The sequence below is a fragment of the Pelecanus crispus genome, chromosome 4 (genome assembly GCF_030463565.1).
Source record: "Pelecanus crispus isolate bPelCri1 chromosome 4, bPelCri1.pri, whole genome shotgun sequence".
In the NCBI taxonomy this organism is placed as follows: domain Eukaryota; kingdom Metazoa; phylum Chordata; class Aves; order Pelecaniformes; family Pelecanidae; genus Pelecanus; species Pelecanus crispus.
In genome coordinates, this window is record NC_134646.1 from 15,879,064 (window position 1) to 16,167,421 (window position 288,358).

The following is a 288,358-nucleotide window of genomic DNA, read 5'->3' on the forward strand; positions in this document are numbered from 1 at the left end:
GTCTTAACTACTCTCTTCCTGTGCAGTCCTTACTTTTAAATCATGCAAACACAAATCCTTCCACTCAACATCACTCCTTGTATGCTTCTAGATCAAAATACTAAGTAGAAAAACTGTAATTTTGGTAAGATTTCACTGAAGAAGTTAAGAGCATAATCATACATAAAGAGAATGGTTAGTATACGTATCTATTGCACAAAACAGTTCGATACATGACTTCTTTTTCCTCTTCCCTAGAAACTGTTTCCTCTTCTCTGTATTTGCTTGTCCTGGGCTATGCACCAGTTCAGTATTATGACATCAAGGAAAATAAACTGTCTTAAGACCTCTGAGACAGGCTTAAAAACCTTTATTAAAAAGACATCTTCCAAGAATTGTGGAAGGAACAGGGGAAAAAAAGGATTGATATTTATTGTTTACATTCTATAAAAACTGAATTATGTGTACTTTTATTAGTCTTCTTTCAAATAAGAGGCTAGAAGGGGTCTTTGTGTATTGAATATCTGTATTTTTTTCCCCTTTGGGGAAGAATTTTCTCAGATAATCAAGTTTCAGATACTCAGCTTGCAGTGCAGTAAGTGAAGAGGTAGGTAGGAAAAGTTAATGATGCGTGCTGTGTTTTTTGTTTGGTTGGGGGGGAAGGAGAGAGAGAAAAAGCAGCCGCGATAATGGTATTTTAAAGTTAAGAGAGCAGCAGTAGACCTAGGCTTAAACTAAAATGCAGTCCAGGATACCCCTAAAGCTCTGGAGGAAAAGCTGTATCTTGAGCTCAGCTTTTTGTTCAGTATAGCTCAGTGCATTCACCACGTTTTTACAGCTTGGGTTCTTAAGTAGGGAATACAGCAGCATTTTTCATCAAGCATTATGAAAGACTTTCTTTGGGGAGGGCCTGTCTAGCACCTTTTTGTTCTGTCTGTCTGTCTGCCGCCTTAATGGCATGTGCTAGCCCATTGCACTACACCCTGGACTCTCCTCCTCTTGCAGTGCTGCTTGCTTCCCCATCCCCTGCTGCTCTGGATACCCTCCCCGATCTCCTCCAGCTCACCATTGCTGCCTCTGGATGCTGCCTCTTAGGTCGCCCCGAGCCAGCCCCTCCCGCTGACTGCTCTGCGGCAGCTCCGACTCGGTGCAAAGCTCACCAGCCAGCAGAGCATCCCGGCTTGTGCTTGGCACCATGTCTGACCTGCCGGCAGCGCGGGCGCGCTTCCCAGGTGAAGCGCGCGTCAGCGGCGGGGAGACGATGGTGTAAAAACTTAGCCCCTCTCTTGCAAGAGGCGTTGGTAAGTAATGGGTAACGTCCTATTTTACAACTGCGAGAAACCTCCCATTTTACACAAAGGTTTGGAATCGCCTGTTCCCGCAGTTCTGCCTGCGGCAGAATCGCCGTTCAAATTGGGGATTTCTGTTGATTCTTACAAATGCCATTTCAGGGGTTTGACTTCAGTGCTGAGACGGTATAATTAATATCACAGCTGAGACAGCCTGTCATTAATATCTCCTCTTTGCTTGCACCGTTCATTCTTTAAGGTTGTTCTACAGATTTCCTTTCGTTTTCATTTACGTATATTTAAAGTTTCTGTTTTCTAATGCATATGTTCTGCCTGTCTTGTTTGTTTGAAATAACAGATTATTTTTTGTTTGAAGAGTAATAGCTTTTATATTTATGCTGGAAACATTGATACAGAACCTGATTTTTGTATGTTAAATATGCAGAAATTTCTTTAGAGAATTTGGGCAACAAAAATGAACTTTGTCTCAGTTGTTTGTGTTTGTCCTTGTTACCACTTAATATTAAATGAGTTGAACAATACAGATAGAATGGATAACTAAAATTTTAAAAGCCCAGCCCATTAACCTTTAACCCATAAAATATTTCATTTCCTAGAGAACCTGGACGTTTCCAGATATCTCAAGGCCTTTGTTTTAAAATGTGCCAACTACATAGACATTTTGGAAATTTTTATTTGTTCCAACTGCATCTTAGAAAGGAGTCCATACTTTTTCATCTTTTTCTGTCATCAGCTTCGAAGCATCTGTTTGGACATGTCATACTTCTGTTTTATTTAATAAAATCAGCAATATTCTGCTTTTCCTTTCAAGTTGCTGTCAGCCTTACCCTTCTGTCTTTCCTTCTACCTTCCTCTTCATTTTTTGCTGACTGCTGCCCTCTGTCTTCCTTTTTTTTCTTTATCTTTTAGAGAAGAGTCCTTCTATTGTACTGTTCCTATAACACCTGTTAAGAGGGAGGGATCAGGCTGGGAGAGGACAGAGGAGGTGAGGTTGTAAAAGTCTGGGCTAATTGAAATTTAGGTATATACAATGCAACTTCAGGCAGCCCTACACAAACTTTCCAAAGTTTTAATCTTTTGGTCTTATCAATTGAATAATACTTTTTGAATTTAAGCTTAATCATGATGACTTTTGAATGAAATTTAAAAGTTTCATTTGAAGTTTGGCTGCTATTGTAAGGCTGAAATTCTTGTAAGGTATTTAACAGCAATTTAAGGAAATAAAACAGTTCGTAATTAATGCTAAATTTGAGATGTAACAACTTCATTTAAAAAGAACAAACCAGACTCCATTCTTATCTCATGATACAAAAGGGACATTAGGTGGAAGGCACAGATTGGTTTGGTGGCAACCTTAAATTTGGGGGTTGGTTTTGGGGTTTTTCTCCCCCGTTGGCTTTCGACTCTGTCCCAGTTTTGACTTAGAATATACCCCTTTGTTACACAATGTCAATAAATTTTGCATGGTTTAACTGATTGCAAGAGCTCTCAGTCAGTTCTTTAACGTTCAATATTTTGGCAGTTTATAATGAGCGTATTTGATAGTATGGACCATTAGCATGTATGTTTGTAGCTGAAGTTATTTATATTATAATTTCAGAATTTGTTTGGAAGCAACAGTCTTGATGGAGGAAGCAGTCCTATGGTAAAACCTAAAGGAGATAAACAAGTAGAATATTTAGATCTGGACCTAGATTCGGGAAAATCTACGCCACCTCGTAAGGTAAGCAAATCTTCAACTCTTGCGTTTTTGCCATCAGGAATTTAAAATTTTTTCATGAGTAGTTGCTGGGAAAGAGGGAGCCTCCAGCAAGATCAGCTTAACTAGTTTGTCTATGTTGGACTTTTCAGAGAAACCTGTGCTTGTTCTATATCTGTTTGGGACATCTACTTACTTTTTGTTGTTAATTTATTTTACCATATGTTTTTCACTCTTCCTTGCCTTTCCCAGAAGAAGAGCAGTGGTTCAGGCAGCAGCGTGGCAGATGAAAGAGTTGATTATGTTGTGGTTGACCAGCAGAAAACGCTAGCACTGAAGAGCACACGAGAGGCATGGACTGATGGGAGACAGTCTACAGAATCTGAAACACCTACGAAAAGCGTGAAATGAAAATATTGCTTTTTCTTCAAAGAACAGAAAGGAGTGAATTTTGAAGAATTACAGAACCACAATGGCAATGTTGTTCGACTGTACAGCACCTGATTCACTGGTGTGTGAATAGGTTCTTGACCGAATAGGATGGAAGCCAAAGGACACTTCGAATATATCAAAGGAATTTTAAGATCATAAATTGGCTCTGTGGTCTCTGGAAAAATTGCAACGTGTAAATAATGTGTAAAATAGTATTGCTTAGCTTTCAGAAAACCTTTTGTTCTGTAGTTAACACATTTGTAGTATCACTATGTTTATGCACTTTTTCAGTTACAATGTTGGTTCAGGTATTCCCAGTTAGCGTACCTTAACGCCTAATTCATCTGGAGAATTTTTTTTTTCCTTACACTACTATTCCTTACAATTTTAGGTTAATTAAGCTACATGTAGATACGGAAATTAATGTTTGAACTTCATTTTAACAACTTAAAATTGATTTTGCGGAAATGCTTTCACAATTGAATACTCTACTTGAAATGCCAAGAGATGACCGTTAGTTACATACTTGTTTCTATTTAATACACGCAAGATTATTTGGAAGTCTACAGGTGACCTTCCTAACAAAAATTGCTGTGAGTTAATAATAATGAACTGTACTGGGTTTAGACCTACAATCCTGGCTTATGTTAGTTGTTAGTGGTGGAACTTCTATTGTATTTTATTAATGACAGTGTTCTGTGTTCAATGGGTGAAGATTCTGCAGGGTGGGATCTTACACTTTTAAAGACTGAATAATTAAATATCAAGTAAGCCTGCAAACCACTGATGGCATGCAGTAATATTGTGATCTCACACTTATTAACAAGAAATAACCTTTATATTATTTACAGAAGGTAGAGTATATAAATCAGGTACGTACCAAGCACTATTGTGCTAATACACTGATCAGGTTTAGACAATGAGCTTTAGTTTTGTACTATTTAGAAGTTCTAATGTCAGTTTTCAGTTCAAGATTAATGGGACAGTTTGACATTCACTGTTTGTAGTACTAGCAAAATACTGTGATTTTGAATTAGACATTAATTCAAATGGAAATACTATGTTTTGACACCATAGTGCCCTTCTTATGATCTCTATTTTACTTTAATCTCCTGCTTGGCCTTATATTTAAATCCCTATGCAACTGGTATTTTATATCTCTGTTTTTAAAAATTAGATAATATACTTAAATGATCCCCTTGTAAACCACTTGTTGCTCTTGCCTGGTACAGGATTTTAAACTCTGTATACTGTGATCCTTTATTTTACTATGCCAGTTCCAAATAATAATCTGCCTTGGTTTAGAAACATTTTTTGTTATTTGGAAGAAGATAGAGTTCTTAAATACGTGAATGAGTTAGGTCTAGATAGAAAACTTACTAACACTTTTTTTTTTTTACACAAACATCCTCAAGTAAGCGGTTGGTTTTATTTTCCTGCCCAATTGTCTTATTTTGTCCAGATCATTTAAAAGTTGAGCATAGAGCTGTGTTTTCTGGCATGTTGGCCTTAGTACTGTGCCTAATCTACCATTGGTTGTTTCTCTCCCCTCACAGCCACAATCTATAGTATGTAAATTATCTTATTCTTAACAAAGGTTCTTTTTAAAATAGTAAAATTTTGATGCTTTGAATGTTCATTATAAAAAAGAAACTAAACACAATGCATTTTGAGGTGAATTTTAAATAAATCAAGTTGTTCGGTTTTGATGTGTAAACTCTGTCCTGTGAAACAGCAAACCGATGTTAATGTGTCTATGAAGGTGCCTAGATACCAACCACACTTTTTCAAAATCGTAGATTGCCTCTTAATACCTCTCAAAAAAATGTACAGCTAAAACAGTTTTCAAAATGAATCTCTGATTTCAAACCCTGCACCAAGCAGCTAAATAATCTGAATTCCCAGTCTTCTGGGAGCCAGAAGAGGTGATGTGAGCCAGGGGACCTCGATGGCTCAATCAAAAGTAGTTCAAATCCATAAAGATTCTGGAGCTATAGCTCCACTCTGCTTTGACAGTCTTCCTGTCCAATAACAAACTCTTCTTCTCTGATGCTACAGTTGAAGCAGCCATAGGCATGGCAAGTACGTGGCAACTACGGTAATGATAGTTTTGTTTTAGGACACTGGCTTTAAGCATTTTATCGGTACAATGATAGCAGTGCATCTCCACTGCCGAGATGCCTGTAATTTGTTAACAGATGTGGTTAGTAGGTAATCACTTTGCTGTTTATCCTACATAATTGGTTTGGTGCTTGCCACTGGGGAGAAGAATCATACTGTGGACTCCCGCACTCATGCGTGCACCCAAGGAGTAAGATGATCTTGGAATATTTCTGACTCGTGTATTCTCTCAGTAGATGGGAGAATTTGAGGGAGAAGGTTTGGAAGGGCTGCTCATCTTTTACCTATCCCAAACCCATCTGTCCTTGAAACATTTACCAACTACACAACTGTATTATTTTTAAAACTCTTTGGGTTTTTGTAATTGAACAGTGATACTTATATTTAGATATCTATACTATTTTTTCAGGTGTTGTGAGCATCTCTGATAATTAAGTATAAATGCCTAAAAGAATCCGTCTCCTAGGCTGGCCTCTCTTGTTGAGCTAGCGATACAAGGTGGTTTTGCTCTAAGTGTGCTGATATCAGTCCTTGGTTTACAGCTTACACTTACTCTTTCTTCATTTGAAATTTGGCAGCATTCACAGTGTTAATTGTTATTATGATTAAGAATCCACTCTTAATTTCTAGGCTTTTTCCCCTTCCTTTTGTGGAGGAAAGCAGCAGCTTTCAGCCCATACAGACAGTATAATGATACCTTAAGTAATAATCTAAAATTTCTCTTTAATTAGATTTCTAAGCAGTTTTTTCCCCCTAATTCCAGTAATATATTTTCTCTACTTGTTGTACAAAGGACGTCAGAATCAGAGACATGATACTAACTCTGGATGATACATCTCATTTTCACCTATAAAGCTAGAGCAGGGCTTCATGCTGCAGGTCTGTCCGAGCTCTTTGATAGTCTAAAGATGTGACTATTAAATTGAAAATCTGAATCTTAAAATTGTAGGTGGTAGAAAGAAAGCTAGGCTGTTGTTACTGTTGCGTACTTTCTGTTACTAGCTTTGTGAGGACACTCTAGTTAGAGGGATGGGTGCCGGTGGAAACTCCAGTAGATACTGGTGCAGAAGTAGTTTGAGTGTTGTTTGTCAAATATTCTTCAAACAGGTAAGTTCGTTCTTGTTTCACTAAAACAGTATGTTACCAGTTGTGGATATAGTTTTCATTGCTGTATGTGTCACAAACGAGTCATTTTAAACTGCAAATATATGTGTGTAATAGGTCTTTTAGAAATACACAAAATCTTGCTCACAGAAGTCAGAAGAAAAGCTTAGTGCCTTGTGCACTAAAATTGACTAAAGATGGTTTAGTATCACTTTATGCTCTAATCTGAACAACATGCTACCTGGTAAGTACTCATGGCCACACTTTTACATGCTGTGACATAATAACTATTACCTCATAAAGGGCAGGTGCAAGCACACAGCTGTTCTGTTCTGCTAAAAATTTGTAAAGTGACATTGAAGAAGAGGAAAAGATAAAAATGTGATCATTAGTATTTTATACTTTACTTGAGATTTGTATTTTTGTTTAAAAAAACAAAAAAATTAACAATCCATTCACATAGGGCAGTTGTGACATAGTGCCACACATAGGGCATGCAGGCAAATTACAGTCTTGCTGTTTTAATTAAGTAATTTAGAAATCGTTGCTCCATACAGCTAAATAGGGAGCGATGCGAGGTTTCACATTGCACTATGAGCTAAGCAAGACTTTTATTGCAGTGAAATTTAAGCTCAGCTATTACTGACTGCAGCAGTCAATTTGTATATACATATTGTAGTCTTGCAAAACTACTTTGGAAACCTACCAGCCCTGGACAAACCTTCCATTCCCTCCTTCACTATAGAGGTTTGTGTCATGAAAAGTCAAAGGATATTTTTTTGCTCAAGAAAAAGGTATTGCCATACAATTTCAGTGTGCAATTTTAGAAAGCAATAATATCACTTAATCTGTCTGGATATTTTACACCTATAGCTCTTAAGAAGCCGAGCACTATCAGCATGCAAACTTAAATTTGGAGATTATCCTCTGTATTTCTTGCATCTGCTCTTGGTCTCTGTGTATTGCACCAAACACTGCTTCTTAAGGTTCATTTCTTGTTGTCTGTCCTGTTAAGTGGGACTGCTAATGTGGTCCTTGACCACAAAAGAAAGTGCTTGTCCAGCAATTAGTGTAATAAATGTTCCACAAAAACATTGTATTGATTGGGTGTAGATGAATGAAATACCAAGTTGTGAGGTTTTTGTTTCACTTTTTAACTGAACAAGCAATTTGGATGCAGGTTTCAACCTGATGAGGTGCAGAGTGGGAGAAAAAGAAAAGGTGCTTGAGATGGTCATGAACAAAGTCTTTGACACTGAAAGTTTCCCAGTATACGTTTATGGTTCAGCATCCTTGATAATTTTCAGTAACAAAAGTGGGAGAATAGCAGGTACTGGATGCATGACTAGGCTTTTGCCAACTCGTCGTTAGATAAACAGCTAGACTGATGCCAGTGGTTTTCTTTTTAAATGGTTTTTAAAAAGAAAATTCCCGTGTTTTATTTGAAAGGGACAGTCTATGTTTGCTTCAACTTTTTTGTAAGAAACAAGTTAGCTGAAGTGTACAGTTGTGTAATCAGCAGTGTACACATGTAACTTAAGAAACACTAAACACTTTGGTAAAACCAACTTGCAAAATAAGTATCTCGCTGTGATGCCAAACTTAGTAAGCCAGCAGAATTATTTTTCGGTTTCTAAACGACAAGGCATGGGCCAATGCCTTTTACTTCTGTGTTTAAAAACATAAAGTAAATGTTAGAAAAACTTAGTAATTTTGAAACATTTTAGTTTACTATGGTAAAATGGAATAGAAAAAAATCCCATACAGTTCAGAACATAAAATACAAAGTTGTTAAAATGGAGACTCTCAAGATTTTCTTGCATTTATAAAATCAGCATTTGTAGTAATCACGTGATTCACTCTTGAAGACTCTTACAGGATTCACCATTGTTGCCAAGCCTTTTCCTGGTAAGTTATATCTGCAATGAAACAATAAGAAAAGGTGTCACATCAATTTTGAAAAAGGCCAATCATACTATTATAGTAAGATTTTATTAAATGCTGTTTGAGGTTCTTTTTGGCTCGTGCTGGGTGCTCGTGTGTGTATGTGGGGCTTGCACAGGGTACCCGGATGACTTGATTGCACTTTGGGAGAGGGTGTGGCAATCCAGTCTTCTGAGGATATTAAAAGGTGCAATACAAAGTAGAACCAGGCTTAGTATTACTTTTAGAATCGACTGAGCTAGTGACTAGCTGTATAACCTAACAGTGCACTAGATGCCCAAGGAACAACACTTAAAGCTTCAGGTGAAGTACAGAAATCTATTTTAAAACCCTGTTTACAGAAAATATGTTGGAAATACATGTTGTGGAAAGCTGATCATTGGTACTGAATATGAGCAAACACAACTGGGCAGCTGAAAGTTGCCTTTACTACATTTTTTAAATCAGATGGCCAGAATAGGAGGAAAGTATAATTATGCCTTATTTTTTCTGAATTCGTACCAGACTTTAAGTTACATAAGACTTCATATTTTTATGCTGTTTTAGAGGAAGTAATCACTATTTGTTTCTGTGCACTTGTGCTGTGGATTTATACACTTGTAAACTATACAGACTAATTAAAATGTCTGTTTAGGATTTTTTTTTCCCCCTTAGCTGTTAGTGGTGAAGGATGCTGGCCTGGGAGTTTTAGAGGTGCCTGAGACTGGCCTGCTGGAGTACCTCAATTTGAGTCTGGAGTTAATTGCATCAAAACGGTGATACAATCCTCTGCTGAGGTTGTCTTCATAGTAATACAAATCATGGTGTACATACTAATTTTTTTTTAAAATAATGGAATCATAGTTGAGACCAAAAATGTTGAAACAAACGGTGTTCAGAGTTAGGCTCCATAATCTCTAGTTAGGCATGGAGCAGCATTTTTAAATGGCACGAAGTGTAACAGGGTTGCAAGTTTCCCAGGCAGACAAACCCATTGTACGATCTTTTGAGGAGCAGACTTTAATATTCAAGGCATCGGTGTATTCTGTCTAAGTAGTGAAAGTTCCAACAACTTTTTTCAAAATAATCTCATTTCTACTCGGGTATGTAAATAGAAGTTTAGGAACTAAAATCTGAAAATACTGTTGGTGTTTTAACTATTCTTTTTTTCTCCTGCATAAATGAAAGAAGTGATGGTTCCTGAAGACATTGTTACCGTTAGCTCTGCTCGCTGACAGCTCAGTATGAGGGAGCACGGAACAGACTTAGCCATTTAAGAAGTTCTTTTAAAAAGAAGGAAAAAGTAAAGGAGCCAAGCAGGATCAGGATTTAGCCTCTGATCTGCCTTGCAGCGAGCTCCCTTCCCCTTGCACACCATAGAGCGCAGCTAGCCCCCATTCCAGTGCTCAGCTTTGAAGTGGGGTCAGAAATTCTGTAGCCAGCGCCAGAGAGGCACCAACAAGCTCTGGAAAAGCAGTGTGATTAAAAACTAAAGAGTTGAAGTAAAAATTTAGTTTTGGAGAAGGTTGGTGATTTTGTTCCCCCCCCCGCCCTTGTAAAAGGAATAGCATAAAATTTAGGATTGGGATGGAAGTACACTTGGTACTAGCCTTTACAGGCTGTGCTGCATCTTTCTGTGAATTTAATTGTTCACCCCCATTTTTGTGTAGTGGAATCTGTGGCCTGTGTTTTTTGTAGAGTATCCTTGCATTTGGTGTACCAGGAGGAGGGCCGTCTTTTAAAGTATGGGACTAAGGATCAGAAGGTGTTGGCTCCCACCCTTTCTCGAGCCAGCCATCCAAGCTGCCCTGGGATATAGTCCCTTCAGAAAACTTTGGCAAGAAGCTGAATAGGTGCTGATTTATGGTCAGGTCTGGTCTTGAACTGTGAGACGGTTTTGTGCAAGCTTATTCTGGACCTAGGTTTGTGATAATGCACTTTGTGGTGTGTGACTGGCCACACAGATTCATTAGTAGTTTCAACCTTTTTTTTTTTGTCAAGGTGTACTTGCATAAAAGTTTAGGGATAAATTTTCAGTTGATACTTCTAAGATCTTTCTTGAGGTTTTCTTATAGTAGGTGCGTTGTGTAGAAAGATGGAAACTAAATTAAACAAGCAGTTACTGTTCTGTAAATGGGATTAAAAAAAAAAAAACAAAAACAACAAAATAACCACTCAGCCCTCAAAAAAAGAGAGAACTTGATTTCAACTGTATATCTTTGTTTAGTATCTTCTGTAGTCTGACTATCTTCAGGTAAACCGCAGCTGTGTGGACCTTTTCCGTTTCCTTCAGAAAGCATCCCTTCTGAACACCAGCAGTTCTGTTGGCTGTGGCTTTCTGCTCAGGGCTGCTGAAATAACTTTGCCTGACTGACTCCCTTCTGGTTAGGTACTTCTCTAAAACTGTATCAGTTCTGGGCATGCAATCTGTCAGATTTTTCTTTTTCAGTAGTTTTTTATATCCACTGCACAATAATGATCTGAATACATGCCATTACGTTTTCCCTGAAACACTTAGTTCTTCGGTGAAGTCTTCCTTTGATTTCCTGTGCCTTTCTGATGTGATTTTTTTTCCCAAAATATTCTGCTTAATTAAAGGAGGTTTGAAAAACAATTACTTTTATAATAGCTACTCTGTTTTTCATGAGTGAGCGGAATTTTTTTGAACATGTCAAATGATCTCTGTTGTTATTCAGAATAATCACTAACGCAGAAAGGAATTCAGATGATGTATACAAACCAGTCACTCGAAGTGAATATAGCCTAATACAGAACGTGTATTCATGCCTAATACCAAGGACTTGGAAAATACATGTGGCACAAAGCAAGCATAGTCTACAGCATGCATAAGAACACACCATTTTTGCAGTAAAATCTGTATTGGAAGCCCATGTATGTATGTGCTATTTATCCTGAGGCTATAGTTACAGGAAAATAGGGGGCAGATACTTGTCAATATAAGTGGCTCAGTGTTTTTCAAAATCTTTCATGAGTATTTGTTTAAATATCTAAACACTATGGGGAAAATTGGCCCAGGTCACAACTGAGAAGAAACAGCAGCATTAGAAAGGCAAGAAAACCATGAAAATCAGATTAAGATGCTATGACAGAGGCCTTGATCTAGCAAATTTGGGTGTACAGGCTGTCCACCTGTCTATATGTGGAATCCCACCAGAATCATTACTTTCAGGGAGAAAATTGCAGATGTTGTCTAAATAGAAATGTTGAAGTCTCACTTAAGATAACTCTTTTTCAGATTTATCCCTATCTTCCAGTGAAGTCCAGGTTTATATCCAACTTCTTAAAATCCTTTTTGCTCTAAGAATGATTGCACCAGAAGGAAGTCAGGTGGCTTAACTGTAGTGCCAATTATGTAGAAAGTGACGGTTGCAAGGGAGCCTCTTTGCTTGCATTGTCTCGCTCTGGTTGCCGTGCCATATGGTGAGAAGTGGACTTCATGACTGCGAGAAAACAGGGTCAGGGAAGAACCTGACCACAGAGGGAGGAGAATCTGGAGTTTTGAAAAGGGAAGGATCTGTGTGTGCAAGGAAATCGTGTGTGCATATTATTTTCTATAGAAAAATGTATTTTACATATTAAAAAAACCCATATTTTTGCATTTGGTTCAGCCTTTTCACTCACAGCAGCATGCAAATAAAAACCTAAAAGCATTTTATCTGTTCTAGGTTTCTTCTGTGAGAGTGCTGCTTGTTACAGAATCTCCGTTCTTCAGTGATTTCTGTAACAAGTACCAGCAGTTGACACTGTGGGTTTTTTTGCATGGGTAAATTTTATTGATCAAAGGGCTTTTTCTAAATTGGACACAAACAGAGTCTGACATGCTGTGTGGATGTGTAGCTGTTACCAAATTTTCACTGGTTTGTGGTTATGCAAAATTTGAAAGATTTTTGGTCTTCATGTGTCACTATTTTTGTAGTCTGCTTTTTGAAGATAGACCTAAAACATAGTAGGCTTACAAATGTTCCTTACAGTTTAAGCACTGCGGATGAACTCAATGCTGTTTACATTATATGCAACATTAATTTTGCGAGGGTGGTTACACTGTAGTTTGAATAACTTCAGTATCATCTTCACAGTACTCAAAATGTAAAGAGCCCAGGGATAGATATTTATACACTTACTTACATGTGGTAAACTCTAAAAGACCGTTGCCATTGCGTTAAGGAATCTACTGAAATTAATGCATCATATCTTTTGCATGCGGTTTTTTTTAACAGCGAAAATCAATATTATGGTGAAGCTGCACCTTTGCTGATGGGGAGAGATTTTTTTTTTTTTTTTTTAACCAAGAATAGCATGATTTTGATGCCTCAGATTTGACTGCTGGCACTGTGTGTGTGTATGTATCACCTGTTACCTGCAGCACCATTAACATGAGACTGGAATAAAAATTATCATGACTGAAAAGTGATGGCTTTGAAGTAGGCCTAACTATATTTAGCTTTGGACAGGGTAGGCCAGCTCAACATCAGTGTTGTGAGGAGCTAGAAAAATTGGCACTATCTAATCTCTTTTGTATAGTATTTTATTTTTGCATTTTAAACTCAACTTTAAAAAACAACAAAAGCCCCTAAGATTTGAGTGCAAACCAGGCTCACTCCCCTCTCCTATCTTCCTGAATTCAAGTGACTGTCGTGTGTCTGATGGCGTGACCACAAACAGCTCTATTTCATTCCTTTCATTTCCCAAACTTTGGGAAGATTTACAGTGTTGCTACATGTACAGCAATGCCTATTAGCATAATTGCCGCACAGCTAATAGTATGATTAAGTGTTACTCTTACTTGTGGTGTTTTAATTTCTTATTTAACAAGAAGTCATCTAAAGAATATTAGTTACGATTATACAACTGAGAAACAAAATTGAAAGACATGTCACCTGAGAGATTTGACGAAAATCTGTAATTAAACTGTTCCTTACTAACTTCATAAGCATGTTAATTAGTTGTCTCTATGTTTTAGTACTGGCTGAGGGAGGATTTTTTGCCTTATTGTGTATTTCACCATATATTGGTATTCAGCACATTCGTAACCCCTGTCCTGAGCTGCTTTATGCTGCTGGTTGCTTTTAATTTAAGATCTCCATATTTGGGCTCTGTATGGACTGTCACGATTTTGTGTGTTCATGAGCATCTTCATGTTAACGTGGATAGCCCTCTCCCTTGTTTTGGTTGGAGTTTTTCTGTTTGGTTTTGGGAGGCTTTTTTGGCACAGTCTTCTGAAATTCAAGAAATTTAGTGTCTTTAGTCTTACTTTCTACTTTTGACAAGATTTTTTTTTTTTTTTTTTTAATTTTTATGCCTGCCCTCTCTATTTGTCAGAAGTCTTAACACTGTGCTTTATTTTTGCCTCTAGTTCAGCCTTTTCTTCAGAGCATGGCGGAGATTTTGGTAACTCTTTCTGCTGTTTCACAGCATGGTTTTCTTCACTACTCACTGTGATGTAGGAGTTGACTCCTAGTGATACCGCTCCCTTGCAGTGATATAGGGTCCATGGCAACTTCAAGTGAGTAATATTGAATAGTGAAATAATGGATGGATTAGAGCTAGAGTTAGGATTTTTGTTGAGAAGTGAATCATCTATTCAGGAGCGTTTGGGTCTATAAAACTGTGTTTCATTACTATCCTGTTAGGGTTATCAAAAAATACTCATGATATTGCAGGTTCTATACAACTGCAAGCCTAATTCCCCACACCGCCCCCCCCCCCCCCCCCCCGATGCAGAGAGGAAAAACCCCTCCTGTTTCTATTGTGGAATTCAGGTTTTGGCTAGGAATATTTTTTTGATAATGTTTCACCTTTTGTGAATGAAATATTTTGGGCTGGGATTTTCTTGCATATTAACTTTGAAATTTAAACAACAATTATTCTATATCTGGGGTAAAGGCAGAGTTTCTCAGAAGTAAGGGAAGCTACTTCCAGTAGCTACTGCCAGTTAGCCAGAAAGAGGAACTATTTTGAAGTAGAGATGAATGATATCCTATTAATCTTTTCTGATACCAGGCATACAAGTATCTCAACACCACCCACTGATACGGTGCTATTTTATTTTGCTGGACAGCCAAGAATCAATGAGATTTGGATGGAGGTGGTGCTTTCTTCCCTTCTCCCTGTATTAACTTTTCTCACCTTCTCCACCAAACCAGTATGATCGTACCTGGTGATTTTAGTCTGATTATAAAACATGGTGTTGAAGGTGCTGAAACATTGTCACCTCTTTTCCCAAATACCTGACTCCTTCCCAAGGACCTTCTACCCTACTGTGGTTCACCAATAATCCTCCACATGTGGTTTTGAGTGCTTCGCAGTGGAGACAAAAGAGTGCAAAATGGGGAGGGGGAGTGTAGCTCGCTTCCCACTGTTACCTACTGCCCACACCACGCAGACAGCGCTGCATTATCTGAAGCAACTCTAGAAGAGGAGAGGGGATAGAAGCTGAGGCACAGAAGATTAAAACTGGACACAAGATTATGCTGGAAGAGTACAGGTGGCTTAGAGTTTAGTAGCATTTCCCACCGCACACATTTAAAAGTTAAAGCTGCCTCCCTGAACGCAGAGAAAAGCCTTCAGCAAAGCTCAGGGACTGGGTTTTCACCTGTGATAAGAGATGACAACAAGCAGTGGGAAAATATGTCAGTAAATTAATTATTAGTTGAGAAATCCTATTCTAGGAAAATTGAGATTTTCTGGGAAGTTATTCTTCTGAGTAGTTTTGGCAGAAATGAGGTGAGACAACCTTTTGGAAATGTCAAAGCTAATCATTTTAACTTTAAAAAATTTTAAAGGATGTCTGTAATAAAAAACAATGAAGAGTTGTAATAATTGTCACGGAGATGGTCTCCGTTTAGCTGCTACCTTCATGGTTACAGCAGTTTCCCAGAACATGGGAGACGCAGCTGCACAAACCTGTGGGGTTAACGCCGCTTGGGAATGCGGACATAACTACAACTGTAGCAAACCTGCAGGAGTAGACCCGTAGAGCAATTCAGCTGTGGTGGAGCACCCGTTTGCCCACACTGTGTACCACTCAGGGGACTTTTGCTTCAGACAAGCTCAAGTCTGGCTGTTTGGACTTGGCCTCTGTTAGCAGTTGGAGTGCAACAGCGGTGCTCTTGAATCACAGAATCATAGAATCGTTTAGGTTGGAAAAGACCTTTAAGATCATCCAGTCCAACCATTAACCCACACTACCAAGTCTACTCTAAGCCAATCAAGGGTAGACTAGACTAAACCATGTCCCAAAGTGCCACATCTGCCCGTTTTTTGAACACTTCCAGGGATGGGGACTCCACCACCACTCTGGGCAGCCTGTTCCAATTCTTGACCACCCTTTCCGTAAAGAAATTTTTCCTAATTTCCAACCTAAACCTCCCCTGGCGCAGCTTAAGCCCATTTCCTCTCGTCCTATCACCTTCAGGAATTATCACCTTCCTATCACCTTCAGGAATTTACCTTCCTGTTCTGTTTCATCCATTTTGTGCGCTCCAGGGTTCTTCCGGGCTGTGCGCTCTGGCCCGTGGTACCTGCTGGGGGTAAGCGGGGGTGATCAGCGAGGAGCAGTCCTGGCCTGAGCGAAGGTAACACAGGTGTTGATGAGCTTGGTCACGCTCCAGAGCAAGGGGCCGCAGCCCCTGACGGCTTCAAGCCAGGAGTGGACGCTGTGTTTTATTCAGTTGGTCTGTAAAACCGTACTCCTATACCTACAGCTGCTGTCGGGCTCCTTCAGCCAGGTAAAGCGAGGGAGGTGACCTGGGCGGTTAGCTCTGGCACCCATTTTGGTGAACGTTCGAGTCTTTTAATTCACAATTCGCCCTCTCCCGCTGGTAGACGTTCTATCAGATCGACCTGAAAAAAACAACCCACTTGTTTTTACTGAGACCCGCTACTTCATAGCGGTGCTCCCCTCCTCGCATTTTATTTTGATGCGGGTACAACTTAAATTTTAGTAACAGGACTTTTAACTATTTAATTATCTTGCCTGGATAGCAGTGTCACAATGCTAGGTAACTTGAAACGTTTAAAAAGCAAGGGGGGGGGGGGGGGGGGGCTTCCTGATGCACTTTAGAAGCTGAACCGAGAAACGTGTGCCTTTTTTTTTCGATGACTTTTCGACGAAGCCGCTTTATTAGCCGCGTTACTGTAAAAACGCACCCTGGGGACCCGCTTTAACACGCAATGCCGGGGCAGGTGCCGGTGGCCGTGTGGGCTCCGGCCGGGGCCGAGGAAGGGGGGGGGGCGGCGGGGCCCTTGTGCCGCCCCTCGCCTCAGGACCCGGCCTGCCTCGCGCGCCGCCCGCCCGCCCCAACGCCCCGCCAAGCGCGCGAGCCCGCCTCGCTCCGCTCCGCCCCGCCGCCGGCCGTTGCGCGGCCGCGCGCTCCCCCGCGCCGAGGGGAGGAGGGGTGCGGAAGGGAAGGGAGGGAAGAGGCGGGCGGTGACGTCACGGCGGCGGCGGGCGTTGCGGGGGCGCCGCCACTCAGGGGCGAGGCGGCGGCTCGCGCCAGCGCACTGGCTCCCGCCGCGCCGCACGCCGGCGGCGGGGCTCTCGCGAGAGCGGGGAGCCGGCTCGGTTCCTGGTTGGTGGGCGCCCGCCGGGGAAAGCCGGGGCGGCAGCGGGGACGGGCCTCCGCCGGCGGCCGCGCAGCGGGCTCAGCGCGCCGCTTCCCCCCGAGCCTCCCGCCGGGCGGCCGCCCCCTCCGCCAGCGCGCAGCCAGCCGGGCCCGGGCCCGGGCCCCGGCGGAGCATTGTCTGCGGCGGGGATCATGTCCGCCGGGCAGCAGGCGCCGCCGCTGCTGCCGCCGTCGCAACCGGACGAGCCGCCCGCGCCGCCGCCGCCAGGCGCCAACAGCAGCGAGGCGGCGGGGACGGCTCCCCCCGCCGCCGGCCCGGCCGGAGGCGACTCCGAGATGGAGGTCAGGCGCTTTACCCCCGGTGGGGACACCCCCCCCCCCCACCCCCTCTCCCCGGCTCCGCGGGGCTCGGCGGCGGGCCCCGGGGGCGCCGCGGCGGGGCCGCGCCCGGCTTTGCGGCGGCAGGTGCCCGCCATGAGGGACGGCGCCGGCGGGGCGTCCCCGGGCCGCGTGGGGCCGCGGGAGACAATGGAGGGGCGGGCGCGGGCCGGGCCGGGCCGGGCCGTGCGCCGCGGGGCCTCCGGGCCGCTGCCGGGCCCCGGCGGGAGGGAGGGATGGCGGCGGCTGGGGAGGGTGTGCGCGGGGGGCTCCATCCTTCCGCTTCCACTCAGCGCCGGCCGCCGCACACGCTCCCCGGGCGCCGTGTTCCTCCGCCGCGGGGACAAGGGGAGGCTTCGCCGCCGACTCGCTTCATTTATTTATTGTCTTTGAAGCGGGGTCACGGGAGGGCAGGGGGAGCCCCCCTCGCGTCCTGCCGCTCGTGGGGGGGGGGGGGGGTCGCCACCTTTCCCCCCCACGCGCGCAGGGACGCGCCGAAAGCGCAGGGGGCTCCCTGGGCGCCTTACCCGCTTCTGGCGAGTGGCTTTTCTCTCCTCCCTCCCTGAAAAGCCTTCCCGTCGTTTGTGCTTCCTGCTTCAGTGATGGGCAAGTCCCTATTCTAAAGAGCAGTAACGTTTTCCGTCTTCTAAAGTGATTCAAAACTTTTTTTTTCGGGGGGGGGGGGGGGGCGGAGGGTTGTTTGAGGGGTTTGTTTTTTTTTTTTTTGGCAGCAGGTGCTTATTCCAGAAATTTCAAGGGGTTTGAGTGATTGCCTGGAGTTGCAAATTTTATCGCAGGATTGTTTCTTTAACGATGTGAGGAAACTGGTTGGTCCTGCTTTCAGCGCTGGGTGTTTTGTACTCTGAGTCATGCTGTGCAGTCCAACCTACTTGATCTAAATAAATTTGCAAATGCCGTATTTTTCGGATGAGCAAGTAGCCAAAGCACTGTGGGTAATAAGTCCTGCTCGAACCTGCAAAAATAGGGCAATTCTGGGCTGGGGCTAAGCGCGTGGAGGCTGTGAAACGTGTGCTCTGGAGGCTCTCTCTGTGCCTGCTACGTTAGTTCCTTTTCGCGTGAGGAAGGGATTACCTTGCGTAAAGTGATGTTTCAGTTGAAATAGCTTCTTGATAGTCCCGATCATCTGAGAGACTGCTTTTCTTACCCTCCAGCTGAATCGCAAGGTTTTGTCATCTTTTATCGCTCATGATGAGATCAGATGGCATGCTGCTGCTGTGTTTCGCATGTTAGGCATTTCAGGGGAAACGTGAATTTCATATAGACGTTCAAAGAGTCCTATGCTTGTGCTCACTGGTAAGGGAGTGTTGGCTAAATCCACTGGGAGATGAGTGAGAAGATTTGGGTATGAGTTTGGAAGATCTTTAGCTGTAACATTTTATGCTCAGTTCTTTACATTTTGACTGGTGCATGAAACATTTGTGTTAGGATTCTTCTGTTTCCACACGCCTTACCTGCCAGAATTTTGTGAGGAAGCGCCTGCCCACAAACATCCCGTGTTTTGCCTGCCTTTGTTTCATGTTGTTTCTTGCTTTCCTGTTCCTTTGTTCTATACTGGCTAGTAAAGCCTGAATTTAGCACATTTCTTACTTGGCTCAACTAAACAGATGGTTAATAATGATTTCGAAGGCATCTCGTTTGTTTCCTTTTCTTACCATTTCAAGAATTATTTTGTGATATATTGCCTTAGTGTGGTTTAGCAGGGAAGGATCATCCCGTTGGTTTTGGTTTTCAGAACAGAAGATGAAATTACACATGGGGGATGATGGGGAAAGAGTTAACCTAATAACAGGGGAGACAAGGATAAAAAAGCCCTGATCTGAAAGAACAATTGAAGGCAGTATGTCAAGGATTTGACAGGAAGGGGATGAGGGAGGACTGCCCCCTCCCAACCAACTTGTTTTTCTGTTTGTAGTGGTACCATTGGTGATAACAACAATTATTTGATTTAGTAAACTAAACGGGAGAAATGCAGTTTGTTTGAACTTCTACTCCCAGGACAGAACTGCGGTCCAGGTTCTTATTTAGACTTGTTCCCTCGATACAGAATGATGATGGATTGGGGTAATCTGGAAAAAGGAAAAAAACTTGAAACTACCTCTTGCTTTGGGACTGGAGCTAGTTCTTTCACAGAACTCTCCAGAGCTAGCTTTGAGAGGGTTTTAGCTCAGTACCCTAGAAGCGGCATGCCGAGCTCCTGGACCACAGCTGTCTCTCTCATTCACATTGATGTGGTGCTTTAATGATGGAGCTAAATCGGATTACAGAGATCTAGCTCTGTCCCCCACCCTGTGGCAGGGATCTTTGATCCATCTCCAGGTAATTTACAGTAAGTAATAGAAAGCGGACTATATCAAAGCAGCAAAAGGTGGCTGTGCCATCTGATGTGGATAGATAGTAATTTGAAACAAGCTTATTCTCCTTTACATGGGTATCTTCCCTTGTTCAGAAAATAATTTTTTTTTTTCTGATTCTTTTTCATCTCAGGAATCTTTTGAAGATGCATCACCAGGAAAACAAAAAGAAATCCAGGAAGCAGATCCTACGTATGAAGAGAAAATGGTATGTAATATATGGGACTGTGGACAGCTATCCATTACTTATGCAGTTGCTTAAAATAGGCTGAGTTTTCTGCTTGTTTGAAATATCTTAAGTGGATTTATAAAACTATGTCTAGTTATTCAAAAATATTTAAGTAACTTGAAACCAAAAAAACATCCAGGAAAAAAACCCTCAGATCCTGCTCCTTTCTAGCATTTTGTCCACTGGTCCTCTGCTCTTTCTCCACTTCCATTGCATTCATTTGTGGGAATAACTGTTAATGTGTTTTGCTGTTTCTAGGAAGTACAGTCCTAGCAGCTTTAAGGTGCTCTAGATTTAGAAGAATGATATAATGGGAAATATTCAAATGTCTTCGGGGAAAAAAAACTTCAAAAATGACTTAACAACTTTTTATCAGTTTTTATCTGTAGAGTTGTCCTTCCTGTAGGTAGGGGGGATTACAAAGAGTTGAGTATTCACTTTCTCAGTCAGAAGCGGAAAAATTCTCTAGGAAAGCATCCATAAGTATTTAAATGGCTGCTACCTTACTTCCTCAACGTATGGAATCAGTCTAGGGCCTTTTTTATATCACTATTGAATACAGAAGAATAATTCCAGACGTATTTTTGAACTGCAGGAGTAACAGTCCTTTGTAGGAAAAGTTATTTTCTATTTGGGGGACTGAGCAGTAAAAAGAACGGTTTGGTATAAGGCTTTGAGTAGGCACTGCATTCATTTTCAGTTTAAATATGCTTTAATAGGAGGACTTCAAAATACGCGGGTTCTTTCAAACAGTACAGTTTATGGGTCAAAGTAAATAAAACTTAGCTTTCAACATTCACAGGAGGCTGAGGAAAGGTTTGCTGTTTAGGACAAATGCTGACTGTAAGCCTTGGCCAACTTTTCAACCCTTTTACTTTGTCTAGACTGAAAGGGATTTTGTTAGCTTTTTCTGAAATTTAATTTGTTCTTTGTGAAGCTCTTAATTAGAGTCCTTGAGCTTTTGAAGATGGGTCATTCTGTGCTTCACGGGTTAGATAGAACAAAACTTACTATTTATTTTCCTTAGTTTTTTGTTTTTATAATACCCTGAATGTAAGAGATGGAGCCGTCCACTCCTCACCATCTCATTGCATTTTCGTTCTCTGTTCCTCCCTGTTTTCCATTCTTCCTGTTCGTAATTCCAGTGTCTGTGACTGCATGTGGAATTTCTTCATAGGAAAGTGAAACTGATTCTTATAATTTGCTGCTTCCTGTGTTGTTTCTTCTTGCCACTGAAAATAACCCAGTCGTCTTCTGCTAATTTCTTTGTGCTGCTTCCTGGCAAACTGAAGAAAGTGAACTTGGCATTGTCTCTTCTAGTCTCTAGGCAGGCATGATGACAAGGAGAATTGTTTTACTGTCGCAGTAGTCAGAAGATGCACTGCAAAAGAAAACAAGAAGAGTTTCTCTATTGGTAGAAGGATAGCTCAAGGTTGCAGAGTACAGCCTGTTCTTGTCTGTGTCCTATCTAAAAGATACAGATAATGTTCGTTAGTCTCTTAAAGGAATGTCCTTAAGCGTAATGAAAACGAGTTGTAGGGATGTGTGTGCAGTGCCAAAACTTGCAGAAGATTCCCTACTAAAATTTTAGAACAAGGAAGCTTTTGCAATGCACTGTGTATCTCTCCTACTTCTCTTTTGCACGGCCAGTGAAACAAGTACTTAAAAATAAGGATCAGCAATTAGGATAGTAGTAACATCTTACCTGGTTTAACCTTCAGAAGCTGTTATGAAGTAAACAAAAAGTGTCCTATGAAGAATAGACAGGAAAACTTGAATTCAGTGGATGTGGGTTGTAGCTGTGTCAATCAAGCTTAAACTACAGTTAGAGTGAGCCTGACTATTTTGTGGTACATACAGGATCTCTTTCTTCGTCTCTTCTCTTCTCTCACCCCCCGTTTTCCTGTCTTTCACATAGTGCAGGAACAACTTGCTTTAAAGAGGAGAACACTCACAGAGCTGGCATTGCTCTTGCAGAAGTCTGGAACATATGTTCCTTTTTACTAAGAAAACTGACTTCCTGTAACTGTGCAAGTTGCTAAATGCCAGGTTATGTTGTGGCAGCTGGCAGAATGTCAGAGTGGTTGCTGTTAAGTTTGGCACTCTTTTCTGTCTTGATTGTCTGTTCTAAAGTCTTCATGTGGCCTTGGGAAGGTGTGTTGATTCCAAATGAAACCTGTCTCAAAGGAACGGAATGTTTTAGATACTAATATTGTCACCTGTAATCTTTTTTGCACAGCAGAAACAGCAACTCATATCAAAGGGGGCAGTCTGACAAGTTAGGCTGAGCATATCTAAGAGGTCTCTGCTGCTGAAATAGCTGTTCTGGCTTCTAGCTATGGGCTCTTCTTCCCCCTCCGCCCCCTTTCATGCCAGCTCTTTTGCTTATCTGACACCACAGTGAGGTGGTGCATCTCACTGAGCAGGCAACAAAACTAATGTGATAGAAAATAGTTGTTGCCAGGTTGGTGAGATGAACGAGTTCATTGAAGAATCCTGTGTGTGCTGGGTGGGGGTGAATTTCTGGGAGTGCGTCTGTCATTTTTGATAGGAGAAGATTGTTAGGGGGACTCTGTGGCCGTGTCTAGTGTCACCTGTGCCATCTTTGTGTCAAAGTCAGATTTCAGTCTTAGCACAGGTCTTTGATCTTACTGCGTAGCAAAGACTAGCCTTGGCCCGATAAAAGAATATTGAATCTGTCAGCAACAGTTATACCATTGATCTTAATCACCTCTTCTTTGTTATTGTAGCTATGTATATAAAGAAATGTGAATCTATATTGTTTAAAAAGCATTTGTTAGCTTCTTCTTTTGAATGAATACATACTGTAACGTCTCACACTTGTTCCACTTAATTTTCCTTGTCAACAGCAAACAGACAGAGCAAACAGATTTGAGTATCTGTTGAAGCAGACTGAGCTGTTTGCTCATTTCATTCAGCCTGCTGCTCAGAAAACTCCAACTTCACCTTTGAAAATGAAGCCTGGACGTCCACGAATAAAGAAGGATGAGAAACAGAATTTACTGTCAGTTGGCGAGTGAGTGATGACATGTAGGCCAGCTTGTACTGTAATTATGGATTTTATTTGCTTTAGAAGCGTAAGTTAAACTTGCTAGTCTTTTGTCCTATTTTGGGGTGTGTTTTGTGCTGTATAATTGTGGGTTTTTTCACCTGCCCACCTGTAAGTTGAGGGTTATTTAAGAATGCTAGGAGTTAGAAGAATTTCCTGTTGGTGGTAAAGCACTATCATGATTTAAAGTGTTCCAGCATGAAGAAAAGTGGGGGCAGAAAAGTAGAGCATTCGTGGCTGTAAGTTGTAAGAGTTCATGGAGAGCATCAATATAGTGCATCTTATAGGCAGCTTGAAAATCAGAAGTCTAGAAATTTGGATTGCCTTCATTGCAGCTTATATGGCTACAGTATATCTAGTGTTCGGCAGATGTTCCAGAACTCTAAAATACAGTGTCGTTCCCTGTCTTGTAGTTAAAGGCCAGTACTGATGCACACAATTTATCCCTTTCCAGTCACTTTGGTCTAATATTTGAGCCTGCTAACAACGTGGTCATCTTATCTTATTAAGAAGCTAGTGGCTCTAAAGAGTTAAAAAGCAGCATTTCAGTTGATCAGCTAAACACGAGTTCTTTTGAAGAGTCTTGCTAGAAGCTTCTTTAGGTGTTTGCGTTCTGTACTGTAATGATATTGGATTTAATTTTGGAACAGTTTTGCGTCTTTTCAGTTTAGTCAGAAACTTCTTTCTTTCTTGCACTTTTTCAGCTACCGCCATCGTAGAACAGAGCAGGAAGAAGACGAGGAGCTGTTAACAGAAAGCTCCAAGGCAACTAATGTCTGCACTCGATTTGAAGAATCTCCATCATGTGTGTTTCCTCTTTTTTGGATTTTTTTTTTGGTCCCTGTTCTTTTCCTTCAAAACGTTATTTAAAATGAAGTTTATTTTCATCCTTCCCCAGGACATTGAATCAATTCTGGGAGACAGGAGGAGAAAAAAAATCCAGCACCGGTCTAATGGCACAAAATGTACTAGCAAGGGACTGTTTATTTTCAGTCAGGCTAGAAAGATGGTCCAGTGAGTCTTGTCCTTCAGAAATCCAGTTGCTATACTTCCGTTACTAGGAGAGCTAGTTGTTTTTAAGTCTGTAATCTTACAATTTTTACATATGTAATCTATCTTCTGATACAATTTAAAGTACCTAACAGCTTCCAGTTCATTCAACAGAGAATTCAGTATTCTGCTGTTTTAACGTTTGACTGTTTTCTGATTTGAGGGGTGGTGATACAGTTTCTGTCTATTTTGGGTTCTTGCAGAAAACAAAGCTGTTGGAGCAGCTTGCAGAAACAAAACTAACATGTTGCTGTCTCCAATCTGCATTGTCCTTGGAAATTTACTACTTGATTTTGTTCTGTAGCTTAAATAATCAGTGTCAATTAGCAGGCCAAGGGATGGTGAAATACTTGGGTAAGTTTTTACAGATCTTTTAGTCTATTCTTTCATGTCTTTTAGATGTTAAATGGGGAAAGCTGCGTGATTATCAGGTCCGAGGATTGAACTGGCTCATCTCTTTGTATGAAAATGGCATCAATGGCATCCTAGCAGATGAAATGGTATGCACATAGCCTGTGTTTCTGGGGACTTGTGAATACATGTGATACAATACAATTCTTGTTCAGGGTGGGGTTTTTTAATAGCACTAAATGCAATATATAATTTGCCAAATCTTATTTTTCTAGTATGTTTTAAGCCACTAATGTTAAAAGTGTCACAGATATCTTAATTTAAATAATCTGCGCAGGCAGTTTCAGAAATAGGCACATGAAAAGGGAATGTGTCAACAAATAGAAAAATAAAATTTGGTGGAGGGGAGTTGTTCTATAGAATGACGTGTCCTCTATTTTTTTCTCTAAATTGCAGCTATTTTGTTATGGCATTCTCAAGCTGCCCTTGTGAAGAGAGTGTCATGTATGAAAAGAGCAACAAATGTGGGAACGCTTCCTGTTGTTGTTAGGGTAAAATGCAGATAGCAGGGTACGAGTGTCCTATATGGACTGATCTCAGCAGCACGAGCTACACCAGCGGGAAATTTTCTGGGAAAAATGATGCAAAGATAGATGTAGCTAGAGAGCTGTGTTACAATTTCTTTCACACCATGACCATGGACTTTTCAATCAGCACTGACCATAGTAGCTTTTGCTTCTGTTTTTATTCTTTTTCCCTGAAAGACAGGGGATGAATGCAGAAGAAATTGTAGTAGTTGGATGGGCAGATATGTTTTTGCCCTCCAAGTGATTTTAGTTGTACCTGTTTTTCATAAGGAGCAGATAAGGGAAAAGAACAATCTAATTATATTTCAGTATATTGCATTTCTCATACCTTCTGGTAGTTTCTTTTCTGTGTAATAAAACTTCTTCAAAATAAATTAGAGACAAATTAATTTAAATTACTGTTTAGTAACATGTTTAATTTTTAAATAGATCAAGGATTTTCTTCAACATACATGCTTATGAATAGAGGAATTTTTTTTTTCCCCGAGTACAGTTCTAAGTGGAGTGGGCTTGTTTTAACAAAAACAACTGGGAAACTTTGTAAGTCCTTAGATTTGTGGTATTTCAACATCCACCTTGTGTAGTGGAGTTTAAATATTTACTATTAAATATTTTTTGTATCGTTCTTAAATATTAATCCTTTTGAACTTACTAATGCCTTTCACACAGCTTGTAAACACTTTTCCACATCTTACACCAGGTGGAATGTGGTTATTTTGAAGACAAAGACTTCAATTTTAGAAGCAAAAATAACTTGCACTGATGGGTTTCGTTTTTTTTAAATCCCATGTGTTTGAGTCATAATCCTTTTGAATTATTTAAGTAATATGAATGATCTGGTTTTTGCATGTCTTCCTCAGTTTTGTTTTAATTAAAATTATATGCTGAAGATACAAGGTTTTAAATATTTCTGTTGAATAAAGAACAGAGCACTTAAAAATACTTCTAAAGAAGCTCAGTATTTGTTTTCTTCTTTGACATATGCAGCTGTTTACATTCATGTTTGTCTGTCTTCTCACAAGAACTGACATCATGTCGTGGCCCACGAAAGCCTCCTTACAGGGTTCTTACATTTATTCACTTTATTTCAGTTTAAGAGAATGCATACGTCCAGTTTGTAAAGTTCATTGACCTCTAAATAGATAATCTGAGTACACCCTAGTCTACAAAACAAAATTTTATGAAATAATGTTTTCTTGCACTTCTAAGAATGTGTCTTATTTGAAAGGTAAGGCAAAATTCTAACTTTATAATTCAAGGTTTGAAAGATGTTACTCTTGTAACTTTTTTTTATTAAATGTGAGAAGCCGTACAAGCTTTTCCTAACCAAGATTTTGATGCCTTTTGTGAGTAGCATTTTCTTTAATATATCTCACTCATTTCTTCAGGCTGCTGAGTCTTCCATGTTGTACTCAGAGCTTGCTCTTGGATTTTTTTAAAGGTGTTTCCTGAGAGATTTTTTTTTCTGACACGTTAACGTCTCTTACAGGGCCTTGGCAAGACACTGCAAACAATTTCTCTTCTTGGGTATATGAAACACTACAGAAATATTCCTGGTCCTCACATGGTGTTAGTTCCTAAGTCCACTCTACATAACTGGATGAATGAATTCAAGAGATGGGTACCTACACTTCGAGCAGTTTGTTTGATAGGTGACAAAGACCAGCGAGTAAGTTTTGATGTGGTTGTTTTTCCTGTGTAAATCCAACATGTGATCTTGCTGTCCTTGTCCTTCCCTGTGAACGAAAGGTAAAGGTAGTTACTTGGATTTGTAGTGGTTAAACAGTGAGACCTACGAGTGCTACCTACTTGAAATATAACCAGGTTAGAATTCACACGTATGTAGCCCAGCTATTGCTTCATCACTTTACGCTCATAATTTCTTGACCAAATGTTTTCTCTCTCCTTTTGTGAAGGCAGTACACTGTGTAGACCAACAAAACCCGATAAATCTTAGAATAGGAAAATAAAGTGTTTCATGTAAAGTGCTGTTATTTGTATGAATATGTAAGTCTGTGAAAAGTAATTTGTTTTCTGCTCTGTGTAGTACAGTATGTTGTATTGGCTGTAACAGCAGCTCTTGAGAGGATTATGGGGTCTGTCAGTAAGGAACTGTTTTCTGAAAACAGTTGTCAGCTTAATGTTGGAGGGAGCAGGGTGGGTTGGTTGGTAAAAGTAGTATGCAAATGGATCTTACTTGGCTTGAATTTTGTCAAAAGAGAAAATATTGTTCAGCCTCTTATGGCCTTACTATTTCAATCGTTCTCCTTTTGTTTCTTCAGTGTCAGTTCTTTGCTACTTTTTTTTAGCGCAGCAAAGAAAACTTAAAAAACGTGGAATATGATGATGCATCTGTAGATTTGGCAACTGGAGTTACCCATTTATTTATGGAAGGAAGAGTTACTACTGGTGCCATTAAACTGCTTTTGTCAGCAGATTTTTTGTATTCTAAGGGCATCTAGCTCTATTTTCAGAGTTTGTTGGGTTGGAAATTACAAAAATAATGATGAAACTTTAAATAGTTCTGGAGGTCATTGTTCCAGGTCTGATATCTTGTGATTTTTTTAGTGCATCTTTTTTGAATCCAAACGTTCTTATTCTTTCTTCAGTATATGTCTTGCTTGTATGAGTTAAGTTCTTGACATTTATACTTCTCTGTATTTTGAATTCTAATTAGTGTGTCCGCTTTTAACCTTGGGTGTCAGCATTCTAGAAATCGTTCAGTTAGCCAAATAAAGCTGTGCTTGGGATTATTTTTTATATTCAAGACCTACCGTTTTCTAAACTTAAACCAAAGCAAACCTACAGAAAATTAATTCTGAGTTCTGATGTTACAGTTCAACTGTTGAAAACCTCATGTGTGTAGGTAGTCATCTGCAGTTTCCAAAGCCAGCAGTTAGAGCTGAAATCCCTTCTCTGCTCTGCCCCAAGGGTTTTAGCAGCCTCAGCACTGACAAAATTGTCAAGCTTTACAATTGTTGTATGTTTTATTGCCTCTATAATTAATTTTATCTTTTCTTTCAAATTTAGCAGCAACATTGTCTTAAAATTTTTAACAGCGCTAAGTGTGTTCTTTTGGTTTAGATTTGACAAAGCCTCAGTAACTAACTGTCACCTTGCTGTCTAGGCTGCTTTTGTCAGAGATGTGTTGTTGCCTGGAGAATGGGATGTCTGCGTAACATCATATGAAATGCTTATCAAAGAGAAATCAGTATTCAAAAAGTTTAACTGGAGATACCTAGTTATAGATGAAGCCCACAGGATTAAAAATGAAAAATCAAAGGTAATTTATACTTCTGTATACTTCTGTGTGGGGTTATTAGGTGGTGGTGCGGGGACTAGTAACATTTTTATATTTGCTCATTGTCTTGATGTTCTTCAGTTATCAGAAATTGTGAGGGAATTCAAGACTACAAATCGGCTGCTATTAACTGGAACGCCACTTCAGAACAACTTACATGAACTCTGGGCACTTCTTAACTTCCTTTTGCCAGATGTCTTTAACTCATCTGAAGTAAGTCTTCATTTCTGCTAATCAAATTAAATGAACTTTGCTGGTTTTCCAGATCTGAAAATAGACCTGAATATGTATAGTTAGGAGTATCAGTTACTGATAACGATAGACGGACAGTTAGAAATGTTTCCAGAATTGTGAAATATAGTAGGGTAGACTATTTTTCTCAGCTTGGTCATTTTTAAGGGCTGTTGTGAGCTTAGCAGATATAAGAGGTATTTAAAATCACAATGTGAAGATGATCTCTACTGCATTTCAAAATAGGTTTAAACGTTGCGATGGCTAAACCAACTAACTTTGTTCTTATATTTAAAAGTTACCTTATTGTTTATCTAAGACTTCTTTCCTGTGAGTTGGGAGATACTATATAATGAGCAATAGACTTCACAAAGAGAAGCATGCACTTAACTGTTTTGATGAATTGGCAGTGTAATAACATCTGTAGAAGGGGAAGCCTTGTCCTGCATTACAACAAAATATTACTTTTTCTTTTTCATTTTTCATCAAATGTTGCAGTAGTATGCTTCTTCCAGATGGAATTTTTCCAATGGAGTGATATGAGTGAATCTTTTTCAGCAGAAAAAGACTCACATATTGATTCTTCCCCCCCCACCCCCCCACCCCCACCGCTTCCAATAGTACAGAGGGTAATTAGTTCTTTTACTTACTGCCTATGTAAGAGAATCACTTAAGTTGTATTTATTCACCATTGTAATGACATTGCATCTTGAAAGGAAACTTCTTAACATACCAATGATTTTGTTGATACAGGACTTTGATTCATGGTTTGATACAAACAACTGTCTAGGGGATCAAAAATTGGTGGAACGTCTCCATATGGTAAGTCTTTCTGCTTTTTGTGTGTCACATTTACCTAAGTTAGGTTCTAAATAATTCTTCTAATGCTTCTTGTGACAGAATATTAGGGTAAGATAACTTATTCCAGAAACTATGGTAGACTTTGAGAACAGGTTGGTGAAGCTCAGAAGATGATCTATTTCTTGAAAAGGAAATTGTTTTGGAGGGGGGAGAAGGGTCAATTGTTCTGGCTTTCAGGGTTCTGAAATGCGTACATTAAAAATATTGGCTATCAAGACACTATTTCAGTCAAGCAAAATTAATAAAGAATCGACAGGCATAGAACCATCTGAAAGATGATTTTGGCCTAATCTTTGAGTCTTCCAAAGAAAGCACGTGTATATTGCCACATATAATAACTTGTTCATATAGATTGCTTTTGCAGATGATCTGGTAATAGGTCTGGTGTTTGAGCATTTATGATAGAGAATATCTACACTGCTTTTGTCTGTTGACCTGTTCAGTGTTTCAGTTCCAAAATATGGTTAATGATGCAATCTCAATTTCAGGTGCTACGACCATTCCTTCTACGTCGCATTAAGGCTGATGTAGAGAAAAGCTTGCCTCCAAAGAAGGAAGTTAAAATTTATGTGGGTCTCAGCAAAATGCAACGAGAATGGTAATGCACATTCTTGGCTGTGCTGTGGTTAAGGCTTAGAAGGAATGTGCTGCTTGTGACTTGATTATTGTGTGGAAGTTGATTTAATTCCTTCTGGTGTACTCCCAACTCATACGTACTTCCTTGTGACGCTTTTGTGGGGACAAAACTTTGCATATTGGGGAGAGTTACCTGATGAAGTGAGGGGGAGGGTGAGCTTTTGACTATACTTATCATTTAAAGAAAGGCCCACTTTGTTTTAGAGTTACAAAAGTTTTTTCTTTCTTTGTGTAGGTATACACGAATCTTAATGAAGGATATAGATATATTGAATTCAGCTGGGAAGCTGGACAAAATGAGACTGTTGAATATCCTCATGCAGCTGCGAAAATGTTGCAATCATCCATATCTCTTCGATGGAGCAGAACCTGGTCCACCTTACACAACAGATATGCATTTGGTCACCAACAGTGGCAAAATGGTAGTATTGGACAAATTGCTACCCAAGTTGAAAGAACAAGGTATGCATCTCGTTGTTGTTTGAGAGTTGTTTGGTTCAATGATAAAAATGAAGGTCAGTGCTTCCTGATGTTTCCGTGTATCCTGAGCAAAAACCAGCACACTTTAGCCAGGATTATTGTTGGTTTCTAGCATGATACCAGCTTGTCGAGCACTGCATCTTAAATAGTTGATACAAAAACAATTTGCGAAGTGCCTTCATAAATAGTTGGATCAATAGTCCATTATGGCTTTTTGTGATGGCGAAATGTTTTGATTATTTTTTTTTGTCCCAGCCAAATTGAGACCACAGAAACATCAGTTGGTCTGGGCCTTAGGTTTTCTTAGCATTATTAGCTGTTTGAAACATAATCATGTGGTATTTTAGCCACTCCTTTGATTTGCCATGAAGTACCATTTCAGATTCAAATCTTCATGTAGGGTGAAAGTCCAGTCCTTTGTGAAATGTTGGTCTTTCTTGCTGGATATGATTTTGAGCAGCACCTGAGTTTTTTCAGTGAATTCTTTAAGGCACATGAACATGAGGGAACACTCAGTTATTTTAAAGTTATTTGACAGTAGGGACAAAGCTCTGGAATACGTGACTGTAAAACTCAGTCACCACAGAATTTTTGACTCTGGAATAAATTTTTAACTCTATTTTAATGGGTATGCTTACTGAAGTAACTTGGCTAAAGGAGTGGAGGAAAGTTTGTGACTGGAGAGCCATTGCAGAAAAATACAACCAAATCCAAACCTCAGCCTTAGGTAATGTAAAAGTAACCTGTTCTTTGTGTCCAGATGTCATTCAAGCAGCTGTGGCGATATGCATCATTGTAAGACTGAAAAAGAAGAATTTAGTGGTCACTGCGCTTTTTTTGATCTTGGTTTACTTTCTGCTATGAGGCTTCTTGTTGAGATGTGTCAATTAAAATTGGCCTGGTCTTAAATCAAATTACCATCTTAAACAAAAGAGAGTTCATTATGAGACCTTGAGTCCAAAGGACAAAAAAAAAAAAATCAAACTAGGAGAATATAGGGGGAAGTGGAAGCTTTTTAATATTCTGTGTTTTACTTAAATCTCTCAAGTAGGTTGGAAATGGTTGTGTGTATATGCATAGATTATTGAACATTTACATTTTTTGGAGGTTATGCTTGACAAGTCATTAAGAACAAGTCCCTTTATTTCTAGATATCTTAAATCCAAACCAAATACTTCAAAATTTCATTATTTTGACTCCTGATGTTTTTATATTTGCGTTACCATCTTACTCTGCTGTGTCTGGGAACATTTTGATAAGGAGTACAACAGAAAACAAAAGCAAAAAAGCAGCCTCTAACTAGACTTGCCCCATGGCAAGCACAGGAACCTGCCGATTAGTAGCTAAACATCGATAACTGCTATGAATTCCATCTAGCACACTCCAGTCACATTGGTCATTATCTGGAATCCTTCGAGCCCCACGTTGGGCACCAAAAAGGACTGGTGTGGTTTAACCCCAGTAGGCAGCTAAGCCCCACACAGCTGCTATGATAGCAGCAGCTGCAGCCCTGTGTTATACACTGGCTTCTGAAATTCTAACTTCTTCTCTTCTTAGTACGTGGAGCTGCCCTCCTTCCCTTTCTGGTAATGCAAGCTTGCAGAGTTTGATAAATCTTAAGTTTTGATGAAAACATAAGGAAGCTTTTTACCCAAACAGGTTCGAGAGTCTTAATCTTCAGTCAGATGACCAGAGTCCTGGATATCTTGGAAGATTACTGTATGTGGCGAAATTATGAATATTGTAGACTGGATGGACAAACACCACATGACGAGAGACAGGTATTTAAAATTTTAAGTATTTCACTTAAGTAAAAATAGTAGTTGTAAAACATTTGTTTTAACTGATATGTTCCTTTTATTTATTCAGGCATCTATTAATGCATATAATGAACCTGGTAGCTCAAAATTCGTGTTCATGTTGAGTACACGGGCAGGAGGTCTTGGAATCAATTTGGCTACTGCTGATGTTGTAATTCTTTATGATTCTGACTGGAATCCACAAGTAGATCTTCAAGCTATGGTAAGAATCCAGATGGAAATTACGTTCTTTTTTCTTCTCTTTTCCTCACAGAACTTTCCTAGAAATGTGTGTGTGTGGCTATTTCCAAGATAAATTGGTATTTTTCTTGTTTAGGACAGGAGTAGTACTTTTAAGACTGATTTTCAGCTCTGCTGCAGCTTCTACTGCATAGAACCCTTAGTCACATTTGGGATATACAACGATTTATGCAGTGGCAAAGGCTGAGTATATGCTACAGTATTCTTAGTAGTGTTTAATGAGACTAGCCTATTTTGGTTTAAAAAAAGAAAAGATCTAGCATGGTATGTGTTAATCCCAAAACTATAAAGCTTTACCTCTGTGGGGAGTGGAGGTGAGTGTTGTTTACACTGTGTTCTCTGGTACCTTGGAAATGAGAAAAGAAAAGCTGAATTAAACTTTTAAAAACCTGCTTTTATGGTGGTGATAAGTGAGCAAGCTCCTTATAGCAACAACCATCTTCAGTTTTTCTTAAGTATATTTACATGCATCTGCAACATCAGGAGTAGTGTGAAGAACACTACTGACCACATAAGAAAGTTTTTCAATGTTTTTCAACAAATGAGGCCTTTCAGTGACAAATTTTGGAAATTGATTTTTAATTATTTCAGTTAAGCTGTACATTCTCAAGCAGTCTAGCAAAAATTAGTTCAAAAGAATGATGCAACTGGTGTCTGGAAGCTAAAGCGAGATAGTTCCAGCTAACACTAAAGGTGTATGTTCAGAATACTAATTTTCACAGTGGTTAATGATTTGCCAGTCAGGTGAGGTGGTGCATTGTGTTTTTCTTGAACTGTTTGTGGCACAACTGAACAACTTAGAAAAAGGTACCTTTTGGTCAGTACAAAGATAATTTCTTAAATACTTTGATGTTACAGAAGGTTACATAAAGTCAGAAGCATCCAGTCTTCTCCCCTGTGTGATTTAACAAAAAAACCCAAAACAAAACCCTAACACACACTATATTTAGGTATCACATCGGGAGACAAACTTGTTGATGTTACTTAAAAAAACACCCCAAAACTTGCAATGCAGATAAGAATGTGCTGACTTGGGTAGCCATGTTACCTGGGTGTGTATATAAAGATTTAACTAACCTGTGCTATTCTGTTTTGTAAATTAGTATGTTGAAACTAATGAAAATTGAAGACTAGTTATATAGTCATGCTGGAAACCAAGTACTGAATTTTTTTTTTTTATTTTGCCTAGGATCGAGCACACAGAATTGGCCAAACAAAGACTGTTCGAGTGTTCAGGTTTATCACAGACAATACAGTGGAAGAAAGAATAGTGGAACGTGCAGAAATGAAACTCCGGCTAGATTCCATAGTTATTCAGCAAGGCAAGTAGTATGAAGGCAATTTGTATATATGATGCGATTCTCTTCTTTTTTCCAGAACAGGTAAACTATGGCAAAATCAGCTAGTAGGAATTAATGGGAATGTTTTCGCCTCGACTGAACTCTGAAGATAGAGTGCAAAGGCCTGATCCACTTGAAAATTTATTTTAATTGTAGGGGTAGGCTTTTCCTCACTAACTTTTTGATTACCTGCCTAGTGATACATGCATACAAGTGGATATAGTCAGATTTTTTTTTTTTTTTTTTAAATCACTCAACTTCTTTGAACTAGAGAAATTAATGCCTTTCCATTTTTAATAGATGGGGAAAAGTGATGACAATGTAACCTTCTTGGTTGACTTGACTGGAATCAGTAACTATTTCTGAAAAAAAGATTAAATAAGGCTTAGTCTGGAAATTGTGAAAACGTGCAGCATAACAAAGCGTATGTGGAAGACCTCACATCCAAAATGATGTTTGTTGAACATAGTTAATGTATTGTAAAGTAAATGTATGTGGTCCCTGGTTGGATTTTGCTGGCTTTTGGGTTTGATTTGGTGGGTGGTGGTTTTTTTTTTTTTTTTTTTTTTTTTTTCCTTTTCTTCATTTGGAATGTCCTTTACTGAGGAAAAGGATATAGCTCTAACTTGGAAACGTAGAGGGAGAAAAATCATGTATTGCTCCTTCTGTAATGTAAACTTGTTAGTTAGTTGCTATCCTTCAATGCTTTTATCTTCAGGAAGACTGGTGGATCAAAACCTGAATAAACTTGGGAAGGATGAAATGCTGCAAATGATTAGACATGGAGCGACACATGTATTTGCCTCAAAGGAGAGTGAGATTACAGATGAAGATATTGATCACATTTTGGAAAGAGGTGCAAAGAAGGTGAGATAAAGTTTAAAAAAATGGAAGCCCACCTGTAGGCCTAAATTTGGTGGCAAGATAGTATATCTCTGGATGATAACTTGATTATAAGCTGGAGAGAATAGGGTTTTTGCTATTGAGGATTTGCTATTGATCAAACATGTTTGTTTTTTCTGCTGTTGTAAATGAGATGTTTTATAATGGAGTACCTTTCAAAATTGCTGCTGTTTTTTCCTCTCTCCTCCAAGACTGCAGAAATGAATGAAAAACTTTCAAAGATGGGTGAAAGCTCACTCAGGAATTTCACAATGGATACGGAGTCCAGCGTGTATAATTTTGAAGGGGAAGACTACAGAGAAAAACAGAAGGTAACACTTAAATTTCTTTTGGAAGAAAGCACTAAGTTGTATGACTGAACCACGTTTATTTAAGAAGTGTTGGTTAAAATACAGTATAGTCTATGAAAATAGCTTATCAGTTTTGTTACTTATTTAACGAAGTAGATGTAGACCTAGTTTTATATAAAACTTGTAGCTGGTCTGAATGTTTTGCCAGGCTTAGTCTTAATACTTTTTGGGGTGGTGGGATTTGTTTTTATAGATGGCATTTACAGAGTGGATTGAACCTCCTAAACGAGAAAGAAAAGCCAATTATGCTGTGGATGCTTACTTCAGAGAGGCCCTTCGAGTCAGTGAGCCAAAAGCACCCAAGGTGAGTTGACTAATTTAAAAAAACCAAATTGTTCAAACATGCACGATAAATGGTTAAACCTGAAAGGAAGAAATTGGTCTTTATTCATAAAAACTGCAATTTAAATTTAGAAAAATCTAAAGGACTTGAGACAAACTTCTGTGAGAAAAATGTAAGAGCAGCCTGCAACTTGGAAGATGTTAGGAGGGTGAGACCAAGGTGTTTCTCATGTTACTTTTATTTAAGCAGCTGTGGCTTTTCCTTACCTGTGGAAGATTTCCTTACTGAGCTCAGAACACCTGAACTTTGTTCAAGGGGATGCATGTGTGACTCTTTCCCCAGCTGTCTCCTCCTCCCAAAAGACCCTCTCCCCTTTTCTTATGCGTCTTCTACTTTTAGAATTCTCCATGGTTGTAGTTATCTCTTGGACGGTGTGGGCTTTTTTTTTTTTTTTTTTTTTTTTTTTTGGTAAAGACAGTGTGGTTTTGTAAAAATAAAGCTTGCTTTTTTTGCTCATAAACTGAAATCAGTTATTACAGGCAAACAGATTCTGGATGTGAGAGAGAGTCAAATACAAACTTTGTATGTATTTCAGGCACCACGGCCTCCAAAACAGCCAAATGTACAGGACTTCCAGTTTTTTCCTCCACGCCTCTTTGAACTATTGGAAAAAGAGATTCTCTACTACAGGAAAACAATTGGGTACAAGGTAATTGAAGTATTCACACATGGCAACAGTTTACTGCAACATTAGGAGAATATGTACTTGTCCTGCCTTTCACGCTAATTTAAATGAAAGAAAATCATGTTGAACTGAACAAATGATTAGGTTATATGAAGAGAAAAGTGATAATTAGCAATTACCTGTGAAAAATTAATCAAATTTTACAAAATGCAAAACCTTTCAGGTACCTCGTAATCCTGATCTGCCAAATGCAGCCCAAGCACAAAAGGAAGAGCAGCTTAAGATTGATGAGGCTGAACCTCTTAATGATGAAGAACTAGAAGAAAAAGAGAAGCTTCTAACCCAGGTATAGTTGGGTCCGTAGTGAGACTGAAATCAGCTGAAGCTTGCTTTGTGTTTTACAGTGTTATAGGAACACTTCTTGGTCTGTGGTTCACATGTGCCATAGTTAACACAGCTGCAAATTTTGGTTCATACTGAAAAGAGGTTTAGCGTTAGGTTTGTCATGGGCCTGAACACCTTTGAAGCATGCCCACCAAATTAGCGTATTCAGATTCTACTGGACCTGACTGATGTTCTGTGTATTTTAAGCCTGAAGAGTAAGAACTAGCCCAGTGTCAGAGTCTGGCTTCCCAATTTTGCACTGACTGTGGGCTGTGACATCTTTTCTCAGCTGTGGGACCTTGCAGACTAGCTGCAGAGCTGAAGGTGCTACTGTCCACATTATTTAAAGCCTATCTTCTGCCAAAGTATTAGTCCCATGTGGAAGTAAGTGAATCCTGCAGGGAGGTGAAAGGTCAGGATAGTGTCCCCCTGTTTTAGAGGATATAAGCTGACCAGGTATATAATTAGGTCGCATATATATTTAAATAATGTAAAACGTGTTAAGGCCTGTTACACCTTATCTGGGTATTATATTTTCACATTGTATTTTGTGGGGGCGGCAGTGAATGACAGGACAAGATCTCTTGTTGAAGCAGTAATGCACTGGAACAGTTCACTATTAAAAACAGTACAACAGTTGTTGTAAGTTGTGGCTAAATCATAACATGGCTGGCAGAATGTTTTACTGTTTGTAAAAGTTGTTGCTAATATGAAATTAGCCTGTTTGTTTTGGCAGCTGATAATTTCAGCATTACTATTTCTGTCCCTACTGAGTATCATCGCAAGATCGCTTTAGACCTTCTGAGGGAGAGTGACCAGGGAAAGTGGCTGATGGCATCGTCTGTGAGGCACTTGGTGGGCTGTTTTGACAAAACCAAACCATTCTAGAGACTATTGCTTTGCTTGAGGGATTGTTTGCTTCTTAAAAAGTGATCCCATGTGCTCTTTCAGAGAATATTGGTAGGAGGGATTAATTCATGAGCTGAAGACTCTTTTATGTGAAACTAGTAGATAGTTAGAGACCCAGCGCTGATCATTATGCAGTATTTGGATGGCGAGACTACAGTGACTGCAGTATAAAACCAGTTTTTCTACTAACATTAAACTGCAGAGAAAGCAGAGGTTTAATGCTGTTGGAATGATGGAAGTGTTACAGGCTGTTTAAAGAAAAGAACTCTGTTGAAACAAATTTGGAGAGACACAAATACTGAACTTCTGTGCCATGTTTCCTTTTGATTGCTATAAAGGGATTCACTAACTGGAATAAGAGAGATTTTAACCAGTTCATCAAAGCTAATGAGAAGTGGGGCCGTGATGACATTGAAAATATAGCACGAGAAGTAGAAGGGAAAACCCCAGAGGAAGTCATTGAGTATTCAGGTAACTTCTTAAGTAGTCGCCTCTGTGAGTCCATATCCCATGCTGCTTTCCTAGTTTGAACTGCCTATGAACATGGTAACATCTTAATTCTGAGAATTTCTTACATGGCTCTTGAAGACTTTCAGGGTAGAATTGTACTCATGGATTTGGGACCCAGTGATCTAGGTTTTACCATGTTCAGCCCCCTGCATAATTAAAGGTGTAGTAAAATGTGCATATTAACTCTTACTGACCCATTTTAATATATCCTAAATCTACTCTAACTGCATAGTGCTGTCTTCAATTCCTGTTAATTTTTGCAAAAAAAAATGCTGAGAAACAATGCTTAGCTGGGGAGATTCCACTTTTCCTTGTATTCACTAACCGGTAGTTTTCTTGAATCTTTATTATCACCTTTATTACCTCATCCCCATCAAGAGTAAACATTTTGTGAGTGAATATATAATGGCCATTGGTTTTTGCAACCAAAGTCCACTTGGCTACTTACCTCTGATGTCTCAGAATTGCTTTCTACTGTAGTGCAGCTGCAAGGTCCTGGGGCTAAATTTCTAAAGGTGTATAGCAGCTTACAGATATGAAAAGTTCTTTTAAAAACAAACAAACAAAAAAACCCCACCCTTTTATTGAAACACGTAACTGTCTTTTAGACACTTGCTCTTGTCTTTGGCCACGTGGTTGCCCTCCCGCTTCCGTCTGTAAAAATGTATTGCTGTTGTATCAGTTTCCATTTTAAGAAGCTTTTTTTCTTTGAGAAGGAGATTGGCTAGCAAAAACCTCTCTGGCCTGTATCACACTTCATTTAAACTGAGGACTCCTCTCTACCCCCTTCAAAATAGCATTTCTAATACTGCAACGCATGGTATTAGGAAGTGAAGGTTCCTTGTTGGGTAAAGGCACGCCTATTTTTATACAGCAGTAAGTTCTGGTAAAAGGAAGGAACATCTAACATCATATTTTTAAGGTAAAAAAAACCCCTGACTTTTAAGATGCATGATAAGAAACTAACCAATTGTTCTTTTCTTAGCTGTGTTCTGGGAAAGATGCAATGAACTCCAAGACATAGAGAAGATCATGGCTCAGATAGAAAGAGGAGAAGCCAGAATTCAGAGACGAATCAGCATAAAAAAAGCACTTGATACAAAGGTATCTTTGCATGTTTCTTGCTTCCTTTATTTCCCTGTGCCAGGGAGGTGAGATGCAGGACTCTGTGTTACTAATACATGAAGACAACATGTTGGGCATGGTATTTGCCTCTTTTGCGTGTTCCTCAGGAGTTGCTTGCTGTAGCTTTTCCATTCCATGGCAGTGCTGTCCTGGCTGATGGCTATGATGATAACTTTAGATACGGCCCAACCTGTTGTTTGTAACTATCATCTTTATCATAGGACAAACAGTTCATAGTACCACATTAACAAACTCCCAATAACTACGTGCTTTTTGAAGAAGCACAATTTCTTTTGGATGCGTGTAACTGAAAATGCTATATATAGGTTTAGAGCACTTAAAGGGAAGACTTACCAAGCAGAGGTGGCTTTCGCTCTGATCTGTGTTTCACCAACCAGGGTTTGGTAATGAACAGATTTGTAGTAAATTAAGACAACGTATCAGAATTTTCCCCCCACTTCAGGTTTGACTAGTTAGTTATCTCTTCTCAGGAAGTCAGGGGAAGAACTGTGTCTGACTCAATTAACCAGAACGGAGCTGAACCGTGTGCTACAGTCTCATGAACCTTTTTAGTCTTACTCTGATTTTGACCATTCCTGAGGATTTGTATGTTAAAAAGGATCATTGCCATTGGAAGCCTGGCAGCTCTTGACTGTTTCCAAATGGAGGCACAGGTCTGAAGTCTGCTGTTAGTAAAAAGACGACAGACAACACTGTCTTGTCTAAACCAGAATTTACCAGTTTAGATGGTGGGGGCAAATGCACTGTCTAGAACCCACAGTTCCTTACATGTGGTGACTTTGTACCAGAGATCATAAAAGATCTAGTTTTCTGACTTGATACTGTTCATCTGCCTGTCTTCATGTGATGTATGGCTTTCGCATAAAACAGGTCCATGCTAATTTTGAACTATTTCTTAGTTGTATATGATCTTTTTTTTTGTTTGTTTAGATTGGCAGATACAAAGCCCCTTTCCACCAGCTAAGAATATCATATGGTACTAATAAAGGGAAGAATTACACTGAAGAGGAGGATCGCTTTCTAATCTGCATGCTTCACAAGCTAGGCTTTGATAAAGAAAATGTCTATGATGAATTAAGACAGTGTATCCGAAACTCCCCGCAATTCAGATTTGACTGGTTTCTCAAGTCCAGAACTGCAATGGTATGTAGTAATCTCTTCTGCTTCTTGTTCGTGAATGCCTGTAACCACACAGTTATACACCAGGCTGATGAAATACTGAGGTATGTGCATGTGTACAATACGTTAAAATTTTATCGACTTTCCAACAACCGTAGTGGGTGGGAAATGCAGTAAACTAAAAAGTCTTATGGGAGGAGAAATTCAAAATTCCAAGGTACTGTTTTTCAAAATCAACATGACTTTGACTTAAATACAAACATGTTTGTAAAAGCAAACATCTTTCCTTTCAAATCCATTCCTGTGAAGCCAGCTAAGTAACTGTCAAAAAATATTTCACTCCTTTTTCGCTCTGCCAAGATGTAGCAAAAAAACCTTACCTACTTAGGGGTATTTCTGATATTCTAATATAATTTTTACATTAAGTGGCTGCCTAAATGTAGTGAGTGAATATGTTTTGCAATTTAGGAGCTGCAAAGGAGATGCAATACTTTAATCACCCTGATTGAAAGAGAAAACATGGAACTGGAAGAAAAGGAAAAGGCAGAAAAGAAGAAACGTGGACCAAAACCATCTTCGGTAAGATTTAAAAAGGTCTTTCTCTGGAAAAGCTTATTTGAAGACTGGGTCCTTTTCCAATTGTCTGTGATATCTAAAGTTATTTAAAAACAACAAAAAACCTTACAGGGCAGTGTTAACGGCTGCTTAAAGTTCATGCTGTCATTCAGCTAGTACGGTTGTGGATGTCAAACAAAGGCAAATAAGTTTAGGTTCTAAATTGCAGCCCAGGTGCTTTGGAGCAGATAAACTTGCTATGGTTTAGATCACTGAGTTGGTACACTGTATAGGTTTACCCTGGTAAAATAAACCAGAGATTTATTTGGCCTTTTGATCAATTTTTATCCCTAAAGAAATGATGCGTTTACCACCGAGGGATCCATAGGCGATACAGACCGTTGGTTCCACTTTGAGAATGCTACAGATCTGGTTACAAGTGTTCCTACGCAGACTCTGCTGTCTGCCGTCACTTTCCTTGTACGGGGGGTTGGTCGTGAAATGGGCTTCTAGAGCTGGATTTGAGAAAACGGCACATACGCTTGACTACTTTGCTCACTAAACTCAAAGTACTGCTAAATACGGAGGCCTGTTTCGTAAAGGAAATACCAACTTTACCCGTTTTCTCGCCTAGATTTGTTGTTCAAGTTGTCGCCTAGAGCTGTTGTATCAAAAAACTTAGACACACAGCTTACTTTGCAGATATGCAGAAATCAGTAAAGTTGTGGATTAATAATTTTTATGACTGTTTACAGAATATTTAAACAGGTATTTTGAAATACCATTTCATAAATAGGGAGCTTTACAACATTTGCTTCTATACACTTTTTACTTCTATGAAATCATACTCTTCCAGAATTGGAAGAATACAAACCAATGGCTATCCTGAGGAGGATGTGCATATTTGCCACATTACAACATTTGCAATTTATCACATTTTAAAGGGGCCGGGGTGTAAATCATCTCCACCCACTTCGACTTGAAACGCATTGCTTGCTTACAATCTTTTTGTATCACAATAACTTATTAAAAAAACCCTTACCTTACAGGCACAGAAGCGCAAAATCGATGGTACTCCTGATGGTCGTGGAAGAAAAAAGAAGCTAAAGCTGTGAATGCAGATTTTTTGTAATCACTAAATTTAAAAAGTAGTTCTTTAATTTACGGGTCTTCATAAGATGTACTGTATAATGCTCAACTATTATGTCATTAAAGGACATCGGGTTCATCTGTTTACTGAACTAGAAACATAGTACTTAATGTAGTTTCACTTTTTTAAATGCAACAGCTGTGCTGAATTTTTTTTACCATTAACACTTGAAGTAATAAATAGGCTTCATTTATTAATAAGGCTTCACGTGACTTTTTTTTCATTCATATTTCCACTGGAACACCTACTTATTTAGTCATCCCCCAATGTTTTTTTTTCCTCTTAGGGTGTTGTGAACACTTTTTCTGTTACAATCAACAGACCTGTTTAGCTGTGTTTTCTTGTTACAAGCAACCACCAGCCAGACCCCATTTCTGGAAAGTCTGTGGCTTTGACCTTACCTTTATTGAACTGCATTTTACTGCACAGGTAGCCTCTGTACTTCGACATCAGTGAAAGGCCAGGTATTTACCTCAAGAACTAATGATCAACATACATACAGATTAGAAAAAATGATAACATTTTTCTGCTTAACATCTGTGCCAGAAGAAAGGTAGGTCAGTCAGTCAGGCTGAGGTTTGTACTTAGAAAGGCCTAAGAATGGTAGAATTGTTTTTATCACCAAACAGCAACAAGTCAGAACAGAAAACATAACAACATGTGAAACAACTCACTCCTCTCAAACAGCTGTGGTAAATGCAGGGACAGTCTTGATTAGTGTGAAAAGAACGGGTGCTGACTTTAGGTGCGCACGGTTGTACTGTCTGGCAATCCACACTGTTCACCGAGCTGGTCAGACTGTACCATGCATGAGTGTTCCTCCGCTATCCTTCGGTTTTTATGTATCTGGCATATAATGACCAAGATCAAATCGTGTGTTTCCCAATGCTGTCATCTAATGTAGCATAATTTTGGAATTTACTAGGGGGAAAAAAAAAAAAAAACCAAACAACCAAACAAAAAAAACCCAGAACAAATGCTCAGTTTGCACTGAGTAATCTTTGCTCAGTTGTTGCCCCTTTAAGACCACATATCAAAAGGCATCAGTGTTGTGTAAACAGGGAGAAATGCATCCCTAGAAAAATAAGCAAAATGAGACAAGAAAAGGCTGAGACCTCACAGATGTAGATTTCATGTACAGCAGTACAGTTCTTAGTACCTTAAATGAGTTTCTATTTGCAGACAGCAGCTGAAAACTGGTTGAGTAACCATACTTTGCTCTTCAAAAAGTCAAAAGAACTTGGTATGTACAGCAGAGTCAAGGGCCAATGTGCAACACTTTACAAGCTGAATTGTTACGGCAGCCTTAGAAGACGACATCGGTCTAACTGCTTCTGCTTAGTGTACCCTAAACAAAACTGCTGCAATGCTGAAGCCTTCCTTTAAAAGCATCCCTTCTCACAAAAAAAACCCAAACACCATCAAAAACCCAAACGACAACAAGCCGCGATTGCTTGGTTACAACTAGCCTAAATAAAAATGTTTAGAGGAAGCAGAAGGGAAAGATTTAGTAAATAGCTGAGGAGCTCCATTTGTGCTAACAATTCTCAAGTGCCAGTATGCAGAAAGTGAAAGGAACTAAACCTTCATCTTGCAAATGGCATCCTACTAGTTACAGAAAATCCATTTTCTTTCAAGCAGAAGTAAACGAAGCAAAGTATTTGCTCTAGATGATACAAGTGTGTTCCCCCAGTGCCACCTGGCAAAAGAAGCTACCTTTTAGAAGTATTTGCCTGCATTTTGATGCTATAATGTCTGTATCATGCAAAGGAAGGTAGGCAATTATTGTACAAAATGGAAACACGGTCATTAGTAGTGTTCTGAAGTACAAGAATCTGTTTAAGGATGTTTGAAAGCACTTAATGCCAGCGCCTAAGCACTAACATAACTATTTTTCTAGTGTGTCTTTACAATATCGTTCTAATTCTCATTGAGCACGTGTAATGCTCTCCTTACAGATAATTGCAATTACAGCCTTACCTCTGTCAGTCTCCCACCGCTGTCCATACATCTGAGGTCCCCATTAAAATCTGAGACAAAACTGTTAAGTGTCGCTCATTTAAAGGAACACTGTCATCTACTACTTCACTTCCATTCTAGTACTACTACCTTCTTCCTTCCACAGCAGTAATTATTTTAAAAAAAAAAAACAAGAACCACCCCCCCGAAACAGTTACATGAAAGCTAGATACTGTGCATGTAATCAAAACCAGCATCATTCTAAGCACCAGCCTTTCATGGTGAATATAACGCACATTTACATATATTCAAAACATATAGTCAACACATTAAAGAAAAACTAGGGTTTTTTTTTAAAAAAAAAAAAAAAAAAAGCATCAACTCCCATCCATGCAGTACTAGTTTGAAGTCTATGAGTCAGTCACTCACACATGAACCGAGTGCACAACCCTGTCGGAAATAGCTGCCCATTACAAATAACTGAACCAGAGCCGCCACCTGTCTGTGCAAAGGAGCCAGCCAAGCGCTAGATTTGAGAGTGCTTTTTGGTGAAATGACATGTTAAAAGAGAAGCACCAAGAAATTGCCTAGACTTCTGAGCTGCCGCCGCTGCTGTGTCATGTGGTCATAGTTCCACCGCTGCTGGCGTGGCTGATGGGCACCTTGCTGTTCCCAGCGGAGGGCCGTTCCCTCCGCTTCAACAAAAAAGGAGTTATGACCACAGTGCAGAGCAGCAGCAGCACTCCTGCCAAGCTCCAGGAGCGGGCACAATGCTGTTTCCAGAGTCCCTGCTTGTGATTGCCAGAACTGGCCTGTGATGCGGCACACCAGCTGGGACCACGTCTCGCTGCATGACGACAGCTTTGTCAGAACGGTCAAGTGCAATATGCTGAATATTCGTGCCCCTGTTTTTATCTGCTCCAATGTCTTGCATGAAGACCGGGATGTCTGGGTTGGCTCTTCTGCTGCGTTTAAAGGCTGTGGTGCTAACTCTTCCTTTAGCAGAGGACAACACACGTGGTGGTAGTCAAGACTTCTTTTGCCATTGTGCCTCTGTGCATTTTCCTTCGATCGGACTGCGTAAATAGTGTGAATGTACCATTCTCGGCCAGCTGCCACCTTAAAAGAAAAAACAAACACATAAAAACCCAACAACCCAGAACAATCCCCTCATGCACATCTACTATAAACTGGAAAACACCAGGCATCAGATTCATCCAGACAGATGGCCCACATTTGCTGCCAAATGTGTCTAATTAAAGTCAACAGCAGAAATAGGCACTTGGAGACAGGATTAATCTTTCCTTAATGCAGACTGCTGAAGTAGGTCAGAGAGATAAACTGTGTTTAAGAGAGCCTTTTTCTAGTGCTAATGCAGGAAGGGCTACTGCATTTACCTAACAAAGCACTGGTCTTAATTTAGGCAAGAACCACCCCACTTCAGGATACCAAAAAAAGACTTCAGGAATTTGAATTAATCTGACTTAAAGCAGGATGCATCTTTCATTTTGTATCATATACAAACCAATTACCCCCCCCCCCCCCCAGCTGCAAGAAAATAAAGTCTAATTTCTTAGTTTTCTCCTGTGTAAAAAGGCCCCCACGGTAAGCTAAACCAGTGACTTGTGCTCCCAGTCACAGGCGCACAGGTCTGCAATAACAGCAAGGCCGCAGAAGGGGAGCTCAGTGTTGCAAAGCAACGCTGCCGTCGCCTCTGTGCTGTTCGGCAGGGGGAACAAAGTAGATGTGTTGCCAAAGTCTGTCGCTGGCTAACATAGTGCCCGTGATTACCTGCACGCTCTGTTCTCCACCGCAGTCGTCTTTGAGTGTGAAAGAATTTCTGTGATACGCTTATTGGGCAACTTACCTGGAAGAGTGGAGCGGATGACAGGCTGAAACCATCAGAACCAGGCTGATTTACTAGAGGAAAAGCATCTGCACGATCAGCTGCTAATGTAGCGTGAAACTCCAGGTTTCCAAAGGCTCTTGCTTGTGTCTCAGGTTGAGCTTTATCCTAAAGGAAGTAAGTTTCATATTTCCAGATTCACATGGAAACGAGGGATCTAAAACTTGCCTGTTACTATAACTCTTTGTTTACATACCAGCATCTTGAATCTGGTACGTAAGGTACAAGAGGGAGGGCGAGTCAGCCAGGCATCCATCTTCCTGATTGTCTGGGCTGTATTTGGGCACGTACCCATCGGCACCAGTGCAAAGGAACACCTTCTCGATGTTGCAGCTGAAGGAGCCACCTAGATTATGAACTGGATCCACCATCACTCGGCCATAGATTTCAGAACCTAGTAAAGCAGATTCACACATTTTACATTATACCAGTCAATTTAAAATTATTAAATCAAGTTATTACCAAACCATTGTTCTTAAAAATTTGCAGGACAGGAATTATCTAGTTTTAAGTGTATTTCCCTTTGCACATGAAGACAGCATGTTTCATCACCGTTACTACTAATTTGTCATGTGCTTTAGTCTTATTTTCTGTTACAATTTGTACTAACATGTGGTTCTTACAGTGCAGCTCTTTTTTAAGCAAGCTTTTCCCTTCTCTTCACTAGAGGGCAACCCGTATTCACGTATAAGAAACTACCAAACCTGATAGCATTATATCAAGCAAAATAAAGTTCTTAACAGGACATTTGGGTTTCAAACTGATAACTCAAATAAGGGACCAATTAAAATCAAAATTATTTCTGATCCAATACTGCCATTACCAGGAGTTTCCCTGGAACCTAATAAGAGCTCCAGTCAGTGAGTACAGTGTGTGAAAGCACCTGCCCTGGGCCAGAACTCAAAAAAAGTCAAGAATGAGTCTGAGCAGCTTGGCTGAAGCCAGCTGCAGTTACTGTGCATCCAGCCTGCAACAGAGAACAGCTGCATGACCAAGTCAAGGAGCCTCAGGTGTACCAGTATTCAATTCCTGCACTTCTGACTAGAATAACCTAAGCACTGAAATTACTTAGCCCCCTCAAAATGGGGGGGCTGCAAAAAGAACTGCAAAAAGTTCTAGTGTGGGCAGCTTCAAAGCAAAACAACCAGACTGAGGGGAATCTGTGATTATGCAGTGACTGAGCAAGAGTTTTCACAACTGCGGTTTCAGATATATGCACCTAAATTCTGCACCTTTCTTTGGAATGCTTTTCCTCTCAGAGCCCATGAACAGAACCAAAGCCTGTTTCAATTACACTAAATTACACCGTATTTTAGTGCTTCTGTATTTTACTTTTCTGCAGTGGAAGTACACAGACCATGTAGGGATTATAAAACTAGTAAAATACATATTCAGCTCTTGTTAAAAGTGGTTCTGATTTATGCTGAACGTGCAATTGACGTTTTACCTTTAGGAAAGGCTACATCAGCTCCTTCTCCAAATCCCATTGACCCATCAGGTATCCAAAGCTCCTTTTTGGACAGCAGAAATATTTGAGTATTTAGACTGAACTCTGCTGCCACTGGGTCACTGACCCGTGGGGAAAAGTGAAACTAAATGATCCAAACAATGCCTTGGTTGTAGCTTTACAATGATCTTTGTATGCCATTGCCATAGTAGTGATGTGCTGATCAAACCTTTCAGTAGTACGCAGCATTTGTAAGAATCCCTCCTACATGTATACATAAACCTCCTGTTGCGCTTCTCATCATGACCCATTAAAATACACAACTGTAGTGCTTTATTTCAATGTTGCCGAGTAAACCAGCAAAAGATATCTGTTTCCTCAGATACAGGGCAGCAATGTATCTTTTCAGTGACACTTGCAAAAGTTACTGCGAGAACAGGGCTCAATAAAACTGGGGGACCCAATAAAACTAGATCAGGACCAGAACCTATCTCAACACCAACTCATTTCCCCTACTCTAAACAACAATCTGCATATCCAGACCAACGAGCACAGGATGGGAAACCTCATCTGCCCCTACTCACGCCCGGCTGCACTGTGCACGTTCCACTTCCGACCTAGAAGCCGCCTGCAATTTGCCTGGAAAAGTAACCTGGCTAATGGCCCACGCCTGGAGCCATCACAGGAGTTGTCCTGCAAGTGGGTTCATCCCCCTGGTACAACAGTAGATCCCTCCCAGTCACCACCCTTCTGCCTTCCCCACCACAAACACCTCGTGGCTGCAGGAGCCCGACGGAGCCCAGCACATTTGGATGGAGGAAGCTGGCACCGGGCCACAGGTCTGTGCCTGCCCTGTGACTCCGGCACTCCGGAGTGCTGCAAGACCTACCAGATGTGTAATGGCAGGGAGATGAGATGTAGAGTGGAACAGAAGGCAAATGGCTCTCCAATACAGAAATAAGGCAAAGAACTAAACTCTCACACCACTACTTAATTTTGTCGACCACAATAAACCCAGCATCTAGGGTAATAGTCATAAGGGTGTGATTATATACACAGAAGTGAAAAATTAACTTAATATGCAAATGCCACCACAACTCCAGTTATTTCCTTCCTCGTTAAATTATTTTCCTCTTCCTGTGTAGCATTCATGTCCTGCATTACAAGGCAGAGGCAGCAGAAAGACTATTGCTGAAGCGGTATCTTTAAATTAAATTCAACACCAATTTGACCAAACAAGACTGAGACATTCAGTTAGTTTGCATGTAATACAGTTGTCTCCACACTTGCCACACATGCCATGCAACTGGATAATGAAGCAGAAGGCTGAAGAGCAGCTCTAATGGTCAAAAGACCTGAGCGGCTCTGACTGACATGGACAAGGCCTCTGAGGTATCCAGTACTTTGGGGAAAAAACCAAAAATCAGGTCATTCTTTATGTATTGACTGAAGGATGCAATGCTATCCAAAGAGGTTTTAAAAAGTTTGGTATGTTCACTGGAAGCTAAGTCTCAGATTCAGATTCAGAGCCCTCGGTCTGCAAGTGCTACTGAAGTCATTCCTCAAGCTAACTGCAACAGAAAATCTGGTCTTTGTAACAGTCTACAATAGTAAGTTACTGCTACTTGGTGCACTGCCTTTTTTTCTTTTTTTTTTTTTTTTTTTTTTTGCTTTAATATATATAGGAAAATTGTCACAAAGCCACACGAACTCTGAATGAAGTGTTTCCCACTGCTTGAGAAAAAGACCCTCTTAATACAATTCTATTACACTGAATCTCAGTTTTAAAAATCAACCTCAGAACTACAAAGTATTTTTGAAAACAATCTCACTTAGAACTCAAATTCCTTCCCCCTTCAGCCCCCACCTTCCTAAAAAAAGCAGCAAAGTACTTGGGAATAGGCTGGACTATGAAGTACATAAATGGAAAAATAAGATTCTAATTACTGGAAAAAAAATTTAGTTTGATTTTATCTCACCTGAGAAGATGAGATCTAGAACAATCTACAAGCACTGTAAAACTACTTCTGAAGCAATCTGAAATACTCCACGATTCTCTCTTGACAACTGGTATTGGATGTCCTATGCGAGAACATCTCTTTCAGTGGTTACAGAACACCCACACCTTTCAGTCTAAACTTGCTTTTGGCTTCATGAAAATATGTGTAAGTCCAAGTAAAACGGTGTGGTGTACCTGTTGGAACCTGATGTCCATATCAAACGCAATTGGGTCCCATGGGTTGCAGACTGTCGACAGCAAGGGCATATTGCTAACCAGGCACAGCAGTACAAGGGATGAATTTCACAGCATTAAGTACCTGAGTAATCTCGCACCTGTGAAAAGATTAGAGAAACGAGCACTTCTCCACAGTCTCTGAACAATCACTTTTTTAATTCACGTTGCCCCTGAGGTGACGCTGAATTCCCAGCAGGACCATAAATACTTTCACAAAATTGGATATTGCTATTTACGATCATGGTGCTTTACCTCATGCAGGAAGCGTGTGCGCCAGCACCGTCAGGCACTTCAGCAGCACAGGCAAGGCGCTGACACACGCTCTCTCTCCTCTACTTCTCTGTAAAATGAGGACTAATATAGAATACCTACTATCAGGCCTTTGAAGGACTGACCTTGCCACAGTGGTGGTGGGAATCAAACGTGTCAATGTCCAAATCTAACATACTAAATTTCTCTGAGGATTATTTTGGCCAGATTTTTAGTGAATGCAAATTGCTCCTATACAGCCAGCTCAGCAAGAGCTGAGTAACTGGGCTGTGTCCCTCTCACAGAAGCAAGTCACTTTTAAGCAAGCCTCTTCTGCCCTATTAGAGGCACACGCTTTGGGGCCACAGTAGTTCCTACTGACTCCTGCGCTCAGCAGGAGCTAAGAAGGTTTTGCCACATGTGGGGAAAAATCCAGCTTCTCATAACAGACATTAAACCTTGTCACATTGATTGTTTTGAAATGGATCTCCAAACACACCAACTTCAGTAGAAAAGCACTCATTTACACCTGCTAATGGTTCAATCCATTAAGGCAGATTTTTTTTCTCCCTTTTGCTGACATAAGACCAGACTCACCTGAAACATATCCACGTATGCTGATATAACAGAGTGCAGGCAGGAGGAAGAAGAGGTCTGGGACTTTTTGTCATGCAGACACCAAGGCTGCTCACTCCAGTAAGGTCCCTTTTGCATGCACTTCCCCTGCACAGGGCTGCGTAAGTGCTCCCGTTGCCCTGTAACTGTGTTCCGCTTCAGCACTGGTGTCTCTCTCTCCATAAGAACGTCTGCTCTAGAGTTGGTCTGTGCACTAATTTGTCTCATTTTTTTATAGATTAAAAGCAGCATGCGGTTGAGGGAAAATTCAAAACATCTAGTTTAGTAACACATGGCATTGAAAACCAAACATAATTGTCCTTTGGGTGGGTGTTTTGACTGAGGGAGTCAGCATGCTGTTACAACTTTTGAGATTCTCAAGGCTAAAAAGCATCAAGTTACTGACCATGCATCTCCCATCATCAGAAGGCTGAACAGGATGGAGTTTAGAAATGACAGCATCTGAAACAGCTCACCTTGGAGCTCTGATTCAGGAGGGCTGCCTATCCCATCTTTCCACAGGACAGCCGTGCTGTACACAAAGGTGAGTCTCAGTTCAGGCTGCAAATCAAAATGTTGCCAGCCACCAGTGGCAGCAGGGGAGTGGAAGGCATAGGGGACATAGAGAGGCACCCACAGAGTTACATACGACTGCACCAGATTTAAGACCTGAAAAACATTGAGGTACCAGGTTACTGCATGCAACCTGAAAAGAAAATTACTTACACTGTCAACCTGGCAGTCTCATGAACTGCACTCTTTAAACCTAAGCAAAAAAACCTGCACAGAAACATTTAACATCTGTTACTGACATCACTATTATTTCAGGTCCTGCAAATCACCTCACTTGATAGTGTCCTCAAATCTTTGCCAGTTTAACATAACAGGGTTCATACCTCTCCAAATAAGGACCATCTAAGATTTTGTTTTACCTTGGAATTAAAAAAAAAAAAAAGCCTTCAAAACAAACTCCACAGAAATTGAAGGTGGCCTAAATTAAAATTGCAGATGAGAACCACCAGATTCCTTAGGCATTCAGAAATTAAACAGAAATTTAGAAATGAGTCTTGTAAGTAACACCTACCTTACAATAGATTGAACTCTATGGATTATGGCACCCCAGAACACTGCAATTTAAAACTGTGGTCTGAGTCAAGAAGGTCTCTCTCCATCAAGCAACTAACAACCAACCAGAACGGGCAGCCAAGCAGATAATTAGTAAATAAATCTTTGGCCACTAAGCATCAATTGAGAAGGTTAACAGTTGAGCACCTAGGGAATGGGAAAGCATCAAGCTGCTGAGACAAGGCTGATTCAAGCTGAAGTCTGACCAGAGGCTCTACAGCCCCCTGCAATTTCCTCCAATGTAAGTGCAGTTGCTGTAGGGCGCTTGTGCGTTGCATTATTTTCCAAGTAAACGCAATGTGCCGTCAGAGACTGTGCAGGGGAGCCCCCATACCTGCTCTGTGATCAATGTTGATCTAATTCATATCAAAGTCCTGGAATGATGGCCTGTTTTACTCAGGAAAATCACGTGTGTTTGTTCCTTGTCATCCAAGCTTCTGTTTATAAAATCTCACCCTACTTGACAGCTCTGCCTAAAGACCAAATACTGTAAACCTAAATTAGAGCTTCTAATTAAAAAAGTGGTTTGTTTGGTTTTTTTTTTGTAAAAAAGCATTTTTTACATAGCCTTAAAACACACTTTCAGCATCAGTAACGTACTTTACACATACAGCTTACTTCTATAAGACAATAAAATTGTAGCCTCTTCTTTGAATATGCTGCTACACAGGCTTTGGGTGATAACACAAGCACGTATAGAGTTTGGAAAAGCTCTTTGAGTCAAAAAAGCAGAATTTCTAAAATCCAGACTAGGAGCAACAGCAATGCAGTAAGCTGTGCTCAATTACCAGGAAGATGAATCATATCTGTGCACAGAAATACAGTGGAAAGGAACAAATCTGTACTTCTAAAACATTTGTGCTAAGGGAACACATACCAAACTGCCTGCATCGTGATTAAATCCTTTCTTATGCAATCCTTAGTAACACTTTCTGTTGGACTTGTGCTTCCTCAAAGGAAGGCGCTTCAGTGCCACATACCTGCCCATCTGTGCCAATGGAGCCACTGCAGTCCGTCAGCAACTCAGACATGTCGTAGTAACTGTTGAATTCCCAAAGGCAAGCCTCAAGGTTGAGGTTCTGGTAGAAACACAAGGTTTTGGCAGACCGCAGAACACTGCTGTACTGGTAAGGTGACATTTCTCCAATCACTTTGGGGTTCTTAGTTTCCTCTGTAATAAACCTATGTTTGGTCTGGATCTCATATAATCTAGTAGGTTGGAGCACTTGTGGTGTCCTACACGAGTGCCATCTGGGCTAAGTGTTAGCTCAAAGTTGGATAAGGGGTGCGTGCAGATAACCGGCAGCATTCCTAAAACATAAATGTCACATGACCCTTTAACATCCTGAATGGAAAATGGAGAATTCATTAACTGCTTGTGAACATATTTTTAGAGCTTGGGCCTAGAAACACAGGAGCTAAGGATGCCCGGTGTTTCACCAATACATTAACCTTGCAATTGGCAAGTTGTTCATTAAACATGGATTATTCATGGTTCTGCCACAATACAGCAAACAACTGTGGGAGAAGAAAAGTCCAAAGCAGTGTGGGTTAATTAACTCTCACCACTTGATGCTTACCATCCATATGGGGCATTGTCACTGTTAGTCGGATCAGATTGTGATGGTCAGGATCATCTGGATCCATGTAGTGAATTTTAGCTGAGAAAGGTTCTGCTCCTACTGTTCCTGGGATGCGAGGTTGGCAAAGACCTGAGCAAAGGGGAAAGACAGGTTGGGAGATGCCTGCTAAACTGTGTCGTATCTGCGTTAAGCAGCTTGGAGATGTCTGTCCACAGCGCTAGGTCAGAAAAATGCAGAAATGTCGACATGCTAATTAGGGAGTTCCTCCCAGCTCTGCCCATGCTGCCTGGTCTGGCTCCTAGGGCCCAAGAAGTCTGTTTTCTGGAGAGACAAGGGCAGAAGTATGGAAACCCTTCAATGCCCAGCAGCGCTGAGGAACCTGACCTCTTCCTGATCTGAATTTGTTCTTCCTCCATAGAAATGGGGAGGTGGAATTTACATCAGCATTTACCTTGGCAGCCATCACTTACTGAGGTGAAGGGTAGGGCAGTCCACAACCACACCTGAGCTCTTGCCACAAAAAACAGGCTGCCAGAGGGGAGCCAACATCTTGCAGACAACAGCTAACTAAAATACATAGTGGCAGTTTGTGCCATTCTGCAGGGTCCACCACTTAAGACTGGAGAGGTATTTCATGTTTGTTCTTTTTCTGTGTATGACTGAGGCAAAGATCATTTCTGATAAATTACACAAAGAACTGGCACGTTAGGAGCATAGCAGTAAACCCACAGAAGAGCTATGGTGCATAAGGGCCACTTTAGTCCTATAAATCTAACACTTAGGAGCCTCAGGGAACCTTGAAAACTTCACAGGCTGCTGCCTAACCTCCTAACGATGGAAAGTCTCAAGGGAGCTACTTTTCAGCCACTGAGCATGAACACAGCTGCCTAAAACCTTGATGGATTTCAGTCCAGATTACTTGCCCAAAAGCATCCCTTCCTTGCCCAACTTGTGATCTTAACAGAAAATGCTGCCCCTATTCACAAGCCTTGCCTTGTTTTGTTGACAGGCTACTGTCACTACAACAGGACCATCACCAATACCCTGGTAACACAAAACTTTTTCAGTTCTTCCCACACAGTTCACTCCTACCCAGGGGTTTTGCACTGTGGCTGGAGGAGATGGAGGTGGAGGACTCCATGTAGCAGAAGGACTGAACTGCACAAACCAGAGAGCTGAGGAAGTACAGCCTGACCCACTTGCATAGTTGGTTAGTGCTTTTCTCACCCAGTATTTAATTACAGAAGCTAAATGAACCATTTTAGTCTAAAGGGACAGAGAAGAGTCACTCCCCAGCACCCAACACTTTGGCCCCTTGAATCCTGAGATGCAGTAAAGTCGGGCTCCTGCTTTAATTTGGGCAGAATAGGACTTTAAAGTAACTCCCAAGTAACTGTTTAGTCACTAATGGACTGAGCAAAAAAATGCATTTTCCTCATCTGAATTTCTGAGAAAAAGCAACAGATTAGACATACACATCTAGATGCAGATCACAGTTAAGAAACCTGAGGGATGCGGGCTAAACTGAGAGTTAGGATGTCCCCTTACCTTCTGAGGCATAGCCTAAGTTCTCAGCAGAGTTATGCATGCAGTGCTGCAATATCTGAATTTCCACATGGATTTCATGCCCCCACCCTTTTTCAGCACCTGTATTTTAACTGTCTTTAGACAACATCAAATTCAATACACCTGCAATCTGCTCCCAGTGTCAGTAGCTGTGTTGTTTAAAACCACATGGAAATAGAGGTGTATTTGAAATACATATATTGAGAAAAGCAAAGGACCCAAGACTGGGGAAGTCAAATTCTGCTCTAGTCACTAGTCAACTTAGGTGTAAAAAATTATTGTCACCATATACTCACCAATCTTTTACACATGACCTATGATGGGTGCAAATTCTTGAAATACCAGAGCTGATGAGACGATTACAAGATGTTTTTGCCTTTCACTAGAACAGTCCCATACATGTATGAAAAAAAAATTAACTAACATGAGCACTAATGCCCTAAACCAAAACATAGAACATCCCATAGCAGACCACCGTCAGCTGCAAACACTATCTCATCTTTTCCCAAGAAAGGCTACCTAATTCCCATCATTAACAACGTACCTTCCTCTCTGTTTACTGTGAAAATTGGACTTAGCAGCTCCAGACCTGCATCACCATTGGCATTCACAGCTCGAGCTGCACACTGAAGCCTGGAGCCTGCCTGGAAGTATATAGAGTCCAGGGAGATGGATTTGGTGCTGGTAAAATAAAAGTGTTGGAATCTACTTCCCTCATCGGGCTGGTGACACCATCACTCCCACTTGGAACACTGACAAGCCAGAGGTACAGGGTCAGAGTATCGTTGATATGCTCCGTGGCACAGATGGAACCAGTTTTATCATAGTCTGAATACTTGGGATTGCGTGCCTATGGGTTGGCATTTACACAAAGTAGAGGAGGTTATCTATTCTTACCTACACCTGCTCCAGGCACGCAAACTGTTAAGCATTATTCTAACAGTACCGTGCTTGCTACGAAAACTGTATCAGCAAAATAAGACCTTTATGCAGGCACGCTATGTTCCCCTTAATTGATGGGATATGAATGAATGCCATGGGGCTTTTTAAATTAAAACTAAGAACAAACAAACAAAAAACCAAACCCCAGATAGTAGTGAGCTGTTGTTACAATACATGTGTCATCTCTGACCATGTAAACCTGGAAAACACTAGGACTAACTCCAAAAACTGAACTCTTATTTGACATCAAAATCAGGTCTCCCAAATTCAGACACCCTAACTTGAAAAAGCCCCATGTGAAACCACCCTAATAAACTAGAAACTGTTAGAAACATAAAATGAACGGCCTGAATTCACACATCCCTGGCAAAGACCTGCCAAGTTACAACTGCACCCACCCCTGCAGTCTGTTGCTGCTCCCCCAGCAGAATCAAGCAGGACTGAAGATGCGTGTGTGCTTTTTGCTAGTGCAGAATTCAGCTCCCTGTTGCCCACCCCCCCCCCCCCCCAAAATCATCCTTGATCAACAGTTTAAAACACCTGAAGCAGCAGGCACACAAGTACGTGTCCCTCTGCCAGCTCTGTCTGGGAGAGCAGTCTCCTGCAGATGGGACAGATGGCTGATACCAGAGGCTGTTCAGTCAACTTTGGTAAAATCTGCTGCTCAGCTGCTCATGGCACAGTCCTGCTCACAAAGCCCAGGGTGCAAACGGTTTCTGGAAAGCTCTGTATGGCCCAGCCCCAGACCTTTTTTGGGCAGCACTTACCTCTTCCTCCTCACCTTCCTGTCTGTTCAGCTTTGAGTTTAGAGATCTCTCTTTTTCTGGCCCTAATTCCATGTGTCCCAGTAATCTCCTGGAACTGATTAGTTTGACAGCACAGCCCAGTACCAAAGACCTATTTAGGTCAGCAAGAAACACTCACTGCAGAAGAAGCTGTCACAGGTTAGGGGTGTTAGTGACCCTCTCTTGGAAGCTCTCGTTCTGAGTTAGGTCAGCAGAAAGACTTATGCAAGCATCTGTGACGCAGTAACAGCCTGCTGCTTTTAGTTGGCATTTTCCAGAACAAATAATTTTTCAGTTTTCTTACATGCTCCAGAGCATGGAATGAATAAGTTGGACAAAAGCATGCAGAAACAAGTCTTACTGTTAAAAAGACAACAGGATAGCCAGTTGGAGGGTGTGGATTCTCTTTGCTTTTAGCAGTATCGCCATACATCAGTGAGACAACCTGGGGCACAGCTGGAAATATCACATCTGCAACAATGTCCATTTCTTCAATGTACACAATGGCTTTACTCGTCTGAGTTGAGAGAGAGAAAAGGTTGAAAATGCCATTGCTGAAAATAAGGAATGGAGGGAGAAGGAGAAGTAGCACCTGCAACTTAATTTCTGTCACCAAGCTCATTCCGGTTTTACCCAGCATTCTTCAATAAAATGGTGACTTGTATTAAGGAAGATTCAGTCCTCAGTGGTTTTTAAAGATTTTCCACTTAAAAGCTGTTCACCAGCTACTAGCTAAAAATTTAAGGAAGAATTAATTCCCCAAACACTAGGAAAAGGGAAATAAAAATATTCCAATTTTTCTTTAAAAAAAAAGAAGTTAGCCTTGGCAAACAGTCACCCAGTTGCTCACTCGCTCCCAATCTTCAGCATGGCAGGAGGAGGAAATAGGATGAGACAGCTTGTGGGTCTAGCTAAAGACAGGGAGATTGCTTACCAATCACTCTAATGGGGAAAACACACTCAACTTGGGGAAAACTAATTTAATTTATTGCCAATTAAAATAGATCGTGTTAGTAAGAAACAAAGACAAACATTAGAACACCACCTTTCCTCCTCATTTTCCCATGTTTAACTTCACTGCTGATTCACCTACCCCCCCAAAACCTTACCACAAACATAAAATACAAAAACAAGCCCCCAAACTCTCCTAAACTAATTCCAGAGACCATGTAGTAGCTTCAGCCTACATATCACTTTGATCTCACCTGACAGCCAGTTTAGGCTTTTAACAACTTAAGTATAAAGACTGCGTGTTAACTTTAGAGCCTCTGTTTTTAAAACACTGGCCTACAAATTTATGAAGGTATAATATACATGATGTAATGGATGCCAGAGCCATAATTTCTCTGCATGTAGTAATTTGCTGTATGTAGTATTGAAGTAAGAAGCTGCTAGTGTTTGAATCAAATTAGATCTTAAATACAGCCCAAAATGGCAGGTGGTGCTCTTCAGAAATGTAGTAGCTCTAACACTTGCTGTGCTCTCCCCTGCTTCAACAAAATAAAGGAAGAAATGGGAGACAAATCTATGCCCATCAGTCCCCATTTGTGCCTTCCTCCCTGCCCACAGTCTTCCTACCATGGAATGGGTGAGAAGGCCTCAGGGAGCTGCACTTGGGCATACAAAGTGACGCAGAGCACTGACCAGAGCACCACAGTACGGCTGCAGCTGCTGCTGCCACATCTCTCTGCACGTGTTTAGAGAGGGACCAACGCGGTCTCTGTGTTGTTCTGGGTCTCTAGCAGCCAGAGACACTATTAATACGAAGAAAAACTACTAATCACAGCTTCTTGCTTTCCTTTTTTATATTTTTAAGTCTTTTGATGTAATGGGAAAAGTCAGAAGAGGTTTTGACAAGCCAGTTGGTGTACTATACTTTCCTAAGATGTATACCAATAACTTGGAAAGAACAAGAGCGCTCTCCACTGCCAAGCTCTCTGCGAAGCATATCATGGGTCACACATAAAATTTGTAATTCAGTGCTTCTAGACTTTGTTCAAAGAGTGTGGATTTACAGCTAATTTATACCAGCGTTTAGGCAGACATGCACCAAACTAGCCACAGGAGCGTATGAATACCAGCCTGTTGTGCACGCTGTGAGTACATGTTTTTTCAGATGGTTTTATACAAATAAAAAAAGAATCGTTACAAATGGCAACTTTTGTTGTCAGCAATGGTTACCTGCGTCTCTGCTACCATGTTCTCATCAGCTTTCAGGTGGACAGTAAATGCTTCTCGCATTTCTCTTATGCCGTCATGAAGAATCTCTACTTCAGCAAAATGCTCGGTTTCTCCTTCTCCAAATTCAATATCTGATTTTAAAAAAACCCAACAAATTAACACAAAACCAAGACCCAAACAATTGTTTTCTTTGTCAACTGTGTTCAAGTAACTTATCTGTTGAAATAACATGTTTTTGCTCTAAGTAAAATGTACTAGTAGACTGAGCTGTTAGCATCTGTTCTTAATTGTTTTAGTGTGGACTTGGTAATGTTAGGTTAATGGTTGGACTGGATGATCTTAAAGGTCTTTTCCAACCTAAACGATTCTATGATTCTATGATTCAGCGCAATGACCAAGTAAAACTCATCCACTTTTACTGGACAGAAAAACAAGTTGATATCGATAACTTGCTGGGCTACTTAAAATAATAGAAACCCATAATATTCTGACATGATTTTGCACCAAGCCAACTAGCTTTCTTCCAAAAAATTCCCAGACACAGTTCAGAATTAGTTTTGGCCAGGGATGCAGTTTTCATGCAGAGATCCTGCTTCAGCGGCAAAGAATGGTCAGAGTGGGTCTGCATGCCAAGGAACAGTCCCAGGTTCATTATTATGCCAGTATGGATACCGTCTCAGGCTCCGTTTGTGGTGCATATTTAAGCAGGATCCAAAACTGCACTTTGAACTGAAAAGTCAACATACTTGGCATTAGGCCTTTAGGAGGCATGTTGATCCACATGAAATCCTAAGACAAGAACAGTCTATTAGAAATAGGCATCTGTGGTCCTTCCTCCAGAAACCAAGTGAAGATTGTTATTTCTTGCTAAAAGTCATGAGGAAGTGGCACCCATTTTTCTAGCACTGGCTCTTAGTCAACAGCACGAATACTCAAGAAATGAGAGACCTTGCGTGTTCGTTTTACTGTAATTGTATTCAAGGTCATACCTCCCTGGGAGACACTGTAGAAGAATTACTCCTCCAGGGAGTTTGCATAACCACCAGACTATAACTGTTCCCGTGAGGGTGGCACTCCATCAAAACCATGCCACTATGAGGAAAACAAAATCCAGGCTATAAACTGTTCCTGTGAGGGTGACACTCCATCAAAACCATGTCACTATGAGGAAAACAAAATCCAAATGCAGTGGGTCACAGAAAGAGAATATGCATATGTAACCTCGAGGCCTGGACTCTTTCCTGGGAGATGGGGAACCTCAGTGCCAGCTCTCAGAAGTGGGCTTTTCTATGAAAAGCATCCCACCGCTGGCAACTCCTTACTGCAAGTGCTTAGGGCAGATCTATCTTCCATACTGCAGGATGATGAAAGCAGAATAGATCTAGACCATTGCCTTAAAATAGCAGGACCAGGAATTTGAGCATATTCCTGTATCATCTTAAGCTGTCTATCATAACAATACCCTAACCCTCTGCCACTTCAGGGGACCTGAGGCTCAAGAACCAGATTCTGCTCAAACACATGACTCGGGCAGATAACAACCCGAGCTAGGCTGAACTTTGCATTCCAGGTTAGGAAATTCAATGTAGCCCAGAACAAACAGGATCTCACCTCCGATCCAATGCTAATACAGTCCCTTACAGGTCCCACAATTAACTTTGAGAAAAACAAAAATAGACAATACTCAAATCTCCCATTCCAAAACACACAAAGTGAAGCAGGAACTCCTAGTCTAAAGTACAGTGCTTACCATTTGGTTATCACAGAATCATAGAATGCTTTGGGTTGGAAGGGACCTTTAGAGGTCATCTGGCCCAACCCCCCTGCAGTGAGCAGGGACAGCTTTAACCAGACCAGGTTGCTCAGAGCCCCGTCCAACCTGACCTTGAATGTTGCCAGGGATGGGGCCTCCACTGCCTCTCTGGGCAACCCCTTCCAGTGCTTCACCACCCTCATTGTAAAAAATTTCTTCCTTATATCCAGTCTAAATCTACCGTCCTTTAGTTTAAAACCATTACTCCTTGTCCTGTCAAAACAAGAATTCAGCTCCCTGCCCAGCGTTTATTTACAGGAAGGAACTTTCCAAACTACTGTTTCTCATCCCCACACCCAATGAAGCCCTTACCTTCTGACATTGGATTGTAGTCTTCCCCTGAGGTGGCTGAGCCATCCTTAGTGTGCACTCTGACAACAGATACTTCAGAACCGTCACCAAGGTGTAGAACATGGATTCTTACGAGTGCAATTTCTCCAGGTTCCTGAGGCTCCTGAATGCTGTGTTTTATTTCAGAGAATTTAATCACTGGTTCTAGGTGAAAAAAAAAAAAAAAACAACCAACAAAAAAACCAAACCAAACCACACCACAATAAAAACCTGAACATTTAAAAAAAAAAAATTTACTCATGTCAGCTAGACCAAGTGCAAATACCTTAGATAAGAGTGAATAGTCCGAAGGAAATGAGAAGGTCATAACAAACCTGAAAATTCAAAGTGATTGCCTGGATATTAATGTATTTCATTTATTGATTGCTGTCTGGAATGATCGAAGTGAAATATTTTGAAAGCTGGAGTTCAGATAGAATTTTGTAGTTATTATTAAAAGGAGAATACCTGGTCCCTGGTTCTTGCTTTAGTGGAGTCCAGAGTAGAATATTTAGAGATAAAATATGTTTAGCTTTTGAAGAAAGCAGTTACTTTTACAAGTTATTTATTCTAATGCCTTGGCAAAGATATGGAATAAATCTGATTTTCTTAAATGACTCTCTACAACTTGTAAGAGAGTCCACTTTACAGCATTATCAATTATATTATGGGGTTTTTGTTTTGGGTTTTTTTTGTTTATTTGGGGTTTTTTTTGTGAATTTGACCCAAAGCATCCACAACTCTTTCAAGTTAGTCAAATTCATGATACTCATGAAAGCAACACATATAGAGCAATAAAGGGCATGGAAATAAACAAAAGAATTTCTCTTCCCATTATCCCACAGAAAGCAGAGACAGTGATGCATTCAGAATAGATTAAAAGGGTGCAAATTCAAAATATAAAATACTTGACAGTTTTTTGAAAAAACTTGGTACTGGGTACTTTGAAAACTGTTGAACCAAACACTGAATGGAATTAGTCTCATTTTCCCATTTGCAGCTACCTGCATAATCAACAATTAACATAAACCTCACTGTCGTCTTCATCCTTAATCTTGATCATGGTCTCTTTCGGATCCCCAATAGAAGTACCAAATGTGGAATCACTTCTTGGTGTTCCCAGCACCAGTCTGAATTCCTCCTCCTCCTCATAAATTGCATCGTCCTCCAGAGTTACCACACAGGGCTTCTCAGTTTCTCCTGCAGAAAGGTATGAAGCAAGAGCAAGACATTATCTTCACAGGAGTACAAAAGACCAGGATAAAAACAAAACAAAACACCCCCCCCCCCCTTTCTCAGACTTGCCACAGAAAAGAGAATCTCAAGAACATGGAAGCAGAGACTAGTGCTGAGTGGCACATTTCATTTTTTTGTTGTGTTTGAGTCAATCTCTGCTAAGAAAAAAATCCCATGACTCCGCCACAATGGGAACTAAGCAGCATCCCTCGCAGTGTTCATCAAGGTGTTCCATGGCAAGGAACCTGCTGTTCTGATTCTCCTCTGCTGAAGGCACTGCGTTGGTATTATTCCTGCTTATTCTCATGAGAAGTGCTATGCTCAAAAGCGTAGCAGAGGACATTCAATATCACTGAGTTCTTTACGGTCCAACTTCAGCCACAAAAACCTTTGAAAGTGCTGCTGTCATAGTCACAGATCTATTTGTTAAATAGTCCTGTGCCACCTTCTTCATCCACAGAAGCTCGACTGGCATAACAATTCCCAGAATGTCCTGGAGGTCTAGCTCTTATTTACCATCAGATTACTTGTCAGACAAAAGTAACACATTATTTTCAAATTCCAGTGGGAAAAGCTTACCTGGAAGAAACACCACTACAGAATCATCTGTATTCAGCCTCTCCTTGTAGTCCATCATAACTTGGCCAGAACCCTGGCGAGCATAGCAATACACTGTGGATTTATGGTTAATGTCACCGCTTCAGTAAATGAAGGCCACCAGCTGTTCATCTTTTTCATCTGCCACATACCTTGGTTCTTTGAACTGGACTTTGGGTACTGACAATAGAACATGTTACGCAAGTTGAAAAGGACCCTCACATGTGGACAGAAAATATTAACCACATTCCTTGATTTAAAAAAAAAAAAAAAAAAAGTCATTTTCTTTAACTTAGCATTTTATTTGCTAACCTTTTACAATAAACTGAAGAAGGTTCAGATTTACACATGCTTTTTAAACACATATTTTGAATCTAGATGAATCCAAGTACTTTCCTGGTCTACAGTAACTAATTGCCAACTTAGTACTAATTCTGTCACCAGTCTTCTCACCGTAGCTAAGACTTGGTGATTTTTTTTTTTTTTTTTTTAAAACCAGCATTTGAGCCACTTCAGAACTGTGGGATTATTTTCTCTAAAGCAGTCTCTTTTACCTTCGATGCAGAGAGGAAGTAGGTGCATGATACCACAAGGGCAAAAAGGGTGATGACCACAATTCCGTTTCCACTGAAGTCAGTATCAGACTTTGCACTGACTTCAACAAGTGAATATTTCAGAGTGAAACTGTAACTGCTCTTCAGAGTTCTGGTTGAGAATGAGCTTTCTGAAACAATATAGCTTCTTTAAATCTTTGGAGTGCAGTGAATTTGTAGAAACCTGACTGCTGAGAGTCAGCTCAGTTTATTTAGCAAGTGCTGGAGAATGTGTAAACGGCACTGTATTGAGTGTTGTTTACTTTTGAAGTTTTACACTTACCTTTCTTTTTCCCCTTAATGCTCCCCTAGAGGAGACAACACAGTCACAGCTTCATGCAATAGCAACCTGCACAATTATTTGAAAAACTTATCTCCCTACAATCTTTGGTGTTCAAATAACTACTAGGGGGAAAAAAGTTTAATCCCTATGGCTCCTCTACCGTCAAAATGAATATTCATTCAAAGAAATAGCCTTAATGCACCAGGCATGAAAAAACCGTAATTTTAGCTCATGGCAGAGTTCCACTATTACGTTAACTTGTCCAAAACAGTATCTTCAAGCACATAATGAGAAAGAAAACAAGCTGGAGTAAAGAACCTGCACTATAGGTAGCCCTATGTTCCAACTTCAGTTGTAGCACACAGCTGTTAATCTTTATAATGTACTTGGGGTAAATGATATATCACAGCACTTATATACATAGTAATTTATGCTACTGCCAAAAGAGCTCTTCCACCTTCTAAGTGCACTTAAAACACTAAAAGGAAAAAGCCTTGGAAAAGCTCTCCCCACCCCCTTTATACTTACAGTCAGTGACAGTGTCATTGATAAAGACAGTAGTTTTGCTAGGCTTTCCAAGCACTGTGTTTGTGGGCATGCAGTGAAGTAGTTCAAACTTCTCCAGACCTTCCAGAATAGGCTGGCCCAAATCATCAAGGATGATCACTCGAAGCACTTGCATATTGACTCCTGGTATAAAATCCAGGTTATGGCTGATGCCCACATAATCAACTCCAGCTGTTCCGGAAGCAACAAGACATGTATGGTCAGTTACTACTATATGTTAACATTCGCTTGTACATTTGTGAAACCTGTTTGCAGCTGTTTCTATTGCCATCCTGGAGAAAATTTAATTTAGATTTTTGTCACATGCAGATAAATTTGGGAACAACGAACATACGGTGCAACACACACAAAACCATATGTGGATCATCATTTACTCTTCATGCCATCAGCACAATTAACACTTGTTTAAGATCCCTTAAACTGCAGAGTAACAGGCTACAGCCTCAACAACACACCACAGACCTGATGTCCACAGCAATTTAACCCTTTTGCTCAACTCTGGACTATGCACACGAGGTCTTACTTAGCTATTTATCTTTAAAGGAGCAGATGTCTGTCCCAGCATAATTCCAGCTGTACCCTAAGAAAAAGTGTCTTGCACTAGGCTAGATCACTGAGCTTGAAAATCATGCTGTCTCATCCCCAAAAGATTCAGGCAGACTGAGTGCAGGTGAAAACACCTAGAATGACACTTTTTGTGTGTGTATGAGACTATTAAATCTAAACTGGAAGATATATAATGACTTCACTTCTTCCTTCTGTTTGTGTCCCCCTTGTTTCACTGAGGTTCTCCCTATTTCCAGAATTTTGCATTCTTTTTGACCAGAGCGTTCCTCCCTATCCCTTTTTAAATGTTCTACTTGTCGCTTTTAATGACAGCAATTCTTTCCCTTCTTTGTCACAGTATGTTCAAGTTTAGATACCTAAAAACAACTGTGCCTTTTTCTTTTACACATCATTATGCAGCCTCTGGATTAGAAGCAAGGAACACTTACCTGCATAAAAGCTGACCTCCCTGGTTGGCTCTGTGCATCATGAAGAACTACAATTCTTGCACAGGTTTTGTGCTTTCCTTAATCAAATATTGTGTACCTAGGCATTTCATATACAACCGTATTATTTCTGTGTGCAAAACTCTTAAATACTTGAAACTAGGAAAAGATATATTGAAAAGAATTTTTTTCCAAATCTCGTAACTAGGCTTTAACAGAAGTGGACCCAACTTTTTAATCCTTCAAAAAACAAACCAAACACTCCTTGAATTAAGTAAATAAAGTGTTATATCTATATATTTTTGATCTTATCTGCAGCTGACAGAGATTTTCCACAACTGGCTGTTTACCTTACCATCTTAAGTAAAACAGCCATTTCAAAAATTGTGACTATGTAGCGTAACACAGACATAAGACATGGGATAGTTCTTCCATTATATTTTTGTTAAGCAAGCCAAGGCAGAATAGTTATTTCACAGGGAATACAAAAAGTTGCACAATCCGGGTCATGGAAAAGGTCAATATTAAATTGGGTTTAAGCAGACTGTTATTTAGCATAAGAGATCAAACACCACAAGACTGTCTCAAACTAGAGCCAATTTAGCTGCCTTTCTGAATACCCATCAAGAAGAATGAAGAAGCGCACACTGGAGACACAATATACCTGCTACTTTTACTAAGTAATGGATAGAGTCTGCTAAATTCAATGCATGGCCTCCTTTACTTTTGTCACCTAAAAAATAGTAGGCTTTATCTTGCTATCGGTATTAACAGAGCCTGACACATTTTTCCCATGTTGCATATTACTACTAATCTGTATTAACACAATGTAGAGAGTCTCTCCAATGCCACAGCAACATTATTTTAGCACAACAGCCAGTATAATCTTCTGTAGAACCACTGCAGTTTCACAAAAGCCTGGCACTTATCTAATATGCCGCATTTCTGCTGTACCTCTTGGGGAAATTCAAAGAACTCTGAAAAGCTTCAGAAGTCATGATTGCTGTCTCCCACAGCTGAGAAAATGGAAGCCTAGAGTAAAACACCATAGTCTGTGAAGAGTTTTTAATTTTTGGCTACCTGGTGTTTTCCAGAGCTCAGTTTATTACTGAGCTTAAAGCCAGTTTTACAGAAGGGACAAAGTAGAGCACAGAAAAATACACAAGTTTTTCTATATAAAGTGAAGCAACTCAATAAGAAAAGTGCCTCATCCTAGTAATAATTTTTTACATTCTGGACCTCACCTTCCCAAACCTAAATAAACATTCTTTTGCAAATGGGGGAGAATATCTAGATAAGTTCTTTTCTCAACAGGGACAGACAGCACTGCTCAGCTAATTGAGAATTTTATATTTGCCTAGAGGCACTATCTGCTTCCTCCATGTGTATATAAAAACATCAGAACACCATCTGGCCCATACCTATATAAACATTGCCACTCCAGCTCGCAGGCACCTTTGGATACTTACTGTAATTTTCTTGAGCTACTGAACAATGGACCTTCACGTTACTTTACCACCAGAGCAAACCCTGATAATCACGAAGACTTGCTGCAGAAGCAGATGAGGTCTTCAGCACACAGTATTAAGGAAGGTAGGAGTGTTCCAAGCAGGACTGCATTAATATTTATTTTCAACCTTTTGATTACCTTTGATTACCTTTACATGGGCTGAAACAATTTCTTCCTTAGACAGCCCAGCAGGATGTCTGACAAAGCAAAGCTTTTGCAGGTAAAACTCAAAAGAAAGGTTAGAGAATGAAACCAGACACTTAATGATGGGTTAAGTAGCTTAACAAAACACAAAGCTCTTTGAAAACGTGTTTTTTTTGAAGGACAGATCTATTCATCAGGACTGCAGGACTTCTAGCTAAAAATTGCAGCCTTTGGGGGATTGAAGGTGTTGGCTTTCTTCTTGAAAAATTCTTTTTCAATTCTTGAAGTATTTTTGTGTTTTAAGAAAAAAGAGTATCATGACTGAAAGTCAAACTGAATGTCTCATTCTATGTCAATTAAATACTTCACACTGTTTTCAAAGAAAATTTTGCTTTGCCTAAAGCAGTACCCCAACACAAATTTTTCTCCCCACCTTCCTCTCACCCCTCCAATCAGCAGTTTTAATGATCAGTTATTTGCCAGTTTTGGCATTTTCCCCCCTGCCATGACAGGTTAAGAGTTTGAAGATCATCACATTCCCTTCCCACCAGCTATGCAGTTTTTACTATTGAAGTCTTCCCCACATGGGGAAGAAGGGAGTGGGGAGAAGAGTAGGAGTCTAAATATCCAACGTTACACGCCTGTTTGCCACAGCTAATGGATTATCAAGTGACTAATGATGGCCTATAAGTTGTTACAGTTCTGTTTAACCAACTTGTGTAAAGCACAGAAAGAGTAATTCTTCACAAGGCAATGGCAACACTCCAGGTTACATTGGTGTCACTGGGATCAGGATCCTACTTCAACTGAGTGGGCAGAAAAATCATTGAGGTCCTCCACCAAGAGTGGAAAAATCATTTGAAAAAATACAACTTGACAAAAACTGTTACAATTTTGCCTACAGTTCATAAAGATGATCACTGTGAATTATTTACTCTGGCAAGAGTAATCAAGAATCTTTGTAACTAAAAGAAAATTATTGTTTCTATTTAAAAAAAAATTAAAATATTTGTAATATAATATTGCCTATCCTTTCCCATTCCTTCTTCCCCTCTGAAAGAACTGTCCAAGATCCTAGATTCAGTTTAAAAATTAGACTGGTTAATTTTCTCTATTTCTACAGGAAACTGCTTTCAAATATCAAAAGTCCATCAATTTCCCTTAGGCACAGCTTAATGGATTTTCAAGTACAGGTTGTAAATTCTTTTGAAGTTTTTTTAGGCAGTTTTGATCAGATAGTTCAACTTATTGCAGTCCATGATAACTGCCTTGAATTGGCCTTTAAATATCAGCCTCCTTAACTGGGAGAGTAACTTTTTTTCACCCTTGAATGTGCATACTGTGTCTACAACTATATGGACTGTAACATTATAACTTCAGATGTCAGTGCTGCTCCTTTTGATAACAAGCTTTTTCTTCTGAAATATGGCTTAAGGAAATGCAATAATTAGTCATATTATTTCTCTTACACTCACCATAATTTATCATCTTAAATTGTGCTAAGCTTTTTATAATTCTCCTGCTGAGAGAACTTGAAACGCTTGCTGCAAGGATCCACAGTTTCTCAATCTTATTGTATTATCAATGAAAAATACCGAGTGAGCAAATACTTTTGTCCATTTCCAACACAAGCAGATGAAAATAAGATTAAAAAAATAAGCATCTATAATTTTGTTTTCAATCTTTCAGATGAACGTGCTTCCCACGTAAATATAGTACAAGAGAGAATTGTTCCTTGGATACTGTGACCAGTGAAATATTCAACAGCATTTTCTGTGTCTTCAGAGTCTCTGAGTGTCCAATCTAGAGACACCTACTGTCCCCAAAATACTAAGGATAATAAACATCAGTCAATGGGCTATTAAACATACAGGTCCAGCCCTCAAGGAAGATGACAGTTATGACTCAATTGTTACAGCAAATGAATCACTTGTCTCTGAAACACAATCCAATCTTATTATGGACCCCAAAGTAAGGTCATTCATGTATTTACATTGTTCTTTTCTTTCCCTTTAATGATGATCAGTAAGAAATCATCACATTAATTACTGAACATTTGACTAAGAAAGCAGAACAGCATCTGAGCTAACTGGTAATCTTCAGTAAACAATAGTAATTTTAATCATGAAATGCCGTAAACTATTAATTTAAAATCAATTTTCCTTCATAAAATAATAGCTAACTGTTAGTTTGGCCTGGAAAGCCAGCCAATTTTCTGTTTTCTTGGGTTTGGGGTTTTTTTTTTTAAGCTGTGGTCCTGAAACCTGTTCTACCTGTGATGCCACTTACACACACAAGTAAAGAGCTAACGTGGATTTCCACTTTCTTAGAAAACCACAAGCTTTTTGTACCTATTTCTTCAAAGCCGTTTACTGGACAACCAGATCCTTTGTTCAGCTAGACATGGACAGCTGCTCCCAGGCGCCCACATTACAGGAAAATGATACACAACTCGGAGCTTACTGGTTTAGGATCAAGGGTCTACTACAAAACATGCATTGTTCTCTGGCTTGGAGAGACCCTAGATCAAAGGATAGACATTATGTCTTGACTATTAACTTGCTGTTTCTTTTTCTTTTTAATTCTTGCACTAACACTTTCCTTTATTTAAATGTTACTATGATGCTATGGGAATGTGGACTAATAATTAGTTTTAGAGATATTTAAGTTTTAAGCTTTTTCATGTACTAAGCTGTATGAAACTCGTGACTCTGAAGACTCTTGAGACCTAATAATGAGTTATTTCTGGGTTTTATGTGCATGTAATATGACTCTGTGAGGAGCTATGGATCTTCACTTGAGGCAGCCTGTGGCAGGCCTCTCCTTTTGCCATTGACAACAAAATTTTAGGACTCTCTTCTTTATGAAGTCTGTTTTCTCTTTAAGGAATCCCTGGGCATATGCCTCTCAAACCATACTTTAAGCTTTGAGCAATGCCTTCCTCCGTATAATGCACAAACCATATCACAACCTGAGCAGAGATGGTGGAAATTTGAATCCTTCAGATGCTAAATAGGGATCAGTTTCTACAGTTGTAATCTGAGATGAAAACAGGTCAGTGTACAGAACTAATACTAAAAATGTTGATGCATTTCACAGAAAAAAAGTCACTGTAATGTGTACTTAATATTCCAGCCATTATACAGAACCATTTATTTAAAAATGCAGCAAGGTAGGGCCCTTCAGAGAGGCAGACCTAAGCAGAATATATGTAAGAAACCTCAAACACTGAAACAACAAAACCAAGAAACTGCTTTCTCCTCCATCCTCACACACACATAGCACCATGAATACCAGTGATCTTACAAGTTTTATGAAGCTCCTATGAGACATGCCAACAGAACAGCCAGCAAGATAAAATAATTTCCATTCCTGCCTGTGCTGTGGTATCAGACTTTCAAAATGGGAATAGTGACTAAGAGAATTTAATAAAGTTTGAATGCCTGGTATTTTTCTCACATTATGGTGACATCTTTACTGATAAAATGTTTTTTCTGAAATACGTTATATACTTTGTGAACCACTCTGTATAAATATTAAAAAAGCAGTAATTCCACTAACAGAAACTCTGACCACATACCTGACTGCTTTCCTTGATGACACTTTAAGTGGTTTTCCTTCTTGCTGTAAAGCTTAATGCGAGTGAAAATGTCTCAGACCACTTAATATAACTAATTCTTCAACTTTCACTAAGATGAGGCAGCACCGAAGTGATTAACATTAAAGTTGTGGCATTTACATATAGCTTTCTTTGGCCTGAGAAACTCAAGCCTTTTCTCTCCAAAGTTTCTTCTTTTTTTTGTTTTTTTTAAAATTGTTGACAAGAAATATATTTGTCACTTCAAATCTTACTAATGTTAAGCAATACCAATACCAAGCAATAACCTGCTTTCTTTCTATTTGATCATTGTGAGATGTGAAATGCTGTAAATAAATTTAGCACTAGGTATTTGCTTTTATATGTATGTCAGGGAGTGTTCACACATTCTCATCATGGGTGAACAAAAGAGCAAAGTAATCATTCCCAAATTACTTCTATTCAGAAAAAGCGGGAACAATATTTCCTGTGTTGCTTGCTATAGCAAGGAACACATTCATACTGTATATATCTGTATGTGGTCATAGCTGCACACTTCTCTACACTGTCAAACGGTCTTACCCTTGCTATTGACAAAAACTCCATTGCCTGCACTGATGTAGTCTAACACCTGTAGGTATTTAAGCACTTATGATGTAGTTATAATTTAAGCAATTATGATGTAAGATTTTCTGTGCCTCAACACAACAAAAGAGGGGAAAATTCTGTTAAGGACAAATGACCTCTGAATGCCTGACACTCTGAAGATTCCTACCAACCACTCAGGCTGACTCTTACAGGTAAGGGTAAAATAGAGACAAAAGACATTAAAAGGATTTTCTGAACCAGAAATTTAAATAAGTCACAGAACTGGATGATTCCCCACTTTCCTGTCCATGAAGCATACAGAATGCTGGTATCTCAAGCCATGACTAGCTGATAGAGGACTTCTCTATGAAAACCATTTTTTTTCAATCAAAACTTTCATATTTCACTGCTTAGGATAAATGCTAACCTCTATCTTAAGCCTGGTTTTATTTATAAATGCCCATTACCTTATCTTTATTAAATCTATTTTTGAATGCACATTTTGGTTTTGATTAAGAGTTATCTAATATATTCTAGTATTTTTACAATACCTAATATTTTCTCTCCTCTGCCATCTCCTTTTTTCGGTTTATAGCAGGCTTATTTTGTAGTCAAGAACGATATTTGGAAAACTTAAGATTCAAATGAGTTGAAGAAAAAATCATATTATCAATTACCTCTCTGTATTAACTATAGTATTTGAGTGACTATCACCCTGCTGAAAGGCAGTGCACCACCACCAACTTACATTCACCCATCTCTGAAAATCTAGTGAAGACAGGCTTGTGATCTGAACTTTATAGCTATCCTCTAACCTAACCAAAACCTCATTTGATTTTAGAAATGGTTTAGTTCTAAATCTACATCTCTTCTCTCTGGTTCACGACCAAATCCATACATCGCCTTCTTTGATAACACAGCTTCACAAATGAGATAAAAAGCATTAAGACAGATCATTGCTTCATGCAGCCTTCCGTGTTAGCTGTGTTTAAACAAAAAGTGATACTCGATGCCTGTAGTCTGTCAATTTTGAAATACTAGTTCTTGCTGAATCATCTGAAGCCCTGACTTGGCTTCTTCCAGCTACGTAGTCAAAAAGCAAAACACTGACAACAGGAAAAACTCCACACTGGGGACCTCAGTTCTCATTCAGAGCATAACAAAGGTCAGTCAGATCCTCAACAACAGGAGAGGTACAGGGCTTAAGACCACAAGAATCCTTTTTTCCCCTCTAAACAACCACTGCAGAGACAGGCATTTCCTCTTCAGCAGGAAAAGCTGCAGAAAAAAAAAAGCCTCCGAAAAAAGGTATACATATATGTATACATATATATACACACATATATGGATGTGTACATACATGTATACATATATATATGTGTGTGTGCACACACACACTCTCTTACATTCTGGGTTTCAAAACACTCTTTAAGCAGAGAACTAGACACACATAATTTGAGTGCAAACATCACTCGTCCCAGCTACTGAAGTTACTGGCAATACTTGCTGACTAACAACAACTGCATTTGCTCTCTTACTTACCTAAAAGTGAACATTAGGCTGAATAATCTGTTACTTAGCTAGATAACATACCTTGGTGTGTAGAACAAATGACCATCAGTTCTTGACTGATATCTCCAGATCTTCTAACAGGAATCAGCAGTTCACCTATATCTTCCTCTACTCTATATTCCAGCTGAGGAATGTACACTGTAGATACTGAAGAAAAATATGATGAAAGAAGGGGGGACTGTCCTGGTTTCAGCTGGGATAGAGTTAATTTTCTTCCTAGTAGCAGGCATAGTGCTGCGGTTTGGATTTAGTATGAGAATAATGTTGATAGCAACACCTAAAACATCAGTGTGTTAAGTACTGCTTATGCTAGTCAAGGACTTTTCAGCTTCCCATGCTCTGCCAGGTGCACAAGAAATTGGGAGGGGGCACAGCCGGGACAGCTGCCCCAAACTGGCCAGAGGGCTATTCCATACCATATGACATCATGCTCAGTATATAAACTGGGGGGGGTGGCCAGGGAGTAGCAATGGCTGCTTGGGAACTGGCTGGGTATCGGTCGGCGGGTGGTGAGCAATTGCATTGTGCATCACTTGCTTTGTATATTATTATTGTTATTATCATTATTATATTGTTATTATTATCATTACTATTTTACTTTATTTCAATTATTAAACTGTTCTTATCTCAACCCAGGAGTGTTTGTCACTCTTACTCCTCCAATTCTCTCCCCCATCCCATTGGGGTAGGGAGGGTGAGCAAGCGGCTGTGTGATGCTGAGTTGCTGGCTGGGTCTAAACCACAACAGGGACCAAGGCTGAACACCTGTATAACGTTATATACAGAGTATGAATTTAGCCAGGGAAGAGATTTAATAAGAAATACAAATTCCTTGTTCAGCGTGGTAAAGCTTTAAGACAGGGCTGAACCACAATGAGCAAAGACAGATGAGGTATACGGCTACTCACCAGACCCACAAGTGAACAATACTGCACCTAATCACAAATTCTGAGGAAATGAGAAGTGATACGTACCATCACCAGGATCCACGATTTCAACCACTGCTATTGCTGGAATTCAAGGGCAGCCATAACCAGATCAGACAGAGCAATCTGGAATGTTTCAGATGCCTCATATTTATTGTCTGCAAATATCCTCACTCTCCAGGTAGCCAAAGCTTGCCCTGGATCGAACTGGACCTGTTTCTGAGGTTTCCCCTTCAAGTCTTTATCCTTTACTGCTGTACCATCTTTGATTCCAATACCAGCATTAAAAAAAAAAAAAAAAAAAAATCAGAGGAATTATTCTCCATGTATTTTAATAAAATTAAAACAACCACCACAAAAAATAGTTTTAAAATGCTAATCTGGCAGTTAGTGACCTTCAGAAAAAAATAAGTATGGCTATATCTCACTTTCTCTAACATTGTTGCATAGCTCATAAAAAAAATAGGTAATTAAGGTAGGGTCCTGCCAACATTTGTGTGCATAAAGAATTATTTTTGCATTAAAAACTCGATTGACTTCACCTGCTGGGCACTTAAAACCTATACAAGCATCAACAAAGGCATGAGGTTATTTATCAAATATCCCTGAGCAGAACTGTTTAACAGGGCCAGTCTTCCCATCTATATAAAAATCTGTGGAACTGGAAGTTTTCCAGTTATGCCTTCAGAAAAGATATATCAGCCTGTTAAGACATTTATTTATGTCAATTAAGGTGTTCAAGGCTTCATTGAAGGTATAATTTAGTCACCCACATAAAAAAAAAGACGAACCAAAACCCAACCCCACCACTCATCTGTTTCAAAGAGAAATTAATCATTATATGTTTAATACTTTGTGCTTACAGTTTCTGTTACTGCTCTGTATCTGTGCTGTACTTATACACATTTAAGATCTTTGAAGTTCTTTTATCACTTTTACCTATGCACTAAACAAGCCATAAAGACTTTTGCTATCTGTCCAAGTCTTGCCTCTGCAGATGCACTCCTAGCCAGGTCAGTAAATAACTGGACATTTGACATGGAATTACAGCTTAGTGCAACAGAGCAATGTTCTCAGGGTTTGCTGGGTCCACCACACTATGCAAATTTGCTCCTTCTCTCCCACCCCCATTTCTTCTTCCTTGTGTAACTCAAAACTGCAATACCTAGTCACGTATCCATCCCCTCTGCTGGGGTATTATCAAAGCAGAAGCTTTTCATTGTACAGGTTTAAAAGACTGCACATTCTCATCTTAATAAAAAACACAGAGGGCAGTTGCATAGAGGTTCTAGGGCTAGAGATGAATCCATTTAGTTCAAAGTTAAGCAGCAGATGAGGATTTAACTCAAAGTAGGTTTTGTTTGTTATTCAGATCAGATGGCTTTTGCTGCAGCATGAGTTCATAAAATGGTGATAAACCATGAATGTTTTGAAAGAGCAAAACAATATCCAGTAATGTGAACATGCTGTATTGGAAACTCACATGTAGGATGCTACAACTGACATAAGGATTCATTTAGCTTTTGCTACTTAATGCAGCACAAACTTTTTAAAAAAAAATTTTTTTTTTTAAGTGAGACTGTATCATACATAAAAATCTATCATAGAAAGGCACTCAAGAAAAGACTTTTTAAATACAAAGAGTTCTTACACATTTTTTAGCCTGCATATTTTTATAGCTGGGTTTCTTGTTTGTTTTAATCAAAGGTGCACACATACTGGGAGAATCCAACTGTGGGTGTAACGAAGCGAAGATCTGTAACTCACCATGGGGTTTCGAAATTCATTACTGCCTTTGGGTTTCAATCCAGCATTAGTTCAAATATATGAGCATCTTTTTGTTAAGGTTCAACACCAGCAATTACGAGTCACTTTACCTCCTCAGTTGAGGATGACTAATCCCTTTCAAGTCAATGGCCTACCTGTTTGCTGGAGAATCTGATGGCTAGCAAAGAGCTTCAGAAGGGTGTGAAATATGAAATCATTCCTAAGTTATTTAATTCCTAAATTCCCACAGTTTTCCTGTCCCACAGCTGCTTAGGTTTTAAATGCCTGATTTAATTAATACTCAGATAATAGCCCAATGTATTTGTGTTGCGCAAAGCAAATATTGTCATACGTGGATTTAAATGATAAAAACCCTAAAACTTTAAAACTTTTTTTCTTTTTGTTTTTAAATCAGGGAGAAAAAGACCTTTCTGCTCAGCGCTTTGAGTCGCTTCATTGGTGCAAGGATTTCTATGATTCCTATTTACTTTGCAGAGCTGTCACAATTGGGTATTCTGCTATCCCATGATAGCACACTCGTAACTTCAGTCTGCTCTACACTTGCCACCTCTGCTAGCAGACGACCCTTTGAGAATTTCTTGTAGCTTTCAGATTTTCTCATAGCTCAAAGGCCAGCATAACACCACCCTTGTGAAGTGAGGAGTTGTAACTAACTTCTCCACAACTTGGTTCTGAAAGCAGAGGCCAGCTACTTCAAGAACTGATTTGCTTGCTTACAGCTAAAGTTAATGTGTTACAAAATGTATCCTCCTGTCAAAATAAACAGAGTATCCCAATTTCTGCTTTGTTCTCTGACGAGTGACTTCAGGAAAAAGACACTGGGCAAACAGCAGAAGTTCATTTTATTGATTTGTTCTTACATCTACTAATACACATACTCACTTAGATTTCTGGGTGGCAGCAGTGGAAAATGAAACACGTAGCCATGTCTGTCTAGGCAACAAAAATCTATACCATTGTTATTCTCATTATTTGACATTGATTATGTAAGCAGAGGAACCAGCAACTATGGAACAGCTCCTTAACAGCTGCTTTTTCTGGTGCAAGAAGCTTCAAACATTAAAGATTTACTTACTGATAAAAGAGGTTTCTCGCAGATATCCTCTGCGTCTGATGGTCACCTCCAGAAATCTGGAGTTCTCATCTGCGACGTAGTTCTCTTTCTCCAGTGAAATCCAAGCCCAGTTCAGTCGAAATAGCTGCTTCTTTAACATGTTCCCCCCTGTGTCACAGAAAAAGTATCCTCAATACTACGTATAGTTTGCAAAACACAACTGTAATTCCCTAAGGTCATTGCTTAAGTATATTTATATCACCTCAGGACAAAGCCAGCCTGCTTTTTCACCTGCAGATGAGAGAGACAGAGGCGCATCGCATGAACCACAATGGTCCACCCTCCCAGACTTGACTGGCATACGTGTTCCAAGAGGCTGGAGGCTAATTCAAGGGTCACAGCCTGTGTCTTAGCACACCGGCTCCCTATTAACTCTCAAAGACTACTTTTGCAAAGATTATTTCTGTCAGGAGTGGGATTAAGCTGTGAAAATAACTCTTTGGGAGGCTTTAGATCAGTCACATTGTAGTCTCGCATTACTGACTCTTTTTAACAATGCTAGTATGTGCCTATCAACATCAAACGTGAGCACAAGCTGAATTCAGCATCTCCTAGTAAATGTAGGCAATATGTAGTATCACGTAAGGAAGGCATCATATCATGAATTATATATTGATTGATTGTGCAAAAATATTTACAAATTGTGACTAAGCTTCTATTCTTTGCTTTCAGGAAAATAATTTATTAAAAACAGTCGTTATTTTGTATTACACAAAGGAAAACTGAAAAAATCAAATTATGAATGTAATGTTATTTAAAATGCACAAAGCCAACAAAATTTAGGTTGTTATTTTCTTCTGTTTTGGAAAATTAACTCTTCAGAAATATTCTGTAAAATTCTTATGGGATCTGGCAAATCTCCTGTTCCCACACAGCAAAGGTAATCAAATAACAACTGGTCTTAAAGCCATATGCTTCCAGCTCATTAATTATTTTTTCTAGCAAAATTAGGCATTGTGCTGCATGCAGTATGCTTTGTAGTATGAGATTATAACATCTAATTTCAGAAAGTTTTCATTGTTTATAGATAATTGACAGGGTATAGACAAGATAAGACTAGACAAGAAAAAAGTTGCTCACATCAAGAACTAATAAGACTCTGTTCTCCACTTGTTTGATGATTTTCCACATAATGAACAGAAATTTGCAAAAAAGAGTACTTCAGATATTTAAGAAGCCTCTACTTACTGAAACAGACAATTTAATAAAATAGAAAATTGTATCCTGCTAGCATTTTGTTGGGTGGGTTTGTGGGTTTTTTTGTCATCGTTGTTGTTAAAAATTATGTTGGTTAAGATTTTTCTTTTAAAACAAAAATCACGTTTTGCTCTATAATTATGTACTTCTGTTACAGAAGGGTCACAACATGAGATCAACTGACTAATTCAGCACTGGATAAAATAAACACTGAAACTTTTGGATTAAAGGATCTAATTCTCTACTAGTGCTCCATTGACATCTAATCAACATCACCACAAAATTCTCATTTGCTTTAACATTGCAAATTCTTATACTAACATTATCTCCATGGGGGTTGCCTCAGGCTCTTAAAAAGTGTACGGCAAAGTCCAGCATAGGATTCTCCTGCTAACTGGAAGCAACTCCAGGTTATACATTGTAAGTAATTCCAGTAATTAGTGAGGTTACAGCTGTGTAAAACCTACAAGCGTGGAATAAATTTTAAGATGTTTTAAGTAGTTACAACTTGGAATTAATTGTGTCTTCGAATAAAAAACTGCAAGTCATTCAGAAACACTGTGGAAAAAAAACACTGAAGAAAGATTTCTGAAAAATCACTTTAGTTGCAAGCTGAAGCCTAAACCTATTTACCAACTGGAGTATTTTCAAAAAACACTATCTATCTGTTTGGCTGCTGCTTTGGCTGACACTCTATTGCTGCATGTAGGCTGGAAAAAGACCTCTGAAAGCATAATTCACACGTGCTTCTTGGTGACTCCTCCCTTATAGAAAATAGAAGGGCTTCTTTTTACCCTAGAAACATCCCAACGAATGACTTTATTTCTGCTGAAAAAATGCTTTTCAGCATGATCCTTATATTTCTCTTCGACATCTTTCCTGGTGGCTGTTTGTTTCACAGCCTTCATCTCTTGCCAGACTTCAGTGTTTTGGGTTGGGGTTTTTTTTTTCCCATTTTTTACAAATAAGACTGAACACAGTGTGCTCCAAATTAACAAAGACTTATCAGCTTAGAAACAAAGGACTGGAAACAAAGGGAAACTCTGACTTAAGGCTAGATTAAAAGCAAAACCAACCAAAAGGCTCACAACATGAAAAAACTTTAATTCAATAATAAATTCATGATAAACCAGCCTGTTTCCTACTAGTCAGCAACTGCAGTAAAAAGCTAGTCCTCAAGTGTGAAATTACTGACAAACTGCTATATAGATCTATACAGAGTTAAAATGCAGATATGATGGGACCACCTGCACACTTGTTTCCAGTCTCAAGTACCAACATCTCTCTTGTCTGTTTGCACTGTAAAGCCCTCCTACGTACATAGAAAACACATACAGCCTCCTCCTACATACGTACAACATACTTATATGTGTAGGTAAATACACTATTACATATGGCTGTTTAGCAGAGACGTATTCATCATTCTTCAGGTATTCTACAGATACTTTCCTTTGCAAATGTCTGTTCCTACTCCCAGAGCAGGAATGGTTTTAGGAAGGTTAACCTGCAATATAACTATCCCCAGACTATTCAGTCACAACATAAAGTCGCTGAAAAACTAAAGTAAACCACCCCCAAAACTGTTATCCTTAGCGTGCAGTACACGCAAAAAACCCGTACTGTTGGGAAACACTGTGGGGGGAAAAAGAAAAAGTGTACTGCACGTGTTCACCTATAGCATTGGCAATCTCAGCACCGTGTGTATCACAGATCTGACGACTGACTGCTGGAACTGATAATACAAAGCAGCCGCCATGAATCGTTAGAAAATGTCTTTTGCTTTCATCATCACTACGAAAGATCAGAGAGCAAGAGAGCTAAAGATACACATCACTTTTCAGTGGCATGTATATCACATCCAACTGAACTCAATACCTGGCTTTTTGTGAACTCCTGCATTAAACAAAATGATCCCAAAAGCAGAACCCAAACACTCTGTAGGCTTAAACTAGACTCAAAGTAGACTCATATAATTTCCTATTACTGAGAATATCACAGAACTCAGCATCCTAGAAGATAACACCCTTTGGCCCTGTCTTTCAATATGCAAATAGCAAAATACCCATTCATACTTCTAGAAAAATTTTTTTCCCCTTTCCAAACAGACACTTCATTTGGTAGCTGCACTTCCAACAGCAGGTTCCCAACCTTGGGCTGCTTAAGTTCAGTGAAAATCAGGATAGCTGAGAAACTTGTACGATGCACAATACTAATGCGGGGTTCAACACTTGCTTACCACCTCACAACTTCACCCATTCTTTATTTCAGAACTGGGAAAAGGCTAGAGCAGAAGGCAGTTAAATCTTTAAGGTAATACATTTTCTGTAGTTTTTAAGAGATAATAAAGTACAGTCTAAGGAATCCATTCTTTATGTTGAGGACTTCATACTTCAAAAATAACAAACAGGAGAACTTTATTCTGCAAAGTGTGTTCCAAATATATGCTTAAATATCTCCATTTTCTAACTAAACCACAAATTCATTAGGTTACTTGCATACGCATCAGAAGCTGTAAAATCTTGCAGCTTTCCATTTTGCAATTTTTAGGAGAATACATATGCAGGGGCAACTGCTGGAAAAATTAAGCATTCATATTAATTATTTTACATTTGCATTTTTCAGAGAAACAGAGAACACTGAAAATGACAACAAACCATGTCTTAAAAACAGGCCAGTATGAAATTAGATGGTTGCCAGTTCTACAGTTATGATAAACAGAGGTACTCCAACAAGATATTATAATTAATAAGGCCCCTAACTCTTTCACTGCACAGTCCATCAGCCTTTTCCTGGCCAAAAAGGGAAGCCTTCAAGGGATGTCTCATAGCATCAGCTTCATAAATCTAACAAACCAGAACTGTTTTTCTGTTGTCAAAGAAAATTTCATAAAAACCTCCTGAGTTTCATAAGAGAGAGCCCTCCATTTTCAGTGTTTTCCTAAAAATACTATCCTAGTTACTGCTTTCTTGGTTTTATTACCCCTAAGCAAGGGTTGATGTCATGCCAAGTGTTATTAGGTCTTGGCAAAAAAGTCTAGATTAATACAAGGAGGTAAAATTTGGCCATGTGCTTGGCACATGGGTCCTGCATGCTATGAAACATAGATTTTCTTTCCATAACCCTCACAGACAGCATAAATATGTATGCAGCAGTTCTAAATTAGTAAAAAATAGTACATTAATAACCCAAATGGCAGGACTCTTTCTTTCTTTTTGCTCTGGTGAAAAGTCCATCCGACCACCATCTCAGACTTCGATTTAGCTTGGGTGGTTGGCAGTGTTTCTACCAATTCCTTCAAGTGAAGTTATATTTCTTTACAACAGCTGCAAGCCTATTTGCAGTTGGCTTTGATTTGCTAGACAGCTAACATTTACTGAAAGGGATCAGAAAGACAGAAAGCAGTTCAGGGGAATAAACAGTGAAGGAAATAAAAGGAGTGAAAGTTTGGAGAAGCACAGAAGGAAGACAGAACAAAACCCACCAGCTCAGAAAAAGAAAGTAAATATACATATGTATGAAAGGGAAATAGTTCCAAATGTTGGAAAACTTAAAAAGGGAGATGAGAGGGAGGGAAAAATCTAAATTAATTTGTAACTTTAGCTAAAAAATTAAGAGGTGGCAAAGTCACAAAAGGGCACTCATCCCCCTACCACCCAAAAATCTTAAAAAATTCTTGGGCAAGGGACAGATAGCAGTTCAAGGAATGTAGAGTTTGCGGGAACTAGGCAGTTTTTCTTTTTGTCTTCATTTTGAGCAAAATTAATCTTGTACTATGGATGGCTCAAGGAATTATTTTTTCAGAGAAGTCATGCTCCAAGAAACAACAACAAAAAAAGTTAAAAAAAAAACCCCAAAACCCACAACAAAGCAAAAGAACACCTGCCCTGCCCCAGAGATTTCATTTTCCCCTGCATTTACATAGATGCACTTAGAAAGGGTTTGGTCCTTGTTGTTGTTATTTGTTTGGTGGGTTTTTGTTTGTGTGTAACACAATATCAGGCTGTATTGTAACGACTGAATATTCTCAGTCTGGCATTTGTAATGAGCAAACACTCTGGCTCAGAAGGACCAAGTGGCTGTTCTGAGCAGACCAGCTAAACCAGCTACCATTAATCCCTAATCTTCTTTTATCTTCCTTCTTTGCTGGCATGCACAGAAGGTCTAACATGCTACTCAGACAAGCAGCAGGCAGGCATACTACTAGGCTCAAGAAAACTTTGTTCTCACAAAAATATTTTCCAAGAAACTTTAAATAAATAAATAAACAGTCAGTAATAACCTCAGACTGAAAATTCAGAAATGGACTTACTATTGCTAAAAATATATATTTTTTTTAAATTCTAGAAATTGTTTCTATAAAATTAATACTGTAAGCACAAATTGCAAAATAAGATGATGTAAAAAAGGACTAGTTCTTTGTCTTTACTTTTGATGTAATTAGTAGATTTTCCTCACATGAATGTCTCAAGAGCTGAAATAACAGCACAGGCTATCAACCTAGGAAAAACCCCACTTTTTTCACGAAAAGGTCATCTTCCTTGGCCTACTTTAAGCAGCTACTTTTATCTGAGCTAAAGGAAAATCTAGAGAAACATCAAAATATAAGTGAAATGGCTTTCTAAAGAAATGCATCCCTCTGGCCTCCCAAATACCTTAAGTCTGATTGTAACATAAATTCCATTTTAAGGACATGCCAGCATTTCAAAAGACCTTAGAGTTAACTTTGAAGAACAAACAAATAAAACCAGAGAGCAAGCAAGTTATAAAGTCATTTTTTTAAAAAATATCTAAATGCAAAGTGCAGAATACATGTCAAAAGTGACTGCTGTATAGTATCACACTTTTTCTTTAAGCGTATACAAGTCAAAAATAGAAAAAAATAGTAGGTGTTGGAAAAGAGCACTAACTGTCAAAAGAGCAAAAATTAGCTGACAAAAATATACACCTGATCATTTTGAGTGCACAAATCTAAAACAGTGGTACCGTGCTTTAGTCAAACCTTTTACATGGCCTTTAAATCAGTATTTAATAGGTCTTTTACAATTCATGCCTGATTTCAGTTATCATCAAGAAATTCTGAGGCCTTAATGAATCTACATAAAGCTGCTTATACTCGTTTTTTTTTTCCTGTTTGATGTGGTTGGACAGCGGGGGTTAAAGGAACAGGCACACTGTTGTTCATATTTCATTGGAGCCGCTTTCATTATTGCAGCTTGTGGTGGAGGGCTGGCGTGCACAGGTTGAATTACCTTGTCTTCTGCTTTTAAATCTAACCCAATTATGAGGATTTCATCTTTTCATCCTCCCGCATTCCAGGAGACTTGGAAGTTGACTAAAAGATTTGTAATTTGAGAATGATGAGCCAGTGCCTACAGTGAAACATGAGGCGAGCCTGTGCAGCAGGAGACCAAAAGTCATATCCCATCTTTGCCTTCCCTTGCCCACCCTTTCCCACTCCCGCTCCAGGACTGGAGGGTTGCAATGTATTGTTGATATAACAAAAAATACATGCATTTTAAAAAAACAAACCAACCAAACCACCACCCTGATCTGCTGCCATATTCTCTATTAGGAAAGAGCATTACTTCATTTGTGACTCCAGTGTTTTTACTCATGTTCTTTGCCTTAGTAGCTTTGCTTTGGCCCATTTTTATCATGAATTAGTAATCTTTACCCAGACCCAGTCATCCTCCACCTAAATCAAGTATTGTATCTTTCTGTTAAAATTTGCCATTTATGCTACCTCTTTATAGTCTTTCTCTTTCTAGAAGCCATTAACTCAAGAGAAAAAAATGTCCTTAAAGCCTCACAATAACATCCTTTGCTGCACTATATGATTCTACACTAAAACTATTTATCAGGTGGAAATCATCATAACACACTGTTCATCCATGCCAGTGTAGCTCACTGGAACACAAAAGCCATGCTCCAGTTTGCTGTAAGTATTAGCATGGAGGAACATGGTTTAGCCTGCATGGCGGGGAAGGTGTTTTCCATCAACTAGGCCTCCCCCATTCTTGGAGTTTTTCCAATATATGAACACACTGCAAGAGATCACACAGTAAAAGCAGCTCTCAAACAAACTTAATACTGCTCCAAAGACTGGAAATGTTTTCAAGCATAGGAGTTCACGAGAAGCCAAAGAATTTTTGTTCTGGCAAAAGGGAACTGGGTATTTGCAACAAACCATCATTACTGCACTTCTAAATAAACCAGTTTTGTTGGTAGAGGGGAGTTGCTTTTAATAGTACAATTAGGAGAAAAATAAGGACAAAGGAAGTTTTATATCACAGGCTTGTCTAATTTTTTTCTGTTTTTCTGACAGCCTCAGTTGTACATAACTGCAGTCTAGCCATGACACGTTGTAGAAACATTCCCCTTTTTAGAAAGGGAGGGAAAATTTAAAAGCGGAGGGTTCAAGAAGGGGAGATGGGGCAGGGACCGAGACAGAGCTACCGTAGAAGGATGTGTGTTACGAAGGCACAAAGACACTCCTTACCACCATCCAAGGAATTTCCAGTTGTTCCTGAGAGCAACTTTATATCATTACAGAGATACAATGAAATTTATTAGAGGTCGTCTACATACATAGTCTTACATACTCTGCTTGTTATGAGTTAAGTCTAACTCCTACTCATTTAATTTAAGAACAAATTAATCTTCTTCATGTAACCAGGCAGCTCAAACAACAATAAACTACCCTGAAATCAGGCCTATGGTCCAACAAAGATACATACAAGAGAGATGGAAAATAGGAGATTGCTAGCTACTATTTCACAAAGGTCTCTCTGTCTGGAAAGACTCAGAAGAAAAAAAAAAAAAAGAGAAGAGAAGAGAGAGAGGAAAAAAAGACAGACAGAATAAAGGAACATCAGAATAGTGAAGTTAACAACAACAACAAAATTAAAAACCTGGAACTTGACCCTGAGGGAAGATAAGACTGAGCTCTTCAGTAATTTTTCACATTAATTTGAACAAGCAGAAAAATGAATTTTTGGCTAACCAGTTCTGTGCCAGAAGAAAAATCTTCACCAAAAAAAGGAACTGAAAAACTTCCCTGTCACTTGTTTGCTCTAGATGGTTTTTGGATTTTTATTATGCAGAAGACTATTAAGGAAGTACATTGTCTGCAGAAAGTGATGAGTGTTCCTTGAAAAATGTTTGTAGGTAAAGCTAATACTAAAGTCTCTGCTTTTCTGGACTGTATTTGGGCTGAAAGAAGTCATGGAAACCATCAGAATTTGTTCTTCCACCACCATCCTTTTTTGTATTAATTACATTAAAAACTATATTCCAAGGAATCATCTTCGTTTCCATGTTTAGGTTAATTACAGAAACTACCTGCCACTGTAGAAGAACCAGCATCCATGAATTAATTTAATTAGTCTAAATTGTGCAGTATTCAGTTTACAAGCTATCCATACACTAAAGGCTATTTTACATAGAATTCTACCAGAGCTTCACAATAACAAACACATTCAAGAATTCTGCAAGCCATTTGAACTGATAAACCAGCAAACTATGTGATAAATTCTTCTTCAGAAATTTCCTTACCCAGTCATTGTCTTACATATACTTATGATCTGTCTGGGCTTTGATCCTAGTCCTACCTAATACATCTGACCTAATTTAGGCTTCCTCAGTATCAGTTGCTTCAAACAGCTATCAGTTGATTTGCAAGCTGTCATGTCTGATTACCTATAGAAATGATTTGCCAAATCGCTAAAATATCACAAGAACAACATACAGAATATGATTTGTAACAATGATCCTTTTAACATGAGAATATAAGTGTCTTACAGACCCTACTATAAGCTTTTGAAAGGGCAGTATGATAAACATGCTTTATGGATGGTAGTATGGTGCAGTAGAAGAAAATTAATACAGGAAGTAACAAACCATAAATGAAAGTACAAAGATTGATCTCCAGGCTCCATAGACACCTGTCTAAATTCTGGAGAGGTGCCAAGAGGTACCACAGAAACTTAAGATATGTTTCTTTCATGCTTCAGAGGCCTTCCCTTTAACTCCCTGGTGAAATGCCTGCTCAGTCTTAAAGGTCATTGCCACATGGCTATTTTGCAGAGCCATAGTAAGACCAGTAGATGAGGATGGATGATGACAAAAAGGTTTCCTGAACCCTCCAGCCACTTGACGTTGGCTGAAGTTCCACAACAGGGTAACGACCTGAAGCTTTTTCAGGAACCTTATAGTAATCAGTATTTGTCTAACAAGGATCAGCATTACATGAAGTGATGACTGCATCTGCCTCCCTTTCTCTTGATTTTTCTGCCCCTGTAACTCCATAACAGTCTTGATTTCTTCACACATGAAGGCTGCTTGCCCATACACCCTGTCCTTTGATATCCTCAAAAGGGTGTGCCAGCCGGGTTACCCAAAGAAGCGTGCTTGTGTTTCAAGAGAATGATCATTTTTTATATAATTACATTTTGTAGACAATAAAGAGAAGCACTAGAGCACCGTCAAACGTGCTCATGTTATCACACTTGGCCAGGACATTCTCTAGGTAAGCCTGCGTAAAGGAAGGTAAAGCAGGTACCCAAAACAGAAATGAAAGTCTGAGTACAACCTCACTCACTTCTACTCACAGAGCTCATGAAGCAGGTAAGTTGTCCTTGGTAAGAGCTTCATCGTTACTTACACACTGTATCACAATAAAGAAAGCTTGGTAGCAATTTCATGACATGGCAGATGAGTAATGGCAATGCCATTTAGTCATGGAGCAGGTTGAAATTAGGAGATAACTGCTGAAAATCTAAAAGCCAAACTGCACAAGTAAATAATTGCCACTGAAGAAAAATTTATGACTGAGTTATTGAATATGGTATGCAAAAGAGAAGAATGATATCTTCTACCTATGGATGTACTGATTTGGCAAGTATTTCCCTTATGCTAATTCTTGAATCTGCAGAAAAGATCACAACCTAATTAAGTAACTACAGACAGATTAACTGGTGCACATTTGTTTTTTAAAGATACTCTTTAAACTTCTGTCCTAGAAACTACATTACTCAGCAGAGAAAATCTTTGGATCTGGTCTTAAATTATCCCCTAGCCCTTCTCCTAAGATGAGCTGAATCCAAAAGGAATCTCTAACCTGTCAGTGACAGGCTACAGTAAAGCACATCAGCTGAACTTGCAGTCTCCTTCCCAACAGTTCGGTCACTGCCTATGACTCTGCTAGCATATAACAACAAAGTTATCTGATGTCTCACATTGACCAAATTTAATAAAAGGTATAGTGATGTGTTCCAGTCATGATAACTGTGATGAACTGACTATGCATTGTAATCTTATAGAATATAAAAATTCAAAATTTACTACTTGGGTCAGAAGAAAACTCCACAATTCTTTCAAGCAAACCATAGGCCTGATTTTGAGGTAGTTTATTATCATTTGAACTGCCTGATTACATGAAGAAGCTTAATTTGTCCACTATGCTGGGACAAGATCAAAGTGATATATACAGATATATACAGCTGAGTGGATATACATGACAATCTTAAAAAAGGCTGTTCTTTGTGTGTTTGTTCTCAAATGGTACTCATCACACAGTTACAAATGCAATACCTGTCTCAGAGAACAACTCTCTGAATCTCTCTGGCTCCTTTAGGAGAAAGCAGGAGGAAAGTTCAACGGATGCATTCATTCTATCCAATACTGCTGCACATTCCATCCTGAACAAAATATAATTTCAGTTATGTTGTTACATGGTCAGTGCCAAAATACATTACATTTCATAACTGTCAAATTAAGTAGGGAGGAAAGATATTAGCAAGTTTATCATTGTCTGTGCCAAAATAACATCTTGACTGACAACACACATGTTCAATGCACAAAGGATGCAATTATCTTATGCTAATTGTAACTCAGAAGTGCAGAGCTTTCATCATAAACAGAAAGCCACTACATTTTCCAAAAGGTAACTTTCCATGTGTGGTAACATGAGATAAAACTACCCATCCATAATGCAAATGGTAGCTTTACCCATAAATTAAGTTCCTCCCCTCAATCAATGCTCTTTTGCAACATACTTTAATACACTTTGCATTTCAGGTCCCTGAAGATGTTGAGGCTTCACAGTGAGACCTTGGAGATGTTGTAAATCAAGGATCAGTGCAAGAGATTTATGCTATAGTTTGACCTTTAGAGTGTTCCAGCAAGAAGCAGTTTGAATCTGCAGAGTTCATAAGCATGATGGTTGTCTTGGGAAGTTACAATCCCCCAAATTACATCAACATGTCAAAACTAGGCAACACAGTTGACAGTACAGACAGTCATTAGAAAAGGCTTCTTCAAGTGCCATACTAGGTAGAGGCTGAGGCTGAACAATGGACAATAACTTTGAGTAGTGAGAAAGAGCTTTATCACCTGGGAATGATAAGAATGTATTATTCATTTCTTACCTGCAATCACAAAAAAAAATCATAAACATCTAAAACATCAGGAAAAGCAGCTGCCTAACTTCAGAGATATTTCTTTCCTAGATATGGCTAATATGATCGTTGCTGACCTGTGGAGCTATTTCCTGCACAACAAAGTGAAGTACACACTGGCTAAGAAGGGCACAAGCCACAGTAATGGACAGGAACATGGCTGACCTTGGAAAGTTCAGTCTTATCACTGGTGCCAGTTAAGTTCAAGTGACATGTGAGAAGTCAAATACCTTAAGAAGTATTTTCCTGGTCACAGCATTGGAAGTAGAAAATCCTGCAACTCTTCCTCTTCATTCCAGCAATGATCAGCCAGCCAGGACAAGGCAGTGCAGGCCCTGCCTTAGGAAGAGCACAATGGCTCCTCTCTTTGTCTACATGGAAGATGAAGCTAACGAGGGAGAATCTGGGACCACCTTTATCAAAAGGAGTGCTATCAATGCAGCAGGTGTGCCCCACATGAGTTCTGGAGACTCAGAGACTTGCCTCTTGGGACACAACTCCTTTATAATCTCTTTTGGAAGATGCTGCTTTGGAGCAATGTCTGGTCTGCATATTCCGTCCATTAAAGTATCCTCATTTAATTTTTTACAGATGAATAACAATACTGAAATGCATTTTCCAGTGTTTCAGAATAGCTGACTTCTAAGGACTGATAACAGGCTGAAACAAATGGCAAATATTAGACTCGGATATCACAGAGGTTAATGCCGAGAAGCTCTGTGCTGATACTGACAATGAACTTCAAGAAAATTTAGGTGAAACCAGAAGAGAAGTTTGCAACTTGTTGCTGTTCCAATTTCCATTTTGCATAATTCAGCTTGAGTTCCAAACATCTGAAACTGAATCCCACAGTATCCTAAAAACACTTTACATGTTGAACAGAACAAATAAATTTGTATCCTTTTTGAGACAGGCATGTTATATGGAACAGGTTTATATGTTCTTTTTTTTCCCCTAACTTCTGGAGAGTGACAGAGAAAGGAATAACCACACTTTCCCAAATGTATCAGACACGTAAATGGCATGACCAATACCCAATAGAAAAGCACATAAAAATAAGTTAAGTTTATTAGCTCTATGTTATTTGTAAATACCTTCTGGATTCAGATTTTGCACTTTCAAACTATACTTCAATTCCTAATTGCCCATCTATGTATTTAGATGATTCACCAGATGTTAAGGTAATTACAAGGGAATCTCTGCCCCTCTAATTACAAGAAGTTAAACTAGGAGCCATTTCATACCATTTTGAATGCACATTTAATCCTCATGCTTAAAATTCCCATCACAACACTTACGGAACAAAAATATTTTCCTTTTAATAGTACTTTAAAGAAAATTACCTACTTATGCTGTCAAAGACATTAGAAAGACAAATCACAGGCCCATGTGAACCCTGGACACAGAGAGAGTATTTGAATTTATTTTTGCAGAGCTTACTGATACATAACACAGGAAAAAAAGGAATGCGGTAAAGAGGAATTGCTAGAAGACATGCGGAAGAAAAAAAGTCTGAGATTTGAAAGAACCAGAGGAGGACAGAAGACTGTCAGGGCATGTCAGTTGTTCAGGAAGAACATCATGGACCATCAAGTCATCAGTTTCAGCAGCACTAGAAAATTATATCCTTTAACTAAGTATGTCCTGTTCTGGAAAAAAATCCTCCTTAAGTGATAGATTGGAGAAATATTTAGTCGGTACTTCTTTGGGAACTGAAGTCCACTATTCCCAAAGATGTCAGGTAAGCAGACAAATAGAAAGTAACTTTATCTATTGTCCAAGGAGTTGACCTACATCAGCTCTCCTAAAAAGAAAAATCTTATCATGCCATCCAGGAGGAACTTATCTGCTGCCACACATTCACAGTTGACTGGGGTAACTGTGTTTTGCTTTAGTTTCCATTCAACCTCTGTTACTGTTTTGAAGTAACAACAAATATGTCAAGTGCCTGATATACAAAAACCTTCCTGATGTGCTTTACATATAACAACAGATTGAATACATCAGAGTCTAAAACATGTGCATGCCTGTTTACCCACATACATTCAAGTAAAACCCAAAGAATTCTATTATCTCATGTTATAGTTACAACAAAAAGTCTATGGAACACGTTAACTCATCAGTAATGGGAAAGGAAGGAAAATGCATGAATTTAATTTAAAAAAAAAAAAAAAAAGATGGCCTAAAGAAAGATTAATTTCAACAGTAAGTCATAGAAGTTCCTAAATGTCTATTAATGTTAACTTTTAAATCTATCAGGCTAAAATTGTCAAATGGAGAGGTAAACGGATTGAGACATGAAGACATTCTAATCAGTGTCCATAGACAAACTACAAGACACAGCCATCCCATAGACTCCTTCTTTCACATAATTTTCCTTCTCACTCCTGCATTTTCTGATGCTCTTTTAGATTTTGTCTTATGGATAAAAGGACAGAGAAAAAGCTTTGTAGTAAAAATAAGGACTAAGAAAAATTATGTTCTGGTGCAGGCAAGGTATTCCAGGTTTGATAAGTTAGAAGAAAAGGAATATTTTGCTTTAAGGCTTTTATCATTCTTGGTGAACCCTTCCCGTTGCAAGCACTGAACCAACCAACCAATGAAAAGAATAAAACAGACCAGCTGAATTTTCTGCAGGAACTGCCAAATTAGTCAAGCCCATCAAAGGAGTGTGATGCAGGGAGACAGGCAGATCAGAGGGCTTCAACACTTGAGCAAGTTATGGCAGTAACATGAGAGCTGATCTGTAATAACTCTGTGTACGTGCTCTGAGACTGCAAAAAGTGGGGAAAAATAAATACCATAGTCCCATTTCCTTGAGTTTATGTAGGTGTTGAGAGAAACACATGCAGAGCATATGAATCCACGATACTCTTGAAGCCATGCTTTAAACAAGTATTAAGTACCATTTTGAGTGAGACTGTATTTGTAGAACACACATCCTTCTTACATTCTTGGGTAGCCATCAGGAAAATAATCTACTTATGAAGCCTGAAGCTCTAATAATCTTTGTGATAGAATACAAATACAGAAATTGATCTGACATTTTGCTTGACACAGTAATGCTATATAAACTGGCAACAACGTATTAACTGGAGAGAACCAGCAATGAAATTTTAATCAAGTATTTTGTTTGCTCTCAAAAGTGTATGAAAAATCTTCTATTACATTTTGTAGTTGCTTTTCCCAATGTTACCCAGAGGCAAGAAAATAGAAATGTATACATATTTTATCTGCTGTCATTAGGATACAGAACCAAAACCATGAAGACAAACAAAATGTTTGCATAAAATTAAATTCTGAAAATTTGCTTACCTCCAGCATACGCTATAGCATAAAACTGCCCCAAAACACCGAATTAGTCCATGATGATTTAAATCATAGCAAACAAAAAATTCCTTCAGATTTCCTATGAAAAAATTAAAAAAGGGGAAAACATGAACACTCTCTAGTCCACTCTGTTCACATCAACTTTAATAATTTTTATAACAAGGTGCCAAGACTCTCTAAAAATGTAGTCTGTGGAAATAAAGATTAGTTTACCTATTAAAAGAAAATCAAACCACACAATGATAATAAGTCTCTTGCTGCTACTACTATTTAATCTCATTCTTAATATATGCAGTTTGGCGCTCCTTTTTTGCACACCTTATCTAAGAACATGCCACCATGGTAGGTGACACCTTAGGTTCACCAACCAAGCAACTTTCCAGCTGCTTTGCACCATCTGAGCAGCTTTGTGTAGATGGAAGCAGCTTACTGAGGACCTGTGCTGTTGCTCCTGTTTAGAAAATGTTACAGTCTATGAAGCCTAATCAAAGCTCACTGGATTTTTTTGAAAGACTTCCATTGAACTAAAAAAGTTTTTATCAGGCTCCTAGATGAGAAAGGACATGCAGACAGAGACAGAAAGAAGCAAAGGATTAAAATAAAATTGTAAATCATATTGTATAGCAAAAACATAGCTTTATCTTTTTTAAAGTATACTTCCAAATTTACACATGTACCATTCATTGGGCTCTTTAGCACTGGGTTAAATGAAAAGTAGACTTGTGGGTTGTTCAAAGACAGCTGTTAAATCTATGCAGAGTTGAGTGGAAGGGCCACTGGGCTACCATAGGTGATAAACATATTTGTTAAGAAAAGGGGAAAAACTACTTTTTTTTTTATTTAGAGTCTGCTTACAGAAAGCACAAAGAGAGATAACTGTGGCTTTTGGAGGGCAAGATGTAGGTTTCAGTGCAATTACTATATAAACAAGAAGATAGCAATTTTTTTTTTTTTTTTAAGAATTCATCTTATCCTAAGCTTTAGTCCAGTGAAAAGATACCAGCAAAGAACTATTTAATACACATGATTTTGAAAAGTTACCACGGAGTTCTCTGTACTCCATTTTGCATGATTAAAAACAAGTACTCAGCCATGAAATCCTCTACATACAAAGAAATGTGGCTTAAACCTTGCCCATTTCCTATGCATTTGTTGTTTAGTTTTTCTATACTGTACTCTTATGACATTTTTAAATGAATACAGTTTCCTTTCCTATTAACATATTTCTTTACAGGCACATATGCCGGCACTAATGTTTAAATATGGTATTTACTTTAAACAAGTTCAAAAATGTTTTTGACAAACAAAATATTAGTGTTCAGAAGCAGTTCTCAGTGTGTGCCTTTAAACATGCATAATAGGGTGGTCAGATGAAGACCAATGAAGGCAAAAGCAGAGTTGCCCTGCTTGCCCCAACAATTATCTCAGGCACTGTGAGAATGGAGCTGTACAGCAGATCCCAGCTACTTAACAAATTCAAGATTTAACACTATTAACTATGTTCAGTGCAAACACTCTGGGGGAATTTTAGTTTTATCTGAATCCCAGTATGTAATACTGAGACAACCACAGCACTGACAAGAAAACAATGTGACAAAGTTTGTGCTCTGGGCTGCAAAAATCCCTTTCTCTCCTTTTAACTTCCTCCAATATGCTCAAATAATGATGAGCATAATTAATAACAACATTTCCCAGTTTAGCTTTCATCATTAAGGTTTTAAATTTAGTTGAATATCAAAGATCACACTCCAAAGTGAATCTGAATTCAGACATAACTGCACATGTGTGGATCTCCAGCTAAAGCATATAGGACTTTCAAAAAAAGCCAGGAAAGAAAAATCAAGTCCTTTTTTCTTAAAGTCTGTATTACTGTTTCAATCTAGCACACTTATGGGACTGAAAAGTAATTTCTGAAAAGCCATAATATTGGCCAAAACTGTCTCCCAGCTGCCATCTTCTAAAGTAGGTTTTGTTGTGACATTGATAACAAATAGGTTCTGTGAGAGAGAATTTTCAGGATTGAGAGCGCCCTGGTTTTAATCTCATTCACACTGGTGCAATACTAGAATTATTTTTTTAGCACCCATCTTTAATTTCTTAAAATTCTTGAAATTAACAGTTCAGTCACAGTCAAATCTCATCTAAATCCTGGGACTCATATGCTGTTATTATTAGAAAAAACAATGGTCAGTGGAGTATGTCCTGGTTTCAGCTGGGATAGAGTTAATTTTCTTCCTAGTAGCAGGCATAGTGCTGTGGTTTGGATTTAGTAGGAGAAGAATGTTGATCACACACCGATGTTTTAGTTGTTGCTAAGTAGCGTTTATACTAGTCAAGGACTTTTCAGCTTCCCATGCTCTGCCAGGTGCACAAGAAGCTGGGAGGGGGCACAGCCAGGACAGCTGCCCCAAACTTGCCAGAGGGCCATTCCATACCATATGGCGTCATGCTCAGTATAGGAACTGGGGGGAGTGGGCCAGGGGGCAGCAATTGCTGCTTGGGGATGGGCTGGGCATCGGTCAGTGGGTGCACAATGCAATTGTGCATCACTTGTTTTGTATATTCTTTTATCATTATTATTATTATTCTCTTCCTCTGCTGTCCTATTAAACTGCCTTTATCTCAACCCACAGGTTTCACTTTTTTTTCTGATTCTTCCCCCCATCCCACTGGCAGGGGGGAAGGTGAGCGAGCAGCTGTGTGGTGCTTAGTTACCAATTGGGGTTAAACCAGAACAAGGAGTATCAACATGAGATGAGACTCAGGACTTTTTTCGTTTAGTTGAGGAAGTCCTCAAAAACCAAACAAAACATGCAATTTTCTTATTAGGTGCATGGCAGGTGAGCGAGTACCTCTCAAGGCTGGTTCAGCTTCAGAATTGCCAAAGCATCTTTGTTCCTTCATCCAGGCCTTGTAAGATCCCAGACAAAAAACAAAGTTTAAACGTAAAGGCAAAACAGAGGACAGCACCTTCAGAATACTTGTTTTGCATACAGGGCTGCTTCCATAGAGTTGGCTTACAGTGTAATTAGTACTACTCTGGGTGCCTGCTCCCACTTCAGATACACATCCTATTTGCTACACACACATAAAAGGTACAGATCTGAACCCTATGGCTACTGGCTAGAGAAGAATCTTAGACCGCAAGGACAGGTGTTGCCCATAGCAGAAAATAATGAGGCTTTTACAAACATGACCTTCTAGCTCTTAAGAACCAAAGTTCTTAAGTACCAAAAAGCCACAGTCAAGGAGATGGCCACTCTGCAAATACCCAGCATGTCTCAGTGAAGATGTGAAGGCAACAACTGGGAAAACAGCAACACTTGAGCTAATGAAAAAGAGAGCAATCAGTGTGGAATAGAAATTATCAAGTGCTGAGTGTCAGGGTTATGCTTATATCCGTTCAAAGGAGATGATAGTCTGTCAGTATTATGTCTTTGGTAGCCATTGTCATTGTCATCAGGACAGAACTGGTTAGCAGGTAGAGATCAGCCTCTTCGAACTGTTGTCTGTTAGAGCCTTCACATCCTATTTCCTTACCTCTCTTTTTGGGCCTGCCCTGACACTGTGTATTGACAAGGGACAACAATATGAGGGGAAAAAAGTTAACACTTGTAAATCAGATAATCATTCTTTCCATCCCCAAAGATTCAAAACATAAATAACAACATCATTTTTTACAAAGAAATGCTTAAATTACTAATGATGTAGGAAGGACAGAAATGTTCAGCAGAGATTTCTTTATCGATAGAAGCAGACTGATAGCCTTGTATACACGAGAAGAAAGAATTACTTTCTAAAGCAGCACAAACCACTAGAAAGGATTAAACACTGTGTACTTAGGGTAGATATTTTTAAAAAACAACAATCCCATGTACTCTTCAAACACATGTAGTATATGCCAATAATAAAACAGCTGGCAGGTCTTACTCTCCTCCAGAAAGCACTATTTCTAAATGGGATTAACAAAAGTTAGTACTCAGTGGGACGCTAATCAGTTCCTTTTGTGATCTAGGAGCACAACATCTTTTGTGGTAATACTTGATAACTTGTTAAAAAAGTTAAAAAAGAGAGGCAAGAACAAGGAAAAATTTACTGAACTGAGTTGCTCAGTAGGCAGAGTCTATTCAAACAAATCCCATGTTTCAATACCTCCAACTGCAAAGTTTTACAGAGATTTTTATAGATCTTATCAACATATAAAGTAGGTAGCAAGTATGGAATGAGGCACCTTGTCGTGGAAAGCTGCATTTCTGAAAATTATCTATCATGCAAAGCAGAGAAAAATATCAACAATAAATAATCTACTGCAATACTGGAGCTAGAGAATCCTTTCTTTTACGAAGTGGAGAGCAGCAATTAGGAGCTTCAAGGTCAATTTTACTTCTCTACATTACTGAGAATCAGAAACCAGCACATGGTTCTGCTTTCTACAGTTAAAAAAAGCCTTTGAGAAAGTGGGGAAGACACAGGAAAAAATAATTACTGCCTCATTGAAAAAGTATTTCATATTAGGAATGAAGTTCGTATAGATACCTACATTGAGAAAAATAACGCTGTGGCAAGAAACCTGACAGCTCTAGCTGGCAAACAGCTTTACATAACAAAGCAGCACCACGTGCAGAGATACAGGTTTGGATTCTGACTGGACTTCAAAACCTCAGTCCAAAGAAAACCAAAAGGTACTTTGACTGCAGAGTAGAAATATTCTTTCTAGGAGAAAACCAAGAGTGATAAATAACTCTTCAATCTATCAATCTACCACTGTCATGAGATGAATTTGTAGCCCAAAGGTGAAGCTGGGCTACTCGAGCTTTTGTAAACACACACATTTTCCTCAGTGCAGATGATTAATTACTAGAACATATCAGCATGGAAAGTTATGCCTTTTTCATTTACTTATTTATGCTTTTAATGGTAAAAATCAAGCCTAGATATTCTATGAAATGTGTTAGTTCAAAGACGACACTTCTGGACTCAGTAAAATAAATGAGAGAAATTACCTGGGATACACAGCAGTAGTGGTGTCAGGTCATAGAGAGGAAAATGAAACTGAAAATATTCAAATAGGGATGACCATTTGCCTCTGCATCTTTTTGACTCTCAATCAGGCCCATCAAGCACCTCAAGATGTCAATAATATTCATATACATAGTGGGGAGACAAAATAGACAAACTTGTGAATTAAGATTTTCTTGTGCCCTACAATTTAACTGCTCTCTTCCAGGCATCTCACATTATACAGTGTGTTAAAAGTAAAATTTGCCAACCATAGTGGTAAAGAAGAACACTTCATTCTCCTCCTCTTATCTGTATTAACAAATGCCATATCCTTTCTCTGTCTCCTCTACTCCAGAGTGAACAGTACCAAATCCTTTAATCTTTTCTTACCAGTCAAGTTTTCTAGATCTCCAGTGATTCCCATTTCCTTCCCCAAGACAGCATCTCCAGTTTTTCTACACCTTCACAAATTCAGACAAAATTTGTGAAGAAGTCTAGTAGGGGACCTATTAGCACTGAGTGGAATAATTATTTCTTGCATCTTAAAAACAATACTGTCATCCAGTTCCTCTGTTCTAGCATGATTGTTCTCTCTTACACAGTAATAAAAATAAAAATCTTGCATAAGCAGGAATGGTATCCAACACTTCAGAGGGGAGGATTAAAATAAAATAATAAATAGATAAAGCCTTGTCTTCAGGTGTGTAACTTTATTCATTTGTAAAATCTGGCTTTAGAACTGAAAACACTGTATAGTGCCTATCTTGAAACACCAACAGATGAAGGGATGAATCAAAGTCATGTCAGAAACACTTCAGTGTTTTCATTCCACAGTTGCCCAGGTTCTCTCCTTTCAGCAGAAACATAATGCCTTTGCAAACAACTGTATCAAAATAAAGCCTCCCCATCTAATGGCTTTTCATTCTTGAGGGCAACTCAGGTAAAATGCATCATGCAGTTCTGTCAAGCATGACAGCAAATTAGAGCACACCGAAAACACATTGAAAATGGAAGGGATTTTCCCACTGAATTCAAAAGATTCCTGCAGTGCAAGTTATTTGACAAGCTTTGTTGCGTAAGAAATCACACATCTTTGCTGACTAATGTTTTCAAACTTTATTAAAAATCGAAAGTTTTTGTAAACCCCTTAAAAATTCTATTTAACCTGAAAGAAGTGTAGCTTTGGGTTTGGGGTTTTTTTAAGGCTGCTTGGAGATGGCTCATCAGTTGGAAATTCTTTGCCTCTTAAATGATGCACCTTGGTGTCTGAAAGTGGTGAAATTATATCACTGTAACATCTGTTGCAAAGTCTGCAAACTATTTTCAGATTTGTGGATGTGAGGAGATAGATGCACAAAACCTGCCTACTAAAAAGGAGCAATTTTTAGCAAGAGGATGTTATACTGACTTACACATGGTAACACAAAGCTGATTTCTAAAATCATTAGTAAAATTAGAGGAAATCTTACCTAGATGTAAGAGTAGACAGTTGTGTTAGATAAATAGTCATTAACACGCACAAACCTCTCCAGATATTGTCTGACCAGTAACCACATTCTGCCAGTTTAGCTGATCAAATTCAAACCAAGGATTGCTAACAAACTGCCAGAATTGCCGTATTTCAGCTTGCGTTACAAAAGGAAACAACAAAACACCATTTAATTCTGCCAAGAGATTAATTTTTCACTTGCACATTGTGCATTAACAAGAATACCTATTCTTAAGTGACTAGAGATCCTAACATTTCTAGATTTTATAACCATGTGACTTACTATAATATCGTATTACAATCTGTGAGAACCGTGTAGCTCACAGAATTACAAAAGCCCGTATCCTTGTACCTTCTTAGGTGCCAGCTTCAATCAAAACCCTGACAGGTTATTCAGAATTAAGGAGCCATACTCCTTGCCTAGAAAAACATTAACAAGCTTAAAGATAAAAGGCTGAAGCTCCTTATATTAGCCTCAGAGAAACATGGATCAGCCCCTGGATCAACTCCCTGGCTGAAGAGTCTAAGTCTTTGGAAAGCAAAAGCTAAGAAAAAAGGTGGAAAAATCACATACTACCAGTGAACTACTAGGTTTTCCTTAGGGTTTTCACCCAACCACACCTCCCCCATGCAATTTATTTGCAGTAGCACCAATCAAACATAGGTGAGAAGGCCTCTGAGTGAAATCCCAGGCCAACTAGAATTAATAGCAAAGCTCCTGCTAACCTTAGCAGGGTCAGACTTTCACCCCGCAGACCTGGGACCACATTGAGCAAAATGCACAGAACAAATTCACACTTTATAAAGAAAAACTTAGAATATGATCTACAGAGCTATTTTTTACTAGCTAGAAGTACATAATACAACATTTTCTTTAATATTTTATGGATTGTAAATACTCTTTAGTGCATTTTGGTAGGATTCCTTTATCCAAAGGGAATTCTAAGTTTTAAAATCACATTCCACACAAGGTTTGAAGGAAGCCCGAACTAGTCCCACAAAGTTCGCATCAGCAAAACATTGTAGCTTTCAGTATCAGCAGCTTTCGTTACTCTTTTGGCAGCAGTAATTGAAAAGAAGGTCTGGAGGGCAGCAATGACAGGAGTGTCAAAAGGTTAAGTGTACTAAAAAAACTACAAAACAGAAAAGGTGAACTCTACAGGTAGATAAAGGAGTTACTCATACAAAATATCACTGAACATAAACCAGGTGGAGAGGCATTAGACTAACCAAGTCTGACTAAGCTGATCTTTGCATGAAAATCACCGAGGAAGAATAACAAATACTTCCAAAATCAAATATGGTAAAGTCAAAAATAACCACTCTAGGTTTACTGCATGTCATTGCTCCATTATAAATCTTTCAACAAACTTAGGGTTTTGCTATCTGTATACTCACTCCAGGTATAAATAATGAAAACCAGCTGAACCTTACCTACTTTGTATTCAATTTGTACCAACATTTGGTCTTTGAAAGGAACTGCAGGCTCAACACTGAACACTCACAATTCGGAGCTGCCAGCATGCACCAATAACTAGTATGTTAAAATTCTAGTACTTCTGCCCAAATCTTCAGTTTAATGGCAGGAATGGGAACAGTTTGCTCAAGTTAGAGGGATCGACTTTTCTGAAAGCTGCCAGCCATTCTTTCTCACACATATCACTGATAAAGGTTTCCCAGCAGCTCTCTTAAATAGCAGAACAAGTAGTTATCCACATAAAGAACCTAAAGGAATCTTTCCTACCCTCAGGTTAGACAAAATTCTGTTATTCAAAAGGTAGACTCTTCTATTAAAGGGTGAAACTTCTGTCTGGAAGAACCTGACTCTTTGTGCAATGCATTTTCTCCTCGCATTCAGTACACACACACACACACTTCATTGCTCAGTTTCCTTTGTACTGATGCAAAATCAAATGCTTTTAATAGGATTTTAGAAGTTAGAACATAAAACCATAGAAAATAGCAGGATCTTTCTTGGGTGTTGCTGAAGCAGTTGCAAACTGTACTAAAGCAGCATACATTCTCTCCTCCTGCTAGGCCTTTTAGGTATTTTTCCCCTGAGTTGTACAACAGCTATTACAGTTGTGCCTTCTTTCAGGCACTCCCTTAGGAGGTAAATGTCCCTGAGGGAATATGTTTAATGTATTTCTAAGCACGACAGCCATCAAAAGACTAATCCAGATAGAATTTCTTTTCAAAGCATTTCCTTGTGCTATAGTAGTAATGACAGCCTTGACTTTTCAACCTTCTTTCCCACACCAAACAAGTTTTAAGTGAATTTCCAGATGTTACTCGCTCAGCACACCTTCCTGTAGCCATGTACTCTTCCTGTAGTTGTGCCAGTCACATCAGTATACAACCACCCTTCAGTCAGTACATACTTTCATTATAAGCATAGCTGCACGCATTTATTGCCACAGCTTTTCTTACTGTTTGTTGATATCTGGAACAGATGACGAAGTAATCTAGCTGAAAGAATCACTCCATTTAGCAGAGACTGAAAGTGCTGTTAATGAAAACATCTAGTAACTGACTCCCTTTGTGTCCCTGGGTGTATAAGGAATAAGAATTACCATCTGTTCAGTCATGTCATTCCTTCTTCCCCGTTGTTTCTCATCATTATTATATTGCCCCACTTAGTCATGCCACAAAGACTTGTATATTGATCAAGCGACAGCAAAATAAGATGTCTGAAAGAAACACAGGTAGCAATTCACGGCACCTTCTCCTTCGTGCTAAGTGAAATGTAAGCAAAAACAGACAAAGAATACATCTCCAATCTTCCTTCAATTAATAGCCCCATTTGATTTTAATCGCATCAGTTGCACGCTACTTCAAAAAGAGCTAGAAAATAATTGGCTTGTGAAATCTAGCCTGTTTTTTCCATCTCCCTCAGCTGGCCAACATTCAACCTTTTTCTTTCAGCATAACCGGAGGAAGCACAAACCAAAAACCATTTTCAGCCTGTCATAGCTTTGTCTCCCAATTACTCTACTGGCCTTTAAAACAGAAGATCTTTCCAGCTGTAAAGTTGCCAAGGATGAAAAGTGCCAGCCATGGGGAACGGGTTGCTGCGTTTTTCACTTATGAAATGGGTCTTCCAGTTTCCTGAAGCCCGGTGTAACAACAGCTGAATGAAATTATGTGCTTACCCAAACCTTAACTAGAAAGGAAAGAGTATCCTTCAAGTTATGAATACTGTGCAGATTCCCAGCTGCCTACTATTCCACCTTCATCTGTAAACATGAGAACCTTGTCCCCAACAGGATCACAATGAACCAGAGGTTTGGTTGACCTAATATTGAAAATGTTTTAACGTTCCTTAAGCTACATAATCTTTCACATATGAGCAAAGTGTCAATACCAAATGGCTCGTTCCAAATGTTCAATTACTTCTCAGACAACTGAAAATAAACAAGTCACATTTCATTGCTTTGCTAACTGATACCCTCAGTGCACTGCCTGAAAACAGTAAGTGTTGCCCTGCAGATGGGATGATAAAGAAAACACTGGAAGTCATATCCAAGGTGCTCGTGTTCACGTTCAAGTCATAAAATGAATGGATTCATCTCAGCTAATCAAAATGTCTCAGCTAACCAAAGCTGAGACAGATCTTAATACATAGCAGAATGCTTATTTCTCAGGCACATGCTTATCTGTGGCTGGGTTAGGTTATAGCAAATGGTGGGCATAAAACTACAATATTTATATGGCTACGAGAACAGAAACAGACTGATTATAGATAGAATGTAATAACTGGTTTTCAAGAGATCAAGATGTACGTTTTCTGGTTTGCAATAATTAGAATAGGAAGCCTTAGCAAACTCAAAGAAGCTATTGCTTTTCAGTGACTATCCTCATAACTGTCAACGCAGATTTCTTTTTATCGAGTCTGCCGATTTTGGACAAAATATTTTAATGGTGTTTCAGACTTGTTTTGAGGCCTGTTAGGAAATACTCACAAATTTAATTTTCTGTCAAATGCTGTGTTAGAATGCTATTCTGACATATTCTATGCGCTTAAGATTACATCAAACTAGTAAGGAAGTTTACAGAGATTATTGTGAAGGCATATCCTTACACAGAAGTTATTTAACTGAACTGCAAACTTATTTTGCAAATCTTCCTGTCTGCCTTTAATTAAGAGGAACTTGTGTAAAATTTTGATGAATTCTCTGTGAACTTAACTCATGTGGATGATTGGGGAAAAATCTTGCAGCCTACAGGAAAAAAACAATACACAAACAGATCAAAACAGATTTTAAATAAGAGTCATTAAAGGAATATGCAAAAAAATGCAACATATTTATATCAACTGATATGTGTAATCAGTGGTCCACTGAAGCCTTTGAAACAATAACATCTATGCAAAACAAGGATGTGCTTCTGTATAAATAAGAGCAAAATGGACTTAACCAGCCCATCTTACCATTTTGCCAGGCTCTCAGCCATTATCTAGACCAAATGAACTCTCCTTATTTAACAAAGGTTAGCATTAATTTTCTCTTTTAATTCAGTAGTTGGCCGTGATTCCAAAACTATAAATGCTCCACCTTGCATGGCTGAACTTTTGTAACATGCACAGCTGACTGTGGTGGATTGATTGTCACCACCAACAGTCCTCCACAAAGGCCACTGAACAAACAGGATTGTGACAACGGTATATCCCGCTTAAGAGTTCATAGCTTGCCATAGCAGTTTGCATTAATTGTAACGTTATACATTAAAATGAATAAAATATCCCAATTTGTGTTCGTATGTGTTCATGGCACTTTTATGTATTACTTATAAAGAAATAATAGATGACTTGTTTATTTAATGTGAACAATCTTCCAGATGGTGCAATTCCAAGATATGTACAATTAAGCATCTTGATCTTACCATTGTCTTCAATGGAGAAATAGAAGATGTCACTGGTAGCATTATCACCTTCCTTCAGGACGTAGCTGATCTTCATTTCATCAATATCAGCTAAGAAAAGAACATGCTAAGTTAATAATCATAGAATTTTACTACAGAATATAGGACGCAGTTCATTCTACCTTTACTATTTGATTACTTACTAATAAGTTGGCTAATTTGTGGATAGAGCATTTCAGCAACCAAACTTGTATAATGCGATATGGCTACTTGCACTTGTCTGCACTCAGCAACACAACGTATATTTAGTTATTAACTCAAAGAACAATGGCAAGAATACAGTGAGATACAGTTTTACCATAAATATTTATTTTTAAATACTAAAGTCACAACTTTGGTTCAGCACATTAGGAAGAATTACTTTGCCGTAACTAAAATGAATCTATTGGGAGTAAAGATCTGCCCATTTTTTGAAGATCAGTTTAACTTTAATTAGTTTTTTTAAATTCTTCTGTGACACACAAAACTGTTGCAGGTACGTTAGGAATGAATATGAGAATGTATTAAACAAATTACAAATAGGTCTAAAAGTCCATAAAATTCTGATTTGATATTCCCAGAGAATAGGGGAAAACCATTAGGATATTTCTACTACCCTAAAGTTGCAGTTGTGTTATCCTGTGTCACATTTCATCAATATGAAGACTTCAGAGAAGTCTTCTACATTTGCTTTTAGTTTAGTTAAATAAACAACAATTTCATTTGATATAAAAATATTTGGGATATAGCTAGATGTTCTTTATACTCCATTTAGCATTAAGCTGTTCTAGAGCTAATTCTGATCTACTAAGAGACTGGGGTAACCAGTTGCTTTTGTTCTGGCATGGCAGATTTGGGTGCTTTCTGTCAACTGAAAATGTATGAAACACTCTTGAATGAATGGCAAATGATTTTTCACAGCACTGTAGTTTGGCAGATGAACTGCAGACTTTTAAAAATAGATTGTGTTATCGTAATCTTAAAGCTACAATCTGTCTGGAAGTTACACATAAATACATAAAACAGACATAAAGACTTTTTCTCTCCCCAGATTGTTTTCTCTTGCAAAAGAAAAGTAACGTACCTGAGCACATAAAAATAACAAAGACCTATAATCCTATTATGGTGTCTAATGGGAATTTTAGTAAATGTTGTCCCCCCTGCTGATAGTCAAGGCACACTGGAGGTAGGCAAAGTCTAGGCTGGAAGTTTCCTTGTGAAAGCTTTCAACATACTATTCTACCCAGGACAGATGAATGACAGTCCTAAACCCATCAAACTCCCTAAGATTGGCCGGAGCAGAGGGACATTTATAGAGAGTCTGGCTGCTGTGGCTGCGCCCCACCATCCTCTGAGGTGCTTCTCTCTGCACAGGTTTGGTGAAGCTGACCAAAAGGAGGCCTCCCTACCTACTGAGCTTTCTCTGTGGAACAGAATCACACAAAATGTAACCCAAACTACCGAGGCTACACTAGGTGTCCCCTGCCTCCTTTTTTTCTTTTCTTTTTTTTTTTTTTTTTTTTAAATACTAGATCCAGTGATGTGCAGAAACGTTAAGCACCTTTCCAAACAATTTTCTCTAAGACAATAGTGATTTTTGAGCCTGGGTTTAATTTCCAGGCAAGCAAACAGGTACTTCAGTCTTCAAAATTAAACTGGTGCAGGATCTGCAAATCACCATTTCAGATTTTATCCCATCATCTTATGAGCAGTACCATGCTATGTACATGGTAAGATACACATTTAACACACAGTAGGAAACATATTAATGCATGCACATACAACACAAAACTTTTCTATTGTGTCTTCATAGATAAAACAAAGTTTCATTTCTAAAATGCATGTATTATAATTCTGATCATTTGCATATACTTCATAGTTTAAAGACATTACTTTCTAAATCCCCTGAAACAAAGTTTCAAGTAACATAACACAAAATAACTGCTCATTGAGCCCAATGTTTATAAGCAAATACAACCATGAGCACCAACCTTGCATAAATGTTCTAATGCTCTCATTTCCAAGGCTGGTATTAATGAGGAAGCCATGCTCTGGCCCATCTGTTATTTTGTATTTTAACAGCTTGTGTGGACTGTCTCGATCCTCTGCCTTTAGTGCCTTACTAATGATCAGGAAGCCTCGGTGCCCAGCTGGAAGTCGTCAGAGTAAGGGCACCCTTGTTCACCACTAACTGTGGCACTCTATTGTCCAGTGAACTGATCTGAATCTTCATCATCTGGGGTTGATGGATCTCCTTGCTAGTGTCAGGGAAAACACAAAAGTTTGTGTGGGTCCCATCAGTCACAGAGAAGGAGAAACTATCCTGGCTGGTTTCTGTACCATCATGTCTGTAGCTGATAAGATTCTCATTCAAGTCTTGTTTGGTGAAGCTGGTGACTGGGTAGCTGTTGTAGAATATCTGGCCATGCCCTGGAACCTGAGTGACTGTCAATAGGAGTAAATGGCCGGGCGTATCCCCATCTTCCACAGTCAGTTCAAAAGGGGTGATCAGCCTAGTCTGCCCTTCCTCAGCAACCAGGTCACCAATAGTTAGAACTGGCTTTTTATTGTCCACATCTGTGATGGGGACCCTGAAGGTAAAGAAGACTGGGTTATACCCATCTGTCACTTCAAACTCAAAACTGTCCATCTTCACCTCATCCTCTGCAGTGTGAATGTTGTAAATCCTGTTGCCAGCAAGTTGGAGTTGAGTAAAGGAAACAACGGGTACTCCAGGACTGTCTGAATTCTCTAGATGGCCCCAGGTTGGGGACTGGGTGACACTGAAATGCAAATTTTCATCAGAATTGTTAAACATCACTTGTGCTGAGCAGATCAGAGTTATACCCTTATTGATCACCTCAGGGAAGACCATATCAATGCTACCAATGGTAATATAGAAGTACCTGTCTATCAGCGCATTAATACCATCAGTAATATCAAATTTAATCAGACCACGCACTCCATGTAGGCCAGTATGAACATAGTGGATAAAACCCTGGTCTAAATCATCCTGTGTGAAGTTTGTGCCTTGTGTAACATTGTGCAGCACTTCCTCTTGTCTCTGTTCAGGTGCTGTAAGAAACCCTGCACAGGTGGCAAATGGATGACATAAACAAGGCTCTTGTCCTCTGAATCGATGTCTGTGGTTTTAAGGTCTTGACTAGAGATAAACTTTGACTTGCCAGTCTCTACTTCCAGACCACTGTTGATTGCCATCCTGGGAATCTCATCATCTACCAGGATCACCATAATCAGCATGTTCTGCTCCACTGTGTGGCGTCCATCAGTCAGCTGAATTTGGAAGCTATCTTCTTTCGTCTCTGAGTCATCATGTTCATGCACAATGCTGGAAGCCTCCTGGATCTCCTCCAGCGTGAAGCTGTGAACAGGCACAGTGCCTGTGGACAGCTGCCGCACAAACTGCCCACGCTTAGGAGGGACAAGAATAACAAAACACAGCTCATGTGGAGACATGTCTGCATCAGCTCAGTTGAGGATGGGAGTGTCAATCACCGGGCTCATCCCCTCAAGCACCATGAATTCACACATAAACAGTTCCAGCTTTTCATCATTCGCGGGGATGATGATGATGATGATGGGGAAGAACTGGTGAGGTGAGAAATTAACACCATCAGAACACTGGAAAGTGAATCTATCCTCCACAGGCTCCACCCCTTTATGAATGCTCTGCACATAGCTGACATAGCCTAGATGAACATCTTGGATGGAAAAAGCACTAATGGCAGTACCAGCTCTAGACTTCTCAGACACTGGGGCTGGAGAGACATTCTCCAAATATCCTGAAGTGGATTGAACTGTGACAATGCACAAGATGTCATCTCTGGGAGTATCTACTTCCTCCACATCCAGCTGATCAAGAGTTAGAGTACTCTTCCCTCCCTCAAGGACACTGAGCGGCTCTGCCGCAACCATCACTTCAGGTGCAATGCTGTCCACAGGCAATATAGTCACAGCCACCCTTTGTACTGTGCTGTCTCCCACCACCCATTCACTGGTGAGGTCAGAAACAGTGAGACTGAAAGAATCATACCTCTTTTTCAAGCCAATCTCTCCACTGGTGTGAGCATAAGCTACTGCTCTGCCGATGAGGTCATGCTGGGTAAACTTTTCTGATTGCACTCCATCCACGAGGATGTCACCCAGCTTGGGGGGGATCCTGCACAATGAAGGTCAGCACCAAGTCATCTGTATCCTTATCTGTACCCTAGATAAGCGACATAGTCATTTCAGTAGCATCATTTTCCAGGACATCAATGGCTGCTCCCACCCACCTGTGACCACCAGGGAGAGCGATACTTGGGTTTTCATCATCCACAGGCTGCACAGCAATCCTGACTGTGACTGGCACATGATGGACTCCATCACTCACTTCCAACTGATAAAAATCACTGGCAAACTCATTGCCGCTGTGCTGGTAGGAGATGAGCCCACCAGCAATATCATCTAGCAGGAAAGATTACCCTTGCACCATCAGACCCTCCTCCAGATAATGTAAATGGCCGTGCTCTGGAGCCTGAGTTACAGTGAAGACAATCTCATCTGTAGATGCATCCTCATCTCTGGCATCCAGTTGATTGCTGGTGAGAAGGAAGCTGTTTCCCTTAAGCACATTGAAGCCTGTATTGGTGATCTGAGGTGGCTGGCTGTCCACTGGCTGCAGGAAGAGAGTAAGGGTACCTTGTAGAGAATTGCCAGCTGAGTCCTCTACAAGGAATATCAACTGAACCACCCGTGGTGCGATCCCCAGCTCCAGGGGTCGACATGCCACCTTGTGCTGATTGACCTGGGCCTGGGTGAAACGCGCAATGGACGTCTCGGGACTGTCGGCCAACACAATCTCTCCAGTGACCACAGAGTTGTTCTCATCTGTGTCAGTTGGGGGTGTCAGTAAAGTGTACTTCAGCTCCCTGTCATCTGTATCCAGGTCAGTGTACTGTAAATAGTGCTTCTTAAATACAGCTGGTATTCCTGCTCTGTCATCTGCAGGCTAGTCCCTGGGTACACTGCAGGTGGCAGGTTGTCTACCGGTTGGACTTTGACAGGAAGCACATCCTCCCCTGACTGGTTAGGGAGGTCACAGTCATCCTGCAGCTGGAACACAATGTGGCCCATCACCGGGCTGGCACTGTGAGATCCCGTGTGCCTGAAGAACAGCCTCCCATCAAGGATGTCCTGCTGCAACCACTCGTTCACTACCCTCTCATACATCTGTTCATCCTCCACAAAGTGCCAGGGGAAGAAGAGGAGTCACTCTCCAACCCTGCTCCACTTTCCTTGCTCTCATAAGATGCTGGTTGCTCTGCCTGGCACAGCAGCAGCTCACCAAAGTGGTGGGAGTGTAGCAGGGACACTGCAGTCCCCAACCACAACAAATCAGACAGAGGTATCATCAGAGTCAATGTCTGTAGCACTGAGGACAAAAGGTGAGATTTGGATAGTTTGGTGCTTGCTCTGCACCAGCCCTGTATTTGCATTCAGCAATGGTGGCTGATCGTCATCAGGAGCAATGGTGATGGGGTACAGAAATTTGACCTGGAGCTGCCTGTCTGCCACTTGGAACACAATGTTGTCACTGTAGCTGTGCTCACTGCCATCATGCTGGTAAATCACCTGCCCTGCTGCTAGCTCTGCAGCAGTGAAGTACTTGCGACGGGGTGGTACACCCAGTACCTTGAGCTTCCCGTATCACAGACCCTGTGTGACCCAGATCTTCACCTCTTTCAGATTTTCCTCATCACTGATCTGCAAGTTGCCAGACAGAGGTTGTGACTGACCCTCAAAGAGCATCAGCTGTGGGCCAGCCACATGACTGAAAGTGGCCACAGGGGCCAATGTGTTCTTGGGCTTTACCAGGATCATGAAAGCAAAAGGCTGTAAGAAGGCACTGTCAGGGTCCAGCACTTCCATTTCCACCTGGAAAAGCCGCTCCTGGTCTGAGTCCAGGGTAGGGGGCTGGTAGGCAATCTTCAGCTCCCTCACCTCCTGCTGCATGAAGGCAAGGAGGGAGTGACTGGGGTCATCGGTGCTGAGCAGGAAGCCTTGCTGCCGCGGGTCACTGGGCCAAGCAGAGGTGAGGTTGAAGATCAGGAGGTCCGCAGGGGTCTCCAGGTCCTCAGCCACCGGCACGTCCGGGGTGAGGGCTGTGGACGCAAACAGGTCCGGCTCCATTATAAGCAGTACCAGGAAGCTGGGCTTGGGCGGCGTGTTGTCAGCCCCTTCATGGATCCGCACCAGCACCTGGAAGTACTCCCGCTGCTCTGGGCGGGCGGCTGGCAGCACCGACACCCGCGCCGGGATGCAGTCGCGGCCGGGGAAGGCGGTGGCCGCCGTGTGCTGGTAGCGGGTCCCGGCGGAGCGGTCTCCGGTGTAGCCGGCGGGCAGCGGTCGCCCCTCGGCGTCCAGCAGCCGCCCGTAGGCGGGAAGGGGGCCAGCGCCGGCGACCTCGGCGCTGAGCCCCCGCAGCTTCTCCACGGGCGGGGGCAGGTTGCGGCAGAGCAGGCGCAGCGGCTGGAAGAGCACCTCCACCTTCTGCGTGAAGGGCACGACGAGGGTCCGGCGGGGCGGGTCGTAGGGGAGCTGGAGGCGCAGGCGGTACCGGCCGGGGCTGCGGGCCCCGAAGCGGCTGTGGGTGACCTGCCCGCGGGCGAAGGCGCAGGAGAAGCGCGGGGGATGCAGGGCGCCGGCGGGCTGCGGGCCCGGCCCGCTCCCCAGCGCCGCAAGGGCACCGCCTGCCCCCTGGCAGCGCCAGGGCCGCCGCCGGGACCCGCGAAACGGAGCGGCCGAGGGGGGACGCGCAGCCCCCGCTTGGAGACCAGGATAGCAGCGGCACCGGGCTCCGCCGCCCCCCGCACACTCGGGAGCCCGGGCAGCAGCACCGCGGCCGGAACCCCCCGGGGCCCCGCGGCCATGGCCCGGCTGCTGCGGGGCGCCCTGCGCCGCCCCCCGCCCCGCCGTGGCTACTAAAGGGCCGGGGCGGGGACACAGCCCCAGGGCTTGGGGGGGGACACGGCGTCCCCCCCGGCCGGGGCTCGGGGCCGCAAGGTGCGGGCTGGAGCGGTGAAAAGTCCGAGCGCCCCGGGGCGGGCTCGGAGCGGTGCGAGGGGAGCGGCCAGCCCGCCCCTGCCCCCGGACCCCTTCCCGGCGCAGGCACGGGCGGCTGCAGCGGGATCGGGGGCGGAGAACCGGGAGCGGTAGCTGAGGCAGGAGAGCGGGAGCCAGCGGGTCAGGAGAGGCGAGGCGGAGCGGGGGAGATACGGTGGAGGCAGCGGGGAGCAGCCGCCTGAGGCGGCCGAGCCTCCCCCGAGCCCGTCTCGCTGCCGCGGTGGAGGAGCCCGCACCAGCTCCTGCGGGTGCCTGCCCGCCAGCAACCCCCCGGCCGAAAACCCGAAATACACGTTGCCTTTCGAGGGGGAAGCGAATTGGGCATGGAGAGGAGTAGATGCAGAACTAAGCAAACGCGACCATCCCTTCGTGCTCTAGAAGGGGCGACTGATATTTCATCTTTTCATACAGACAGAAGTTTCCTTCCCTTCACCCCCAAACTCGGCATACAGTTCGTGCTATGTGTAGACAATAAAGGGGGGTAAGGGGGCAATCAGCAAAACCACGCTGACTTTAGGATGTTTGCTTACTGCTAAGCAATTTCTCACAGTTAGAAAGAAGAGAGCAGCCTAGGCAGTTTCCACTTTGCTTGCAACCATTCCTATTCTGTCTCAGTTGCAGTCAGTCCTTGGTCAGGCTCTTGGCCAAGGACAGCAGATAAAAATGCTACCGGGTTTTCAAAAACAAGGTTTCTGTTGGAATTACTACTCCAATTTTTAATATTTTGGACATTTAGCCTACTATTTCATTGAAGTTGCTTAAAGCTTCATGTACTGTTTATGATTTCTTTTTTCAAATTCTTCAGGAAAACATCAGCAACTTACCGAGTCCCACTGTGCATGAAAATTAATTGCTTGCCCACTCTTAACTACCATAAAACAGGATTGGGCTTTTCATTCTTAAGCATTGTGCTTGCGTTCTGGTATCTTCATTAATAGCAACACATATTTAAAATAAAGTGCATAGGGAGACCACGTACACTTCTCTGGTTTAGTACAAGGTTTATGCAACCTTTTGCTATTAGTTTATCAATGGCTTTTTTTTTTTTAAGCGTAAGGAGTTTCTCATACATAAGTTTCCATGTACACTAGACAGCAGTTCTGTACTCCATGAAGTGTTCTCTGGAGTGAGGACTGAGCCCCTGGTGTGGTTGACACTAATGAACTTTTACTGGGATTTGTCCTTTCAGGAACCTAAATACATCCATCTTATTTGCTCAAGCCAACAGGATATTTCTGGGCAAATATCACTAGACTAATCGGTAACAAAGACACTGCTGAATAATCACTTACAGATAGAAGGGGTAGATTCAAAGCCATTATGCCAAGTTCTGTTCTTTGGTAGAACCATGTAACCAATAAGCCAGGTTACCCACTGAAACCTGTGTATACATCTACATATATACACAAGCACACAAAGTTCAGCAAATTTTCATTTTTCCCATCCTTAATCAAATCTAGGCATTTGTTCTATAAGGAACACTGCCAGCAAACAAGGTCTGTGTAAAACTGAAAGATTGTATGCTGTTTCCATCAAGTTTCCTGAACGGTAAGACAAATTTTCCCATTAAAATTCATGGAATGAGAAATGTGTTCAATTACAATTTTTATCTTGAGAGTGTGTTGAGCAGGAAGCATTGCTTTCCCATGTATTTGTGCTCAACCTGCTTCTATGTTTCAGCTTGTTGCAAGGTAGTATAATTTATCAGAAATACGAATGTACACCAGAAAAAAGTAGATTATGTACTATGAAGTCACGGAAACCTGACATTAAACGGTTGACAAACTAAATCCAAACTGCATGCAATGGTTCTGACTGCCTGGCTCATACCTGTTCTTGACTTAATGCCCAGTACAAGAATCGTTTCACTCATCTTTCTCGGTCACTGACTTGTAAAGTATTTCATCTTTCTTAAGTCATTGAAGCCCAGTCCTATAAGTATGTAGACATAGGTGCTCATATTACACGTTAAAATTGGTGGAAATGCTTTCATATATATTTGCAGAAAAGGAGTATTTGTTTTTCCAGTTCTTAGGACCTGATTCAAAGCCCTCTAAGTCCTGCAATCACCTTTCAGTTGGCTTTGATGTGCTTTGGATCAGTGTTAGTTATACAAGATATTTAAAATCAAGTTAAAGGAATTGTTAAATAAAAACAAAGTTTTACTTGCTCAAATAGCTTCATTGTGCCTTAAACATAGCCAAGTAGCTTCCTTCCTACAGTCATATTCCAGTTAAAAACAACCCCACTGTATTACAATATTAACAAGTTATGACTAACAGTATAGATCAGACAGTCAATAAAATGGATGCTTAACATCAGTGAAAGATTCTAGAGATCTTGAGTTATCACCATGTTAGTCCAGTGTTATAGTAGCATAATTACAACTAAAAAAAACCCAAAAACCTGAAGTTGCCCATTTTTCCTCTATGTTCTACATATCTTTTATTAATACTCCTGATCCCAAATTAGGCTCAAAAACATTTCTGCTCTAGATTCACATAACAGCGTTAAGTCATTCATAGCTAGGAGACAGTCCAAGCCTTGGTGCAGCACAACATACGCAGCTAGGTCCTCAAGTTCTAAGTCTGAGTCATGGGGTGGGGGGAGCAAAAATAGTTGCCCAGAGGATTCATTAAGCTGGAAAAGAAATTCTCCACCTGTTCCATTAAAAACCAGTATATCTTAGTTTAAGTGTTATGCTGACAAATTGTGTTAAAAAAAAAAAGTGAAGTTAAGGAACTCCTTGCAAGTGTTCCCTTCCGAATCAAAAATTTCTTAAAAATCACACAACTATAATTAATTTTGGATACACAAGCACTGATGCACTTTAACTTCTAGTAACCAAGTAGGTTGAGCCAATCTGAGAGTTCACTGTGGCAGCCCTCTGATGTGTTGGGAGCTAAGATTTCAGAGCCAATTACCATGAGAATTATGACCTGCAGCCCAAAACAGCAGACAGATTTTCCACAGAACTAGACTTACAGTAATCATACCAAGATCCTTTTTCACAGTCACATAAAAACACATAAAAATGCAACCAGAAAGATGTTTGAGTGAATATTTGCTACATAACTGATGTGTGAGCACTTCAAAAACAATATGTCTTCCAAAAATGCTTTCTGATGGTCAGGTTATTTCTCACACTTAACAGTGAGCATTATAAGCAAGTCTTAACAAGCATCAGTTAAGTGTGTGAAATATACAGAGATACAATAGATTGATATTTTTGCTTACTTTGGAATTTGTTGCCCAGTTGCCTCTGAATTCACTATTGGTTGTACAGCTCCAGCTTACTCCAGTTTAAGTCTCCAGTCTTAACTGTCTGGACCCCTCAGTGGTTTGGAACAGTCCTTTCCATGTAGCTTGGTTTCAAGTTTAAAAAAAAAAGTCAAGAATACCCACCTACTAGTGTCTGTCCATCTTTTTGTATATTGCATCTTGAAGTGAGGTAAAAGGAAATGCTTTCTTGGATTGATCTTGGAGACACTGGTTGGAGGGAAAGGACTCTTGAAGGTATTGAAATCGGAAAACAGGAATGAAACTGAAAAAATAGTCAAAGTGTAAAAATAAGTAATTTATTGACTTAACCTAATGAATAACTCTCTTGTTAAGTGCATAACTACATCTGCTCTCTTTTTCCTTTAATATATTTGTTTCATTTGTGAATGGCAGTATGAGATGCAGCAATGACCAAGTTAGACATCTGCCTCCCACCCTGGAAGTACTTAGATCTTCATTCCATAGTACTAGCGTCAGTCAAACACTGCTTTGCGAGCTTGAGCATACTAGTGTTACTTTCACTTAACATGCTTTTGATAACAATAAAAGTCAGCAAGGGCTCCCTTTAAAAAAATTCTTATTCAGATGAGATGCCCTGGTTTGGAAGCGTCAGGACCCTGCCCCATACCTTATGAGAGCTTTTGCTGTGCGATCTACCTTTCTTCTGCCCACACACCAGGTGCCAAACACCCCTGTTTGGAGGCTGCAAATAGCACACCAGTCCCTGGCACTGCACAGCATGCTGCCTTTGAACTTCATACAGGGCTTTACACACACACATCCCACCCCCAACCCCACCCCCAAATTAACATAGTTCCAACAGGAGAAGAGAAAAACTCTATCATATGGTGTTACATGATGTTAGGACATACTGAACTATACTGTATCATGCCACTGGGTCTAACTGGATGAATGCATGAGAGCAAGCATGTACCTGCACTTTCAGGCAGCAGAATTGCTGCACTTTACAGCTCACAGGGAACCAAGACCTGAGAAGAAAATTGAGTGGATCTGCAAGATCTCATACTATGAAATATATGTACCTGTTCTGGTAAAATAAGATGTTGAAACGCTTCTGCCATACCTTCTGCAATGCTCTCTACTGGAAATAGTTGTCCTGGTCAGCTGCCTATGTGGGTATAGATAAAGGTGGGTGTGTACGCTTGTGTACATACGTACAAATTTGATTTCTAAAACTCAGCAGCTTTATAGGACTTTGGGGATGGCAACATTATAGTCCTTAAAAACTCAAGAACTAGAACCAGGTTATAAACCTCAGTTCCAGGCTAGGGTCTTGGGACTGCACTGCTGAAATCCTTTCTTCTGTTGTATTCTAACCCCTTTAGAAATATTCATACAAGCTAAAAAAAAAAAAAAAAGCAGAGGGGTAACTGAGGGGTAACTTTTGGAGAATGAAGACCCTTCCCTAAATTCAGGGTACATAACCATCCAGCAGAGAACAAAGCCTGGAGATAAATCAGCTCCCAGAATCTGGCTGTTCTGGCTGTATAGATGAACATCCACACAGTCAGGAGAACATCTGCTGCAACTTCCCATATAAAGCATATTCTTCAAGGTTTTTTTTTTAAAAAAAAGTGTCTAAAAGCCCTTTCATAGTTCCTAATAAATTTCCATCTGATTTCTTCACTGTCTGAAGTCTTGTCACCATAAGGAGGAATAGCTGGGGATTCTTAGGAACTTTAACATGAACCCAGGGCTATCCACTTTTCCACCTTTTTTAGGGAGAGATCTGGTAGGGTCAAGTAGGCTACCACTACATGTCAAAATGGAATGCTAAGAATATCCTCAGCAAGGAAAAATCTACTTATAGTAGGGAAGGGAAAAAGATTGCAAAAAACCTAACAAAGATCAATTTAATTTGTATAGTTTTATGTTTTGCTTGAAATAAGTAAGCATTCCACAACTGGAGATTCAGCACACACTTAAGAGTGTTTTGTTGTATCAGTGTAATGACTCCTCACTTTTTAAATAATTAGAGGAAAACAGAAGCATCCAAGAGGATATTTAAATAACGGTAGGAATTAACCTTAAGACTAACACCTTTGACTCAAGATCAGCCTTATACTGAGGGATACTGGGACCTTGCACAACTGTTCATTCTTCCTTCCCCTCCCCACCCCTGTAAAACAACAAGGATTTACAATAATGCTTGAGATATCAGTCCTTAGGTACGTTTACCTTCAAAGAAGGCCATTCACATTAAAGAGTCCATATCCATGAGATGTACTCTTTCTTATTTAACCTGATGCTGCCAGTCTTGCAAGATGCAGGGACATTTGTCAAGGCCTGCTTCCCCAAGTTTATTTCAAACAGACAGGATGTCATGGGATCTGAAATGATCGTTCATGCAACACTCCCCACCCCTGGTCAGTTGAAGTGCTGACTTATGTAGTTCATGTTAAAGCACAGGGCTCCTTGCATTCTGGATTGGCAGATACGATAAATGAAAACAAACAAATGCACTAATTAGAAGCTTTTCATGTCAAATTATTCCAGGGTTAAATCACAGTATTACTATGAGGACATAAGATACTTCAGTCCATGTGTAGAGTAAGAGAGCTCCCTCTGAAGTTTAAGTAAATTTATGAACGGTCAGTCTTCACTTAGAATTGAGAATCTTCCAACATTTTACAAGTGCATACGATGGCTTCATGATGTCCATATAACAATTTTGCATATTATTGTAAAAATACAATTACTAATGTAGAACTTTGTAATTAGTATAAAACAGTCACAAACATTGTGATGAAGTTTCCTAAGCAAACAGTGTATGACCAACTAAAGCTACATACAGGTTCTTCCTTCTATATTAACATTGAAAATATAAACACTAAGTAGTCCATCTATAATATTCTTTTCCTCACAGACTAGTTAGTTCTTAGTCAGATGCAACTTAAAAAAAACAGGCAGCAATTTGATACGGAAAGTGGTTGAATACTATTCAGTTTTTAGAAAGGTCTATTCCATTTAAACGGGGAAAAAATGATGCTGCAGCTGCCATCCTCAGGAGCTTTTTAGACCCTCTCCACCTTGCAGCTGCAGAGCACAAGTGAAGTCCAGGAGCTCCCTGTGGAATGCTCCAATAGGCATTTCACATCATAACTCTCCCCTACAGTGGAGCCAGTGGCTTCACTGAGTTTGATTGACAAGGTGGAGCAATTGGGCAGCGACACATACAAACGTCAAGGAAGGTCCCCTGGGCACAAGGCTCCTAAACTCAGGGCTTTGCTGTCCCTTTGCTAATTTGCAGTAGCATTCTGGAGTACGTAGGCAAGGCTTGCAAACAGTTATAGATTTTGAAAAGATCAACTTTTTACTTGAGTAATCTTAAATGTTAGTGTCAGATGCACAGCATTCTGCTCAGACAAAACAGTGTTCTACCACAAGGAGAGGGGGAAACAAGTAGTCTTCGGTATCGGGCTACATGCTCCAGATACACCCCTGGGCAGTTCTGCTCAGTCGTCCCCCCCGCCCCAAGAGAGGCTCTGCAGAGTGAAGGGGAAAGGCGGTCACCTAAAATCATGTGCTCCTGCACACACAACAGTTCTACCCTGTACAGCGAGTAGGAGCAGCATTTGCCTTTAAATGCATTCCCAGGCCACCTGATTAGTACAGGTGTATAACAACAACAAAACCAACCCTTCCTCTTCTCTCCAGGAAAGTTAACATCTCACAGACCTCACTGTAATTGCTCCAGAACACAAAGGTAGAACTAGACAGCTGTATTGGGAGAGGCATATTTTGGACCAGCGTGCTTTCCAAATCAATTTAACATAGTTAGAAACCAACAAGCACATCCAGTGACCATCCATGCAAATAAGATCAGGGATAAATTCTCTAACCAGACGTGATAGCCCAGAGCAGAAACAGTTATTGCCTTACACCTCAGTTAAGAGAAAGTAAAGACCATGACCAAAGGCCAGACACCGCTATTTCATGCATTCACGTCTTTAAATATATGCGACATGCTAAAAAAGTTTACAATGTTAATCTTTTAAAACTGTACTTATATACAAATGTAGTGAGATCCTAATGGTTATATGCACCTTTGAGGAAGTACAGGAACAGAAAGCAGCCTTTTATCTCTCACTCAATTTTCAAAACCATTTCAGTGTACACACACTCCATCTGTTTGATTTCTGGTGGCCAAGTAGCTACCCAGGCATGTTTACTGAGTGCATGGCACAGGTTTCCTTCCCTCCTTCATGCTGCAGGTGTTCCCTCTGTGGCATTTCCTGATTTTATAAAACATACACAGACAAACTTCTCCCCACGTGGGTCAGGTTGCTAATTTACCTAATACTCTACTGCCTATTATCTTCCTTCCGTCTTGAATAAGTAAATCCCAAACCATATGTTGGGTTCTTTGAAATGAATAGGCTAGTCCTTTTCTTCTTAATACCTCTCAGTACTCTTTAGAGTAACTAGGAAAAGGTCAATGAGGTTGTTCACATGAGCACTACCAACATCAGAGAGGATTACAGAATCAATAGATGCCCTCAGAGATCTGCTCAGGTAGACTAGCCAGCCTTTCATGCAAGCAGCCCTCTGTACTCCAGGCAAAATTACTCTGACAGGAGAAATGGCTAGAAAGCTTTAACTCTTTCACACACGCAGAGGAGCTGCCTGTTCACCTCTGCGTGGAACAGACACAATAAGTTTGCGGAGTAGAACAGGAGCACATTCGTGATCCACTGTTCACCGCAGAGGTTTATCTGAGAGGCATGGGCTCCTCTAGCTGTCACCCTAGTGGAAGAGAAACTATATAATTTTAGAGTGCATCTCACCACCTGTGAAAGTTGGTAGGTATGAAAAATAGACAAGAAAGTAAGTCAACGGAAGTTAAAGAAACCTTAAGCTAAAGCAAATGCCATGTATTTTACCACAAGACAGAAATACAGCAATAAATTATATCCATTAAATATTTATGGATATAAAAGGATTGTTTTAAAATCATGTACAAAAAAGTTATAAGGTATTGACACGTTTCCAGATTTCATCACTGTACATTCTATTTCACACAAAATGAAAATGTCTGATATGCCAAATATTCTCTCTGTATCTTTGCTCTAATTCATTCTAAATCAGGATGAATTACATAAATTTGATCTTCCATGGCAATCTGGCCCAGTTTTGTTTTCATCAAATCTGCAACCTAGCAACTTTACTACAAAACCAGCAAAATTTTTTCTTTAGATCCATTCTTTAGCAGAGTATAATTTGATAGCTCTTTGCTCACCCACAATTCTTAGAAGCTACTGCCACTCTGGAGACTTGCTCCCTATATTTACAAAACCAAAAGCAGTTGTGTGACTAAGAATTGGCCATTTCTTGTCTTTTAAAGGAGAAAGTTGCATGATTTTTTTGTAGTATTTGATGACTGACGGATTAAAAGAACATACAGGAAGAGTAGTGGGATTGGTCAGAAGTCCTAGGAAACTGAAATAAAGTTAACGCCCTGTTTTATTTGTAGGAGCTACCATTTTCACTCTGTACTGTCATGTTTTAGTGCTATTATTCTTTTCCTAAGTGTAATCCAAACTTAGGAATCCAAGCTGAATCTGTCCCTGAAGATTCCCAAGCCCTGTAGCAACTATTCAAATTGTTCTTATTTTGATGAAGAAATATGGAAGAAGCTAACACAAATTAAAACCAACCCAATATTTCAACATTCTACTAGGAATGAACTTGAAGCTGTCCTTTATTTGTATCAGAGTTTTTCCACACAAGTTTATCTTCAACAACATACTAGGGATTTTTGGCATGTGATGTGCTGCTACATTAATGCAGTGGTATGTATGCTTAGGACCTATGAAACCAGATGCTACCCACCTTATCTGCACCATCTGCTCTGACATTGATATCAGAGGACCCAAGTTAAAATTCTAGCTGTTGTATGTTAAATATAAAGAGGATTTAGCTGGCTCCTAGTCAATGATGCCATTCTGCTCCAGGGAGTCACATGCACATTCCAATATTTAGGGGATCCGATCCATATCTTTCTTTGGGACAAAGAACCTTGTGTTTCTTAAAAAAAAATTAGAGCAAAACTGCATTGCTAGATCACAGCAGTACTTTTCTGAAATTCCTATTCTGTGAAGTGAGAAATAGTCCTACTTGTTTAGCTTCCCTCTAAAGCAGAAAAATAAGAGTACTCTACTGTTGATGCTAACCATTTGAAAAATAATTCCCTTTTCACCACCATAAAATACCTCTACCCATATGTAATCTTTAAAAGATTCTAGAATTAGTCTTCTCCTTCTTACTTCATTGTTGCTATTTATGCTAAATGAGAAGGTTGTTTGGATTCATGGGACAAAAGAGACTGAACATAGGTGCTTGTAATATTACCAAGCTACTCAAAACAGCCCAGAGGGGAGGAGAATGAAAGCCATAAAGCTACTTCTCAGGCTTTATGTGTCACCTAAGACAAGGGTTCACCTGGAGGTTTTGTTTGTTTTCTTTTTTTGACAAAAAGGTTCTCTTCCAAATGAAAGCACTGATTTGACAGAAAAAACAGCTTTTCAATACAGACATCTACTTCAGTGGTATGAAGTACATACTAATGATAGAGCACTCATTAAGACAGTGGAACCAGCTGACTCCAGGCAGGACTCAGGAGACAGGTTCAAGCCTGTGCTCCAGGTTGCACATCTACATGGGAGGATGGTGCCAAAAAGAAAACCTGTGGCACACATCCGTCCCCCAAACAGCCTGGGCCAAAAGGCAAAGTGGGCATGGGTCTCCCACAGCCCAAATTAGTATCTAGGCTAGGCTAGATCAGGTGAATCCACCCCCTTGGAGACTCTCAGGTTTCCCTTAACACAGCATATCACATCTTGTTCAGGCTTTTCCCCTTCTGATATCTCAGCATGCAGTTTCTCACCTACTCTGGTCACCACATTGCTGTAGAGAAACAGCAAGGGACTTGAAAAATTAACTTTCTCCATGCCCTGATTTTGAGAAAATAGTTTCTGACTTAAGTCTTCTAAAAGACCAAACCTATAAAATCTAAAAAAAAAAATATATATATATACAGGATATGTATCTGGTGACATGAATGTCCACAGTAAGATGTTCATGCACCCTGCACATGCACCCAAATTAGCTGTTGCACATTCCAAGGCACAGTACTGATGTTGCAAGTATCACTAGAAAGATGCTTCTCAGTGAGAGTACGTGCAGAAGAAATAACTAATGCCATGTGTCATTTTGTTTGGTTTTGCACCCTGCCTCCCCAAAAAGAGAGGCACCTTTGCCTTTTAATGAGTACATCTGACTTCACACACACACACTTATTTTATACAATCATTCTTCTATTAACAAGAACTGGCACAATGTAAGTAAAGACTAGGCAACTTCCTGAAAAGGAAGCCTATTCATAGTAAAATTAAACAAATACAAGGCTAGAAAAGAAGTAATTAAAAAAAAAAAAAAGAGAGAGAGAAAAAAAGAGAGAGAGAAAGAGCTCTGCCATCAAAGCAAGAAACTTAAGCAGTTTTGCTTAGGTGGGGGTACCACCACTCATTGATCAAAGTATCACATATATGACAGTATGCATGAAACTGTCAGAATTCTTCTCCCATGATTCCCAACCATGCATGGAAAGCAAAAAGCTAAGCCTCCAGCTAAGGTAGAAGGAGATCTATCAACCCATCTCTCCAATACCATATTGCTAGGTAGTCAATATATAAATCATTGACTTTATATAGTAGTCAATGTAGGTGTATATATAGAGTGAGTCAGTAATAAAGCAAGAGATGAATTATACTCCACAAGCATTCTATGAGCCTGCCATAATAGTCCTACTTTCTTCCAAGTCCCCTGACCAGAAGTAGACACCATCAATAGAGCAGTAACAACATATACTTACCAGTAGTCCCTCAACAATGCCTATATATACACAGCACTGTATTAAATCTAACTCTTGTTGCCAGTTTGGTCTCAAAAAAAATTAAAGAAGAAAGTTAATGACCTTTTCAAGTGCTCACAATTGACTGACTTTTAATATATTTCAGCAATACAGTTGAGGTTAGCATTTAACAGTTTAATTTCCTAACATGGATGTTGTTCTCTAGGATAAGTCTCAAATGCACATTCAGAGTCCAACACCGTGCAGAGATAGCAATCACTTCCTTCTGAACAACTGCTTCTCTTCCTAATATTTGGAAATCTCATGTTTGAGATTATTTTTAAGTTTGATAGTTCTATGGTCTGCAAGCTGACAGAAGTGCTTTATGTTGAATACATACACATGGAAAACTGCACTGAAAGCTACCTCTAGATTTTTGTATATCTTATCAGAACTCAGTGTAAAGTTACAACTCTGTTCAATTCAAACTATAAAATATTAGAAACGTCCAAGACAAACTGTTAAAGAATCATATTCTATTATTCTGCCGCATTATGTTAAGTAAGTTATCAGGAAGTACAAAGCTCTAAATATCAGTATTAGGCCAGTATTAAAATCCTCATTAACACCACTTTGCAGCAGCTAAGGATGCAGATAGGGTGTAATCTGGTAACAACCAGGAAGTTCCTAGGACCTCCAGCGGCAACAAGAACACTTTTGTTCCAACTGGAGAGCTTATTTTAAATTTGGAATACTTTTTCAAGACTAACTGGTACAGTTCAATGGAGGAGCTATCAAGTTTAAGAGCGTTCACTTCACACTGCCAGTGTAAACAGAAAGACAAATCCGAACATTATACAACATAGCAAATTTATAATAATCTAATAAGATTCGGCTATTGACATTACCAGTACTCTTTAATTCATTCTATACTACTGAGCGCTCTTCTCTGTTTATTGATTCCATACCTCAGTAAAGAAATGTTTTAAGTACAGCATCAGACTGAAACAATCATCACGCATCTTCAGAAACCACCTCTTTAGATAGGGACAATGAGTTTATGGACCATACTTGATAGCAAGTTGCAAGGTCCACAACACACCCCAGGGGCTCACAAGCAGTTTAAACACATGAGCTGTCAGGGGCTTAAGCAGAACCGGCTGTGCACATGTACAGAAGCAAACGCAAGGCACCTGATATACAAGCAAGGGAGGTATAAAGTACTATCACTGCACTGAATTGCAAATAAAATGACAACCAACTTAGAATATATCCTACTGTTTCTCTCCTTTAGCCAGCCTCACACACCCTCAGGCACTCAGACCCAATCAACTGGTATTTATTCGTATAAACCCACAGTCACTATGGCCAATCAGAAGCCATTTCCCCACTCACACAGTAACAAAGTTTGAAAAAAAGTTGTCATTTACAGCTTGAGTCTTTGAAACCTGATGCTTTAAAACTTTTTTTTTTTTTAAAAATACTCGCACATCATCGCAGTTTTTGTTTAAAAAGTAATATACAAACTTACTATGACTGCAAAATATAAATACTGCCTTAACCCTGAAAATGGCTTAATCAGTAAGAGATAACAGCTATAATGATTTATTTGGTGGTATAAAGTCAGAATATGGCTGTGTGGTGGTGCATCCCCCCCCCCTCTTCCTCTTCCTCTTCAATGGCTTTACGATCTCAGGAATTCCAGGCCGAAGTTTCCGTGTAGCGAGTTAATCAGTTAAGTGCCCCTTAATTGTACTAGAAACTCCTACATGGCTGAAGCAGAGAGCGGCCCTGTCCTTACCAAAATCTTCGTATTATGGCTAACCAGGGGAGCAAGAACAAACAGCTACCCCTGACCGCCTTGAAACAGAGTGGTATCATCGTTACTGGAATTCCAGCAACTACCGACCCAAATGGTGGCTCGGATGGAAATTTACTGGTGATTAAAGTCAATCATCTCACAATCCTATAAACAGCAGTCCTAAGTGAGGCCTTTTGAGCTCTCCTGGACTGCTGTGGGCTGCACCAGTATCTCCCTCTGAGCGAGACGTCTCTCAGAGGTAGCAAACTCTGAAAGTTTGCTACAACCAAAAATCCATTGCCAAGGACCGACAGTGGAGCCTGGGCTGAAACCCTTCACTCCTCGAGGCTCAACCCTCACCCGCTGAGAAATGCCAAGACGTTAGACATATTTCACTGAACTCAAGGGGAATTTTTAACAGGTATACCATTTTAAATATGCATCCATGTTTGTGTGTATGCGTATGTGAATCAGTTTAAGTAGTCTGTAAATGTACGATTTAATTTCAAAGTGAGTCTTATACTGCTGCATTATCCTTATTCCTATTAAACTGTTGGCCAAGTCTGGGACTAAGATTGGACCTAGCCGCACCTAGACTCCTCTCTGAGAAGGAGTTTAGAAAGCAAGGAGGTCCATTCTGAACTTCATGACTCTATGGGAGGGTCCTCCTTATCCCCCGCATCCACGATCTCTCTCACCCGAGTGTAACCTAATTTTCTTTTATGCACTTCTTCTATGTACTAGATATACATATATATAGATATTATCATTATTCACATAAACCGTTGGCCAAGTCTGAGACTAAGAGTGGGCCTAGCTGCACCTAGACTCCTCTCAGAGAAAGAGTTCAGGCAGCAAGGGAGTCCATTCTGAACCTCGTGACTCAACAGGAGGGTCTGCCTTACTCCCTACATACTCAATCCCTTTGTGAATCATTCCAACTTAGTGTAATTTAATTTTTCTTTATGCACTTCCATGCAGTAATAGAGTGAACCTTGCCATCTTTGAATCTGTAACTAAGTCACTGTTTTGATATTTTTTGTCTAATCACTTTGTTAATCATTGATGATTGAGTGCTATTAAAAATATTACAATCAAATTCTGCGATTTGCTGCAAGTAAATTCTAAACTGCTACTAAATCAAACTGTGTAAAGTCACTCATTCATAATAAATTGACATAATCAGCAGAACTTACAAACCTACATTCGTGACAGGATACAGTAATTTAAAGGAAGTTTGAACATCACATGGCATTTTAGATTCAACTGTTCATGTTGTGTGCCCTAGGGCACACAAGGAACCTTGGTGGTGCCAACACAGGAGACTGTTACTCTCCATCCACAAACAATACAACTCTAACTGTGCCAGAGAAGCAGTGAGCTTTTCCCAAGGTCAGAAATTAGACCTCTCACAGTGTCCTCTAAGGGTTCAGCACCTAGGAAGTGGCCGGTTTGTAGCACATGCAGAAGAACACTCCGCACAGTGCCATTATCATAACAGGTTTTAGCTAGGAGCATAACTGCAACATGGTAGGAGCTCTAGTTAAAACAAACTTGGCTTTTATATCAGAAAAACAGTCTCCTAAGAAATTGAATGCTACAGAGCTTTTTCTTCTCTCTCTTGATAAAAGAGCTTTACATCATCTGTGCCTCCTAGCATTTCTCAGTAGAGTCACAGACATTTTGGTTAGTCACATAGTTCAAAAAGAAAAAGAAAACACACAACGCCAACCAGAAAACAAATAAAAGCTATATATAATATGAAACAGAAGCTAAGCAAGGAACAAAATTTTTAAGACTAATTTGAGAGATATTCAGTTGGGTTATCAGTAAGACAAACCTTCCCAAGTTTAGAAATGAAAAAAAAAACCCCCCAAAAAAAAACCCCAAACCAAAACGCACCCAAAACAAACCTTACTAAAATCATTCAAACCCATAGAAAGAAGAGCTGCCTACCTCTACAGCTGGTGGAAAACAATTATTTTTAACAGACTTGCCAGTGCTCATTTAAAACTTTAGCACTCTAAAGTTCGCTTTGTCTACTAAAGCAGTCACCTCTGCAAAGCGCTGCTTTGAGGTCTGATTCTTCTGTCGGGTGCTAGGAGCAGGTGGTGCTCAGCTGGCCTGATTGGCACCAGCCTCCATTTACACCTGGGGAGCAGGTGAGATCAATGGAGTCATCACATACATGAAACTGCCTCGTTGCTCTGAGTATGTAAGACCAGAGGCTAAATAAGAAAAGAAACAAGCTTTGGATCTAAACTATATAATTTCTTTGGGTTTGTTGTTTTTTTTTTTTTTTAAAGCTTTTGAGAGGAAGAGGCTTTACAGCAAAACCTTCTATAATCTGTAGCTGCTTTGAAGGCAGGAAGGGATATTTTAGATCACAGAATAATCACATTATCTCAAAGAGCCCACCACAAAGAGACTATTGTAAGTCTCCCATCACAAACGTTGAAGTCCTTTATTTAAAAAAAAAAAAAAATCCCCCCCAACACTCTGAAGTAAATCCCTCATCAAAACTTCTTCTTTCCCCACCCTAATAGTATGTTTGGAAACACTCAACAAGGAGAGCAATTCACTTCAGGCTGCAGTGTGCATACAAGCCCTCATCATAGCTTATATTTGCAAACTATTGGTTATTCTCCATTTATGGCGTTGAGTTTCACAACAGGTAGATGGATTTATTAAGCTATGTGCTTTGATAAGCCAAGATGCAAGCTGTTTTGACTTAGTTCCTCTGGCAATTATTTCAATCTTTGATTTGAACAACCACTCAGAGGCTACGTGGCCAAAAGTTCTCATCTGAAGAATACCACTACTGTACTATAGATGTACTTACATATTTCTAATTCTAACTACTTAGTTAATATTAAAAGCATGATAAAGTTTATTATAAACAAAAGTATGCCACAGCATGGCATTTTCTCAAAGCTTTTACATTCCCTGTTTTCTAAAATCTCCCTAAATGTAACACCTTTCTTCTTATCATCAATATTAGAAATCTGCACTGCCAGTATCTATGCTTGCCATTACCAAAGCTACAAAAAGGTAGGATCACCTTCCTACTTCTGTTAGTTACTGTCTTGGTTATACATCCAATATTTGCATTAACCTTCTTAATCACACTTGAAAACTCACATTGAGTTGTGTTCTGGGTCTGCCTGCATTCCAGGATATGGGCCTGAATTCCTTGATCTTAAATGCATGTTTCATGGTCTTTTTTCCCCCATAATAGGAGAAATTGTAGCACTCATATGCCTCAGACTGGATCCACACATCTTTACAGTGAATACTGCATGCCCTTAGATTGATATATTTTTCTACAAGCTTTTGTTAAGTGAAAAAATTATTCTTTAAGTAGCAGAGGATTGTACCTCATCTTTTGCATGTCTAGTATAATTTGTGCCTCAATAGTTTACATTATCATGTTATTCTCATACCAAATCCAAAACACAGCACCATACCAGCTACTAGGAAGAAAATTAACTCTATCCCAGCCGAAACCAAGACAATTACTTAGTTAACAATAACACTCTATTAGCAATAACACCTAAAAGCATTTGATGAATCTTGTTCTGACATGCTCTTTTTATGGGAGCAATAAAAAAATCTCCTGTTTTCAGAGATTTCCTGGATGTCTGATTACCTCACCCTCACAATTAACTGACTTTCTTGTATCTTTCATGTAAGGTTTTAACACATCCTACTTGTGTCTAATCTCTTCTTCTCAGACAGCCAATGGGTCCAATTATGTAACTTGAAAATTTCTGCAAAAGAGGTAAAAGTCCAAATGCTTTTCCTCCTATCTGAAGTCCTGCCATTCATCTGTCTTTTGGCTTTAAAACAAAACTATAATCCATGGTCATGGCACTCAGCAAAAAAATAGAGCGATCAATTACAACAAGGGAACAAATAGCAAGTTACTTCATACTTAAATGACAATTCAATATGAAGCATAATGGCATTTGGCTGCCTTGAAAACCTGTCTTCACAGCTAGTGAAACAGGTAAGTAAAGCAAAGCCCAACCAATTCAGTAAAACTCTGGTACTTAGCAGAATGGCTTACATGCAGTGCTCCTGCATCCAGCCTATTAGCCAGGTACGAGGATAGAGTACATACAGCTTGTGTACATATACAAATAGGGCAGAGGCAGAAGGGCAGGCCTGTTCCCATGCTCTCCAAAAATGGCAGATGGAGAAAACCAGCACTGGCTGCATGGGGAGAAAGTCTCGTTTCATGCCCAGTACAGTACTGCATCCCAGATGGGTCAGTCTGTCTCACTGTCCAGGTGAGGCTTCTTTCTCCTGGCCACCTGACTGACTTAGCTCTGCTTACCCACACTCCCAAAAAATTCTTCTCAGGAGTTGAAGATGTGAGGAACTGTTCATACAAAACAGAACAGGTGAAGCCTGCTTGAAGTAGCCTTCTTTCTGAAACAGAAAGAAAGGTTTTGCTTGCTTCTCAAACAGATAAAAGTAGTTTAGGAAACAAACCAGTCAGAGTTCTGCCACCGCAGGACACAGGCCAGGAGGGATGGGATTCTGCCAAGAGAGGCATTCATGCTTTTAACCTTCACAGTTGGGTGCCAGTTACAAAATGGGATAGTTGTGGGTAGCAAAGATTATCTTTGAAATGTCAGTCTATCCCCCTTGGGAAAACATCTCTAAATGCAAAATGAGTTTGTTGGTATTTTGTTTTTTCTGATTTTTATTATCAATACCTTTGTTGCTTGAATACAGCCCAGTAAAGCACATTCCTGAATCCTCATGTCTACAAAATAAAAAAAAAAAAACCCAAGATGGGATGTTGGATATAAGTCCTCCTATGCACAAATTCTTGCAAAATCACTATGTGGCCTTCTTATATTTCAACTCACTTGTAGGATAGCTCTTCAAACTTCACTATCTGGGGCACTCCAGACACAATATTATTCAAAGGTGGTTCATAAGCTGCTTACAGATCTTTAAAATAATGTCACAGGTCTGTTTTTAAAATACACAAAAGCCAGGAGACTGAGAGTGAAGACTGAATAGCAGCCCTAAACTTCATCCTCCTGTCTGTACCTAAGCATGATGGCATGTTCAAGTGCAGACATACACCTGCAATATGCAGGCACAATGAAATAAATTAAGGATGGGGTTTCAGTCCTAATCTCAAATTCATGGAGTTTTTTGCGATTTAAGACAGACTTCTAAACCTGTTTTTCCTCACAGTCCTTTGTAGCAATAAAATTGATGTACAGTACATAGAAGAAAGAAATTGCATTGAAAATTGATGGAAGGTCCAGCTCCAGCTCACTGATGAGATTACCAGGGATCGATCTCCCCATTTACTAGGCAACCAGATGGTAAAACAGCATTTCTTTAACATATTGATCATCCATTTAAATGAAAGGTGAACTCCTTTAATGAGATTCACAGAAGAATTTCATTCACAAAACAAGGGTCCTTCAGCCAGTCCTTCATTTATTACATACCCACAAGAAAAACTGGTGGAAATATTCAAAATCAAAGACAAACGATTCTCAAGAAAAAATGCCAAAATTAAATTTCTACTACAGATGTATCATGGGATTCAAAGCATTCACTCATGCATTTAAAATTAAAACGCAACGGCAATCCCCCCCCAAACCTCACCACCTTTCCCCATCTCCCATATTATATAGATAGACAGGAATAGCAAGCTGCGCACAGTAGCCCTAGCTCTCAGACTGTGTTTCCTCTTTTTGTGCAGGGAAAGTGCTGGAAGTCTCTTCCCAGCTGGAGCTGCTGGCAGGGGAGCTGGGCCCCATGGCTGCTGGGTGGAAAGGGCAGTGGTGGGAGCCTGGCTTGTAACTGTGGTGGACTTGCCCTCTGCCCCAGCCTGTCGTACTCACTTGTCTTCTAGTCGAGGTAGAAGAAAGAAAGAGATAGCCTCTTTTACCCTTGCAATCTCACTGCACTTTCATTAAGATACTGCACTACAATATTTGTCAACAGAAAATAAAAATAAAATTGGAAAGGAGGAAACAGAACCACTGCTTTTCTCAGCCTTCTCTTGTTCTCCACGTGCATCAATACAACTGCTCATTTTAGCTCTAGGGTCCCATGTTTCCAAGGGTATTCAGGCTCCAAATTTCTACTCTGTTTTTTAAAGGAAGAGGGAGAAATATATTGATAAAAAAGGCCCAAACCCAATTTGAGTTAGGGCAAGGAAAAAACGAGTGAGTGTAGGACTAAGGTAATCCAGCCCCTTTGAGAAGTCAGGCCAGAATTCTCATGGCCAGTACACACCTTGCAGCCTCTTCCTCTCTTTGAGAGCTAGTCAACCCAAACAGGGCTGTCTGCCTCGGGAAACTGTGTCACTGTAATACACAGGGACAGACAGCAAGTCTTTAAAAACAGTATCCAAAAGCAGTAAGATGCATACATCAGCTTCATTGCCAAGTCCAAATCCCTGCCAAGATGGGAGATATAAACCAAACTTCTCTTTCCACTGTCTTCCTTCCTGAGTGCAAACAGATGCATGTGTGCACGTGCAGAGGCACGTGGTTTTTTTATTATGACAACCAGGCAATAAAATTCAGGATTACCAACACAGAACAAAAGTCAGGTGTGAAATCAACCTAAAAAGTTTTTGCAAGTGCAAAACCCTAGACCAGCAAAATCCTAGACCAGCATACCAGTACAAAAATATTTCATAAAGCTTTAGACTGTAATTAAAGTTTACAAATAGTTTTTCTCATCTGAGACTTATTTTATGCCTTGGTGAGGTTTTTCATAAAAAATGCACACTAAGACTCATCTGTGATAAATGTAGTAAAACACAATTAAGAATATTTCTATAAAAGGTCATTTTCATTTGTTTATTTCATTGACAAATGTTAATTTTAGGCTGAAATTCAGTAAATTTGATTTGTTTGAGGGATGATTTGCAAACAATGTTTTAGACCTGTACTGTGAGTCCATCAGAGCTAGGTTTCACTCAGAAGATATTCTTACTGACTGTGTTAAGTGTAACTGCACAATGTGTTCTGATTAAATAATTAAACAGTTGTCACCCACAACATGCAGGTTATCTGGTAACACCCCATAGGCCTGGAAAGACTTCCTCTTCTTTTCTCCCTTCCTTCTCTTTCAAACAAACCATCCTTTGCAACGATGCAAATATAGAGAACAGGAGAAAAGACGAGCAACAATTCTGGAACAGTAGAGAAAAACTACATTTTATACTACATCTTATTAATCTTATCAACTCAGATATTTGTGTATTCAGCTTTCCTAGTCCTCAGAATTGATTGTGGTCCTCCCACAGCAGTAATTTACTTCATAGATACAAATAGCTATGAGTAGGGCAGTAGCTCTTCAGCTGTTATAAATGCAGCTCTCATACTATGAAATCGTTCCCCTAAATATCCTGCCTGCTCAAGTGGCAATAGGACTTCAGATGCTTCAGAGTTGTGTTTGAAAAATTCCAACATGAAAACCAGAAAGGAAACAAGATTTTTTTGATGACTTGGATAAAATTAAATCCAAATCCTTATGGTTATTTCTTGGGAAACTAAAAGCAATAAAAGGTTTTGCAAAATAAAAATTTGGCCACCTTGCAACTAACTGCTGAGACTCCCCTGCTCCTCAGTTGGTTTATCAACTGCACCAGACAATTCAAAACACTTGTATTTTAAGGTGTTTATTTTTCGTTGTTTTTTTTGTTTCTTTATTCCTCCTCACTTTTCATGATTCTCAAACTAAAGATTATGCCCTTGCATGAAGGAATGACACTGTACTACTGCCTTCCATAAATGTCATTTCCTGACAGCAGATTTACAGTTTCTTGTGAGTAACTGTTAGTGGCCATAATCTCAAGGGATTTGTTCGGCATCTGGTCCTCATTCAGGTTTACCTGAATTGCTATTCCAAAAGGGTAGTTGAGGATCTGAAGTTATTCCCTGCTAGTCTCTTACTGTTTACAGGCCTGGTACCTGGTCCCGTGATGTCTTGGGGAAAATATTTTACATCTATTTTCTTACTTTAAAACATTTTACTTCTTTCTCACCCCTGCCTCCCTTCCTTTCTCCCTGGTGATGTAGGTTTGACAAGTGTTCCTGTCTCACATCTGAAGTTGTTTCATGTTCTGCTTGAAATCACAGTGATACTTCATGTCTCTTCCCCCTGACCTTTTGGACCTATACATTATGGCCATTCCTTCTTCACAGCCTAACATCTCATGTAGCTTTCTGGGAGCACACCAATAGCTTTCCTTTCCACAGCCTTTTTTTTTTTTTTTTTTTTAAGGTTAGGTTTTAGAGGATGAACTTCTGACCAGTAGCGATTAATGGGTATCAGCTATACATGACAAATTTTCTAAGCTGGAAAGCATCCAAGCTTCATACATTACTGAAACTGAAGTATGCACTTTACAGCACGCTCTGCAAATTAAGTACTCTGGCTGAAAAAAAGCCAGTAAGCACCAAGAAGCTAACCCTGCCTGCATAAGTATATTCTATATCATGATCACAAAAAAATTTAAAGACATAATAATACTTTGTTAGATTTTATCTTGAGACACTAGACGGCAGACTCATTTTTTAATGCGCAATAATAAACTCATATAATTAACATACAAACTGATAGTTTTATTTACATTTTCCCCCAAGGTAATGCCTCTCTCTTTCATTATAAAAAATAGCGTAAGATCTAAACTACAGTTTGTAGCAGCGCTACATCAAAATGAGACGAACAGTCTGTTGCCATTTAAGCTTAGAGACTGTTGGACCTTCAGGATATTCTCACAACTTTTTGTGATGAACAATTTTTAATTCATTAAATATGCATGCTAGTTATTAATTTTTGCACTTTGTTGATTTCTCCTCCAGGAGAAATCCATCCAGGTTATACTGGTTTCTTCATATCTGTTTGTTTGTAAGAAGCAAAAGACTATCACATGCTGCATGTGTCCATATGAGAGTGATAAGGATAGAACTCTTACACTGTTTACACCAGATCAGAATCAACTATTTAAAAAGCTGCTTTGATACTGTGTAAGTCTAAATAAGATACTGTTGCACTGAAATAATTTTGGCTGACGTTTGTAAAATATTTAGTATAAAAGCAGACTAATTTTGCATTCTGAAACCAGATGGTTTAAAACAATTTTAAGCAGTATTGCAACACCATCAAACAGCCATCAGATGCGAGAAATTGTTACACAGGTAAGAGTGATTTAGACTTGGATCCTGAATACCTGTTTATAGAAGTAACTGGTTCCAGATACTTTGTTATGCAAATATTCTTTAACAGAGAATTAGGAAATTATTTGGCCATGGTGAAACATGTTTCTAGATACAGGCAAGTATTCCTTCCAAGCAAAAACAATCAAATAAAATAATAATAAAAAAAAAAAAAACAGGAAAGAAAAGGAAAAGCGAGTAGGCATTTTGTTTATCTTAAAAATCTTGCCATATTCTACCTGCAAAATCTCAAGCACATTGAACTTTCACAAAGAATGAAAAATTAGTCTTGCAGTGTCAAAGCATGTTTTTTCAGCTGTCTCTGTTATGTAGGAACCACCAAGTCATCAGGCTGAGGAAATTTTGGTCACTTTCATGTGATTAGGATTACTATAAGAGATATCCAAATGTCCTATTTAGCAGTAGGACAAGATACTCCTTAATTAGGGAAGAGATCTTCCAAACCTGTTAGCATATTGTCTAAGGTTTGCAGTGGCATGGCCTCAGTGGCTTTCACCAAATTATGCTGCTGTAAATTGGAAATGAGATCAGCAGCAGTCACTGTGCTCATAGGCAAACTTTGTGGGCCTTTTGCTTGCCTTCCAGCCACATTACTACATGGGTTTAGGCTTGCAGAATGGTACATTTCAACACCACAACCACCTGGATAACTTCACCAAGCCCTGGGTATTCTTCCTTGGAATTCACATAATTTTAAGTGAAGCATAAGTGTCTTATCAGATACAGAGTTGGGGTGATACACTGGACTAAGGTCACTAAAGTAGCTTGCTTCATGTAATTGATCCCAGGTTATCAACTAAATTCTTTCACAAAATCTTCATGACTGTTGGACTATTCCTTTTTACTGCTTACAGTGTATCTCCTTTTAAGCTGCAGACTGTTTTTGCTTGCATGGAGGCACCCAGACTTCATCATAATGGGAAAAAAAAAGTTAAAAATCACACAGATCTCTTTCATCAAACTTCAAAGAATAATAAGAAACATCTCCTTTTTCCAGCCTTCTCCACTTCTGGGTTTTATATCCAATCTTATCCTCACAAATTCACAAATGACACTACTTCCATCACTCTATCACAACCAACATTTTTCCTGTGTGGCGCATACACATTTCCACACTTCCCAAGCACCAGCCACTGCTTCCCATGCAGAAGGCTTCTACTACCTTGCAAAGGTTCACTGGTATTTGGATCTGCCCAAATCTTTGGCAAGCTCAAAAGTTTATGGACTTGGCAAATTAGAAAAACCCTCCTGAGAAAACTGAAAACAGTCTCCTCGGGATGGTGGATGTCCTCCAAAGTGGGAGAATGGTACAGCAGGAATTTGAACTGTTAAGTCTCCATATATCAAATGAGCCCCCCCAACCACCAGGCTAACAAAAATTGAGAGATGATCACATATTCCCTCCTCCTTTTTTTTCCTTCACAAATATTTGAAACGTTCTCATTTAATCTGCAGGTGGAGTAAGAATTGCTTTTGAAATGGCAAATATTTTCATGGCATAGAAACAGAATTTTCCACACAGTTTCAGGGAAATAAATTTGAGACAATGGTCTATCCTTTAGTGCTGCTAGTGTTTGTTGGTTGAAAAAGAACAATCTTCCTTTCCATGTCTCCTGATTCCCTCTAAATGAAGTTACAAATACATTTTACTTTCTGTATGCCACAACACTGTTCCTTTCTATGCTTTAAGACAGTTGCACAGAACTTAACTGCTTTCTTCCTGTAATCACAAGGAAGTATTATTACAACATTTTCATGCAAGATCATGGTATTAAGAGGATACTAGTAGCTTGGCAAATATATTAATCTGGCAAAAGCACTGCTTCCAATCCAAGACTCCCAACTCTTTTCTTCTGACTTTTTCATCATGACCTAGCAACCTTTGACTACATTAGGTCCAAAGGCCAAGAAGCCTATGGAAAAGTAGTAGTTAGCTACTTGTTCTTCTGCAGCAGACTGAAGTATTCACTGAAAGGACTTCTGTAAAATACAATTAAAGGTATTTTAAAGCATTTTTCCTTTTAAAAGGAGAGAAAATAATTTTAGTACCTGTGCTTTCAATAACTCATTTTTCCCTCCTTTTTAAAATAAAATGAAACTGTAACCTAGATGACCTCTAAAGGTCCCTTCCAACCCAAAGCATTCTATGATTCTATGATCAACAAAGAGGATTCTGGAGAAGGTTAACAGCCGAGAAAGATCACATTTCAAGGAGTTAATTAAACACGCTGTTGTTCCAATAATGGAATTAAAAAAAAGAAAAAAGGATTTAGTTCTTTTGCTATTTGACTGTTTACAGTATATCTTGCAGAGAATGGATTTGTTTGTCATTGTTGCTTATTGCCAAACTACTGCAGCTACTAGAAAACCAGCTATAAAATCTCTGTGGCCGTGCTCTCTCCTCCAGTAAACAGCTGTACATTTTTTAGTGTATTCTCAGAAGTTGCAGGAAGTGAGTGTGTGTTTATTGTCCATTCAAAAACACATATTGCTGCGCCAAGAAATGTAAGTTGTCTTAGTGGTGCTGAAAACAGTAACATATTTTTTTTCTTTTGGCTTGATTTTAGCACCTTTCCTGGGGCCATTCTGCCACCTGCCTATAGCTGAACAGAACTGTAAAGAATACTATTAACACTTGCAAAAGCTAATTATGTTATACATATGCAAAAATATAGGCTGAAGGCATCAACCAGTTATGATGTTTCTCCATCTATATCTTGTCAGGAACACATTCATAAAAGTTTTAGTCAATTGATAGAAAAGATGGAACTGAGGAAAGTTCCTGCAATAATTTGTGGGGTAGAACCTCACCTGAGTCATTCATGTCACAAGCAACTCTCACAGCCATCAACTTTGACAGCTGTCAGATTCTTCAGCTTGGAAATTTTCTCTTTGCCAGCTGAGTTTTGCTCTTCTGCCCCCTTCTAAATGCCTTTATAGGTTATTTCACCATGTGAAGAAAAATCTTGCCATTCCGCTGCCTCTCAAAAAACCATCCTTCCTTCACGCTCTGTGGGAGGCACGACTGACACAAATATCTAAAAGGAGACAATCTCCGTTGGTAAACTGAGGAATTTCCTAACACCTTAAAGTGAAGAAATAGCCCATTTTTTCTCAAATAAATTTGCAAGACTGTTTTGTTTTCGTTCTTCAGTTTTTACTTCCAAAGTTGTCTCGCAGGTGTTATACAGTATTTGGGAATTTGGATTCTTTGTTGCAGAGATTATAGTTATTGAAACAGTGCTGGAAAACAGGCAATTCGGAAACAGATTTCTCTGGATATCAAGTGAGAATGAATGCAGATGGATGAAAAGTAGTTGTGTCCAGAGGTAATTTACATCAAACTTTAATAAATACATTTAGCGAAATATAGTCCACCTATAAGCATATATCTCAGCTGAGTTTCTAATACTTTTTACAACAGTTTGACAAGCTGTCTTGAGCAACTTGACAACTAAAGAACTGAGCTGGATAACGATTCAGTGCCCTAGTTCACTGTCAGCAGTCAGCCTGTGATAAGATGCAATTGTAAGTCTGCAAAATTCCTGAGGAAAAAGTGCCACCACAACATTGTTACTTTTACAGAACTGCAAAACAGTGTAGGATAATTTAGAACTTCTTAAGTAATATTAATGTGACCTGCTTTCTCCAGACTTTACTTCCTCTCCAGACAAATGAGATGGGTCTGGTCATGTAATGCTCTCTCCAGCTGTATTCTGATTGGTTTTATGTATGGTTGCTATAGTACGGTCAAATCTTTTGAATTTCTCTTCTAGGTTTTAAGTTCATTTTAATGGAACTTAATGAGCCAGATTAATTTATCAATCCTATTCACATTTACATTGCTAATAACCCTGGACCTTGAGTAAGGCTCCAAAATATGCCATACATGTAAATAGTTGTAATACACAGTAACAGTAGAAAGACATTCCCCCCCACCCAGTGTGTCCTGAGTGGGAAAGAAAAAAGCTAACCAGGTGAAGGCAATCACATGCTCCCAGAAATTACTATCAGTTTTGGTACAGCATGGCCACACTTGATTTTTACCCAAAAAAATCTTTTGCAAAATTTTACCTAAGCTTCACCTAAGTTATCTAAGTCTCTAATTAAATCTGCTGCATTTCACTACTTTTTCCACAGGAATCAATTGTCCTGGTTTAGATACATTTTTAATGCCACTATTATAATATTTCTAATGTAACCATTGAGCCATTATTTTTTTCCAGCACATCTGAAATTCCCATTAACAGTGTTAATTCATAACAATCACAAGAACAAGGAGCACCCTGTGGCCATTTCTACTTGATACTCAGCTACTTTTATTAAACCATCTCTGCCAAGTGATTGCGAATATGCAGCCGAGTAGAACAAGTAAAGGAGTTACACCTAACTGAACATCCTCTCCTCACATTTTTGGCCTAGTGCAAGAAAAACAAATAGGCTGATTTTAAATTATGTATGTATGGTGCATTTGTAGCTTATACCATAAACGGGTTATTTTAGGAAAGTGGACCAGACCACTTTTAAACACAGACTCTCTCTAGAACCTGAAACAACTATTTTCTAGTAAACTGAGGAGAGTTACTCACCTTGCTAGAAGCCCTAGTTTTACAACTAAAGCCACTGCTATTCTCCCCATACAGGTGTATTTTCCTCATGCAGAACATTTCTGTACAGCAAGTGACACAGTCCATTTAATTGCTTTTCTGAGGAGTTCGGACCAGAAACTGAACTATCCTAGTGTAAAGGGAAGATAATCCTTTTGTGTCATGGTCACCTGAATGAAAGTGAGCTGATGTCATTATTTAATTTTGCCTTTTGCTTTGTCAGCTTTTCCCAATCATTTGGCCTGTGAATGGAGGCATTCAGATGGTGATGCATCACATTTTGTACTCAGCACATTCTGCTCTTCCTTAAGTAGAATGGCAGCAGTCTTCTACAGCCACTGGGACAGTCATACAGATGAGTTTATAGACAGCTGCTAATAGTAGTACCCAAGTTTTGCTTGCATTTCCTCACCAGGCTGTTTAAGATGGTGCCTGACCAGTAGTTGTTGAAAAGGCTTGCAAAGACGTACACTTTTTTTTGGAGTGATGGCTGTGCCCCATTTCATTTGGTAATCTGGCTGCTTTCCAAGAGTGTATTTCATGGACCGTGAACACTGACCTATGTATGGTTCTTTCTGTGTTTCTTGCTGCTCATTGCCACTAGCAATGTAACCTGATTCTTCAGGCTGTCTTTTTTGGTTACTTGATGCTGCCAGAGTGGAATGGACAGCTGACTCTTAGGAGCACCTGATGCAATCTGCTACATCAGTGATCAAGATAGTTCACACAGTTGCAGAAAACCAGTGACAAATATGGATCACCACCCAAATTCTACTAAACCCTCTTTCTAGTCATTTGTTTTTAAAACAAATGCTTCTTTCTAGATCCCTGCAATGGTGTGTTGGATGATTAATTTAGTTTTCAGAACTTGCACATCAGTGAAATTGATACATTTTGTGCAATACCATTACTTTTCATTCCATCCTGACACTACATCATTGCTCCGCCTTGTGTTCACAGAAAGTTCTGACTTTTGAGACTTGATCAGCACTTGCTCCCCTTCCCTTTCTCCTAAGTAGGAATAAATTGCACCAAACCTCTTGCTGGCACAGGGTGCTGGCCTAGTGACACCCTCCTGATGACCAGAGGTACAGATAGCATATGTAGATTTGCAAGCTAACACATTGTGGGCACATCATGATCACAGTTTCCTTGGAAGTCAACAGGAGTTTATCTTGAAAGGAACAGGGTAAGGATTAGCTGACACAGATTCAAGCAGGTAACTCATTTCAGTATTACCGTCAGTACTGTAATATATCAACTTCAGAACTTATTTAAAACATGTTTGCATTTGAAATTGGAATTTTTGTAAATGCAAACATGTCAATTTGCATATTTAAAAACCTAATCCCTGAAGGGATTGATGCCAGCAAGCTGTAGTGACCTGAGTTGTATTTGCATGGGAAAGTATACGCTCCTTCTATACAATAGGTAAGTTGTGCTGTGATTCCGCCTTGTATCTCCTGTGGTAATTGATATGTAGCCTGCTTCAGGAAGCCTCTCTGGAAAAGCTAAATCTTTATAAATGTTTATTTTGCATAGTTTAGATTATTCTATCAATATCAATCCAAAGCAGTAATGCTTTGATACTTTTGAGAGGGGAGAAAAGATGGGAAAAGAAGGTGATACCAAATTCTACCTGCTAAGCAGGTCTGTCTAATCCCTGTCAAAACTGTATCCAATGACAGAATGAAGCCACGTGTCTTCAAAGATTGCCAAGCCTGGCAATGGCTTGACAGCTGTTCATTATTTGGAAAAGGCAGCCTGAATGCAAGTAACTTCAGCTTTCACAGAAGCTGCATGACCGAGTGCTTAGTTGATTGAGAAAGTGAACTCATTTCAGAGTTGTTGTTATGGCCACCTGACTCAGTTTGAAGTGAAAAACGGTCTTAAATGCTGGCAAAAATTTTTCTCCGATGACAGAATAAAGCCATAAGAGCTGTATGAAACCCAGCAAGAAAAGAGGAATATAGCAGTCTGCATCAGGTCATTTTAAGTTAGGAAACTGGAAAACACAAAACTTGAGAATCAGGCCTATTATGACAAGTTTAATTACCGCACAGTTCAACAGATTTCTGCCTGTGCAAGTTTACCAAGTTACACAAGGAACTGATGTTTAGAAACTGCTTACTGAGCAAATTTCATGAGTAATTTCTTTGGTCTAATATGCTGGCCGCTTTGTATTGAAGTTTACATCTATGGTGAAGGAACGCTTAAAATTAGAGGCATCTGACCCAAGCACTTTTATCTTTCAGAGCTTCAGAAGCAGCATACTTCATTTAATTACCTTATCTGCTTTATAATTGTGTTGTGCTTTTGTGAGTAACAACTTATTCTTAGGGTCTGTTTAGACTTCCTGAGGTGCATGTTTATCACATGGTTTGCATACAACAATTGTTTTGTTTTACCATGTCTTAATCATGACATCTTTAAAGTTCAAGAATTAAGAGGAAGTATAAATCTAATCCCAGAAGTTTTGCATGATATATTATTGTCAGTTCTAAGTATCAATTCAAGTTTCCCAACCATAAAAATAGACAATCCTGTAAAATTTTGCCAAGTTCCTGTCATACCCTTTACAATCTATTTCTAGCCTTCTGACCTCAAACTAGGACCACACATGGCCCAAGAGGGGGAAAAAAAAAAAATCTGGTTATTTCTGTGATTCTTTTCTCTACACTTTGAGTCACAAGTGTTGAAAACTGGCAAAATAAACAGCTACAAACCTGCAAATACTTGATTACCACCCTTCACATCTACGCATCCAAATCCGTATAGTGGCAATTCAGGACTGCCTTGCCAGTTCCCCATGCATAAGCCATCTATGATGTCCAAAACACTTCATAAGAATCCCTCCCTGCCCCCCGCCCTTTGGAGTTCAAAAAATGCTCTGTCCCTGTTGTCTGACAGGTTATTAGAAAACTGAGTGCCACATGTTACTTCCCTCACTGGCTTCTTTTCCAACATCTGCAAATTTTTCTTCTGTTCTCAGGGAGAAATCAAAACTCCATTAAGGAGAAATTCTCCACATATGAAATGCATGACTGATAAAGAATAAAACTGAAACAGAAGGAAAACCAACCAAAATAACTAAGGAGGAAATAATAAATAAGGGAACAATTATTTTAAAAGTGCTTTTCTTCCTCTAACCTCAGGCTCACAGCACAAAGATTGGTATGGCAATAATAAGTTTTCTGTAGTCAAGTATAGTTGAGAATTATGTGTACTAATGCTATAACAATAAGTATTTACTGCTAATAGCTTTGCAGTTCACAGCTTGAGTATTTCCACTGCGAGCTGTGAAACACCATGAAGTCCTGTAGCTTATCACAAGGGCCTGCTGCATTTAAAGCTTACACCATATATGCAGCTATAGGTATGGGTGTGTGGGCAAGAGGAAAGGATGAGGCAAAAGAGAGTAAAGTGAGGAAAGTGCTTTGACAGTTCTTTAAACACATCTAAAGCTTAAGCATACATTTTTTGGAAATAAAGTCTATTGCATAGTACTCATGGAGATATTCATCTACTAGTTGAGAAGCTGAAGCAGCCCTAAGACACTTGGCTTTTTGTGTTCTCTGCCTTTGCAAGGATGGAAAATATCCATATTCCTTCTATAATCTCTAAAATAAGGTTATTTATTTATTGATTGAACTCACTAAAATTAGCACTGTTCTCCCCATTGCTATGTCTATATTCCATATGCTTTCCTATATTTCTTTGGCAGCTTTTCCCATAGTAGCACCCCTTCCCTCAAATCCACATTAACTGAGTATGGTAGTATTGTTACCCACCCAGAAAAGTACATCATCCTGTTTTACCATGGGAGAATTCAATCTGGCAAAGAAACACTTGGATATAAAAAGATCAAGTATTTCTTTCAGGCTAACTACAGTCATTAACGTAGTAGCGAGTTTAACAGTTGGTTGTAACTCCAGAAGTGTATTCTAGGTCTGCCGTAAACTACTTTGCTGGTAGAAATAATCAAGCTCACTGGTTTTAGGAGCAAATTACTCTCTCTAAATTGGAGTATACTTCATTTTTATTCGTAAGCTTCAACTTTACTATAGATGGTAAACACTACATTCATGAATATTTCTCTTTTTTTAATAAACAAAACTGTATTTTTCCAGGCTAGCTGAAGTTTTTCTCTGCTTTCAAAAAGGATTTTTTTTTTCCTAGTCTGCCAGCATCTCCTTGTTATCTCCTTCCCATTCCTTCCTGCCCAGTTCAGAGATGTTCTACTTTGAAAACTCCCCTTTAAGGATCAAATTAAGTATTTGTATTAATCATCCCAACAGACTACTCAAGTTTTTGTTTTTTTTTTAAATCATGATGCACCCTTTCCTGCAACCAACCTGAAATGTTTTAAAGAAAAAAAAAAAAAAAGCAACTCCTTCTCCAGAACCCCACAGCTTCTAGCATCCACTCCAATATGTTTTAACACATATGAAAGTAATATAAGCAGATAAACATATTAAAAGATAAGCCAATGATACTATCTCACACAATTATGTTTATCAAATGCATGCATTTGTCTGGAAGAGCGGGAGCTAAATCAACAACGTTCTGTATCCTTATGTGGAGGCTAAACTTGGCTTATGTAAGAACTTCTAATAACTGATAATTAAAACTGATAATTTAAAAAGACATAAAGAACATTATTGATATATGATAACACTATGTATATATACATATAAATGTACATACCTGGCTAGAATTTGGTCTGAAACGTTAATTTAAAATCTGGTTAGTACTAAACCAACAAAAAGAACCGATTTTCAAAAGCATATTATAGCTTGTAAATAATTAGATTTAACATATATTTTACAGTAAATTTCCATCTGTTTTAAAAGTGATAGCTAGACAACTGTCCTGCTGTCATTATCTCTATACTTTCACCTATTTGTATCCTGTGAATAGGTGGACAGATTGCTCCGTACTATGTGATGCATAAAAGCTTAAGATGGAAATCTGAGCCAGCAGTCATTCAGCAATGACAGACATTTTCCAGAGCATCTCCAGAAAATTTTGTAGAACAATGGTCTCACACAGTAAATCCTTTAAAAAAACAGAAAGAAAAAAGAATACTGTCGGAAATAACCTGTAATATCACTTTCATACAGGTATGTGATAGCTTGTTGTCATTTAATGGATTCAATATGCATGGTTACTCACAAAGGGCTCCTCTGGGATTCAAATCACTGGTGTTAAGCTTTTCCTTTCTATCTGCAGCGTGTCCCTATAAGCAAACTTAATGCTTGGTTGTAAATAGCGATGTAGAAAAACGTGTAGAATGTCTTTGCATGTGCTATCTTAAGACTTAAGTAGAAGTTTTTGTTAGCAATACACTGCAAAAGCATTATGGAAACACAAGCCTTCAAGCATTTGAAATCCAGAGTACTTTCACTCCTAAGTGAGCTGAGTATTGGTGACAGATCCAAGATTATGAAGCAAAGATCCCATGCACACAGTAAGTGTAGAGATATGCTAACTACCGTCACACAGACTAACCACAGTGCCAGAAGTAAGCAAAGGTATTGTCTGGGGTCACCCAACCTGTCAGCAAAAGGAAGCCCAGATTTGGAAGCCACATTCACAGGATACTGTGTAGAGCCAATAAATGCTGTAGAAATGCTTGCACACCCAGCCATACTCTTCATGGACATGGCCCGGTGAATTTGCCTTGTGCTGTTACACATAAACTTCCCACCTCAGTTCTCCAGCTACTAGAAAGCATCTGCTGTATTAAACTAACAACCAATTTTTAGAAGACATGCTTCAGGCAAAGGCAGTGCATAGCATCACGGTTTGGCTTGAGCAATAGCAGTAGAAGAGTCAATATTAACATCCTCATATTTTCTTTCCCGAGTACTTCTTTTTAGCCCATTATAGATTGAACAGAGATATCTCTTGTTTTTAAACAAACTTTTTTGTTTAGTTCAGATGAAGTTCAGACTTCATCCAGGGCATGTAAAATTATTCCCATTGATTTCACCAGGTTTTTGATCAGGTTGGTCATACTGCGCTTGGCAGCTAAACACAACACACATCCTACCTTCCTAAATGCCCAAAGGAACTGAAAGGGCAAAACACGTCTTGAGAGTAGATCTGAACAAGCATACCTACTAGTATTATTAGCATTCTGTTAGCAACCAGCATTTCAAATAACTGGAGGGAGACTGTGGTAAAATGCAGGTAAGAGAAAGGAGGGGTCATATGGACAATGCTGCTGCGGGGCAAAAGGTGTTTACAAAACACTTCCATATTTCTCTCGAAGACACTTGCTGAGGAAAAGTATAGTACAGTGACATGGTGCTCTTCCTCTTCTGGCCCTTTCCACTGTTTTCTGTTATCTTTGCAGTCTACCTCTCTGTTCTTCCTTTTCTCCACCACCACTAATTCTCTTGCATCCTTATTTACCTCACACAGCCCTGCTTGCATTTGTATGCGAGCCCACCCTACGCTTTGCCTACCAGAGATTGCCCTGGTGCCACCACTTTGCCATCTTTCCCTCCCAAGGCTACTGACACTGTTGAATTGAGCTTAATTTAGCAACAGTCAGGAGGATGAGGAATCATCTCTGAAAAGCTAAAGCTTTAATATGAGTGTAATGGAACACTACAGAATTAGAAAAGAGGTATAAAATTTACTGGAAGTAAACCAACATGATTCAGAGCAAGATTTTCAGGATCATTTGGATCGTTAAAAATGCAATTAGTTGTGTATGTAACTTTACATAGCTGATTTTTAAAATACTTCTGAAATTTTCAGTCTGTATGTCACACAGAGATGGTCAAAATGCTGACCTCTTTCCTTCCTCTCTCATCCCTCCAGTTTTTCTACTGGCATGGCCAAGAACTGTAAAGAATTGCCACAAAAAGGATATAGAATATACTGTCCCTTCAAGAGGGCCTGCCGACATTTTCATCAGGGTCTGCTGATCAATTTTGGGTTTGTGACAGATGACAGATTAGCAGCTGCAGGGAGTCAAACCTTGTCCTTGACTGCTTGCTCAGTCACCTTTATTACTAGTAAAATAGAAGGTGTCTTTGCACTGAAAACTACACCTGGAACAACAGATCATATCAGCTCTTCAGAGTATCTGTTCTCGAGACGAAGTTCCACACATGGGGGGGGGGGGGGGGGGGTGGGGAGGAAATCAATGGGCTCAATTTTTCAAACAGGATTATGGTAAACATTGAATAAAACCATATTATTCAGTTATTCAACTTTTTGGACAAACACAATTTGTTATACCTTCGGATGTATTTTTCACTTCTTTTTTTCAAACACACTGGAAATACCATTCACAAATTTCTTCTAACTGTAGAAAATTAAAAAATAAACTGCATCCTTTCTCGTATAACTTTGCGATACAACACAGATCACAAATTAGCTTTGTACCACCTACTATCTGAAACAAATGTTGAGAAAGAGATTTATAGATTTCAAGGAATATGGGATTTTAACTCTTATCTAAATACAGTTCATATTAAAAGTGACCAGGTTATTAAAAGAATTAGGACTTTTTTTCTGTGCTTCTAAAAATTCTGCAGCCCGAGTGCCTATGTTCTAAAACATGTCACTGATTCCTGAAGAGAAATTCTATTTAATTTTGATACATATTTCAGTTCTTCATCAACAGGCTCTCTACTGCCAACACTTTTTCTTTGCAGAGCTCTGGTCTCTCATTCAGAGTTGTAAGGAATGTTGTGGTGAATTTCTTTAATTCATTAGTAATTAATGAAAGGCAAAGAGGAAGGATTACTATCCTACATTGCCACACAGGAACAACCACCCAGGCAGACATAAACACACCTCCCATGTGATAATTACATAGCAGCTTTGGCTCCCAGTTTTATATATTACCTCACCATATATCATCCTGATTTAGGCTTTTATGGGTGCGAAGCGATTCATTTAAAATCATGGCAAATGCTTCAAAGTCCTATACCGTTTTAAAAGAAAGAGATGCTCCAGCTGTATGCAAGTGGAGTTTATGGAAAATACTGTGTTATGACCGATCAGGAAGATCAAATGCTTCCTATGTTGACAGGTACTGGTTGCACAGACTGCTTGATAAGGAAGTGCCTTTTCAAACATATTCTTTCTGCCTATCTGTAACGTCTTTTCTTGCTAAATTCACTTCCTCTCCCATACTACCATTACTGTCAAGTTTTTTAAAACCTGAAGTGTATCGCATTCATTCAATCATAAGCTTCACCAGGACTCCTGCCCTAAAGGACCTGGCTCAGGAACCTGCAATGTCATAATAGTTTTGCTGTTATCACCTTGACTCAATTCTTCCTTGTCACGGAGAATATCTGATACGAAAAATTCCCTTCAACATGTCTACATAATTGGACAGGAAACGCTCTTCCGATCTAACAAATGTTTGAGTCTAAAAGAGTATTCCCTTTCCTCAGCTGGGGAATTTGCTTTGCTACCTTCTGTACCTAAAGAACATATAGACACAATGAATAACACACTAAGAATTATTACACCAACCGACAACCAGATTACTGCATTTCTTCCACTGGCTTGGGAAATACAGCTCAAGTACAACTCAAAGTAGTAAATAGTCCTGTTGGCAGCAAGGATTCCGAGATTACCTTGTCTGAAACACACCAAGATTATTTGAAAACCAACAGACCCAAGCCCCTCAAACCCCTAAGCAACAACACATCTTTTCATAGCTCCTTCCTTTCTCTGCTGTCTTTATCTCACAAACAGTAAGACTAGCCAGCTTAAATGCTGCTTCTCTGTCTTCATATTTACACAGCCCCCCTCATTTGGAGACAAGGCAACCCACTCACGGAGAACAAGAAAGCCTCTCTTACTTCAGTTACCAGAAGCTGGTAGAAAACTGGTCAGGAGTGAAACATCTTTTTGTTTTCTGGCACAAATGGACAGATGCAAGTAAGATTAATAACTAACCCGCAGCTGGGCTTCTTAGCAAAAAATGAGTTTTGCAAGCTGTTATGCATCCCCAGCCTCCAGATACTGCTTACTGAAGCAGTGGTGATTTTTAAAATTTAAATCTCTGTAGCCCACTGGATGGAGTATCTGCACTTATGTTTTACTCCAAGGAACACCAGGATGGGAACCCAGTGGGCAAGTTATAAACAATATGACTGCGGGTGGTGGTTAATGCTAGGCTTGTACTTGTCTGATAGGCTAAAACCAGCACTGAAAATCTAGACTTTCTCTAGTTATTCGTAACAAAACAGCTTTCCCAAACCTCATGGGAAACTTTAAGGATATGTTCATAGGACTTCAAGAAAAATGCGTGTTCTAATTTGGTTTTGCTTCAGGCTTAGGCTGGGCTTGCTGTGGTCTATTGATAGATGCTTCCAACAGGGGTTTCTGGTTTGCATTTTGCTTGCTTGTTACTTTTGTAATAACTGTTGTTTTGATTGCTATGGAATACTGCCTAGCACCACACATTTCTCAGATCTAAAAATAAGTAAACTTACAGTAGCAACATAGTAGCACTTAGCTCATTCTTCAAAAGGCAGTCTGCAAAGCACTCCCTGGTAATCTAGGGCTGACTAAATAGCTCTAGCTCTTTCCTTTTACCCTGTTGCATAACAAAAGAAGCTGAAAATGTAAACATCTGGCTAATTTCTAAACAAGCAGCTCACGTATTCAAAACTAAAACTAGAACTCTGATTTCTGTGACAAGGAGAACAAAGTGAAAGCAGTGCCTGTGCCATCTCTCTGTACCACACTCTCGCCATCTCATTACAGAGAAGCTTTGAGCATTTCTGGATGAAAGTTCTACCGACTCTTTGCCACCCTTCAACAAGTAGCTTCATCACAGAGCTGAAAACTACCTTGGCTTAGAATGGAAGGATAGGTGAGAAGACGGCTAATTCACTAACTCCATTACCACACTCACCTCCTTAGCCACTTGAACATAAAGCACAAATGAATCTCAAGACTCTACTTTCTGGCTTTGCTAGACTTGCCTCGACTCAACTATATTTGGCTTGCCCTGTCCTGTCTTCTTGCCCCCCACCTCACACCTTCACTCTTCACTGGACTTCTGCCAGGGAATTTAGCTCATGGAGTGGAACAATACCCAACCAGGCATGAGCCACGGGGCAAAGACCTGTGTAACCCCAGCCCAGTCCCATGACAAGTGCCCCAGTACTGCTACAGCTGTACCAGCTGGACAGGGATCACTATTCAGAGGTTTTCTAGCCTCTCTGCAGTACAGAGAGAAAGAAGAAAAAATTCTGTCACGAAAATCCCTGTGGGATGTAGTATGAATGGGACTTAACAAGGCTTTCTACACTGCAAGAAATATTTCTCATTCTTAGAAAGCGTGAAGATTCGACATAGTGAGCTGCCTACTTTGAGGCTGCTTGCCCGACTGGTGTTTAGAAGAGTGTGTTTTGTAGTTTTTAAATGTTCTAATAAATGCATGATAACTGCATTATCTATATGGCAAGATGAGAGCATCGCACCGAAGGCAGTTTTATTCTTGCAGAAATTTCTTACTTATTGCCACAGCTGCAGTAGAGCCAAACAGTGGGAGTTTAGTATATAAGAACATAAGTTCTGTGCTTGAAGATCTCTCTATTAATTTTCTGTTTTAAGAGGATAATAGCAAGTGCTTCATTCTCTCTCCTACAAACTAGATTTCTAGTCATATGAATAGTTGTATGATTGTATTGTATGATTACTCTAGACCCTCTCCTGCATTTTAATTCACTGTACTGTGTGCCTCTTCATGCCTAACAGCTACACAATTCCATTATTTTATTTTATATCTGACTAGCTGCAAATACAGATTGATCATTGTTACCAATCCAATTCAGGAAGCAGTTAAATGACTTACTGCTATGACAAGCTCCATAAATGTTGCCCATGTTTTTCAAAGCAAGTATTTTTGCCTAAAGTCTCTTCAGAGATACAGTTACAACCAGACCAACCTGATGCTTCAAAATCTGGTTTGGATTTTGTTCCCTTTATCTATCTACCATCAACCTCCATTCTTGATTTGAGCGAATTCAGGTCACTCTATCACAAGATTTTCTCAGCTTGCTCTTTCTACTCCCCTTCAGTTTAAGCACAGCACAGATTTTTCTTCATTTCCCTGGAAGAATTTTCTAACAACTGTAACAAACATCTGGAGGACATCCTAATTTACAGGAAAGAGGAAAACAAATACCTAGTCTTTTGGCAAATCACCTGTAAAGTCAAATATTTCTGTCTGCACGAGAGCTTTGCTACATGAACAGCAAAATTCTGAGTTTTATGCTCAACTCTTGAACTTTATAATTTGTCCTACCAAATGTATTTCATCCCTTTCCATATCCTACAAGTTAGAAGTAATGTTTACATGCGCCCAAGCAACAAACCTGGATCAAGAGTTCAGCTTCTTAATCACTGCTATGCCTCATAAGCAGTTCTGCCCAAGAAAGTATCTGGTGCAACAGACATTTCCAACAGCACTTGCCCTAAAGCACATTCACTGGCACTTTAACTCAGGAGCCTTCAGAGAGCAAGAAAGAGGCCTGTTAAAAACTTACTGACAACTTAATAGAACTTGTAAATGATCTTACAGAGAGTAGAATAGTAGACTTTTCTAAAGCGACTCAAGAATGGGCATTGTATTGAGCGATGGACAACATTTATGTTTACTGGAATGGAACTTCCTCTGAGATTTCCAGCTTCAATAGCGGTCTACATTTTGGACTTTCAAACTCCACAGAGTAAAACTGCCAAGGTATGAAAAGCAAGTCACATGAAAAAATGCAGGATTGAACATTTCAATAGCACTTTACAATGTGTTAATTATTCAAGAGCTTAGCAACTGTGGAAATTGTCATCTACTATCTGTTTAAGCAGACAAACCATTTCAGGCCAGGTCCAACACATGCCAGCTATTACAGATCAAGAAGCAGTATGGTAGGGCAAAGGGTCAGATGCCCTTCTACTTAGATTCCACTTGGCTTAACAGGGAGATGAAGATTTTAATCCAAATGACCCTCACTAATGGGCTCAGACTACAGCATAGAGATGCCTCTGGTCTGCACTGTCCTTTGCAAATGTATCACAAAACTGTAGAGATGAATGAGATGTTCTCAACTGGAGATGCCAGGAAGCCTTTGCCAGGGTCTTGGCCGTATTGCACCGGGAGAGACAGACCTTGAAGTAGTGATAACAAGCTGTTCTCTTCTCACACCAGCCCACCTGTTCCTACAAATGTAATAATCTTACTAAAAGCTAGAGGATTTTTTAAAGAACTATTTTCTATTGGCTTTGAGCTCAAGTTGGTTTGCATTAGAAATGACTTCAAGACCCTGGCTAAACCTAAGGGTTTCCCTTCCTTCAAAAGGGAATTATATAAATCAAGACGGTGCCTGTTCCCATACTGATTTTCCTCCTCCTCCTCTTGCTTCTGCAAGACATATGTTCTCCAGTTTACCTAAAGGAGAAAAATTACATTTTCTTTTCGTTGGTCAAGTCAGCAAGGCAGTGCTCTGCATCTTCCCCTGACCACCATGAAAGAAGAAAGATTTCTGGCACCCCATTAGGAACACCCAGAATCATGATGTTCCCAATGGTTCATATAGTAATATACATACCAGGGTTTTGTTTGTTACTTTTCTGGCATACGCTCATTCTGTGTTGGCTGGATCAGCAGTATTTAGCAACTGTTCCTTGCTTATGTGGAAATATTTCTTGGATTAGAATTCAGTCTCTCTGTGCAGCTTATTTGTTGAACTATGCAGTAATAGAAATGTTATTTTGCCCTTAATCATTGTTAACAGAAACATAACCATGACCAAACTATCTTGGATATACATACGATATTCAATATCTTGTATAACAAAAGGCATTGTATTAAAAATTTCTACTGAGTGTCAATGGTTTTAGTTACAGCCTATAAAATTACACTTAATGAATCCCATAACGTTTCACTTACTAGCATTTCTGTCTATAACAAATACTGAACTGGGAACTGCTAGAGTACCACACTGATTCTCATAATAAAAGAGTTCATTGCAGTCATTCTACATAATCCTACATAACTCGTAGTTTCCAAGTTTGTGATCCTTTGATGCTTATTTGGCTACAAAAAGAAAGCAGTGTCTCCAGATAATGAAGAAAGGAAGGTTGTCCTGGACCATCTGAAGTCTGACAATATTTGATTCTTTCATTGCTTACAGCTAGGCTTGTAAAGGATCAAAAAGATTTTTGCAGGACTAGCTTAGTGTAAAGGCTTATTTCCGATTTGTAGCACAACCAGTGACCATGAAGAAGGTATTATCTTTGAGAAGCAATTGCACACAGTAATTAAAAAGGAGACTACAGATCATTTCATACAATAGGGAGAGGGAGTCGAGAGCTGTTTCAAAATGGAAACAACTTCTGCATGTATACTCTTAATTTTAGCCAGAAAGCTTGAATTCACCTAGAAGCTAAAGATGTCTGTTTACTGAAACTTTCAATTTATTCTTACTCTTTTTCACTTGTTCTGGAAATCAGCAGACACCCAGACTGCCATTAATGACTGCATCCAATTTCCTTCATGAAGCCATGCCTAATTATCCAAATGGTGCACTAAGACACAACAGAGTAAAATACATTAAAAAAGTTTGCAGCTTAGTTCTTCATTGAAATTTATCTCCACGGGAATGAAATTTTCCTCCTACTAGGATCTGAAGGGAGTGTCATACCATATAGAAATGGAGAAGAATCCTACTAAACAGTCTTCTAGCAATCCTTAGTATATATTCTTATTTTCAAAGGCACATTAGTGCAAAGCAGCAGGATGCATAGGCAGCTAAGCCCAGAATATCAAACACTGTTGAAAGAAGGGCATTTGGATCCCACAGAAAAGAACAAAAGAGACAGTGGCAGTCTAGGAATGCATGATGAGTCCTGTTTATGACAGATTAGTATCTATGCAGCTGAATTAAAAACAGGATTGAAACAAGGACAAAGATAAGACACCTGATGCATACTGCTTCAAAGGAATTCAGGCCTATTTTGGGCCTCATTTAAGTGAGACCAGCTTATATTTCCTGATCAGACCCCAGGATCGGGGGTATGTTATACCTGAGTCAGCAGCCTTGGGAAAGTTGTAAATAGGCTGTCAGCAGGCTTGGGGTTACACCAGGACCAAGGGAACCTGTCCCTTCTGACCCAGGGAAGAGAAAAGAGCTTGTGCTGAGCTAAGGGTAAAGTAAACTTGGTAAGGAAATTCATGTGTGGGATCCTGTTGTGAACATGATTTTCTTTTGGTAAAGAAATTAATCTTTGTGCAGAATGTGATTTCTTTGAATTATGATTGAAAAGTGGGCATTCCAATGACTTGGACTTACAGGATCATGAAGAGAGAAGTCTGAGACTAGGACCAGGGTCTGTGTGAAGAGAATAGAAAGGATGTCCAAAGGAGCATAAGCAACCACCTGAAATGCAGTTTTATATACGGAGGACAGAGAGCACCTCCCTTATACTGGGGGAAGAGAGCACCTCCATCCAAAACAGTGACTAACCTACCAGTGTACTTTGCTGGTTTGGGTCTGAGCTATGCATTTTACATTTCCTGGCTATTGCACGTACACATCCCATTTTCTGGACAAGCACTTAAAGAGCTAAAAAAAAGGTGAAGGTGGGCAGCAGCACCATCATTTTCACTTTTGCTTTAAAAGAAGGTCTCCATGCATATATTCTGTGGGTGAGCTGATCCTGCATGAAAGTGTTGAGCAAACTCTAAGTATATCTACTAGACTGGGACAGATAATTTTTAAAATGTCAGTCCCAGATGGCAGATGATTTCCCCCCCTCCCCCCCCAAATGAATGTGTGCACCCTGGGTATCCTCATTAAATTTGCAACTCTACTAATTACTAAATCTTGCTACTTATTTCCCTTTTGAGCTGCCTACATTGTAGATTCAAATTTGTACTCAGGGAAATTGGTAGTTTAGGTCCAAAGCAACAGAAGATTTCTATTTTAGACTGTACTCTCTGAGGTACCCTGTAGATGCCTATTTAGATTACATGAGCAAACAACATACTTAGACATCAAGGTAACTGCATGAAGCTTTACCTAGCCCTGAAAAAATAGTCCAGCCTGTGTAATCTGAATACAAAATATCTGCAGCACAGCAGGCTTAGAGAAGTGGATTCTGTTTATGTTAACTGAAGTGTTGCCAGATCTTCAGTGATCTGAGGTCGCACCTAGATCTAACAGGCTCTCTCTGTGACTGCGAGCAAGCCTTGCCTCACCCAGAGGTAACTCTAGACAAGGTAGTGCCCTGCGATGCTGCAAAGAACCACCATAAACACTCCCAGAAGCAGCACCGTGGCTTCAGTACAGAGCAGGGTCTCAGCTACTCAGGTGGCATGCACTGCCATGCAAAGGTGGCTAAGATTAGTTTGGCATAGCTGTGCATTGTTTCACATTCTTGACGAATACAGATCTTTAAGGTCTTACACTACAATGCCAGCCAAAAGCAAGAGGAGAACAGAAACGTGAAAAATAAGCTCTTGAGCTCTGCATCTCAGTGACCCAGCTATATAAACAAGAAATAGACCTCTGCCTCTTATGGCAATAACTGCTACCAAAAATCCTGTGCATTAACAGCATGTGAAGTGCTACCTGGAAAATCTTCACCATATTTTCACTGCTCACTTGATAGCTCTCAAAATATTCTGACTTGGCAAAGGGTAGAAAAATCATGATCAGAAAAATGCTTTCTAAAAAAAGCTTGATTTATGACAGATTCTGTTTAATTCTGTTTACAGAGAATCCTGCTGCTGGGAGAAATTGATCTTGGCACTGACACGTTAACATAAGGCTACCAAGGGTAAAAATGAACCATCAACATCACAGCTATGGGAATGCATAAGTAGTACCGGCTGCTAGGTTTATATGTAGATGTGCGTATTACTATACCACAACTACTCACAGTGATGCAAAATGTTTGTAGGAAGAGTTATTAGTGCTACTGAGACTATTCTTTTCAACCTCTTTACGTAAATAACAAAAATGCCTTGCTTTTTGCAACTATTTCTTCCTGCTAATTACTGGGGTAATACATGTTGAGCTTTGGATATTTTAAAACCTGGAGAATGCAAAAGATAGGAACACTTGAACTTCTTATTAACAAGAAATAGTCTGCTTTTCAAGGTGCCTTAAAGTATAAGATGACTATGAATTTCAGAGCTTATGTGGGTATTGGTCTGCAGCTACTCTGCTACAAACAAAGGACAGGCACAACAGAATGAGTTTATCCATCTCTCTGCCTTGGGCTTATTATTTAGTAAGACTATAAAAAGGGGAAATGAAGAAAGTGCTTAGCCCTACAGTAGTCAGCAAAAACATTAAGTGATTTTGTTTGTTTGATCTCTGAATCTTTTTAAGTAGTTACTAAAATCACCAACGTGCTGTCTGCATTAATTCCTCCTATGTTGAAGGGCTTGTTGTGATACAGTATTGCACCCCCAGTCACTGAAATAGAGCTATAGTAGGTTGGACTGCATCTCAGAATCACACAATATTGAAAGACTTGCAGGATGATAGGGAAGTCTCATATTAAAGTAAATGCAGTCACGAGCATATACTGACAATCTTTCCCTTGGGTTTTGTGGTTTCCCCTGCTTTCTGTTCTCTGACCATGGGCCATAGAAGAGAACTATCTGACTCTTCACTGCATAGCATGCAATGTTTCCATTTTCACATTCCCAGGTACAAATCTTAACCCTCAAAAGCTATACTGGACATTTATCAGCTGGAAGTATCACTTTCTTTGTTGGTAGAGATACACAAGTAAGCTTCGGACAGTCTAAGTACAGCACGTTCAGCAAAGACTTTCACCTGCCTCTAATTTGAAGACTGAGAAGTACAAGTCATACGCGATGTGTCTAGGGAGGAGGAAGTCAATCACTTGTCATCAGCTGATAAAGCCACAGAACAAGATGTTTGCTCCTGTTTTGTTTTCATTTGGTTTCTGTTTATTTTTTCAGTATGAGGGTAACCACTTCTGTAACAATAATATTTGCTAAATAAAGCATCACACTGCTTAGCTGCACGGTTTTCTCTAATAAAAGCATTTATTTTCTTGAACTTTTATTTCCTCTTCTCCTAAACACTGACATTCCCATTTAAACATGAGCTTATATATTAAGAAAAAGGCTTGGTTTGTACCCTTCTAGCTTACATATAAGGCTAGAGTTTTTAAAACTTGGAACTAAGCTAGAAGTTACTTGTTTCAGGAACACGATGATACAAGAAGATATTAAGACAGCTAAGTGTGATCATGAAACATGCTACAATTTGGTCTCAGAAGGAAACATGAGAAGGGGGAACACTCAGCTGATAGAGTTCTCTTATTATTATTAGCCTTTCATAAATGCTTTTTTTCAGCTGTTTCTCAGACATTCAATGCTTATCAAAACAACATATTTCAGCTAGAACAAATAATAGCTTTTCTCTTTTACTTGGGATTGTATTATTACAATTCCTCATGTGTGGTGAAATGCTCCTCCAAATAAACTGCAAATGGAAGCACGTTATTTATGCCATATGTGAGCTATATTAAAAATACATTGAAGCAGATCAGAGAAACTACAAGGTAAGTGGGATATGCTACATTTCACAAAAATCTTTTGGATACTGCCATGAACAAAGACAATGCTTACACCATAAGTTCCTCCTGAAAGGAAAAGAAAAAAAATTCTTATATATGAGGTCTAAGCATGTGAGGCTTATGTCTGTATATTTAGCTTTTCAAAAACCAAACGACACTAATATCACACCCAGCCTTTCCAAAACCCAGGCTGTAGAAACCCTTCTGGGTTAGCAAGAGCTGACAGTAATTCTAGCAGTCAACACTGCCCCCCAGTGCGGGTTGTTTCAACTTCATTCTACAATGGCTTCCTTTTTCAGGGTTAATAAATACATTTTGAGTGCATTGTTGGGTATGCCATTCCATGACTTCATTTAACTTATCTTTATTTTAAGAAAATAACTTTAAAAGCTAGTGTTTATCAACTGTCACTCTCCTCCTTTCTATGAATTACTTCAAAAATATAAAGGAATGTGTAAATATAAGAATATTGGGTTTATCACTTATATTTGCTTTATGTTGTGTTCAGTATTTTTCAAAAATTCTACAGGCCCAGTGGATCAGCTTCACAGATGATGTATAATATGGTGTAGATTTGCTTTCTGCAATTACATTTCTATATATTTTATCTATATGCAAATCTGATAGTGCTTGCAGAGGTTTATCAAAAAGCCGGCAGAACATACTCATTTAAGCACATATGTGTCTCCTCAGTGAATGCCATGAGCTTGTGCATGAGAAGAGCAGGTGTATTCATTCACACATAAGGACCTAATACAAAACTCACTGACACCAACAGGAGTCTCTTCAGTGGACTTCATGAGAGATGAAGGACTTCATACTTTCATATACTGAGCACTCAAACTGCAATCTAACACAAATCCCACAAAATACATCCAGAAAGCATCAAACTCTACAGAAGCAGTTCTGCTGAAATCAAGAGTCTTCAGAAGGCAGTGTTATGAGCCTGTGAGCATCTGCCCTACCCACCACCTCTAAACTGTTCTACCACACCAGCATCCCTGTGCAGTCAGGCTATGGACCACCACACAGCCAAGCTAGTTAGCATTATCTCAGCTGGGCAAGCAAAAACATTGTGAGGTTAGCGACAGACAGAAACGTTCTGCAAGAACCTTGGCAGATCTTAAAAGACAGTGAAGAGAATCAAAACGTTGTTACGCTACCATCCCAGCAGATTTCTGATAGCCCATATAGTATAAAAAAAAAAAAAAACTTTCAAATCAATAACCCCCTTCACCAGCCTCAAAGCATTAGGAGCTGTTAATCTCTAAATAATAAATCTCAATTCATCTCCTAGTCAACACAATGCGTGCATATACACAAACAAACATCTCGATATCATTTAGAAATAACTGGGTTCATTATAGGCATAGCTGATTTTAATTTATTACTGAATTATCTTTTTATTCACCTAGAACATACTACTGAATTTCAATCCTGAATTGCATTAAAAGATAGCATTAATGCAACACTAAGTTAGCATGTTCAAATACTCCCAATCAACAAGTTGCAGAAAGGTTAATTTAGCCACATATTCTCTGTATTTTATATTAACATATTGAACAATTACTGAAGCTTGCATTCATAAGGAAAAGAAGGGGTTCCCCGAGTACTTTTGCTGCTAACAATTGAAAGTTTCCATAAGTTTTGACTGAAATTGAAATAAAGTTTCCGCATGATTATCATTTAAGATCACCTATGTGTGTCTGCAAGATTTCAATATTTCTGCCGTTGCCAAAAACACTGTAGAGAGTAACTTCCGCAGCCCAAAACGTATAGAGCTTTGTGCATGAACCCATACATACCTCAGAGATCAAGGAAACAGAGCTGGTCAAAACTGTCCATGTGCTTTTTGCAGATTTTGTACAAACACTTCACTACACCTCTGTGTGAACATTGTGCTATGTTCCCGTGTCACACAGGACATTCTTTTAATATAAAGAAGCATGTATTTTCCCAGATTAAGACAGTTCCCAGAATCATTCAAGGAAATGGTAGCATGAAGGAAAAGGTTAGCACCAAGAGCAGTGTGGTCCAAATACAAACTATAGTATAGTAAATCCAGTATAAAATTAAATTGTAGCTTGCTAAAAATTATTCTGATATTAGTTTTCCTAAGAGTTACAGCACGTACGTTGGAGAACTGAAAGTATTATGGAAATACAGTGTTTTGCTGGTCTAGGAGGAATAAGAAATACGGGTTTGACCTGCATGTGTGGAGCTGAAAAATTCATTCTGAGACTGGGGGAGGGGGGGAAGGGCAAGCCCCAAGGTGCTAATGACAACTCACTAAATAGCATGAGACAGTCAAGGTGCTGTAATTCTCTACCAAAAGATACCCTAGAGAAGAAGGCTAGAAAGCACATTACAATCAAGAAGAAAAGTAGGTAGGCTACAATTTACTCTTCAATTGTCAGGAGAAAAATGAACGATCCCATTGTGTCCAGCCACTACAAAACAGCTGTTCTGCGATGCTGGTGTTTGTAGCTGTACTTGGCCACCAGGCCATGAAGCAGCCATGTTCTCAAACACCCTCCTTTCCTACATTATGTGGTGCAAACCCCTCAGTTCTGGTGTACACCATTACACCGAGTTCTCTGGTTTGGTTTGTATTTCGTCTGATCTTCGAGTGAATAAATTCTGATGGAATTGGAGCTCAGCTTGGCTTTACTTCTCCTCAAGCCCCAGCTGGCATCAGCAGTTGTTCCCTGTCCTTCTATTGCCAGCAATACGGGAGGTTTCATGCCAGGCAACTGCAACTGCTGGTGTCAAGGGTCAGCTCCAGGGCCTCTTGTCTTTGTCACCAGCTCTCACAGCTGGCTGGCATCAATTTATTCTATTCTTTCAGTTTACAATCAGCTTGAGACTTTCTTCCACACAAAGTTTGCTTCCCCCTGTGACCTCAGTAACCTTTACTTGAAATAATTTATATTGCTAAGTCCTGAGGTAGTTTGGCTGTGCCCCTGGGCATCGAATCAGTTTCTGCGTCCTTTCAACAACCTTGTGTATGTATACACAGTTGTCAGATGCCATCAAGTGGCAGAACACGTTTCACAGTTTTCTATTCTGTGCTGACACGTCCCCAGTATCGACCCCTGCGGTATCTCACTAATGACTGGCCTCCAGCTGGACTTCATGTTACTGAACATAACCCTTTGAGGCCAGCAGCTCAGCTGGTTTTCAATCCACCTCACTGTCCACTTATTTAGTCTGTACTTCATCAGCTTGCCCATGAGGATGTTATGGGAGGCAGTGTCGATAGCTTTGCTAGAGTCGAGGTAAACAACATCCACTGCTCTCATCTCCTCCACCAAGCCAGTCATCACATTGGAGAAGCCTATCCCGTTGGTGAAGGATGACTTGGCCTTCATAAATCCTTGCTGACTACCCCGATAACCATCTTGTCCTCCTTATGTTTGGAAACTGCTTCCAGGATTAGTTGCTCCATCACCGCCCCAGGGATCAAGGTGAGGCTAACCAACTGGTAGTTCCTTGGGTTCTCCTTGCCCTTCTTGAAGGCAGGGGTGGCATTTCTTTCTTCCAGCCCTCAGGAATCTCACCTGATCGCCATGACCACTCCAAGATTATTGAGAGCTGTCTCTTAGTCACTCTTCACACAACATTAGAAATGTCTCTGTTCTGGATTTATTAGTTGTGGGCTCCTCATTCCTCATTTTTAAGGAGGCTATAATAGCAGTGTAGAAAGCAATCCCCATTTTTAATTTTTCACAGATAAACCTTTTCACTGGAGCACCAGTGGAATGAATACTAATTTACAGATTACTAGTCCCAAGGTGCTAATGACAAGTCACTAAAGAGCATAAGACAATCAAAATTATATCACTCCATCTGGTGCAGGCAAAAGCTGAATGTCTACTTCAATAATGACCATGACACAGAAACATTTTGCCATTGTTTTGCATGTTCCCTAAGAAAAAGACCTGAAGGAAAAAATGCTGGTTTTGTACTTGACCATTCTCCAGAGGCATTTCTTGACTTGAAATCTGAGACCAGTTCTCTGATCACTATCTTCCAACACAACCTCATTGCTCCAAGTCATTCCAGTGGATAGCTAGAAGCCTCCGGAAAAACAGAAATTCAAATACGTTCAGGAATGATGATAAGAGTACCTCATTGGACAATGTTCTAAGAATTTTAGTGAAACTGGGGTTACGCTACAGTATAGCTCTATATCTTACACAAATGAGTTCTCTTAGTAGAAAAATAAAATGTTAATTTACAAGCCGTCTGCCCTCCATTTTTCCTCAGGAAATTCTAAATCTCCAAGATGATAAATCACTTTGCCCTTCAGTTCTTTCAAATAAAAATGCTGAAGTCCTATTATGCTTTTCTAGGGCTCAAGCTACAGAGAAAAAAGTGGGAGAGCTTTATTCTCTGCAACAAGCCTGCAATGAGCCTGTGGGGAGGCAGTTTATGGCAAAAGTAGGAGAAACATTGTACTACAGACCCAGTCAGAGAGCCCTGAAGTAGGCTGTTCTTCCCTTTGAAATATTTTTTTCTTTCCTCCCACTTTAGTCTATCTTTGCATAATCTCTTTTATTTTGTTCAAGTGAAGCAGCAAGAAATTCCCCCTCCTCTCTCTCTTTTTTTTTTTTTTTTTTTTAAAATTGAGAAGAACTGCTCTCTCACTCAACCTCTGGTGGGAAAAAGCACAGACTGAGGCACAGTCCTGGCTCGCTTCTCCCACATTATTCACTCTGATGCAGTTAGAAGCCAATGCGCACTAATTGCTGTGATCTCTCCATTTGGCTTTTAACTTAAATAGCCATCTGTAGGAGAATCTCAGCTGCTTTCAGCAGCCAGAAGCACTTGAAAACAGCAGCCCCCTAACATTGTTTAATTTTTACAACTTTGAGGTCACGAAAGAGACCACTAACTGTTTCAATGAAACTCCATAGGATGGGCTTGGCTGGATGATTTGTTTCTGCTTTAGGATTTAATTTGAACAATATGGACTTATCCCCATTAGCATAAAATAAATCAGCACTTTGCAGTAGTTTCCCACGCATCACTTTCAACAGGCTGCCAACTTTAGGATCATGTGGATAGATGACAAGCACTCAAACTACTTACATCTATTAGAGTCCATTGGTCACATCAGCTCTTGGTTTTGATCATTCTTTAAGTTGCATATCACTGTTACTTACTTCCCACAGTCACCAGGTTTAATATACACACACGCCTTGTAATTCAGCCACAGAGCATATTTAGACAGTCATAAATTCAAATCAGGTAGCAGGGGTTTGAATAATATAAGACGTTTTCCCTCAGCAAGGCAGTTATTTGAAATACACCATAGCTATACTTGCAGGATTTCAAGGAGATCAAGTATCAGAATTCATATTTTCCTTCCCTAGCTTTCCATATTCATGTTAGCACATAAAATGCTGCTTTATATATAAATGATTTTGTTCCATAAGTCTAACTGAGATTTTGAGATTTACTGAACTAGAATCCAGTTATGTCAGTTCATCTTCAAAATAATGTGGGATGAAACAACTGATCCAAGTTAATAAAGGTAAGCTGTTGAGCTAGCTAAAGAACAGGATATTTTTCAATTAAAGACTTTCAGGTTTCTTCTTCCCCCCACACCACCCCTGCCATATTGTACTGTGCCACAGGAAACATCACAAGGAGGCAAGGAAATGCACTGGATCTATGCAAAAATCAAAAAATTAGCATGTTCTAGATGCCCCTACCCCTTATCAGCTGTACCACCCCACACCCTTACCGATCATGAGGCACACAAGGCTGCACGCAAATGCAGTTTGAGGGAGGTCAACGCTTCACGGACACTTTGGTTTCACACAGGTGGCCTCAGCCCCAGTGCCAGCATGGTGCAACACAACATGGCCACCACCCCAGCACGCTAGTCCAAAGCTGCCTCCGCACCCTTTCTCAGCAGCCCCTGAGGCTCTGTGGTGCCCCCAACCCCTTCCCCACAACCGTACCCTGCTGTGAGCTTTCTGCGTTTGGCCACACAACGCACCCCTCACCCTCAGGAGGGCAAGCAGCACCAAGCCTGCCTGCCCCTGTAATGGCGGGCCTCCTGCCTCCCCCCAGGGCTGCCTGCCTGGCCCACTGACCCATCCACACAGCCCAGCCCATTCCTGGGGAGCTTTTCACCATTTTCTACCCAAAAGAATGGGAGCAGCCACTCACCTCGTGCTGTGGGATGGGGCAGCAAGCTCTTCGCAAAGCCATCTGGCTTTTCCAAGGCAGGGGGCCTGGTGCCACAGCTGGCACCCATCAGACCGATGACCGAGGGGCCTGTCTGCTCAGGGGAGGCCAGCAGCAGCCTCTTGAAACGCTTTTCAGCTGCCTCCAGGGAAAGCCCAAATAAGACAACACATTTCTTAACTACAGTAATCAATATGGTGGCATGTAAAATGCTGTACTTCTCCACCTCAGTGAGCTGTTCACCATTTAAAAAAGAAAAAAACCCACAGAAAAATTAAAAGTTATCCCAAACTTTTCCATTATGCCTACGCCTATTACATTTCTCACCCGTATCTGACACCGAGAAGGGGTCAGTACTGCCGGAGGAGCCTCGCTAGTCAGGACACTGCCAGGAGCAGCGTATTTTCGGGCAGTAATGCAGCCACAGGTGTTTGAGCCGCCAGCCTGGTGACGTACAGAGGTGATAACCCTCGATGGAGCAAAACCAGTCTTTTGTACTTACTTTTGAAACACAGAGGAGCCCTACTGGGGACCTGCGTGACTGGTTTCCCTAAGATGCATGCTCAGTGATTAACGCCTAATATATGCTGGGGCGGGAGGGAGCCCTGGCAGTTTGGGGAGCTCACATCAGAGAAGCTGCCGAAAGCCCCGACTGAGCCGCCTGCGCGAAGAGGGGCGAGCACAGGAATTACCGCATCTGTACAGGTCGTCTCAAAGAGCCCGTGCTTTCTCCCCTGGCCTGGCTGCGTTGGGTAGGATCCCTCCCCACAGTCTGCTTTTAAATACCTGAGCCCCCCTGGACGCTGCCGTCCAGTCCTGCACCAAAGGAGGCAAGACAAAAAGCGGGTTCACGCCAAAGCGGCGTGACGGGATCCGCAAGCATCCCTGCAGTCAGTCTTGCACTTACTGCTTGATACGTTTCCTCACATGCAAAACAAAGCTAAGTAAGTACACACAGTTTTCAGTTGTGTAACCATGAGTTTTGCATACCAAGAAACCACTTAAAAATAACCACATTTTCTGGATTTTTTTGTGAAGCGGGTATGTCCTAAACTATCGATGCGCTGAGACACAGGCTACAAAGGTTTGGGGAGATTTAAAAGAAAGAAAGAAAAAAAAAGATAAAACTAATCAGAAACTGAACTAGGGCATAGGCAGGAAAAGCATGTGATTCCTGGCTCTGGGTCCAGCAGACAGTGTTGGCGATCTTCTGGGTGTGTCTGTTGTGGAGAGAGTTTCTACAAACAGTTTTGCAAACTACAGCAGAGGTCAAAATATTTACAAAACATTCAGAAACACAGACTGTCACTCAGCTTTCTGCACCGAGTGAAAATATGTATCCTATCCACGTTAACGGGCTTTACCTATACCTAGACATTTCTATGATCATCTTTTCAGATCCAGTTATCTCCAGTCCAAATTATCTGTAATGCTTCTTGTCTAGACCAGTCTGTATATTGTATATGTAAACTTACATGCCAGTTTTAGTTACGAAAGAAAGATGGACTTGCTGAAAAAAGCTGTTGAATGTGTATCTAAATACTACAATAAAACAAACTGCAGATGCTTCTCTGAAAACCATGACAGATTAAATATGCACATTTTTTCCTAAACACTTCATGTTTCAATTGGCAGCTATAAGCCAAATTACTCTGCCTAACCCCAAAACAACACTTATACAGAAGCATCAAAATTTCATGCAGAAAAGTTTTTTGAAAATGAGGGGATTTTTTCTTAAGACTTTACATGGATAGACTAAACATCTCTAGATTTTTTAAAATATACAAAAATCAGATGCTGTCCACCTGCTAATCACTGAGGTCAGATAGAAAAAAAAAAACCCAAACAAATTACTCCACATCCACATCTGAATTTTTGGGTATGTATAAAAACTTCATGTTGCGCAACTGCTAGAGCAGTTTGGATTGAACCAAATACTGAACTAAAGAAGTAGCTTCAGCTTTTGTGTTAACAAATGATCTTTTTCCCTGTTTCACTGGACAATTCCAGCACAGCTGCAACCAGCCTCCTTGGATGCAAAGTCTTCCTTTCTTGCATTTGCCCAAGATTCCAGTGCTGCAACAGCTCCAAGATGTTTTTTTTTTTACCTTGGTAGGAGTGCAATAAGTCTTCAGAATGTGTGTATGTTTGTATTTGCAGAGTAGGTTACAGCTGGGAAAAAAAGGATATTTTTTTGTTTTATGGGAGGAAAGGAGAAAGACCGGTGCCATAGACAAGGATTTCATTAAGACGAAGAAATCACAGTTCTTCAAAGGGAAAAAAAAAAATATTAAGCTCTGCTTGAAGATCTTTCATGAAACAATTTGTGTGGTCTTTATCATTTCAGTCTCTTAAAGACTGATAGCTGCAGATTTACATGATTGTCTGACCTGGCCTTGAAATTTGAGTTCTTCTTTAGCCTGCTTAAGCCCTAAATTCCATTCCAACCAAGTAAAGACAATTTTGATCAAAAAGCTGTTGCAGCAGCATGTAATCTTCCAATGAAATCTATCAAAACCATAGCAATAGGCTTAAAATAAGACACTAAAACTCGACAACCAAAAAAATTAGCCGCAATTATGTATCATTGTCTTATCCTTACTGCATCTTCTAAAGTAGTCATCCTCTAAAGCACATACAGAGCATGTTCTTGCATGTCTGCAAATATTTTCATTTTCCTAAAGTACAACCGAAGAGTCTCCCATTGATGTTAACATGTTGGGAGCAGCAGAAGAAAGCAAGACATTTTTCATATCAGAAAGTGAAACAACCTGCATTAATAAAGTGAAATTAAATGAAAAATTGGTTAAGATGGAACAAACCCAATTTATTTACATATTACTTTCCATCATTCTAAAACTTCTTTTTATGTAGTTGGTTCATGGCATTTTTCACTTTCCTTTTGCAGACCAGAAGTGAAAAAGTTTAGTTAAAAATAAAGAAATATAGAAATGAGACCTTGTATAATATTTACCAAGTGTCTGTTTCATATAAAAGGTGAAATATTTTGTTGTCTTCAAAATCCCCTTTTCTCTCTATGGTGGCTGAATCTATGTGCCAAAACAGACACAGGTTTTAGAGTGGTATTCTTTATGCTTACTGATAAGGCTATGAAGCAGTATAAGAGAGCGGGAGCCACTCTCCCAGAGCACATATAAGTGGGTTATTTTTGAGGGAAAGATTCTGATAGATAAAACCAGTATTATCTAGTTGTTATTAGTGTTTTTCACTTGTATCTCTCAAAGCATCCCTTAAAGGGAGTCAGGATCCTTAGTAGGAGGCCTGCTATTCTTTTCTAAATAAGAGAAACATCATCTACAAGGAGCATGTTAGTGGACAAACACTGACAATGGAGAGTAATTATGAATAAACTGCTGCACTCATCATACCTTCTTAAAGCAAGATGGGAACAATTCAAAACAATTCTAATAGCTGACTGGAGCAACAATGGAAACCTTGAGAAAACTTCTTTCATTTTACTGAAGCAGAAACTGGCATCTGACTACACGTATGACGAAGCTTCCCCCAAACAGAATGCAAGCACCTGAAGATCAGAACATTTGTATGTGTGGCTGCACACCAAGATCAGGTATTTTCAAACCCAGCCTAATACTCAGATGTCTAGTTGAACAGTTGCATGTCTCAACACCCCGGGTTTTGTCAGAGTTATTTAAATACCTTAGACATGTAGATGTTTTTGCCAATTTCTACTCTTAATTTGCTTTCACTAAAGGAGAAGTAATGACCTAGTAGATAATACTTCACATTTAATTAAGGTACCATGACAGGAAGTGGGTGAAGGATGAGGAAAAGGGACAAACAATGTCGTTGTAGACTACCTGGCCATATTTACTAAAATGTCAAAAATTGGCTCCTCTGAAGAACTCCAGAGATTCCTCCACTGATTGTGTAGGAATGCTATGAGAAATACTAGCTGACTTCTACTACTTGGGAATCAGACTGTTTAACTTCTGAAGACAGATGCCTTGTGGAGTGAGAATAGCTCTTAAAAATAATAAAAATATAATGCCATGGGGCAACACCAGTGCCAGTCCTAATATCATCTTGCTTTTCTGCATAATAGTCTAGTGGGTAACACCATTGTCTGGGAAGTGGAAAATCTATGTTCTAGGTTTTCTTAACCTGAAAGGCTCTGAACTTACACCTTCCAACTTGTAGAAGTGTATCTTAAGCAGCAGGTGAAGGCCCTTTTGGGAGGGTTGAAGTGGAAGAGGGGGCACTCTCCAGCCTTCCTATGGCTATGCAGTCAACAACGCCAGTCATGCGGCCAGAAGAAATGTAGGCAAGCAGGAGTCTATGTGCTCTCATCTGCAAGAGGGCACAGTGGGGGATATCATGCTCTGCTACAGGCAAGTGCATGTGTTTTACCCTAAACTGTCCCTGGTTAAAAACCAGAGGCTATAACCCAAAGTGGGAGAACAGCTGTCAAGATTCATCAATATTGTTGGCCTGAACCTACACCCTACTTGCTTCAGCAACAGGACTAGAATTGATTGACTTCTTATTTGCTGCCTTTTTGACTATTTGACTTTAATCTTGCATGGCCAGCCTTCAAGGGAGGGATAAAAACCAAACTCACTCTGAATTCACAGTGCCTGGTTGCCGAGGTGCTTTCCTGAAATACAGATTGCAGCTACCTTAGACCGATGCAGCCTTGAAATACAGCCCTGCCCTCTTATTCTTGGGGCCGGTGCTGTAGTAACCGTCACGGTAAAGGGTGGGCAGACATCAATAAACTGTGTTCCAGGAGACCAGGGTTGTGTCTTGGGTGACTTTGGACAATCCACTTCACCTTAGTTTGCCTCATTTCATTAGTTTCAATTTCGAAAACAACAACAAAACCCCCAACAATAACAACGAAAGATAAACCAACTAAAACTCACTGGTTTTAGCTACATTAAATTTTCTTTTCCGCTTAGCCCCATTTTTCACTTTCACCCCATTACTTAGATACCACAGCTGAGGTAGAGTAGACACAAAAGCTTCACGTTCTATAGTCACAGGAGAGCAGAGGCAAGAGAAATACTATTTTCTGTGAAAAAAACAAGGAATCATTTGGATATTTATTTCGTTTTTAAAAGAATAATTTTTGTATCCCATTGCAAGCAAAAAATATATACTTCTTAATCATTGAAAGCATCTGGAAATTCTCAGTCAAGTCCCCAGCAGGCTGATTGGAAGAATTACTATAAACAAAGAAAAGAGTGTTTTGCCTGAGCGTCTAGTCAAGTTTTTCTGGAGAAACTGTCATCTGAATTTTACCTCTTAGTAGCATGTCACCTTGATGTAATGCGTACCACCACCACCTCCCACCCCATAAATAATTGTATTTCACACACTGGAGTATAAAATAAGATTTCCCTGAAATTTCTAGCTGTCCATAAGTTTCACTTTGGTTTTGTGAAGAGACATCTTCCTAACTATCATCTGAAGAGACCATGGTGCTTCAGTTGCTAATGAAAATGTGCATGTGCCGTAGTCATAGTATTCAACCACATTTTTCTTTAGATACTTCTATTATGGAATTTCCAGCAGGTGAAATACAGATTTCTATTAAAGACAATTTTGTATTTCTAGAGAACTTTATCAGTCATTTCATGAAGCAAAGGAAGTAATCTGCATGGGCACCATGCAGATTGAAATTGTTCAGGACACAGCTTCCAAAAATTTGAGCCTGTTCTAGAGTTTAACTTTTTGCATTGGAAGGGATTTAAGTTAGGTTAACATAGAAATGAGTGATGAAGCAGAAACTGGCTCCTGACAAAAAAAAAAAAAAAAAAAAACAAACCCACAAAAAACAACCACCAAAACCCCAATATGAAGGTTTAGCAAGAATTCTCCCGAAGAGAAGAAAAGAAAGATTATTACTAACCTTTCACTTAGGGATATAGTGTGCATCATTAACTTGTATTGCATTTGGTTGTTGAAATCCATGTGTTTCCACACAACTGACAACAGAGCTGTTGTGTAGAAATCACCATAGAAAGGGCTTCTACCATTAGGAAAAAAATAAGCCTCATATTTAGAAATATCCACTCCTTTGGACAAAACACCTATTTCCTTATTCACCCATTATGTAATATTCAGAGACTGCAAGATTTTCTATTCCATCTTGTGAAGAAACATTGGAAAGCAAATGGTTTTATTGAGTTGATTTCAGTCCGAACTGGAAATACCAGTTCATTTGGATTTTTCTGTTAGCTAAAAGGCCTTCAAGGGAAAAAAATAAAATGGTAGGTATCCTCCAACCAGCAAGCTGGTACCAATATAGTGACCTAAATATAATTGAAGCCTGTGCCCAACAGCTGTGTTTGCAAAGCTGCTGACTGTACAAAATATTTTGTTTTTTTTTAAAAAAGGAGAATGCTTACATCATCAATATTTGGGCCAAAACACCCTGAGTTCAAGATTACTTCAAACTACAGTTTTGTTTTTCCCATTATAAAGACAGTCCTTGCTTCCAGTACTCAGGTCACACATATGCTCTTATTCTGAAACACGCTGGTCCTTTCTAACATTTGGACACTTCAAATCAATACTTATGACTTTGTTTTGCATTCATCTTTAGCTTCCCAAGGATAGATGTTGAATTGCTTGATTTCACTCTCTAAATCTCAGCATTTCCTTTCCACTTCCTTCTGTCTTATGCCTTCAGCCTTCCAAGCCTCCACCTCCAGTTGCCTTCCCTCACTTCAGAGATCTCTGCTTCTCAGACTTCATCATCGTTAGTTGCTTGATTACTATCTTGGCTGCTTTCAGCCTTCAAATCTCAATTCCCCATCTGTTCTTCTAGTCACTGGTCTTTTTATACTCTTTTTGCTATTTCATCCTTTATACTCTTCTGGACTTAGACCTATTTCTTCCATTTATGTAAACTATTTCTAACCCTGGTCTCTGTCCTTGCGTCATTCTTGCCCCTGGGGCATCTGACATTGTCACTAAAGCCTTTACATCTGAACCAGAATATTTATCCCATAGTCTTGCTTAATCCCTCCATTTCATTTATTCTTCACATGCTCCCAGCTCCCACTTCAAATTGAAAACACAGCTTTTTGCTGTAGCATTTCAGAACTGCACTTTTTGATTTCTTACATCTTAGCGAAGGGGGGCATCTGTATCTGTATTATTTATACGCAGAAAGCATTTTGGTCATGCACGTTGTGTGACTACATAAAAATTGCATTGTTCTGTGTCTCCACACCACCTCTGAGGGTTCCAGGATTCTGTGTGGTGAAAAAGCACAAGGGAATTTTGGAAGATCGTATTTTCCACTGACAGCTCATTCTGAGCTGAAGTGAGTACACAGAGCAGTGACAGTTTTAGCTGTGAGTCCAAATGAAATTTTTTTTGTGGTAAAAGCCAAGCTAACCCTAGCATTCAAAGGCCTGCTGCTATATCCACTTTCTTCAGTTAATACTTGGCCCAACCACATGTACCTCTAACCTGACATTCAGCTTCAGTCTTGTGGTTTTTTTGAATTTGGCATAATCTACACAGCTGCAAAACACTTAGCGCCAGCCTCCACTAGTCTGGAGTTGTCATTAAAACATACCTAATCTGTCTTACAGCCAGGAAACTGACGATTCTGTGAAAAGCAGATATGTTCTCGTAAAGACAGACCCTGCCATCAGGCGTTGCCTTATGAGGAGCTAGGACTGATACGTAGCACCTCAGCCACGCAGCACACAACCTCGCACCCACGCGCAGTGCATCCCCCAGGGCAGAGGAAGGGATGTTGCCCCGTTTCTTAAGCTTGGGTAAAAAAAAAAAAAAAGTAGGAGAAAGTTCCCGGTGTTTTTCTCCCAGTTGCACCAATGTAAAGGGCAGAGAATGGAGTGCCTTAGTAGGAGAAGACATAAAGCATATTCCTTGATGAATATGGATGAACTCCCTGATGTAATTTTTTTCTTAACTGACTGGATTTTGTCCAGAACAGAGCAATAAACAGAGCTCATTAATTGTAACATTAATGAAGTCCATGTAGGCTGGGCTCAGACATCCCTTTGTTCAGTTGTCAGAGTACCTGAATCCAATACAAACATTTTGGAGAAGAGCAGATACAGGAGATTACAATATTGTCATAGAGTTCATGACTTTCTTCCAAGACCTTTCTGCTAGGCCCCATCCGTGCTTACATCTCACTTCTTGCATTCTCTGTGAACGCCCTTCATTGCCCATGAAGTAACAGTGCATGAAAGAAAGTTTTAAGACTCTGGAGGCAGGAAGATGGAAAGTACAGCTTCTTCTCCCTTGCTTGCAGTAGTTGTTTGCTCCTCTAAACCCCAACTGCTAGTTTTGCACAGTCATATCTGGAGTTGCTGATTCAAGCAGGTTTATGAGATACGCACAATGGTACCTGCCATAACCTCTCCAACATACTGCATTGCTCTGATTTACGTGTATGAAAGTGAAGGGTTTTGCTGCTAACCCCCACGAACGCTTCCATGACTGGTAAAAATTAAAGCAACTACCTTTATTTTCGATTTCAGATATCTTTCCGTTACTCATCTATGGCTGTTTGTTACGTTTGTGTGGGCAAGCAGATTATTTTGGTAGATGAGAGCTGCACTCACAAGACAGGATTTTTGTGCATTTCACAACTCTGCTCACAAGAGGAGAGCAGACATTTCAGAACAGCATACAAGTTGCAGTTCTGCCATGAATTCGTTATCAGTGAGAAACTGGCGGCTGTAGCTGGCATTGGTACAGCAACAAACTGAAAGCTCTAACTCAGCTGAGGAGCTGAACCGGCAGGCCATAAAAAGCTGCCAAATCATCTATCAATGTTTTGGATAATTTCCACCTGAAGTCAAATTTTCAACTATTTTCCCCACTAACACACAATCCAATGGTGTTGCCAATCATGTATAATTAGTAGTGCATGCAAACCTGCTTCATTTTCTCAGTTGGCTTCCTAGCAAATACATGCATATAGGGAAAATACATGCCCCTTATCGGTACTAACTCAAATGGTTGTTAGTAAAATGCGTGGATGAGAACTGAGATCCACATTTCCAAAGATACACCTGTGAACATTTCTAGAATCAGTTTAAGTTTCCTGATAAATAACTAAGTAGCCGGTGACCAAGGAGTCACACTTCTCTTTTGTTTGGTTGGCATAAAATGAGTAGAACGAGTTTCTTCATCTCGGCTGCACCAGCACAAGCTCATCGGGAGCTTATTGGAAAGAAAACATTTTGGATTTCCAGGGGAAACAATTTGTGTGTATCTGAGGATCTGACATAAATTTGTCAGATCTAAATTGATTGCTAAATCTCGTTTCAACAGCACACAAATCAATTTTGATGTAATGTCTCAAATGTCTAAATGGCTTTCAAAAATGACGTATTTCTACCCAAGACCCTTATAAACTGCAACAGTGAGTGAAGCAACATTAAAATAACTTTTTAAATCAGGGCCTGAATTGAGCACTGATTAAGGCATTCTCTTTCCCTAAGAGGAAGCCCCACAAGAAATGATTTAAACCTAGGAACAGGCAAGGCCTTATAAACTCTAGAATTCTGACTTAGAGATCCATGGTAATTATATATAAATGACAATGGTGGGAATTTTGTAAATGGTGGTGTAAATACATAATTTAGCGTAATAGCATCTATTTTAGCAACACTGCAAACAACAAAGTGAAAAGTAAGACAGAAGCTTGCAAAAACTAAATATGAAACCACATGTTTGGGTTTTTTCTGTCCCCCCCCCCCCCCCCCCAAAAAAAAAATCCCCAAACCAAACCCCACAACAACGAATAGAGTTCTGTTTAAATGGAACACAGAAAAATGGAAATGACTGAGCACTGGCACAGGTTGCCCAGAGAGGTTGTGGGATCTTCATCCTTGGAGATTATTCAAAATCTGTCTGGACAGGATCCTGGGCAACAGGCTCTAGGTGACCCTGTGTGTATGTGCATATGTAAATCTTTATTTTAGATTCTGTTCTCACCCCTCAAATCTGTTTTGTGATATATATCCCATGTTCTCTTCCAGTATGCCAAGGCTACTGAGGTAAATTTCTAAGGGGGAACAGATAGTCCTGGCTCCACTTACTGCAGCTGGTGGCCACCTTCTACTTTCTGGCATGGCAACCCACCCCTCAGCCTTTCTCTATATTCCTCATTTGTTCATTGCTTTTCATCCATCTGGGTGTTCCTGCAGATGTATGTCTGAAAGCAAACACTTGGAAATTTCAGTCACTACAAATCCCAGAAACTGATTCAGCTTCCTAAACAAAAGTATCACAAATACGTTTCGAATAGAAATTTGAAGGGTTTAATAAGATCGAAAAATACCAGGTAGCTGTCTTTTAAAAGGTAGCTTTCCCCTGCCCAGCTCTACAACTTGCCTGATTGTATAACAAATGCAAAGCCTGAACAGAATATATTTTTAATCTTCTTTGAAAACCTTACACATGCTATGCCCTAATTCCAGTTGTGTATGTTCCCTGTTTCCATTTCCATTCAGTTACCAAATTAAAGCTAGCCATAACCTCCTCTGTTTAGCACTGAATCTATGTGCTTCAAAGAAGTTGATACTTCCTTTTATGCTTTTAAAGATTTTTTTCAATGTCATTATTTTAATGAGAATCTTTCTGATCATTACAGACTATCTTTCTATCATCAAGGTCTGTCATTGGTCTTGAAATTCAATATGCAGATAAGAAAGCAAATCCAGCCTTCTGAGTCACTAGAATGTCTCAAGGTGCTAAGATTCAAAATGCGGTAGTGATGAATTCGTTCTTCTTCTAATCGCAGTAGGATCAGAATTTGGGATGCCATGCTAATCATCCTCACAATGATCCCATTTTAAAGTGTACTTATTTAATGCCAGGATTATACATCTTGATCAAAATGTATTCTCGGGTTACAATAGGGTGCCTATAACAGGGCACAGACAGACTGCCTAGGTGTAATGAGGCTGATGGATGAATAACAATGTCGCTATTCATATACCCAGACCCTGCTGTATCTGAGCCATCTGCTGCTGAAATTGCAAATCTGTACTGAAGACTGCTAGATTATTTTTTCTCTTCTATTATTCAGACAGTGCTTTTCATTTGCTATAACTTGCAGGCACTGCATCTATGTTTACTTGTTCTAAGTGAATCTGAGATCAACTTTTTACTGTCAGAAGGCACTTTTCAAGCGCAGAATAACACGCAAATGCGAAATTGTATTCCTTAAAATAATATACCTAACGGGATGAAACTTTAAAAGGAATTCCTTTGTTAACACAAATGAGATCTAAAACTAGAGTTTTAGTTGTAAAGAAGTTGTATGGGAGAAGAAAATAGCAGCGCAATATCTATAGCACAGAGCAAGAGAAATGAAGCTCAGTAAATTGCTTACATGAATGGTCTTGATGACTCCAGTGGATTACTGATGTGAGAAAATTTTGCACACAGTTTGGCCCACAGTTACAATGAAAATTAATTTGGTTTAGAAGTCATCAGCAATACTTCTCCTGAAGCCTCCTGAATGCTCTGGGCTTGACCCCCAAGAGGCACAAAGCATATGGCTGACTTCTAGAAAGGACACATAGCTGCTGAACACCAGTCAATGTCAGACGCTAGTATCGCAGAACATTACAAAACCTGTGCTAGATGAAGAAGTGGTCTTTGTACAAAGATTAGATTTTTGCCAACTATTACAAATGAGGGAAGAAACAAGATCAAAAAACATTTTTTCCTAGAAAACAATGACTAGTTTACACTTTGTGGTTCACACTTAAAACATTGTATCTACCACTACTTACTGTTTGTTAACACTAGATTACTATAGTTTACTGCTATCCCTAACAGGATATGGAATGCCCTGTTAGTAGTAGCTCCATATCTGAAAGGCTCTTACAGTCACTTCCTGACTAGACAGATTTGATTCCTCTGCATATTTTTAGTCACTGCTAACAGCAGCGATTATTCTGTATTCTGTACAGAAGAGAGGGAGCTAGACTTTGTTCTGTTTCATAGAGTTGACTTTTTACTGATGTTGTCTTTCATAAAGAAAAACACAAAATGCCTCCAGAGGTCCCTTCCAACCTCAACCATTCTGTGATTCTGTGACTCCATGTGCACGTGTTTATGTGTACAAAACATCCTGATCCTAACAGTGCGTGTGACTCTACCCTCATCGGGAATCTTTCACTGAATGAGCAGCAGGTTCCATTGCCCCTAATTACTCCACAACAGCAACAACAGAAAACACTGAAGCATTCCTGATATACGTACAGTGCCTTGCTGGGACAGAGCCTTTTTCTGGCGCTCACCGTATTTTCCCTGATGATCTTTCTCAGAACCCAGGATTTTCCAGACTTGGATCACAGCACAGCCTCTAGGGCTTATATATTCTTGCACCTTCACTGGCATCATCTGCAGTTTCACACAGCAAGTAGCATTCTACACCTCATCTCTCATTTTTGTAGAGATCTGAAATAATCTATTTTTTCACTCAGAGAACAATTATTGAGATACAGCGTCATCCCTGCTAATGTTTATTGTGGAACAGACTTCATTAAGTTAGTCAAAATCCACGTCCCACAGTTCAACTCAGAAGAATTCTGACAACTGGCCAGGAGGCTACCTCCTCAGCAAATCCATGACAGCACACATACGTTCAACGACTATCTTAACCAGAGTATGTGAAACACAGAAATTTTTCTACATTACTTTTACATCTCTGTGTTTAGCTGCCCAGTCTGTACTATTAAACTTTCAGAATTCCTGCTGGAGGTAGCTATAAAATATAATAGTCAGCCTTCTGAAAATTTAAAGTAAAGGTTCCTCCAGAAATTTCTTTTTCCTTTTTGTTTAAATGGAGGTACAGAACTGCTGCCAGGTGTACCTGAAATACACGCAAACTAGTTCCACTAAAATGAGCCCAGGCATTCCACTTATTAAGGCTACACTACAGCTATGCAAAACGATCCGTCACCAGCTACAGATTTCATGAAAAATTCTCCTTGCCTCATGTACTTTTGATGGCACAAACCTGGCAAAAACACCTCTGCTGCTTCTCGTTCAAAACACCCTTCGTATGTAAAAAAAAAAAAGGTTATGTCCAGCATAAAGTGAAAAAGAGGGTGTTCCTGGGTTAACTGAGGCAAGGGAGGGGCACAGGAGAATGTTCCTCTACAGGGGGATCTCGCACAAACCTTATCAATGGCGTACATTAGAATACGCCCTTCCTGCTCTCGTACACAGGCTGGAGTCCCCAGATCAGGCAGCACAGATGTCTTACTCTGGCACTTCTCTCTCTACGTGTACTTGAGCACACATAGGAGGGAATAGAAAGCCACAGTCAATTATTTGAATAGTATTAAAACATGATTGTGAAGTGATGTCTGAGAGTAAAACTTAGTGCTTTGAAATTCTCCGTCAATGGACCCATGTCTTTCTATCAAAAGAACAAGCACTATCAACAAAAAATGTCCACTTTGTCTCCGACATGGTTGCTTCCAGCCATCCAGCCTGGTTCAAAGCTCACTAGCAGGAATGTTTATGAGACAGAAAGATATTTCATGTGTTCGTGTGTGTGCGTCTATTTAATGCTTTGCTTCTTGGCAAGGACTGCTGAAGAACAGAAGTAGTCCTACTGATTTTTGACAATTCACTGCAAGGTGCTTTCACAGTCTTGTTTGAGATGGTGTGAAATGGCCTGGCAGTGGTGATCACACCTACTGTCTGTCTAAATACAGACACACACACATACTGTTAATAATAGCCTGGGCCCTTCAGTCCTTTCTCATCCTATATCATATCTACCGTCTACAATGTTCTGCCCGGTTTCATTTATAGGTTAGACCTCTACAGACAAGGAAAACACACCGGCTGCTGCTGAGCCTGCTTCTAGCATGTACAAGCAGAAGGGGAATAGAAAACACAACTGGATACAAATAAAATTTTAAAGGCCTGAAGGATGGCTTTGCATAAGAAAGGGTTTAAGAGTTAAAAATGCCTAAGTTTTTACTGCCAGGCTTTTGATTTTAATCATATTGAAAATGTTTTTCTCTGTTTAGGAGATAGAGTTTAATGCAACCTGTGGGTGAATCCTTCAATGTGTGTTCCTCTTAATGTTAAGCGAGAGTAAATCTTTTTGTTTGACCAAGATGGCTAATGCATATAAAAACAGGGATGACACATAACTAATACGAATGACTATATACTGCAAAACATACTGGAGCTGAAGAAGCATACTTTTTGCTTCTAACTTGTATTCCACACTGTAAGTGCAGACTCTAACTTTTAAACATTTTGTAGAAACTGTAAAAATTGCAATTATTACCTCAGAAAGTACAGTAAGCTTGCAATTTTCAGACTCCAGTTATTAAAAGCAGATGTGCTGTCACATTTTTAGTGTTAAACTTTAAATCAGTGCAGTATAAGCAACACTGTTACTTTGGAGGACAAAGCAGTTATGCTAGAGGTCATAATATCATGAATGACATGGAAAAGGGAAAGAGTAACTGTCCACTGGTTTTGTTCACAGTAAAAAGATGAAGAGGACAATGAATAAGCCTGTTAGCAGATTTTTGGGGTTTAAAAAAAAAAAAAAAAAAAGAGACAGAAAAGAGATCTTGAGCTACAGAACTCACGTCTTTGGTGTGTTGTACAGGTCAAGTCTGCGCTGCTGAAAAGGCAGTAAATTTGAAAAGGTTTGAATGCGAAGGGAGGAAGATTACTCTAAGTCAGCCCTACGCTCATCATCTTCCTAAGGCACCTGTTACTAGTGTTGCTGGCTGCAGGGTACCAGGCTCAGTGGGCTCTCAGCATTTTCACTTTTTGCAAATTATGTGCGATAGCTAGCTCCATTTGTGAAAACACAGCTGTGGTATTTGTTAGAAATTGGAAATTCAGAGCTTCAAGGGACCTGCAGAGACTATTTAACACAACTTTCTTCGCATTATGCCCAGAACAGGGGTATTTTGTGTAATCTGTTTTTAAAAGTAATCTCCACTGAGCAAGGTTCCAACACCAGTTTGGGTAGTTTGCTTTTCCCTTCTCGTATTCAAAAAGATTTCGCTGCTATCTGATCTAAAACTTATTTCCTGCAAATTAAGGCAATTCCTTCTCATCTTTCCTATACTTTCCTATAATGGCTTACCATTCAAATGAATATAAGGGCCATCAAACCACAGGTAGCATGTACTGCTGGCCTGACTTCCACACCCCCAGCTTCTGCAAATCAGGGCTTTCCCAATTTCCACACACATCTCCCTTTCCATTTTAATAAACACTTCAGCTCCCCCATCTCATGCCAATCCCCTCTAACTTTTCTTGTAGCGCACGCGCGCCTCTTCCAAATCAGAGCCACAGAACACGTTTAAGTCTTCTGTTGCCTTATTGTCTAAACCTGCTTTTTCAATACCATCTCCCCACTGTTTCCCAGCAAGCTGCTACTGCCATCTACCCCATCGGTACGTAATGCCTGTCAGCCTCTGCTGATCAGCATGCAGTGAAACTGCAGTGCAATGAGCCAAACAAAGCGCTTTGTGAGCGCATGTGTCGGGCCATATGTTGCACAGACTTCACTGACACAAATAATTCCAAATTCACAGGTAGTTTAACTGCTAAGTAGTCAGCATCCACTCTTGTGGGAATGGTCACCCAAGCCAGAGGAAATTTTTTTTTTTTATTGCTTCAGCAATCACAAACATTTTAAACAGTGCAATAACAAAATATGAACACCAAATAACAAATAGTAAATATTATTTCTAGTACACAAATTCTGTAAAAATTCAGATAAAATACAACCACTCTGAAAACATTTCCAAAAGCAGAATCATTCACACAGAGGCTTGCAAACATCATTTAAAAAGTACTGTAAACATGGTTTACATGAATTATTCCTGGCAAATGACCAAGTGTTTGTTATTTTTAATTCCTCTGCATTCAGCTAATACTGTTTGTTGCCCAGGGCACTCTTGATCTAGAATCTAGAAAAGCATTTAAGCACTTACTGAACTTCTGTTTAATGGAAGGAAAACAGAAGATGCACATTAAAAAAAACACACAGGAAGCAGCTATAGGACAACTATCCCACCCCAAATAATATCGCTGCAGATATAATTCATATAATTGCCTCATTCTTAAACTCAGAATAAACACACAGAAATGAAAAAGATATCTTTATCTATTGAGCAGATGGAAAGAAGTGGTGAATGTTCAAATATTCCTTTGCATTTTGTTTCACTGAAGTCAACTGAAAGTATCTCTTTGGCTTTCATGAATTAAGTGCAGACCCTGGCAAGGAACTGCTTTTATTTGTAGAGAATGCCAATCAGTACCCAAAATTGAAAGCTGACATAGCATTCCTCTCTACTGTTACTGGGAAAAATAATACTGGCTTGAGAAGATTTACAGACAAAGAGAATCAGTGATTTCCTGCAAGTTTACAGCTCTCAGCTTCGTTACTGTGGGACTTACACACCCCTCACTCTTAAATGTATTTATCTTCACAGATCAATATGAGGTAGGGACATACTATTGGTTTTGTCCTATAGACCAGGAGCTCAGTCTCAGAAATAAAGGTCACTTGCTGAAGCTCACACAAGAACGTTTTGGTAGAACCATCTGAGACGATCATCTTACCTCTCCAGTCCTCTTTCCTCTACCACGTTACCGGAGGGCAGCCCTTTGGGCATCTGTCTTTGGCCCCTTCTGCCCCAGATCCCCTGGCTCCTGCTCAAGCAGAGCTCCACAGCAGTCACTTGCTGCTGAGCGCATCTGCCAGCAGTTACTAAATGCTACTCAATTAAGGGAAGAAGTAGTGGAATAATGATGGTATCGTCCAATAAAATTCAGGTTTTCAGCCTTAACTGAATCTAGATTATTGTTACCATCATCATCAAGGGCTAGAACTAGAGGAAGGAGGGTCTGTCAGTTTATACCAACTGAGGCGTTAACCTTTTAGCCACACGGTTGTTGGTTTTAATGGACATAATTTTATCAATGCATTAACTTATTTTTTGCATTCTATAAAAATATTTTTTCCCGAAATTTTGTTATTTTCTCTCCTACAAAATGGATGATGTGCTGAAAACTGAATTGCATGTCTGTCTTCAAGCCATGGAATTTCTCTGGGTTCTAGTGGCAGCCTTGTCACAACACAGCGTTTCACAAAGATTAATTTACACAGCCTTGCAAAGCCATAGGCCAGGATAGAAACTGACATTGCACTAGTGACTTCTGCATTCACTCCGTGGGGATGCAAAAGCTTTGGCCTAAGGTCAGGGTGTGAGACTATTCTGTTAGTCTATTCTATGACAGCATCTACCTAGTGAGAGTGCACAACACAGTTCAACTTCGTAAATTCATGCTCCAGTCTAAGGCACCATCACAAACTTTTAGCAACAGGCCTTACATTCAAGCAACTGGCTTTTTAGACAGCTACAACGCAGCAGAAAAACAGAGCGCAGTGAATAAATGAAAGTTTGCAGTGGCTAGCTTTGATTAATCACTGCTAATAACTGCCAATAAATGAGTGAGTAGGTACACCAAATATGTCACTTTAAAATAGCTTTAAACAATAACACTGTCTATCTAGACTAGTAAATTAAACAATGCCTAGGAAACTCCCAGGCCCTGGAATAGTACTGTTTATCCTGGTAAGCTGGTTTTGGCCCGAGCCAGATTTTGGAACCTAGAGCCTTCCAGGAGCCACTTCCAATAGGTAGTTCACACAAGCTAAACCAAGGACAATTCCAGCTAGTCTCAACAGTAGCAATGTTCCTATGCAGGTTCAATTTATTAGAACAGACATAGCCTAAGAGTGCCATTTTCTGTAACTAGGATCCCTTGAATTTCAAGAATTTAACTTTTTTGAAGATACAGCTCTTTTGAAAGTGCTGTTTAAAAAGCTACAATTGAGAGGACTTTCCTTTCTTCTTTCCTCCTGAAAAGGACATAAGAAAAGAAAAACATGAAAAACATTACCAAAATAAGAGTAGGATGGAAATACACCTCACTGCAATATATAACAGCTCAAATACACAGCAAAGGCCATAAATACCAATGATTAAGTTTCCCAGAGTCCCTAATATCACGCAGTTCTCGGAACTGGATTTAGTTATGGTATTGATGAGGAAAGAGATTATAAGGCTTGAGGCTCTGCAGCAGTTTGACCCTTCTCTTGTTACGCTACAGGCAACGCATGCCACGTCAGGTGGCATTTAAGAAACTCCCTGGTTTTAATGTTTCCCCTGGTTTTAATGCTTTACTTAATAGCATTAACTGAGATTCTTTTGGTAACAGGATTTTCTTGTTAACTGACATTCCATATTATTTTGGAGTGATTTGAAACACTCACTGCAAAAGGGAAAATTACTGACTCAAAGTTCCATGGTATCTGCAGTTCTGCCATACAGGTGCATAGACCAAAGGGTCATGCGACAGCTCTCCTGCTGTCATTGTAATGCTCCTTGAAAAGGCCACTTGCCTTGGTTCTCATGCGTTGAATTTTATTTTAAGGACACTCCAGGTTCACCAGAGGGGACGAAATTAATTTCAGCCAAACCCTGCTGTGCAAGAAATACAAATATGTTATTATCACTGCAGTATGCATCTGAGCTACACAAATACAAAATCAATAATGCCAATATAATATTAGTATTAGTTCTGCTGTTATTTTTCCTTATGTTAACTTGTTTCACTAATACAGTAGACTATTTTTGCATACCTGAATCTACAATCAGTGTTACAGCATTTATTCTTATTATTACATAAGTTACCTAATATTTTCATTTTTAGCAATATTAACTTATCACAGATAAGACTGTGGTTGCAAAATAATTATAGCATCCAAAGTAACTCAGACAGATAAAACTCACTCGAACTGTTCAGTTGTCATCTCTGATGCAGGACCTTAATGACAAAAACTGTCATTAAAGGGAGAATAAAACTGCAAACTAGGAACCATTCCTACTAAAATGTGAGCAGGTACTACCCAGGATGGGAGGCCAGCTGAGGTAAATTAAACCTTGATTACCAGATGACTAATTTTAAGAATGCCATCCAGTGACAAAAAAAAAATTCCCAGTGGAAAAGCAACTACAGTGCAAATGAACACCAGCAATCTGAGTGAAAAGTGAAAAAATTGGAAAGCTGACACTTTATATGCTATAATATATACAGATAAATATACATACATAAACAGATATCTAAAGGTAAGAACTTGGACTTACCTCTGATTTTTGCCATACACACCAAATGCCAATAATTACAAGAAAAATAAGCAACACAAGGGAAATGCTGATTCCTGCCACTAGAAGAGCAAAAAGAAAGGTACCCATGACTCTAAGCCATTAAGGAAAAAAATTAATACCTACATTTGTGGTGGATAATTATGCAGCATAAAATGGTTATACAAGACACTAAAATCTACATCTTTATTTTTCCTACAAACAAAAATCTCATTCAAGTCTGGGTTTATACAGAAATGAACCAAGCATATTACAGTTCATTACAGTCAATGATTTTTTGGCAGTGCAAAGTACATGCTACATTCATCTCCAATCTTGATAATACCAACAGTTACTGCTGCTCACACTATTATTGGTGCTACAGATTTTACTGAAAGAAAAAGCCCCAAATACTAATTATGGTAATAAGAAAGTAAATTACTATGGTTTAGTCTGGTAGAGTGATCTCTTAGACATACCATGATTTGCAATTAAGGAGTGTCTTTAATACTCCTTTATAAAACCAGAGTTTTTCAGGCTAATGTAGACAAGTCCATACATAGCTTTTGTTTTCTATAACCAATTGCAGTAAAAGAAATTAGAAGTTCAAAACTCAGGTAAAGAAAAAAAATTATTTAAGCAGAAGTATATATATTGAAGTTGCCAACTTACCTAATACAGCTGACTGCTGGCTTTCTGTTAAAGGGAAAAGAATGAAAATTAGAAACATGGGAAAATTGTACAACTATGTGTAACGAAGCTAAAGCTGTTTTCCCTACCTTTTTTTTTTTTTGGTGACTACAAAGCACTGAATTTACAGTGAGGTGTTACAAGGAAACTAACTCATTATTTCCTGCCAAAATAATAGATGGTAGCTATTAACTACTCTGTACCTACATTCACCATAGTGGTACCCTGATTTCCGTTTACCTTCCTTCATATGTGCTTTGTCTGTTTGGCAGGTAAGACTTGTGTGCCAGAGCGCTCTCGTATATTTAGAGAGCTGTGCATTTACATGTATGTATAATTAGCATAACTAAGTCCAAGTCGGAACAGCAGCTTTCTTCAGGTCCTGCCATGCCGAACAAGGAAGGAGGAAGCAAGCAGGTAAGGCTGTTACCACCAAGTTTCCTCCTTCTTTTTGCCTTTCTTCCATCTTCACCACTGAGCCCTGAATAGTGTCTCGGCATAAGAAGCACAGAGAAGACACAAGGAAGAAAGAGGGCAGGTAAAATTCCTGACGCTTTGGCTAGCAACATTGCCCTGGCAGCTGCTTCAGAGACCACCACCACACAATGCCTCGCATACGTAGGAATTAAGAAAGCATTAGCACTCTGAAGCCCTGGCCTGTACCTATGAAGTTTCATGCAGCTGGTAGCTAGCAATGTAAGAGCAAAGATGGCACTTGTGCTAGCAGTCACTTCGTCAAGCCTCTAGAAAGATCCACAGGAGCAGGGTATCACTTGAGACACGCAGAGGCAGGTGCTGGTGACCCCCGAAAGAATCAGGACACTTAGCGGGCTTGTGGGGCCTTTTTCTGCGGTTATCTTCCTCATCGGTTTTCTTCCTTTAGCACAGATTACGAAGCTATCCACTGATCATGAAAAGCGCCTGACATTTTATACTAAGTGACATATTTTCTGCTTTTTGACAATTATTTAGGGTGTGTTATTTGAGATGTCTGAAATATTCTTCGTGCTTCAGTTTCCACCTCCATAGAACCAGAGGAAACCTGTGTAAATCAATCACAGGGTTATATTGCTGCTAAATTGGTTTGTGTTTGCAACTTTTTAAGGCTTTTGGATAGAAAGAGTTGTTGGGTGGAAAGCAACAGGGGAAAAATGGAACAGTGAATTCACAAGACTTGGGTGTGCTCACTGAGGGAAGAACTGACCCAGGATTTGGAGGAAGCAACAAATTAAAAAACACACCTGGAATGGAATTGCTCCCAGGTGGTGGTGTTTCTAATTCAGGATCTTCTATGACCTTGGAAACAGGTGACAAATTATGTGATGATAATGATGTGATGTTTGCAGCGACATGCCTATTGTTACAAAGATATCCTAAAATTTAAAAAAAAAAAAAAAAAAAATAATTTTTGCTGGAGTATGTCATACCAGTTATTATTAAGGTTGTTTGATATTTTCTGTTTTAAAATCCTGCTTTCAAATGCTCATAACTTGGACAATCTTGCCTGCTGTTTTACTTTTGGAATGTTTCCCTCCACCTGACTTTTCTGTATGAACATTTCAGTTGAAATTGTTAAGACATTTCTCAGGAAAAGTTCTGAAAAAATGAGACAGTCATTTACTCAGCTTAAAAAAAAAAATATCATAGATATTCTTCTCAGATATTGTTTCCTTGCTTTGGAATAAGAAAATGAAATCCATAAAGGAATAGTAGCAGAGCCTTTACTAGATTTGGGCACTCTGTGAAAATTAGCAAAACCATTTTAATTTGCTTTGATGGGGCTCGATAGGATATGGCAGCTAAATTCACCTGGGATGTTTATTGATATTCGTCCTTGTTCTCACTTTTCCTCTTGCCCTATATGCTTCTCAAATGGAAGCAATCACATTAATACAGACGATGATACTCATCAGCTCGCTTTACCTAACAAATGAAAGCACCCTTTCTTTCACATTCCACCTCAACTTCAATTGCAAATTAATGAAAAAGATGATTTGGAGAGGGGTGAAAGATACTTTCCCTGAACTTTTTCCTGAATGACAGAAAGAGAGGAAAACTATACCCTCTGTTAAGTTATTGGAGCATTAAGCAGACACTTTCTTACACAGTCTCTGTTGTGGGACGAAAAACAAAACAAAACCTCTTCTATGGAAGCAAGTTTAGCCACTGAAGTTCCAGGAGGTTCCACATGGGAAATAACTCACTCTGAAACAGCGCAGGGGGACAGAGCTGTGCCACATGAGATTCTTTGACATACAATTAAAAAAAATTCACACCAGCAAACATCTTACATAGTTCTGGTGTCCCCTGAGATCTCCTTATCTATAAAGTTCTGCCCAGAATTATTGCGTCATCTCCAGACAAAACATCCACAGCTTCTCTGGAAGGGAGCAAACAGATGCACCCATGATGTTGCAATAAAAAAAAAAAAATTCTTATGGGCAGATGCCACCTCTCTCTGAGAGCATGCCACAATTGTTAGCAATGGGTTTAAGTTAGGAAGCGGTTAGGAGGAAAACTTGTTTTGTCACTGAAGCTTTTATAGGACTCTGCCAAGCGGAGCACAGCTCCACAGAGTGGGCCTAATGATATTCATACCTCCATGAACTCCTCTGAAAAGGGATGGCATAAATTCTCAGCCAGGCTTGTGCTTCTGAGAGCACATGTACATTCATGGTAAGAAGGTCCATTAGCCAACCCCCTCCACCTCTTAGAACCTTCCTAAATTCTCCCTCTATTGCTGCCTTTAGTGGGACAGAGGTGGAAAGAAGGAAGTGTCTTATGTCTTTGCAAAAACCTATACCTATTTTTTTTCTTTTTTCACAAGGAAACAATGTTCTGGCAAAAATTTATGAAGCCGATACAATCAGTCACAAATTCGAACTGCTAAATATAAAATCCTTTCATTATTGTCTAATATTAGACACAAATGATGTAAGGGGTCTCTGTTATGTCCAGTCACAAATTCTGAGTATTAAACATAAACATTTTCATTAGACAGAAATGATACAAGGGGCTGGGGTCCTGCCAGTCATAATAATGCAAATGGTGCAGTCAGGAAGAAGTTCATGAAACTTGCAGAGTGAGATACCACCCCTTCTCACTTCTAATCAGTAAATTTACAAAGGCTTTGTGGGATGATTAGGAAGACCTGGTGCTTATTGTTAAATGGCCTGAAATCATTCAATTTTTTGCTTTCTTTGCATCAGCACTGAGATACTGCCACTGTACCTGTAACTAGCAGTGCTGACAAAAAAAAAGGGATGAGCTGTATGTGTTGTCATTCCTCTAGTTCTACTATTAATTATTAGATGATTAATTATCAGGTCATTATTGATATTAACATTATTGACATTAACATTTATTTTTGTCATTCGTTAATGAATCCAAGATGACTAATATTGCAAGAAGTCCTACCTTACATACGTCTTTCTGTACCTGTAGGGGATTTCTTTAAAATACAACCACCCAACTTATTCTTGAAGTTTTATTATTAAGGGTGCTCCAGATATTTGCATGGCAAAATAACTGTATGCTTTGTAAGTGAGTTGTATCTTACTGATAGAGATGTAACTAAAGTAATCGTTCATCTGGTACAATATAATAATACATAGAGGAAACACCTTCAATGATTGTACAATGATTTATAGATCAAGTCATATGAATTAATATTTAGAATATACTTAGGAATATCTTCAAAAAGTTATTACAAGTATTGAAGAGAAAGTAATAGCTGAGAAAACAAATATAAAGACAAGTTCACTCACCCATAAACAACAGAATGAACATAGGTATTGTCTTACATATCTTCATTTTTTCCTTTTGTATGTGGCAAAGGGCAAAACCAACAGAAACCAAACCTGAAAAATCCCCAGGTCACTGTCCCCGCAGCAAAGAAGCCGTGCTCGTTACCCCCTGAGGCAACAGACCTCGACAGCAAAACCCTGCTGCACTTATCATTTCCTGAGCTGCGTATTGGCTGAATCAGGCTGTTTGCTAGAACAGCTGTTACAAGGGCTTAGATGCCACATAGGCTGTGTAACTCCAGGAGCTCTGGATGTCCTGAAAATTATTTTCTTACTACCAAGTGTGCAGGGAGCACAAAAATGACGAAACCAACAGCTAGACGACAAGTTCTGTTCATAGGTAAAACAAGTTCTGAACTGCGCATTTACTCAAATACTCCAGTTGTGATGAGGATACTCTCATATGTCACACCTATGCAGAGACTCTGTGTAGATCTCAAAGCTCTTTGTAAGCACGGAAAACGTATCCTTTCACAGATGGAAAAGCCTGGACACATGGAAGTGAAGTACCTGCTGATCACAAAAGACAACCACTTTCTTTTGCACTAGTCACAGATCATAACATATTCCTAAATATTCAGTGCACCATAAAAATAAGTATTCAAAGCAAAAACATTGCCAGCCTGTAAAGTGTAATGATTAGTCACACACCTAGTTATTTAGGATCATTTAAAGAAACAGGATTATGCCTTCCATAATTGCTTCCCAAGTGCCTCTCAAAATTGTTGGTCAAAGTTCCAGGTGGTCTGAAAGAGGTATGTACCTCATCTGAGAGGTACCACAGATGATGCTGAGTTAACTATTGATAATTTGAATAAAAAGGAAATAAATCTGTCAAGCAAAAGGAGTTTGCTTGGCAAACCATCATCCCGCTGTCAAAAATCTCACCCTCTTTCTCTGCTGAGACTGTTTCTTTCAAAGTATACTATAGTACAACATGAAATACTTCTGTCTCCAACGATTCATGCACTGTGCTACAACTCATTATTAGTAGGCTTTTCCTGGCTGTTCCTCAGCCATGAACCTCCACACATGAAAAACACACCAATTAGACTTTCAGGAGTGACAACTTGCTGTCTCACCAAATATTAGCAAAAAACCCCACAACTGTTTACAGTCTTCCTATATGAACAAGGTTGCCAAATGGCACTAAACCCAAGCAAACAGGAATAACAAGCATTTGCATAGACATCTCCATTCCATAGGACAGCATAATGCTTGCAGGGATGTTACATTAACAGCTCTTTTTCAGTGCACACATCCTTATCTTTTCTTCTGAACTTTTATCAGGTCATAGCAGACCTTTGCAGTAAGAAATGCTGGCACAGAGTTTTCTGCCTTCCAAAACTATTGCTAAGCAGCACAAGAAACCACTGTCATTATGCATCCCTTTTCTTTCAAAGACTGCTTCCAAATTATTGTGTAACAGACATTTTCTTCTCAGACTTTGTTTGAAGAATATCTCCAGTTACAAGTATGTTTTCTGTCCCTTCTAATATCTTGTCAACATTTTTCCTGGAATAAGAAATTAGTATCTTCATGCATCTCCTGTGTACACCAAAAAAACGATTCATGCAAATTCACTACACAAGTGGGGAACCACAGCTCCTTCTACAGCCAATGGAAAGAGGCAATTCAGAGGGAGAGCCCCAAAAAGGCATTGCGAATTTCTGAAGTGCCAAAGCCTGTCCATCAGTTCAGATGGATCCCAGGAAAGACTGGCCTCTTTTGCCTGAAGTCTGACCAGCCAGTTAACTTGTCTAAAAGCTGTCCATTCTGCCTACCTTTTCTACCTTCAGACACTCACCTGTAAACACTGTGGAGGGAAAATGTACAAATAATGAATGCACCCACCCACAGGAGAGGAAGAGGGTATATAAAATGTATAGGATGCTCATTTGCAACTAAATGTAACAGAAAGCTTCCCTTGGACCACAGCGGAGCTCTGTAACCCATAAAGGTCAGCTCTGTATTGACCATGCTTCTGTTTCCCCTGGCTTAAAGCGTAAAACCCTCAAGCCCACTGTTCCCTGACAAAAATGTCTCGGTATTGACAAAATCTCTTTCCAATGTACACTTTATAAAATGGTACCAAAAACCTCAGACCTCCTCTTTAGGAGAGACTCCTCATCTAGGTGACCTTTCCCAGGCAGTACTGATCCCTATAATTTCATGACTTTTCCTGAATTACTGCCTGTCACGTAAGCACTTTCAGAAGGAAGGACTGGGAGTGAAGCCATGTATATAGCAGAGATGCTTCCATCTCTTTACAGAGATCAAAGATTTAAAGGAGAAACATATTGAATGCTTTAGGATCACTGTGCGTTGTACCAAATTCGTATCCAATAGACATCATGCCTACTAGATCACCTACACTTTGCTGAATGATGAAAGTTCTACACAGTGTTACAAAAGAGGGAAAAAGAGATATAACATATATGTGTGTATATATGTTTTTTCTAACTACTTTCTCTTACACACTGGCTTTGGAAAGTTCAGTTTCTAATAAAGAGTGCCAGTTAGATGGCCAGGTAATTATATAGTTGGTGGCTACTATATCTCCATTTCTCCTCATACTTTGCAGCAACTAATGAGATGCTATGTCACAGGTACAGGTCCTTTCCTTATTAGCTCCTCTCTTAAGGTTTGAGATTTGCTTTGTTTGCTCCTATTAGAATTGTTTGGAAAAAAAAAAACCCTACAATCTATTTTTGGCAGAATGTTTTGATTTTGAAATATTTTTGGGAATGGTTCAGTTCTGATAAATCTCTGATAGAAAACCATTAAAATCCTGCCTGCCTAGAAAGTGGTGCTCCCACAGTGTGCCACTTCATGACAGACATACATGTAGATTCTTTTGTACATGGGAATGCACAGAAGTCAGGCTCATAAGCAGCCTGATAACAGGTAGCCCCACAGCCAGGATTTTTAGAGTTCCTAGGTGTGCTATATGCAAGAACCAAGTTTAGAAGCTTTAACTGAGAACACTTATTTCCCAGATTTCATCCCTTTGTCATCTGGAGGCTGAAGTGAGCCTTGAAATCCTGGGTTCTGTGGGTCAGCAATACTGTACAGCTGCATTTAAAAAAAAACAAAGTAAGGTCTTAAACTGAAGTCATGTATCTCTGAAATCAAACGTGATACAAAACCTATGGCAAATCAAATAGGAATTGCTTTGTTTTGTAGAAGTTATTTATAAATGAATTTGGCCATGTATGCCAAATTTTATTTATTCTTAGTGGAAATCATAGAAACAATAATTAATCTAATGGATTTTTTTTTTATTAAGAAAGTGGGCAGTAGTTATTATGGATTGTCTGTCTAAGAAAATACTTGATGGACACCATATGATTCCATATGGTCTACCAGAATGTGCACTGCCATGCTGTGGGCACTGTACAGATGCTTTACCAGGCAACAATGCTGGCTCAAGAAATGCTTGAGCCTCACATCTCTGACTCTGTATACCAGACACATAGTCTATACACATCTGGATTCAAGCACAGCTGCCTGAATGAGTGTTTAGGACTCATTTGACCTGATCCCAGGCCAGCGAGTTCAGATTCAACTGTAATTCTGTTCTCAAGTGCAAAGATGAAGTACTGAGAGACAGGCTGTTAATGTATTTTCCTTTCTCCCTTGCAGGGAATGCGAGTCTCTCCTGAAGGTGGCATCATATACAGATCTTCCCCACAGAAAATCAACAGCCAAGATATCAGTGGAATTGTCATTGACTGCTAAAGAAGAGATTACTTTTGCTTCTAGTGTGATTTTATGATCTTGATCCTTCTTTCAGTTTCTGTCTCTTAGACCCCATATTTTCTACAGAATGCTTTAAAACTTCACACCTGTCAATCTCTACTCTGGTTGCCGTATCTTGCATTTCTGAAATCTGCTGTCATTGCCATTGCTATCAAGAATGCCAGAGTGAGTCCGGTCTTCTAATTTTAAAAGGTGCCACAGCAGCAACAGATGCACTGTATGACAAACAGTGATTTAAGAAACAAAGTTGAAGTGGGGGAGAAAATTCAGAAAGCCACCTGTAAACAACTTTGCTGAGACTATGAAATTAAGATGCATTTTGTCAGCCCAGTTCCCCCTAGTAAGTTGTCTAAATACCTGGAACCCATCTCCAATCCTTCTCAACTCCATATTCTCATTTGCAGTCTTGTCCTCACATATGCAAATATAGGCACCTCAAGATTCCTGGAGTGAGAGCAAATACAGGTGCAGGCAACAGAGGAGTAATTAGCCAAGAAAATACACCATATTCATGGTGGCAGCAAAGTCTCAGCACCCTGAGATTCAGGTGAATGCAGGCTACCAGGCAAATGTACAATTGAGCTAAGGTAATGCAAGGAAGAACTTAACCTTGCAACTCTTCACATAAGTACATTAATCATCAGTAACAAAGAGTTATCTGTGGTGGTTGACATATCGCTAGCATGTGCAATCCTGCCCTGGAAGAAATGATCAGCCATTAACATCAGTGGAGTTGCATTAGCTACTGCTCCTCAGGAACTGTAAAAGGTAAGAGTACCACCAAGCAGGAAGAACAAAAAGCAATGAAGTACAGTATCTTAGTACTATAAAAGTTGCCCCTTCTCTTTCTACAGCCTGTTAGCCTATAGAAGTAATTCTATTTAACATGAAATGAAAACTTCTAGCTCTATGGGACAGAAAGCTTGTCTCCAAATTTGTGCATAAAGAAGCTGGCTTCTATATGTTGTAAAAAATCAACTGCCTTTGGTAATAAATGTTCTTGGCAACAAGTGCTGGAGAATAGTATGAAATTATCCTTTTGGCATAATGTGCAAAATGTCTGAAGAGTTAAATATTTTTCCAGTGATGTCAGTGTCATGTGATCATAAACCAGCTTGTTACAGCATTTAAAAAACATACGGCCTGAACTTCTAAAATTTTGGATTTTTGCAGGCTGATATTGCCAACAGGAAAGTCCAAGTTGTAAGTTGAAAAAAACTCTCTTATTTGCCCTGTACCTCATGGTAATGCTATGTTATGTCAAAGCAAATCAATGTGTGATTCTTTCCATCTTCTAAACAGACCTCTTAAAGTTAATTTAAAAAAAGAATTCACTAGGAAGCACTGACACGACTCAGTGTTACCAGCACTGCTTTGCATCCTACATGGCAGGTTAGGTTCTACTTACAGAATTTGATTGTTACTATTTTCAATAGTGCAGAACCCTCCATATAGTTAGAAACTTCTCAAGTATCGCATGACTGCAAATAGCAGTTTTTGCATCATGTGTAACACACATTGATTTTCATGTCTACACTACTCCATGTGGCTGGGAGCTGTGATGCAAAGTAGCAGATTGGTATGAACAGAAAATAATGATTGGGAAAAATAATAACCATTAAATTAGAAACTCCATTATATTTAATGATCTACTCACAAGACGGCTTCTATTTACTTATAAAATAATACGTGGCATACCTCCTAAACCAACAGACCTTTGTAACAAGATATTTCCTATAAGGTGACTCAGAATCATTGCTGCTGCAGATTAAGTCATACGCATTGTAGCCTACCGGTCTCTTTTTCTGGACCTCATGCATACATACATGTACACCCACGCTTATGGCTCTTTTTCCAAGCGAGGCTGAGGAGGAGCTCCAGGGATATCCCTGCCAAATTTTCCTCAAAATTAGTCCACTGAGGAAGCAGGACTTCTCCCCCTGAGGAATGAGCTGCCAGGATCCCTCTCCTGCAGGTTTTCATGGAGCTCGTTGCCATTTGTTGCTGACTTGTACCGTACTCTTGTCACACAATGCCATCGCTCACAACTGAGGTAACTGAACGGAGCAGACTTCTTGAATCTCGGCGGTTAACGAGCAACATGGTTGTCACATGTGGAAGAAATTTTGCCTCGTCTGATCCGCAGCAACTTACCGGTAGTTTCTCTCTCGAAAATTTATGCAGTGCCTAGGCGATATAGGAAGTGGAGGTAAGTAGTTCATTCCTCTTCCTGCTTACTTTGGCATAACTACTGACACCACACAAGAAGTCTCAGTATTGTGGACAGCAAGCAGAAATCACTGCTGTCTTCCACCTCATATCTGGAGAACTTCAAAATTCATTTTATTTTCTTTGCCTTTTGAATGAAAAGTAACATGTTGGCCTTTGAATCACACATTAACTCACACATTAACTCATTGTCCCAGCTGTCTCTACTAGGGCACCAAATGTTGTTTAATTTGAAGAAACTGTCCTCTTTATACCAGAAACTGCAGACATATATAACATAAAATTTCTGTCTCAAAGCATTTTTCATTTCATTTAGGCCTGTCCTGTTTCTCCTACCTGCCAAAACTACGGATTCCCCATAACGCCTACAGGAACAGAGGAGATTCATCTGTATATTGAATTAAATTCCCTCAAAGTTATTCCACAAAATGGTCCCATTTATTGAGGAAGGATCTTTCACAGGCCTGGTGAAAAACTGACCCCTAAACCAGATGAAAGTTTGCCTCCTGTAGCAACAGCTCTCATTTTCGTGCTTCCATGTTTGTTTTACAGTGGCATAGTCCTTCATTCACAGACTGCAGGTAGTAGTTTGAATTCAGCACCATATACAAGTTGCTGAAGTGAGAGACTGTCAGCTATTTATTTTTTCACATATGAGCATTTCACTCAGGAACTATAAAATGCTTCATCCTCTCTGCATTTTGTAACGGAGAGTAACATTGAGCCCCTTGTGTTTTAGCTCCCTTGATCTATTGACCACACATTTTAAGGAGAGGCTGACAGCTAGCATGTCAGTTATTTTCAGATATCTGTCTCTGTCAAATTCAGAAATCCCAAGAAAATAAACGAAGTGCAGGATTATAAATACATGTGAAATCAGAGCTGTCATCACTCTCAAGGATTTTCCATTGTGCCTGCTGCACTATTTTTAAGCTAAGATTTCCCAGATGTTTAGTAGGAATGTTTAGAGAGTAAAGCATTTCATTTTTCTGATGGCTGCAACATTCTTACATTTAACCTATTCAAAATTGGGGTTTTGTGCCTGACTTGTTTTTCTCAATTGTATAAGTGGAATAGAATAATAAAAACAAAGTTTAGCAAGCCTACATAGCTCTTGATGGCCTGAAAGCTGTTGTGTCAAATTTTCAGGTACACTTAGTTATTCAGAAGAATAAAATGTGACAGAGACCCCCTGAAAGGATGCTTGCTCCTCATGTGTGCTCACCCCAGTCCTTGGAGGCCAGCACTGGGTCTGTATTGCTCTGAGCCATAGAGGAGCAGAGCAGGAATTACATTCCACATCGTGCTCCTCCTGCTAACCACTGGTTTACTGAACGCAGCTCAGACAAGACTGATTTAAATTACAAATTTTAATTATGATTTAAAACAGGAAGAAGGAAATTTTATCTAAAACATTTATCTTATTTTACCTTGCTAATTGATATAACTGAATACCTCCATCTTTCTGGTCAAGGAAGAGGATAGCTATACATTTTAATGTAAGTAAATACAGTTTGAACACACTTCAAAACTAATTTTTATGCTGGTTGAGAATGTTGACTGACCCGTTTTTTATGTCCCCTAAAATGGTTCATTTTTACTTGCTTTTTTTGTCAAACTGTGCTTAGAAGGAAATTGGATTCTAGATGAAAATATATAAAAGAAAAGTTCTAAAACTAGTAGATCTTATATCCTTACACTTATGAGTTGTCCTGTGTTTTTTACTCTCATTCTGACTCAGACTGTGGATGATCCGGTCGCTAACAAAATATTAAAGGCAGGAAATATCCCCTCTGAAACCTCAGAAGAGGCTGCCATTGTCAGAAGAGGTCTAAGGTACCCACAGCCTCCAGCTGCTTGAACAGTGATGCTGCCACCAGGCCAGTGCTTTGGCTTTCTTTAAAACACCAGTAGTGCACATCTACTACCTGAGTACTACTTTTCTCTGTAACTTTTCTTTTTTTTTTTAAATTTAGAACAGTGACTCATTCCTCAAACTAAGCTCCCAAGCTTCAGATTCAGCTGTATATGGCTGCTAGGTATGACATGGGCCATATGGCAGACGTGCCTTCTAGAGTATTTGGGTACTGTAAGACATGCCAAGTGGCACTACACATGGTGGGCAACTGAATCAGCTTCCCTTTCGGTGACACATGAATCAATAGACACTGGTAGTAAGTTGCACCCCTGTACTGCTTCCGAAAGCGCGCCTCTTGTGTTCCTCAGGCAATGTGTGCAGCACTCTGGATCGTTACCACCTTACAGATCTGAGTCAGAGAACCACTGCTAGACAGCCAACATGACAACAGGATAAAATTTACCTTAAGAATGTTCTGCTCACGTTCGAATTAAGATTCAAGCTGTTTCCTATGCCTTTATTAAAATAAAAAAGTTTCCCCATTCCAAAGTTTTGCTGTATTTTGTATACAGCCAGCTACTGTAATTTACTGTCCTGTTAAGTTCTTATGTAAGCTGCAGAAAGCTTAAAAGGTTGTAGCTAGGTGGCTTGTGTTCACTGCCTGTAGTCATCAAATTACGTCAGAAATGAAGTCATGTAATTGGCTTTGCCACCCAACACACAGATTTTAAGATTGCACTTATGTCTCTCTATGTGTAAGTGGATTTGGCATGGTTTATATTACAGGGAAGACTGGCTTCTGTACACACCTCCTTTTCTCCCCACACTCTCTTTTTCTCTCTCTCACACATATATACACATGCTTTTACTCAAGAGATGTTCAATAACTGTAATGCTAAAGTTCTTTGACCCTAGGCCATTAGCCTTCTCAGGCCAGACCCAATAAACAATTGAAACAGCTAAGAGTTTTAGGCATCTCTGGAGAAAACACCAGAACTCTGCAGATGTCTGTGTGGTGACGAGTGAGACGAAGGCAAGTTGGAGTGGCAACCCACAGAGCCTGCACGCTGACCTGTGTTCTGCCGTCTCGTAGGAAATGTTCATTCTGCAACAGCACTTGCTGTCTGCAAGACTGCAACAGGGAGCCTCTCTGTAGCTTAGACACTTGCCATAGTGCTGCAGGAAGATGCCTTCATTCATACAGGATTTTCAATTAAGAACCCATCTCGGGATCCTTCTCTTTTAAAACGTAGTCAGAGGAGAAGGCAACTGCCCACCTCTTCTGTAACAGGTTACATTTCAGAGCACTCAGAGATTCAATTCCTTTATCAATATGAGAAGACTCAAGTCCACATTGCTAGTGTCCTTTACCACCACCAAGGAGACTACTGTGAGTCTTTCTTTTAAAACTAGATTACAGTGCAGCAAAGTGTGTAAGAATGCTGGGTAGGATACGAGAACAAAACTCTTCTTGCTGTTGGTTAGGATACAGTCTTGGAAGGAGGGATCTGATATTCCCAGCCCTGCTGTAAGTATAATTTGTGTACTTTCTCTTGTTTCTATTACAATACATATCTACAAAGTAATGATGCGTACATTCAGTTCTTAACTCCATTATATGTAATTTTCTAGTACTTCTCTCTAGTATGCTTCTCTGAGAGCATAGTTTAATGTGCTTCTGTTAATACTGTTAAACATGAATTATCTGTTATTTGCACATCACCAAGTTAACATTACCCAAAGAAAATTTCCCATTACTTAAAGTCTGAGTGACATACAGAGATACACTTCAAGGGAGATATCCATACCTCCTTTAGAACTAGATCTACCAAGGCACTTTGCCTAAGTGACATGGTGTGCCTGGACCTTTGTAACTGCCCATCGCTTCCACAGATGACAGAATGGCTGTGTGCAGTTTGATCTCCATTCAACAATATTGTTGTGAAGGAAATATGAGAGACACGTTTTCCTATCTTTAAGCCTTCCCACAGGAAACAACACCCCGATCTCATGTCACAGTGTGCTATATTAAAAGAAATGTCATAATAACTAAAATCTTAAGCTCTGAACCATTGTGGTCTTTGAGTGGGTACTTAGGCATCCCGTTTTCTCAGCTAAATTCCAACTGGCTATTAACAACGTTACCTTCTTAAGCCTCATGCACAGCTTGGAGGCCATCCTGAGCCTCTGCATTGTAGTCTGTGCTGGCTAAAGCATGACATTTCCAATGTAGGTTTGATTCCTTTTCACAGAGGAAGGAAGTGACAAATGCCTGAAACAGATGATCCAAATGTGAATATAATTGTATAGTATTCATTTTTACAAATAAGTAATTTTCTATAGTCTTACAATTAGCATAAATCTTTTTGCTTTCCTTAATACACAAAGTTCCTATATTATTACTTTGCATTTAAAATACTGCAAACTGAAAGCTAATGTCAGAATTTTTAGTATTGAAGAAAAGGACACTATTGTATTTCATGTTCTTGCAAAGAAATGCTTTGGAGAAACTTTGAATACCTGTTCTCTTCCTTGGGCACTAGAGGTCACCAGTGGTACAGACACGGGGAAAGGGATTGGTTTTATGATCTTCAGCAACACAGACAGAGGCCTCAATCCCTCTCCTGTGACTTTCCTTTAAGTTGTTGCTGGAAGTCCTTTGGCATCTCGATTTTTGGAAGAGCGAGAAGATTAAACTATTTCTTTCAAGCGCGATATGCCTCAGACGTATAGCTGTGTATCTATTTGAAAGGGATGGGTGTCTCTTGAAAATATGATTTATTCATCCCTCTGATACTTGAGAGTTCCTTGGCTGATACCTGCTGTATTTGAGCTCTGAGTAATGTTGTTGAGACAGAACCACAGAACACCCAGCAGAAACACATGTTGTTTCAAACGAAACAGCATGGCCCATTTCAAGAAAGAAACAGTGCTCCTTTACTGGTTCCATGTGTGGCGTGTGAAGGGTTCACTGAAGCAGAACGTTCAAGAACACCAGTTGCGTTTTTTGACTAAGAGACCACACCATCTTTTAATACATTCAGGACTTTCCATTTCTATGAGCGACACTTACGACAAAATACCCCAAGTCCTCTTGCATGTGAGGAGGTTCAGAAATGCTTAGAAATCTATGTTAGAGCACAGCCATTCCTTAGAGAAAATACATCCAGCTTTTAACCTCTAAAAGATGGAAATTTGCTTAAAATATCTTTTATCAGATCAGTAGTTAAATTTAACAACCATCTAGTTTATACACTCTATCAGCTATTTATATAATGCATGATACTAATATAATCCTAAATAAGAAGCATAATAATAATAATAAAAATATTTAGCAATGATTCATTTTATAAACGTGTTGAACTGGTACAGTGTAATAAACATACTACTGCAATTATGGAGACTGACTATAATCAAACAGTACTACCTAACAGAAAGTCTTCTTGGTGCGTCGAAAGTTATTCCCATGTTAAATATCAACTCAAAGATTGTTTTGTCAAAAGACTTCATAAGATTTCGGTTACTAAAGATTGAAATTTTGGTGAAAAGTCTGTTGAAACTCTATAAACCCTGAAACCTGCAGTAAGTAGCAATACCACACAGGCTTTTTTTCATGCTTGCTTTCTTCACCTAGATTTCATCTAACTTTGAATTCGTTTTACTTTGAGGTGCAGTACATAAAGAATTTTTAAAGTTATGCAAAGTTAAAAATTAGGCAGGCAGGAGAAATCTCACCCTTGAAAGAAGTAAAAACAACTGGACACTATATGCTACATATTTTCACTACTTTGTTTAAAATAGCATATTGATGTACTTAAAACACTTCAGATCTGTGTGTTATTTATGATGCTGTAAACATACAGAAAAGCACGAAAGTCACATTTTCCACTGCATCCAAGGAGACAAATTTAAAATTGCAGCTATTGGAAATCTGTTTTATGAGCTCTGTGAAAGGTGTAGTTAAATGCAGTGCTATAAACTTTGGTCTACAATACCCTATGTATTGCGCTTCCTAGATAGTGCTAACGAAAAGAAAAACCAAACTAGATTGAGGCTTCTGGCTATGTTCTGATTTTTCTACACCCTTCTGAAAGGAATGTGAGAGCACATGTGAATCTAGCCCACATCTTATACATCCTTGTAATAGCAAGACACTAAATAAGAATACTGCAATACACAAGTTAATGCACTACTTATGATCAAAGGTAAGCAGGGAAGACAGCTCAGCTCAGCAGGAAAGACTATCAAGGGGTTGTGTGAAGCTTTGTGAGTCAGGCAGCAGATCTGGGATACAGAACTTGGTGGAGGGTCTTTTCTTGTGAGCTCCTGCAGCTTCTGCTCATGGACGTTTTTCCCTTCTCTCACTAGCCCACAGCAAATGTCAGCTGAATGTAAGCAGAGCATAATGTGGCATACCTACCATACTGACATGCCTGTGCCCAACCCAAGGCATCTCTTATACCAGGACCAATGCACATGGGGAGGAAATGAAGTGCCAGCAATAGCTGAGAACTCTGCTTGTACAGAGAATTCACCATGGGGAAAATCTAATTGCTTTTGGCTTCTTTTGGGCAACCCATCTGTGCAACGCAGCATCAATACATATCAGATACAGTCTTCACTGCCCGCAGTATTTGTCCAGTAAGTCTGAACTGGACTTATTTAAACAAATGTTATTTTTTCACTTAGTGCATTCATAAAAAGGCTGGTACCAGTGAAGAAAGGGAGTTAGATACTGGATTATGAGATACAGCTCAGCAGTCGCTCTACAACAACAACAACAACAACAACAAGTTAGCTTTCACCTGGATCAGTTCTCTGTTGCCAGTACCCTGTAGTCAAGGAAGTGTGTGTTGTATCAGCACAAATGCTGGTGTTGGCACAAGATAGCAAACACAGGAAGGGACGGATGGGACCAACCCTTTTGGCAAAAGTCTGAATTAGCTTGACTGAAAAGTCATCACTGAATTGCAGCATGTATTTTATGAATATGCCCATGAAAGACAGAAGCTGGCATCAAAAGACATGAGAGTGGGCCTTAAATTTCCCCTTTAACATAAAATATCTAGAGGTGTTGATATTCAGGATATGCTACTAAGCTCATCCCATGCCTTTGTGGATGTGGGTCTCAGCAGAGGGTAAGGGTATTAGCATATGAGATGGAGCTATGTAGCTGGGTTTGAAGAACCAAGGATTTTTTCTTTGCTGATCTCAGGGAAGCTTCTGACATTTTTACTGTAATAATTTACTACAGTTTTCGTATTTGGTGAATATATGTAGGTCCTGGAAAAGCTCTTCTGTATTTACATAAATCTACTATAAATAAGGCTCATTTACCTTCATCCACCCATCATATAGCTCTGGAATTACAGGAAGTAAATATTGGACCTGGCAAATATAATATTTTATGCTCTGGTCCCTTCCCATTTTCTTAACTTTCATCATCTTCCAAAATTATGTTTCTATTTCAATTATTCAGTTGTTGTGTTGGGTTTTTTTCCCCCCCTAAAAATGTCTGCTTGATGAGAAAGCTCTGTTCAGCTGGAAAACAGCATTCTGATTAGGAGAATACATGTTCAGGTTGGTGAACCCAACAGATGGGCCAAGTGCATCACTTTTCTAATTCTGTCCTCTAAGCAGCCGAAACCCTCACTGGTTTCCACAGAGAATCAATGTGTTTCTCAAGTCCTTAGCCTTGCTCTACCTGCTTTGCACTGACCTTGCAGAGTAAGGCAGTTTACTTGGGCATTTGTGGCTCGCTCTATAGCTTCTAAGGAGCTCCCCTCACCTGGGTCCAGGTCTGTGCTCAACGAAAAGAGGTGGCACCCATCACCACATCGGCTCAGAGGAACCTGGCTGCTTGTGTTTCTTAAAAGCACTGGCTGGCTGAATAAGCCAGGGTAACTTTTGGCACACATAAATTTCTGAGACTTGAGACCTGAGCACATAGCCCTGCAGCGTCAGGGAGTTGACAGAGGTGGCTTAGAGCTCCCTGTGTGCTTTGTTCATGGACCTCAGCGTGTGTCTCCAAAGTTAAGGTTTTCCACCAGACTTGTGCCATACCAGGAGTGAAGTTAACCATCACGGTTACCTTTGCTGTCAGAGCCCCTGCAGTCAAGGCAGGAATGCAAGTACAGGCTGATAGCCAGCTATCCCGAGACTGTGTAGTTGCTGGACTTCAACAGAAATCAACTTGTAACACAGAGACTATGTTGGTGGGGGAAGGGACAGTACTTTATCCTTGGCCACCCACTGCCTAGAAAAAGTCTGGCAACAGGGGTGTTATTCTTGTTCCATTGGCAATAGTGGGACTTCTGCTAGACTTGATCCTAAATGAATGCATTTTTCTGACCCAGAGTCCTTTTATGTGGTTCGGCATGGAAAAGTGCCATGGTATTTGTCACAAAAAGTCCTCGCTAGCTAATCTGTTTTTAGGATTGTTGATGGTTTATAAATTAGAATTATTAGTCAAACATTGCTCTGTGTGTGCAAACTCCTAGTACAGAATGGGGCTATACGGCCAGCACGGAACCACCTTTCTACCTATGGTAAATTGTTTTGACACAAGAGAAAGGTAGTCGGAGCAAAACCAGAAGGGTACATAAGCATTTTACCCCTGACATATACTCTAACATCTCTTAGTTGTTGTATTGGCCACGGAACATTTATACATCTCCAATAAAAGTGAACTTCTTACGTACCAAAGGCTTGACAGGTCCCATTTAAATATGCCATATGCTCAGTGGCAACTAACTGCCTTGTTATTTCTCTCCATGTTAAACAGAGCAGGGACATGTTAACAATTTAAAGATGAGAGAGGCAAAACTAGGTGAGTCTGCTAGTTCCCTTTAATCAAAGGATAATTCCTTCAGGATACCCATCATAGAGGTAACCTGAAAAAGGCATAAGTGGTGGAGAACGCTTCCTGGGTGCGTGACCATAAATCCCAATTCAGGGAAGTTCTGTTACTGACAATAGACTGAAATAATGAGAAAATGAAAGTTGGCAGACACTTACGTACATCCATGTGTTGCTGTGCTAACCCAACTTACAGATGTCACACTGCCAGATTCTCTTACTCCCTTTGTACTCCAAATTCCTTGTTTATCCAATTAGCATGAGTAAAATTATATATAAATATATATAGTGCTAAATTCTATGACAGATATAGATCTAAGTCTTGAACCTCAGAACATTCAAAACAGCAAGAATGTCTCAAGTCATATAGACCCTGTAATTTTTTGTCATTCCCCACCTGACTGAGTTTTGGAGCCCCTTTGTCCACTCTCTGAATAGACCTTCTTACGTTAAAATGTTCTTGGTGAAATGCTGAGTTGATGATAAACATAAAACCAATATGGATTAATTTTTTTAAAAATTGGATATTTTTTGCCCATGTTCCTCCCTGTCCCTAAAATTCAAAGCCTGAACTCAGAAATGGGGAATGGCATCAAATGTGGAAGAAAAAGACCATGTTAGCTGCTCCTGAAGCCCTAAAAGTGGGTCACTTTCAACTGGATGATGTTTCAAATGGAACATGGATCTTTTGTACTAACGTGCCATGTGAAAATCTGTCCCTGCAGCTATTGGTAACTATTTTTTGTATCAGACTGGTTCTGATAAACTGTTTTTTTTTGGTCATATGCACACAGATACTCAGAGCTTTGGGAGAATGATTTCCTTGACCCGTAGTTTTTCTGGTGATGGAATCCAAATTCTGTACATGCCACACTTTTTCCAGGAATGCTAACTACAAAATTAATACAATGTGGAAAACAAAGGACAAATCTAAGGATCAAATGGGGGGAAAAAAACCACCAAAACCAAACTACTGTTTACACTAATACAGAGTTTGACACCATAGAGTAACTATGCTTGCTGTTCCCCCCTCTCAGTTTAATTTAAGAACTTACTAAATACATTTGCTTTAATACGCATTTCAGCCAAAGTATTTCACTCTTTTCTTTTACAAGGCAACCTGAAATATGTTATTTGTTTTGTGTTTGGCAAAAGATATTAGAAACGTTTGAATTATTCACAGTCACATTAGAGTGAGAACGTATGGTGGCTGCTAACTGCCTGTAATTTAAGTAAAAATTCTCCATTGAGCTTTCTATATACAGATGTGTGCATGTGTGTATAAAAATATATATATATACACACACATACAGTATATATAAGTATACAAGGTCAGCTTCCAGACAATTCCTCTAGAGCATTTGATACAGCTGCCGATAGAAGCAAGGCTACAAAGCTATATGAACAACTGGTAAATCTATAGTGGCAACTTTTCCTTGCCAGAATTTGTTGGGCAACTTCTCACGTAGAGGAGGGTGTTGAAGCACTGAATTGAATGGTCTGAACCTTCACTTTGCTACACAGCCAGAATGCCACACCATTTTTAATCCTTTTCACCTTGCAGAGGAGAAAGGATCCTCAGAACTGTGTTACCTCTCCAAAAGATGTGCATATGTCCAAGTGGAGATCAGACTTCCTTGGATTTCTGGGCAATGGAGGCTTTAATGGCATAATGTGAAAGGAAGGAAATGCTGTCTTTCCCTACTAGTACTTTGTTGTTTTTTTAATCCAGCACTATCAAAAGCCAAGTTATGACACACAACTAAGAGAATTCATTTCATGTGAAGTCTATGATACTGGAGATGTGTTCAGCTTCTAAAACAAAAACATAACAAAGCCCTAGCAGTATGATCTGCAACAGTACCATTTAATGCCTCCTAATTCACATTCTTGTTTCCTTGATTTCAAACATCTCTAAAGGACACATCTGTGGAGACTGGAATAAAACCCGCTGTATCAATAGGTGACAGCAATGTGTGAAGTTGAGCCAATGCTCTACATGCGCAGAGTAAGATAATATGCACAGAGTACCAACCTACCATATATTCTACCATGTACGTGAACATGTTTTAGCCTTGTCTACAATTACAGCTAACTGAGAATAAGCACCCATTCATCTGCATCTTTCAGAGGTACACATTGTCAGCAACACATGATTTTCAAAGTGTTACCAATGGGCAAACTTAAGACATTTGTAGTCACAAAGCATTATTTTATTTTTTCTAAAAAAAAGTGAACATGTGAAAACATGAAAGAAAAATGTAAATTGCTGAAAAATGCAAACTCATAGACCATATAGTTCTGACTGTAAGACAGACTGCCATTTACAATAATGGGTTGTATCTACCACATAAATCTACAGAAGAACTGAAAAAACTTAGAGCCTATAAACAGGCTGGGGCTGAACCTGAGACATTGATTCAGTTAAAATATTTCCTGCTTTTTGGGGTCTTCATTGGTCGTTTTCTGTTGTTGTTGTTTTCGTGGTTTAGTTCACCTCAGTCAGTCAGTCCAAGTTAAGACTGTGGTTTTTTGCAGCGTGGACACAGCTCAAGTTGCAAGGGTAGTGGTGATTAATAGATCCACGTTTTTCCAAGTCTGGCTAAGCCTATATGATCCTTCTTTCCTTTCTCTTTCTCAACGTCTCTTCTCTTTTCATTTAGAACATTCTCTAAAACTTAAGTTAGATCCTGAGTAGAGAAATAAAGGGAATTTCATGACTGGACAGAGGTACACTGGATCTAAAATACAGAAATTACTAAATTTGCCATTAGCTGCAGTTGCTTACAAGCCACTGCCTCAGTCATGGTTTAATACTGTTTACAAGAAAAGGAAAGGAATGGTCAACATATGTTGTGGAAAGAATGAGTGACCCTGGTGGAATGGGTATCAGAGATCATGTATATTGCTCATCAGCAAGACATCTGTTTTCAACTATGGGGCTTTTATTCAAGAACTGATGAATTAAGTCTCATGATGTCTAAGTACCACTGCTAACTCTCACGACAGTCACAGAATTTCTCTAAATGTCAGTGTCATCCCGCACGAGTGATATTGCCCATGCCAGCCTGTTTGCAAAATATACTGTGGTCAGTGTGTTTCATTGACTTCTAACCTGGAGTTGCTACTACTACATTTCAGTCATCATGTCAGGCTAGGCCATCATGGACCTAAGGCCAATTAATTTAAATACTGAAATTGGAGCAGGACATATAAGCAGTATTACACCTCTGAAAAGGAATTAACCCATAGAATCTCCCCCCCCCACCCCCCCCATTTTGCTAAAAACTTTCCTTCAAAAATACTTAAAACACAAATCTGAAATTTACCTGCATAATGCCACTGAACTGGTTTGCTGCTATACAGGAACCTTTACAACACAGAAAAATCAATTAAAAATCCTTTGAAAGGATGGTCAGATGTAATGCAGACAAAATGCAAATAAGCTCCAAGCACCAGACTTTTTTTAAAAGATAATTCACTGTTACTGGAGGGAGGAGATGTTTATAGTAGTCTTATCCCAAAAGGCCACCACATACAATATTGCCACTGACTTTAATAGTTATAGTAGGTGCAGATTTATGGTTGGGTGTAAGGATGTTTCAGTCTTCACCTCTTCACCTCTTATTAGCACTTGTCTTCTGCTTCCTTGCCACAGTTTAAGCAGTCCCAGATGCTGTTCAGTTCCAAAGCTCCCCTCTAGCTCCCATAAAACCAGAAAAAAAGTATGTTGTGGAGTACATTGTGAGTGGTAGAGATGGGGCAGGAGGGCAAAGAGGAAGGATTCTTTGTGGAATATCACCTGATGAGCAAAGGATGGTCTCAGCTCCCTGTTAGAGTTAAATCTAACCTTGCCCTGAATATACAAAAATTTTCAAGCTTAATGCTTTCATCATTAGTACAAGTACGTTTGGCAAAGCTCCACCCATTTAACTTAATTTCTTAGTAAGAAAATATAACAGTGAGGGAATAATGCATATTAATAACCTAAATATTGGAAATATGAAAAAACAACCCATATAAATCTAAAACAATTATAAATTTTTCACTGCCTTCACAAATGAATCCAGTTAGGCATTTCAAAATTACAGCAATTTGGCCAGTTATAATTTCAGTGATTAGGATACATGAAACTATGAAATCTTTATATAGAATAAAAAGAATCGAGGATAATGACATTTTATATGAATAAGAATGCATGGGATTCACTTTATCCTAAAGTTGCCATTTAAAAATATCACTTACATTGCTCTCAATCTGGAAGAGGTTCCTACAAAATGTCTTGGGCTGTAAAGTAACGTGGAGAAATGGATATAATTCCCTCTGGAGATGAATATATTCTTCGCAGAGTATTACAAGTCTTGCAGTTATGAATGATACTTTCCACAGTGCTGTGGTAAACAGGAATTTTAGCTTACCATATTCTAGCTATAATTAAGAAAGATGGTTTAGTTGCTATGTCTCTTTCTATCTCCGCCAGAAGGTCAAGATTCATATAAAGATACACAACTGTCTCTCCAGTATTCTTTTTCTTAGTAGCCAAATGCCTCTCCCTTTTCTGGCAATCACACTCGGCCCTCGTTATTGTGGAGTCAGAGATTCAGCATTCAGCCTTTAATATTACTATTAAAATGGCATGCAGGGGGCATTTGATAAGACAAGGACACATATGCATCAAATGCCATCGGTATTCAGTTTTGAAACTCCTTCAATTTTTTCTAAGCCATTCCCTACATCAATAAATAAAAGCCACAACAAAAAAATACCTTTTTCTTATTAGACTGCTAGAGATCCCAAAATCTAGTTGATGTCTGTTTCCAATTTGTCTTTGTGGAAAGGAGGCCAAAGAGTTGCTTTTCTTCCTCCTTGCAGAATGCAGCCAAAATGTAGTCTAACCTGGGTGCACCCACCCACACTCACCAGTGTATGCATTCTAGTCATGACTCAAGTTAATAAATTTGATTAGCTTGTACAGTACTCCAAGCCAGCAGCCCACAAGGCAGGTTCAACCAATACCTTTGCTTCACTCACTGCTCTCAGCAGACCACCAAGGCTCTAGTTTGTATTTTTAAACCTGGGTTAAATTGTGGCATAACCACAAACCATTGTATGCGATTAACAGTGGGGTTCCAATGACTGACTGACAAACAAAATCTTAGCACACTGAGTCTGCTTCTCCCAGTAGTAAACACATGTTATTAATGAAATGATTCTAACAGGCTACACAATTGGAAGCTTTCTTCTTGATTGACAGACTATGCTTTTCTTAACAGGCCAAATAAAGAGGGCATAAAGAGTACACTTGTATTTTTTACTTTGTGAAGTAAAGACATAAAATTATTGCAAGTTTCTCCATTCAGATATAACCTAATGGAATGTTTCTCTGGACCGTCACTGAGTGATGCATTACCTTGATATACACGCTCTGTTACTCCGAACAGAAGGGACTAGCATTTTTAAAAAGCGCCGCTCTCCAATCTCTATTGCTTCCTTTCCACTGCTGATCCACTCCTCTGTCATCACTGACATAGCTTAACAGTTGATTGGGGAAAAAAAAAAAAAAAAAAAAAAAGATGTCAACATGCATGTGGCATGAGATCATGACACCATCACTCAAAACTACTGCAGACTGGTACAGTTTAATTGCCAGCTGCTCGAAACAATGCTTGCTAGGCTAGACTGGGTATTAAGCAGCAGGATGAAACAGATGGGCTTGCTCATTCATAGACCCTATAGTTCATACTCTTCAGAAGAAACAGCAATGGCCAAAAAACAGGATGAGAAGTGTTAGACAATTTCACCATGCCTTTTTTCTTTCCACAAGGAGTGAACGAACTACATATCCAACACATCTTTAATGACACAATTCATACCAAAATTGCCATAACAACTGTCAAGGCCCCTAAATTGGACCCACAACATTCAGGCATGGGATTTAGTTACACATTCAGTAGCTGTGTTCTTCAGGCTATTATTAAGCAGTCCTCACTACTTCAGTCTCTGCCTTGACTGTTCATATATGCTACTACAGCATCATTTGCCAGGCTGGTGGAGGACAGAGAGAGGAAGCAGGGGTTTCTGTCAGTGCTGCTGCCAAAAGATAAAAATGCAAGTTGAATTCTAGCCTCAATCTGATGAAACTGCCCCAATTTACGGGCAGTCCACCCATCTGGATTATCATTATGCCCAGTGATGCTACTAGCCAGTAAACAGTAACACACATGGATACTCTCATGGAAAACTTGCTCCTGTGCTCAAAAAGAAGGCTTGTCATGCCAATCTGTACAGCAAAACCACTACCATTACACCACATGCTTGGCCTCCAGGGCTGCAAAGAGAGGATGAGATTAAATACTTGACTTTCAGGGAAGGTTCTCACAGGGGAACAGAAAAGCAGTATTTTATACTTAGCATATTCTGTCCTCTACTATCATCACTGCCTCATGCCTTTTTTTTTTTATAATGGAATACAGAAGCAACTAAAAGAAAAGTTCAATATTAATATTGCTATTTTGAGGTTATTACAAGAAATTGTTCTGTTGCATCACCTACATGTGAATGGCATTTTTGTTGGAGAAAAGTCAGTTTTCATGGGATTCACTGTTTCATTTCAAAGAAACAAGCTGTGAATGCTGAAGGGAGATTTCTTCCATGTAAAAGGTCAGAGTGCATGTTAGAGCAATCTGTCACAGCTGAGTCAGTGATATTTCCATGCTGCACTATTTTCCCTGTACGTGGTGTACAGCATACTGAACTGCCTGAATTGGTATGGTCAGGCTAGAAAAGGGTTTGGTTGGTCACTCTTTTATTTATTATTGACCTCCCTCTTGGAGACAGATCTCACATCTCCCAACTTTTCAGCCTTCTTGGGCAGAGGAGTAAATTTGTGGGTGGGAGGGAACAGAAACTTAGAAAAGGAAGGGTGGGAGGGAACTGAAACTTAGAAAAGGAAGGACAGGAGGGAATGAAACAGCAGTGGTGCAGTCAGGCAGGATTATCTGTCAGGCTGTGACTCTGTCTTCCTCTAAAGGTCCACAAGGGATGGTGTGGATTCCCTCCAAACAACTAACGCAGATTTTCCTGGATGGTTCCTGTAGTCTGATATCTACTGCATGTTTATGCACCCACTCTTGTCCTTACTCCTTCCTGTTCATGTAGGAATAAAATGCTTCTTCCTCTGCAACTTTGAGAAGTGACCAAACCAGAAAGCCAGTTGTCCCACTACTGCTGTTGAGACCACCACCTCCTTTTTGTGGCTAAGTAGTAGCCACAGGCTTAACCTAGAAGTTCTCTTCAGATACTGCTTCTGAGGATCTCTCTTCCCAAGAAAAGAATAATATCTCCTCAAATGGAACATCAAGGAAAGAGCTAAATTGCTTTTTGCCTGCTCAGTTAGTGTTGCATTATCTTCCGTTTCCCTCATTAATAATAGAGTGGCAAACAAGACTCCCCCGCCTTCAACACAGAAGAGGAATGGCAAAACAATAGAAAATGATCCAGCTGTAAATTGCTTTAAACACTAGACTTAAGCAAGGATTTCAGTCAAGGCACTTTAAACAAGGATTTCAGTCAAGGCACTTTTGTATGCCTCACAGCATGAAGTATTCTAAAATAAGGTGACACCCTCACATTAAGCCTTAGAAATTAACAAGTAATTGTCTTAAACCTTAAACTTGTTGAAAGTAGTTTCAATGGGATTAATGGCTTAAATGAACCGGTATAAATGTTGATACTAATTTTCATTATTATATATTAGAAATCATGCTAAAGGTAATCTGAGATATTGCTAACCAGGGATTCCTGCTTCTCAAGGACCAAGGAGTGAGAATATGAAGTCTGAGTTTTATTGCTCCAGCTTGGCTGGCTCTGATGAGGGCTTGGTTCTCCTATCATAAAGCACAGGCACATCCTGTTGTCAATTAGACTCACCGGTATTCCGTGGCAGCAGCATTGGGCCCCTGGGATGTTATATAGTTTGTTTTGCTATGTAAACAGCATGAAGTAATCCAGGCAGTGAAGGACACAGATGAGCAGCCAATTTGCAGCATACTAAGTAAAAGAATAAAAGTCTGTGAGTGAGAGTCAGAGAATAAACAGTAACAACATCCCTGGGATATAATATCCACTGGTCTGGGGTCATCAAAAATATATACAAAAGAAAGTTAAGGGACTAATTAAAATAAAATATATCTGTTCTCTTGCTTCTGTGGATAGAGCAAGAGAAGGACTTAGTGCAGGAAGAAAAAATTGCTAGTTATTCACTTTGATTTTAGCACATATCAAATACAGCTTCCAGGTGGATTTTTTTTTTTTTATACAGCACCTATTCTGGGACCTGATCCAAAACTCAATCAACTTGTTGAAAATTTTTGCCCTCCCTTGTTTTCAGTAGGCTTTGAATCAGCTTACAAAACCCAATGTTCATTCTGTACCTCTATATTTATCTATTTTGTGAAAGTAAAATGTAAGATAATGCCCTTAGACACATTTTTAATTGGTGCAACTTAGGCCCCCTTTGTTTGAAAACACAGTCCCATATTGTATTAGAAAAATCTTTCTATTTGTGATACTAGCATAAACTTGTACAAAAATGCGACTGCAACATATTTAAGAATGTGCTCCTGACTCTTTCTTCCTCTCCTTTTGGACACACAGAAATGGGATATGCAGGACATTTAAAATCTATCAGAGTTCATTGATCAAAGAAAACATATAAATCGATGTTTATTAGCAATGTTTGTGTTTAAATAAAACTTTCCACAGCACACAAACATCAAAATATTTCCCTTAGTCCCTTGGTGCTCATTGTTTATGGCATTCAGCATAGAGTGCGCCTTCCCACCCTCTCATTTATAAATAGTGCTTTCCTGATGGTAGTTTTCTATTATCAGTTTTACAACAGCATGTCATTCTGTCTGAAATTTCTAGATAACACTGTGGAAAAATTGCATGGTTTACTGTTTTGAACACAGGCTTTAGAACCAGGACTCCTGGTTTCTATTCCTCTCTCTGTCAGCACTTTGCTGTGTGACTGGGGCCAAGTTACTCATCTTTTCTACTCTTTGTTCTGCTACATCTGCCATTTTCCATATCTTCATCCATCCTAATGTCAGATAGGTGCACGCAGTTTTCTGGAGTTTTCTCTCACAACTTACAATAGAATAGAAACTACTGAAGGCAGGGATAGAAAAGATACTCTCTACCTTGATGGTTTTTTTGTAGTGAAAACCCGTAGATTCCACAGGAAATAAAACCCAAGCAGCAATGGGAACAGCCCTATGTAATGTCCAATGCACCCAGCTGAGCACTCAAGAAAAAACGTGGGAAGAGGAGATGTGGAGATGCATGGCAAAGAAAGAAATTCAGCAAAAAGAGAGAGAAAATGGTAAAAAAAAAAAAGAAGGGTACAGTAGAAGCATCCATTCTCATGCAGAAAAATAAAGGAATTAACCATTCCCTATCCTTCACTTTCCCTCAAACAAAAGTATAGAAAATGGGGACAGGGGTGAAACAGCGTAGAAAGGAAGGAAAACAATAATGAGCCAGGATGTTAACAGGCAAGTCAAAACCCATGTATTGCTAAGGTACAGAAATGAGAGCCACAGATGGTAGCCAGGGAGTGGGGGTTAAGGAGGAATGCTCCTGACGTTACAGGAAAATTGCCTTTAAAATTTACAGGGAATGTCCTCAATCTACAACCCACATATTCACATTCCAAGAGCTAAAAGGCACATACCTCGAAGATTAGAGAGGGAGCTCACGAAAGGGTTCATAGCCAGGAGATGACAATGGCTTCCCAGAGACTGCCCTGCTGAGCGCAGGGACTCAGCTGGCCATGCAGCACGACCCCAGGACAAGGCAGCAGTGCTGGCCCTGCCGGCTCCTGCTGCTTGCTTCCTCCCATAGCCCGGGAAGTCCATAGCCAGCAGCCCGGGATTACCCAGTTGTTGCTGATCACTTGACATGGTCTGGCATGGAAGATGTGCTTGAACTGCTTGATAACTGCAGGCAGGTCTACAGCAACAGCTTGGACATCCCTCTGACAGAGAGCATTCAAATTGCTTGCTAGGAATAATCATCAGTTTTCTCTCTCTCTCCCCCTCATTCCTTCCTATCAGAATGAAAATGTCAGCTCCTCATTTGAGAAGGCTCTTGCAAAACCAGCTGACATAGAGCAGGCATCTTTCAAGGCGTTCTTGTAGGCTTTCCTTCAGTAGGAAGACTTTTGAGGCCTCAATAAGCAATACTATTGTAAAAGAACTGAAATCTCCTCTTTTGCTAAAAGCATCTCACATTTTATAAAGAGATGGGAGTTTAGCCTTCTAGAAAAGGCTGAAAGGCAGGTCAGTATCTTAGAGACAGTGAATTAATGGGGAGGTAGTGTACACACAGATTCAAAGTTAACATTTTTTTTTTTTAGTTCACACAAAGACAGCATAAAAAGTAAATTATTTTATGACAGTGTGAGCAATGGATATGCCAAACTGAATTTAGACTCAGCTCCATAACAGAATTATATCCCATCAAGTGGTGCGACATGTAATATTTCATCTTCTGGCTCACTACTACACTGTCTGTGAGAAAACATAAAACCAGTATCTTTGCAGACTCTATTATTCACGTATTCTGAAAGTGTGTGGTATTAATTAATCGTAAAGGAAGCCAGAATTCTTATATGAAATATCTTTCCGTTTTAATCCTAATTAAAACAAGCTGAGCCCCAAAATTGTAAGAACTGATCAGGATCACTAATTGCAAAAAAAGAGGAAATAGGACACATATTTACCAAAAAGATGTCCATTGATTCACTTTTCATTTCACTTCTTTTTTTTCCTGAATGAATAATGGAAAGATGATTTTTTTTTGCAAATAATTCATCTTCTATTCACAAAATTGAAAAATTCATATTTTTGATTACTTCTATTTACTATTGACCTGAAGAATAAGTTTCAGAACATGACAGTTAGTTTATCGTTAGATAAATGATTGCATTACTTTAAAGCCATCCAGAACCCCACCTTCCTGTGCTGGCACTATACAGCTCTTGGGATTCCCAGAAGAGAAGTATGGCTAGCAAAAATGTCCTTGTTTGAACATATATCCTGTATTTTTCACTAATGTGTGCATCTATTTCTATTCCTCAGCTGGTGGATTTTGATGAGATAATTGTTCATATTGTTCAACACTTTAAATAGCTAATAGGACATCCTAGTCTGTAGGATATATTGCAAAAAAAAAAAGCATCCTCCAACTATGACATTCACAGTTCTGAAGATGGCCAGTGTCAGGTCTGAAGTGATTAGGTAGTTTACTATATTATATCAATAACCAAAATTGAAAGCTTTCATCAATAATTATTGCCTAGACAAGAAACCTATTTCTAAGGTACAAAACTTCAAGCTATGTCAAAACCATACGCTCAGCAAGAGTCATGTTTGTGAAAACTGAGCCAACTAAAAGCATAGTAGCAGAGCAATACAGCTTCAGAGAAATGTTATAGTTGGCTCCTATGATATGTACCTTCATTTTTTCATTAAAAAAATATAATTTCTATTAGCACAGGAAATAAAAGCTGATGACAAATCTATCAGCCAACTGACTGCTAACTCAGTTTAGATCTTCAGTAAACAGCAGTGCTTACAAGCACAGAAGGATAGCTTTCTTTGGAAACATGTTATATCTGTTTTAATTTCTACATGAAATATCTAAAAGACATGTCTCATATTGTTTTTGGGCACAAAACTCTTGGCAAACCAAAGGAGATTTGCTTGGTGGTGAAGACAGAGAAGTGGTGTTTTCCCCAGTCTTATGCTGCTGTTCCTCCTGCCCTCCTTCACATCTCTAACCCTTCCTAAATAAGCACCCCAGCTCCCTGCTGAGGACATTTCATATGACAGGCTCCCCCCTAAATATTACATTCCAGCCCTTATTCCCGCTCCTTCTCAGAAGACCCAGTGATTTGGACAGAGAGGATAGCAAAGGAGAAACAATCCAGGAATATCTGAGGGAGGATACAGGAACAGAAAGAGAAAAAACATGAGTCATTGCATTCCCTGTGCCATCTGGCAAAACTCCTCTGGGGATGTTCCTAGGGTGGGACCTGGTGAAGACCTATTTGCAGATGAGGTCCAGGAAGTAACATTGCTTTTCCTTATTTTCCTCTTTCGGTGTTGAGTTTTTTCATTCACTGCCTAGGCTGTATTTTAGCCCACCAGACAAAATAGTTCTGCCAGAGCTCTCTGTGTAACTTTTGGGCTCAGGGGATGGAGTTACAAGCTGTCTGTCTATTATTTACTACTTCAGAGGAACCCAACTGTACAGAGAGATGTTTGGTTTGCTTTGCTTTCTCCAGAGCATTTCTCCAAGAACTAAAGCCTTAGTAGACTTCTGTTCATTTACATAGGAAACTGATGTTTCTAGATTTTCATTGTTACCTTCCTCCTTCATTTATATAACAATATTGGACTTACACATTCACATACATTTGAGTTACTGTGAATACAGCATCCCAGAACTCCTCAAAATACAATAATAGGCTAGACGAGACTTTTTTTCAGACAAAATCTGCAACAATTAAGACTTAAAGAGTGACAATAGAGCCATTGAACTTAGAACACTGACCACAGAGGAAGTTAAAACCAAAGGTGCTGAAAGACTATTATTTTACTTCCACATCTATCAAAATAGTAAGCATGTTTCTAGTAAAAAGAGAACACAGAAAACTGAAGGATGCTGATATTAAAAAGTTGTCTGAAGCCTTAAAAAAAAAAATTACTCAGCCAAAATTTTTTTATCCCTGAAAAACTTTGCAGAAAACATTTCTCATAATTTGCCACTTCAAGACTATTGCAAAGTGGTTACAAGTTGCTACAGATAATTACTGTTCTTTGACCAAAATAAGGAAGGAAAACCAGATATGTCTACTGTAGAAATGCACCCAAAACCTGAAAATAATTGTGCATCCCCAATGGCCCACCCACAGACTCAAAAGTAGAGCAAGTTAAAATATTTTTTCCAAGACTACAGTAACTTTTGCACATATTTGATGCAACAAAGATCAGTGTAGCATCTTGTTAACATAATACAGGCTATTCACTACAATAAATTGCTCTTAAGAGGTGACAGAGTCCATTGAATACTGGACTAGATCTGGGGTGATTCTGTTGCTGGATACCCTAACAGTCTTCTATGATCTTAGAAAATTACCCTACTTCTTTGTGCCCCAGGGAATGCAATGACTCATGTTTTTTCTCTTTCTGTTCCTGTATCCTCCCTCAGATATTCCTGGATTGTTTCTCCTTTGCTATCCTCTCTGTCCAAACAATACCTTCCTGCCTTTTCAGAGTATTTAGTAATCTACACGTGTTCTTCTTTCTTTGTATTTCACGGTACATACATGTTATACCAGAAATTCTAGAATTTTGGAGATTTTCACGCAGTAATAAAAATCTATATTTCTTTCTCTGGCAATATTCCAATCTGACTATTTTAACACAGATATTTTTGTATTGTTCCACTGCTATTCTCTGTAGGATTAGAAACACAAGAAATATATGAGAATCAATAGGAATATTTGGGGGCCAAGTTTTCAATTTGTACAGACTGTCCAACTAAAGCAAATGAAACATACCCTACCTGAGAATCTAGTCCTTGAGTCTACTCACGGGTACTGAGGATGTCTAAACACAGTAAAGTACACATTATCAATAGTAACTGTTTGCAACCTGCAATGCAATCTCAGTCTGACTGCTAGAGCAGTACAGACACCTTGCCAAGAGCTTATCATGCAATATAGGAGTTTACACCGCTGCTAGCAATGGCAAAACCCGGTGTACTCTCCCCTGCAGTAAATTTGTCCCTGGAAGTTATCTAGGTTTTCTGCGTGTTTTCAAGACATTGAGCAATCTCACTCTTTTGTATATGTGGGGTAGAATCTTACATCACTGAAGAAAATGCCAGTATTTCCTATGAATTTAATGGGTTGCTGGTATCTCTTAGGGATAAAAGTTTCTTTCTTAAAATTTGTTTTGGACACCAATGCTTTAAAAACACCCACTGGAAGCACATTACACTAACGCTTCATTATTAAAACAGATGAAAGATTTAAGAAATATCTTTTTACCCTACAGATTGTTAAAATATAAAGTCTCTTCCTATCTAAAACCTATCTAAAACCTATCTAAAGTCTCTTCCTATCTAAATCAAGAACGAGAATTGTACTGAAGTTTTGAAGAGCCATGGTCATTTTGTTATTTGGAATCTGCATTGCATAGCAAGGACTATAGACTTGTAGAACTGGGGATCGAGACAAAGAACTGACTGCAGTGGGACACTAGTAAAACTTCAACCCTTCATACAGCTGAAATTGCATCAAGTATCCCTTCCTTGCCCTTTGTTGTTTACTTTTAAATACTGAGGAGTGGGTTTTGGCACTTCGTTTGAAAGGAAGAAATTGGTCTAGTCTCTGATTTTTTCTTCAGTGGTGTCTTGCCAGTTGTGCTAACTGTGCTACATGGTGTAATAGAGAAAACAGACTCATTCCAGGCTGCTAAGCTCATTTTCACTTTTCAGTGAAATAAGTTTTAACCAATTTTTTAAAAGGTGAAAAGCCAGTGCATTAACACACTAATACAGACTGTGAGGTTTCCAGTCTAGAATTTAAAGTCTTCCATTGTAAAACCAAGTAATATATTACATGCCATACAGATTAAGCTGATCCATAAGCCACTTTTGTTCCAGAGACTGAGTGTTACCCGCCATGGAATGGAATTCTCAAATCTCTGTGGAGAAAATATTTCCTAATGAGAGTATTTACTGGAAACACTGTAAATTCATGCCACATAATAAAGATGACTGGTAACTCCTTCAGTATCTTCAGGAAGGACAAAAATCAAAGCCAAACAGGTGTCAAAGTACTCCAAGGCTTTCCTTTGCCTGATAGGGATGAGAACTTGAGGTTTTATCATAAAGGGAGAAAACTGGAAACTGAACTGACTGCCTTGCAATCGTTGAGAAAAGGCATCAACATCTGTTTCTGGTCTTTTCCTGAAGAACCCCTTCAACTGATCATTTGGCTTGAAAGTAAATTGGTTTGTTTTCATAGGTCCATTTCTTCCAAGTTCAGATAAAACAAACTTCTCCTGTGGGCCTGATGGTTTGTGTTCTGAATTCTTGGTTCATGTGGCAGAGATTCACTGTACTATATTGCTAACATACTATCCATCTTGAAGAATACAAAGTGGGCTATGCCTTGGCATGTTTCTGCAAGTTTCCTTGTCTAGTTACGAGATCTTGTGAAAGTATGAAAATGGGATCCTGATAAATTCCCTATGGTCAAGGAAAAATATGTGTGTGTGCATGTGTTTATATAAAATGACATTTGTCACAAATGTCAGCTACAGCATTCCAGAAGGAAATCTAGTAGTTCTTCTCCACTAGCAAATTCTACTCTTCGACATGACAAATACTGTTTAGGTCACAGTACAGCCCTGCCTTAGCCATGAATTCAAGGTTTGGCTGTAAGATTCCTCAAACTTAGGGCCTATGTGCAACTGGAGTTATGTTCAAGTCCCATCCCCAATGAATTGGAATTAAAAATAACTTTGTCATCTTATCCCCTTTATACAGGTTTTCTGAAACTTTCCTGAAAGTCTGAACAGGAGAATAGAAGAGCAAAATGACAGTTTAAAAAGTTTGTCCTCGAGGAGGGTTTCAATCTCTTACCCCAAAGTAAAATGAAACCATAAAACACGAACCTGACAGTGAGATTCCCATTCTGATGATTCTCCATGGGACTAAGTACTTTCTTAAGAGCAGAAAAATGTAAAGTCATCAGAACTTTAATTGGGGAGACAAGATTACAAATATACACCCATTCTAAAGCTGTGATTTCTTGTGAAATATCTCACTTGAGCACTGTAATAAATGAAAAGTAAGTTTTCAATTTCTTTACATCTCAGTGGAAGTAATAATACAAGAAAAAACAGGAAACTACCAAGTCTAGTTTATGAGAAAGATATTATGGCTACCATAACTCATCAATAGGAGCAATTCTATCAAAGATGCTCTCTCTGACCACCTGTATAGTTTTTCAGGACACTATTAACACAGGGCAACTACAGTCAAGAAGCTAGTCAGGGAAAAAGCAGTACTTTAATGTAATTTAACATCTTAATATAGGATGTATTAAAAGAGCTGATTAATTCCATTTTCATTAAAAAAATGGAAAATACCGATAACTCCAGTAGGTCTCAACTGACCGCTATCATTATTTTCAGCAGCATGTGCATTAGATTTGTTAGATAAATCCACTAACAGTTGTACTGAAAAAAAGATCAGCTTCTGAAATGTCTTTAGATAAATGCAAGAAACTACATGTGTCACAGTTCATTCAGAAGTCAAGGTTTTAATGGACGTAAAAAGCCCTGGTTTTCCAGTATCAATAGCATTTGGAAATGCAACGAAATTCTGAGTGGTGTGAGCCGCAGAGGTACAATAAAACACAAAAATACAATAAAAATACTATCTTTTTGTTATTTAACTTGAGCTATACACAGACTTTTAAGTGCCAACTGAAGAAGACTCAAAGCTTTAGTCTGATTTCTAGTCGAGGTACAAATATAGACTTCTCTGTACATAACGATCAGAGTTTTATTTCTGTTGAGTAAAATAGTTTTGTTTGGAACCTAATCTTCATTTCACTGCACCAAATATAAAAAACCAGTTATAACTCACTGAAAGGTGGTCCCTTCCTTTGCCAGGTAGCAAAAGAAGAAAAAGGACTTCATTCAATTAAATAGTAAACGTGTAATTTAAAAATGCTATGAAAATGCTTACAGACATTTCCAAAGACTCGGTGAAATCTGGTCTGAGAACATATACCTCCAGAACCCTTTCTGATGTGCAGAAAATCCTCCAAGAGTGGCACATTCTTGTAACAAAGGTTATTTAGAGTGTGAAACAAAACATGGGCAATCTGGGATCACACAGTTACCCGAAGTTCTGTATTAGGAAGTCCAAAAAGAAGACAGTGTCTACAGGCATTTACAAACAGGCAAAATAATTATCCAGGTTAGAAATCGGACTGGTTTAGGGGAAAAATAGTCTCAACAAGACATCAGAATTTCTGAGTGATGTCTTCTCCTGAAATTATATATCTATTGGTAAAAGATCAAAAACTGAAACACAGCCTTCAAAGAGATTAGCGAAATTTTTTGTATATCACTGGAAATAAAATTTTACATTAGAAAAATCATAATTCTAGTAAAAATTCACTTCTCCTTAAATATTGGTAAGAATTCTGAGGATAATTCTCTCACTTAAGAGATCTTAGTACCCAGCTAAACTACCTACTTTACAGATACTAAGTATGGAAATCTAAATGAAATTAATGTATTATGTTTTTTTAACTAGAAATCAGTTCTTTTGACAAAGGATGATTTATTTCTTTCTTTTAATGATTGCAAATTACTTTGTCGTCTAGATTTCTACACACAGGCCATCATCTTCTTTGAAGACTCGGAAGTGTGACAGCTAAGTAACAGCAGCGCATAATACAGCATTCCTCTATGCCTGCCTGAACAAAGAGCAGGCTGGTTATAATGCAAGCATGATACAGTGGACGGCATGAAATGGTGAGTCACCAGAACATAACTGAAAAATAAAAGGGTTTATTTCTTAAGGCTTACTAATGACTCAAGAGGCCATCTGTAACCAGTAGATCATTGCCATCTTTAATATCTACTAATGCTGTTACAAAAATTTACTCACACGGGTAATTTTTAATGGCAAAGTATAACATTTTTTTGCACCTTCATCACCTTCATGGGAAAAGATTTTGGTTAAGGAAGTCTACTGCACTGGCTGGGAAGTTTCTTTATAAAACCATAAAGATCATATTTAGCATTAGATTTTGCTGTCACTTCACATTTTACATTGTATGCTAAATGCCCAGACACAATTTCATTTGCCTGGCATTTTTTCACTAGTAAATATTCTAGAGCCATCTATGGGGGCTCTGTACAATCAGAAAAAAAGGATGTTTGCATTTTCTGATTAAAGTTTTTCTATAAGACACAAGTTAGTTTTCAGTATGAGCATTTGAAACATGAAAATAATTTGAAAATGAGTAAAATGAAAATACGCTACAAATATGTTAGATCACTCAAGATCTGCAATAAGAAATCTTCATTCTTGACTCCATATAGCTGTCTGATGAATTGTAAGTGATTCTTCAGCTGCTGGGACTTAGGAAACCAAAATTTCCAGTGAGTTTTCTATTATACCTGATTATAATTGGTGTTTTCTTTAGGGTTGCCAGCATTTCTCATGAAAGTAGCTGAATTTTCCAGACGTTTCTTCAGTAGAGAGAGCTACTTCTGCTTTCCAACGTCAAATCTTTCCTAAATACTACCTCTTTCTTTTCACAAGATACTATCCAACATCACAGCTCTCACTATTCTTCCAACTTCACATTTTACATTTACACTGTTGAGTTAATTTAGCAAAAACGATGAAGTAATTCAAACATAGCCAGTTCTGCTCAAATTGTGAGTTCTGGGTAATCTTGCTGTTCCTGAACTAATGACAGCTTCTTTCAGCACTCCTCATAAAACAACCAAGTATATCTCATTGGCTTTGTCATCTAACTTATAGCATAACATTATGGGGTATTGAGACTTACTTCAAAGTATTTAAAAGTTTTGATCATTAGGAATCCTGCAACTTGCATCACCATTCCAGTAAATTTTCAAGTGTCTGCTAAACTCGCTTTTGAGCATATTACCTCCTGAAAAGTAACACTGCAAATCCTACTATTAGGAAAAAAATGCCTCATAGTTGATCAGGCAAAAAATCTCCATCTACTTAATTAATAAAGCATTTAAGGCATTAATATCTGATATAACAAATATCTGAAGTATACCAAAAAAAGGTCTTTATTCACACATCTGCCAAAACCAGAAATACAACAGTGCTAGCCAATTTATTTTCTTGCACTAAATGACAAAGGGCACGGAGTAGTTAGAATGGGAAAGAATAAAAATCCAAAATGTCATTAAATATTAATCAGAGCATTATGAAAAAATTGTTCCAGCAGTAATTTTAAATTTCAAATTGCTTGCCTGTTGTTGATCATCACTACAATAATGTTAATAATTTCAAGGCAAAATTGAGAGAAATTCAACCGTTAGGCTGCTGAACATGAGAGTATTGAAAGACAGCCAGCAGACGAGTGGGACCTAGACTGTTACATCTGAGACAGTTCTCAAGAATCTCTTTATAGCCTGTGGAGAAAAATCAGTACTATTAAGGCATGAGACATCTCATTCCAAGCTTACACTGGTTAGATGGATCACACTCAAGAAATACCTATTTTTTTCCCACCGATTGTAAAGGCAGTTTAGTGACTAGTTCATATATTGGTCCTATAATGCTGATGTCTCGTTAACCAAGGTGAATCCTGCCCAGGATACCTGAACTGGAGCTGCTGGGGGACAGAAAGGAACATGATGATTTGAGCCTCTAACACTTTGTGAAGAAGTGGGAATAGAGCCTGGATCTGAGAAGTTTCATGAACATGTTTAACTTTCTTAGTGCTTAAATGAACCAAACCACAGAAATTTGAGGCTTGCCCTTCATAAGCTGGCAGATTAATATTTTTTTGGTACTCCTTTTTGTGATGATGTCAGATTGATTATTTTATCATAATCAAAATTTGAATATATATGACATTTTGTTTATGCCAGTCCTCTCTTTGTTCTCCATGTGTATAAACAGATAGACCAGTGCTAAACAACCACAATTTTGTGTCACAGACACAGATGTGGAGCAGTATGGAGGCTTTGAAAAAGTTCAGAGTTGCCAAAAATAATCTTCCACCTACCATCTTGCGCAACAGCGTTTCAGAAGACTGTGTACACCACGCACACTGCAACCTACTGCTCACATCAAGAAAAACTAGTATTTTGCAGGATTTGATCTTTGCACAACAAAGAAGATGGCACACTTGCAACTCTACAATGAATATATACCTAAACGTATTTTAACAAAGTTTCAGCCTCATTCTAAACATCTGAACTTTATCAGAATTTCATAGTGTTGAGGAATGTTATTTGAACAAGTTCAACGCTATCCATACTGTAAGACCAAACTGCATCGTAGTGTGTTTAGCGCCCTTACTGTAATTGGACTTTGCAACAAAGCAGTCATTTGTGGTGTTTTCCCACAAGTACATGGGATATTTAAAGCTCCTTATTTCATAAATAGCTTTTAAAAAAACCCTAGAGCTTGCAACCTACAAGGGTGAAGCTCTCACTGAAAATACCTTTATCAAATCGAACTGCAGCTTCCCTATCCATTGGTTCTTTGGTGTGTCTTTAACAAAAGATGTGCCTACGTTGCAGCCAGAGGTGTGGCAGTGGTATGTTTAGGCACTCCTGAGCTAGCCTTAATCTTTCCAATAGCACTGTAAATGTAGCGGCAAAGATTTCAACACAGGCTGTATAACCCCATGAGATTGTGGTACTCATGCCAGCTGAATTAAAGCTAGCTGGGATATGTCTCTCTCTGCTGCAGGCACACTTCTGATTGCTTTGCAGACGTAAGTCATCCTGCTTGATTTTGTGTATCTACGACTGAGTCAAACTTTCCTCATGCTACCAAGCCTTATGCTGGCAAGCTTTCTTTCTGTGTACAGTGAGTCAATATACTCTGACTCTATTTTCAAGATTCTAGAAAGACAAGACTGGAAAAGCAGTATAAATCATTCCATATTGGAAATAATTACTTACATTTGAATTCTGTAATCCTTATTTGAACAAAACTCACATAGACCTTAGTGGGAGTTCAACTCTGTTAATGACTGAAGTACTTGGCCCTTAATTCCTTTTTCTGCCCTGCTATCAGATGTATTATTATTATGAGAAACATCTGTAATAATACTTTACACTTCCATAGCCCCTGACATCTGGAGGCTTCAACAAACTCTCTCTGAAATTACTATTAGGTATTCTTATGTTACTAAGGATGTCAAGTAATTTGCCCAAGCCAGAGATACAATGTTTATGCTGCATGCAGCTCTTAAAAAATTGAATGAGGCTGCATTGATAAATACCATCCATTATACAACCCACGTCTTTATTAACCAACTGGAGAGAAGGATGACTAAAAAATGACTGACGCTGAAGATTAAAAAGAACCATAGATGCCTAATATCAAATAATGTCAAATTCAGCTATCTGTACTTGAAAATTCTTGTTTTGCTTTTCAGACTCTAGAAATCACTTAACAAACATGAGGCCAGAAGTCTGAGTGGGACAATAATGTGGTTTCTGTTTATGCTTGCTAGCTTGTCTGTCTGTGTTTATCTGTGGGCTACAGCTAACTGATCACATACCATATCTGTTCCACTGTGGCAAACCAGCACTATTTGCTTTGGTTTTTTTCCTCAAGGTACTTTTAAAAATGCTTCCAGATATCAAGCAACCGATTATTTTAGGAGATCTTGGACCTGATCATGTTCCATCACACAAAATGTGGCACATGGTAAGCAAACGCTCAAAAATGGACATGAAATGAGGTGCACGACGTACATGTGGTCGTTCCAAAAGAAAAACCAACAAACCTATGTACTGTAAGGAAAGAAATTACAGACTTATCTCATTATAGGAGGGAAAAAAAATAGAAAAGCTGTAATATCATGAAGAAAGTGTCTCACAAACTGATCGTAAACAGCAACATGTTCATGACAATGAAAGGGAAGGGCCTATTTTCAGTCCACAGCTAGTTACAATTCATTCCTCGTTATAAGACACTCTGTTATCAAGACTCAAGAATAATAGTTCATTGTTCTGTTAGCTCTTTCAGACACTCAGAACCACAGGACTGCAATTCTCCCCTGAATATCCCCGTCACTGTAAAAATATTGAATACTTTACAGCTATGTATGTCAGCTGTTATATCCCCTTGTACCTTCTTTATGTCGGCTCTCTGGGTGATAAGGCAACACAGTACCTCACTTTCTGGACACTTCTAGCTGTAATTTGTCCTTTATCAGATGAAGAAATACTGCATTAAAGTTGAGAGCAGCTGTTATGCTGAAACATGGCGCAGAGCCAAAACAAGTACTTCTGCTTTAAAATACAATGTATGGCTTACCTGTATTAACTTAATCACGTAACAATCTACAGAAACAGATTCCATTATCTTAAAAATCTGCTAGGATGTAGTGCCTTGCTGAAGCATTTGAATGGCTTAGAAACGGAAAATGCATGCTTCACAACGCTAAGTCTCCGCATGCATGGTCTTTTAAGGGTAGAGGGCTGTCTGAAAGCATTGCCTTAGAGGAGGGGGAGTGAAAGAAAGTGAGACCAAGTATGCTGCCTAGCTGCCTACAACTTTTGGCAGTGGATCAGACAAACAAGTTCAGCAGAAAGTCGATGTAGTTTTATTGGACCACACTGTCTCAAGCAATTAGAAAAATATTTGTAAAACATCAGATGAGAAGGGGAAACGTGGAGCCCAATAATGCAAAACAATGTTTATAAGACAGAAATTGTGAAACTGGAAGAATAAACACAATTACTCTATCAGCACCTCCAGTTCTTCTGAAGATTACTTAGCTTAAAAGCAAAATGTTTTCCTGTTGCATTTAAAAGAATTCATAGTTCAAAAAAACTTTACAAATGTACACGTATATTAGAAAAAGTGTTATACATGGATTTTTACTGTGAAGCTGTCAGTGCTCATCAACAGAAAATTGCATGCTACATGAATGCACTTTATGTATTGACATTCACATGCATATTTGGGCAAGGAATTCAAATCCATGGTTGTGCAAGAAGGATAATTTTTAGATCCACAGATTCTTTTTAGAAGAACTACAGATCATCCAATGTATGTGTATGCTGCTCAGATAAATTAATACTGTGTGAGGTAAAATCTTTCTTTGTAATTATTATTTCCCCCCTTTAAATACTATGCAGAGAAAAACAGTTTTGACAACTTGCATAGTGCAAACTTAGACACACATAACAGCAAAGATGGCCATACGCATTTCTTTTTAAGTTGCTGGCATGTCAGAAATTTGTCTGCATCTTAAGTTGGGACATTTGTTCTTTTCTACCAAGTAGAAATATTTCATTTTCTGCCCCAATTAACATCATAAGACTTGTCACATTAACTGTTCTGTTAAAACTCCAGCTACTTAGGCGTTAGCGCATGGGGAAGATTTATCTGTTAATTCTAGGATAACACAGTACTGCCTGACTGTTGGCAGTTATCTGAGTAATAGGATTGGACAAAATGCAAATATTCTATGTCCATTAGAGGTTCTATCAAGATTAATGATGGCTGTTAATGAATCAGAAGAAGATTCTGAGCTCCCTGGAATTCAGGTGTATTGTGTATATCAATTCAAATATAACTTCAGCCAAGATGGAAACCTGCTGTCCATGTTTACTCTTTGTGTAAAGAGTCAAAGAATTCAAGCTGTTGAAAGGACTGTTCCAACCTGAGTCTTAATGAAAAATACAGCATGCTAAGTAAGAAAGATATTCAGGTGAGAGAAGGGTGTCCTGAGCAAAGATTCATGGTGCTGACAGAGGCAGGACTTTCACAAACACAGGCTGCTTCAAGCTAACGAGATGACAACCCAGGCTTTTGACGAACGCCGCTGTTCAAGCACTGGGAAGAATTCTCAGTATAACAAAGATAGGGATCCAGGAGCTAGAACTGCTAAAAATTTCAATGGTTTATAGACCACTACAGTTACTCAGTTGCAACCTCAGCAAAAGCAGGAACAGGCCTTTATAACACCAACCATCAAGTTTACCTTCCAGGCTCGAATCCAGTGCCAACATATTCAAATAAAATCCAGAGAGAACAGGCTGTGTTGCCCAAACAGTCTACTTGTACCTAGCTGTACAGCAACGATTTCTGGGCAACGGTGAAAATTATCTACGGTATAACAGACTTCTCCCACAAGCACATTCACAATGAAAACAAGCTGCGAAATTCAGGATAAACGTAAGTCTAGAGAAAGCAGCTCTGTTTGAAGTTGTGTTTACAGTGAAACTTTGGCAGTCCCAAAAAACAGCTAAGCTCCCGATTTCCGTACTTCTATATACTCTGCAATATATCTTGCGTGGACTAGAAATTAATCCTTTGCATTCCAGAAGCATCAAAGAACGACTGCTGAAGAAGACTAAAACTTCTGTGAGTGATTGCAGGGGGGGGTTAGTGGGGGGGTGTGGGGTGTGACATAGCTGTAACCAGACAGGACATTAAATGTCCCAGCAGAGCTGTTGCTTACACACATCCTTTAATGTACTGTCAACACTGGAAAAGAATCTCTCCTGGAAAATACTGAGAAATTATGTTTTTCAATACATATTACATAGTCAGCTGAGCTAAGAAGTAGTAAAAGCACATGAATAAAAGCTGATATCCTAAGTTCAACCAGCATCACAGAAAAAAACCATGAAGACAAAAATGGACACAGAAAAGGTACTAGGCAGATGAAATGAGAGCATGGAAGATAGTGGAGAGAGTTGTAGGAATAGATTACATATTGGGTATGTATGATTTTAAGAAAAAAATTTTAAAGAAGTGTGTCATATAAGCAAATTTCATTCTCAGCGAGGCACTTCAGCAGATCAACTTTCTACTGGATGTCTGCATTGACCACACAAGATTTTTTTTTTCAAGGATTAATGCTGAGCAAATACAGGGTAAAGAAACCCTTTGCAAGAAGTATTTACAAACACCCATTTGAATAAAACCACAAAGTGCTTTAGATGGTATTTGGTTTACCTCATCATTCATACTCTAAATAATGAAAATTACTTGTATTTGCAGAGAAAAATATTTCTCCATTAATATTTTTGAGAATATTAAACAGAATTAAACACAATAACACCTTTAAAATTTGTGTCTGTAAGTTACAGTTGTATTAAGGGTGAGACCCAATGACTGTGTTTATAAGGCCTTTCAGGAAAGACTGCAAGAGTATGAATATTGTTGATTTTCCCACCTTCCATACATGTACCTTCACCTCTTCAGATAGCTTGCAAATGTAATTATCTGTGTGGCATACCAAACTACCTAACAACAGTGAGCTCTCTCCTTTAAAGAGGTCCCATCCCATCCTTGAAAGAAAAAGAGCTTTCTGGAGTTTTTCAAGATCTCCTCCTCCTTACAAAGTAATGTTGCTTAACTAGAAATAACTACATTCGCAGGGAATTCAGGAAAGAGTAAGATTAGACATGTTTGTGGATAATGAAAATATCAAAAGTTACATTAAATTTTACTTTCTTCAGGAACAGTATAAAAACTCATGTACTTTAGTAAATATGCTAACCCATAAATATTTGAGGATAGAAAGTTCCTTTCTGGACATAATATTCTCAGTGTTCCACTATGGGTTTTTTGTTTGGTTTGGTTTGGTTTTTTTATTCTTCTTGGAGCATTTGCTATTGGTCAATGTCAGGACAGAGCACTGACCTAGATAGCTTAATGTCTTCCTCCAATAAAACAATTCATATCTTGTTATGCCTTAAGTCAATAGTCTGCCTCAACAGAGCACTTTTTCCAATCCAGAAGGGAGGGAAAGGAAAGAATCTTGCTGCCAATTTTTCCTGCCTTACAGGTAATTTTTTTTTCTTGTTAGTCTCTGCATCTTTTCTTCATAGCTTCTTTGTGGAACACAAGCAGCATCATTTTTACAAGGCAGGAAACAATCTCATTCTCCAAGGACACAAATTGACAATCACGAGTAAGTGACAGAGCCAGTGAGAGCCATCCTAATATATCTTCCCACAGGGGGACATTAATTTCCCTGAAGCCCTGGGATATTCCCCCCCACATTCTTCTTCATCTTTGCTTTCATATTCTTGATGTACAGGTGGGGTTGAGGGACGTTTTTGTAAATGAACAGAATAAGTGCTTATCTTCCTTGGTGTCAGTAAATATGGCAAGATAATTTCTTCTGAAAATACTTCCTTTTCACACAAGCACAGAGCAGAGAAGAGACTAATTCTGAGTCAGTTTTGCATCTGAAGGAAAAACGTAAGTTAGGCTATGTCAAATTTTTATTTTTCTGGACAAGCTCTTTTTTTCTGCATTGAAAATTTGCTTCTAGGAACTGTCAAAGATGTTCTACCTTTGTGAGTTCTGGATAGCTGCCAGTCCAGCTGCTGCTATCATACAGTTTGTAAGTGGCATTTCCATAGCAAATGGACATTTCTACTGCACAATACATAAGAAGTAAGTGTGTAATTTTCTAGAAGTACCAGATTTACTGTCCCTGCACCACACATTTGATTTGTGCATGCACAGTAAGTGGAGTGCTTCTCAAATACAATAGATCTGCTCATGTGCACTTCTTTGCTGTGTCCATGCATTGGATCAAATACTTGGCACACATACTTTACCAATGCTCTAAACTATTTGCATGTATTCCTCTCCTGGAAAACTCAGATGCAAACTTGGCAGCCTTAAAAATTAGATGCCTTAGATGTAAGTATTAGAACCTTACCCCAAGCTGAATTCAGGCAGCCCACCTTTTTGAAACATGTAGGTTAAGGTCAGAAAACAACTATGCTTCAATATGACAATGAACTGTAAGACAATATGGAAAATAGTCTAAATAGGAGTATAATTTTCCCACTGTCATGTTAATCTGCTTTCCTCACATGGTAAAAAACTGAGAACTAACAGAAACAATGCTTTAATTGGGACGCTCTCTAAATTACTCAAAAATTAGGGATATTCCACATAGAGTTCTAACAGCCTTTGATTGAAATGGCATTGTTTCAGTCGTCTTCAAACACAAATCAGCATTTTTCAACAGTTTGTTTTTCCTGTCACTTCTCTTGTGATCTCAAGGGATACCACGTAATAAGTCTACATCTACCCCAAAGTAGAGCATAAAAGGGAATGATTAGGGTGATCTTTCACCTGATGTAGTCACCTAACCTGGCAGAGTATATACCATGACATGACTGCAAACATCCCAAAATACCAGATACTCAAGTACAAGATGAAAATACCATTTCTGAAAACATTTCAAACAAATCCAGGATGCCTTTGTGAGAAAGTCTGTACTCTTTTCCTCCTTTCCCATCTTAATTACCTCCACAAAAATGTCAGCTACATTTGGCAATAGATAAAGAGTAGGAATCTACAATACAGACAAAAAACAGAACTAGGAAAATGCTGTTTCAATGGAAACTAGTTTAAATTACTGTAAAGACTTGTATGTTAACTTCACCTAGAATGAGTTACTAGTCCTGAATGCCAGTTCATTCTAGCTGTTTAAGTATGAGGCAGTGAAACAACCCATGAACAAGAAAAATACACACAGTGGTTCTGCAGTATGCACTAAATAATCTGAAGCAGGAGGCAGCAATAGCAGTTTTATCTTGCAAGTTCCCACAGTGGTTCTTTAAAGAAGGTAGGATAGAAAAGAAAATGTATGGATCATACATTTACATTGAAAAAAGTAAATGGAAGAGGTTTTCAGTTGGTCACACACAGACGTGTTAGATTAAACCTCTCAAAGAAAAAAAAGAAAACCAAACAAAGCCATCTTTGTCTTGCTTACTTGCATCAGTTGACAATCGGGGTCCATCACAATCAGCTTACACTCAGGTATAATAAACAGTATTGAGGAGGTTATATTTTAATGTGAGAGATGTAATTTGCTGCTGGTGACAGGTTCAAACCATGCCTGTAAACCCATCATATAACACATCCTCTTTTAGTCCTACTTAGATTAAAAATAATAATACTGAAGGATAGGTTTTGGCTTTGGTACTCACTGCAGGCACTTCAAAAGGACACACGGGAAAACTGGATGCATTTTGATTGACTCATCCAGAGGGCTTTCTGGGTGCATCCAAAAAACCAACTTAAAGACAGCATGCACATGCTCCCATCACATAACGGTGCTCCATTACTTCAGCGCATGTGGGGATATGCATGTCTGTGTAGGAGACAGAGAAAAAGACACAGAAGGAGGAAACTTCTCACCCCATTAGGCACTGAGTGCTTCCAGAAGCTCTGCAAACCATAACAGCAATTTCCCTCCCTGCCCTGCCCCCAGGGTTCATCTAGTCCTTGCACCATCATAGAAGAAGGAAAGCTGTAGAATCACACAATTCTTGCCCTATTTCTTACATTTATTCCTTAAGCATGTTCTTCTTGTCATCTTAGGTTAAATAGACCTCTGGACTGCTCCAATACAAGCATTGTTACATTTTGATACTATGTTCTCTTTTCCTTTGTGGAGAAAAAAAACCTGTGAAGTGAAGCTGAAGAAATTCCTGCTTTGATGTATTCTCTTGTATTAAAGGACATAGCATTACAAATTAACTGCCCCAAACCAATAAACTTAACAGATTTTATAAATCTGAATAATAATTTCTCTCAAATAGGTTTGAGGAAACCAGTTTGCCTCCAAATATTTGCCCACAAACTAAAACAAGTCAAGCCTTTGTAAAAATTTAGTTGGTTTATTTCATTACTAATTTCCATTTTCCTATCCCTGGCAATAACCAGACCAGATCTGAAAGGCTGGAACTTTTGCAAGAAAGTTTGCCTTCTCAGATGCTCTAGTCCCCCACCTCAGATTCTGAATGTCAGGGCAGTTTAGGTAAATGTTTGTGATTTTAGGCGCCTATCCAAGACTGTTGCTGTTTGCTTATTAGGATATAAGAAGTTAATTGGAAGGACACACTTTTCCTTAGTGGTAGAAGCAACTGATTGATTACATTATGTGTAATCTTCTATTCATAGAAACAGCAGAACATAGCATTCTACAGGCTGAGATAAAGGGTGTTTGTGTGTGTGTGGCTGAGGGGAAGGGGCACAGCAGGGGAGTAAAATACTAAGAATATCGGTGCACCAGATGAGATGTCAGTGGAATAGAAAGTCATCACAGGATAATGGTCTCCTGCTGCTAAATGAAGGCCAAGGCAAAGCAGATGTTGACTCAGAGCAAAGAAGTTTATTTTTAAAGCACAAGACACTGATCCTGTCGTAGTAGTTACTCTGCTAAACTGCCGGTAAAGTATCATTCATTTCACTTGACAGACATTTTTAAGAAAAGCATTACTTATTCCATGTTATTATTGAGTTGGTATATTTTTATTGACTTGAAAAAAACCAACAACCACACACACACACACAACTTACTGTTATGTTCCATCAAGCAGAAATGAAACTAGTAGTGAAAATACTACCTTCCTTGAAAATTGCACTGAACTTCTCATGGTTCTGCAACTTTCTGACTGAGGTTGGTTTACTGATAGGCTTCAAGCCATTAAAAAACAAATTATCTAACAGTCCAATTGGCTGACTTCAGTTACAGCTACTCTTGTTAAAATCAATCAATTGTCCTAATGTGCATATGCAAAAAGGAAAAAGAATGTCTGGGCAATGAACCCGATCTTTTCCTTAAAGTCGACATTTCTATTTTTAAAGCTCGGACAAGACTGACAATTCTAGATAGACATCTTGCCTGAAATCTTGGTTCCGCTTACATCAGTGGCAATATACCCACTGATCCACAGGGGCTAATGATTTCATCACATGTTAGTCTGCAAAACATATGTAGATGCAAAATGGCCAGTGCTGGACATTCTCCTGTCTGCTGCCCACTGATGCACTTCAACTTTGCTGTTGGCAAGCCACCTCTGTGAGGGATCTAATATCTTGTCTCACTTGTTCATGGCCTTTGGCAAATCTTTTAATCCCCAGTTTCTCATCTGTACATTATACGATCCCTTCTCTCTCTTTATTTTGGTTACAGGATCTTCAGGGTAGGGACTGTCCTGAACAGAAAATGCATGGAGAGCGGCTAAAATTCTCAGGCACTGATCTCAGCTATTGCCACTGAAACTACTATGCCAAAAGATAATAAAAGTATATAGAATCATAGAATCGTTAGGTTGGAAAAGACCTTTAAGATCATCCAGTCCAACCAGTAACCTAACACTACCAAGTTCACCACTAAACCAGTTAAGGGTAGAGTAGTAATTCCATGTTTCCTGGCTTGGTGGCTGGATTATTTTTTAATGAAAGTAAAAACTAGGAATCATTAAGGTTGGAAAGGATCTCCAAGATCATCAGTCCAATCATCAACCCAACACCACCATGCCCACTAAACTATGTCCCAAAGTGCCACGTCTACCCGTTTTTTGAACACTTCCAGGGATGGGGACTCCACCACCTCTCTGGGCAGCCTGTTCCAATGCTTTACTACCCTTTCCATGAAGAAATTTCTCCTAATATCCAATCTAAACCTCCCCTGGCACAGCTTGAGCCCATTTCCTCTCATCCTATCACTTGTTACTTGGGAGAAGAGACCAACACCCACCTCACTACAACCTCCTTTCGGGTAGCTGTAGAGAGCGCTAAGGTCTCCCCTCAGCCTCCTCTTCTCTAGGCTAAACAATCCCAGTTCCCTCAGCTGCTCCTCATAAGGCCTGTGCTCCAGACCCTTCACCAGCTTCGTTGCCCTTCTCTGGACATGCTCCAGCACCTCAATGTCCTTCAGTATCTGACACCTCATCCAGTACGCTTGTCTGTTCACTGGCTTTCTGTTGAATGCAAAGACAAATGAAAGGCCTTGACAATCACATCCAAAATCTTTTACAGATTTGGGTATGGTTATTTGAAGAATTATCTCAACTTGAGTTATGACTTTTCATCAAAACTACATTTGTTTGGAAGTAGAGAACTCCTAAACCAAGAGGACAAGAAACTTTCCTAGCAAGTTCTGAACATCTGTGTTTTGGAAGAATTCTACTCTGGAAGAAATCATAACAACTACAAACTTAGTGTCGTCTTCTTCTTCTGGGATCTGTTAGCAAATCCTTCTTTAGAGTCCGCATTTTAAAAAATCATGGACATTTAGGAGCAGAGGTCTCCTTAAAAACCAATAGAAACCAGGCTCCCAAGTCTCTGTGTTGCTCTAGAGAATCACAGTTACACTTTTAAGTCACTCAGGTGCTTCAGAATTGTGTAGCTGCTCACCTCTCAGTAACATCTTGGGTGTAATAGACAGCATTCCTAAAAAAATTAGCTTATTGGTTAAACTCTAACCAATGCAACAATAGTATCAGGCAAATCCCTTTATTCTGGTTTTCTTTTTGAATCTGATGTATATTGACCACCTCTTTACTGAATTAAACATATTATACTAAATTAACCAGCTGTACTATAATTTTCATACTTTTCCCAGCATATTCCCATTGGTCAAAGGATAGTTCAAATGTGCATGCAGAATATATTTCTTACAAAAATCTCAATTGCAAAAATCAGTATTACATATAATTAACAATACAGATAATTATGTCAGAACTAGTTGGAAACATGTAGATACTGCAGTGTCAGTAAATTGCAACTCTAAGAAGAAGAAGTAGCCACTACTCACAAAATAATAGTTATAGCATTGACCACAGCCTCTTTTTAAATACTAATCTGTTTGTGCATTCTGGTCATCAAAAGATGACTAAAAATGGACTCTTAAAATGTGTTAGCTAGTGAACCTGCTACAGTCACCCTAGTTTCTCAGTCTAGACAGAACTTTAACCTGTTTGAATTTAGTTTCACCCACCTGTAAAACGGGGATAATGACACCTTCTCTCCTCTACTCTAACTTGTCTGTATAGACTGCTAACTCCATTGCTCAGGAACAATCTCACTGGACATTTTACACCACCCAGCACAGTGTGCCAGTAATCTTGGCTTGCACATTGAGATACTAATATAAATCACCATTTTTCAATGCTCCTAACAAAATCCATATTTAAGTGAATCCATTTTATTGTTAGGTTTTTTTGTTTATTTTGTGTTGGTTTTGGTTGGTTGGTTTTTATTTTTTTTAATATATATAGGAAAGCAATCCCCTTTACATTTTTACAAATGAAATAAAGATGACAGCATCTGTCCTGAAAAAACGGATTGGGAATGATCAGTGTCAGAAGAATCATATTAAAAAAATTACAAAAAGATATTGTATTACCAATTAGGCAAGCAATTATGAAGCAGACAGCTATACTTTAGAAATAACCCAGATAGTTTTTTAAACAGAAGCAGTATGGTACTGTAAAACAAAGACAGAAAAGATAACAAGGTTTCCTTACTGGGGACAGTGGGAAGAACATAAACTTTCCAGGAATGCAATTATTTTACATGCAAGTATTCTCACTGCAGTTAAGGATAGTTCAATAGCTAAATGTTTTAGTCTCAGCTTTGTCTTCAAACACATGAGATATATAATATCCACTGAAGTCCCTGGGAGCTGTGAACACGTGTCTGAGAATATAACTAAGCCAACTGAGTCTAAAACTGGGCCAAAAATTTGTGAAGTTTTTGCCAAATATTTAGTGGTGGTGCTGCTGTTGTCATCCACAGCTACAAAGTTCAGAGGCATGCATAAGAGAAACTAGAACAAGGACTAACATACAAAGTATATGAACTTTGATTCTGAAATTTAGTAGAGACTTATTACTGTAATTTAACACTGGCAATGGATTTGGCTTAACACAAGACATGAAGGTCATTTAATGAGAGCACCCTGCTGGTCTAATAGATCGTCATGTGGCATTGATCCAGCTGGTGGTCTAGATTGAATGGGTTTCCACAACTCCTAGTAACCACTGGTGCTGCCACAAGAAAACTTTACTATTTCAATAGTGTGTTGCACTTAGTTTAAATATTTATTTAAACAAAACTGGAGGCTATCAGTAGCACCACTGGCAGCTTGGAGCTGACTTTGCTTGAACTGCTTCGTAACATCTCACTAACTTATAGAATGTAGAACAGTACTTATCTGACAAAAGAGACAAGAAAAAATTTCAAATGGACAAACCTTGGATATAATAATAAGCAATCAGAATAACAACTTAAAACCTCAACTGGAATGCTCTGGCATGGGGATTAATGTTTAAATTAACCATTCATGGACTTGTGTAATTGCCTGCTGGGATCAACTGCAATCTTCTACATTTACTCCATGGGCAGTAGGTCAAGACCCAAGTACGTACATTCAGATTCTCACTTGTATAGATTGTTATCAACTCAGGTAAGCCAAGTAAGCTCTGAGCTTGCTAGAAGAGCATCTACTAATTAGAATTAAAAAGGATACTGAGTATAACATAAACAGCTGAAGTATATCCTTCTCGTAAAAAGAATCAAGCATTGCATCAATACAGAATAGTAAATACCTCGAGAATTATGTCACTCAAATTTAAATACCAAAGCATGACCTTGAGAACAGGATTCATCTTGCCTAATTCTAGCCATCTAAAAATCAGGCATCTGACCCGTCAGCTGGGTTCCCAGTACAAGTAGAAGAAATAGGTACTTCCAGATGCAAAACACCTTACCTATCCATTTTATGCTTTCAAGATGGGATGGAAATTTGTTAAGTACTATGGATATCCCAGCCCAGGATATAGAGAATTTCGATAACTAAATTAGCTTTGTTGTCCTAACTTAAAAATGGCTAAAATCAGGTGAGATAAATACCACTCCAAATGTCCAACTTTAGACATCCTGTTGTGAAAATTCTGCATTGATAAGTCTTGATAGTGTGTAAATTTTCTATTGCTTTGATTGATAAGGAAGAATGAGCACAACATTTATCCGTTTTCAAGTTATGAAATGCCAAAAAATTAAATTAAGTCATTTTGCTATATTTGAGTTTGTAATTTCACGACTGGCAATGTTGGTATTTGAAAACATTTCATACTTGTAATAAAATACGATTTTAAGCTCTCTTCCTAACAGCTACAGTAACAGTCACAAACGAGATAGAAACAGAACATGCATTCATGATTTTTTAAAGCATGTGGCACAATTGCAACATTTGCTAATGTAGTTCAACTACTGTTGCATATTTGACCCATGTTTCTAGAAAATGAAACTTTTAAGGTGTGGCACATCATCTACCATGAAAGGACATTAGGGACAGGAAATAGAAAGATTTCTATTATTTCAATCAGTTATTACTCACAAAGGATTTTTGTTTAAGAACCTGAAGAACTTGGGTGCAACCGAGACGCTCATTTGTCATTTAGATACTTCAGATGAACCTTCAAACTACTTTAACATTGCCCAGTGGTAACAGGAATGAAAAAGTACTTTAAAATCCAACTGCTTTTTTCAAAGACATTAAACTAAGATATTAGTACTAGCTAACACAGAAGAAGTATACCTGTTTTAAACATGAGTGTTGTTATTGGTAGTAGACTTCAGATGATATTTAAAACATAATACTTAAATGCTACTTAATACTTGATTTAGTTTCTAGTTAAACAGCATTTCCTACTGTAGTCAACTTTCAGAGCATAGGTAAAAGTTGGCTGTTCTCTGGAACATCCTTTTTAGAAGTGGCTCTGAATTCCCTTCACTCTTCTCCACCTCTGTCATATTCCCCTGTCCTCATGGATTTGTGGGGCTGTGCCAAAGAACAGCAATCCATAATCCACTATTCTTTATCCCCTGGTTATTCCATATGTCATTCTGCCGGTAACCACTGCAGATGTTATTTAAAAAAAAACAAAACAAACAACCCCCCCCCCCCCCCCCAAGATGTTTAAGAATTAATGATTGGAAAAAGTAAGAGGGATTAAAAAGGCTTCAGGGTTAAAAATGACTCCTGGAACTAGATGTCACTGAGCTGCACAATAGAGTTAACTGGTTGAGCCATCATTCACCATGTGTGTAACAGTACAGGCGAAACATGACATAAGATGACAGTCAATGAGTTCACATTTTGGATATAGCTGATCGCAAGTAAGAACTTCTTTGAACAATCACAAAAGTGAAGGGGGGTGCGCACACAAGCAGGAAAGCGACGGAGCGAGCACACACAGAGCCTCATTCAGGTGAATCTGAGTGGTTGGTGGCAAGCCTGGTGAATGCAGATTTCACCATCTGGAAATGAAGCTGCTATACGTTTACTAGAGTTCTCACAAAGAAGATTGATCATTTCCAGATTTCCCATCTTGTTGGGATGGATTAACATCTGGAGAAAAGAAAAACCGTGTTTGCTCTTGCAGAAATTTCTACTACTTGTATGCATTTATCGAAGCCTGCAAAGTCCTAGGATATCAGAGATTCCAACTGCTGACCAAGTCTTTACACTTCCTAGATAGTGAAATTAAGCTAAGAAGGATTTTGCCTGTTCTTGGTAAAGTAGTTACTGCTGTTATATAGAATGACAGGATATAGCTCACTTTGAGAAGTTTATGTTAGATTCTTGCTCAAGGAAGTCTCGTAACATCAGTGCTTTTGTCAGAAATCCGTTTCAGTGAAAGCAATGATGGGAAATTTTTTACAAGACAGACAGTCAAGTCTAAGCGCTATCAGTCTGCCAGGTTCTGCTGTTATCTCTTCTGAGTATACGTCCAGAGTTCTGCATGATAACTATTCATGAACTATAAATATTTAAAGAATCAAGTACATAATATCATTGATACCATGCATTAACGATTCATGTATCAAAGTCTTTTTGGACAGAAGAGTTAGAGTAATAAAAACTATAAAATTGCATTTTTATTTAACCATTAAGCAAACTACTTATTTTGTAGACTGTTTTACTTAATTGCACATCATAAGAAGGCACTTTTCTGAAAAACTCCATTTCATATATTTTTCATAGTATACTCTGGAATACCTCCTTGCACATGAATGAGAATCTGCGATGGTTTTGGACAAGCTTTATGGCTCACCCCATTTTTTCCAGACATTTATTAATTTTTTAAAAAAGACAGAAGACATTTCCTATGAGAAAACATGCGCATTAAAGCTAATGTATTGATGGAAATAAATGAAAGTTATTTTGAAAAGAAAATGGAACATTATTTTAAGAAAATAGAGAGAGCTTCTTATCTTCAGTCTGATTAGGAATTGCCTCTATAGATTTCAGGGAAAAAAAGATAGCTTTTATAAGCTCTAAATCAGCAGTTTGTTTGTACTCAGGAAAGTGATTTAGTACATGTTTAACTTTAGGCACATGCTTAAATTCCATTGATTCCAATGGAAATAAAGCAGATGTGCTTGGAGTTGATCACATGCTTAAATAGTGTTGAATTAGGGCCTTTATACTTTAAAACTTCAATATACCAAATGTTAATTAATCCTCACCGCACTTCTCAAGGAATGTCTCATTACTAAATGCAACTAGTGGGAGTGGAGACTGCCTAATAACTCATGTAGTAATTAATTAGTTTGTGCTACAAAATGTAGCTGCAGACCTCCTAAGCAGTCTAATTTTTCTTGCACTGCAGAACTGCAGATAGGAAGGAGGTGCTAATGGTTAAAAAAAAGAAAGTTTCTTGTCAATAGGAGAACTTCAGTGAATGCTTCTGTGTTTGTGTGTGCATTCATAGTAAGCAGCCTATATTTCAATGATTGTTGGCGATATACTGAGAATGAGAAAATAAATACGTGCAGTATGTAAGCACAATGTATTATAAGTGGTCAAAACAATATAAACAACAGGTGAGGAAGAATGATAGGGACAAGAAGCGAATTCAATAGCACATGATAAAAACTAAAGCCTCATTACTGTGGAAATGTCTAAAAGAACTAGACTCTAGCAAGCAAAATCTTTCAAACCTTTTAAAACAAATAATTACAAACAACAGCTTGTGAAGCATTTAATTGAAACTTGCTGTTACTTCACAAGCATAGTCCATATAAGAGAGTAGGAGGGGACTTCCATCATGTCTAACTGCCAAACAGCCAATATTTTTTAACATCAGAAAAGAATTGAGTAAAAAGGAGGCTCTTTATATTTTAGGTAGTTTGTGGTAAGCATGGTTAAAAACTCCGAACCAAAGACAACCAGGCTTTCACCAATCCCACAACAAGTTTTCAGGGTTGACTTCATTAACAAATATACATATGCCTCCAACTAGATATTTCAGTTAGTTGACTTAATCAAGAACAGATTAAGCTTTATAGTTCTAGTACAAGACATATCCAGACTTAAACGAATTCCGTAAGATCATTTTCTACAACGCTTTAATAACACACCACTTTATTACTAGATCTAGATAGTTCCACCTTCATCTAATCCCTTCTTTATATCAGAGTTTGTCAGTCATTAATAGCGCCATAGGTGAGAGCCTTTCAGTATTCATCAATACCACAGGGGACCCATATTCAACCTTCTTCGGACAGAGAAGAATCTGCCTGAAAATGCTGGGACATCTGACTTCCCTCTCTCTCCCCAGTAATTTTAAGAATGCATTTGAAAAAAATTAATGGAAAATATTTTAAAATTAATAGCTCAGTTCCCTTACAATTTTTCTTCCTCCTCCCTCCCCCCCCCAAACAGTCTTAACGTGCATGACATTTCTGAAGAAAATGCCAGCTTCCAGCCTTATTTACTTTGAAAAGCAAGAATCTGATGTGGAACAAAGCATTCATCAGAAACAGGACATCGCAAGGAGCTAGACTGTTTTCACTCATACTCCTGAAGTTTCCTTAAAGATGTGCTGCCTAAATTCATTTTTCCATACTGCCTCTGTGCTACATCCTCCTGACAAAACACCCTCCATGACATCTCCCTTTAACAGGTAGCACATGGAAAAAAAAAAAAAAAGCCTTCCCTAGGAATCCCCAGTGCCAATACTGAAAATGTGACTATAGACAAGAAATCTGTTGTCTGATTTATAAGTCCTGGTGTAAACTGGAGTAAAAGGTTTCCCAATGCCAACGGGTTGGCTCATTGGAATAAACATAGTGGTCAGTGGCTTGAACCTCCTGTGGCCAAGTGTGTCATTAAAACCTGGTGGTCCATGTGTAAGGTGAAACCACGGCCATATAAACACACACGCCATTTCCCACATGTCCAAAGGAATGCTAGAACCTCCTACTTCCCCACTGAGTGATGCTGTTTTGTGGGCAATGGAACCTGGGAAGCAAACGTAACAGGCTGCCTTTTTGCTCCCTTCAGTTTAAAATTCAGTCACTCCCCAGGAATAGTTCTGTGGTAGTGCAAATGACCAAATGAAGCATCAAAGATCATCTCCACAACAAAAATGACTGATTGAACTGGATCATACCAAATGCAAAATTTCTCTCCAATGCGTATTCCTGGATAAACACTTTTCCATCAATGAAGCAGAACATTTAACATGAGACTTGTACCATTAAGCCACAGAAACTCTTGATGTTTCTAATGTTAACTGTTATTTGGGATCAAGGCCAGAACACTGACACTGTCAGAGGATCAAGACCAGGTTTAATCTAAGAGTCGTACACATCCTTGTAAAACACTTTGGTGCAGTGACACAGAAACAGTAATGCACTATGAAACAAAATAGAAAGCTGACGCAGCAGTAACTAATCATTTTCAAAAGTAAACCTAGGATGAGGTTTTTAACTGGCTAGCTGCTTGGTTATCATTGCCTTCAACTGTAATATGTCACTCAACAGGCATTATAAAATCAAGTATTGTAGTCAAGAACCCTTACGTGGTAGGTGCAGGGTTGAAGTCTAGAAAAAGGAGTTCAGTCTTGCTCTAGTTATTGCTGATTGCAAGAGTTGTTCCCTCTTCTGCCAGGAATGGACAGAATACTGAAGATGGCAAGAAATAATCAGAAAAAAAAACCCCAAAACACAAACCAGAAGAAAATATGAAGAAAAAGGACAACACGGAAATAAAGATAAAGCTATGTTGGCAGAGCTGTAGGAAGAGACATCAGCACATGCTTTATCAGTTCTTGGCACACACAGCCCTGCTCCCAACAGATCCAGAGAAACCTGTTTTCAGGTTCAGAGTGAAAAAAGACTGGGCAACATCCCCAGTGGCAACTTTCAGGTGACTTTCCTAGTGCTTATGAGGGTTGCCCTGGCTGGGAACAAGTTTTGTTCAGAAGAGCCTTTAATTCCACTATGAATTCTGCCACGCAGTACCTCAAACCTGATCTGATATGCTGCCTGCAGGATTAGCCAGGCAGTAGCTATGCAGCATATTTAGGATAATCATTTTGTACGCGGTCCATTTAGAGGCATTAATTGCAGCAAAAGCATGCTTTCCTTTGACTCTCCAGCAACCCAAACAGAAACAACAACATAGTGGCAGAATTATCCCAGAAGTATTTACATGCTGATATATTTTAAGAATACTAATTATTTATTTTAGAATGGCTCTTTGTTCTAATTTTCCTAATTTGGAATGGTCTTTCGTTAATGCTTTAAAGCCATATGCTGTAGCAAGGCCCAAAATAATGTTTAATATGTATCTTAAAAACTGCAGTGAGTGGTGCAAAGTAAACACTTATGTTTTGATTAGCTCCATTCCATGCTATGTGTCAGAACAAAAACTCTTAAAAACATTGGCCCTACTGTATTGTAGGACCTATGCATAATTATTTCAAAACACACAGAAAGTGGCACACAGAAAAGTAACGAACAAGATATGCAAAAAAAAAAAAAAAAAAATCAAGAAAAGTTTTAGATATTACAAACAAAGCACTTTCTGTAGGACTAGCTTCTTTTAAATCCAACATATTTATAAGGGTACCCTGCTTAAAAAAAAAAGAAGCTGTATATAAACTAGATAGCATACATAGCTGCTCTGTTTAGAAAACAGCAAAGTACCATGTAAAAAAGTCTCTGTTTAGTCAGCCCACCCACTATGAGAGAGAAAAAAAAAAAAAAGAAGCTGACATTTAGAAAACAGGATATACTGAACAGTTTTCACAATTGTGCCCAGCAAATCTGATAGAGCTTTTTGTGTAAATTCTACAGCATGGGCCCAATCCTGCAGGTTACCACCTATTGGGAAAGGAAAGAGGTGTTCAGGATAAAAGTTACAACAGCATTATAAGCCCAAACTTCATTTACAACATGGCCTTTAAAGAAACCACTAGTTATCGGTGAAATGGGAAATCAAACAGTAAGCGTGAGGCAAATATCAAAACAAGCCCACCTTTTGGAAAAGCGCTCTTTTCAGTCTTACTATAGATATGACAAGATACTGTTACTGACAGACCAAAAGTGAGGTTAAAAAACCCTGCAACCCCAAAGTAAGTACATATAAACACGAGAAGAAAATCCAAATACTGTTAAATAAAATTTTCGAGCACAGATTTTCCTATGTGTTTGGAAAATGCTAAACACAATGAGGTCCAGATGCTGATTGGAGCCAACGAGCTTAATGCAAAGCAAATACTGCATAGAATTATTATGCACGTCACTTTCTACACAACGCTGCCTGATGCAGAGGCAGCCTGTGTGCGCTGCTTGGGGTAGTCTCGATCCGGGTGTGACGTCAGCCGTCCAATGCTGCAATGAATTAAGCATGTTACAGTGCGGCGGCGCGTAATCTTCTGAGCGCACGTATACTGTGGGTGACATTCAACCTCTGAAACCACATCAATATACACAGTCCTTGAAGTTTCAGACTTTCAACAGTCGTGAAGTCTGTATTTACACACACACACACACGCCTGTATATATGCATGCATTTCTGGTTGAAAACACGGCAGTAGGGAGCACATTTATCGTTGAAAAACAGAATAATAAGGAAATGTCACTCTTTACCTAGCCAATCCAAAATCATTCCTAAGAACTGGGCCTACCTTTGTCTCTGCTCCTGGCTTGCCTGCCTGCCTCCCTTTACCCCTGCCCCCACTCCCTGGTACTTGGTAGTTTGACCTAGAAGGCTAATAGAAACACACATATAAAACTAATAAAGCTGAGGTTATGCATACAAAGCCCTCCCCAGTCTCCACTGAGCCAGCCAAGGAGCTCTCAGCTCCTCATCACTGCCCCCTGAAGGAGTTTAATTAGACCCTAAGACTGGCCAGCAGAGACGCTCATCTGAGCCCTCCAGCCTGTTCCCTTCTATGCGAGATGAGTTAATTTAAACAGCAGGTCTTTTCTATCTCCCTCAGACCTGTGAATGATAAAGGGCATAGTCAACAGATAAGGAACAACTTTAAACACTGCAGAAACATAAACAAAACTTTAACTGCAAGCTGAGTGATCTTTTTAAAAAACGCACACAGTCCAACAGAGCCATCCTATGCTAAAAATTCCAACACAGAATTCCTGCAAAAGGCAAAAATCCAGTGCCAAGGAGTCTCCCCTTGAGTATTCACTGAACCTTACTAACTAGACAGCGGTTGAAGGGGATTCCATTGGGGCACTCACAAAATCAGCCCTTGTACAGATTTGTGTCCGCCTTGCATCTCAGAAACAGAGTCGTCTAAGAAACAGCAGCACACTGTCAGCCCAATGGCGGGCCAAGCAATTCAGCTCCTGACAGGTTAAAACAGTGCTCATTGTCTGAGCAGCAAGTCAAGGCAAGCCAGGAAAAACTTGCAGAGATTAGACCAGTGGCTAAACTTCAAGGAACAGGGGAAGTTATGCTGAGGAATCTACTGCTTTTTTTTTTCTTCTCTTCTCCGTCCTGCCAGGGAAAAGAAGGTTGGAGCTCCTGTGCAGGCTGGCAGGGAAAGCAACAAAATGAAGGAAGCTTCCCTTTAGCTCCTTCTCATCCAAAACGACAGTGTGCTCTCTCACTTAGTTTCCTTGAATGCTGCTGAAAGATAAGAAATTACTCTAAAAGCAAATGTTTTCCCTTTGTCTTCCAAACAGAGGTAATGGGTTTAACGCTCTGAAGAACCACTAACTGCAGGATCATCCCTAGGAATAAGTCCTAAAGGGTACTTTCAGTAAGAATGTGTTCGCTAAGCTTTGAAGCACCCTGTTTTGGGGAATCCTAATTTCAAATTATAATTTCAATAAAGATAGAAAGAGTACATACACAATTTTCATTAGTGTCTCTCCAAGTTTAAAAAGATATTTCATATTTCTCTTGTTCAGCGAACGGGCACTTAGCTCCTTTCTGTCCCACCAAGCAGATGTATGTCAGACAGTTGAGATGCATTACAAGTGACTGAGTTCTATTAAAAGGCCTTAAGCCACTAAAAATGCTGTTAAATTATATAAACTTTTTAGATGCATAGGCTATTGTTTCCACAACAAAATGTTCCAGAATTTTTCAGAACCAGACATCCAACAGTTAAAAACTGGAATTCATTAATGTAGGGTTCAGATAACAAGTCCGACCATCACTTTTTGCACCCACTTGCCCTGGAAGAAGCAATGGCATTTCCATTAAAAACTGTTATTGAAAATGTTCAGAACTTTCACTACTCACTATGCTTCTTCAACTGAATTTTTATCATACTTGAGGACATGCACATTTGGAGTTTGGTCTAAATGTGGCAGAACTGAGAGCAAACAAAACTAATCCAAGTGTCATTGAATAATGATATACAGGAAGAGAAGATAAGCAGATGAATAAATTCTTGGTTTTTCCCTGGCCTCTCAAGGACTGCACACTTCAGGAAAACTTCTGTTGTTTTTTAGTTAGTGGACAACGCCAGGTATGGAAAAGTGCTAAATTAATGCCCCTGTCCTCATCCACATCTTTTAGACTCATGAAGAGTTCCTTGGCAATACCAGAAGGGAGAGAGAAGTTCTATTCTTTGCCTATACCATATTTAGGACCACTATAGAAACTGGTAAAAAACTGACACGGGTTTCTCTTGCCTCCTCTTCCAAATGTTATGGTTACTCCCTGCCTGTCTCTAAACGCAATTGGGGCATTGTTATCTGCTGCCATATATTTGCCAAATTGAAATGAATACGCAGCTGTACTTGTACATATTGAATTAAACTACTACCACAGTAAAGAACCTGCAGGCTGGTGATTGGATTGATCAGGGTGGCTAATAGCAGGGGATATATGTCAGAAACCGTACATTAACCTAAAACAGTGCCTCCAAAATGCCTTGCACTTGGTAACCAGGTAAAGGTGTAACACCATTATCAATGAAAAGCGAAGTAGAATCTATTCACTCTGAAAACTGATAAAATCTCAGTAAATGTAAGGACTATCATTCTGTATCTTTGTTAAATGTGGTCTTGAAAATATTTACTAAATGGCTAACCACGAGACTAAACAAAAGCATTACCACCATTGTAAATCAAGATCAAGGCAGTTTCATGCCAGGCAGGGAGGCAGCTGATAATTTAAGAAGAGTGCTACAGATATTATGAGAGGTGAGAGATGATGACGACCCCATTGCTGCTTTTTCTTGAGATGCCGAAAATGTATTTAATAGGGTAGGATCAAATGCTGATATCTACAATATGCCTCTTGCAAGTTTTCCTTTGGATTAAAACTCAGAAACCTAATTAAAACAATTTACTTTCACCCATTAGCCTTAATCCTTATGAATGGCTTACTGTCTTCTCTGGTTATTTTACCAAGAGGCACTTGAAAATGATGTCCTCCCTCTCCTGTCCTACTTTGCACTTGACCTTGAACCTTTAGCCATCTCCTACATTTTTATTCTGAAAAAGTATTTGGCATCCAGAAACTATTGGTATGTGTAGGTGACATCCAGACAGTTATTAAAAGCCATTTTCAAAGTACAACAAAGACTTCTGAAGAAATAGCTCCATTTCATTTTCATTTACAATAGTATCCTCTTTCATTCCTTTGCAAGACCAACGTACATCTCCATTACAATGCACTGGAGTACCAGTCATAATATCTAAAATATAGTAATAGCTAAAATTTTGTCTAGATACACAAATAGCTGCTTTGCAGGACTGTAGATTAGGACCTAACTACCATTGAGATCTATTAGTGTTAAGAAATTTGCTTGCTTAGGGTTTTTTAAAAAAAGTAGTAGATGCCCAAAATTTTAAAAACATGGGTTACTTCTCAAAGTAAGAATCAGGCCTATCGTAATTAAATAGTTCAAAGAAACAAAGCTGTGCCAACTGCAGAATGAAGATCCTAATTCTAAGCACTTAGCTTTTAATCTTCAATAATTTTTCCAAAGTGTAAGATGCTTACACGTAAATTTGGAACTCAAACAAAAGGAAGAGAGATATACAGAGAATGATAAAAGCATAGAAAATCATTTAAAATGTTTCAAAACTGAGATCCTCTGAACTGTAGCCTTTCAAAGAGACTTAACATTTAGATGCTTATATAGAGACAGCTTAAGTTCCTCTCCATTTGCAAGCAATACACAGTCCATCCATTTGCTCTAAAGAAACAAAATATACTTCTGGCAGAATAAATTCATACCCCTGGGAAGTATATGAACTGTTGTTTCCGTAACTGACTTACCCAGGTTTCTGCTCTACCATCAAAGAAAACACCCATCTTTAAGGATGTTTCCAACTAAATCCCTACAGACATGAAAAGGAGAAACAAAAGAGGATTCAGACTGTGTGATACACCTCAGTCCAGGGTGACCCACAGATTTCTTAAGGGAGGGTTATAAGTCTTCTCCCAATGCAAATTCTACTCATTCTAAAGAACAAAAAATTAAAGGCTTTGTCATGCCACCGCAATACTATTTCAAAAGACAGCCTTCTATCCATTACAAATCTCACCATATCCTGGTGGAAGGGCTTTCCTGACAACGTAATATCACCTGCTTGCAGCAGAAAATACATTTTAGATTATAAAGTATTTTTCAGTGTTGCTTTATTTTTAGATTTTTAGCAGACTTTTTTCAAAGGTCCTGGCCAGCTTTCAAAGTCTACAAAGCCAGTACATATAAAATCTCACCTATGAACAAGCAAAAGATACAGCTGACTGGGCTGTATGACTCATGCAACGGATCTGTGCCTGTCAGAGACTGTCAACAGCTTTGGAAATACCAGTATTCCACGTACAGTAGCATTTCCAGCTCTTAAGAAAAACAAGACTCACTCTTTGGTAAAATTGAGAAAACTGGACGTTGAAAGAAATGTCCTTGAAAAATCTTAAAACACAGAGAAAACTAAATACAAAACTAAGCAGAGATATTATTGCCAAATATTTTCTTCATTATGAATCATTTTTAAACCTTGTCACTATACTGGGAAGACCAGTTTGCTAGTGTGTGCTTTTGCCCTTCCAGGCTCTCACTGCTACTCTGCCTATCAACTGTCAGCTTAGTAGGACGCACATTGTTGACTTTTGTTTCTTTCTGACGTTTTTCAATTTTTAAACTCTTTATAAAACCCTACCTCGCTTGACATATTTTTCTCTCTGTGCATACACCCAGCTAGAAAAAATACAGATAGGTCTCCAGGTAAAAGCCACAGAATTCCTGAGGTTGGAAGGGATCTGTGGAGGACGCCCTGCTCAAGCAGGGTCACCTCGAGCAGGTTGCCCAGGACCTTGTCCTGTTGGGTTTTGAGTAGCTCCAAGGACAGAGACTCCACAACCTCTCTGGGCAACCTGTGCCAGTGTTCGAGCATCCCTACGGGGTAAAAAAAACCAACAAAAAAATAAAAACCAAACAAACAAAATCCCCCCACCCCCCCCAACCACACCACTGTTTCAAAAGCAGACCATATATTACAATCTTTCTTCCACTCAAAAAAACCCCCCCAAAACCCCCCAAACTGTGCGTGACTACTTATTAAACATATGCAAATATGAGTACTTAGGTGCTTGCATATATGCAATTCTTTTCTATATTTATTTAAGTATTTCAATAGGAAATGGTCCATTCAGAAAAAATCTTTTATCTCCAATGATGTCCTAGGGCAGGACAAAACCAAGACAAGAATATGTATCAGTATACATTTCAACATAGAAAACATGTTAAAAACAGCTGCACACCGTATTTTCTTGAGAACAGAAATTTTAAATTCTGCCCAGCTGAGATATAATATATTAAGTGTAATATCTTATGTTATTCTACTCAATATATGACCTTCTATTACCATACATATTAATTTTCAAATATTCTTATTCTAATTGGGTGCAGAGCATATTTATTAGATAACATATCAAGTGGAATGTATATAATTCTGTATCTAGAAATGGATATGATACATTCCATTTTGAAGAAAAGGATGGGCAGAACCATGGTTTATGCATGACATTTCCTACAACATAGGAAAGGAAGAGTTTTCAACAAAGAAAAATAGGTGAAACCCTGCTTTTAGAACACATGCCATTGTCTTCTTAAGTTTTTAGATGAATGCTGTAAACCCAAGGTTCAAATTTATTGAGCACAACAGCAATCTCTCTCTTTCTTTACTTTACTTTACTTTACTTTCTTGGTAGTTGTCCTCCTCCATCTCCCTTAAGGACCTGAAATATGTGACTTTCTTATGCTTTGAACAGGTCTGCATTTAGAAGATCTGAGAAAGATCACATTTCCTCAGTAGTGTCATTTCAGGGAGCTTGGCTGGAGGCTTTTAGAAAGAGAAAAGAAGGCACCCAGTTCCCACTGATTTTCTGTGGCACGTATTCTTAGGAAAAACTCAGTTCTTGCCTGTACTTTCTAGCAATTTCTGCATTATATATTCTTCTTTACCTATTGCTGCAGATAGTCCTCATCACTTGAACACCCACAATGATTTTCTCTGACTACTTGTGTGTAAAGGTTATAATAAATTTCACCTGTTCCAATCCAACACACTGACATTTGTTGTTGCCAAAAAGTTCAAATGTCTTTTCAGCCAATAATAATATCGGTGTCAGCTGCCAGGTCTTTCCTTTGTGAACTTTTGCCCATTTAAACTAATGGTGTCTTATTTGTTTTATGACTGTTTTGTTTCTAGTAGCTGCTCTTCTGTGAAGCCTTCTCTTGGCTATGTAAGTCATACACCAATCTGGAGGACACCTGCTTTTTAGTACTTGCTGCCAGACCTATTTGAAAAGTCAGATCTCCACTAAGCACATCAAACACTCTGGTCTCACTAGATCAGAAACACTGTGAGTTGTTTAAGAATGTGGCTTGACATTATACATAATCTGGTCTAGCTGCAGGTGGCTGCCAAAAGGGGAAATCCTGCTCCCCCTGCCCCCCAGCCCATGAGCTGAATGCTCTTTCCCTCCCCTCGCTTCCATTTGGAAGTCAAGATCCTGAGGCCCCCGGCTGAATCAGTTCAGTGAGCTGCTCCAATGGAAAACTCATTTCTTTCCCCATCAAGAAATGAATGATGTTTGCTGAACTGACACCCTGGCAGTGGCACGACATGCTAGACCTAATGTAAGGGAGAATGAACTCCTAGACAGGAGTGAAAGGAAGACGACAGGAGCACCTCCTCTTCTGGTGGCAACCAGTGGTGGGCAGTCAGATCAGATGAGAGAAAACGTCAAGCAGCAAGTACATGAGCAACAGGTAAGACAATGAGTCAAGATACAGAGTTGAAAACAAATATGGGAATCAGCTGATATGTAGGCATAATGCAATTTATTGTAAAATATTTTGACAAAGGAAGACGGTATTGATTAGAAAGATTAATTCAACAGAATGTTCCGAGCTTCGCACCTCCATCCCAGCTGCGGTTTTCTGAGATAGGGTGAGATCTAAGTAGCTTCAAGGTGAATTCTTAGAACATTTTTTCCCAAGAGTATTTATATATAATCTACTTTTCACAGACTGAGCTCTACTCTCATGTATTGCAGAACACAGAGTCTCAAAAGGGCAGTAGGGGAAATGAAGTGATCATCCTATCCTGAGACTGCAGAATACATTTGGCAAATTGCCATATGGGAGATAAATGTCTACATACAAAAACATAGATGAGGCAAGAGTTAGTGCAATGAATAGAAAATATATTAAAAAAGCAAAGCAAAAAATAAACAATAACCTATGTGTGGAAATTATAATGTCAGGGTCTGCATCTAGCATTTGCCGATGCTAATGATTGATTCTAAATTTGAAAAAAGTAATTTGAAATTAGGTAAAAATTCACAGAAATTAGTTTTCATAGCGACTTTCATCTGAAGATCTGAAATTGTTTGGCAAGTAGTAAGGACTTAAGATGCACAGATCACTTGTCTGTTTAGGGAATATTCATATATACGTTTCAATGAGAAGAAATTAAATACCAACCAGAATGTGACATGCCCAAGAATATTCCATGACAGATCCAAAAATAAAACCCAAAACACTTGCCTCTTGAAGACCTATACAAATTCAAGCAATTATATGATAGACAATAACATTGACATGATTAAATCTTTCAGCATATTGACTGGTGAAGGGCAAAATGCTCAATTGTTTAGAAAACCTTCTCCTGGACAACTGCATCACTGACTTATATGTTACATTCTACTAACAATAGTTTGGTCTGAGAAGATGCATATAATAATCTCTGTGCTATAGAGACTGATTGCCCACCAAACATGTTCAACCAACTACTGTATGATATTAATAGAGCAGCTTCCTGGACAAGGAAAGTAAGCCTCGAGAAAGAGGTCAGAGACTGACTTTGGCTATAATAATTTAACCATTCTAAACAACCTAAAACTGTACCAGAAATTCCAGCAAGCAAAGGCATCTTAGCTTAGGTTTCGGTGACACAGAAGTCAAAGACAATGTTCCCATAAACTCCAGATCAAAATCTTTCAGATCTTATGACTAGCTAACAGGGAATCATGAGAAACCTCTGCCCTGTGACTCAAGAGCAAAACCAAGCTGTATGGGAAATGATGCTGACAGAATGGGAACCAAAGGAGAACAAACAGAAGCAGCACGATGTAATTTTCTTTAAGTAAGTGATAGCTATCACTGTACAAACAGCAAAAGCAAACTGAGCATTTAGCAAGACTGGCATAAGGGCTGGCAGGTAGTAGAGTGAACCACCAAGCTACAGTCAAGCCAGAGTACAGATTACATGAAGTGACACGGAAGAGCAAGTATCTGATTAAATGGGTCAGATCTCTTTTTTTTACCCTATGAACTCTGTATGCCATGCCCATGCACATCCAGTTCTACAGCCTCCACGAGCAAGCACTGGGGGATTATGGTTCCAGCGCAGCTTTGATAAAACTAAAAAATGGCTGATGAGATTTCAGTATAATGTACATACCAAATGAGGATCGATTCAACCCCTAAGTGGCATCTGGTAGTAATACTATACTATAGCAAATAAAATAACAGTAATAATAATTTACATTTCTATATACTCCCCTTTAAGGCATCTGAAACTGGCTACTGTCAAAGAACAGATGTAGGACTAAATGGCATGTGTTCAATATAGACGAAAAACTTGATTCCCGACTGCTACATTTATATGAGAAAAAAAACAAAGAAAAAGGAGAAATGAGGAAAACCAGCTTTTAACTGTAATATTTATGTGGGTACAGGCAGACCCCAGTAAATTATACTAGGGCCTCATTACTAAATTGCACAGAACAGTGAAGCTAAGCCAGCAGATCACAGAACACAACTGCCTACAACTTCTCTGCGTTGGTCTGTATCTTGACTTGGGTGAGAATATCCCAAGAGCTACTCTAGCTTTTACCAGTTGTCAGTCACTACTAAGAATTTCAGAAATTCAGATAACTTCTCCATGCCCTTCACATTTTAGTCACAGAAGGCAGGTGCTGTCATGACATCTGGAAAATATTATCTTCAGAAAAGATGTTCCCAAGGAAGAATCTAAAGCTACTGAAGGTATAGCCACTTTATGTCGCCAAAGCAGTTCATAGTGACACAAGTCACTATGTGACTTCCCAGGGCAGAAGACACCTACTGAAGAGAAGTTGAGGCTTTCAGTCAAGAAAGCCAAGAGTCAAGTTTACAGCTTGCAACCTAGAACTCCTGGAGCACTAACACAATCCTCATAAGTCAAAAAACCGAAGAGGCTGTCTTCACAGGAGAGAGAAAAACATCCCAAGTCTGTACCATTTGATTTATACTTGCAAAGGAAAGCTGAGCCAGTTATACGTGTAAACAGGGGTTGAGCTGATGTGTTGCTTTTCTCCTCTTCCATTCTGGGAAATGACTGTGGGTGATCCCTCTTCTTTCTTTACCTCCCACTGTCTCTTCCTCCTCCACCAGAAAAAAAAAAAATTAAAAAAAAAAAAATCTGTTTGCCAGTAGACAGTGTGAATGCCAGCTGAAACACCTGCATGCCAGACACATACAGCTGTCCTCTCCCATGGCTCTTGCTGACAAGGCATCTGTGCTGCACACCACAAACACCAGTTTGCATGCTGTAGGTAAGTAGACTTCTAGTATTATTATTCCCACTGCTCTTGTACAGTTCTCTGTACCATCCCCCAAAGCCTGAAGAGGGGAACTTCTCCACAATGTATAGCAGCCCAGCAAAAATGCTCTGTATAACCCAAAGCAATGACTTTTCAAATTCTGTTATGGTACAATCACCACATCACTCTAGTGTTCGGTTACAGGGCAGCCTGAAGTTGGAGCCCTCCTCTAAACAGGAAATACAAACATTTATAACGTTAAAAACAGGCCTAGTCCTCTACTACAGAACCCCCTCACTCCGTTTTCACAAATGTGCTTAGATAACAGCATCACTGCTGATTTCTTCATATTTTTTCTTCCTGGTTGTGCCAGAATCGGGAATAAACTATGCACAGCAGGAAGTCTTCTACCTTGAGATTTCTAACCTTATTTCAGACGTCCCAGAAAACTGGACAGGAAGGATAAACTTCAAACCAGAGTAAAGCAAAAATTTCAAACCTCTGTGTCTTAAGATTATGAAATAGAACTGCATGAATAACTTCTTTCAGTTCCTGTCTAAAGGAAAAAAGGATTTTTAAAAACTGTTTCAGATTAACAACTTATTTTCAGGGGTTTCTTTTAACAAGATACAACCGATGTTTTGGAATTTACACAAGATTGTTTAAAAATGTTAAATTGCAATATATTTTTTTAATAAATGTAAAAATAATATACTCGGACTTTTTCAGCTAAGTTTTTTTCACCAAATAATTCACCATATTTGCCTACATTTATAGTATCTTTCATTTGATGCCCAAACTTGACTTTCTGTAAATACAAATGTTGCATTTTTTTTCCAACAATATTTGCAAGTAAAAATGGCCTGAATTTCAAAACTACAAAACACTTGCAGCATTCTTTCACTTCAATTACTTCTGTTTTGTGGGTTCTCATCATTTATAGAAATTGATACCTGTGTGCAAAAATACAATTTAGGATCCTAACATTTGTCATCTCGATTTTAAGACTTTGGCTACAAGACAAAAGCCTACGAGACTGCGAGACAAAATGCAAAGACATACGCATAAGGTATTGTTATTTACATAAAATCTGTTAAATTCTGATTTTTCCCATTTTCCAAAATGTAGTGAAAAAAAATGGCCACTTTTGCTTTTGTCAGATATTTGATACTAAAAGGACATAATAAATTATATACTTGATTTCTTTTTTCTTTCTCTACATGCTTGCCAATAATTCAATAACTAAAATAAATACTAACACCAAATCTTGCTTTCAGTTATACTGGATTGCCTTATACTCACTGAAGCTGACTAAGATCTAGCTATGGGAGGATGGAAGGAATCTGGAACGTCAGTTCCTAGAGCTCTGTATCTTTTCCCCTCATTTTCTTCTAGATCTCTTTTAAAAGGTGTGCTCACCATTTTCAGATAACAAAGAACATTTTTCAGAAAACAAACAAACAAAACCACTAGCAAAGTGTTTGTGATTAATTTTTAATGTTCCACTGGTTTTCACACGTAGCATGAAAAAAGATACTAGCGCTGGGAACACAAAATTTCAAAACGCTTTTTAAAGACTACAAAACACCTTGATTTTTTTCTCTCAATATAGATGGTGGTGGTTTTGTTTTTAATATATCCATGTGAAGACACAGTTACCTATCAGTAGGCAAACAGACATTAAAGTACCTTAACCTGCCCTTACAAGTCAGCAAAATCAAGTAAAATTAGTGACAATGCTGCCACAATAAAACAGACTGATTTCAATTTCTTCCCCATGAAGAATATTTGGTTTTGCCATTCTCTTGAATAAGGACAGAGGCAGACTCCTAATCTAGCCCACAGTCTCATCCTTTAAATCAGAGATAGTAGTGTAACTAGTCTCAAGCAACGATGCTTAAATGTTGTCCAAACCTGTTTTCCTTTATAGTTCTAAGCAATATATAAAGAAAAACAGTATTAGAAAGTCATGTTAACATGAATAAAAGTAGGAGATGGGAAAATGTAAACAATAAGCCCCATAAAACTCACGAACAAACCAGTACATTTTGAATTGCTCTTTGGTAACTGATAAAAAAAAGTGTTATGAGGCAAATCGTTCACTGGGTCACTCACTGGGGAGACTGGTAAAAATAAATTGCACAGCTCTAATTTTCCTAGCAGCTTCCATGCTATTCTTTGAAACTGAGTAAGAAACCCTTGGCCTAATCCCAAGAGCCAATCTATAGTAAATAGTGCACACTTAATGCCTAAGTTCCTTTTTAGCACCATTCAGACAGTGACTTCAGCCACACAGCTTAGTCATAGCAGACATTTTTGTGGTGAAAGCATTAAACCCACATGCAGCTCTCTTTCTGTGGCCACTGGGGGTCATGCTCCTTTCCCATTAGCTGAATAAATCATAAAGTCTGCACAGACCACACAAGAAGCAAGGCTAGCAAGCCACAGGCAGTGCCTACAGCCTGCTATTTCTTTTCAGAATTAAAAAAAAAAAAAAAAGAAGAAAAGAAAAACAGGAGAGAAACACAGCAAAACAGCCTAGCTTTAAGAAGTTATTTGCTTTTTTAAAATTTGATCTCTTTGAAGTCCACAGAGATTTGTTTGTTTGTTTGTCTTTTAACCCAAGCAGCTACAGTGAAGAGGAAAAGCAGAAAAAAATAAAATGAGCAGCATGCAATTCCTTTGTCCTATGCTGCAACAGCGGAAGGTAAAAAATCCTGGTAGTCTGTTAAGCTGTCATACAATATAGGACCACATCAGATACCCACAAAAAACAAAACAGATGTTGATAGATAATACATAATATAGGACTGAACAAGGAATCAAAATAGTGCATAATATTTTTCACATCAAATGATTTATTCTGCCAATGAAAATGACAGTAACTGAGGAAGGTCTGGAAGTCCAGAGGTTGGTTCAAGTTCCCATCAATCAGGAAACAAGATAAGAAGGAATTTTAAACATAGCCATTAGCATGCAACTAATGAACATGAAGAAGATATGCACAGCTCATTATGCTAAGGAGCGTTTCTTTAAAATGTACCAAACCCCAAAATATTTTTAAAAGTGCACTGAACTTTAGAGAGACTTTACATAACAGCTTGATTGGCAACTAGAATATGCCCTGTTTCTGAAAGAACCCAGATGGGGTGGGCGGGGGGAGTGTGTGGGAGGGTAGCTTTTCAAACTATGTTCTGTTCCACGATCCCGTCTAGATCATTTGGACATGCAGTGTTTAGAAAATAACATTTACATGCTTCACTGTCTACATGCTGAAAAACTTTTTTGAGCAGGGAGGACAGCTGAATCAAAGATTGCTGGGTCTATTTACGCACTGTCAGCTGAACCTTTGTTTGCTATCCTATTTTGTGTTGGCATTTTTGGTGCAATCTAAGATTTTTTTTGGCACAACAAAAAAGCACACCAGAAAAAAATAATATAAGAACAATCCAAAAAACCCCAGAGGACAACAGAACCAAAAAAAAAAGAGGAAATAAAAGAAAGTAAGCACCAGCCACAGTCAGATAGGCTTAGACCAGAGTTTTGAAAGCTCTTTCAATCAGCTCTACCAGTAATCCTCTACCCTTACCTGCAATATAACTTACTCTTTAGCTATTATAGTCCTCCTGAGCAAAGACAGATAATCATGTTGAATTGTGACAAATTATACGGTGGTTTTGAGATGTGAGCAAGCACTCACAAGGGAGTAGGGCAAGACCACTTAAATCCATTTCATTTGTGACTTAATATTGTGGGTTAAAACTCGTGTGACCTTTGCCAAAGACATCTCATATATGTGAAGGAGAAAAATCAAATCCCAAGTCTCAAAAGATTCCTAGCAATAAGATATACAGTTTCTGACAGGTCACCCAAGGCACAGCCTGAATTTTATCATGGAATTCTTACTGATGGATTAAGTACCACTTTAACCAGAATAACAATAAATAAAAATCCCTCAGTGGAAAAATTCAGAACTGTGTGAAATTTAGGATTTCACTCATTCCAGTGGAACAGCTAGCTTTTAACATCTTCATACATATATTTTCCACACCAGTAGAAGTATGAGACATGCTTAGACAGCTGATATAGAGCATCCTTCCTGAAACTGGAGTGCTCAAAAGATCGCTAATACTTGAGATTTCAAACTGATGCAGTTACCAAAAGAAGCTGAGTGAAACACAACTCCCTTCTGGTCATTATAAGCCAAATTTTTAACCTTTTCCTCAGGCAAAACTTGTGTTGATCTCACTGGGAGATTTGCTCGAGTGAGGACAGCAATATTAAACTCCACTAGCAGCAAGAACCAAGCATACCACTTCAATAATTTTAAAATGAAAACCATATAAATATACTTGTTTTGTCCAAATGTGTATGAACATTAGCAACATAACACATTTCATGGGCCTGTGTAATACAAGGATAGCTACAGATTCAAACTTGGCTACTTTCAAAGCACCCTTACTTGTAATGAGCAAACACAGTGCAAACACTGTAAAGCCAAATTCTCTCTCCAGAATCTGGCATGGGTGCATGCTCTCCAGAAGCTGGCATGAGCTCAGGATAGGGTAACACAGTATGTGTAAGGGAAGGGAAGAAAGGCTTTCTCGAGGTAAGCAGAAGGGAACTTAAAAGGTTCAGGTGTGGGAGAAAAGGCCAATCTTCCCCTCTCACTTTCCCCCTCTGCCTCAGTGCCATACTAAGGAAAGAATAAGCACAGCTCAATCAAAGCTTTCAATCGAGTTTAGCTCTGCCATTCCCAGATCACAGAAATTCTCATGTATTTCTGCCCTTCTGCAAACAAAGAGATGGGGAAATGGTTTAATCCTTAATAATATGCACTACCAGCAACATAGGACTAGGCCTCTGCCCTCAGATGTACTGATGAGAAAATAGAAATGTTTGAGATAGATAGCAAGGGTTACAGCAAACACCAACCAGAACAATCACATTGATTCCCATTGTATACCATTATTTCTACCTTTGCAAATGAACTTAAGATTCAGGATGTTTAAATGGAAGAATACTATCTGACAACTTATTCTCCATTGGTTTCTTTTGTACCAATGAGTACCATCAACAGTGAAACAACAATCCTACAAACCCTAGGAGACAGCTTTCTTGAGTAAACATGGGGTCTTCCATCCTCACTGATCAAATGCCATGAACAGCATAAGTGCATTAAAACTCACAACTTTGTGCAGTGCAAACCAACCCACATAATACATTCTATAAAAAAATATGAGCATCTCCCATACCAGGAAAAGCTGAGAGACCTGGGGCTGCGTAGCTTAGAGAAGAGAAGGCTCAGGGGGTGGGGGTGGGTGTCTTATCAATGTATATAGTAGTAGTGGAGGCCCCATCCCTAGAAACACTCAAGGTCAGGTTGGATGGGGCTCTGAGCAACCTGATCTGGTTAGAGATGTCCCTGCTCACTGCAGGAGGGGTGGGCTAGATAACCTCTAAGGGTCCCTTCCAACCCAAAGTGTTCTAGGATTCTATGATTCTATATAAATACCTGGTGGGAGGGTGCAAAGAAGACAGAGCCAGGCTCTTTACAGTAGAGCCCAGTAACAGGACAATGGGCACACGCTGAAATGCAAGAGGTTCCCTCTGAACATCAGGAAACGCGGTTTTACTGTGAGGGTGACCAAGCATGGGCACAGACTGCCCGGAGAGGCTGTGAAGTCTTCCTCCTTGGAGATAGTCAAAAGCTGTCTGGACACGGTCCTGGCCAACTGGCTCTAGGTGGCCCGGCTGAGCCCTGGGCTGGACCAGATGCCCTCCAGAGGTCTCCTCCAACTTCAACCATTCTGTGATTATGTTGATTAAAAAAACCCTGAAATTTTCAAATTTCCAGGTTGAGTTGGTGATATTAAATACCTTTCCACTTCCAGGCCTCAAATTCTAAACAAAACCATAGTATTACTAATGTACTGAAGAAATATGAAAGAGTGCACTTCCACATGTTGCATGAATTGGCTAAGTCAGTCACTAAAAGTTCGTATTTTCTGTATTTTTAAATAGGAGATTAACAGAGTGCATGTTTTTTTACAACATAATACAAAAACCAGCTGACTGCAACAACACTTCAATATAAGAAGAATGTTGCTCACTCTATAATTCTGTATTAAGTGTGACTAGGTGTACATTAAATTTCAAGTACTCTGGACTACTATCTTATCACTATTTTCCCACATGCACAAGCACGTGCACATAAAACACAGTCTCTTTCCAGAAAAGGTCTTAAAAAACCACAAGGGTAAAGCTAGGGGTGTGGTCATGATGAGATAGTACCAGACACTCCTGTTTTACAGATACCTATTCCATGTTGAACTTGTAATATCCAAGATAAGGAGTATCTCATGCTAACCAGCTTCTCTATTGTGCCTAATTGCTTAATTATTCTTTTGCTACCTTCCTCTGCATCTTCACCGCCCCTTAACATTACAACAATAAGAACGTTTTTTCATCTTACTCTTGTTGATCTCAGGATTTTACTAACTGGTGAGTTGATAAATTTAGGAAAACTGTTAAAAGCATGCTATTGACACTATTATAGGTAGGTACATGCACAAAATATAGGTGTATTCTTTCATTATTACATAACTATTTAGAATTGATGGGCAACATCCACAGATAACCTGCACAGTGCTTCCATTAATTTCACAGGAAATTATTAAGGACATAAGGAGCGTGTAGAGCTGTGAAGTGCCATTTGCCTACATCCCATCAGTTAAGATTAGACCTTAAAATTTATTATCACAGTAAGTGATTATTTTATATACTTGAATCCAAATGCTACTAGAGGTATACAAAGAGGCTCATACCTTGGTATGCAACGGTAGATTAGGACTTATTAAAACGAGACTAAATTTGGTTATCTGTTAGATACTTGTCAAAAAGTAGAAAGTGTTATGTTTTTAAAAAATGATTCTTAAAAAATGCAATACAATTGGATTCATTCTGTTTCTAAGAATACTGCTGTAGACCAGGGATTTTCAAGTTTTCCTAATTTTGAAAATGCTGATATAAGAACTGCTCATTGAAAGGACAGCAGATTGTTCTTTTTAAAAGCCAAAATTTAAATACTGTACCGGTTGGTTAAATATTTTGCTAGGGAAAGAAATACATGAAATAACCCATCTCCCTGAAATTATCATAAGAAATCCTATTGGTGTAAAACACACTTATCTAACTCTTTATTTATCGACAGGGGTATTGCCACAAACTTAAGAGACAGTTTCTGCCGTGTCTTATTATGAATTGTTGCTGCTGCATCCCCTCTCCCATTTAAAATCACTTTACTTACAATGACATACATTTTGAGCATTGGAGTATATTTGTAAAACTAGTAGTTGTGGTAACAAGACGAGGTTTACATGTCTGTCCACATCAGCACCATGTACTCAAGATGGATTTCAGCTGCCAAAAAGGTCAATCCAAACTGCTTGCACAAACCTGTCTTTATGCTCCTGTTTATTATGCTCCCATGTAGTAGATGTCTCGTGCACTAAAACAGTGCAGCAATATGTCAACATCTCTCTGGTGGTTCCGAATGTTCTAAACAAGAGCGAGGGTGCACTGAACCTCCCATGTAAACTTTATACAACAGATTCAGCAGAACTGTAATTATTTACAAAATGATGGCATGAGAAATCTCTGGATTTATATCTCACTTTAAAGTAACAGGGATTGTGTCCACATAATTCTTGAGTTCATGGTAGGTTTTAATTTACTTTCTTATTTTTGGTATAAGATACAACTCAGCACTCTTTAAAAATCAATGTCATTACTTTTTAAGTTACTAATTTCTTTCTAAAAAGCACTTATCTCTCTCTCCATTTTTCTTTTTGTTTCTTTTAATAAAGGCACTGTATTTAATTACAGATGAACCTGTATGTTTAGTTATTGGCACTCCATGACACTTGTGTCTTGGATTCCAGTTATTCCCTGGATAGAAAGGAGTAGGTAAACAAGGAGAGCACAGAATTCACTCATCTGCAGAGGGTAAGTACAAAGCATGACTGGTAGATAAATTCCACTGAACTCAATTTTCATGCTTTTCTCAAAGCCTGACATATTTGTCATTATGTCAGGTCCTCAACTGAAAAACAAATGATTATGCCTTTTCCATTGCTCTTTATAGACAGATTGAACAGAACAGCATATAGAGTCAGGCCTACCTGAAACAAACTGCACTCAGGGATTCTGACCCCAAATGATACCAGTTTTACAGGGTTATACATCACCAGTCCTCCCATGCTCTGAAGTTAAAATTTGTCACTCAGTCCTCTTTTAGATACTTTTTCTCTCCCCCCAAACAGTAGATGTACAATGAATCAAGCTGCTTCTGTAAGATCAGACTAAGTGACTAAGTAAATACGACACCTTGGTTTTTAACTTAATTATACCTCTTCTACAAATAGCCACAATGTTTATGAACATTTGCATCAACTGCTTTTCAGTTACTTTAACATTTTCAGATGCGATTAATATGTATTTTAAGTCATTCCTACATAATGTATATTAAATTACCTTTACTCCATGTACAAAAGTCTTCAGTTGTTTTTGTTGCAAAACTAATGTATAATGAAGTAATAATGATTATTTGTAATACAGTGCTTCTTGTCTTAGGATCTCCAATAATTGAGTATAATGAAGTATTTATTATTTCTAGCTCAGCACAAGCAAACAGTGTTAAATGGCTTCTCCAGAATCCAAGGCTTATGGACCTCTGCTCCAGCCACTCTCCTACAACAGTTTGTTATTTCTCTATGCTGGTGGGCCTCTTGCCTGACTTTAAGACAGTTAAATAATGTAATTAAACAATTAAGATGATTGTCCTTAAATGATCAATTAAGACAGAATTCTAAACATGCTTCCTCATTTGGAATTTAGCCTACTTTCTATCTTCTTCTGTGTATCAAAGACAAGGCAGCTAGGCTAAATCCTGAAATCACTGCACTTCTTATATTATATGGTTATCCTAAGCTGACACGAGTGTTATGTGGTGAGTGCTGTTTTCTTAGGGCTTGTGAAAACTTACATCTACATCGCCAATCAATGCAGCCAACAGATTTAGCATGAAGAAAAGATAACATTTATTTCTTGCTGTACTATATATATATGTTACTTTCCTCAATACCTCGCAAATCTAACAAATAAGTTCTCAAGTTGCAATGAATGTCCGTGTTAAGCATCTGAAGTCTTCTGAAATAACCTTCATAGGCTTACTTAGAACACTCTTCGTTAATTACATTTAGACTGGGGCAATAAAAACCGAAGCCAGCGATAGCAGTTACCATACCTGTATTTAAATAATTACCAGGCAGAACTGAGCTGATAGAAATAGAGAGGCTACAGGGATTTTGTGACAGGTAAATAAAACTGGCATTCCTAAACCATGTTTCATCTCTAATTGCAGATATTGCGATTTAATTTAGAAGGAATAACATTTAAATTAAAGATTACCCACTTAAACAAGTTTTCCCTCCAAGCCTCCCTCTCTCAGTTTTAAGTCACTCTGTTTAGATCCTTTGCAGAACTGGTGTCTTTCTTTACTACTTTCATTCTGTATCATAAACATTCAGTGTTATTACAGACATCATGGTATCAAACTCCAGATAGTCTGATGTTTTAGGGGAAAAAATTAGACTATTTAAAGTGATTATAACTTTCCACTTGATAGTTTAACATTCTACAATCATTACTGAGTCTGCAGGCACTGTTAACCTGTTCTGGTGAGACAAACATGTCTTTTCTAATGTTTACTGAGATATTGTAAATTACTTAACGTATAGCAGAGTACGTTTTTCTCAGTTAATCTAGATCTGATCCCTGAGGGGCTATTTATTACATATGTATACAACCTGTCTGTAGAAGTGAAGTTAATGTAATATGACACAAGTAGCACACATTGTTTAAATGTGTTCCAGAAAGTTAGCAAATTTAGTTAAAAGAATACTTACATGCTCTTCTGCCTGGAAAACAATGAGGAAAAGGATTCTAAATATTAAACACTGCTGTTCACTGTAGGTGGCCAATTAATACACTGTATCCAAGCTGGAACAAATCCTTCAAATATATACATAAAGCATATAATCTCTTATCTGCTTAGGCATTATCAAATTTTTAACAAATCCTAGTAACTTCAAACACAGCTTTAATGGGATGTGGTACTAAAACATGCAAAGTAAAGAACAGAGTTTTTAAGAACATAATCTGTTTTAGAATGTTTCAAGAGAACTGCTTTGAAATGCAATTATAATCTTAACCCATGAGTAAATTTGTGCCATCTTGCAGAATTACGTTACATGAATTAATAGATATAGAAGGAGATACCCTCATGTTCCTAACACCGATTACAATTTGAAAATGGGGGTTTAGACAGAAGTATCTTGAGATGATTCTAAAGTGTAGCTATGTTTGAACACAGGAGCACATTTATGGCTACAAGTTTGGTCCCTGTAAATATTTTATTTGATGATGAGAGAGAGAGTTTCCTTGAGAGAAAATTCTAGCAGGATTTTACAACTATTCTAGCCCTGACGAACAGTTGGAACATATTTTAATAGACTCTATCTGTACTTTTGTGTCTTTATCTCAGAAACCTAAAATTAACACAATGCACCTTTTACTCAGGGTGCAAACACGTCAGTGTGTGAGCTGCTGCTTCCTCAGACTCTGTCAGCTTTCCCTTACACTATATGTGAAATCTCTTATTCCAAAGGCTACACTTCCAGTTTCCTTTGTGTATGCAGAACATGAGTTTTTCACTCCGGTTTGGTCTCTTTTTCTTCTGGTTTACAGTTCCCTTGTCTGCATAACTTGACGTAAACGAGACCTATTTTGAAAACAGCAATATGGGTTTAAAATTTGTTCTATTATTTTGAAGACAAAGTGACAAACTGTTTCAGGTCATAGAATGATAGAATCATTTAGGCTGGAAAAGACCTTTAAGAAGGTCAGTACGTTCTGTACAGATAGGCATAGTTCAGACTCACTGCTTTTTGTTCCAAGACAAAAATTATTACCTGGTAAATTAAATTTCCCTTCTTTTCCCAAAATACGTTGCAATTCTCAATTAAGGAAAGAAATAGACTGTATGCATGTGATGCGAGCCTTGTACTTTAATATAGTAAGCAAACCTTTGGACTATTTACAGACCACCCTGTTAAAGAACGTCAGTGAACTCAGTGAAGATGCTCCTTCTAGTGCTTTGATGTTAAAAGGGAAATCAAAACCAGTGGTTTTTGGCCATATATGGTAACTGTGCCAGGTGTGATTTTGATCTTTATTCAGTGAACAGCCATGGTCAGATGCAAAAGAAATATAAGTGAAATTTAGGTAGAATTTAGGCAATCATAAAAAGGCTATTCAGCTACTACCAAAAATAATCAAACTCGGAAAGCACCTCGGTTTTCATTTTTAAGAGTCTTGAGTCCCTTCACTGCTGCTTTCATGCCTGCCTTTAAACACACCAGTTACCACAGGGCAGAGCAGCTCAGACCTTAGGTCCTGCCTAACCACTAGCATCCCGAGGATCTCTGACAATGCAGTTTGTAGACATTCTAGATCAGGTCTCAAAACCAATGCAATAGTAACTACAGCTTCTTTTTTTTTTAAGATACAGCAAAGGGTTAGGCTACCACTTCTTTTTATTAACAGTTCAGTACTTGCAGAATCCTCCATATATGAAAGTGGTAGAGTTTCAGCTCCATCCTGTGCCTAAAAGGATTCAAATCCTGATTGCTCACTTGCAAGGGAAGTTACCATTGCAGGGTGGAAAAGAAAGGCATGTGTATGTGCTGAGAGCAACAAGAATCATTGTTCTTGAAAACTCAAGGTTTCAAGGTTTCTGTTCTAAGACTAGAACACAACAGGAAAAGGTGACGAACTGGAGTTTTGACTCATGCTTCAAGAACAGTGTATATAATTTACATGGGAAAAAAAAAGTAATAAGTCCATAAACAGATGATTCTAGCACTGGTAAGGTCCTAGGTCTCCTGCTGCTTGACTAAAGGCTTCACCACCAAGTCTGACAACTGTGTTCATACTTGCTTCAAGCAGTTCATCTATAGCAGCTAAGATTCAAAAGAAAAGTTAGTGTCCCTTTATCCCTCTGAGCCAAATATGGCCTATACTAATTCATAGCAGAGGATAGGTTTGAGTCCTCTAAAATGGAAGAAGGATTCTGTACTTCCCATGCATGGTGTGTGAGCACTAATAATAGACACTTTATTGTTTTGGAGGTGGTCATAGCCACTGTAAGATTTAAAACAAAAGAAAACAAAAAAAACTACTGAACTTTACTTTATTCTGTGAAGACTTAGGAAGTTATATTGGGAGAGGGACCTCCACTGCAAAGTTCTACCAGAAGAAAGTGGTTACCTCTCAAACATCAACATTCACCTCTGCCTTCACCACTCTCTACTGAATAACTAGATGCTCAGTGGCTCTGGTGCCTTCCAAGGCTTTTCTCTCCCTATACATAATATTACTATTTTAAGTCTACTGTGCTGGCCACAGATATAAAATTACACATTGCAGAACATCAGAATGGCAGTATGGAGTAGTGAGCTCTGGCCCCTTTTTAGATCTGGCCGTTAGGGTGGAATGACATTGCTTGTACCTTAGTATCTGTGTGGTTTTTGAAACATTGCACATCCTGTTTAGATTTGCAAGTGCCAAGCTATCATTCACTATATATTTCCTGGTTTTAGCACTACTTGAAGGTCTTCTTTTCCTAATTAATAGTATCCTGAATAGGAGAGGAAGAAGAGCTTGAAGTGAAGCTAGTTGTTTCCTCTTCAAATTAATAAGTAAGCTGTTTTCTTTTTTTTTTTTTTTTTAATTTTTGCTAGAAAGATTATACTATTTGTTCCATGTTGTATTATACAACATGCTGATTTAAACTATATTTATTACAAACCTGATTTATATATCTTTCTACACCTACAATAGCTCTTGTTCTAAAGGGAGTAATGGGGTTGTCAAGTACCCAAACAGAAGTAATTCCTTTTGTAGTCAGTATAAAGCAGGGAAAACGAAGAATTCTGCAGTAATCTGTACTAGTCTGGGAGTGTCTCTAAAACACATACAAGCCTATAGATTCCAAAATAGATCCAAATCCCGGTGAGTTTAACTGAAAGACCCTCCACCAAACAGGGAAAATTCAGTAGGTTTTTAATCAGGTCCTAGTATCTTTACAGTGATTTAAATGTTCTTTTCCATGTTAACAGAAGATGACAAGTATATTCAGGTACAACACTGTAAACACTTATTCCTGGTCCCAATAAAGTCACTGCAAGTTCTACTAACCTGGAAAATACATTTATGCAAAAACCTTTTTTCATAGCTTCAGCACTATAATCATTGAAGTTTATGAGTCAATGTTTTCTTAGCACTGTTGGACTAATGGCTAAATCCTTGTATCATTGACATATACAACAATCAAAATATTCCTACATTGTATGGCTGTTTTCCTTTGAAGAATTCCAAATAAAATAGAAGTATTTATAAGATCTTTTTTTAGAAATGGAGACACTAAAGAATAGGGAGAAAGCAATTATCTTAGTATCGCACAACAAGCTAGGAGCAGGTTATTAGGCCACAACAAACCATTGCAATCATCCTGTCTGATCTCATGAATAACACCAGTCAAGGACTCTCCAGAGTTTATCTTGTTGAAAATAAAGCATACATTCTAGAAATAAATGGATAGAAGTAAGAAATAAAAGTATAATTTAAAAACGTTCAGTGACAGGTAATCTATCACAACTGTTCTGTTTGTGCCCTATTCCAAAGGTTAATTACCTTCTCTCCTCAAAATAACACCTTAGTTGAAGTCAAAATTTTTCTAGCTAAGCTATCAGTTGCACTGACTTCTAACTTCGCCTGCTAGAATGAAGAGCTCTTTATTAGAAGGTTTCTGTTCCACATACACATACTTATATGGATGAAAATGCAAGAATAGAATTTCAGTTTTCTGTCTGATTGGCAGTAAGCCACTGTCACTACAGTGCCCCAGGACATCCTCCCACAACTATAGCTAAGTATAGTTTTACATTCACTTTTGAAAATAATGCATCATACATATTACTTTGGTATAAAATTATTGACATACGGAAAGCACAATGTATCTTTACAACAAATCAGTTTGGATTGTATTGAAGTTACAAGGGAATTTAAAAAAAGGCATCTTACCTCAGCTTCTCTGTGGACCTTTATCTTCACCAATTTGTTTTCCTTAAATTGTTGCCAAACTCTTAGCATTCACCTATACAGAGATTTTATTTGTAAATTAACTATTTGTTATTAACTATATGGACTACATAAATCTGTCTTTTAATAAAACAAGAAAAAAATCTTTCCGTATTCAGTTCTGCTATAGCGTACCTCCACAAAAAATTGAAAACTGTATAGCAAATCTCTGGGCTATATAGGCTAGCGTATGACATGAAACTAAGCTGTCTTGTTGCAACTTCTATCCCAGCCTCTCTCCTCCCTTTAGAGGCGGCTAGAGGTAGACCATTAAGTCTGATCAGTCCCAACTGATACAAGTTCCTCAGATCCACCAATGCTAAAAGCATGAAGAATAAACTGAACAATCTAATCTTAATGATAGCATGGTCTAGAAAGCAAAATTTCTGTCTGTAAATGAGTAAGTTAAGTTCATGTTTTATGTTGACATTGGATCAATTTACTTAATGAATACATATCACTATAATATATGTATCAATAGTTTGTATGTTTTCTAAAAAAAGTTTTACAGATTTCCTGAAGGCTGTAAAGCAGAGGTTATCCTGCCTGACAGTAGAGAAGAGAGTAAATTTATGTTTGAAGAACAGCCACCTTTTTTTAATTTTCTGAAGTGCTCTTCAGCTCGGGCAAATACAGAGGAAACAACAAACATCCAAGAACTTGGTCTGCAATTTACCTCAAGAAATCCAATACATATACTTTCTAAATTATAATTTATTGTGTACTTTTCACATTTACAACTATTTTTGCTTATAAAGGTATAGATGGTCCATTGCTTCCAAAATTAGGAAAAGAAGGGTTTAAATATAACAAGAACAGTGTCCAGGTCTGTTTGGTGTTCTGCCAGCACTTATTCTAAATAATTAACACGATACAGACTACTTCAAGATAGTTATTTAAAGTACACAGTCACCTTACTTAAATCACATTAGAATTAAACATAAGTTGCATTCCATACTAAGAAAAAGATTAATAAAGGTGAAAACAAGATCATGTTTCTGCAGTTAGCCTCTTGTCAACTCTGTAGGTCTAGATGATATCAAGATGCTTTAGAGAGAACCAAGCACTCCAGCTAAATAACTGGTAAGGTATTTGTTTTATCAAAATCTGCACACACAAAATGATTTGAAACTTCACCACCCAGAACAAATACCTAGGTCCTTATGGGTTTGTTTTTCTTTGTTTTCATTTTCTAAGAGTAATAAAGATCTTGGGGCAGGGCATTTCCTTTGGATTAATGACTGGCTGGGGTTAATGGCCAGTAGCTGTTCTTTGGGCCATCAACTCCTCTCAGCCGGTCATTAATCCCCAGGAAATGCTCTGTGCCTCAATCATTATTGCTTAATTTCAGTGCAAACAAACTACTGTGGCAGACAGCATGCTGTATGCTATTCCTTAAACACAAGCAACACAGATTCAGTTAATTTAATCAATTGTTTACACTATGGTCTATTTTCTGTAGCAAGAGGAAATCACAGATCTTTTGACTGTTCTATGAAATGTGTTGGTTGGTCTCATGTTCATTTGATAGACTGGGCTATGTCTGCATGAGTTATTCTGTCTGTCACTTACATTGTCATTATTATTAACTATAAGCTGGATGGCCATTGCTCACTTTATTTCCTGGCAAAATTCAAATAGACGCCCTAAACATTATTTGCCAAATGCATTTTCCAATGACAGTGTTACCTACCCATGCATGCACCTCATCTTAAGTATGAGGTTACTAAATTTTACGGGATACCTCATTTGACACATCCTGACATTTACTGTACAATTTCAGGCGTGCCACAGAGTTATTAAATTATCAACAGTAAAATATAACATAGACTTTCTCCAGGCTTGTACTATACAAATATTTACTAGAGCACAGAACTTTGTTATATTTCTCTAGTCTACTTGATAATCCCCTGATTAGACATCCACATGCTTGGTGGAGCCAAAGAAAAACTGTAAATGGTCAAAGGCAATGCAGCATATTTGTTTTTAAAGGCAAACTTTACAATAGTTTGACTTAAGAAAACTATTTAATCAAACTGGCCAACCTCATTGATTTCTCAGCTTTGGGATTACAACAAAAGGATTCAAAGAAGCTATTAGCAGTAACCAAAAGCCACTTTTACTACAGATTTAAAAGCTGCAAACATTAGGAATGTAGATACTGCTAACTAATTGGGGCACTTATCCTCTGCCTTTCATATGAAAAACTGAGATAAAACTTCAAAATATAGACAATAGGTAGGTGCTTATGGCCAAAAGCATTTATTCTTTTCCAAACCTTTACTCTTAATTCAAATAGTAGTATAACGATGATACTATGCTAAAGTAAGTGGAACAAATGGAATTTAAATTACCATTTTTGAGTACCTGGTGTATTCTTCACAGTTAGTTGCATTTACCATGCATGAAACTTCTCTGTGGTGTGAAAAGTGTCAAACTCTAATGGTGTGCAGCATGCCCATGAAGGGCCTGGGCTGACATGCTGCTAACAAACTTGAGTTGAAGGTAGTGGGGCAGGGAGGCCTCTTGCAGAATCTGTTTTGACAATACCCTCTCTTTTTTTCCCCTGAAAGACAGGGTATGTTTTCAGTTGGCTTTTATACAGGTCTGCAGTCTAGGAGGTTGTTTCAGGTAATTCTGTTCATTCAGATGTTAATACATATAGGAGAAAAATACCTCCACAAAGGGTTGCCCTATTTGTCTACACTACAATATAGTGACAGGAACACACACACTTCTACATAAAAATAGTTGGATATATACTATATTGAAGAAGGTCGCCAAGTTGAAAAGGTATGATAGAGCTCAAAGCAAAGAGCTTTGTTAAGATTGTAGGAGTGGAAAGAAGTACACAACAGGCTTAAAAAAAAAAAAAAAGAAAAAGCACCAAATATTATTCAGATCCAAATACGGCATTTTAATCTAAAAAATATGAACGATTGGTTGAGTGAAGTCACCCAGGTCATTCTAAGCATACAGATGTCAGGTATTGAAAAACACTATTGCACTTTGATTTTCTGAACAAGAATTTCCAGTCTTTTCCTGCATGGTTTTGCTTTCAAGTATGAGCAGACCACATTCATTAAAACCAGATGCTACTGTCTCTTTGCTCCATTTCAGTTATCAATATCATGTTTGAAAGATTCAAAACATTTTAATAAAAATTTGACTGTGTTTGCGATCACATCAGGCGAGGCTGGGTTAAGATGCCAAATTCCATAGGCCTTCTTGCAAAGAGAAAAGAAAAATCCAGATAATTCAAACTGTACTCCCCGCCCCCTTTAAAACAGTTTTAAAATTACTTGTGCATTCCAGAGCAAAAAGCAAGCAAATAAAAAAATCATCAAACCCAAACAAAAGCTAAAACCCTAGGTAATAAGAAAACATATGTCATCTGACGACACACCCTGGGGACTTCCTGTCAGCTGGATGGACTACCAGCCATGCTTTTTCCCTGTTTTCTTCTACTGTGGGAGGCCTCAGAGGAGGAAAATACAGAATACATCTACTTTAACTTTGCTTTTGCTTCACTAGTGAATGTTATTCTAAGGCGATCTATTCTCTGCTTCCTGCATGTTACTCCAATAGCTGAAATGGAGGTGGTCCAGAAAAATCACGTGTTCAAAGCCTGGATGCTCAGTTTGCAGCTCAAGCTCATTCTCATATTCTGAGATCTACTAGGGTCCAGGGTTTATGCCAAAGTTAGAAATCATTGCTCTAATTTAGGTTATTATCATTATGGGAGCTTTTAATGGATTAGTGTTCTGCATTTTCCTTGTTTAGGCAGATACATACAGTATGGTGCTTGGCATTGTTCCGAGCTGCTACATTCGATCTTTTCATTTCTCAGATTCCTTACAATTTAGCAGGTAACAGCTACAATATTATTCTCAAACATTCCATTGCTGGCAGTTGTTAGATATGACTCCGTAGCCTGTTCAGATCCCATTACCTTCTGATTTATTGATTTTTCCTCTCTTTGTTGCTGCTTCTCTACAGAGCAGATTTTCTTCCTTCTAATTATGTTACAGCTTCCTATAACGACAGGCTCCTTCATTTCTTTCACATATAGTGTTTCTTTTTATTAAAAAGTATTTATATTTGCAAGAAGCTACTGTCCTCCATCAGAACCTTGTAATAAATCACTGGATCTGTCCTACTTCATCATGAACACTCCCTTCTATCACAGAACAGCTCTAGAAAAAGACAGTCTTGGTTCAAGGGATAACAGCTGAGTCTTGACACCAGTGAATTAAGCAGTAAAAATACTTGTTTTACGCAGGCCAGAATTTCACTCCAAAATAAAACAGGAATAAAAACAGGACGAGGATGGGATTGAGGCATATTTATGTGAGGAAACTGGCAAATATGTCCTAAAAGTTCTAATTCTTCAAATGGTAGGCCTAGTTCACTTCCCACTCCTAAAATAATACATAATGGATCTTTCAGTGAGATTATGAGTAGCTGGATATTTCAATAACAGGTAATGATCCCTTGTTCTTTTTATTTTATTTTTGCCTATTTTAAAAACAAAGCCATTTGATTGAGACAAGAATAAACAGCAGTGACGTGAGTAATTTTAGTGATCCTTTCCATGAGAAAGATATAATTGCCTTAAAATTACCCCACTTCATAAAGGTACATTACTTGAAAGCATATGTTGGGAAACCTCCCTTTGATACATCCAAAGATACTTTATATATTGATACGCTTCAGATTTCAAGATACTTAAATGTACATTTGTCAAAATGAATGCAGCTCTTAAATAAGTAATACCTTGTTAAAGCAGCACTGTTTCAGTCTTCTACAGGCCTCATTTTAGACAATTCTTTTCGAAAGTGTCCCCATGTCCTCAAAAAAAGACTATGAAAAATATAACCCTGATAGAACTATCCTGATTCCAAAAATTGGTTCGTGACCACTGTTAATTCACAGATCTTTCTTTCACAGGTCACAAAAATTCTGCTCAGTAATACAGTTCCACCCCCTCATCATTTCTATCTACCAAACCACAGTTAAATGCTGTTAAAATAGAAGATCCTGCCTGCACAGCCGCAAATTGGAGGGTCCTGCTGTGATCATGAATCGGATGAAACATACCTTGTGTGATTACAAACATGTAAAGAAGTACTATGTAGGACCATCTCTATATTTTGATGTAATCCACACTAAAAATGATTGGGAACCTCGAGGCAGGAGAATGTACCATGAATTTTAAGCACTTTCAGATAGGCTGAGTTAGATTTTGTAAAGAAAGACAGTTTGAAAGAAACAGGTCTTTTCAAAGAAAAACTGAATGACTTTCCATTAGTTCACTGTTTTGTGGTACAATGGCCACTCTAGTGTCTGCAAAACATTGGTGCTTATATCTGTTTTATTTTCCTACACTGAAGCTAAAGCTGAGATACTGTACATTTTAGTTCTCCCAGCCATGACATCCTTTTTCCAGCTTCAAATTTTGCCTGGGCAGACAAAGTGGACTCTGATGGTTTGTCAGAGATTTACAGATGGCCAAAAGAGAAAGGAAGACTTAGCTGTAGACCTGTTCTGCACCTGCACAAGCTATGTGGGCAGTACGCATGCAGTTGATCCAATACAAATTGGTCTTGTTGGGCTCTCCACTCATGCACTACTTGACACCTATTTAAAGATTTCTCTTCAGAAAGAGTCAGCCAGAGGTATTGGTAACCTTGAAAATCTTGTTTAGTAAAAACCCAACAATCCTAAAAAAGGCGTTCCCTGAGTGGGAAATTTAATCTTAGTTTACTTTGTTGCTGCTTTTTTTTTCCTGAGAGGTTTCCATTCTCTCACAGTGTAAATACTATTAAACTTACCTCATTCAAACGGAGCAAATAAGAAATAAGCATAGATGTTCTCCTTGGGATAAAGGATTTCCTTAGCTATTGGGTGGTAGTGAAATCCATTTGTCCATCCTGAACACTAAGTACCACTGTAACCACACTTAGAATGGAGATTAGTATGTTTCAGTGTCAAGATGACATAATAAATTCCCATTTACCCAGGGGTCCTGATGGCTAGGCATGACTTTTTGAGGGATTTTCTTTGGATGAAAGGAAGAATTCCTAAAATAGAAGGCATTCTGTCTCACATGCCATGCCTTCAGGGTGTGGCTGCTCTTACTTGGAAACCTTCACTTCTCAGATTAACTCAGATGATTTATATAGCACTGAAGACACAGTTGTCTAAATAAGAGAGAGGAAGGAAAATCACATTGTAGGGCCACCATCGTGGTTAAAAGAGTGGCTAAATTCAAACAAACTGTCTTACAAAATTGTCCTGTTTTCCAAGTAAAACCTGAGATAGTCACAATACTGTCTCCCCAGCAAATCTCATTCTAAGGGCTTCCTTTCTGTTGGGGTTTTTGGTGTTTTAAAACTTTACCTACAATCTCTTCAGGCAATTTGTGCTGTAGTTTGTGTTTCCTCAGATCACATGCTATGTGTATTTGAAACATAAGGAATCACAAAAGACTACAACTGCAAAGGAACATTCTCTGTAACAAGTACTCCAGGGTACTACTCTCTGTATCCTTCCATTCCTGAGACGCCATGCACGTTGCCTTTGAGGAAGGGTCCTAAAACTGCATGTAGGTCACATCTGATACTTGTGGATCATAACACTTCAGTAACTGTAGTGCACAAAGGAAGTTGACAATTATGTTGCTCCTTGAAATTCTGGGTATTTTCTAAAATAAATGGCTGGCTTGTCTGCACTCACAATTATCAAGCCAAATGGAAGTTTAAAAGCTCAAGGAATTTATATTTCTGGGTTTAATTCTTGTCTAAGGACCAATTCACTCTACCTAGAAGGATGAATTACTAAAAGCAGGAGTAAAATATGCAGTCACCGGCAATGCTTCTTTAATTTCCTCCTACTGTCATCACTGGCACATATAAGTAAAAGCCCACCTATCAATAAAATGGCAACCCATTGTTAGACAGCAACAGATTAGTAAAACATAAAGTGATGAGGCTGGGATTTCCTGACACACCATTAAAGCCTTCCCTTGTCACTTGTCATGAAGCATCTGCTACACTGTATGGTGCTAAGTGGAGGCTAATGACCCTTTAGGTCCCCTGGCAAGTTCTCCTTGACAACAAAGCCTAAATGGCTCTTTAATACAGCCAACCCCTATTGAAATGAACCTTCTAAAGCTAACAAATAGTACTGGGGTCTTCTTTAGCATGGCATCTTATCTCTTTGGGACTGCAGTGGAGAGGACCTAAGTTAGCTGAAGAATTATTTATGTAGGCCTTACATGTGAACAGTAACTTAAAATTCCCTAAGTTCTGTGGTTCACTGTAAGACTGCTTGTGGGTGCAGCACATCTTGAATGCTGTACACAGGAAAGTGAATCAGAACAAGTTTTCCAAATTAGGAAGCAGAGAAGGTATACCTAAAGGAAAATAAGCTGAACGCTATGAAAGAAGTAGAAGTTAGCCTCTTTTTAGTTGTACTAAGAGAAAAGAAGTCAAATGACAAAAGAAACCTAGAAAATAACAGAGATACAAAAAAACTAGAATTTGTACAGATGTCTTTCAATTTCCTTAAATATAAACACAAGGACACTGAGACAGTTTTTCAGGGACCAAAAAAGAAAATAAATAATTTTACTTAGTTGTTGGACAGAAAAATAAGCAGCAGGACTTCTGACTTAATTTCAGATCTGCCATTATCCTGATTAGCAACCTTTATATAGTTACTTACTTGAGTTTAGTTATTTCTTAAATGGGAATAAAAAAATAATCTCAGAGGAAATTTTACAACTTCTCTTCTGTATAATGACTTGAAGATGAAAAGTCCTATTTTAAAGGCTATTAATGCAGAAAGTATATTCTTTTATTGAACAGGTTATAGAGGCTCCACACACAGTCCGTGGTCCCCAGTAAAAGAGAGACTGACAAACTGGATTGAGTCCAGAGGAGGACCATTAAACTGGTCTGGAGCACATGACGTTAACAGAAGAGGCTGAGAGCTAAGCCCGTGAAGACAAATCTTAGAGTTTCTGTTGTTCAGCTACCTGGTGGGCAGCTACCTAGAAAACAGTCAGGCTCTTTGCAGAAATGTAGGGTAAAAGAAAAGGACATGAAATTCTGATTGCGTATAAGTCAAAAAATGTTGAAAAGAAGGTGGCTATGCAGGGAACAAGTTGCTTAGAGAGGCTGCAAACTCTCCACCCTTAGATGTACTCAAAGCTTTAGTAGGCAAGACATAGAGCAACCCGATACAACACAGAAGTTGGCCCTGCTTAGAGCAGGGGACTGGACCGGATGTCATTCAAACCTAAAATATTCTGTGACCCTATGTACATATACATTGATATTAAATTTTGATGCACATGTCTCAAGAAAATTGTACTGGCCAAAAAAACCCCACAACCCACCAAACAAACCCCATTTTAACTGATTCAGCATAGTATTCTTCACTATTATTGATCAGGGATGAAACTGTTTCATCGTGTTATCTATCTAACTATCATGAAAGACAAGCCAGCAATTATTACCTTGTCCTTGTTCCTAAGCCCCTTACAGTGTCCTTTAAGGTATTACAGTTATTACTATACGGTTAAATTATAAGCGGACATGACCTTAAATTAGAACCTCAGAGACACCCCTCTGAACTTGTGCAAAAGACGGATCCAGAGCCAAACAGAGAAACCCTAAGCTTTTAACACCCTGAATTTAAGAGGCAGTTACTCTGTCAATGTCCTGAAAGAAATTGTTTGCCCAGCTCCTCTAGGAAGCGTAAGAGGATGAAATCTTGGCACCCCTAAAATGACAGGGATTTTGTCATAGACTTCGCAATGAAGTTACAATTTCCTAAGTTTGTAAATTTTATAGCCTTGGTTTGTTCACTTCATTCAGTCACCTTTTTGATGCAAATGTCATTTGTACGAGCAAGGCACATGGAAGTTGGAGCTATCTTTGGAAAACGTCCCACGGGCTCTTTAAAAACTTTCAGAAAGATTCTGCTTTAGATCTCTGGGTACATTTATAAAATAGATTTATAAAAATATGCATATAATCACAAATTATTGTAGTCTTGACAAGAGCATAGGAATTTCAAGAACATGAGTCACAAAGGCAAAACTTCATTTAGATAGAAGAATCCAATTTAGGGATTCCATTAGCTTGCATGTTACAGTGCTGAGTGAACTTTATTTCACTTTCTTGAGCAGTACATTCCAAAACAGTATTTCAGTCAGAATGATAGTAAACATTAATAGAAAAGTGTTCTCTTCTTATGTTAAAGTAACATAATAATCTTCAGTAGAATGCTGGAAACTGTGTGAGGATTCCTTAAAGTAAACTGGATTGCAGCTTACTGTTCAACCAAACTGCAATGTGTAGGAAATGCCTCTGGAAAGTGTTTGTATCAAGCAGACATAGGAGAGTAAGTACAAAGAAGAAGATGGGTTATTTGTTGACAAATTTCTCATTCTTCAACAACAATTGATGCCAAGCAGGATATTGCACAGGACTATTAATTCAACTTCAGATCAACAGTTCTTTGTAATGGTTCAGTCTCTGAAAGACTGTATGTAAAATGAAAATAAGAGGATCTCTCTCCTGAGCAAGATTTGTATTATCTTTGTGAGATACGTGCAACTACTGAAAAACATAAATATGCATGTGTTTGGGTATCGATATCACCACATACATCTATATTTACTGATTGTTTGGTTCAAATTTAATGTGGAGATCTTACAGTATTCCAGAAAGTGCCATACCTAGTACAGCAGCTTGCTTAGCGTTCTTGTGAAGGGGGCGCTAAACAGAAGGGCATGATAGTGATACTGTACTCTCACTACCTTCTGGAGTTACAATGGTCCTGCAGATATATGCAGCCATGCAACATCTCTCCCGAGAACCTGTCTAAAGGGAGTACTTCCAAAGCTGTGAAAGTCACTCCTGCATGTACTTATGCAAGAAGGGTATTGTGGGAGACTGCTCCACTGCTAAACATTTTCAATTAACCAAGAAACTCTAATAGCTTTGTTATATCAGGAAAGGAAGACACTCGAACATTTTAAAATTGTACACCACAACTATGCAATTTGATTAATTCAAGGAAAACCAGACTGAAGCTAAAGGCATACCTATATGCAAAGGAATACCTCTTTGCAGTGTACGATCCATTTGCTATGAGTAAAAGGCAACTTGTCAAGTATGAGGATCTTGAAATTCTGGTGAATTATAGGAACTCAGATTTTGCCAAACTATACTCATCCCAAGACGTGTGTAGAGATTGTTCATATGCTGCACCATGTGGCTTTTTCACTATCATATTCAATGTACAAGGCAATGTATTTTTTTTTATATTTGAAAGAGACCTCTTCACATGTTTAAATTGATATTAGCACCACTTGTTTTTTTCTGGATAAGATGGCAAGATGGGTGGAATCTAATATAAAAACCTCTTTTAAAAAATTATATAAATATTTTGGATTTATTGCCTTTATTACAGCCTGCATTGCAATAGAACATGTCTTAAGTATTATAAAACTATTCTTAGCCAATCTAACATTTAAAATTCTCAGTTATTGTTTTTCTTTATAGTGAGTAAGCACTGGAAATGTATAAGGCATAAGCCTAGATATTAACAGGTTCAAAATATTTGTCCATTAAAGCCTGGTTTTGTGGCACTTGAAGAATTCATTAGAATATACAGAATCCAGTAAAAACAGATGGGAGTTAATACAGATTTGGAGAAGACTTGAGCCAGGAAAAAGAAGATATTCATCACTGAGTACATTTTAGTATGAAGAAATAGACAGCAATTCCTTGTTTATGAGAACATTCTTCCAGTCATCTATTTCTGAGAAAGAACAGAGTTTTTACTAAATGATTTTCAAATATTTTGGTTATCCTGTAGGAAACCATTAATGAGCAAAGATGGTAAATTATAGTATCACCATCCTTAACTGGTCTTCCATTCTGACTTTCAGTTGAGACAGACTTAATGTTTCGTCCTAGCACAGCTGAGAAGAGAATCCCTTGGCTCAGTCAGGAGACTCAAACATCTGATTCACACCTTCAGGGTGATAATATGAAGGACACACAGCTTTCCCTCACAGTTTCACTCACGCTCCATCTGAGCACTCCTCCAAGTTAGCTGGTGCCTGATATAAAGAATAACTACAGCTAATACATGATCTTCAGAGAAATAGATGTATCCAGATATGCAACCAACTGCAAAAACCAGGACTGTTATTTTCAACACCAGCCTGAGTTCCTCAGTTTCTACACCCATGTTTAGAAGATAATTGAAAGTGGCTTGATTTTCACAGGTTTCTGCACCTGTTCTTAAAATTGGTTTCAATGAGTTAATACTTTTGAAACTGCCAAAACCAGACATGAAATAAAAAGATCCAGTTGCAAATAGTCTATTCCTTGAAGATGACACATTGGGAGACAGCCTAAGATTTGTTACTGTATCATTATAAATGACTGTGTTTATCATAATTTATATGGAAAATATGTTCTCTAAGATGAATGACCAGTGAAAATCCCATAGAAATACCCATGCCCAGATCATTAATACTCTATCAAAACAATGAAATACATATTGAATATTTGTGCTCTCTCATTGGTTTGAATCAAATAATTATGTGCCAGCATTCCCCTTGTTTTACAGCTGATACACAGAAAACAACTAGCCTCATTCAAAATGGCAGAGCAGACTGGTGGAGATTCAGCATATGAGATAACAAAACCCTCTGAATTAGAATCAGCAGTCAGCTTTCTAAATGATTGCTGATGACTCCCTTGTATAATATGCTACCTTTCCCCAAATGGCAGTCAGGGGTGGTATCTTGCTAATAGTCCTGAAGCTAGAATCTTACTGCTATTTTGCACAGCAACATCAGGATGGATCCTGAAGTGAAGTCTAAAAAGATGCACTCTTTGTGCCACTGGTAAGTCCCACTGACTTCAGCACTATTTGAGTTAACCAGGAAAAACAAAACACAGAAGTAGAGATAAATATGAATGATAGCTAATGTGATACATGGCATGGCAGTGGTGACTCCTGTTGCTGTGAATCTTTCTGAAGATTTTTTTTTCTTTCCTGTTAAACTTGTTGAATGAGTATTAGCTTGTTAATTAAAAAACACCCACAAACCTGCATTCGGGCGGGGTGTGTGCGTACTTACTTCTTAATTCTAGGAATTATCAGTATATTCCCTTTTAACTAAACAACTCCATGCTCACACCGGAACCTGCAATCTAGCATTACAGAATCTTTTAAAAACAATGGCCAAAATAGAAATGTCCTATTTCTTTAAATCCGTAGGATCTCTCATACCTTATCTGCAACTTCCCAAGTGTATTTTACATAGCTACCTTGGACTGTTCCCTTTGGAGGTGAGAGGAACTAAGGTGCTTACGTCAAAAAGAATTCATCACTATTGTGGCCTTTCCAGTTTTTTACTGTAATGTTTAATAAAAGCTTAAATACCTTTTACATCTGGTTACTATGCTGAGGAAGTGGTATAAGAAGCTGGACCACACTTCTGAAGGCAAAGTACAAATATTTAGTGGTGAGATGAATGTAACAGCTATCTGTGTCATGTTTGCTAAGGAAGCAGATCCCTTTGCTTTCTAATTTTATGGGGTTTTTTTTTGAATGTTGCTTGCTTTTTTTTCTTTTTTTCTTTTTTTTTTTAAAAAAAAAAGCTTTCATTGCTCAAAATCTTATAATTGGGTTGCTTTCCTGAGCTCCTTGATATCTTATATTGAGCCATGCCCTTATGTGGAGAAAAACTGAGAAAGTCCACTCAATTAAGTTAAGCCATGCTAACTGACAGCAGCAGAAGGTATGTAGTTTATCTCTGTATTGCACAACACAAATTATGACCTGGCTTCAACATGGCAAAAGACTAATGGTGAGCTAGCTGAGTTTTCAGCTGCTGGTTCTTTGTGGTCTGTCTTGGAATACTGCATGAAAAACACCTACAACATTTTTAACTTGTCACGGTATTAGCAATTTTCATGGGTTTTAACACTAAAGACGTAAGCGGAAACCATTATGGTGGCTTTGAACAGCAATAAATTCTGATGAAATATCTCCCACCCCTGTAGACTACCTTAATCTCTTTCAGGCATGTACTGGATAACCTCCAGGAAAATCAGCACTCTGCTGGAGTACTGGAAAGAGGGGGAAAAACCTGTGGATGATAGTCCAACTGAGAGATAAAACTCACCAACTTTCTTTGAAAATGATCTTAGTATACAAACCAAGTAAAAATATTTTAAACACTGGCTCATCAAAGTACCATGTAAAACAAATTTCCACTTTCTGTGTGAAGGCATGAAAAGGTTGTGATCAAGCATCACCCCACATTTGAATGGGCAACTTAATGCCATGCTCCATCAGAAGGAGGAAATCACAATTTCTTGTAATTGGTAGAAAAAGGGAAACAGCTTCTTTTAGCAGGAAATAGAAGAATCATACGGCTTTTCATTATTTTAATGCTACTAAGTTAGTACTCTTCTTTTAATGCTTTCAAATTATTTCTTCCCACAAAAGCCCCAACTCTCTTTTTTTAAAGTAGCACAGTAGCAAATCTAACTCGCTTCTTGTTGGGAACTACTTCTCTAGCAGAAACCCCAAACTGAAAAATTACATACAGAAGTGCTTTAAATTAGAAACTTATTTTTTGCATAGAGTGGAGAGATCCTGTAGTAAGTTAAAAAATCTTCAGAGCCAGGAACTAGACTGACAGAAATGGCTCTTGCACTTCCTACTGCACATCTTGTCCTTTTGCTTCTCATGAATAAACACCTCAATAAATCAGAAGATAGGACAATGATGCTCAGTATTAAAAATACATGCATTCTATTAATGAAGTCAAGTCAGGCTTTTGCGCATCATGATCAGAGAATACCAGCAGTACTATAAGGTAAGCAGTGCCATAAAGCAACATGCAGTATGATCAATGGCAGTATTCAATTTCATTTCCACAGCACATACTTTTTGAAAAGATATCCACACCACAGTGCATACCTTTTAGAAAGATATTGACAAGATATTGGGCAATAATGGTTGGTTAATGTCATAATGTCCATATTCTACCATCCCCAAACTCTGCCTGTGATATTTAGTTCATAAGCTTTCCGTGGAACGCTTGCAGGTGAAGTAAGCTAGTCTTTATCAATCAAAATTTAGTTTGCTTATTTTATGTCCAGTATAAAACCCATGAAGTCAAAGAAGTTCCTTCCAACAAACAAAGATGTCATGCTGGCAATTACTGGCTGGATTGTAAAAACATCTTTCAAATTACTCTCTTACAGAAATTCCACAAACCATTTACAAATATAAAAGCCAGCAGATGTGTTTTTCTGATATTTAGTACAACACGTAAGGCTATTGTAGGTCTCCATTACTAAAGACTAACAAGTTAGTTTGCATGAAAGAAAAATGCTAAAACCCTAGCATTATCTGGACTGGGAGTTTAAAATATGTATAATGCAAATTATTCCAATGCCACAAAGCTGAGCGAAAAACAGGTTTTGTTTCCAAACTTTCAAAGACTTTGGTTAGCTGAAACGAACAAGCAAAAAATCACACTTCTCCACACTTCCTGATCTCAGTTGGAAGTGGAAGTATCAAATATCTGCAAAAGAGACTATCTCAGTGATATTTCTGACATGTCTGAAGCCAGAATACTCATGAAACACCCTGATGCAAGAATTCCAGAGCAAAAGGTTAGGAGTTCAAATAAGCAAACTTTTTTACCCCTCCAACTTCGGAATTACAAGAACAACCAAAACTATTCTGTTATTCTGTGAGCATTCTTCTCCTCTGTACTTAAGAGTAATATAACCATAATAATAAAAAAGCAGCTAAAAGTGGCAAGTGGATGCAATGGGAGTGACTTATTTGCTGCAAATCACCAATGTTCTATAGCAAATACATACATAACGTCAATAATTGCCATGTAACATCACAAATTCTTCTGAAAACTCTCTTCAACTTCAGTTATTTGATATATAAGGAGCATTCTGGCTAGCAATCTCCCTTCTTCATTAAATTAATTTGGGGAAATACGTAATTTAACCACAGATAGTGCCTACAACTCATAATGCATTATTGTAGGTTTCCCATCATTGATTACTAACTTTTACATTTAAAAATATAAGAACACAGGAAATGTCATCCTGGGTCAGACCCATGGTTCATCTTAGCCTGTGATCCTGAACGGTGGCAACAGAAGATGCTAACTAGGGAGAATACACAAGCCTGGTCTTTATCTAGAGTCATTCCTCTGTTCTCCAACAATCAAAATCTCCAGATTAGGGATGTTAAAAAGTACCTCCCTGCCTATTTTGTTTAGTGTCTGTTTATGGACCAGATGTTCATGGATTCATTTAAACCCTTTTGAACCCACTGATACTGCCTCCACAGTCTTTTGTGGCAACACATACCAAAATTAGCTATCTGCCTTGTAAGAAAGGATTATCTGTTTTAAATGGATCTCCTGTTAGTTTCAACAAGTGCCTTCTAATTCTAACACTGACATGTTAGCAGCTAATTAACATTTTGTATTCATCTTATCTACCACCTTCCTGTCTTTGTAAACCTTGATGATAATCCTTTCCAGCCTTCTCTGTTTCAAACTGAACAGTCCTAGCTGTTTCAGTTGCTCTTCATAAGGCAGATGTTCCATCCCCATTATCATTTCAGTTGCCCTCCTATGATCCTTCTTTACCTCCGCTATCTCCTCTTGAAATGCAGAAATCAGGAGTACACACAGTACTCAGCATGTGGGCACATCAGGGTTTTACATAATTAGGCTTTCTGTCCTGTTCTCAGTACCCTTCCTGATAATGCCAGCAATTTATTGGCTTTTTTTGGCTGCTGCTGCACACTGAGATGGTGATTTCAGAGAGCTTTCATTTATGACTACGGATTCTCTTTCTGTAGATGTAACCGCCAGTTCTGATGCAGCTTCATGTAAGCATTATTGAATGATCTTTGATTTACCATATCACATTTTAAATCATACAGTTACTCAGGACTCAGAATTCCTCTGACTATTATCCATGAACAGACACTTGTATAAGCCTATGCCAGCTTTCTTAGTGTGTTGTACATTTCAAGAATGACCTCTGTAGAAACCTGCAAATAACAATGCTGCAAAGCACACATTTTTATAATGATCTCTTTTTTCTTGTGCTACTTCTTGTGGCCCACCACAGTTCCACAGAAATGACTGGAATCATAACCACTGTTTTCCTCCTATCAAGACGGTAGCAGCCTCCATTAAGATGGCTGCTCTAGATACTTAGCTCAGCAAAAGCAAACTAAGCAATGTGTCAGAGGCCATCATTTTTTGTTGCACTCAAGAAAACTTGCTACAAATCACATTAGGGTGCTACACTTAGGCCCAACAAATCATGTCAAGGATGTAATTTCATGCTACGTGTATTGACATTCATGGGTTCAATTGAGACTCTTAATGTTATTTGACTAGTTTTCCTGTGGTTGACTTTTTCTGTGGTTGACTTTTATGGATAGCACATTTCCCCTCCAGTTTTGGCCCTGGCAGAAACTGGGTTGACTAAAACCACACAGAATTCCAAAATCGGTAGCCCAGGTACCCACATCAAAGTGGCAGGAATTATCATACTGGTGGTTTTGGCCATACATCAAAGCCAGACCTTCTACACTTTATCATTCCTAACAGTAAATTTAAACCTATTATATCTTCAGTAGCTTTAAGTCAGCACTTGTTAAAGACTTATTGTTTACAGTTCTTCTGGTATTTCTTTTAAATTTCAGGACCTCCTGGAGTCTTTATTAGGCTTCCAGATATTTGATTCACTCACATGTTCTCCTGGATGAATTTTAGACACCTCTGCACATTAGATGCAGTGGATAAATCTTTCAAATACTCTACTGAAAACCAATTCTTTTGTTACTACTCATAAAGTAGGATTTACAAATAAATATAATGACATCACAGTCGCTTTTAAGATGAAAATGTGCCTTTCTAATGTGCTCAAAAGTTACTACTTATTGCTGATTCTTTGTGGTTTTGGCCACATGATAAGCTAAAGCCAGGGACCTTTTTTAATGGGGACAGACAGAATATCGAGCAAACTTCACTCTGCAACATGGTTTAAGCCTTTATTTGAAGTCTCTAAGCTTGTCATGCCTTAAGGCTCTGTAGAGAACTCTCAAGCAGCCCTAGACCTTAATGAAACCAGATGGATGAACAAGACAAATTAAAAAATATAAACCATTCTTCATCTTCAATACCTAATGATAAGCACAACTGTTTCTAGGTTGGTGCCTTCAGTTGTCTTACTGCTGCCACCACCTTCTTTCTAATGAGCCATTGATAACACTTAGAAGGGATTTTTCTTTTGCTTTCTGTAGGAGGCATTCCTATTCCTGGTTGTAACCAGACACACTTCAAGCTAGTAGAAAGTTTGGGTTGAATTTGAATATTTGGACTGGGTGGAAGATGCTCCCTAAAACCTGTGTGTCCCGCTGAAAAGGTTTAAATCATTTAAGTAACATTACTGTAGTTCCTGCAGTAACTTAAAAGAGCCCAGGAGCTCAGCAGGAACACTGAAGAAGCAGAAGCAGGCTGAAAGACGTGGTGGCGGGTATGATACTGTTTCTTACCACCAACATAAGACCACCAGAGCAGTACAACAGACCGCAACAGAAGGGACAGAGCAAAATAAAATAAAGAAACAATTCTGAATCAATGCAAACATTTGAAAAAGGCTTGGAATTAGTCTGTAAACATTTTAAAACAACAGACTGGGTTCGTTTGTTTTTCCACATCAGTTCACCCTTTCCTAATTCACTTAAGACAAAAATGTCTTTGGAGGGTTACCTCTGCAAAAGTGTTTTGTACATCAGCCATAGTATGCATGTGATATGGCACGGCTCTGAGTGCACTAACAGGCCTTAATGGCCCTGACCAGTCTCTTCTGGGCCCCATACTCACACATTCTGCCCATTTTTCATTCAGAAGAACAGCAAATGGTATATGGAAACAGCATTCTCTCTATTCACCTTCAGCAAGAGGTGAAGTGATTTAATAAGAAATTCTTCCCCGTACGCATCATCAAACTTTTAAGAATCCATTAATTAGTCCCCACAAACTCCTGTGATAGCTCTGCCTTCATTACATGGATACCTGAATTTACATTAATTCTGAAAGGTTAAGGATAAGTTAAGTAAAACTACCAAGAGAAATGATGGTAATAATGAACATAGCCGACAGTCCTCCTCCACCTTTAAGAAAATCAAAATAAAGAAAATTAAAAGCCAGCTTATATTTAATCACAAATGTCAGATATGTAAGTTGTTAGAAAAAAAGTTACTAGGAGTCAGGTTCAAAGAAACCAACCAAACAAAAAACCAAAAAGAGGTTATTTTTTTATGCTGGGAGTAGTAATTCTATGCAACTCCTTGCCAAAGGATGCGAATGCAAAATGCTTTCATGGACTCAAAGGAAGACTGGGTAAGTACTTGAAAGAAAGATCTGTCTCAAGTAACTAAACAGACAAATCACAGGCTCACAAAATCCCCTGAGATAAAAATTATTGGTAGCTGAAAAAGTATTAGAAGGATCACATATGTTGCTACTGTTCCCGTTCCTACTCTTCCCTAGTCACTATCTTACGGCTGACAAAACCAAAATACTGTTGAAATAATTGCTTGTGTTGAAAGCAGAAAACTAGACTAGATGGACCCTTTGCTCTGAACTGATAAAACTGTTCTTAGTACTTACTGAGTAAAACTAGGAAAAAAAATGGTAAGACACTTTCTCTCTCATTTCAGGTTTTCTTATAATTACAGGTCTTCCTTCATGAAACTCAACGATACACCCACAGAGATGCCAGTGCTTCCACATGTTTGGGGGTTTTAACTTTTTTTTTTGTATGCTAAATGTAAGCCCATCTATCTATGCAATCTTTGAGAGAAAAACACAGATGCATTCCCTTAAGACCACCTGTTTTAAACACAACTCCTCATGGATGGCCACACTGTAACCTAACGGCAACATCTGGCCCAGTTTTGTACTCCATACTACAGCAGAAATGGTCCCTTCTGTGGCCCCTTCGCAAGACAGGTAGGCCACAGCCAGCTGCTTCTATTTGTTCTGTCATTTTCACGAGTTACTTGAGACAGAGATAGGAGTGGAGCCCAGAACAAAGCAGAAATACTGGTGTGTTTTGCGCCAAAAGGAAATGTGGGATAAGAACTATAATAAGACTGAAAGGGTAAGCAAAGAGTTTGCGGCTTAAAGCAGTGCAATGTGTCAGCGAGAGAGAACAGCAGCCTTGCTGGCACCGTTGCAGACCAGAGCCTTAATCTGTAAATCACTGTGCAGCCAACATGTCAAAAAAGTTTGGCCACCCCTGGTGTACAGGCATCAGGCAACAAAATAACCTACTGTGCTAACCTCCAGCGGATAACCCATGCAAGCATGCAAAACACCCAGCAGTCCAAGAAAGAGGAAAAGTAAAATTGCCAAAGTCCAATTACTTTTAATCAAGAGGCCACAAGTGATGAGAGCCTGTCCTATAATCTTAAAGGGGAAAAAAGTCTCAAGAACAGTAGTCTGTAAATTTCCTCATCTCCATTTGGGAAAGCACTCTAGAAGTTTTGGCACTAAGATGAGAAATCAGTAGCAATTTAACTGAAATGTCAAATGTTACTGCCAAGTGTTGGTAGCTATTTCAAGGTATAAATCCAGGTTGCCCTGAAAGCCTGAACTGCTACCTTCTTCCCCACTATCACCACTAGTATTTTACAGGAATCATATAGTCATGCCAGAGGGGTTCAGATTTTTAAACAAAACTAGAGATTTGTAAATTTAAAAGTTCTTTCCTCACGCCTGTAGCCAGGCCAAGTTATGTCCTCTGAATCATCACATCTGGAAGCAACACACAAGGTGGGGTGCAATCTCCTATGAGGACGACTGAGTTGCCATGGTGAAGAATGCAGCATGCCTCACTAGGGCGAATGCCCTAAATAATCATACAGAGAGATAAATATTGCATAGAACCAGTCAAGATTTCTTTTTTCCTCATTTCCTTTCTCCTTGGCTCCCATAAATTTTGGTTTTCTAATTCAGAATATCAATGCACCTAAACAACAATTGCTCACGGAAACATACTGAGCTTTCACCAGTAAGTTCTGTCCTGGCCAGACAGAAATTTCCAGCCAAATCTAAGGTCAGAAACCTCGAATTTTCACCTATCCTCAAGGTTACGGCACTAAGACAGGATGTGGGATACACACATTCAAATTTCTGCTTTATTTCATTTGAAGCAAGAACATAACTTAGATTTCCCAGAACTACTGGGACACTGGATCAGTCCTTCCTGACAAAATTATTTAACTTTTTTGGGAAAAAGCAAATACTTACTAGGACACAGAAAAAAGAAACAAATTCTATGGTCTAGTAGCATGGGAGGTCTCTTCCCCTGAAAGAACCCCAAACTGATGCTTATGTTTTCATTGAGAAAATGACTCAAACTTAAGTGACTCTCATGTCAGAGGCCTACTCAATAACTGTTTGGTATGGATCACTCCCCTGTGTTTATTCACAATACATACTGAGAGCTCTTGTTTCTGTTATGTACCACGAAAAACTTCCCAAATCTTTGAAATTATTAATAACAATGGTTTTGGATGATTTTAATATTGGATGGCTGAACCTGTCTACCAGCAAAAGCAGTAGTAACTCCTATGCCTACTAAAGAAAACAATCTTTGCAACTGGTTCACAATGAAGGACACAGAAAAAACAAAGTGGGGAAATAGTGACACAAAACAGCAACCAATTTCCTGATGGCCTCTCATGGGAAATCTTTACGAAATTTTATTTTAGCTCTCACAGTCTCTTCTCTGATACATACTTGCTAATCTTTACTCATGTACCTCTGCTAACCTCAAGAGACAATGACTTTAAGGAATCTAGAAAGATGGCTTTTTATTGCATGATTTGCAAGCAAAAAATTTAAATCTCCTACTGTGTCTTAGTCAGAGTTGTATTTTTTTGTTGCCAGACATGTATTGGCTTCATTTGTGCCATTTACAGAAGTAAGTGCAAACCTTCAAGAGTCAGGCTAGAAAAACTAAACCTTAATTACTGAGATTACAGTAGTGCTGATTTGATTTCTGTTCTTAAAGTAACCAATTTCCTGCTTAAGAAATGCTTTATAAAATGATAGCACTTATTCTTTGAGAGCCTGTTTTCTGGATATTTACAAGTAAATCCCTTGATCGGCTGATGAAGTAAACGTTCTAAATATTGACCTTTTAAGAAACAAAGTAATCCTATAGTCTGAGACCAAATAATAGGAAGAAACCCGCATTAGCTGCTCCATTTTATAAAGCTTCAATGTAAATGTAAATGTGTAGTTAAAATAATTATCTTTCAGCATCACCAACCTCCAAATTTGTCCTTGTTACAGGCTTTTCTTACGTTTCTTCCCAGGGGTGACCCGTTTTCTCTATTAGCAGATGACTGCCCAGTGAAACAGCAAGGACAAATACAGTTCTACTTTTCACAGCAGTTCGGGAAAAGGTAAACACCATTACACTAGCATAACAGGGCATCCAGTGGTAATTTGTAAATGAGATGAGAATCTAAGACACTCACTAAAAACCTGATGGTCTAGTAGCAATATTTTAATAGTCAGATTTTAGGTTTTGTAAAATGTAGGTATCCTCAAGGTCACAGTGAGCACACACCTGCCTCACAGTGCTAGCATCCCAATAAATACTTTTAGAACTCGTTCTTCCAAAAAAATTGAAGAGTTCTTCTATTTGAAGCTAGCACATTAATTATATTGAGTGAATGTAATTGCAATAGAACAGACTTTTTTCCATGCCAACTGCCAAGCGTTTATTAAGTCAGGTTCATATTGGCATAAAAATTACTTTAAAATATATAAAATAAATAATATTCTTTGAAAATGTTGTAACACCCCAACATTTTGGCTAGCATGCAAGTACCCATAAATGAGTCAGACTTTGTTTTCCCCCTTAGGAGATGTTGCTTTAACTTAATTGAAAACTGTAGCAGAAATTCCATGAGGATATATCATATTGCCTAATTTCAATGTAAAAAAGGGATATTTTAAATTAAGGACCTGAGTTTTCAAATAATTTAAGACATAGTGTTTTTATAAAAAATGAAATTTCATAAAGGTCTTCTCACTGAGAACTCTAATTCATTGTAGTTAAGCACAGAACCAAAAATGTATTCTTGGTGCTTCATTTTTTCCGTCAAATTTGGAACAAAGATGTTGAACTATTCAAATTTCCTCTGGTACAAATGTCCTTTTTCTTGGTCATCTCTAAATGAATCTAAAATTAAAACACTGCCAGGCAGAAACTACCACTGACAATTATTTATCTGGGCCTGGTTTGAACCATAAATCTGAATCTAGACAGCTACTAACATAAGGTACCTATTCTCCGAGACTTCTACTTGAATACTGTTAAAGAGAACTATGAAGAGAAAAAAAAACTAGGAAATTGTTTTGTGTCCAAAGTTTATAATTGAGTCTAAATGGAGTCATTAAAGGGTCTTCCTGGCTGCAGTTCTGTTTCTTTTAGTAGCTGTGTCAGAATTCAGGCTCGTATTTACTGGCTTGAACCAACAGTTTCCATATCACTAGGCTTTATTTGTCTATAGTATCAGAGCAGGGTTCCATTTGGGTTTACCACTTGTCTGTAACACCTTCGTGTCTGTGTATATCTACCATTTCCCAAAGGACTATAATGATATTAATGAAAGGGAGTCTACTACATCATAATAAAGGCTCTAGTAGACCACTGCAGCCTTGTGTGGACAACACGATGGGGTACACAAAAGATCACCTTGTAATGAGAATTTGGGCCTCTTCATCCTTGGCCAGACAGCAACATTAGTGGGTAGCAATTTGCATTGGACCCAATATACACATCCTCCTTCTGGAAACTGTCACACATGCCTGGATAAACAAGAGTAACTCTCACAGGCTCTTTAACTAAGTTTCTAGTTCCTACAAAGTGGTCATATGGCTTTTGGATTGTTAGAGGAAAAATGGAAAACCGCAATAGTTGTGCACCTGGCCATTGGTATCTCAAATACTGTACGCATTCTCACAGTCTCTTTCACGGTCCCCTAGCACACTAGGCCATTTCACCAAAACTAGTACCAGTAGTAAAGATTCCTAGGGCTACCCTCATGTCATCCAATACCACTGAAGGCAGTTGTCTAGCTGCAAAGGAGGTGCAGTCTATGAGGCTGAACTTGTCTACATTGCCCCAGATAACTGCTATAGGTATCTAGGTAAAAAACACATAGGACATCATGCCCTGAAGCATTACTCCCTGCCAGTCGTCAGTCATTTCCTTCTCTCTCCCTCAGTCATTCACCTCTGATGTTCCTTCCTTCTGTTCTAGCTGCCACAAGCAGTGGTCTTTTTTCCTCTTGTTTCCCCTGGAAGAGACAGTTGCTTTCACCAAAGCTGAAGAATGCAACTGCCTCTTGGACATCTGGGAAGGCTTGGATGCACCTAGTATGACTTAGGAGGTGTTCATGGTAGCATAAGCAAAGACCAACTTGTTTCTTCAGAGCTGTTGATCTTGCGTAATAATTTTGGAACATAAGGCAAGACAGCTAATGATGCCAATTCGGTGTTGGTTATTTCCACATTGCTGCTAAAAGCATTGTTTTAACTAGTTCCCCGTCAGTATGTACATTTCTTTCCATTTTAAAGTGAGTTGAAGTATGATCCAAAATGAAAATGTTATGGACATTTGCAGTTCAGACTAAATGACAGACATTGTTTTTTAATGGTGATCTTCCATAGTCAACACTTCTCTCCACAGAGACTACTACAGAATGAATCATTCAGCCTCCTTATCCACAAACTTAAAATTCATGTGCCTTCCACCATTTTTTGTGTGGGTTTCTTTTAAAAACAACTTTCAGGTTAAAACTTTTTCTTGAATACTTACTGCTTGAAAAGGCAAAAATCATATGCAATCTTACAAAAAGGCTATTGACTGCACTGCAGATAGTATAAGCTTACCTTAAAACAAGCTAGTGTGAGAACAGACAGCACTCCAAAAATGGCAGTAAAGGAATCAATGCAGGTTAATTTATACATAACTCCAAGTATAGCATCATATTCAAGTTTGTCAAACATTCTATTCAGAAGAGCCATGTGAACTTTCATAGTGTAAGAAGCTGTTCTTAGCACATAATTATTATAAAATACACAATCTTTGAAAATCAAGTTTTGATTAAAATGAATGTCTTGCTAGCTCTCAAGTCAGCTAGCTGCCTGAAAAATGATATCTTTTGGAGCTACATTAGTTGTATGGAAGCTTAGCTAAGAGACTGCAACTAATTTCTACCCTGTTCTAATAACGGTTTAACAAAAGTGCTTAGTTCCCACACTGCTGCTACAGTGAAAATAGTCCAAACATTTCCCTCTCTGGGCTCTGTCTTTTTCGCAAACACACAGCAGCGGCTACAAAGCATAAATCAAAGTGCAAATTCTCTTCTGAGCTTGGCTGCTCAATGTGTTTTTTCATTGCTAGACCAGCCATTCTTGTCCCTCATCCCCTTATTTAGGGTTTCTCCTATCTACCTTGACAAGATAGAAACACAGAGGTTCTTTTATGTCCCCATATTAAAACAGGAGGCCTAGCTGGTCTAATGGCAGCATGAGTTAGCAAAACCACCTTCATCTCTGGGTAGGGTCCTAAGAATACTTAGTATTCCTCAAATAATAATTTCTTTGTATTATTAAGCCAGTTTGATTGATTGCCCAGTGTTGATACTCAGTATTTTATGGTATATTGTGTGGCCTGTCACAAAATCTGTTACTTGTCAACAAGTAGGCCACCAGCAGCAGCAAGCCAAATGTTGTGGAATGACAAACGTAATTACAAATGGTATTCTGAAATGCATCTCTCAGTTTCAATGTGGAGCAGGATTACTAGTTTATTCAGTATTCTTAGAAAAGCCTAGCAATAGAAACGCAGGGAAGGAATCTGGGCATATCTGAGTTCAACTCAGAATGTGAAAGGGAAGCCCATTACAGTTTATAAGACTTACAATCACATTCTAAGATAATTCAAGAATCACTTGGCACATGTGTAGTAAGGCATTTAATATAAAAGCACTGCACAGCTATCCATTAACATATGAATATGCTGAAATTCTGTGGAGGAAGCAGTAGAGAGCAAGGGAAAAG

At 39.0% G+C, this 288,358-nt stretch overlaps 3 protein-coding genes across 4 annotated transcripts in view; 2 read left to right on the forward strand and 1 right to left on the reverse strand.

Moving 5' to 3' along the window:
- Window positions 1–3,399, forward strand: part of GAB1 (GRB2 associated binding protein 1) — a 100,556-nt gene extending 97,157 nt beyond the window's left edge. For both annotated transcript variants that reach the window (XM_075708737.1, XM_075708738.1), the window contains 2 exons: window positions 2,890–3,012; window positions 3,241–3,399. In XM_075708737.1, coding sequence (XP_075564852.1) covers window positions 2,890–3,012; window positions 3,241–3,399 — 282 coding nt within the window. The remainder of the gene's footprint in view (window positions 1–2,889; window positions 3,013–3,240) is intronic.
- Window positions 3,400–17,345: 13,946 nt separating this feature from the next.
- Window positions 17,346–42,347, forward strand: SMARCA5 (SNF2 related chromatin remodeling ATPase 5). Its single transcript, XM_075709784.1, has 24 exons — window positions 17,346–17,495; window positions 20,037–20,111; window positions 23,003–23,169; window positions 23,907–24,007; window positions 24,652–24,752; window positions 26,680–26,859; window positions 28,318–28,473; window positions 28,573–28,704; window positions 29,476–29,544; window positions 30,072–30,181; window positions 30,455–30,681; window positions 32,359–32,480; window positions 32,569–32,721; window positions 33,949–34,085; window positions 34,822–34,966; window positions 35,194–35,313; window positions 35,546–35,656; window positions 36,231–36,344; window positions 36,544–36,666; window positions 37,952–38,084; window positions 39,109–39,227; window positions 40,200–40,412; window positions 40,857–40,967; window positions 41,993–42,347. Exons 1-24 carry the CDS (start codon window positions 17,346–17,348, stop codon window positions 42,056–42,058), a joined length of 3,135 nt encoding a protein of 1,044 aa, XP_075565899.1. The 3' UTR covers window positions 42,059–42,347.
- A 2,399-nt stretch (window positions 42,348–44,746) lies between these two features.
- Window positions 44,747–157,795, reverse strand: FREM3 (FRAS1 related extracellular matrix 3). The gene is given in 34 exon segments (XM_075709437.1): window positions 44,747–45,069; window positions 45,072–45,171; window positions 45,920–46,059; window positions 46,155–46,352; window positions 47,406–47,550; window positions 49,600–49,653; window positions 49,655–49,717; window positions 49,719–49,739; window positions 50,488–50,719; window positions 50,912–51,174; window positions 52,611–52,834; window positions 52,837–52,941; window positions 53,211–53,342; window positions 55,324–55,468; window positions 55,471–55,629; window positions 56,868–57,023; window positions 58,688–58,818; window positions 60,813–60,995; window positions 61,866–62,030; window positions 62,646–62,843; window positions 64,068–64,277; window positions 72,511–72,636; window positions 73,464–73,505; window positions 73,508–73,693; window positions 76,279–76,425; window positions 102,673–102,762; window positions 104,682–104,848; window positions 104,850–105,754; window positions 105,757–106,854; window positions 106,856–107,670; window positions 107,673–107,952; window positions 107,955–108,032; window positions 108,079–110,113; window positions 157,785–157,795. Coding segments are annotated over 34 exon segments (9,309 nt in total). The 3' UTR covers window positions 44,747–44,764.
- Window positions 157,796–288,358: the final 130,563 nt, after the last annotated feature.

Coding starts and splice junctions, on each gene's coding strand:
- SMARCA5 (XM_075709784.1), top strand. CDS start 17,346: ATGTCCGCCGGGCAGCAGGCGCCGCCGCTGCTGCCGCCGTCGCAACCG. Junction 23,170..23,906: donor AATTTACTGTCAGTTGGCGA/GTGAGTGATGAC, acceptor GCACTTTTTCAG/CTACCGCCATCGTAGAACAG. Junction 24,753..26,679: donor GCATCCTAGCAGATGAAATG/GTATGCACATAG, acceptor CGTCTCTTACAG/GGCCTTGGCAAGACACTGCA.